The sequence below is a fragment of the Oenanthe melanoleuca genome, chromosome 5 (genome assembly GCF_029582105.1).
Source record: "Oenanthe melanoleuca isolate GR-GAL-2019-014 chromosome 5, OMel1.0, whole genome shotgun sequence".
NCBI classification, from domain to species: Eukaryota; Metazoa; Chordata; class Aves; order Passeriformes; family Muscicapidae; genus Oenanthe; species Oenanthe melanoleuca.
The window spans coordinates 30,810,853-31,023,888 of NC_079339.1; the positions used below are offsets into that span (position 1 = coordinate 30,810,853).

The 213,036-nt window shown below is 36.5% G+C and overlaps 3 protein-coding genes across 5 annotated transcripts in view; 1 reads left to right on the forward strand and 2 right to left on the reverse strand.

The window, feature by feature from the left end:
* The first annotated feature begins 1,104 nt into the window (after positions 1-1,104).
* Positions 1,105-170,087, forward strand: FMN1 (formin 1). 2 transcript variants are annotated; one of them, XM_056492805.1, is made up of 19 exons: positions 1,105-1,256; positions 12,315-14,319; positions 39,348-39,523; positions 51,129-51,246; positions 67,743-67,804; positions 84,466-85,235; positions 87,487-87,637; positions 97,523-97,610; positions 106,419-106,480; positions 108,620-108,708; positions 113,219-113,348; positions 114,693-114,839; positions 118,129-118,188; positions 120,097-120,217; positions 133,249-133,341; positions 154,224-154,275; positions 157,328-157,477; positions 165,346-165,430; positions 166,428-170,087. In XM_056492805.1, exons 2-19 carry the CDS (start codon positions 12,420-12,422, stop codon positions 166,470-166,472), a joined length of 4,299 nt encoding a protein of 1,432 aa, XP_056348780.1. In that variant the 5' UTR covers positions 1,105-1,256; positions 12,315-12,419; the 3' UTR covers positions 166,473-170,087. The 2 variants fall into 2 exon arrangements, with proteins under 2 accessions (XP_056348780.1, XP_056348781.1); XM_056492806.1 differs by lacking the exons at positions 1,105-1,256; positions 12,315-14,319; positions 39,348-39,523 and adding an exon at positions 47,394-49,067.
* Positions 170,088-186,271: 16,184 nt separating this feature from the next.
* GREM1 (gremlin 1, DAN family BMP antagonist) lies at positions 186,272-196,459 on the reverse strand. Its single transcript, XM_056492416.1, has 2 exons — positions 196,254-196,459; positions 186,272-189,695 (listed from the first exon to the last, which is right to left on the reverse strand). Exons 1-2 carry the CDS (start codon positions 196,451-196,453, stop codon positions 189,140-189,142), a joined length of 756 nt encoding a protein of 251 aa, XP_056348391.1. The 5' UTR covers positions 196,454-196,459; the 3' UTR covers positions 186,272-189,139.
* Positions 196,460-211,485: 15,026 nt separating this feature from the next.
* The window catches only part of LOC130253666 (neuroendocrine protein 7B2), a 40,560-nt gene continuing 39,009 nt past the window's right edge, over positions 211,486-213,036 (reverse strand). For both annotated transcript variants that reach the window (XM_056492419.1, XM_056492420.1), the window contains one exon: positions 211,486-213,036. This exon is cut by the window's right edge and continues 743 nt beyond it. The gene's annotated coding sequence lies outside the window, so the exon portion shown is untranslated.

The following is a 213,036-nucleotide window of genomic DNA, read 5'->3' on the forward strand; positions in this document are numbered from 1 at the left end:
GAAAGGAAGACGTGAGAGGTCTAAAGTGATAAGAATCTGATAATCTCTAGTATTTCAAATAGAGGTGGATATTTTCTGTTTAAGTTCAGAAAGATCATAATTATTTATGAAAGATCTGTACAATGAGATAAAAAATAATTTAATAAACTAATTCACGAAACAGTACGGAATATGACATTTCCAGGAGGTTGCAAGTACCAGTGAGAAAAGGTATTTTGTTGCAATATTTGACTACACAGAAGAGGGTTTTAAATGCCTATGGAAATTACAAGATAATTTCTTTGTCCTAGTCGTGTCTGTTATTAGAAATATTTTAATCCTAACTATGTTACTTCTGAATTGTTGCTATTATTTTTACCTAAATCAATTATTCCAAAAGCGTTTTATCTTCCTTTATGGTGCCTTTCAGAACGGAGAACTTTCAGAGAAGAGCAGCAGGAAGATTAGGATAGAAAAGTGAGGTTCAGACGGATGAACTAGGTCATGGCTCTACCTAAAATTCTGTCCCTGAAACAGCAAGGTATTTTTGTGGTGGTTTAGGGCTGCACTTGTATTCTGGTTTCCTTCTTCTAGAAGCGTTAGGAGCAAAGGAGAGGATTTCTTGTCCTCTAATGTTGCAGCTCAGAGTTATGTCTGGCTTGCTTGAGGGCTGTATTGCAATTACTCTGGTGAGCCGCAGCGACATGATAGGCAGCGATGCTCATCCAGGAGGAGAACAGATTTGACGGATTATGCAACGGCAGTTAACGACGAGAATAAGCAGGCTGCCGCCGCGATGCCTTAGCTCCCCTCAGCCCCAAGCTTTTCCGGAGAGCGTGTTCCTGGTTCCCCAAGGGGCAGGATCCTGGCTCGGGAGCGGCGGCCCCGCGGTCCCGCTGCGCTCCCGCTCGGGGCCGGCTCCGCGCGCGCGGGAGGGACCCGGGGCCGCCGCCGCACCGCGCGCGGAGCCGGCGCGCGCCAGCCGCGCAGCCCTCCCATTGGTCGGCGCCCAGCCGCGCAGCCCGCCCATTGGCCAGCGCCCAGCCGCGCAGCCCGCCCATTGGCCAGGCGGGCCGTCAGTCCCGCCCCGCGGCGGGAGCGGTGCGGCGCGCGCCCCGCAACGGGAGCGATCCGGGCGGCGGCGGCGGCCGCGGGAGGAGGCGGGGGCGGCCCGGAGCAGCGCGGGCACCGCCGTCCTGCAGCGCCCGGCATCCCGCTCCTCCCGGCGCCCGAAACAGCCGCGCAGCATCGCCGTCCGGCGCGCTGCTTCTCGCAAGGTAATGTTCTTTCGTTCGCTCGCCCGCCGCTCTGCCCATCTGCTCTGTTCCCCGCAGCGGCTCTGTCGCAATCGAGTGGATTACAAAATAAAACCACTAACTCAAGACTGCAGGGAAGGGATCGGTTTGGTCGTCATTAGCATCTCGTCTTCTCTCCGGCTGCTTATTTATAAATAGCTTCTGTAGGATCACGAGAGCTAGGATCTCTCAGTTTCTCTGGCGGTCCGAAGAAAGTCCGTAGATTTCCTCCCTCCCCCATTCTTGACAGCGCTATTAAAGTAAATTTAACTGGATTACTTCCCCCCGCTCCAAAACGACTCTTAAAACTATCCTCGTTTTCTTCTAGCCTGATGTGCGGGATAGGCGCAGTGAAGCGGGGAATGCAGATTGTTGTAATTCTGTAGCATTTGGTGTGTGCGAATGCCGTCGGGCTGTCAGGAGGGCAGATGAGTGGGAAACGTAAATAATATTTACAGCCTTCAATCTGTTACTCTGTGTTCTGAAGCTTGTAGGGGTCACCATTGCAGATGAGGCTGATGAACTGTTAGCCTGAGTTAGAATGCGTTTGTATGATGACATTTGCTAATGTCCTTTACACGCAGGAAAAAGACAGATACTGACACTCTGAAGAAACCCTTCTCTTGCTGCTTTGCACAGTCTCCTTTCTTCAGCTGCAATATTAAATCACATCATGGTACAAGAGACAGAGAGTTGGTCTGAGAACTGTATATATTTAGTCCTTCCGGCTGTCCCACAGTCTGGTCTTGTGATACTTGTTTTCTCGAGTGTGTAGCAAGAATCATAATGAGTTCTTTTCTTGTAGCTTCACAGAAAATCAACCAATTTTTTTAAATTGAAGAGAAATTACAGAGGAAGGAATTTTGAATATGTTCCTAATTTTAGTTATTTTTTTACACCCATCCTTTGAATCATTCATGATGGCTTAATGATCCTTTTACTTGTAGAAATATCTTGTGCGGATGTTACCATTAAACTATTACGTACACATTTAAAGATATTCTACAAGTGCATCAGTAGTATTCCTGTGAAGTTTAGGTAAATCACTTCCACATAATGTGAAACTTTCACCTTTCAGGTAGCTTGGACTGTGCTTGCTGCTAAATTGGCTTGTTTTGGTAAGTTTCAGCAGAAGCAGTTCAGCAACTTTGGGTTAAATGGAGAGTAAAAGAAGAACTGCTTTTTTGTGTTACTATAAAAAAAGAAACTGTCAACACATAACATCATTAACTTAATCTGAAGGACTGCAGACAGAAAGTTGCAGTTTGGTATTAAATCAAATGTGAGCAATGGAAGTAAGTTTTCTCTTGAGTTGAACCTACCTCACTAAAAGTCAAGTGGCATGGGCATGCATTTTCCTGCATGGCTGTTTAATGGATGTATGTGTAAGGGGTACAGCTACATGGGCGTAGGTGACTTAATCATATAGCAAGTGGTAAACAACAGGACAATATTTCTGTAATATTTTATATCCTGAGAAGATAAGATTGAACTAGATGCATGGGTAAAAGATTTATGATCTCTGCAGAGATTTTCTTACGTAGGTATTTCCAGGAAATTGGAACTTTTCCTTTCAATTTCTGTTTTCAGATTTTCACATCTGTAAAGTGAAAGCTATAGGTAAATACCAAGTAGAAAACTGGGAAACGGCTGGGTTTCACAATAAATGCCAAGGCAATGAATGTCAACTTTATACTGACATTTGTCGGGATATAAAAAGGCGGTGAAGAGACAGTTCAGCCTGGAACATGAAGAACTACTTGGCAGGGGGTGGTGATTGAGGGTTTTGTGTCTTTGGTGTTTCATTGGGGGCTTTGGGTTTGTTTGTTGTTTTTTGTTGTTGCTGTTGTTGTTGTATTTGTTTGTTTTGTTTTTTTATGTTTACCTAGGAAAAGACCTTGGGCCTTCCCATTATTATTTAACAGGGTCACCCTTTCTGAAGCTTTGATCCTTCTTTAACTTGCATACATAAAATGTTTGAAAATGGAGCCAAAAGTCAAAAGCAGTCTTTGCAATCAAATCCGAATAATACTTTCAGACAGTGGTCAAGGGTAGGAAAAAAAAAAGCAAGAACAATCACAGAGGTCTTCATTAAGGCTCGAGGGTTGGATGGTATTTTGCTCCCACAGTGTAGTATAGTATTTAAGAGCTGAATGAGTTCTAGTCTTAAAAAACCCCGACTTTTCTATGTGCCTTTGTGCTGCTGTTTCCAAAAATTATTTTGCATCCCTTTCTCCACCCACTCTTCCTAGAATTTAAGTCTGTCAGCTTTTAATTTTTCTTTAGCTATCCTGGCATGAAATAACTTCCTCTTTTAGCTTGGATCTCACAAGACTTTAAAAGATATATAATCTGAATGTATATTCCATTAGGTTTTAGGTATCAGGAAGAGTATCAAACAGCATGAAACTGGCCATCATAGGGTAATCAAATAGATATAACTCAATGGAATTTGAATCTTAACCAAGTGTAAATTGTTTCTACTGTTTCAGCATGTTTTATATATTTATACATAATTCCTTGATGACAGCCCCTCTTCTTTTTAGTTAATAATCACATCACTGCTATAGTTTCTATTTGTGATCATTAATGTTTATTTCCCCATACTTAGAGATAGTAGGGGACTGCAATATTTTAATGACAAAGCTCAAGTTGGTACTTGATTTTTTTTTTAATTCTGGTTTTATGTCTAATGACCAGAGTAGTTCAAACCTCCTTTGTGACAGTGGAGCCTATAGAGCTTAGATCTGCCTGTAACAAGAAACCCAAGGGAAGGACTCTTTTTGCCATGTTCATTTATTCTTACGCATTTCATTCCATCTTTCCAGATTAGTATTAGTGACTTTTCTTGCCTGTGAGTGTTGCCAGACTAGAGATACAGTATGTATAGCTATTTAGCTACAGGCAGTATGTATATCTCAGCACTTCTGGCTGAGAAGCTGGAAAGGAAGCACACAAAATGCTATGCATGAGTTCTTATCCAAGTCACTGTCTCCTAGTCAGGCAGGTACCACCGTTTCCTCTCTTTCCATGGAAGACTGAACCTCCAGTTGTTACTTTGGACATTCAGCTTGACTTTAAATCCAGTTCTATGAGCTGATAATGAAGGGCTGATTATCTCCACATTTTGTTGAGTTGGGCCATTAGAAAATTACAATAGACTTTAAAATTCTTAATATTGAATCACTTCTGTCCTCCATTTAAAGAGTCGGCAAGTCTTACAGATTAATTTAAATGGCACTACTGAAATCTTGAAGTAAAATGAGCATTTCTTAAGTCAAGATTTAAGTCAGCATTTTTCTCAGTCATTCTCTTGATCCTGTGGCATTTTAAGCTTATTATATTGAAATACTGTGTTCTTCATGTTTTAATCTTATTGTTTCTTTGCCTGATGAGGGTTGTATTGTTGCTTAAGTTAGAACTTCCATGGGGGATTTATGTAACCTGTTTAATCTTAAACTAATTTGAGTTTTATTATTATTTTTATTGGTAAAAATGCATTTTCTGTTGACAGACTTGCTGAATTTAATAAAAATTCTGTGTTCAATCTTCCATGATAGGGACCAGACCAAGAAAATGACAGCAACATATAAACAATTAAGCAAAACTTGAATTTTTGTTAGAATTTTTGAAACAACCAAACATTCCTTAAGGCTAAAGTAATTTCAAGACCACTAAAATTTTTGAAAGGAGAAAATTACTGAGTTTATTCTCAACCGTTGCATAATTTTTTAAAAAATATGCGTAATTAAAAATAGGTTTGTTAACTTGTCAAATGCATTATTTTAGAAAATTGTTCTTGATTCTTAAGAACTTCATGTGGGACAGAGTCTTTGACCTTTAATTACAGAAAGATATATTCAAAAACTGCTGTACTTTGTGAAGGAGTCATTCTATAGGTATAAAATGTTGTTATGGGAGGGATTTTAATTGCTGTTATTATTCTTTAAATTCAATTTCTATCTTGTTTTCACCATTGAAGCTTCCTTACCTGACTTGCAGCTCCTTTTGTGATAAGTCCATATTTTTGCAGCTTTATTTTCTTCCCTTGCTCATAAAGTAGCTCAAACATTGCTGCAATGTAGCCTTTTAGTTTTTTTCTTTGTTTCCCTAAATACCACATTGGGTTAAAAGTTCAGAATATATGGCCAGATACATCTCTGAAAGTGATCTCTGATCTGAAAGGCTACATACTAAATGCCTCATTTAAATATCATCATGACACTAACAACCAGGGGCATTCAATAATTAAATAAAAAAATATGCACTTTCTTGGTTTGGGGAAATTAAAGATGTTAATAATATAAAAAAGAGCAAATTGTAGCTCTTACTGAAGAGCTGGCTACTTGAACAAGAAAAATTAAAGCTTTTTGACAAAGATTATCAAGAAAATGATCCTTTTATTTAGAAAATACTTACTTAATTCATATTGTTTTCCTGTAGAAATATCCTATACTTGCTGCCAGAAGTAAAAACAAGTTACTGTGTATCCTGTAGAACTTACCTATTGATAAAGTATTGAGAAAAAAATGTTTTATTGTAAGGGATATTATCTATCTAGGTTAAAACTGGAAAAAAGTCATGTGTGCTGTTTATGACCCAAGTCTGACATGTACAAATATATTGTAAGTTTGCATCTTTTTGTTCACTGTAAATGCAAATTCTTTCATCCTACTTTTCCTGATAATACATTTTGAGCTGAAATATGTAAAGATTATATTTTAGATAATGTGAATAGTTTGTCTGTGGTTCTGGTCTAGTATGGCTTTTTGTTTGTTTGTTTCTTTGTTGCTTGACAATCAGCTGACTATTAATAAGTGCAGCTTTTCATTAAGACATCTATAACCTGAGGCAAGAGATCTTTTCCTCTTGCCTCTAATTACTTTTAACATCACTACATGAGTTCAGCTGAATACTAGCCACTATCCCCTGTACATATATCAAGGAGTAGTTTTCTATGTTAAGTTATAAGTTTTCATTGTGAAGGTTCATCTTAGGTACAAAGGACATAGGGGAGGTGTCAGGGGTGTAGGGATGTTGTTGAATGAGGTATATATATTATTAAATTGATGGAAAATTAGTAAAGCACAGTATACCATGTGATTGTTGCTGAGGAATGAACCCTGTCTTTATTTTAAAATAGATAAAATAATTATAACATTTATTTTAATCTACAAATTAGGCAAAATACTTTTCACAGACTTTTCTGAACTATAAGAGACCCACAATGATCATTAACTCCAACTCCTAAGTGGATGGCACATACAGGGATAGAACCCACAACTTTGTCATTATTAGCACCATGCTCTAACCAACTGAGCTAATTACAGTTTTCTAATCATCAAAGAGAGTTTGGGTTAATGTTTGTTTGCTTGTTTATAAGCATCTTTTGAATCCCTTTGAATCATAAGTTTGGGCTTCTACGTATGGTGAGAGTATGAGGAATGTTTTTAGTGGTACTTACCTTTCAGTTTGCCTCTTCAGCAGTCAGAAAACTCTGTTCTAGGAAAAAAAAACAACTGGAAGCAAGATGATTGACTCATCTGCTCTCTTGGTTCTTTCCATGCCAAATGCCTAAGAGCAAGGTGGAGAGTGTAAAAACCTGACTGAAGTGCAGAAGGAATTTTTTAAAATGCTGTACTTCTTGAAATAGTCAGTTTCAAACAGGCTGTTACTGTGTTATTTCTTTGGGATATGTGTACAGATTGCCTTTGCTCATTCTCTACTTTAATGTCTGCTGGTTTGCTACTTAATGTATTTCCTACATTAAAGACTTTTCATATTTGTAATATCCATTGCAGACTTTTTTATTAACAACCTCTTAAACAGTCAGATGGGTGAGTTTGTGATGGAAATCTCATTTGGTAACTAATTCTTGCAAATTAGCCACCTTTGACAAACAGATTTTGGACATTTTTGTGGTGTGATTGACTCTAACAACAGTTTCATGACAACATGTTGTGTGACCACTTTTTTTTTAACTTAATGACGCAGCTCTGCCAGAAAAAGATAGATATTGCTTTGTAGAACTGAAGTAGGCTACAGAGGGATGAGAACTTTCATGTCAGACTCCTTTCATGAACTTTTAGAGATCTGGTAGTGCAAATAATACATGTATTATTTTATATTTGACTAGTCAAACATAATAAACATTTTTTTTCTGTAAATGGTATTAGCTCTAAACCCCAAAGTATCATTGCTTCTTTTTTCCATCTTCTGTACACTTAGAAGATAAAAGGCATATTTGTAGCAATGTCAAATGAGGCAGTGATCTACAAAGGACCAGAAAAAGTGTGGGACACTTTGTCTACTGAGAATGTATTTGTTCTTAGAGAGGCATCATCCTATTATTCAGTACAGCCAGAAACTTTTAAATCCCATTTTAATTAACTTTGGTTTCAAGAAGTTTAGACCTCCTCATCTTTGGATCACATGGATGATGTATTCAGAGATCTGGGTTTCAGATTTTTGTTTCATGGACTCTGTCCTGGATTTCCTGGTTCTCGGTGTTGATTGGATTGAACAGAGCAACACAGCCAAAGGTTGCATTTATGGTTAAAAGTTGGTTTTGGTATACAAAGCTCTGCATTGTGGATTAATTTAATGAGTTTCCACACTATAATTTGGGTTATTTCTCTGTTTCATCTGAATTTATTGGCAAGACTCTTATATGCCTTAATACTTCCCTTGTGCTGTTGGATGAGACCTGAAATTTAATAAAGCAGCTTCCTGTGTGGCATAGACTCTGTTTTGTATTCCTTTCTGGTGTAAATCAGTACTTGTGAAGTTAAGAAGAGCAGTATTTTAAACCACTATTGTAAACAATATGCAGTATAGTTCAAACTATTATACAAATAATTAAATACTCTAAATTTGGTTGGTATGTTTTTGTGCGATGTTTGGTTTGGGGTTTTTTTGTTGGTTTTGCCACAATCCAATAAACACAATGTAGACTTAGAGTTGGAGAGTCCTTTATGGAATTCTTTTATTTATGTCAAAACTACTGGAAGGAGCTGTAATATTTTGTCTTCATGAAGATATTATAATCTTTATCTTTCTAATGACAATATTTGTAAGTCAAATGAAAATTTGAAAGAACCTCAGAGAAACTTGAGAGTTTAGGTAAGAGAAGAAAATGATATTTTTTGTCTCTATTTGTCTCTATCAAAGCAGCTGTGCTCAGTAAACAAATATTATGGTAATTTAATTTCATTGTCTTCGAGCTTGTGATATGAAACCTTGGTCTGTTCACATTTTTACTACTTTTCCTCTACCTTACTTTTTCTGTTGTGATGTGTTAATTAGCTACATAGCTCAGAAAGTGTCATAGTGTGCTCAGAAATAAGTTGTCACCTACTAACAATCAGATATTAGGGAGAGCTGGGACAGTAAGGAATGTCAATTCTGGCTTACTTATGCATCAGAGAAAGGAGGAAGACCATCTGTCAAGCTGAGAATTGTATGCTGTGTCCCACTAGAGAAATGGAACTGTAGGAATGGAGTCCTGGAGTCCCCATGGAGTTTTTAAGAGCACATTTTGAGCAGCATCATGAATGGATGTGTTGGCATTAGACTTTGAAGACTACTGTGACATTTTTTGTTGTTGTTAAACTGAAAGAAAATCCATTACTAGAGCAGGTTTGCTTCTCAGCTGCCTATTTAACAATTTCAGCTGTTCTTTCCAGTTATTAGCTTTCTCTAAGTAGATGTTTTCCTTGAAGCAGTATTAAGAAAATACCATTAAAAAAAAAAAGTTCAATAAATTCATTTATTTCTAAGTGGCAAATAGCTTTCATTTTAATCATTTTTGCAATGTGATTCAAGAAGAGCTGTAGGTCTCGTTTCAGTAATGTAATGATTCAGAACTCAGATTAGATTGGGGGAGCTGCTTGTTTTTTGGAAGGGGCATAGCTCAGCAGATCTATGCAGTGAAGACAAGGACTAGCTAGTTCTCTTATTTACATATATCATCTTTTGTTACAAAAGCCCCCCAAACCAAATCAATGCATGTTATCAAGTGTAATATGCTCTACAGAATAGGGCTGACTTGAACCAGGTTCAAGATGTCATTTGATGTCACAGATGTCATTTGAGAATACTAAATTTGATCATAATGTCTATGTCTATAGCTACTGGGTCTATAGTTTCCATGATACTGTTTCCTGAGGGGTGTTAACTACTGCTTGACTGAAGAATGAGCAGGCTTCAGAAAGCTCCTAATATTTCTGTATGAAGAGTCACTCTTGACTGCATCTGCTGGTGGCACACACACCCTGTGACTGCATGACCACTCCATGCTAGAGAGCAGCAGGCGTGCACAGCTGGAGACAAGGAAGATTGGTGAGACAAGAGGTGAGGTAGTCCTCAGCCTCACCTGTGTCTCAAACTCCAGACTCACACAAAGAGTTAAATAGGAAACAGAAGGCATACTTTTCTCAGAATCTCTCCCAGGTCTATGAAACAAACCAGCCTTCAACAAAAATAGTGACTAAAGGTTTTGCACCTTTCCTACCACTTCCTGTACTTGAAGATATTCTGAATCATGCCATTCAACTGCTAACTGCTGGTGAACAGAATTAAGAAGCTCATATGGCTCTAATGGAATATTGTTCTTACTCCTTAGGATATCTCCTCTGTCTTTAAAGATTATGCATACATTTTAAGAATTTTGCTGGCAAGAAGAATGCTAAATGGAAATGGTAAATGAAAAGTTTGAAACTGTTTAAAGAACATTATAAACAGATGCAATTAAATCACTGGAATAAATGACTGCTTGTTGATAAGATGCTTTGGGTAAATGCTGCTTGATTCTTACAGTTTGGCTTCACTAATTACTTATAATAAGTTATAAGCATCATTATAAAATGATATTGAACTCTGCATAATAAAAACTGATACAAAATTTGTATATTTTTGGATCTCAACAAAGTTTTCAATACTGTGTGCCACAATATCCTTCTGGACAAAATGTCCAGCACACAGCTGGATAAACACATCATGTAATGGGTGAACAACTGGCACACGGGCCAGCTGCAAAGGGTTATGGTGAAGGGGGTGACGTCAGACGGTGGCATGTCACTAGTGGGGTTTCACAGAGCTCCATTCTCAGCTCTGTGCTCTTAAATGTGTTCATAACAACTTGGATGCAGGGCTTGAAGGAATACTAAGTAAGTTTGCTGATGACACTAAATTGGGAGAAGAGGTTGATTCACTCAGAGGCAGAGGCCTGCAGGGAGACATCGACAAGTCAGAGGGCTGGGCTATCACCAACCACATGAAATTAAACAATGGGAAGGGCTGGATTCTGCACCTGGGATGGGACAGACTGGGGAATGAGAGGCTGGGAAGCAGTGCCACAGAAAGGGACCTGGGGCTCCTGGTCCATGGCAAGTTGAACGTGACTCAGCAGTGCCCTGGCAGCCAGGAGGGCCAAGTGTGTCCTGGGGTTCATCAGGCACAGCATCACAGCCAGGCAAGGGAGGGGATTGTCCTGCTCTGCTCTGAGCTGGGGCAGCCTCACCTCCAGTGCTGGGGGCAGTTCTGAGAGCCACAGTATGAAAAGATATCAAGTGCTTGAGAGCATCCACGGGAGGGCTACAAAGATGGGGAGGGGTCTAGAGAGGAAGCCTGAAGAGGAATGGCTGAGGTCACTCATTTGGTTCCACTTGGAGGAGACACCTCATTGCAGTCTTCAACATCCTCATGAGTGGTAGCAGAGGGGCAGGTACCAATCTTTTCACTCTCATGAACAGTGTCAGGACTTGAAGAAATGGCATGAATCTGAGTCAGGGGAGGTCTAGGTTGTATATCAGGAAGAGATTTTCCACCCAGAAGGTGGATGGACACTGGAACAGACTCCCCAGAGCAGTGGTCACAGCCCCAAGCCTGACAGAGTTCAAGAAGCATTTGGACAATGCTCTCAAGAACATGGTGTGACTCTTGGGGTGTCCTGTGCAGGGCCAGGAACTGAACTTTGATGATCTTGATGGGTCCTTTCCAAATCAGCTTATTCTATGATTCTATGAAATATGCTACATAGTAATATGACAGCTTCCTTTTAAATACTATTTCCTAAATTGTGACTCATCTGAAATTATGAAAAATTCTATTGTATTTATTTTTTTAAGTTGAAAACTGAAATTCCTGCATTTTTCAATGTAGGAGCAGGTGCTCTCCAGCTTTTTGTGCTTCTGGGCTTTAGGTCTTTCCCTGATGCTTATGCATTTCTTAATGACTTCAGACTTCTCCACTTTAATTATGGCAGCAGAGTTCCTTCTGGATAAAAAACAACTTAGTTCTCAAAAGGAGCAAACAAACTTCCATTATGTATCCTAAGAATGTAAATATATCCAACCTATGGGAAGAAAATATCTGATGAAAAGAAAAGGAAATAAAAAAGTTCAATAAATCTGCCTATAAAAGTACAATTATGCTATTGCATGTTGATTCAAAATGGATTTGTATAGTCCCTGTATGTTAGCCAAGTAAACAGAACCTATTTTTTTTTTTTTTTTGGTATTCCAAGTTTTCTTCATGTCTTGGCAGTTCCACAAAATAGTACAAGAAGAAAATATTCAGACTTTTTTGTTTTCTAAATGTTTTCTTGGTAAATAAAGCAGTGAGACCTAACTATATTATTATGTGTTATGCTGGTAGTGCTGAGTAAAAAGGCAACAGGCGTGCTTGAATGGCTCTTTTTACTAAATGTTCAACAGCAAATTAACTTTTAACAGAGAGAGGGCAAGAGATTCCACCATTCAAAGTGAAGTCTCTTTGAAATGGGTGTTTTAGTGACCATCTTGTGACCTGATGGAACAGCATGGACTGAGAACCCTGGAGTCAGAGGGATGATGTATGAGAGAGAAAGATTATGACTCCAACTATGAGTGCTAGCAGTGTCATTCTTTTTGTGTCAGATTTTCAAGGTAGAAGATTTGTATCAGACAATACTGAGAGAAGATTGTGCTTCTGCAGGCTTGTTATTTGTCATATTAAATTTGCCATAATCAAGTTTGACAGGCTTCTCTTTATTTTTTCCAGCAGACAATATTATTGTTGAAGATTAGTCAGATGCCTTCTGTCCATTCCCTGCCTCACATGCTATGTCATGCAAGCTTTGGAACACTTAGAACATAATTTAAATGAATGACTAATTTGGCAAGCATAATGGAAGGCACACATACCATCCTTCAATTGCACAAACCCATTATGGAGCTTTGTTACATCAGCTTCTATGATCCAGAGGGGAAAGTCACAGGATTTACTTACAAGAGCTCTGGAACTCTGGATGGAACCAGTAAGAGTTTCTGTGGCTGCTGTCAAGTAAGGGAGCGGTTGGACATGGATCTGAGAGAATGGCCATGTAAAGACTGTGGAGTTATTGTTTACAAGCAAACTACCACAAAATACCTTCTCAATGAAATGTACAAACTAGCTGCTGAAAAGGAAAAACTGTTATCCAGTGTTTTGAGATCTCATCCTATTTTGGACCATCAGGAGGAAAAGCAACAGGATGTTTCCGGAGTCCCGAAACCTAAAGGTGATAATTACTCCACTCTTACACATCAGCAGGAGTTATTGCTGGATTCTGCAAAGAGGGACAATTTGAATCACAAAAAAATGAGGAAATACAGAAGGAAAGAAAGCTTTGAGGAGATCAGACATCGGAAAGAGGGAAAAAAGATACAAGAACATCTCTGTTTACTGAGTACACAAGACACACAACAGAAAAGTAAGAAGATAGTCTCCACAAAACTTTCTGTCAGGAGTTATCCCAGCTCCTTTTCTCCCTCCAGCTGGCTAACAGTAAAAGGTAAGGATAATTTACCGGTAGACAATAGAATACAACCAGAAAGGTGGACAGAAGAGGGGTATTTTCTTAAGAGCAACAAAGCTGTGAAATTGGATGTTGACTTACCAAGTTCTAGCTCAAAAGACATCAATGATGTTGTGGCAGTTGAACCAGTGGATAATGGAGAATGCATTCCTGAAGTTAGCAAGGTGCAAGAGAGGACTACTTTGGTGAATTCATCTCAGTACAGCCTGTCTAACAAACTCGAGACATTAAGTAAATCTGCAGCTGCTAAAATCTTGAAAAGTAGCAAGTATGCTGAGCCAGTATGCAAGGAGAAACCAGGAATCACAGTTCTTGCTGAAGTCCAGGATTTAGATGCTTGCATTGAAAGAGTTACCAACCCCCCTGCAGAGTCTTTGCCTGATTCTCACAGAGATAATGAAGCCATTTCTCCTGTTCTCACAGCAGCACATAATGAGTTTATATCAAGAACTGATGTATACTCTGTAGATGAAGCTGCTGGAGACTCTAATAACAGTGTGCTGGAGGAGAAGGAGGAAGATGGCTCTGGTTTGCAGTACAAAGCAGAGAGAGTGCCCATTACTGATGAGTCATGCAACCTTGTGGGAGCTGTTAATAAAGCTCTTCTGAAAGTTATCCGGAGCGACAGTTTAGATGAAGCTGCAGAATGGAAGAGACTGCAACAAATTACGAGGGTAGACAGAAGCCTGCCAGGCTCACTATGTGAGAAAAGGACCACAGTATCCCAGGGAAACAGCAAGCATTTATTTTTGAACCTGCCTGTAAATGAAAGTCCTGATATTCCTCAGACAAGTAATAACCTTAAACTGGAAGAGAAAAGGCTGCATTCACCCCCATTAGCAGCAGTGAGTAATGTTTTTAGTAATTCATATCCGCTATCTAATACTCACAAACAAATGTCTCCCATTCCTTCTCCGTTATCTTCGAGACTGCCCAGCCCGCAGCTGCATCACCGGATCCTCCCGCTGCCAGCGCAGAGCGCCGAGGATGAATCCATCTTCAGCGACTATGGCCATGGAATACACGGCGCTCTGAACTTCTCTTTCAGTGATTTGGAGCCACAGTTTTATCGGAAGTTTTCTGATCCTGGAGAGTTGGGATTTGCCACCAGACAACGAGGCCTACATCAGAATGCAGCTGCAGGACATTTTGAAAAGTGTGCTGTGCAAGAGAAATTTACTACTCAGACACAGCAGAGTTTCTGTCCAGGTCAGTACTATTTCATACAATTTTAAACTAATGGAATCAACCAAGCATCAAAGTCTTGGAGTGTTTTCTGGGTTTGTTTGGTTTGGGTATTTTTACTAGCTATTAATAATAAATATTACATTAAATAAAAAATTATTTTTCACTACCTATGGATTGGGTGAGAAGTTGTTGAAGTTTTTAAACAAAAGTTACAGTTATAAAAGGTTTCAAGATACATTTTTATGTGTGCTTATTTTCAGTCCAATTGTTACTGAGTGACCTCTTAGCCAAAGTTAAGGAAAAACCTTTCTGCATAAAATTAAAAAAGCTCACATACTTATTTTCTTGCTTTTCCTGTGCTGTGTTCTAGTCTTTCAAAATGTCATGGTAACATTTATTCTCCAAAATGCTCTTTTTGCTTGTTTGGCTTAACTGATATAATCCAGACAAGCTAATTTACAGTGCCTTAAGTATAGGACCGGTGCTTTGACCATTTAGCTAGAGAGGTCGATGTAAATTCTGTAAGAAAAGGCTTATTTTAAAATGATTGTATGCATGAGTCACGTTACAATGTATTTGAGCACAGTGCAATGTTTATTTATAAAGATACACTGTGTAAAAATGCATAATTATATGACATCCTGAATAGCTATTTTTATTAGCTAGAACAACATCTATGCCCTTCATTTTTAACTTAAGAAGCAGGAAGGCTGGAGGATCACCTAGGCAGTGGTCTAGATATGGCTCAGACTGATCCCTCTGTCTCATGAGGGGGCTGCCAGTGCAAAGTGACATGAAAGGGAGAATCCAGAAGCAGAGGTGTCCAGGGATGTGAAACCATCACCTTAGGCAGAGGGTGTTGAACACTGCCTATGAGGTTTGCATTTATGCCTGCTACTTCTAGAAGTTGTGTTAATTCCACTCAAGACTAAATCAAGTTTCAGGTGTTTGGTGAGTTGACAAGGCTGAAAAGATGGATGCTATGCTCTTCTCTCATTCCTTTCTTGGTTCCTGTTGAGCTGTGCTGTCCTACCCCTCTCATTACATCTCGTACTCATCATACCTTTCAGTGAGCTGTTTAGCTGACAAACCAGCAATTTCACCTCTTTATAAGACTAGAGTAGCACAGAAATCTTTTTCTCTCTGTTTTACATTAGTATTTTTAAAATTAATGTGTCATTTAGAATTGTTGGATGTGGAACTGTACCTATTGTGCTGTACTCTTGTACTGTCTGCCTGGGATAGGGTTAATTTTCTCTAGAGTAGCTTGTATGGGGCAGTGTTTTGGGTTTGTGATGAAAACAGTCTCGATCACACAGGGATGTTCTAGCTTGTGCTGAGCAGTGTTTGCACAGCATCAATCCCTTCTCTGTTTCTCACTCTGCATCCCCCCAGTGAATAGGCCAGGGGCTGCACAATAGGCTGGGAGAGGACACAACCAGACAGATGACCCAGACTGACTAAAGAGAAATTCCCTGCCACATAACCTCATGCTGGGGAATAAAAGCCCAAAGAGGGGGCTTTAGAGGGGTTAGCCATCTTTTGCTTGGGACCTGGCAGGGCATCACTCTACCCATGGGAGGCGGTGAGTGATTGCTGTGGCATCACTTGTTTCATTTTTTTCTTCCGTCTTTTTCCACTTATCTTTCAGTTACTAAATAAAATTTTTGTTTGTTATCTTGACTCCCAGTTTTTGGGGTTTTTCCTTGCCTCTTCCCTCATACCACTTGGGAGGGGAAGGGAGGAGGGAGGGAATGAGTCTGTGTAGTGCTTATTTTCCCACTGGGCTTAACCCACAATGGTTTTATAACAGCACACATACATACTAATGGCATCTGTCAGCTGAAAATCATGGCTATTAAGCAGAAACTTCTTTGTGAAGAAAACCAGACAAGCCTAATTTTACTTCTTGCTTACAGTTACCTGGCAACATTAAGACAGACAGAAAATACCACAAGTTTTTTTTTTGTTTTCGTTTTCAACTATGGTTGCATGCCAGCATTATTACTGGTGTGTTAGAAAATCTGTGACTTTAAGGAGAAATTCCTTATTTTGCTGGAATATATAATACTGTACCTATGTCTCTGGGATCTGGGATAATATGACTTTCCACTTCCACCTGAACCAGGGTGGAATATTCATATTGACAGAGCGTTTGGAATACCACTCTTCTGTAAACATACCTGAATAATAACTAACTGACTATAGTTCAGTGAGACAAATGATGTATTTCCAATTTTAGTTAATGTCAATTATATTAAGATTTACAGTTATAAACTTGCACTCCTGCTTTGATCTTATCAGATTCCACTCATGTGTGAAGAGCAGAGTTTAAGAATATTTTTCAGATTTGCCTTCAATAAGGTGTTACTGTGAAATGTTTTCTTTCAATTCCAGTCTGTTATTAAATTGTGCAAGTATCTAGAGCAACTCTAAGAATTATTGAGAATTTTGGTCAACTTTTTATCAGTCAGGTTGATTGAAGGATTTGCTTCATGGCACAAATGATGGGCTTTTGAATATCTTTTCAAAGTTCTATTGCTGTCACAGTATGCACTACTTCTTCCTGAAAAACTTTTGGAGCCTTTTGTTACCCTTTTGTTTTTGGAAAATTTCATTAACTAGTTAAATACTCTAATACTAATAAACTAATTTATTAGTTTAAATTATAAATTGGACTCATCATACAGCTCTACACATAATTTTAATTCTCTTTTGTTATAGTTTGTAAACTTGATTCTTCACAGTCTTTCTCAATAATTGGAGACTATTCCTTTAGTCAAAAGGCAGACAACTAAGGCAGAGTGCCTAACTTCTGTATTTCCACTTTTCCTCAAATTCTTTATAGCTATATAAATGCATATATGGCATGTATATCATAGTTTCATGGCACAAGGTTCTATTAGTAGTTAATTGGAAAGTACAGTTTACTGGATCTTCTTGTTGAAGTGCAACTATTGGCCATGGGAATAGGTCACAGCTTTCTCTTAGTAAGTTAATAGTTAACTGGGAATAATTTATAGTTCAACAATAATAATTTGGCAATTTTCTCTGGGAATCAGAATTCCTGCATTAGCATGCAATAGGTCTATTTGAATTATGAAAGCTCTAAGAAAAAGCTTTAGAATAACTTAATGCTTTCAAATGATAAACTGCTCAGTTACAGGCAGCAAAAGCAGTAAAATTTCTCATAGAATGGCATTTATTAAACCCTCAGAAACATACTTCCTGCATTTCTGTATGAAATTCTTTCTACTGTAGTATGAAGTACATCATGCTTTTGTAGTCTTGGAGAAGCCTTTGAAAAGATATTCAATGTATCTGAATATCAGATATATTTTCTCAGGGAAAGATTTTATGAGGCCTTTTAATTCCTGTCACTGCTTCTTTATTGAAGTGAATTTGATTCAGAGCAGGAAACTTAAAAATAAAAATCACTGGTTATGACATTCCAGGACAGTGACTAGTGACTGTGCTTTGAGTCAGGATGAGACTGGCAAGGGTCATTCACCACACTTTCTGTTACATCTTTTTCTCCTAGTCTGGAAAAAAAGAATAAAAATCTGCCAAGGGGGAATGGTGAAAGCAATAAAGGGAGCAAATGAGAAAGATGATGTCACCCTATCCCCAGCCAATTAATAATGCTCCTTTCTTGGTATCTAGTAGTTGTGAAGGAAGAAGATACCCAGAAAACACAGAAATCCGAAGTTAGTAGGACTGTAGAGAAACTAAACCAAACTTGGAATAGAATTGAATGATTAAGGTTTGTGTCAGGTAAAAAGGCTGAGACTTATGGGACTGAAAAGGCAGGCCCATTCTCTACTTACTCTTTCTTCCTGTAAAAGCCTCCTCTCTTCACTTTTCCTCCCCTTCTCTGCAATAATTTTGGTGTTTTCTTTGCTTTTTGGTAATTTGAGTCAAATCACTTAGCAAGATGAAAACTGAGCCGGCAAGGAGAGAGGTGAGGGCTTTGACTGGTTTAGTGAGCTGAACAGACAAAAACCACAGCTAGGATGAGGGAGGACATGCAAGTGTGGCAGAAAGGACAAGTGAGCAAGACCACCCCTCTTGCAGGGAATTATTTGATCCCCAAAAATCTCAGTTGCATCAAAAACTGGAAGCCAGAAGGCTGGCTGGGACTGGCTAAAGCAGAAGTTGTTAGGAGTGGGAAGCTGGATGGAAATATGGAGAGACTGTGATATTTTGAGTGGGTGCTATTAATGCTGAAGCAGGAAGAACAAGAGATGGAGGACAAGTGAGAAAGGGGAACTCCAAGACCAAGTAGAGAGTGTTACCTTGGCTATGACAGAGAACATTTATGGAGTATCCCAAAACAACAAGAGTGTGGCTGACTGGAGGCAAGATAATTTTTATTTTTGTTTTGTTGGGAAAGTCTGCAAAAGGAACTGTAACCATTAGAATGTACATTTTGGGTATAAGTCTATCTGATGGTTCATGAAGTGAATGTGCAGTATCATGAAATTTTGGAGATGCAGGGAAGAGAAGGGAGGAAGAAAAAGATAAGTGAGGTAGAATTCTGTTTTTAAGGTCTTCAAAATTATAATGCTTATTGTGTTGTAGGGAAGGCATCTTATCTGCTTGGAAAGGTTGGTGAATTTAAGTGTTTAAGATTATTTCTCAAATAATTTCTTTAATTCATAATTAAAGATGTTTACCCAAGTGTTCTTTGCAATATATTCTGGATGTAATTGTGGGTGCATCTATCCCTGTCCCTGCTGATTATTAGATTGAGAATGTTGTGTTTGCTTGTTTCTGCCAAGGAGAATTTTATGGCAGCAGTTCACTTTCCATTAGAAAGAATTGAAAACAAACATTCTGGTAGTTTTGTATGGTTGTCAAAAATTACACACTGCCATTTGGAAACATGCCAATTGCTAATGGCTGTCTCTGGCAGATCAATTTTGCAGTCTTAAAAGATGAAAGTACTTTAACCTATAACTATTTGCTATATAGATAAATGCTTGAATAAATATTATTATTATTAAATTTGTGTAAGATTTTATTTTAATCCTCAAATATCTTGAAGGGAGTGAAAAGCACAAGATGATACTTTCAGTTAGATACTTCAGTCTTTGGTGGCAGGAGAAACTGTTCATATCTGTGCCCTAAGAGTCACCCTACTCCTTAGGTCTCTCAACTGCCTGTGAAAACTGGGTTATCCCAGTTTTCCTGCATTCATTTCTGTTTGCAGTGTAAACATAGCTTACTTCCATGTGAAGAAGAACACACTGATTCTACAAATACAGCAGTTATATAGTTATACACATCCATTTAAATTTCCAGCATTAAAGTAGCAGGATGTGAGAAGCTTTAGTTTTGGCTTTGGTTGGATGTATTATCATTAGCTACAAGATAATGAATCTATTGCAGTGCCAGTGTCAGACTTGTAATTGAAAAATGGCATACAGGCAACATTTCATCCCAGATATGTAATGAAGGCAGCAAAAAAAATTAATATCAAGGTACTATTTGAATATTATTCTGTCTTTTCCTAGCTTAACTCACTCTTTAAGCTGAAAAGGGACAAATAGAGTCAGGTAAGAGAAATTCAATAACAAGACCTTATGATGTGTTCCTGAGCCATAGTTTTGGAAAATGAAGTTTCATATAAACAAAACTCTGTTTGAAGGCTCTTATAACAGGAGACAGATTATATTATAGTGTTTTTGATGTTCTTTTTATAGGGAAGGGAAAGGTTTATAAATATCTTCTCTAATTGAAGTGGTTCAGAGAATTGCTAATTAGCATTTTAAAAGCACTATTGCATTGTCCACAGTAAGTATGCACCTCATGAAGTAAGTTTGCATATGGATCCCATGGAAAGATGATGCATAGTTTCTCACAGGTAATTCACATGAAAGTAATATATATGAGTGTGTTGCTTCAGAAAACCCATCTCATTCAGAATAAATGTTCTTTGAAGATGCTATAAAGGAGTTAAGAATTAAGACACTGGTGTAAGAAAAGAATTAAAATAAAAAAGAAGAGAGAATTAATCACAGAATCTCAGAATCATTTAGGCTGAAAGGACCACTTGAGATCATCTAGTCCAACCCTCTGCTCAGGCAGGGTCACCTAGAGCAAGTTGCCTGGGCCTGTGTGCAGGTTTTTTAATTTCTCCAAGAATGATGACTGAACAACCTGTCTATGCAACCTGTGTTAGTGCTTGGTCACTCTCACAGTAAATTAATGTTTTCTTTAGTTCAGGTGGAATTATGTACATTTTCAATTTACCATCTCAGTGTCACAAATTCCAGTAACTTCTACTCTAAACTTATTTCTTTTAGCCCAATGTGTCTCTAACATCCTATGGGAATTGTGTTACCTACAGACTCAGTGTGGCTAGAACAGAGTTAATTATTTCTGAAGATCTTTCCAGCTGTTGACTTTCTGAGTCATAGTGAGTAACACCACCGTCCTGACTGTCACTTAGGTCAGTAAGATAGATATCCTCTTTGATAAGGATTTCTCTTGCTCTCTCTGGATACAGTTGCAAGTTGTATCTAAAATTTTTCCTGTTAAATTTACTTGTTTCTAGATATGTAATCTTGCAAAGTTTGCTAACTGTATGTTCAGCTAAAATTACAGTCACTACATAGCAGTTTAATGGATCTTTGTTTTCCTGTTATATTCAGTGCAGTTACTCATTGTACACTATATTGTGATTGCCTTTGAGGACATAATCCTGTGTTCTCTATTGAGTCTTATTACACATGGTAATGATAAAAGATCCTTAATACTTCATCCCAGTGCAGCTAAAATCTTCTTGTACCAGTATAAAAAAATAAGGCCATGCTGCATTGAAAGGTAGACTTATGGAAGTTTGAAATGAATGTAGGCAGGACTGTAAGTTCAAGACAAGGTCTCTGAGTTAAAAAGACCCTCTGAAGACTGGCCCTGATAGATTCTGTGAACAAATAGCTCCTGTTTTAGTTGAATGACTTCTCAGCATGACACACTTAAGCAACAGTTATATTTTCTTCTCTCTTTGTAACATGTGACTCTTCAGTCAAAGGCAATCACTGAAGGGAAACCAAGTGAATTAAATTGGAATGGAAAACCAGAGACAGCTTAATGTTTTATGCAGGTCATAGATTAACAATTTTCTGTTTCATGGGGGGAGAAAAGGCCAAAACATTCCTTCTGGCATACAGTTTGTGCACTCAGTTTAAGAAACTTGCTGTAATGAAGTGGACTTCTTTTCTCATCAGTCTAAAAAGAATTTCTTGATGTAAAATACTGGGATAATGTGGTGGTTTTGCCGTTTCTTAAATCTGTATGTATTATGTTGGCCACTTAAAACAAGCTGGTAGAAATGGCTCAGCTGAAATTTTCTTGATGGATCAGGATGATTTATAAACTGAGATCAGATTCAGGTATTTATCTCTGTAAGTATGATTTAATAATTTAGGAATTTTTAAAATCCCTAGTAGTTACCTTTTGGTATTTTGTCTCTGAAAAAGTGACATAGCATCAAACCCAACTTGTAAAAAGTGGTGAAAAATTCTGCATACTCTGCATAAAAATATACTTTAAAATACTGAAAATTAATAAAGATGCTATTTATGTGTTTGTGGTGCCCCATACCAGTAAATAATTTTGAAAAGTATTTAATGATTTAGATATTACATAAATCTATAATAATATTTAAATAATACCTGTAAGTAGTGAATATTATTTATGAGTCATAGCATTAAAATAGTGCACCTATTTAATGATTTATTTAAATATGTCAGAGTAATTTTCTTTGGGCTTAGATTATGAGTACCCTTGCATTTAGATTATGTTGACTTCTCAATTGCACTAAGTGTTTATGATTTTCTAGACCATATTGAAAGATCTCTTCAGGCTTGTCTGTTTTGTTGCTGGGATCAGCGAGGTAAAAATAGGAGAGAAAAAATAGAGGTGAGATGCTGAGAGCTGTTGGATGTGTTTTACGTGAGAAATTTTAAAGGCTCTGGGAAATTAATCTTTTTACCAGAACAAAAGGTGAGGAAAGAAGAAAATATAAATAATTCAGGGTCCCCCTCCTGAGTGACAGTCTCTATATACTGCCACTTTTAATGTCCTGTGTGATAAAGATTTCAATGCTTTGTAATTTTCTAGATTGTTTTCACATTTACATTTTGGATGTGTTAAAATGGAAAGTGCTATGTTTTTTTCTTATAAGGTTTGCTTTTACAGTGAAGAGACATATGGGACGTTTTTGCATTCTGAATACAATGAGCCTCTCTGAAATTGTCCTAAGCAGTCAGTTAGCATTTCTTTGCTATCAATATACAATTTAATGATTTTTGAATTGGATAGTTCAAAACTACCAAGGGTAAGAGTAAAACTGATGAATGGTTTAGCTAACCTATATTACCATGTTTGCTCTTACTTTTCTTGACTATGTTGAAAGTTAAGAGGGAAAATGTGTTCTAGAAAAATCTGACTTTATGGGAAAAGGCATTCTGAGTTTCTACTCTGTAACATTTTCAGTCATTTCAGTATTTTTTTGCCTATCTCATGAGTAGAGCTGTTTATTGATTGTTAGCCCTGCAACTCTGAACCTGTTAAATCTCCAAAACCACCAAATATATATGAATAGAAAATAATTCTTATTATGTGTACAAAATGAAGTAAATTGATTGTTGTTCTCTAAGCTCCAGTGTTTCTATTACAGAAACATAAGTAAAACTAACAAAACTGTAGTACAGGAGAGTTTGGCAACCAAAAGTTATTACTTCATGAACTTATTTTTGAGTCATGAATTGTAGGAAATCTAAAACGGGTTGTTCCCATCCTTTTACCCCCTAACACTCCACATTTTTCAGCAGCTAGGCTAGTAGTCCTGCCAGCTGTAGGGCACACCCTCAGTTCCCAACCTGCTCCCAGCAGTTTTAATTGTTACTATTTGCAAAATACCAGGTGCCCTCTGTGACCTAAGATGTTAATCGTGCTTACCTCATACACATAATTTGTGTATGGGATCTGATTCACATTGTCAGTGTACTTAGAACAAATAGCTTGATTTCCATGCCCAGAAAAACTGAACACTACAGCTGCTAAGGCAGGCATATTTAAAAGCTGCAGAATTTTCTTAAGCACGTTGTAGTAAATTAGGAGCATTAGTCAGCAGCAGTCATTCCAAGATCTTTGGAGCAATTACTCAAAAAATTGTTTCTTTTATTTTACTCAGTACTGAAGTCGGTGGTTTTGTAGTAGTCCCTCAATCTAAATCTTTGTTAAGTTTGTTGGAGGAAGTAAACTTTTGGAGGTGTTTTTTTCTGTGTTAATTTTATTTAAAACATATATGTATATCACCTGTAAAGCAGATGGCATTGAGCCATTTCATCTCACAATAACTAAAATTTAGAGGTTATCTTCTCTAAGTTTCTTCTAGAGTATATATTTTTGTCAGTAATGTCATTATCAATATATGGTAAACTTGAGCATATGTTCACTAATTTCTGATTTTTCAAAGTGAAATTTGTTTTATCTTAAGAAATTAAAGTATTCAAGTATGAAAAATGTATTGAAAAAAGTTATTAAAATAAAAACGACTCAATTTTGGAAAGTATATATTTTAAAACAAATTTATATTAAAATGTAATTACAGTTACACATAATATTATGTAATATAATTTATATACAGTTACATGTTCCAATAGACATCACAGTTTAAACTTGAGCATGTATTTGATAGTTATATGAAGTCATGGCAGTCAGATCTTTTTCTTCTTTTTGAAAAATGTCAGCTTTCATAGAAATAAAATTTAAAACAAAGAAAACCCCAAACAAACAATTTTTTTTTCCAGGAGTGGCCACCTCTGAAAATTATTTTCCAGGTTAATAATAAACTTCAACTAATATACCAAGGACAGAAGAAGGCAATACATCTTTCTGCATAGCCAAAATATTGTACAAAATCTAAGTACTTACTTATCATGCTTTTGTACCTATATTTTCTTTCTTATGCTTCTTTCATGGGATGGACCTAATAATTTTTGTACTAGTTTGCTACAACAGATTATTCTTTAAATCTGACATACAGTGTACTTCTATTAAACAGACAAATAAGACAAATATCACTATATAAATTCCTAGGAATTGTTTACATGTTTGTTTTTTTCCTTGTGATTAATTTGTATTCCACTTTTATACTTATTTATGCAAGTTATACTTAGGCAAAGATATTTGCATGCAAAGATGGGAAACAAAATGTTAGGACATACTTTTTCAGGTTTTCACTTTCTTCAAAAATCTCTTACTTTTTAGCCTTCAGGTTTCTACCTTGTCATCTTGTGTTTAGTATGAATGGCAGTGTTGCATTTGGATGTTTTTCTTATATCATGGGGAAAAAAATCCTAATTTTGTTGCTTAGTTTTTCAGTCTTAATCCACGTTGAGAGTTCTCCTGCAATCTGTGGATTAGTGAAAGAGGCCATACCTAATTAGTCCAAAGAGCCTTATTTCTCATCTCATCAGGCATTGAATATTTGTCAAGTCCTTTTCATCAAAGTGATTGGATAACATTTAAACTATTTCACCTTGCAACCAAAACAAAAACTTTGTTTCCATTCTATTCAGAATCTGGTTTCTGGTAAGGACTTTGAATTTAAAGGCTTTATTTGAAGGCTAGCAGAAAATAAGGTGTAGTTAAAAACTATTTCAGATTTCAAGGGTGACACTTTGCAAGAGATCTCTCTTTTGTTATAGAGATACCTTTGAGATAGCTAAGTACAGTGAGAAGACTTTCTTTTGTAATCCCTCCAAAGTGAAATAATTTTTTTTCAAAAACAGGCAGAAGTCTGGGGTTTTTTAAAGTAAATTAAATAAGTGAGAATTTTTCTCCCCAATCCTCCATGGTATTTCTAACCATACAAGATTACTTTCTAGTCCTATTTTTTTCTCCTAGCACTAATTGTGTTTCATTTGCAGTAATGTAGATGCTTTGTATGAGAGGAGTCACACAGGGTGTGTTTGCATGGCGTGTCTGGTCCACACTAGCCACCCATTGCTTTTCCAGAGTGGTCTGTGAGACTCTGGATGGATACCCACACAGTTCAAAGAGAAGCCTGAGCAATCCTTGCAGAGCTGCAGTTGCTAAGATATGTCTGCACAGGCTTCATACATCTTCAGACATCCCTGTGGCATGGCTGCTGTCATTCCAGTCTTGTGGCACACAGCAAGGACCTGAAGCTTTCCTCATGTGGGTTAGGTGTGACTACAGGCTCAAAGGGGATTCCAGAATACAAGCAAGGCTGTGACATAGCCTGGGCTTGAGGCATTAATAATGTGGATGGCCAGTGACACAGGGCATAAAAGGAGGTTCAATTAACTTTGTAAAGTAAGTTGCAGCTCTGTCATCAGAGGGTTGAATTCTCTTATGTGTAATTCGTTGAAATTGATGTTAAATGTGCAAATGGAGATGACAGCTGGGTGTTCCAGCAGAACAAATGAAAGGTTTCTTGGAATTCAGGTCTGCTTTAGCAGCTTTGGCTGCTAAAAACAACATCTAATGACACTAACATTTAAATAGTCATGACTTTGAACAATCATGGAAATATTTCCACCCATCCTCCTGTATAGTAGCATGCTGCTTTGCTTTCTTACTCAGCAGTCATCCTAAAAACACTCCCACAACCCCTTCATCATGTCTCCTTCATTTCCATTACTTTTCTCCTTCATCTGACTTACACTCTCCTATCTGCACCTTTTGAAACAAGCTCATATTTGCTTGTTCACACGGAATGATCTCTGCCACCCTCTTCAATATGCTGGGCAATTACCTGTAAGACAATTTCACAAATGAAAGGAAGGAATGCTGAATGTTACTTCCTTATTGCACAAGATCTTCAGAATGGATGCAAAATTGTGCAGAATGGAAAAAGCAGAGTTTTAGGTGCCCTAGGGGTGCCTGAGGCACAGGCACAGAGCTGGCAAAAATGACCTGGAATGATCCATACCTGTGCGGACTGGGGTAAATTAATTTTGGCATCTAACATTCATTTAGGCAACTGAGTCCAAATAATTGTATTGTAAATGATGTTTCAGCTTTTTATTACAGCAATTTTTGTTGACTTAATCTAGCCAAGCTATTAAAAACTGGATATATTCCTTCAGAAAAACAAGAATTATTTTTTTAAAATGCATTGGATTTTGGGTCTAGACACTCATCGTACATTTTGGTGCTTTGTAGTCTTTGTTCATTGTTCTGAAAATTGAACTCTATTTAACTCTGTATTCTTTCTTCTGGGAGCTGCCTGTATTTCTGTATTGCATTTCTACTTAAGTATAATTCAGTCATTGTCTCTGCATCAGTGCAGTAAGGCACTTCATTTGACTTTTAACCATAAAACTTAACCAACCATATTGGGATTTTCTGGAAACTGATTTTCTGGTCCTCAGTCCACAGATACAGCATCTCTATTTTTTTTAATCCTAGCATGAAAATTAATGAAGTGAAACTAAATGTACTTCTTGGTGACACAAGTACAGGGTTCAGGAGGACAAACCTTAGAGTCTTTGGCCAGTATGCAGAATTTGCATAACAGGTTTACTGTTACAGCAGAACTATGAGCACAGAAATAAAAAGAAGTTATGCTTTTCATTTGGTTCCTTTGGCATCTAGATGTTGAAGATGAAAGAAGTTTAAAATAGGAAGTATATTTTTCACATGAATCAGAAATATGACCAGTAGCATTTTGCTGCCACATTCCCATCGTGGTGTGCTTCAGGACAGAGTGCCTTGAGAGAGAGAGCCACCCTTTTCAAGAACAGCACTGGATGCAGGCTTAACTCAAAGCAAGACAGGGAGCATATGCTTATGATGGATTTAAATAGGAATGCTTTTCCAAAACAAAATTATATGCTAGATGGCCAACACTTGCAAAGTTGTAATTTTATATTTAAAGTAAATGTAATAATACTGGCAGCCTTGAGGTTGCTGGATTGCAGTAGTGACTGGTATTTATAGCTGGTTCATTAGCAAACCAGTGGAAAATTTCATATGACAAAAATCCATTTGGCTAATGAGCCACCTTTTAATTAGGTTCTGAACTTGCAAAAGAATACAGCTTATTTTTTTCCTCAGTAGTGTAATATAACTGCATAAAGCATTTGCAAAAGTGAATTGAATGACAAAAATATGTTCTAGTGGATTAAGCAGACCACTTGTTAGGTACTTAGACATCTAAGGCTTTGTTTTGACAGACCAAACTGAGGCCAGTAAAAAGGGCTAAGTTACATAATGAAGAGTGTTGTCTTTTGTTTTGTAATAGAACACTTTGAGTTCAAGAAAGCCCTGATAAAGCTGATATGCTTGTGACTTCTTCTGGTTGTTTATACAGCTACTTTGACACACAAGTGTTATTGAACATGCATGTAGTATCTTGCAGGCATTATGCAAACAGCCATCTATACACCGAAAAAATGTCTTTCCCAAAAAAGTACTTTAAAGAAAATGAAAAGCTGTCTCCAAATTTGACTAGTTTTAACATGTAGATGTGTCAGAGTTGAGACTGTGAAACGTTGCTTGTCATTTTGGCAGATACTTGTTAAAATATGAATAAATACAGACTGGATTAAAAAGAAATGTAGGTGGTAACTAGTAAAATTCTGGCTCTTTTTTTTTTTTTTTCCATAATTTCTGCTCTGCAATTTTAAGATTGCTATAATTAGCCAGTCCTATACTGAATCACACTGTAAAATAAAGGAAATGAGGATGTTGAGAGGTAGCTGTTCTAAAGTAGCACATATCCTCATGACTTCTGAAACCTCCTCCTTGTGATGTTCATCTTTCATTCCCCTCTTTATCCCAACACTTAACCAAGTCCTAGTCAGTCTTCCTCCCTAGCTGTAAAGTCAATGTTTCTGTGCCTGGGGATGCATATCATAATATCCATCCTGACCTCTCTGAGGGTCAGGAATGCTGCTCTAGCCAATGAATATCACATCATGATATTTGGAGAGAAGTGCTATGAAGAACTGTAGAAAGCATTTCCTAAGTAAAAAAATGTGAACTTAAAGGAAATAAATAGGAAGCCATGCACAAAAACCCTCTACAATTTCACTTCATATATAAAATGCAGCTGGTCATTTCCTTCAACCAATGAGAGCTGTGAATCTTGACACAGTCCCATGTAAATAAAAACTAAACTTTCAAAGGGAGCAAATTGGGAATTTTTAGAGAAGAAGTAACCCCCAAAAACATTATTCCACTTTATGAGCTCTAGTGCTCTCACACTTCAATTATATTCCAGTCCTCATTCTCTGTCTTAAAAAGTGTATGATAAAACTGGGATATATTCAGGGAAGGACAACAGTTTTAAAGTACAAAGAATTGTCTTTAGCCTGGGAGAAAACCCCTAAAGATAACTGACAAGATGTATGATACAGATTGTAAAACTGAGTGGCTGAAGAGATTGGATAGGACTGTATTTTTCTCTCCCTCTTTCCTGTACTCCACCTGAAGTGCACTAAAATGTTGACGGTGGAATGAATATGATTAAAGTACACCATCTTCTTTGAATGCAGAATTTTCAGTTGGCAACAGTTTTCAACAGTTGAAGAGAAGTCATTAGTGGATGCCACTGTAATTCAGTCTTGAGCTCACATGCCATTCATGTAGATTACATCTCAATACATACAAAAAAAAATCAAAATGCTAGGAAAAGCATAAATGTAAAAGAGGAATAGTTTGAACCTTTAATTTATTCAAAGAAAGTTTAAAATACTTTAAGCAATCTATTGCCACTTCAACACCCCCATGTTTTCACAAGTAACAGTATCTATATAGGTGTCATAATTTATTTTCAGAAGTACTGTTCACCTCTCACTTCTTGTGAAATCTGTGAAAGTGGGGAATATTCAACAGCATTGAAAACTGGAAGAACTGTCCAGTGGTTGTGGACTAAATCTGACTTAAGATTTCCTAAGTACCAAGAAAAAGGATTAAAGGGTTTTTTTTCCATTTAATTGAGAAAAAAAGCTGATGGATTGTTTTTTGTTTTAACTGATTTCTTATCCAATGTCTAACAGTGTGAGTTTGTGATTAGCTGAGGCAAGTAAAGATTTGGAACACCATAAATAAAATAAAAGAGTGGATAATATATAAAAAAAAAAAAAAGATAAAGTAGGCCATTCAGTATTGCCATTTAAGTTTAGAGGTAAGAAGAATACAAGGCATTGTCAGTGACACTGCTCAAATTCTTATACAAGTGCTGACTGGAACTGTAAAAAACACATCTCCATGAATGTGGTTATACTGCTTTCTCGAGGTTTTGGAGGAATTGAAGCCCATTTGTGAGTCACAGTGTGCTGCACTGTAATAAAACCTTTTTAATTGAGAGTTCACTGTGAGCATATACAAAAATTGCGTCCTACAGGATCTTTTTCCTTGACAGTAGGATTGGACATTCATGAAAACTCAGAAAATTTGCCAGATGGGTAATCAATTCCCTTTGCTCAGTCACCCGATTTCCCTAAGACTGTAAAAGTCAGTGTATGTCTGTCTGTGCCTGTAGGATTGCTTGGTAGTGCACCAAACATCACAATGATAGTATCCCAGTAACAGAAGCATAGCAGGGCTTTGGAGTTTCTGCAAGCTCATGATGCACTAAATGCATTCAGAGATACTTGCATTAGAAAACAGTCAGCTGAATCTTTTGAAAATTTGTGTGATGCTGACTGATTTAGGTTCAGCATGACCCTGTCAATAGTGACATGGGGTATGCTGATGCCAGACTTAGCAAAGTGTGTTAATTAAGGTAATCTTTTTCTCTTTGCTACTGTCCTCATGCTGAGATATTGCCACTCAGAATCTGACCATGGCAGAAAGGTCTTCACTGCTTGTTTTCTGTTCCTGTCTTAGTAAAGCAGAAAAAGTAGGTATCGGTTGTCACAGCACATGTGAAATAACACAGCTGTAGATCTTTGGGACATGAATTATCAAATTATTTTAGGTGTCAGACAGACTTCTTTATTTCTTCTATGTAAATATTAATGTGGCTGCTTTTGCAGAAGATGGACATTCCTTAATGACTCAGAACTGTGTCATCCTACAGTTGCATTTTACTTGTCCTGGATGCAATTTTTCACTTACTAATTTAGAATCAAAGAATCGGTTAGGTTGAAAAAAACCACTAAGGTCATTGAGTCCAACCATTAACCCAGCACTGCCAGGTCTTCCACTAAACCATGTCTGTAAGTGCCACATCTACACATTTTTTAAACCCTCCAGGGATGATGACTCAACCACTTTCTTGGGCAGCCTGTTCCAATGCTTAACAACCTTTTCAGTGAAGAACCTTTCCCTAGTAACCAATGTAAATCTTCCCTGGTGTAGCTTGTAGTCATTTCCTCTTGTCCTATTGCTTGTTACTTGCAAGAAGAGAACAAGCCTCCTTTGTTTCCAGGCTAAACAATTATCTCAGACACTCCTGACAGGTCTTGTACTCCAGACCCTTCCCCAGCTCCATTGCACTTCTCTGGACATGCTCCAGCAGCTCAGTGTCTGTCTTGTCCCTGGGGGTCCCTATACTGAGCACAGAACTCGAGGTGCAGTGTCAGTATGTGGAGAAGAGAGGAGCAATCACTGCCCTGCTCCTGCTGGCCACACTATTGCTGAGACAGCCCAGGATGCCTTTGGCCTTCTTGGCCATCTGAGCACATGCTGGCTCATGTTCAGCTGCTGCCAAAATCCTTTTCTGCTGGGCAGCATTCCAGCCACTCTTCCTCTAGTCTACAGAGCTGTCTGGGGTTGTTGTGACCAAGTGCAGGACCTGGCACTTGGCCTTGTTAAACCTCACACCAGTGGTCTCAGCCCAATGATCCAGGCTGTCCAGATCCCTCTACAGAGCCCTGTTACCCTTCAGCTGATCAACATTCCTGCCCAACTTGATATTGCCTGTAATCTCTCTGAGAGTGCACTTGATACCCTCATCCAGGTTGTTGATAAATGTATTTAACAGGACTGGCCCCAATGCTGAGCCCTGGAGAACACCACTCATCACTGGCCACCAGCTGGATGTAACTTCCTTCATGACATCTCTGGGCACAGTCATACAGCCTGTTATTTGCCCAGTGATGAGTGCACCTGTCCAAGCCATGGCTGCCAGTTTTTCCAGGAGAATGCTGTGGGATACAGCACCAAAGGCTTGAGTATAGCCCAGGCTGATTCTGCACATTCACAGAATGTTACCATTCTCACTCAAGATAATGCATATGTTAAGGTAGTCTGGAATGAGGGAATGAGCATTGGGAATGAGGTTAGAAAAGGAGACACTAGCTGTAAAATCCTGACTACATCTCTTAGTAAAAAGTCAAGATGCTAGGAAAAGCATAAATGTAAATAAAAGCATAAATGTAAATAAAAGCATAAATGGTCATAAAACAGGTGATCATTTTGCTGCAAAGTCTCGAGTATTTTGTTTTTTATTAATCTTAAGCAACGTTGCTGCCCATTTTCCTGGTTTCCTGATTTTCAGTGTATTTTGGGCTGTTGTGTGTCTTCCTGTTGGATAAAAGGCAGAAGACTGTCAGATGCAATGCAATGTTATTCCAAGAGGAGGAGAAGGAAGAGCACAGGCTGTGCAGGCTGTGTTCATTCTCCTATTATCACAGTGCTGCCTTGCACTGATGAGTCATGGTCTAGTTATAAATAACATGCTCAGTGTTAATTAATTTTGCTGCTGTCGATAATGTCCCTGATTATCTATACAGACTGTTCTTAAATTGTTGCTTCTGGCACTTTTGTATATTTCTATCCATACTTCATTATATCAAATCTTAATATTTGCACTAAAATATTTATATGACATTTATGCAATGTAGAGGTGGCTGACCTAAGTGACTTCTACAAATAGATGCATTGATGTTAAAGCTTGTTTTAGGCAGCTTTCAAAATTTTGAAGTGTAGGGTAAAACATATAGATTGTGTAAAATCAATCCTACTGTCATTCATTTTCTAATGCCCAAACCAAATCTTTTCAGTGGTGACTTTGCCTTTCTCATGGTTAAGAAAGAGAACCAGTGTATAAGGAGAAATATTATAGAAAAAGCACATGAGAAAAGTAATGTTTTTCTATATAGTTCCTAATTTTTCTTATTGCACTAGCTACAGATTTATAATCTTCTCAAAACTGTTGCTTGCAAGGTCAAATCTTGCTAAACAAAATAAAGAATAAAAAATTGAAATATCAATCTCCACCTCCACATTCTTTTAGCTAACTGTCTAATACCACAGATGAGAGAGCTAGTTGTAAAAAGTCACAGTGAAACACTCCCCATAACAGCAATTACAGGATTAGGAATGCTTCCATTTTTGGTAGTTGCTTTGAGTGTAGTCTTATATGGTATGTGCTCTGGCTGTAGAAATTACTTCAGGTAATGAAGTTGTAAACAGTTGCAAACAGGTTTTGGAAAATTATCATTATCTATTTGATAGCCCCACAAGGCACTTAGCATATGCTTACTAAGAAAAACATATGAATTGTCAAGTATTTTAAATTTTTCTGTTGTATTTAATTTTTATATGTCCATAAAAGGCTCACTTGGGAAATGTTGTATAATTAATATGCTGATTGGATATTTAACTAGATTGCTTTGGATATTACCCCCATCTGGAAGTTACTGTGAGCACTGAAGTTCTTTGGCATTAAAAATGAGCCTTTCACTAAAAGCTCCTGGCATTGCAGCTCAGAACCTTGCCTGAACATTGATTGTGGCATTTGACTGTGGACTTGTGAAATTTCTTTGGGAATAGTAAAAGATTAAGAATTTGCGCTGAGGTGCCAATTGCTTCCTGTGTTATATCCTCTTGGGGTTTTTAGGATCTTTGGCTCTTTGTTTGTTGTGCCAGTTGTGAACACTTGAGAGCATCTTGCTTGCATCTAAAGCAAGAGTGGGCTGGGGAGTGACAGGGCAGGTCTTGCTCGTTATTTGCTCACTGAACTCATTCAATTTGAGTATGTGCTAAAGCAGTGGCTTGTATGGGGCCAGACTGGCTCAGCACCTTTCAGGGCTGTCTCCTAATTCAGAAAATGCATTCTGTACTTGTTACTAGAGTTCCTGTTCCTCAGGTTTCTCAAGCAATGTGGGATGATACAGCATTGAATCTTGAATGTGGTTCTCTCATCTTTCTGCTGATGATCTTGCCTTTTTCTTTGTTTCGTTTTGTGGTTTTTTGTTGGGTTTTTTCACCCCTAATCTAAATTGTACTAGCTCTTTTACATTACCTAATAAGTATTCTTATTTTTTCTGTTAGGGTTTGCTCTCTTATGAACTGGAGATTTTTGTCTAGAAGGAATAGACTGAGGGGAAGGAAAAAAAGCAGTATAAAGTTTAAAAATTGCTGTAAATTTAAACCCTTAATAAAAAAAATATATAAATCAGTGTCAACAGACTAAATGAAAGGTTGCTTTAATACAAACCATTTAAATTTATATAAGGAATTTACAGGACTTGATAGATGTTGCTAATTTTATTAGGTTTATAATGATTCTGAAGTATTTTTGAAAAGCATTGAGTTGTATCACATGCTTTGTGATATTTGAGAAGTTGCATAGGCTTTTTTTTTGCAAGAAAATAAATATTTTTGATTTCCTTCATATCACTAAATTTAGTGGTTTCTCAGTCAAACTTTCTAGGCCAGAGAGCTTTATTTCCATCAGTTTTTGCTGTTATTTTCTTTCAATGATAGATGTTCATGTCAAGCTATGTACAGGTTTTCACCTCCTGCAGGAAGATATCCTTCTTCAATTTCACACTTCAGAATAAAATACTGATTTTTATTTACTAGCAAGGGAGGGAAGTCTTAATTTTACTTGGAAATAGATTTTTCTGTTAGTAATTGTATGGATTTAAAGCCACTTACACACTTTTTCTCCATTATTAGTTGTACTAAGTTGTATTTATATTTGCAAGGAGAAAGAGGACACAGAAAAAGGTCAATAAATGGTTGATTGTTTTGGATATTGGCACTTTAGGAGCTCCTAGCTTTCTCAGCACTACCAGGACCTGAACTGGCACTGCAGGGTGTTGCTGCTCCAGGGCTTTGTTCCCAACTCACCACTTTGAGAGATCTGATTTGAGGACTGCTCCATTCAGGCTTCTTTGTTAAAGCAGTATAGCAAGTATCAGGCTTAACAATTGTTTTTTAACATCCACAATTTGTCATCATGCAAAAAGAGTTTCTAAATGTACTGTGGAAATAGGTAATCTTCAGCAAGGATTTTGCTAAACTGCTTACATTATGAAATGCCCATGCTACAATGCAGATTAAATAAAACTATATAAATTAGGGGAAAAGATGACATATGTCTTCATTCCCAAATACAGCATTTAGTATAATTTTTGAATTTCTCTAGCCTTGCATTATAAGGTTTTTTCATGTAAAAAGAATTTATTCATCTACCTAGTACTCTGTTCACTTTTCTGCACAGACAACTACATAGTTCTTACATTTTATTCAATAAACCAGAAAGAACTGTATTGATGATGAGATTTTAGTCTTCTCTTGGGTCTCTACCAGAGCAAACAGGTTTCTTCTATTTGCTTTTTTCCCGTTAAGGAAATCTGTAAAATTAAAAGGGAGAGAAGAGTGCTCCCTCTAGGTTTTAAAATCCCCTTTCTACTTCTCTTATCTTTCTCCCTACTTATTCATATTTCTTCAACTTCATAGCAGACTTCAACTCCAGCAAATCTAATCCTGTTGTCCTCTGAACCAGCTACATACACAGGAATACTGAGTGCAGAACTTATATGTTTATACAGAATTAATGTCTTCATATACTAACAGATATGAGATACCACAGATGGCATGTGGATGGAACTGTGCAATACCATCTAACCACAGAATCTGAAACTGCTGAGGCTACTTCCAGTGCTGTTTCAATTTGAGATTAAATACACTGGGGTCTGTAATAACAAAAATATGAGAGACATTTTAAAGAAGAAAAATCAGAAAGCTTTTACTGCTTAGAAGGGAAAAGGTCAGACCAGAGGGATGGATCATGAAATTTGAGGTTCTCACTGCAAAACAAAAAAAATCTGGTAGGATCTGCACATTTCAGATTTCCATAACTTAAAAAATACATTGACTCAGTTTATCTTCATGTTCCCCCAGTGCCTTCAATAACAATGGTCAAGCCTCATCTATTTGAACAAGGCAAAGACTCTGTAACATGCTGCGATTTACTGACTTAAGATCTTGCAAGAGCTAAATCCCTACAGTAATGACATTCTCTTAAGTCAGTAATACTGTAAATCCTCTAAATGTAGCTCTGATGTTTAGAGTGTTCATTTCTACTGTCAAAATGATGCCTTTAAATAGGCAACTTCTGAGTTAGACTTTTGTGGCTCATTTGCTGAAAAACCTACTTAGTTATTTATTTTGTTTGTTAGCATTTTTTCCCCTAAAATTTAAGACCTCCCAAAACTTTAAAAGTCTACAAAATCTGGCATTCTGAGACTCATTCCCAAATGGTGTTCAAAGATTTAAATTTTACTTGCCATCTTTGCACTTCTTCCAAGAGGCAAGCAGTGAACACAAGTATCTAATTACCACAAGGTGTTCTTTATTCATGCATATGAGTGCTTATAACATTCAATCAACTAGGCAACAGAATCACATTATGTAGGAATCATCACACAAAAAGAATAAGCATTATATTTTTATCCTATGTGGTATAGTAAAGCAATCTAGAAAGAATGGAGAGTGATGGAAATATTAGCATATACTGGTCAGGAAACATAGCTAAAAGCAATCAGTGTAAACATTGTCCTCAGAGTTAAATGAGTTGTGGTTAAGCAAACCATGTACTGAAGAAAATGGATATCATGACATCCTAATCTCTTGAACTAGCAAAAAAAAAAAAAAAAAAAAAAAAAAAAAATCAAAAAACCAAAACAATAAAACAACAACAACAAAACAAACACAGCTTTTCTATAGAGACAGACTGTCCATAGAAACTGTTCCATAGAATTGTGTATTCCACAATGGTGACTTAAAAGAAATGTATCACATGGTATCTAGCTTGTTTGCTAGTTTAAGAATTTGTGTTTAAAAGACTTTGTATGACAAGAATAGCAGTTTTGTGCAAAAAAAGTTAGATTCAATTACCATATAATTATGTACTTTCAGCATAGGACTAGAGGGTTTAGGAAATCCTGCATGTACTATTTATTGTCACAGTCTGATGATGTGACCCTGTCTGTACCCCTGAGGTTTGAGTGCTCATCTGTCTTACCTGTGACAACATAAAAAAGTTGTTTCCTTACACTCACAAAGTCTGCACGGCAAAAATTGCCAAATACACATTAAATATTCAGTCTTCCCTTATTTACATTGCTCTGTCTTCCATTCCCTTGGGACAGTAGACGTCAGCAGATCTGTATTTGGGCAGTCTCCTTTGTACATACAGTGCACACAGGAGGCACTCCTAAGTGGTATAAACTGTAAAACCTGGAACACAGTTTGAATAGCAATTGAACTTTCTTGAGAGCCTTTTTTTTTTTTTTTTCAGCAGGAAGAAAAAAAAAAGTAGATTCATTTAAGTTGGTTAAAGGATAAACATATGCATTTTAAACTATCTAAATTTAGCCTGTGATTCAATGATATATACATGTGTTTGCATATGCATGCATAAAATATATATGACCTTTTTTTAAAATGCACAATCAGATTAGGTTGCCAGTTTTTTTAAAAAAATGTTTCCTGGATAAGTGTAAGTAGTAGTAAAATCCATCTGTCAGAGCTGACAGACAGAATGGTGAACCTCAGGGAAAAATATGCCCAACATTTAAGAATTTGCATAAAATAGACTACTTGGAGAGATGGTTAAAGTTCTCCCTTCATATTGCACTATCTGCTGAGTTGGATGGGTCCCTGACCATAGAAGTGGTTGTATGCTAATGGTGAGTGCAGGTGAGAACTGGTTCAGGGAGGAATGCAATCATCAGCTACTGGGATAAATGCATAGATAACAGAACATTAACTAATAATTACACAGAGGTGGAGAATTGAGGCTTGGTAGCAGACTTGGGAGGAGTCTGCCAACAGCAAAAAATAACATAAATTAATATAATGGTGCATAAAATTAAATTTGGGCAAAAACTGAATCTCTGCAGATGAGGGAGGTATTCATTTTTCTAGAGGTCCAGAAAGCAGCATTTGGCAGGCTTACTGTTCTTAGCTGGGAAATTCCAGCTGCTGCAAGGAGTTCTGATTGTGGCCTCTTTCTACAGCTCTGTATCACTTAATGAATCAATGGAAATGATCAGAGTAAGCATATTATGGGTAAAAACCACTGCTGCAAAGGAATTTGCTCTTTAGCAGTAGCTGACATAGAACAGACACCTTGAACAACACAGCTAAAAATAATTAATCCAAAATTACTTCAAACTTTGAAGTATTAGAGGTAATGCTGAGCAGGGTGGGCAACCAGTGAATTGGTAATTACAAGGATAAAATTAATTGCCAAAGAGCAATGAATTAAAAATGGTAGTATTTCCTGGTTTCACTATGTATATTTGCATTTTAGTGTTGTTTTAATTTTTTAATGAAAACATATTTTTATAGGTTATATGACAGGATTTTCATGATGAAAAATCAGTAGATACCCACAAAAACTGTAGCACTGATCTGTGACAGAAATCAGAAGCACCAAAACCTGTCACAACAGGTTTGTTAACCTGATACAAATAATGTTCAATTACCTTAAAAATGGTGATTTTTACTTTTTCCTCTCTACTCACCTGAAATTTTCTTTGAATTTTCCACGTCATAATCATGTCAATTACAGATTCTGATGCTAGTGCCTCTTTTTAAAATGTCTTTTAAAGTTAGGGAAAAAGAAAAAAATACTTTAAAAAATTACAAAATTGTAAGTGCCATTATTAGAATCAGAGAAGGGCCTGGATTGAACAGGACCATAAACACCATCTAATTCCAACTCCCACATCATGGACAGGGATATCTTTCACCAAAACAGGTTCTCAGAACTCCATCAAATATGGCCTTAAACCCCTCCAAGGTTGCTTTTATAATGCTAAGCTATGATATGCAACAGCCAGGAATTGTGCTAATATCTGAAGTAATTCCAGTAAAATGTTCCAAGATGGATGTGTCTGTATATATGAAAGAGTATATATAAAAGAGGATATATGTATATATCATATAGAATATAAGAAGAGGTGCTATGTATCTTATGTCAGACATTACACTTCAGAGAACACACTAACTTCATGGAATTAACTGTTTTTTTCACTGCTAAAGTGGAGGCTATCATGCAGAAACAGACATTTTGGGGGATCTAATAAACCAGCAATGCTGTGAACAGGAGGGAGTGGTGAGTGGCTGCCATGCACGGCATACAGGAGTACCTGTTGCTGACAGATTTTGTTCTTATCTCTTCCATTAAATCCATGGCTGTTTGTACCTAAAGCATTCCAAAAGCAGGCTGATACTATGTTTTAAGATTACTGGAGAAAGGTAAAATCTTCAGTATCATTTCTGATTGAAACACTGCTTTTTATGCACTGGGTGTAAGGGACTAAGGTGGATTGGCACAGTCCACACTAAGGCTGTGTTTAGCCAATGTCAAAAAGTTCATAAAATTAGTTTAGGGAGCTTTGTTAGTGTAATTTTATATTTCACACCCACCTCTGAAATATGTGTGTGTAATGAGCACATTTAGAATGACCAGTAAGGGTGCCTTGGCAGAGGTGAAAACTCAAGCTTCTCACAGAGAGTCTGTGTCTGTATATGGGGGAAAAGACAAACAGCCCATTTTTTTTTTTTTTCAAAAGGTAGATCTGACCCACAAAATGTAAGGACAAAAAGATTTTTTCAGAGTGAAAGCAAACTTGGTACCCTCTTTATACCATTCTGTTATGCTTTAGACAAACAGGAGAACTGAAAGTGCACATGTTGGTAGTGTGTACCAGAGTTTCAAAAATATACAGAATTTTCTGTATGCAGGGATTATGTGCAGATGCACAGAATTGTTGAATTTCATTTAATTTCATTTCATTTGGAACTCCCAGCAGAGTCTGCTTTAAAGGATGATTTCACTGAACAGCTGACTAGTTTGGATGTGGCAAACAGAGATGAAGACACGTGGGTTCTGGATTGCAAACTGGGGCACTCAAACTCATTTCCTCATTCAAGTGAGAAAGAGAAGATCAACAGAAGTGTGTTGCATCTGAGCCTGGAACTGAATGTGAGTAGAACTTTATTCATGCTATATTGGATTTCAATAAGCATTTATTATATACTATTACATTTTTGGTATACATTTATTTCGGGTCAGTCTAAAAGCATGTTCCAAAATATCTGACAAACTGCAAAGTTTTGGATGGGATACAGTTTTCCAGATGGTCTCTGAGCCCATATGTCTTTGTGCAGCTGAGAGCAATACATATGGAAAATTTTTGAAATTATATAAATAGATTAAGATACATGATGTGCTATTTCTAAAATCTTGATGGGTGTTTTAGTTTGAGTTAATTCCTTCCTGGAAATGCATGTCAGGAGCAAGCTGTGTGTGTGCCTGTGCATGTGTGCACGTGTGTGTGACAGGAGCCTGTGTGCAGCCCAAGCACTGGGAGCCACGCTGCTGCTTCTCAGAGTTTTGGAGAAGCTGAACTGGCACTGGAGTCAGCCATGATTTTGACAGGAAAAATTTCTGAACTTCCTGGGGTATGAAACAATGAAGCTTCAGAGGGCAACCTGAGTTCATCATAATGTCAGGCCAGTTTAATGTAGCTGGAAATACTTACATGCTCCCAGGGTGAGCAGTAAGCAGCCTACAGAGACACGTTTTGGCAGTAGTTTTCAAATTGGAAGGAAAGGGAACAGAATGCAGAAGAAGAGGAAAGAAACATGGGAAGGGTTGAATGGCTGAAAGAAATTGCTTTGAAGACTAAATTGCATAATAGAGTTTGCAAAGAAACACAAGACAAATTTGTGTAAGAGTGACATCTACTGGTGGAAATAAAAGAATTTACTTAGAAGTAAATTTAAAATGCTTTTTAATGCTTACAACCAACGTTGATATTCTCTTGAGCTTGTTATAAAATTTCTTGTCCTAACTTTCTTTTCTTAAAATAATTCTTTAGAAAAATATTGTACCAGTGTGAAGGTACAGGTTTATCATTGTAATTGTTGAGATGAAAACAAAAAATTGAACTGAGAGGAAGTGTGACAAAGCTGTTATCACTGCTAGAAATATATGCTACAACAGGAAATATATCGTCCTTGAGGATTCTTTTTCTGCATTTAAAAGTCCTTGTATAGAGCAGAAGAAGTTACAAATGAAGGCCATTTAAGAGCAACATTTTGAGTTAAATAAGAGAAAATTATTTTTTTGAAGAAATATTTTATGTCTAAAAAATTCTGGAAACAGAACAACATTTTGAGTAAAGTAAGAGATGTCTGAGATTAGTAAACAGTTTGTTTCAACATGTTAAAATATTTTATGTCTAAAAATCTAATTAATTGCGTTAGGAAAAAAATGGAAAAATTTCAGTTTCTTGTAGTTAAAAAGGAAGAGTATTTATTATACTATTTTTAAATACTCAGAACAAAAGTCCTGCTTTGTATTAAATTAAAGGGTGCTGAACATGGGCTGATGGACTGCTAAGGACCCACCAAGACACTCTATCCTGCAGCTCACTCCCTGTGACTCTCTTTAGGACAGAATTCTGGTACATGAATTAGAATTTAGAAATTTTTAGAATTTAGAATTCTGGGTTGAATTACAGAGCCCTGGTATCTCCAAGATTATTTTTCTTCTTGAAGATGAGTCCGTGGGACTGAAGGAGGAGTTGCCAAAAGAACAGCAGTGAGAAGGCTGCTGCAGCAGTTGCTGCCATCAGAATCTGTTTGGACTGCAGCCCTGCTAGAAGTAGCCTATAAGAAAGATAGTGGCCAAAATCAGACTACATGAGTTGCTCTGTGACAACAACCCTTGGGTGTTCCCTTCCTCTTCAGGGTGGGATGTCACACCCAGATATTGTCTTCCCTATGCAACCATCAGACTGGACAGCAAGACAATTGTGGTAAAAAAGGAGCCAGTGTCTGGAGAGCAATTCTGAAGCTAAGGTCATGTTCCCAGGAAATAGCATCTAAAATGGACCAATTTATTTATTCACAGTTCCACTACACCCAGTCATGTTATCTATGGCCCTTTTCTGCTTTTAGAAGAAAACCTTTAGCCTGACTGATCAAAAGGTTGGCACTATTGTTTTAAAATGCTTATATTTATAATAACAATATGAAAAAGCTATTTACTGAAAACCTCTGCTTGCTCTGGATTAGGAGCACCCCACCATTAATGTATAGTGTAATTGTGTATGTGCATATAAAGATACACTAGTGTTTGCTTATGGAATTACAGAATCATAGAATTGTTTTGGTTGAATGGACATTATAAATCATATAATTACAACTCTCCTGCCATGGGCAGGGACACCTATCACCAGAGCAGGCTGCACAGGGCCCCATCCTGCTTGACCTTGAACACTTCCAGGGATGGGGCATCCAAATCTTCTCTGAGCAGCCTGTTCCAGTTCAGCCTGTTCACCACCATCACAAGCAAGGAATTTCTTCCTAATATCTAATGTAAGCCTACTCTCTTTCTCTTTTAAGCCATTATCCCTTGTCCTAGCAATACAGGCCCTTGTAAAAGTTTCTCTCCAGCTTTCTTGTAGCTCCCTTCAGATACTGATAGGTGCTGTAAGGTCTCCTCAGACCATTCTCTTCTCCAGGCTGAACAACCCCAGCTCTCTCAGCCTGTCTTCACAGGAGAGGTGCTCCAGCCCTTTGGTCATTTTCAAGGCCCTCCTCTGGAGTCCCTCCAGCAGGTCCCTGTCCTCCCTGTGCTGGCACCCAGAGCTGATCAGCCCTGCAGGTGGGGTCTCAGAGCAGAGCAGAGGGGCAGAATCCCCTCCCTGCCCTGCTGCCCACGCTGCTCTGGATGCAGCCCAGGACACACTTGGCTCTCTGGGCTGGCAGTGCCCATGGCTGGGTCATGTCCAGCCTCCCAGCCAGCAGCACCCCAGGTACTTCTCATCAGGGCTGCTCTCAATCCATTCATCCCCCAGCCTGTGCCCAACCCGGGCATCTTTAGCCACCTAATATCCCCATTGGCCCGCTGCTCCTGCTCATCCATTGTGTTATTGAACAGTTGTTTCTGTGTTTCTGTTAGCTGGAAGACAGTAGATAATGCAGATGAGAGAGAGAAACAGAAAGAATGAATTCTATGGTGACAGGACTTTTAAGTGAACAATCTACACCACAAGCATGAAAAAAAGATCCTGCATTAGATTTTAAACCTTAGGGAGGGAGAAGATACAGAAATATGGAACGTAATGAAACAAAATAGAAATGAAACTCCACCCTATTTTTTAGACAGCATTTAATCTCAGATAAAAAAAAAGCACATAAGTGAGATGTGAAAATGCAGCTAAAATTGCAATTAATAGCAATTACTTTAAAAATTATGGTAAATTAATGTCGATTTTATTTTACAAAGCTTTTTGTTTAAGCTTTAAACTACTGTATCATATTGTAGATGGGGAGCAAAAGACCTGTAGAAATGAAAAGAAGATGAAAAGAGAGTAACCTAGAAAAGGAAAAGGATTAAAAATTCATCTCTATTCTTTGTACCACTAAGTGCCAGCCTTTGTGCCTTAATGTACAAAGATCTTACTTAGCTTACTTACACAGTTTATAGTGATCTTCTGTTCCCTGTCTTTGTTACTTGTGTGTCTGCTCATATTAGCCAGATCAGTCTTTCATCTTTCTAGAATTTCAGTCTCAGATCTACCATTGCTTTTTTATATGGTAGGTTTTACAGGTTAATATTCCATACACTTATTTATACTGTATACAGTATGCAGTCCTGCAAAATAGTAAACTGAGTTTTTAATGTGCTTTCTGATTTTATTACAGTGCTTTTTCAAATCCTCTAAAGTAGTCCATTTCTCAATGTCAATCAGAATTTAGATGAAAATGTTAAAAAACATTTTGCATTTATACAGATGGATTTATATAGACCCCTACACCAATGTGTCTGGTGTCCACACATTCTGTTAGCATCATGTATTGCTGAATTCTGATAAGAATTATCAAGTCTATGTTTCTGTTGCAACATCAGAAATTAATTACTTAAATTTAAAGCGACTATGTTGGCGATATGCAATTCCTCAAAACTCACATAATAGTCTGAGTGAGGTAACAAGGCTGATAATAATGATGAAAATCAAGGCCTTAAAGATTTTCTTCTATCTTCCCTGCCTCTTCTATTTTAGAGCATTTAACAGGTTAAAATACTAAGTCTGAAATGAGGTAATCAGCAGGAGAGACCAACAGGAGAGCAGGGGCATGTTAAGACCATTATCAATCTGCACAGTAAAGGTTAGGCTGAGGATAGGGCAGAGGGCAGACTGTGTCAGCTGAACTTCAGATCAGTTCATGCCACCTCAGCAACAAAACAGATCCTGCTGCTTCTTATGGCTCTTCTGAAGCCTGACATAAGTGGTGCATATTTGATTCCATGGTTATTTTCTAGAAGTTATGCAAACTTTTCTACATTTGGGGTTCTTTATTTTGAAAAAAAAAACAAAACAGTAGAATATTTGTTTTCAGTTTAGCAACCTTGCTGTTTTGTAGAATGTCTTTCTGTCCTGTTCATGTTTATCTAATTTGTTATTACAATGATCTGAAAAGGCAATCTGAATAGATATGGGGTCAGGAAGTGTTGAGCCCTGCCATATGATAGTGCTAGAAACTAGACGACCTTATTCTGGCTTAATGTGTGTTGTCTTCAAAGCCAATTTTAAAACCTACTTCAGGTGAGTTTTTTAGACACCTCAAGAACAGGACTAGAGTGAGTTGTGGGTGTGACTTCTGTCTGTGATGAAATGTAGGTCAAAAAGGGTGTGGATTGTTAAATGTGCTTTAAACTGTAAGGAATGGTTATCCTTTTGTATAATTAGTGCATTGACTGCCTTGAAAGTTGCTATGACAGGTTTTAAGGGCTTTTCTGAGGCACCAGAGAGTTGTCAGTTTTATTAAGTAAAGAGGCTTGTAACATAATCATAACTGATTTTTTCTAAAGATTTTGAAGTTGTTCCTTTAGATGCAGTGTTACAGCCTGTTCAGGGAGACTTTCCTTATGAGAGAATCCACCCAGCATTAAAACACTTATGCCAACAAACTGTCTCCGTCTCATTTTATATCACAATGATGACCTCTTTTTTATATCAAAATATTAAGGGCACATACTGAAGTATGTATTTTACCCAGAAACACTCTATTGAGTAAGTAACCAATATGTATTTTATTATCAGCTATTCAACCCCTCAAAGGACTCTCCACTGGGCTGATCATCAGAATGCAGAAAGCAGATCTCTACAAAAGCCATATTTTAGGCTGGGAGTTTATGGACTGTGTAGTGAATTTCAGAGACTGACTGACTCATTCATGACAATGACTTTGAGTTTTTGATCATTTATCTGGATATATGCATAGAGATGAGTTTCCTTGCTCATCCTAGAGCTCAAAAAGCTTGAATGTTTCTCCACAATTCCTAGAGATTACTACAAAAAAAATTACTACATATAAAGCAGTGTTTTCTGCAGGCTTGTGACATTACCTCTGGTTTTATAGGTTAAACTTCTGCTTCTGGAGTTTTAATTATTCACTGTTCAACTCTGTGATTCCTAGCACCACAATATATTTTAAAACTTTAGCTTTACACTAAAAGCACCATCCTTTTCACTTCTTATTTGATCCTGGTCTTCTATATTTTGTTGGGATGTTGTTTAGACATACAGGATGAGATTCCTGTTTCAAGTCCACTTTTAAACTAAATTTTTCATAAGTCCCTTAAAACCTGTAAGGGACAGGGCTTTAATCACTAACCTTCAATTCATAGGATTGTTACAGCTTGGTGACCCTTTTTTATTACCAGGAAGTTTTATTCTAAGTGTGGGTTATTGTTAATATAAACAGATTAATGAATATTGTGGCATAATCTGAATCAGGATGTTCAGTTTAAAAGGTATCATGAAGTTGTTCATAGAGGTATATTTTTGTTAGTGACTAAAAAAACTATTCTTGAAAATGTGATTTAATGTTTATCCATCATAAGTTAATCAAACCCCAAATAAACATGCACATAAATAAATAAGCAAGACATAACCATACAATTTGTCAGAACAATGAGCAATTAATCATGTAATTGAACATAAAAACAGATGGACATTTAAATGTAGAAAACGTTGGTTCAGTATTGTTGCTTTGCCTCATTTATTTTGCCATAAAATGGAATTTAGAATTGCTTTAGATTTGCCTTCAAGAAATTTTGTCTTGGGGGAAGTGACCAGTGCTGAGGTAGATTCTTTCCACCTGCTTTGTAAATCCTGGTATTTTAAGAATAGGTTGGCATAGGGAACGATAAGGACTCTGTCTCTTTCTTTATGTAGAGCTTCATTTTGTGATATTAATCTACATTAAGCCTAGAAACCAGGGGAGCCATGACCTGTCAGTTGCTTCTGACCTTGGCACCTGATGATTAAGCATAGCGGAGAAGCAAGTCCAGAGCTTGCTAAGGAAAAGCCAGGCAGCAGGGCAGAAGACATTGCTCCATGTAAAATCACAGATAAAGATGGGAATTATTCCAATGCCCTTTGTCTATAGGTATGCATGCAACCCTGTAATTGAAAAGGTGTCTGTAAGCTTAATCTGAGCCCTTAGTATTACAATCTGATTTTCAGGAAATTTGTTCCTGCAGGAGATACCAATGGCTTTGCTTTTGCTGTTGACAAACAAATGGGTTTTGTACAGTCTACGTTTTTAAACATTAAACCAAAAGCTAAATATTTTGGGATATTTTGTTTTTGGTTGTTAGCTGTAATACTCAGCTTTTTAGTAAATGTTTTTTGGTAATCATATACAGCAGTGTGATCTGCAGTTGATTTCTCTGTGAAGGACAGCTTTCCCCATGTTGCTTTCTTAGGTTATTCGTCACAGTTAAATGGCTGACTGTAGAATGACCCTTTAACTTGGGTAAATTGAAAAAAAAAAAGTAGCAGAAGTGGAGAATTGTGATGGAAAGCTGCCCCAAACGTTACAGACTTTCTGAATGTCAATAGTGCTTAAGAGTATTTTGTACTTTCTCCATTTGTATTGATAAAAAAATACATAGTATCCCCGGCAGTTTCTGTTAACAGTTTTGTAGATTTCAGGTGTTCTTGTTCGTTTCAACTAAACAAATCCCACACATGAAGCAGTACAGTCTGTGAAAATCATCACAGAATATGTCAGCAGAGATTGTTCTGGTTCGGGACCGTCCCAGGTGGTGCCGGCAGCTGGGCAAGGCTGTCCGATTTCTCCACCGTGAACCTGGCGCTCCTGGGCGCGGCCGCGGTCTCCGATAAGTACCTGCGTGCACCTCTCGGCAGGAGCCGTGCAGGGCAAGGACACGGGTAATATGAAACCAGTCTCGTCGGTTTTTGTTCATGGCCCTGGAGGCTGAAATCTGCATTCCAGATGAAACCTCCAGCAAATCGGAAGGGAGTCTCTTTTTTTCCTACTTTCCTCGGCTTCAAGGGCGCTCACCCGAGTTGGCTCTGCCCGGCCGGGCACTGGGGGCTCGGCAAGGGCTCCAGGAGGGGGCACGGGAAGCTTCGGAGTCGTTAGCTCGGGTTTCCATTTGACGTTCTTTGGTGATTATGGATTTACAAAAGAAGTTCTTTATCCTGGTGGAAACACTATGCAAAGGAATCCGTCAGGAATTTTCTGCTGAAAACCACCCAGCGCTGGCGCACCGGGACAAGGAAGTAGGGAGCAGCGGCGGCGCGCTCGGCCCGGCGGGGCGGCTGCTGTAGCTGCTGGAGCTGCTGGAACTGCTGGAGTTGCTGTGGCTGCTGTGGCTGCTGGAGCTGCTGGAGCTGCTGGAGCTGCTGGAGCTGCTGTGGCTGCAGGGTGCTGCGGGCTCGGCGCGCCGGGAGCGGGGGGCGCGCAGCCCGTCGGGTCGCGGAGCCCCGGGGGGTTCATTGGCCGAGGCTTCAGCCGAGGTTAGTGCTGTGACAAACCCCTCCGAGCGGGGGAACAAGTTCCAGACGCTGCCGAGAACTGTTTTTTTTTTTCCGGCGGGTCGTTGTGCCGCTCCCTCGGCGGAGCGGGGCCCCCGACGGCCGGGGCGGAAGGAGCGGCGGGCGGCCCGGCCGGGAGCGCGGGAGGCGGCGGCCTGCGCGGGCCGGGTCGGGCCGGGCCGGGCCGGGCCGGGCCCCGCCGGCAGCCTGATGGCGCAGTGAGTGCGGGCTCCGCGGGGAGCGAGCCCACTCTCTACTGCGCCCAACATGGAAGAGCGTAATGGGATACCTGGCTGTAACGAGCTTGTAGACCTGAGGAACACAGCGGAAAGCGAACCTGACCCGCTCACTACATTTTCTGTGAAAACACTGTTTGGACTTACAACAAAGTTTGAATCTACAGCTCCCGAAGAAGAAACAGTGCTTAAAGCATTTCAACCTTTGCACAGCAATATAAGTACTCAGGCTCACAGCTGGCATGAGAGGAATGATAATGGATGTAATGAGGACTCAGAAAATCAGCACAGCATGGATGGTACCAGTGGCCAAGCTGACCCCATGTCTGGCAGGCAAGCAGGCCTGGAGCTGGACTTAGATGACCAAAAGGAATTACTTCTTCAGCATCTGAGGTTTGTTCAGACTTCTTTGTCTGACTCGGACAATGATGACAAGGATGCTATTCTTGTGCAAGGTACTTTGGTTCATACAACAAGTGACACAGAATCGGACACGGAGAATAAGGACCTAGACACCGATGAGAACAATGCAAGCAAATATGGGCTAAAGAATGCTGCTTTGTGTGCTGAGGCCTTGGACAATAGCAATCAAAATAAGGAAGAGTCAGAATCAGAAGGGCACAGCAACAGTGTTGACACTGTGGATACAGATGACATTGAGTTACACCCACCATTCTCTAGCCATCTCCCAAAAGAGCTGGATGGTATTCTTCTACAGTATGACTCCAATGGAAAAGACAAAATGTTAATGGATGAGCAATTCACTCATTTGCTTGCTACAGGGGAATGCCCTCAAGAACTTTCAGATGAAGAACAAAGACCTTCCGTTGATAATATATCACTCCAAAAAACAGCACTGGCTGAAAAGACTTTCCAGCTGCCTGCTTTCTTTAGTGGACTACGTGTGAGGAAAAAGGGACTAACCACAGAAGATGGGGAAACTGTTACAGAAATTAAACCAAGGGAGAATGATTTAGCTCTGCTTAAATTACGACAGCCTGTTAAGAAATCCAGTATTGCATCAGGTTTGACCATTAAAAAAAAATCATCTGAACCTAAAGCAAATCCTACTTTCCTAGAACAACTCTCACACTTGTTAAACATAGAGGTCTCCAAGAATGAAGATAGAACTGAGGACTCTGGTGAGGGATCTGGAGAGACCGAGGACAGTGATGAAGCTCAAGAGAACAAAGCCTCCAGCAAAAGAGAACCACGATTTCCCTCTGAGGAGATAAAATCAAGCCCTGCTGAATCTGCACTGGATGCCTTTAAAGCCTTATTCACACGACCTCCTAAGAAAGAAACAACTGCAGATCCTTCAGAGCTGGAAGCCCTAAAACGCAAAATGAGAAATGAAAAAGAGTCCTTGAAAGCTGTATTTGAAAGGTCAAAATCAAAACCTGGGGATGGACCATCAGACAAATCTGTAGGTTGAATTACTTTTTCTTCCTAAGATCTAGAAGTAGAAGGATTAAAAAAATAATTTCTTGCTTAAATATTGGTGGGGACTTAAGATCAAAATGTCAGAATTGCTCTTCTTTTGGCAATTTCAAATTTTGGATTCTCAGCGGAGGAGCTTTTGGGGCTAATTTGTCAGAATTTTTGATTGTCTGCAGTTGAAGCAGAATTTAGCCACAACTAATGGTGACAGTAAAAGCCTCTCAATTAGAAGTGAGAACTTAAAAATCAGTTTCTGACTTTAAAAGATCTCTACATAACAGTTCTCCGTATGTTAATTATGGCTTTACATTAGTTCCATGCTGCAGATATTTACTGTAATATTATTTAACAGTTTCTCAATCTCATTCTATTTTCTTTCATTGAGTATTTTATTTTTAAAAGTAATGTTTCATTTTACCTGTAGGAATAATTTTATCATAAGAGTTGATACAAGAAATTGTGGGTGATTTTCAGCTCAGTTTGTTCAAGACATAGAACAGGAAGATTTTTCTTACATGCATATATCTGGCTTTTCAAATATTGGTAAGCATTTATCTATATCCAGGTATAACTTAGTGATTTCAATTAGATAATTCGTTTTTGGTTAATATAAGTGTTTGCAAGGTTAATGCTCTTAGGCATATGGAGATGTAGTTAGTATATTAAAAAAATATCAGTGCAAAGTTTTCATACAATCATAAATGAGTTTTAATGTGATTTGAACTCTTTAATTAAATGAGTAACCTTTGGGTTGGCATTCCCCCAGCCCACAATTCTTACAGCCACATCTTTAGCAGACGTAATTAGCCCAGGAGACTGTTGTTGACTGAAGGGGGACTGAAGGATTCCATTTTCCATTTAAATCTGAAGCTACTTAAATTAATTTTCTGTGCTGGTTATACTTTCTCTAAAACTTCTATTCTTTCATAATATAAAAAAAAAAAAAAAACGTAAAAAAATCCTGGCCAACACTTGGGTAGACCGATAATACCAGTTTGTAGTAAATTACCTGTGGGGAGGAGAAAACAGGTATTCATTGGCTGTGGAATGTACAGCAAGTGCAGTCTGTGTGTGCCCTTCCCATTCCTGGCTTGCTCCTTCCTGCTTACACAGCGGCTGTGCTGGCGTCAGCCTTCGTGTGGCTCACAGCAAACCTATTTGGGAAGCTGTCATCACACACAGGGAGGGAGGAGGCACAGCAGTCAGCAGGAGTGGCTTTTATAAATGTCTGCTTAATGTCCGGTCTAGTGCAAATCTGTATTTTCTCAGGGCAAAGCTGGAATCCAGGGGTCTAGTCTTTCCTTTCCCTTGCTCTTGGGGTCATTTATGGGGCCATTTTCATATAGGGTTTCACTGTTGTTGCAGTTGTGTCTATGTGATTACTTGTGGTAACATGTTGTAAATCGGATTACAGAAATATTAGAGATACAAAAAACACCCAAAAAATCCCTGTAGAAGAATGCTTGTCTAGTGGGTCATTCCCCCTCCACCCCCTTCCCCATTTAAAGAGTTATTTTAGCGTTCCAGTTGACAATGCAGTCCCATTAACAGCTGCAGCATTACTTTGATGTGGCAGTATTACCTGGTATGTGGACTGAGCAATCTGCTGGGGGTGGGGCAGGAATTTCATAAACTAGCTTTGCTTCCAGAAAATTATATTGCCAAATGATGTCTTAGGTGAATTGCTCTAATGTTTACTTGTCAGAGGAGCATGCTCTGGGATATTTCTCTCTGGAAGATACAGGAAAAAGCCCCTAGCATTCGTGACCACCTCTGTGCTTCACCAAAGGATAGACAGCTCTCTACAGTGATGTGAACAGGTTCAACAAATCACTGCGTGTCACATGCATTATGCTACTTTTGTCCTCAAAAATATTTTTCTACATTGATTTATTTGTGTCCCTTCCAACCAACTGAGCAGTGTTTCAATCAGTAGAATGAGAAGATAATCTTTCTGGAGCACATGTGTAGAGCTGAGCATGGCAGTTGCTGTTTGGACTCAATTGATACTGCAGACTTTAATTTTTTCTTGCGTAATTTTTAACAGCCTGACCTGAGTCCCTCAGAGCAAGATGACAAGACTCCAGGGAGACTCCAGACTGTCTGGCCGCCACCAAAAGCAAATCATGAAGAAGTAAAAGTAGGATTAAAGTACACAGAAGCAGGTAAAACAAAGAGGTGAAACATTTGCAGAAATCAGTTTCTGACATTTTTAATCTTTTTTTAATACAGAGATGGTCATAAGTCACAGTATTTTCTTATCTGGAAAAACAGACCTTACATTTCATATGTGTGGTTCACTGCTACTTGTTAATTCTGCACCTGATTTTTAAATGTAAATGGCTAAATATGTGTTGAAATCTACTAACTTGTCTGTACAAATTCATGAGGAAAGAAGTGGGGTTTTTTTGATAAATTAGGTTATCCATTTCCAGTGGGATTTTGTTCAAATTAGTGAGTGACAGATAGGTGAATGCATAGCAACATGACTGCCTTTTCTGATGCCTTGGTTCAGGGGGCAGCTCCCTGCTGAGCTCTGGTCTGGCTGCAGATTTTCTTCTGGTATTGTGCAGAATGAAAACACCATTATTGCAGCATGTGTATCAACAGAGAAATGCTCATATCCTGTTGGGCCACTTCTATAGCCACGTATATTGTCCTATGCAAGTGCATGAGAGGTTATGTATGTCCAAAGTGCAGTGCTAATTATCAGATAAGCTTTCCAGGGAAAAGTATTCCTCAGGGTTTTTTTGATATTTAGATATTTACATAAGATACTTACAAGGGAGAAAGTGATTATTTTATCCACAACTCTGGTTCAAATTTATATTCTTGAATGTGAAACGGGAAGTCCATTCAGAAATTAACCATAAATGAGGAATAGTCTGAAATATTAAAGGGAAGGACAATAGGCCATCTCTTCTTCAAGGACCTTGAGATTGAGAACATACAACCTCAAAAGTGCTAAGTGGAACTAACAAAAAGCTTTTACTCTACTTTGCTGTGAGGAATTGTTCAGAGTAATGCTGTGTGGTTCCTTCTGATTCTAGTGGATATCCATCTGACCTTGAGAAACAGTACTCCTATTTGTTCAAATTGCTTTTTATTATTTAGTAATTCTTTCCTTTTTTTCAGTTTTCTCTGCTTTAATCTTTCTGTTTTTTGTAGAGTGGGAATAATATTGGAAGTGCAAAAGTTGTTGGAAGATTGAGAAAACTTGGTTTTGACAGAAACAGCATGGTTCTAATAAATAGAATTGAATTTAATATATAGAATTGAATTTATGGTGCATCTGGTTGATCTGAATTTGGGAGTCTATCATTTAGATGACCAGGACAGGTATTCAGGTGTTGGCAAGTTGATGTTACTCTTAGATTTTTATTACAGACTATATGCTTGCTGTATCTAATTTTACCCAAACAAATATTTTTCTTTCTAATGACTAATCATCTGTGCCAAAAACATTTGCTTAAATAAATAAAGAAAGAAAACTGAATTAACAAAAGTTCCAGATTCTACTATTTGAAGAGAAATTAGGTCATGCTTTCTTGAAATTTGAATGGGAAAGACAGACTGGCTTAGAGCCCATGTTAATTGTTACTCTTGTTACTGTGATATTTTGGGTGGCAGTGTCATCAACATGTTGATGGTTTGTGTGCTAAGTCAAATTTTTATAGACCAGATTCTGCAGTTCATTAGTTGCTCCAGTGTCTGGCAGAGGGATTTGAATGAAAACAAACCACTGGTGATTCAGCTGGGATGAGATGTAAGCAGCGCTTTTAAAGGAAATAGGCAAAGACTATGTTTGCATGTTGACTATGTTAAGACCTCAGTAAAGTTATAGGTGTGCCTCAGAGATTGGCAGGTTTGTTTCTTTCAGCTGCTCAGGGATGCCCAGAAAGCAGTTGTAAGTTGCACATGATGAATCACTTACATTGGCTGTTCTGAGGACTTGCACGACTGTTTTAAAGCATTATGCACAGGAATGAATTTATAGAGTCTCCAAGTGAAGCAAGGTACTGTTCATTAGCTGTGATGATACAGTTATGAGAATAGGACCAATGTTGGTTTTATTGCTGGGGTTTGTGGTGTTTTTAATGAATATGAATGTGGCAATACAGCAAAACTTCTAAATCTTCTCTCTGACAGTAGTAGGTACCTTCAAAGTGCATGTCTATACTGGCATTTTCCCTCATGCCTTTTTGCATCCAAAATTCCCTTCCAGCCACCAATACTTTAGAAGCTTCTTGATCCACTTTTAAGACGTGGGCTTCTTGAAAATAAGCTATAATGCAAGTTAATCATCTGTGTTATTTAAAGTCACTGGCTTAAACCAAAAACCCTATTTCCTACCTTAGTGTCTTGTCCTGACTACTGAGATCAAATGAAAAATTAATGATCTCAGAAAAGTGTTCAAAAACTGCGTGTGGCAGGATGTTTGTGATTCCAGTCTTTCTCCACTGATGTTCCTGAACAGATGAATATCTATATAATGAAAAATGCTGAAGTGGTTCGTTTTAGTAACTTTCAGTCAATAATTTATGTTAGTGTTTTAATTTGTGTGATTAAGGGTTTCCTCTATCAAAACAATAGGGATTTATATAAAAACAATAATAAGAGGATGAATTATTAGGTAAGTATTCATTTAGCACAGCTTTATTTTAGGTGTAGACAAAATATATGTTCACATCCAAGGATAAAGTTGTCAACATTCATCTTTGTATTTCTAACAGGGTACACAAATATGTACATATTTTATGAGGTAGCATGTTTGGTTTTTTCTCATTTGTCATGATAAACTAGGATTTAAGTAAGACTGAAAAATTGCAAGTTGGAATAGAGTAATCTTTTTTGCAATTCTACACTGTCTTTGATTTACTTTCTTCATCACTGTGCAACTATGACAACTATGGCAGGAAGGTAGGGATATTGAGGGAGCATATTCCTGTCTTTTTGATCTTTTCTCACCTCCTTGTCATGTTTTTCCTCATTGTTCTTGTTGCCTAGTGGAAGCAAGAAATTCAGGCTTAATTTGGCCTACGCAGCAGACATCACAATGACTCATAGCAGCTTGGAGGAGTAGCTAACTCCCTTCTGAGGCTGGTAGTCTGGCTTGATGTGTGGGAAACCAGCTGAAAAGCACATGGACATAACAAGGAACACGTGTGTGAGGCTGACTAGGCCTGTTAGGAATATTAGAAGTGAAAGAAGATAGGGATACTACTGAACACCAGATTTTTTTTTTTATGCATTTGATAACTGCTTGTGCAGTCATAATATTGTCTCCTGCAATATCCAAATCTTGAGTGGGTAATTTTGAATTGAATGAATGGTGTTGCAATATTTTAGTTTAACTTATGTTTTCTTAATTCTTTAATGCATGTGTTTCCATAGAGCAAGTGACTTTGTTGTCAACTGGCTCTCTGTAATTACCACAAGCTTCTTGCATGATTCTCTAGAGAAACTGGAACTTCTTTGAAGTGTGTCTGAAATAGCTGAAGTCCAGAAAGTCTGTGGTATGTTTATGTTCTGGAAGGCTAGAAAAAGAGTACTTTCTGTGCATATATTTTTGGTCCTAAATTTCTATTTCTCTCCTTTCATTTAAAGTTGTTTTTCGTTTTTCCTCATAATTCTTGGAGAGACTTCTCACATTTTTAAGCATGAACTCTGGCAGAAGTTTAGATATGTCAGCCATTATGTGTGTGGTGAAAATATCTAGCCAGATAGGTAATTCATGTCTCTACTGAAGAAATTAATCTGTGATACTACATCACACTGAATCCACATATAATGAATATCTCAACTACTGTGTATGACTAGGTCAGCACTTGCAGACACATGTCCAGGAAAAGGTGTTTAGGCATGGGTTCTGCAGCTCATAAAACTACTTATATTTGAAGAACAGTCTCCATATTAGGTGGTATAGTTATACATATTCTGTTATTTCTATTAACAATACCACTTTAGCCTTCAGGATCAAACTAGTCTTCTCATATACAACAGAGAGTTTAGTCTTTTGCTTAGCAAAGAGAAGTGTAAAAAGTAATGAGAGAGAGAAGTATTTGACATTCCTGCAGGAGAAAACGTTAAAAAAAGCCACTTGGAAAATTAATTAATTTAGTGAGGTTTTTTAATTTTTTCATTCAGTGTTTTCTTTTTAATTCAGATGTCTGTATTTAACATTCTTAAACCTCATTTTCTCACAGTCTGCCTGTTCATCAGCTTTAAATCTCCAGTGAGGTAATGCTGTCTCTGTGGTGCCACAATTGCTATAACAGTCTGTGATGATGTAAACACGATTTACAGAGTAAATCAGAAAAGAAAAAGAGGAGGTGTCTGATAAAGGACTTATTAGGCAAAAAATATCTGAATAAATGGTGAATGGAATACAAAATAATGGCAGAGGTTTATTGCTAGGTCTCAAATATATCAAATCCTTGATTCCCTATACTCTTAGTTTCCAGCAAGAAAATCACTTTATGGCCATGATGTAAATGCAGGGAATAAACATCTTATGTGAGAGAAAGAGGCATAATGGTTGGAACAAAAGGATGAGAGATAAGAGCATTATTTCTTATCTTTTTTTAACATAAGCTTCCTTTGTGGCCTTGAACAGTTTGTGTTTGTCTTTAAAAGAAAGACAGTGCTTGATGTTAAGTGTCCTGAAAAAAGTTGTTCTAACAGTGTCTACCAACAGTTGGTTTCATCCTAATTAAAAAAAAAAAAAATTAATTTAAGTTTCTTTCATTTCAGTTTGGTGTTTGGGGTTTACTTCCAGGATTTTATTACAAATTTTACTGTAGTGAACTAGATCATGCAGCAGTATAGCAAACAGGATATTTTACATTGCTTTGTAGGTAGTGCTTTTGTGATTGGATCAATTTGATGTGACCTCAGAGTGCATAAAGCTTTTGTAAATTATTTTACTGCAGTTTACTTCATTTATTGTAGCATGACAGGTCCATGTAATTCGGTGATTCATAATCAGACAGATACACTGGTGTATTTTTGGGAAGCTGAGGGTTTTATTACAAGCCTTATTTTGGTATCCATGCTATATTCTAGAGTACAATGATGTTTTTTCCCCTTACTTATGATAGCTAAAGCAAAGATTTCATGTATTTAGAAAGTATCGGGTATAGTGCTGCTCAGAAATCTCTACAGCCCCAGAGAGGTGGTACATGTACTGATCACTACAGCAGTCACTTTTCCAAATATCTTGCAGCACCATGTGCTAAGATTTACTTTGAAAATACTAACAGAAACCATGCTCAGAACCCATCAAACAACAAAAATACCCTTTGCTTTTCCCTTTCCATCTCAGCTGACACTGTCATTCATGTGGTGCCTTTGAGATATGAACAAAGAGATAGGCACCTGGGGATGATTAATATTTGTTGTTAAGATGTTTGTGTTCCATTTTCAGTCCTTTTGGCTGCTTTCTGGAATGGCTTCAGGAAAGTTTTGGGAACCTTTCCAAGTTTCAGTTTATCCATCCATAAAATTAGGATAAGAATTCTGACCTATTTTTCAAGTCAAATTAAATTCCCTTTCTGTTTATAAGCTCTTAGTGTTAGATAGAGATGCAGAATAGGAAGGAATAGTGACTTTTTAAACTCAAATCTTAAAAAACCCAGACCAACAGTTACAGAATGGTGGCTGTACCTAAGGCCATGGGATAAAATGTCCATGCTTTCCCATACAATGAGGATTATAGTTCTATGAGGTGAGAGGGAGGAAGAGTTATGCTCCAGTTTTTCAACAAAAATCATGGGTTTATTTTTGTTATGCATGCTGTCTGTAGAAACATAGTAATTTTAGGAGACCTATTGTTTTTGAGTCTGGGTGCATGTTTTGCAGCAGGTGCCTGACAAGGACAGGTTTTACAGTATCCAAGGCCATGTCTGGATACACACATATGTGTAGCCATGGGTACCAGCATGCTTAAGATTCACAGACACAGCAGTTTTGCTCCACTCGAAGTAGAAAGCTGATTTCTGAGTTTAATGTTTTCTTTCCTAGTGAGAAGAGTAATCTGTTGCCTGAATATAATGAAGACAAATTGTGTGAATTATTTCTTTTACTGTAGTTTTAATTTTGAAATGTAGATTGCACTACAGTATACTACTTTTGAAATGTAGACTGCACTGGACCTGAGCAATCCAATTTTGCAAAGACCCAAAACAGTCACAGGGTTTAACGAGATGATGCTTGTTATATAATTGAAACACAGTGAAAGAGCAATTGTGTACACAAGAAGAATGACTTTGTAGTTTATTTCCATGGTTCTGTTTCAAAATATATGAAGCCCTTTGTGTAATACAAATGCCTCTGACTTTTACTGAATTCCCCTTCCTGTTCTTCCGTCTCGCTGTTCACTTGTTATGATGCTTTCTGAAAATTTGCACCTGCATTTAGAACTGTTTTTTAGATTTCTTCTTTTCTTTAGATAAATTCAGTACCAGCCATGCCAAGTTTGCTCTGTCTGCTATGGCACAGACATGTACTCTGTAATAAATCTGTTCCTCATGTTTGCTGTTGGAGAGTTACTTGTTTACCATATTGCATTGGTGAACATGATCCTGTAATAGATTGGTTTTGTAAATACGAAGTAGGACATTTATTGAGGAAGAGTTAGTGTTGAATGTCCCCAGCAGCAGTACCTCTAGTGTTGCCTTTCTGCGAGGGTGAAATGACAAGACAAACTATTCATCTCTGCTATCAGGTAAATGAACTGTAACTGTAACCCCTCACAGCTGAGGAATGGTCAGGCAGATAAGTTGCTCAGGTGACTGCTTTTGAATAGTGCTTTATACTGCTTTGCAATCAGAAAGAGGAGTTACTGTTTTCCTCATCTCCATAACAGACCATCAAGGGGGTGCTGGTTTTTCCATAGGAAGCTGGTTCTCTATGGATACAGTTCTATTATTCTTGGGAAATTTGGTGGCTGTTGTGAAGATACTTCGTGTCCTGTAGTAGGTTTACTCTGGTGTCCTCTGTATTATTTAAGTACCTGGACAGTATTTGGATACTGGACTACTGCCTTGTTTTGTACTGCTTATTTTCCACAAGTCCCTCTTCATTTGTCTGCTTTTCTCATATCTGCCATATTTTCACCATATCAGAATCTTTAAGGTGTTGAGAATGTTTGAAATTTTAGGTTTGGAGAGTTCTTCCTTGTCTTAAAAAGGAAACAAACCAAAAAACCAAAACAAAACAAAAACAAAAATTAAGCTGAAGGATGTCTGCTCATTTTCCAGTCTGTGGATTTGGCATCCTTACATGTAATAATGTTATTGATCTGTAAACAGTTTAAGTTCAGTGGGAAGTAAAGAAAAGAGGATAGACAGGAGTGGATGGAATGGGGTTGAGGGAGGGGGGATTAGAATCATGTTTTAAAACAACACACAGTATTATTTTACCCAATCCCCTATCCCTAAAAAATAGGTGAAAAATTTTGTGAATTTATTGAAGCATAAATAAATTTTAATTTCCTAGTTATAAAAGTTATTAAATGCAGTTATGCTTTATAAAAAACAATCCAAGACTGAAAAAATTAGATTTTAAAAGATTTTTACTGACATAAAAGCCTAAAATCTTGCTGCTGTTTTGTGACTGTAGCCTGAGAAAGCCTGGAAGGTTGCATCAATACATCTGTACAAGTAAATAAAAAGTCATTTAAAAGGTGTAGCTGGGGTGAGTAGGTTCCCTTCTGACACCCAGTGGTTAACGATGAGAACTACAGGGGGAAATAGAGGAGGAAACAAATGCTGTAGCAAAGGGGAATATTGAATGTGGGACCAAGGGTTGCCATGCAGGGAGAAAACATTAAGAACCCCTCATTATTCTGAAATTTAATGAATCAGCACAATTATAAGTTAATGATTTTCTTTATACTACAGGGTGTGGTACATCTCAAGAAAGGTAGATTGCACTCAAGTTTTCCAGCTTTTGTTCTCTAATTACTTTTAAATTGTGTTAACAGTATTTTGCATGTTTCCACACACCGACTTTAATATGTATGGCTTTTTACAAAATTGAGTGTACTGACCAGAAGTGGCTATTTAGGTCATTTAACTTCAAAGCTTCTGCTTTCTACATGAGGTTTTGAGATTATGGCAGAGAAGTTTCCTAAATTGCTGTGTAAAGTTTGAGGAGTAACCCATCTACCTGAAATGTGAGTTATGGAGATTTCTGTGGGAAAGGTTTTCATGTAAGATTTTATTTAAAATTATTTAAGTAGGTAAGTTGTTTTATTATCAAAGAAGAAAAGGTAATTCTTGCATAGCAGAATTGTGAACACAATAGAGTAATACTGAATAATATTTAAATGTATATATTTGCTTTTTGCAAGTGTTTTGAAGAATGAAATTCTCCCTTCAAAACTTTGTAATCCACCCTAACTGGTATTTCTGGGGTTGTAGGTTGAATTTTCAGGTCACCAGATTGACCAGTGAATGTGAAGAGTGCAGCACACTCAGTATTTTAAGACTTTCATGAGCATGCATTGAGTATACTTGTAAACATTTTTGCTACTTTGTGTTCAGACTAGTTCTATGTGATGATAAAACTGAACATAAATTAGACATTTTGATTACAAAGGTTGTCCAAAACATCCACATTTTATTTCATGTTCAGTTTTCTATGTATTAGGCAAAGCATGCACGCATTAGTGTGTATTTTCTTTGCAAAACAGTGAAGTATGCCTCCTGTTTTACTAATCATCACAAATATTTTTTGTTTTTATGTTTTATTTCTGCCACCTGGTGGCATATTTTGTCTGTCACATAGGTCAGCAATATCAGTCGATGCTGTTGCACGTTCTAATAGTTTCTTTTTTAAATGCATGTTTTGGAAATGAAAAGCAAAATGAGGAATTTTTGAAAGTGCTCCCACCCCAAACTTCTGCCTTCTAATCAGATTGTATGGAATTAATCTCTCAGAAAAGTCTAAGCTTTCTGATCTGCTTTGGTCTCCTTCCCTTGCCACACAACATGAAAATTCATTAATGAGTGAGCATGGTTGTTATTTCCAATTGTAAGTCTTGAGGAATGAAGAAAATCAGCATGTGATATTCTGTGTATATATAAAGCTGAGAGCTTCATAGATACATTTCCAAGTGTATTCGGTTTGCATGGCCTGTTTTTGGTAGTGGGGGTGCTACAGGGGTGCCTTTGTTTTCATAGTGACGCTGCATGTGGCCCATGGTTAACCAAGGAACATCCATGGGGTATTTTTACACGGTAGAAATTAATTTAAGCACTTGCTATTAGATTGTGGTTTGATTTGATAGGCAGTGCTAGTGAAATTAGGCAGTTTAAAAGCAGTTGATAATTTTTGCAAGACAAAATAATATAAGGTAGAACTGAAAATACTGAGTTATATATTTTTGGTAATGAATAAAAATCAGGGGGTGTGCAAGACTCCCTGCCAGAATATTTGGCTAATGAGTGTCAAATACAAATTCCCTGAGTGAAGCTTAAATACAACCTTACTTATGCTTTTGTCTCTAGCTCACCTAAAGCTTTACAAGGAGGGACCACCAGGTGGGTAGAACAGTGTAATGTTGTCTGTCTCTGTCTAGTCTTTAGTCTCTTTTGTTGTCATAAAGGTAGTATTTATCTTTCCTTGATGGAATGGAAGTGGTAAAGGCTGAGTCTATTATATCTACCGCTGTATAGAACTAAAAATTTGGTTAGCCTACAGAAGTTCTATAATAGTTTAGGAGCTGTTTTCAGAATTCTAGCTTATGGTACTTCATTTTCAATGGATGCCATCCCACTAGAGTGGAATTTAGGTTAATTTCTTCTTAATCTCACATTAGACATGTTATAATCTGGCAGTGTTTTTTCTCTTAAAATCTTAGGAGCAAAGTGAAAATTAAAACCATGATAGATCTTATCATTAGTTATGGAAAACTATTTGGACATACACTGATTCTTATTCAAAACAAGACCATGTGTAAGGCTGACAGTAAGGCAGTAAAATCCCATTGACAACCATGTGTGGGTTAATTAAGTACTAACTGATAATGTCATTAGTAATCAAAGGCTCATAGAATATTCAGGAATTGGAATGGATTTTAAAGATCATCTAGTACAGACACCCCTGCAATGGGCAGGGACACCTCCCAGTAATGAATCAATAGGGATTCTTTTAAAGGAAAAGGAGGTTTAATTGTCCTTTTTGAACAAATGCTCATGACTCAGAAGCTCCTTTTAAGCAGCTCTTTTGAATTATCAAATTAAAGAATCATAGAATAGTTTGGGTTGGAAGGGTAGAAGACCAGGTAGCTAGATCAATGTCTTATTCAACCTGGCCTTGAACGCTGCCAGGGATGGGCATTTACTGTCAAAATGTGTAATAAGTAAATGAAGCTGAGTTGGAAGTCATTTTAAAAGAGGAGGTTCTGATAGTATTTCTCTTTTTTCTACAATAACTTTTCACTTCTGCAGTTGTTTGCTGAAGTAATGACAAAACTGAATAAGACATGTTTCAAAGCATTTATATTTTTCTGTGTATCTTTATTCATTAATTGTTGTCATGCTTTCATAGAATTACAGACTAGCAATCTACTGACTTAAAACTTCGTAAGGATTAAGATTTGGTTGTTTCTTTCTTGATCTTTTTTTTTGTAATTGAGTTAGGAATTCTAGATATTGGTGAGGATTCAGTGTGATTATCTTATAAGATTTTAAAACAAACCTTATGACCAGGATAAACTCTTCTTACATTGCGTCACTGAAGAACTACTCCTTGATTCTACCACAAAACACCATTTAGATGATGATGTGAGTAGACATCATATTAGAAGAAATAAATCCAAAGTACTTTGAAGCCCTACTGTTCCCTTTGAAGTTTCATAATGACAGTCCAATCATGTTTGTCACAGCTGCATGGATACTATTTAAGAAATAAGACAGTATTAAGACAATTTTGCATTAATTAAAGCAGCTTGCATTGGAACTTGTTAAAATTTCCCTGCATATGCCGTTAATGATCTTAGGTTAGAAAAGTTATATTGTCTTTATAGACTGCCATTAAGTGGGCTTCTGGGGAGTTTGGTCTGAGACACCTTTTTCCCTTAATTCAATTGCTAGCATTTCCTATTTCCCTGATGTCCCAGTTTCATCCAGGACCCATATGTTACTTGATACCACTGTACATCATTTTTAGGGGTGGAGAGAAAGGGACTCTGTCTTCCAGTCAAAGAAGCATGTCAGGAAAGGGGAGGCCATGCTCCATTTTTCATTGTCTCAGGATCCAGGGTGGTGAGCATTTTTGCCTGTGAATCACCAAACATGATAGTTAGTGAAAGAAAGTTACCTTTTTGCACTGGTTCTGTCTTTGCAATGTTCAATACTAAAATATTTTTTTAAAAATCAGATAAAATGCTAATTAGAATTACTTTCTCCCGCAGTTGCATGTAGACAGAACCAAATATAGCATGACTGGAAGTTTTGATACTTTCTAATGTTGCCTGTATCAGTGGGTGGCAGAACAGGATCATGAAAATTACGTTGAGCTTGTCACTTCAAAAATTGTGTTTTATTTTTTCCCAAGCACCATTTAAGAACATACAGTTGAACAAGAAAGTGTGAAATACAAATGTTACTATCAAAAACTGTTTAGCGAGCTATTTATTAGGGAAAAGGTAAGACAAAAAACTGTATTAAAATAAAAATCTATATTAATAACTAATGAGATAACAAGTTCATACCTAAAATAAGAAAATCGCCTTGAAATGGAAGAGCAAGACTTGAGAAGGTGCAGCTGATACAAAGTTAGTATAAGTAAGGAAGACCTGAACCCAAACTTAGCACTCTCATCCAAATGTTACCTGCTGGCTATAGAAAAAAATGAGAGTAATAGAAGTTCAAGTTTCACAGTAAGTAGATTTATTTTTCTAACAATGAATAATTGATTTATTTTCCCAACAACATGGAAAAAGGAGGTTTTACATTGTGATGTCACTGCATATCTTTAGTCTTCATTGGGGCCTCTATACAGCTCCCTGTGTACTTTGCCAGCTTTAAGATTATTTTTAAAAAATGTTTTAGTGAAATATTTTACAATGACATAGTATTATGTTGCTAACTATAAGCAAATGTAACAAATATTTGTTTAAGACTTCTTAATGTATTTCTGCTTTATCTCACTATCTTAGAAAAAACGTTCAGTTTTATGAAAGCTTGCTTAGCTTCAATAGGTTATAATTATTGATTGCAGGAAGCATCAGGTTGCAAAAGTAAAGAATATTCCCAAGTGGGCAACAGTTTACATGATCTATTAAATTTTTCTTGCGATGGCATACTCTTAAAACAAAGGAAAAAGTAGTAAATTAGAAAGAGTAAATGTAAACTGAGACTCCAAGTTGCTTGGAGTGGAATCTGTGCAATGTGATTGTTTCCTTTTTTGTTTGAATGCCCTTTGTAAAGGAGTGACATTTTAAATTATATTCTCAGTAGCAAAATCCTGATTTGAGTCTAGTCATTTTTCATGATAGAAGCACTTGGTACTTGCAATCTGATTTTTATCTAGCTTGTCTCAAAAGTCCTTAAGAGTAATATCTGCTTAAGGGGAAGCTAAAATTATGTCCTACAGCCACTGTCTTCTCACAGGCAGATTGGAGACCAGGCAAGTACAACAGGATATTTGTACAATCAGCCTTCTGTTATCCATCATAACAAAAGAATTTAAAGCTTCACAAAATTGAAATTGAGGTGTTTGAGCAACAAATTGAATTTGAGGTGTCCAGGGCAACAAAGCTGATGAAGAATCTGGAATGTAAGTCCTATGAAAAGCAGCCAATGGAGCAGGAGTGGTTTAGTGTGGGTAAAAGAAGGCTCGGGGAGACTTCATTGCTCATTACCTGAAAGAAGATAGTGGCCAGGGATTAGTTTCTTTTCCCAGTCAGCTAGTGATGGGATAAAGTAAAATAGCCTCAAGTTGCCCCAGGGGACGTTCAGTTTGGGTATTAAGAAAGAGTGGGTAACCATTGAAACAGGCTACCATCCCTGGAAGTATTAAAAAAATAAGTAGGTGTGGCATTCCTTGGTATGGTTTAATGGTTGTAGAGATGCTTGGTTGAAGACTGGACTTGATCTTGGAGGTCTATTCCAACCTTAATGATTCTTTGATTTTATGAAAATACAGACCCACTGACACTGCACAAACTCGGTAAAGTCACCTTGTGACACAAGGATTAGCTTGGCCCTATAATGTGGGGTGTGAAAATGTGGGAAACAGGTCGTGCATGGTTAAATATCAGAAAACAATTTCTCACTGTGAAGGTGACTGAGAAACAGTTGCCCAAAGAGGATGAGGAGGATGGAGATTCCTGGAAGAGTTGGAAAGCCATTTAGACATGGTCCAGGGCAATCAGCTCTTCGAGAGGTGAGGACCAGGGGGCCTCCAGGGGTCCCTTCCAGCCTCAGCCGTTCTGTGGTTTGAGATTGGAAGCTTTTCTCCCTGTCAGTCTGGAAGGTCCTCAAGGTAGGGCAGCCCCAGGAAGTGGGACGTCCTGTATTCAGCTACAGCCGTGTACCAGGGCTGGCTCTGGAGCTGCCCTCAGGTGCTCGTGTGTCCTGACTAACAAGGCTGAATGAGTTACAGTGATTATCAGAGAATCAGGCTGGCTACACAGAGCCATATCAGATTTCTTAAACTGGCATTGTTAGATTTTAACCTAGACAAATCACTCAGTGATACGTTGCTATTTCTGGATTTTATGTGTAGTCTACGTGAATTTTTTTTTGGTTAATGGCATTTAAGAATTCAATAGTTGATAAAGCCTCACTTGCATTTTGTTCCCAGTATAGTTCTTCCTGTCAAAATGTCATTGTTGTTTACTTTGCTGTTTTGATTTTTACCACTTTAAGCAGCATCCCAATAGCACTTCATAATTAAACTTTATTATTCTGTTACCAGTATGTTAAGGAACTGATTTTTGGAATTACATGAATGCAATTATTTTTTCTAGTCAAATTCTTCAATGTTTTAATGATTCTGACTGCCCTCTCTGTATGCATCTCTGTTTATTTTCTTAAAATGTTAACTATATGTGTACAATTATACTAAATTAAGCTGACCTCACAAAACATAGAAAAGGAATGGACACAAGTTACTTTATATTATGCAAGGCAATATAATTAGGATGCGATTTTCATTATAATATTTTGTACAGAAAAATAAACATTTGCTTGAGAATTAAAGTACCTTGCTGGGTGTCAGCTTCTATTCAATATATAGTTTCTTCTAGTTAAAAAGAATGTAATTAGAATCTTACAATGTTGTAGTCATTTCAATCATAGTAGACAATCTTTTAAATCTGTTAGAGTGTAGCAGTTTAGGATGCACTTGCTTTTATGCAGTAACAGTTTCAAGACGTTAATTAGGATTTCAATTTGTTTAACTTAGTACTTTCTAAGGCATAAGTAAACAGTTAAAGAATTGCTACTCTGTCTTACTTCTGCTGTACAACAAAACTTAAACAATCTCTAGAACTTGTTTTAGAGCTTTCAGCTAGAAGCAATGAAAAATATGTGCCAACAATGATATATACTTAATTGTTAAAAATTTTTTAAACTTCTTGTGCTGTGCTAGATTTCATTCATGAGGGTTCTTCCATCATTCTCTAATTGCACAATCATTAATGCCAAGATTAAAAAATAAGCAACAAAAGGTTGGGAATGGGTAGATACAGTGAAAAATCTGCTTCTGGTGCTAGTGCAGGTCTATGTCAGCGCAGGTGAATTATGACTCTTACCGAAATCCCAAAGAATTTTAAGCATTGGGCAATCCCACATAGAAAGTAGATCTTTTGTTAAGGTAGAGCTGTATCCTTCTATTAGCCAAACTAAGAACTGATTGTTAGGAGCATTTTCAAAGCCTGCTGTTTGCTTCAGTTCTCATGTGACCTTAAATAGCTAAGCTTCAAGTCAGGACGTCCGTAAGGTTCATGCCTTGCAAACTGAGTTCTTAAAGTGGCTGAGGTGCCAGAAGGGTCACAACTTTTTCTGGGGACCTGAGGCGACTGTTTTAAGTCCTATTTAGGCGACTGGATATGCAGAGCCTATATCCAGAGTGAATATCAACCAGTCAAAGGAATAAAAGGCAGAAAATCTAAAAGTTTGTAGACCTAACCGGTTGTGATTCCAGCAGAACAGTCAGGCAATTTTTCCATGCCAGAAAGCTCTACTAAGAGACTTGTTAGAGGGCAAGGAGAAGTTTAGATAAATGTTATAACTAGCTGGAATCACCAGGGTTTTTTATTTTATGCTTTGTGAAATATTGATCCCTTTTTATTTTATGTATCAATTCAGCTGCTTGCATATAACGTCACCTGTGTCTGGAAAAAATAGCTTTACATTAAAAGCTTCCATGTCATGCAGTTTTCAGGGTGATGATCAACTTATCTTTCCTCTTTCCTTCATGTACTTTCAAGAGAAAAAGAAAAAAAAAATAAAAAATTCAGCTAACCACTGGTATATTTTACTGATCTGGTACTTTGGTCCATACTTTGATACTTTAATGCTATTTTGTTAGTTCTTCTGTTGAATGGATCATACAAACTGCTTAATCTTAGAGATCATTGACAGTAAAATTTAAATTCTTTGGACTGTTTTCAATCCTTGTTTAAATTAGTGTTTAGTTGAGGAGACAGAAGCAAAGCCAGGAAACTGGAAACACACTTTTGGATGAAATTTGATTTGAAAGCAGATAGAAGTAGGACTTTGATCATCTAACAAAAAACTCCAGTCACTTGTTTAGGAGGGCTGTAGCTTCTGGGCCAGTGTCTTACAAAAGACTTTCTTAAGGTCCTTTAAAGCCTTACACCAGTGTTTTGAAGGGATTTTTCTTTGTTCATCTGGCCAAATGCAGTCAATAGTACAGATTGAGGGGAGCCATAGTATTAGCGGTCCTAGGGGTGTGTTTGGTAAATCTATGCCATCACTAAACCTGTGTGATCAATGCCTGGCTTCGTTTTTTCACTGCTGATTCTTCGTGCTTTCAGCCTTTGGATTTTGTTATATTCTCACTAAATGGCAGAGCTATCCTGTATCTCATTCACAGTATTCTGTACTTGAACTCTGTAATAATCTTTGTATGATAGAATTAAGAGTAAGAATTCTTTATATCTCGCTGTTTGGTATTTTCTGAGGTCTTAATTTGTATTTGTGATTGCTATTTTATCCAGTTTGACTGTGTATAGTGATTGTATGTTGTAGTTCCATTTAAATTACTATATTTGGTGCATGTTGTTTTAGAATTCGGGTGAGAGGGTGTGTGTGTGCATGACATAATAACCGATCAGTTCCACATTTATCTGCAAAATTAGGCAAAACTAAAGTAATTAAAGTTTCCTTTTATTATTTCAGTCTGTCAAATCTTTCCCCCATTTTTCCTTCTCAGCATGGAAGACAACCTCTGTTTTATCCTCTTCTCTCAGAAAGAACATGGAAAATCTGGTCATGTGGTCTTAGAAAAAAATGCTAATTGCTGTGTTCAGATTTTCTTTTCCATTTCCACTGTAAAAGATCATTTATTTGAGAGCCTACACCTGCATTCTGGACCCAGTGGTGTTGTATGAAATATTCTATGCTGAAGATGGCTTATTGTTTTCTGACTCTAAGGGAATGTACTTTTTTTATTTCTACAGAGTACCAAGCTGCCATTCTGCATTTAAAGAGGGAACACAAAGAAGAAATTGAAACATTAAAGGTATAATTTTGTAATTATTTACTTTATTTCCCTAACTAGTGCATTTTACAGATTTAAGTGCTGCAAACATACACATTCTATCAAATGTTAAGAATTTAATTCTTTCTTTCTAGAAGTTGTTTTCAATTGACTGTCAGCTCAGCTAAAATTAATTTGGTTAAAATCTATACCTGCACTCATAAATGCTTTCCAAAAGCAGTTTTATTTGTTTCCTCTTTGTAGTTCTCCTTATTGTTGTTCTATTAAATTCTTCCCACTTACAGAGCAGGGCAGTATTTTTGCATTGGGACTGCTGTTTAGCTACTTATTCCTTCTCAAATCCTTGCATTTCTCAGTGAAACATACTTCTGTAGAAGCAGTTTTCTGTAATTTTAACAGGGAAATAAGCACGTATCAGACTCTCTGAAGTTTAGTAGTGAGCACTCTGTATTGATGTCTCCTCTTTTAAAGAGTAAACTTGACCAACTAGTTATCAAAATCAGAAATAACAGAATTTAGTATTAGAGCTCACTTTCCTTTGGCTGTGGTAAATAAAGTGAAATATTATAAGAAGTTGTTTTTTATCATAAAAGCAGGAACCCAAACGCAGTATAACTGAATTTTGTGATCACCCCCAGTTAAAATTAACAGCATCTTCCTTTTCTCACCAGTTATCACATATTCTTAAGTATAGTTCCACTGTGTTCTACTATGGGTTCATATGCTAAGTCATTAGTATACAGGTCATCAGTTAAAAACATTCGGTATTTCCCTTATCATCACTAAGGCAAATAAAATGGAAAATAAACAGATTTACTAACAGTGAAATTCTGATAATCCAGTACACTGCTGCATTAACTGTCATTAGGCAGATCACATTGTATAATGCAAGTATTGAAATATGCATTATAAAATTTCAATGGGAACATGTAATGGAGGAGTAAAATTGTGTCATGGTTTAGTGTAATAATTCGTTGCATTTTATTATTTAAGGATATAACAGAAAAATTGATGGCATATATCCCAACTATTGAAAATTCTTGGGTTTAATCTGAATTTGTCCTATGCACTGAAAGAACCTACAGACAGGAATTTCTCTGAACCAGTTCTTTGGCAAAGTGATCCAAATCCCGTATCTGGTGTTTATGAAGAAGGTTTGATTATCATATTTTCTCTGAAAAAGGTTAGGAGTGAGATCCTTAGTCTTTGTTATTCCAAAAAGGGCTAGAAAAATGTTAAAAAGTTCTGGAAGTTATATGTATGGGAAAGTTCTCAAAATATTATTAAACCATCCTCTGAAGGTGAAACTAAGCAACATTATCTAGATTCTGTCCCTTGAAGCCTGTATATAGTGGCTTATAAGTGAGTGGTATGTTTATTCTTTAGCATTAGAAAGTACCCTATACTTTTGTACTGTTTCTTTTTGTAGGGTTTTTTTTTCCTTGAATATGTGACTAGCAATTCCAGATTGGTTTTAAGTCTTCAGTATTTGTTATCATTGTGTTAATTTCCTATAAACTTCATACAGAATACCCAGACTGCAGCCAGGGCTTTATCCATACATCTGGTTTGTAGGGGCTGGAGCTGAATCTGTGAGACTGAAGTTGCAGTGAATGTAGCAGTCTTGAAAGATGCACAACAATCACTGGGTAGGGAGGACGAATTACTGTACTGTATTTTATTTTGCCATCTTTATGTTATCACCAAAACTTGAAGCTTTGTTCCTTTTTTTTTTATGTCACTTGAAATCAGCTTTTGTCATGTAGTGTGCATACTTCTTAAGATTAAAACATGTGTTACACCAAGTCAATTACTGATGAATCTGTACCATGTCTCGTTGCATAACAATCTGCATAACACATAACTCTTGAAGGGTAATTAATGTATATAATTCAACTGAATCATCCACATGAAAGTAATGTCTAAAAAGGGTAATGCTTTTGCTGAATTCATAAGATTTCTTGAATCATTCACCTAATATTTACAAAATACTAAATAACATATTTTAAAGACATGAAAGGGTTTCCGTTCTGCGTTAAGTGTTTTGCTTTCCCTGCTCTTGCCACTAGATGTCATCTGAGTCTTTCCAAAAAAGTTCCCAAAACCGTGTGCAGGTTTCCTACTTCCTTCTAAACTGAGTGTGGTGTCATCCTGCCTGCTGTTTGTGTATCTGTTTTAGCTTTAGGTCAGAATTATCTTGCATGTTATGAAACTAGAAGTGAAGTTACTCAATTCATAAGTTGTAGCTGTCAACCCCGTCATAGTGTTTGTTCAGCAGAACCAAATCCTGTGTATGTAATAACCAACTAAATAGATGACAGCAATACAAATCAAAATAATGTAAATGGACTCCTGACCTCTGAAAGAAAGGAGTTTACTTCAAGGTGATATTCTGTCTGCAGTGTTTAATATTTAACCCAGCACATAGCTGCACAAGGGTGTGCCATACATCTTTTTCCTGTAAGTTAAATTGATAAAATAAGTAAAAAAGTTTTTTCCTAATGTCTCCTTGTTCCCTTTAGAACAAAGGTAACAAATATCCATTCATCTTTAGTTATGTGGGAGTTTAATACTGCTTTTTGAAGATGGAAGGAAAGTCTTCAGCTGTCCTCTCACCCTGTAATCTATGCATGGATGTTTTTCTCTGATACAGGTTATTAGGCTTCCACCAGCTCACTAGATCTGTTACATATTTCCAAACTGAGAATATGAGTATCTTCAGGTTTTATATTACATAATAGTATTGCATAATGCATTTCATATAATATAGTGTAAGAAATATTAATAGGTGTTTGATAAAAATTAACTATAGCTAGCTTATAAATAATTCAATTAATAATATATAATAAAATCCTGTTTTTACATCTCTTAAAATATCTCATGGCAAATTTTAGAAAGAAATACTTGTATAATTGCATCTATCACAGTTATAAACTTATTATTGAAACTTAAGAAATAGTGAATGGTAATGCAGTTGGTATAAAGCCGTGACATTACGAAAGAGCAAGCTGGCCTCATTTAGAGAAGAATGTATCATGAGGTGTTCATAGTGACCTTTGTGGCCTCCTTGGTAATGTTTGCATTTTTTCTTTTTTTGTGGAGGTTTCAAGAGCTGAAATGTAGAAGTTGGTAGAAAGTAATTTCCTTTTCACAGAAGAACTTCCTTAACTTTGAAAACTATTTCATATCATAAATTGAGATTAAAGACCAGTGTCTCAAAGTGCCCCAGAAAACACTGAAAAATGTGGGAGAAAAAGGAATGTGAAAGGAAAAGTCATAGCACCAGTCAAAATTATCTGATAATTTAAAGATCATTTATTTTTGTTTTGTACTGAGACCACAAAGGCATAAAAACATTTAAAGTTTTATTAAGTAATAAAGCTCTAGCTCTATGATGACCATTTCATTCTTTTACAAATCTGTTTTTTCATGTCTCATACTTCCTAAGTCCTTCCTTGTCTCTTTGTCATTTCACCTTCCCATTTGTTTTCCCTCATGGTCAATATGCTTCAATTTATGAATGTTTCCATTGCTCTTTAATTATAACATTAATATGACAAAAGGTGTTGCTTCTCTCTGCAACATTTTGTAATTTTTAATTCAGCTGTGGGAGCCAATGTTGAAAGATCTTGTATGCCAGAATGCTTTTCAAAATAGCTCTATATAGAGATGGGAGATTTCAGTTTTATTTTGGCAATTAAAAATGTCTTTTACTTAGATGTGAAAGTAAATTTAATTTCACCTTCAGAGGGTCCATCACAAATTGGATGTTTTAGCACTAAATCAAAACATTTTACAATATTTTAATTTGCCTAAATATATATATATATATTTTTAAATAGATAGACTATTACAAACTGTAATACTTTTGAGCAGATTAAATTGAAAAAAATCTGACCTGGATCCTCTTAGGGATTTTTGCTATTCTGTTCTGGAGAAGAAGAAATTTTTTCTCCCCCTCAGTTTTGTGTGTGCGTATGTGAATTCTTGCATGGGATAGAAATATCATGATTTGTGAGAAGTCACTATGTTTTGAAATCTACTATTAAAATATGGGGTCCAATGATGAATAATGTTGGAAGCTTTGATATGCCACGGTACTTATAAACCCAAAACTTTGAATATATATGGACTTTGGATATATGCTGACTTTTTGTAATAAGATTTTGCTTCAGGATGCTGAGATTGCTGGTTTTAACTTTTATAAGATTAAATGCATCCATAAGGTTGCTGGCTGTTTCGAGTGTACTCTGTTGTATTTTATATTCCAGCATGCACATATAGAAGAAAATCTCTATCATGTATGTTTCTCTCTCTGGTGGAGTTGCAGCTCAAAGGAGCAGCCAAGGTCAGCAAGGGTTTATTAGTCAGGCTTTCCTAATGAGCTGTTCAGGCTTTTCAGCATTTCCATGTGGTGAACTGATGAAGGTCTCCCAGCTTGTGGTTAATTATTTATACTAATCTTGCCTAACTTGAAATGTTTCAGTCTTTCAGCTGCTAAATGTGTGGTTACACCACTGTGTGTGTACTGTGTGCCTTTATGAACCTTCTTCTTGGTTACTTTGTCCTCTTGAGAGAATTCTCCCTATTCACTGCAGAGCCTCTCTGCGATGCAAGAGAGGAAAAAATGTAAAGACTGAAAAAAGAATAAAAGTTATGAGAAAAAAGACTTAACTTCTATTAAATTGTATTAAAATACCGATTTCAGAACTCCTAAGGCTCTCAGACAATGTCAGCAACAATATGTTTGAAGTTTGCATTTCCTAAAATAGTAAAATCCTAGCAGAAAAAAGAAAATTTCCTATACTGAAAAATTTGCATAGCCAGTGCTAGAGAAGGTAAAGTAGTAGACTAGGGAACAAAGGAGAGGAGCAATAAAACAGTAACTCTCTACAGCAAGCAGCACTTAATCTCACTGGAACCACTTGACAATTTCATCTTCGTTCAGAAAGGCAGTTTGGAATTATTCTTCATGTTGTGTGAAGATATTCCCCAGTTCAGTGCTTAGTGAATATTTTAAAAATTTGTACATTACAATTTCTATATCCAAATCATATTTTATAATCGCATTTTTGATGATCTTTTAAGCATCCCTGCTGTTCTCTGATACTTAAGCAAAATTTTCCCCCTTCTCCTCTAATGACTTCCTATGTGTCATATTTTTGATGCAATGTGTACTTTTCATCCTTATTTTCCTTTAAAAATATGTTTACATTGTTAATATTTTCTTATCAGATAGCTTGAATATCCCAGAAGATTATTTTTTCATTGTGTTGTGGGGTTTTTTTCCATATGGCCACTTGCCATATTGCCATTCTGTTATTTTCAATGCAATTTCACTGTGAGACTTGGATTGTTTAAACTTCTTGTCAGCTGCAGAATGGTGTTAATTCCGCATGTTGATCCAAGGATTCTCCTGTTTATTTAAGAAGTTACCACAGACCATATTCCCTATATTGAAAACAGTGAAAATCTCTTTAACACTATTTCAGCACATGGACATAGTAGTACAGTGTTAAAATGTGCATAGAGCAGGACAATTTATATCATTTAAACTTCAGCAAGACTGAGTTCCTGCTCAATTTTAGACACATTACAAAACATTCTGCTTAATTAGGGCTAAAACAAAACTCTTAAAATTCATTATAACCTGCATTTTTCATATATTATGAAAGTTAATTTATCCCATCACCTTGCCTTGAATAAATATGTTTATTCACTCAGAAGAGTAAAGTAGGGCACACACTTTGAACAAGAGGGCATTTTATTTTCATAGATCTTGGAGATCTGTGTAACATAGGAAACAATTGTATGCAAGAGAAATAAATTTAAGTGTCATCATGGAATTGTAAAAGCCATTAAAAATTAAGTAGTATCAAAGTTATCATTTTGCTTTTGACAACATGTACCCCATGCTTTCTTGCTAAAATTATCTGCACTTTGAAATTTACAACACCAGATATTTGTTTAAATCTAGTAGTTGTAAGGCATTGTTTTTAATTAAATACGTAATGTTGTGTTGTTGAAATATTCTGGCTCTAATATTCCTGGTTTTAACAGGAATAGGGACAAATTTGTCAAGGATGAATGTTTTGCTGATAAAGGGAAAATCTGCCTGAAATTGAAGGTTAAAATTTTTTAAATAAAACTATTTTTTTCTAATATTCAGTAAAGACCTGATTTTAGCAGTTTTTGACTTTGCAAATCTAGTGATCACTGATTACACATTCTGGTGTGGAACAAACTTTGACTTGCCATTTCCACAAAGCCACCAAAGTTGTTATAAAATTATAAATTGAGAGTTGGACATATGTATGAAGGTGTGAAAGGTACAATTTCAGGTTAAAAATAGTGAGCAGAGATACTAGGACCAGCAGAGCTTATAGCATGCAGTTTTGAGACACTACACTGGCAAGATGAAGGGCAAAAGAGGTAGCCTGGAAATTAGGGCAGAAAACAGTGGGAGATAGATTACAAAGACTTGGGTCTGGGCATCACAATACAAGTTTTACTTATATGTGGGCAATATATTCCAGAATATGTGTCCTGGAATGAATGCAGTCCATTCAGTATTTGGTTTTATTTATATTGGTCAGTGAGCAATGCCTACCCTTGCTTTATGAGTCGAGATTTGATCTTATCATATAAGTAGTTTCATTACAGTTTTTTCTACTGTCCTAAGTTTTAAGTTTAGGATGTTTAACTATAAACTGGACTTTACAGTATGTGTTAGGATAGGCAGGTAATCTTATTATTCATAGGCCTAAGGTTTAACAGATTTATTGGGATGCTTACATTTGCATAAATGTTCCATCGCAGTTCATTTTTAACTTACTTTGCAACTATACATTGAATCCCAGAATTTCAAGGTAGTTTTTTGTAAAAGAAGGTGTATCATGATGCCTACTTGAGGAAAACTGACTAAAATTACTTGTGACTCATTTTGCAGGAATTCTGCAGTTTGAGCAAGCGTAGAATCTGTTTTTCCAGGTCAGCATTATAATGCCTTTATTATACTGGTGTTGTGCCCCTTTCTGAGGGTCCACACTTTGTTCTTACATGCCTTTCAACTTCAGCACACACAGTGCAGAAGTCTTAAAAGCTTGCTTCTTATCATTATTCAATTTTTAACCTTTGTCTGGATCATGGTCCCTGAATGAGATACTAGTTCTGTCAAAGAGAAAGTTTCTGCATAGCAGTACTACATGGAAGCATTGATGGGAAGGGATAAAAATAAGATTGTTGCAATTGCTCCCTTTTGAGTAATTGATCAAGGCTGTTTTTTCTGAGACATTTTAATCTGCAGTATTTTCTTCAAATTCTATAGTGGGAATGTCTAGAGTAGTGTGGTGATCCATAATTAGCATGCAGTATATGTTAGTTTAAAGTAGGTGCGTCTTTTACACAGAGTAATTTCCATAATTAATGTTATACTTCTGCTTATCTGTGTAGAATCTCCTTTTGTTGTTTCAATTGCACATGAGAACACTATTTTGGTGGAGAGCCTAATCATCTCTAAAATTTCTCAGAACTTTTAGCAAAAGTTATGTTCATTATGAAGAGTGAAAATAGTTTCTAAAAGTGTAGTTACTTTCTTTTGTTCTTATGGCACTATTTGGCTGAATAATCCCTCTTGAGAAGTATTCATTGCTGCCTGTTGTGCTTCTATAGATATTTATCTTTGGTTGCTGTTTTCCATGTGCTTTACTAATAATGCTTTTTGTTTCAGCTTGTACTTAATCCAAATAATTGGTTGCAACTTAGCAACATATATCATTGCTTTCCTCTGTAGTTACAAAGCTTTGTTATAATGGCTGATCTTGTAGCCTGGTTGCCAAAGAAATTAGTTCTTTATATGGTGAAGCAATGTTGACAGTAAACTCTCCTTTCCATCCCCTTTCCAAAAGAAAAGGAAGAAAAGAGAAGAAAAATGAGGTTGCATTACAATTCTGGCAACATCAGCCACACTAATAAAATCAAATTCAATGTTGCTTTACGACTTTGAATTTATGTGACTGCACAGGATCAAAGGATTTGTATCCCACTGGACTGCAAGGTCTATAGTTCATGGCAAAAAGCCTCATCAAAAAGAACATTTTAGTAGTAGGGCTTTTCATTTTAATCAGCCACAGTAATAAAAAAGCTGTTAGGTGTCCAAAAACATTCTCCCAAGATCAGAGACAACTTGCTCTCTACTAAATTCAGTTTTCTTATTGGATCCATACTGCCTCTGTAGTTTTTGTCACCAAAACTTCATCTTCAGCTTGTTTTCAGCCATTTTTTGCATTGTTTTCACATTTTACATGCCAAATGTAAAATATGCCACATCATCATGTAATTTCCCTGGCAATTGAGAAATACTGTAGCTTATCTCAAGTAAATTACCATCAAAACAAATAATTAATGTGGAATTTTAATTATCAGTCTATATTTCTACATGTTGTATTTTAAAGTATTTTGTTAGCAATGTTCAGGATTTTTTCCCTCGTTGCATATAATCTTCTGAACACCACCATAGAGAATAGGTATTAGTATTTTTGCATCTATACACATACATAGTAACAGAGGCTCTCCTAAGACTATGATAGCAGCTGTAAGTGAGAAGCAGAGTAAGATGGTAACTACAGTCTGTGATAGGAATGGAATGTTTGCATAACTGTTCATGGACCTAGTTCAACAAAAGTTTGAAATTATTTTTTAGCTAATAGTGTTTCATGCTTTCATTAGCTTCGCCTCACAGAAATTGCACACAATATATCATTTACATTTATTGGTGTGTTGCATGCTGAGTCACCTCATTCCATTCTGCAGAATTGAAATGTTCAGCGGAATTTAACAATATTGAGAGATTTTACCAATCAAATTGTCCACAAAATTACATTTTCGTAGAAATTTATAGGTTGATCTCAATTTAGCTGGATACCCATTTTTTACGTATCATATAGGATTTATATTTCCTAGCATAAGCGACCTTACATTTAGGAAGAAACAACTCATAGTGACTTTCTACAAGTATTGTTCACTTTTGTATGGCTTGGCAGGTAGCTGCTACTTTTTTGGCAAATTCTATTGGGTGTGGTATTCCATTCTCTGGGAATTCACTGCTGCTGAGATACATGAAAGCTTAAAGTGGTTTTGTCGGTTGAATATTTTCAAGGGTTTATTATTTTTAAAAGCATTCATTCAAATGAGAAACTAGTATTATTGGGAATTTTGTAGTTTACCTACTGAACATTTAAAATCTACATAAAATGTTAAATTACCTATTGTTAATTATTTATTATTAACCTGAAATTTAGCCCTTTAAGCATACGTTTGTAACAGTTGGCTGTATTAAGTATTATTTAATCTAGTTTTTTAGAATTTTTTTATCATATCTCAAGGAATAACATTTTTTAGCAAACGTGCCTGTGGTAAGAAGTTAGTGAATCTGAGGCATTAACAATTTTCTGTTTGATATAAATCAGATACAAGAAGAATTTAGATTCTAGTAAGATTTCTCTGTAGGCACAGAGATTCCTACATGTACAGTAGAGTACATCACTGACTGGGTGGTGAAGTGGACATAATAGGATCCATGAATGTGGTTTGTGCTGTGGAATACAATGGACATGATTAAAGATATTTTTCCATATATTTGGATTCATAATGTTTGCAGGATCTTGAAAGATTGCCAAGAAATTTCAAAGGCACATTGAGAGTTCTCTCTGATTATTTCATTAGAAGTTATGGAAAAGTTATTTACCCCTTTTAAGTGGGTTGATCTGAGTAAAATGCCATGTAAGTAGGACAGCTCTAGAAAAAGAACTAGAGATGAGCTATTGTGAGCTATGCATTATATAGCAAAGTTCTCCAAGTGGTTTGGTTTGTTTAATATTAAATGGTTGGATGGTAGTTCTTAACCATGAAAGGACTGAAGGAAGGATGTGTATATGTGCAGGAAACAATACCTAGATTAATGCTACTTGACAGAAATATTTGTAGACCAGACACAGGGTAATAAGGAGGAGGAGCATAAACTTCAAGGCAACCTGGAGATCACTCAGTGAAGAGCATGGAAAAGAGATAATGGAAGTCCACAAAGAGCAGCAAGAGAAGATGCTGGAGCTTAAAAGAATGTTGGACTTCCTGCAGCCCATAATGCAAGGGGCAATTTGTATCTTGTACACAATAGCCTCTTAAAATACATGGTCCTGGTCAGAAAACATCTACAGTGTCCTTGTCTCATAGATATGCTTTGCATGGCTGTTCATGCTCTTCTGATAGTGATAAAAATGGAAGTGTGTTTGTTCCTTATACTTAGGAGGTCACTAGTGTGAAAGAATCAAAATCCCAGAGTCATAGATTATGCTGAGTTGTAGGGACCCATGGGGTCCAACTCCTGGCCCTGCCTAGGACACCCAAGGATCACTCCATGTGCCTGATTCAATTCCTGTTCCCACTGTATTCTACTGTCAGCCTTTGGACAGTTTATTTGTACATATTGAGTCTAGTGCATCTATAAGGACAATGAATAGGAAATAGCCGGAGGTTTTGTTTGTTTGTCTTTTGTCCCAACTACTTTTGCTACATTTCCTCTGTTAAGCTGTGTATTTATTATTTTGGATTCTGTATGCATTGGCTACAGGAATATTTAGAGATCTGGGATTGTTTGAGAATGTTCAGTCATTATTTTTTTATTGTGAGGTGTAGGAGCAGTTCTTACTGTGTGTCCTTGACAGTGATGATATACCATATGTAATTGTTATGTTTGGTGAGGTATTTGTTAGAGAGGAATTTTGATTTTTATGTAAACTGGCACGGGTTTAACTTTTTTTCCCCCTCTGGAGAAATCCTTTGCTAAATCTCTGATTGTTGTTAAAATTTAAAACAAATGTATGTTTTTTCAAGGACAGGGATTCAACAAAAAAGGGCTTCTTTTCTTTTGTCAACACAATAGAAGAATAAAAAAGTGTGAACTCTTCCAAAAACTGAAGAGTAAATTACTTAGAATGAACAAAACCAAGTTAGAGGCTCTCTCTGAAAAATTTGTTTTTCCTCTCTTTTCTGTGCACACTACTTTGATGGCCAAAATACTATTAAGAAAGAAAGCTGTAAAATATATTAAAAAAGCTTTTCATTAGCAACTCAGTAATTCTTATAATTTTTCCCTTTTTTTCTTCCTTTTTTTTTTCCCCTCTCTTTTTTTTTTTTTTTTTAATGTATCCTCCTTGCTGGAACATATCCACATCTACTAGCTATATCTCAGGATACTTAGTGTCTTCTGTGTTCCCACTTTTTTTTTATTTTCATGGCTTGGCATAAGTAACTAATTAGACATAACAATCACTGTATAAAAGTCAGAGAAGGAAATAAAATCGAGCTCACTTTCTCTCTAATATGTTATTTTTCCACTCTAATTAGAGTAAAAACTTGTAAAAGTGTGTGTTTCTCAGTTAAAGAAGAGGTCTGTCTCTGATATACCTAGAACAGCTTTGTTCATTAAATATGTGTCATTTTTACACAGTCACTTTTCAGAGTAGAATTACACTGTAAATGTTAGTGAAAAAGTATTACACATTGACAGTGGAGAATGAACTTGTTAGTTTCAAAGCAATTATATATTATATATTATATATATTGCTTGTTCTGAACAGTGTTTTACAGAACTTTTTTTTTTTATGTTTTACTGTTAAAATTCTCAGGATTTTTAAACATTTATGGGGCAAGTAAGTCCTGACTAATAAGTTAGCAACTGTTTTTTTAATGTAGAAATTTATACTTTCCTTGTCCTCATACATACAAATTGTTTTACAGCTTTTCATATCAGAGCAGTTCTGTGTCATGTTTAAAAAGGTTTTGTTCATGTAAAATCACATTATATAAAGCAGTGAAGCAACAACAAATATACTTCAGTTGATTGCATTTAATTGACTGTAATTGACTATATTGACAGTAGTTAAGGAGACTGTAATCTTTCTCTCAGATATCAGAGCACAGAGAAAAGCTGTCACATTGGTATGGAGATTTGTCCGTGTCAGTCCACATTACCATTTCAAAGACATTGAGACAGCTTGTTGGTTACATGAATGAGAGGATTTAGTGTTTTGCTTTTGTGATTAATTTATGATTTATCATCCGGTACTCTAATGATTAATGGCAGTTTTGTACATTGATTCAATATTTGAATTTTTTCTTCCATGATCATATGCTTCATCATTTCCTGGGTCCCGTGAGACCAAGGCTGAAGGTTCACATGGTCAGAGAATATAATTTGCCTTTTTTCTCTGTATTTTGTCAAGTCACTTAGCAGGTCCCAAAGGGAAGATGACCAGAGGGGTGGGTATAAAGGGATTAAAAAAGGAAGACACTGGAAAGCAAATCCAAATACTGCTGTTGTTTTTCAGGTTACAGTGTATTAGTGTTTTTGGATATTTGCATAATCCTCTTTTATCATTTATTTTAGTAAAGAAAGGTCTTTTTTTTTAGGGGTGGCTCTTATTTTACCCATTAACAGAAGTAATTCTTTAGGAACAGAGTAACACAGGCCTTCTAAGCTTAAATATAAAGGTCTGTGTTCAGGGGATCTGAGAGTCAGCTGGGATCACTTGCTTGGTGAATTGATTTTACCCAAGGGAAATGGATCATGCCCATTTCAATGGCAGTTACTAGACAAATCTCAACAAATTAAAGACACTGATTTGTAAATAAGTTTGCAATAACCTTCTTTAGTCAGAATCAGAGGTGCAAAAAAGCCTGCATTCCAAGCAAGGTCAGATTTGCAAGCAAAAGACATTTTATCAAGAAGGATAGGCAGAACTGCCTGTTTATTCAACCTCTTCAGAATGGATATTGGGTGGAAGCAGAGAGCTGTGGAAGAAAGGAAGAAGAGATATATTAACCAGAAAGGCCAATTTTAGAATTCAGAATAGAAAAGGGCATTTGACAACACTCAAGCTGAATCATGTCTTGCAAAGGAAATTCAAGGGTTCACTGAAAGTATTTTTCAGCAATGGAAACAGAAAGAAACTAAGGAAACAAGGGGAGCATTATCCAGTAAGGGTGAGAGGTGGAGACAAAAGGCATTGTTGATTGAACCTAGAAAATTAAGACCAAATGAGCTGCCCCAAATTTCAATAGCAGTGATCATGAACACAAGGACAGAATTTCTTGCAAACTGAAAAAAACCCACAGCTTTTAGTACTGAATAAAGGACAAAGATTACTTTTTTTGCATATGACTAATTTTTTTTCTCCTAATACAGGGTTGACTCAGTCAGTCTGTGATGAGCAGTCCTTTGCAGATCCTTTTCCCTTAGAATTGCCATACCACTGATCAATCCCTTCTGTAGCTATGAACACTGCAGCATTCTTTCTTGAGTTGTAGCATGTATTTTCAGACTGTTTCCTTGTCTGATAAAATTATTGTGAATTCTGAATTTTAACTGTGTGCTCCAGCTTAATAGCATAGCATTTTTTGCCTATTTAACATTGCAAGAAATAAATGAAATATTAATTTGCCTATTAATTAATGCAAAAAAGATTGTACCAAGGTAAGGCAACTTTTTCGGTAGCACACTGCTGTATGGATTAGGCTTAAGGTACTCAAGAGGTATGCTCAAATTGATGATTGAAATGTGATTTCAGCACAAAAGGGTATTTTCTTTTAAGTTAGCAGTATGAAGAGAAAATAATAATAAGGCTTTATTGAAACATTCATGCCTCAAATACTCTATTTGTAGCAGTAACCTGGAAAAAATGTATCTCTACTGTTATGGAAATTTAGGCAGCTGTATCAATTGTGTGTGTGTGTACAGGATGTCAATGTCTGACTGGCAAGAGTCACTAGCACAATGGCAAGACAACCTCGACAGACCAAGGCTTGAGGGCTTAATTCGATACTCTCTGAAGAAGCAGATTATTGCTGCAAGAAAATGGAATGGTCAAGGGAATAGAAATATGTTCCTTGTGATAGTTTATTTGGTATTGAATGTAGCTTTACAATCCAGATTTCTTAAATGAGTGCTGCTGGGAAGCAAGCAAACTTCTATACCAGTCAGCAAAGCTGCAAATGCAGTTTTCAAATGAAAAAAACCTGCTATCCTTTATATATAAAGCTTGCTGATGAACACCTCCCACATGGTTCTTTGTCGTGTCTTGCTTTTATACAGCAATTTTTACAGAAATTTTCTTTGATAGGTTTCAAAATCGTCTACCCTTCTTCAGGAATAAATCATGTTCATTCATGCATAGGGTGGCTTTCACAGCTTTAGTTTCAGCTGCATTCTAGTATCTTCTGCTCCTTCAGCCTTCTTCCATCAAATATCTTGTTTTCTGCTGAAATATTTTTCCATTTCATCTTGCCTAAAATAGTCATGACCAAACTATTACATTTTGATGATGTTTGCTCTCCATTTGATTCATCATATGACTTTAGAACAATTAATCTCATTTTAAGAAATATTTTCCAGGAAGCAGACCTTTATTAAGAATATATATATATTATTTATGCATCTATATAAAAAATAGTACATATTAATATTCATATTCTTGCCACTTCTGTTGAAAGTATTATCATAGCTATATAAGCTAATCTTATTTTGATGAATAAGACATACTTTGAGATGAAAAGTAATTAAAATAAAAAATTTGTTTTATTACTAAATAGAAGTATTACTTATTTTTTGTAATTGCCAATGCTTACTAATTTTAGCTTTAATTCTTTTTTATGGGGTTTTTTCAAGTTATGGAAAATGATCATTCTGAAAATGAGACAGTTCTATGCTTTTTCTTGGTTTTCATTCTTTCACCTCAAATATAATTTTGACTTTAAACTATCAATTTCATATTGTAAATTAAGACTAGAGATCTGTATTTGGAAAGGCTTGTAATACTAACACAGTTGCTTTTATGTCCATTTAGATGTAATAAATAGTTTTGTTAGATACTGTGCTTGTTTTACAGCGTGTTTTTAAGCTGGCTTCAGATTTACTGCTGGGAAAATCTTTAACGTTCAAAGTAAATTGTTCTGTGAGGGAGTTTTGATGTCCAATAGGAGCAAAGTACTACGATAAAAAAAAAAGTTAAATTCCTTAAGGCAAGCTGACTTCATTACCTCATTTATGGATCAGTATGCCAGGTTTAAAGAGAAAGGCAATTCTTTGGAGCAATTCAATTGGCAGAAAGTCTTGTGATAGTTGAATTGAATAATAAAGATGAGTGTCAATGGAGTAATAGTAGGAAAAAGGAAAAAAGCTAAATAAATGTTACACGTATTTGTTCTGAGTTGTCTATAAAACTAATAGAAATTGGGTTGTTTCCAATGCAAATCTGTTTGATTCTCTCTGTTAGACTTTAAACTTGATTTCCCACCTTTACGCTTGCCAGTGTAAGGGAGCATCTTGTGTTTTCAGATTGTTTTCTTCAGATTTTATCTTACTAAATTGATTAGAATTCGAGCTTATCATACTCCTGTAAGTGTATCTTCTTTGCATATTTAGCCATGCTTCATTTTACAATATAAAATCACAACTATTACATTATATTAGGCACACTGAGCTAAATGTTTATATCTTGGATGCATATTAATTAATGCTAGTGCTAGTAAACTAGTAGCTCTGACCTAATACTCAAGTTGGAATTGTAAATAGGGAGTGCCATGTGGCCACTTCTGACAAGCACTTCATGGGAATTTTAAGTGTAAATTCCTGTGCCTGTCGGAATTTTGAAAAATCACAGCTAATTAGCTGTTTCTCTTAAAAGGTTGGCTTCCCTTTTTTAGAGGGATCCTGAAAGAACCATGAAAAATTCTCTTTCAGGAGTCATTGCCTTGCAAAGAATCATGGTAATATCAGCCAGCTGCCTGATAGTATCATGGCATAACAGAAAATAAGTTGTAGGGACCTAATAACCTGGAATAGCAGCATTGGAATGTATTGGATTTTTTAAAGCAGATATTTCTGTGCCAAATGTTTTGTATTTTTCTGACATATGGTAAGAAAAGTGGGTTTTTTTCCATACTTACTTATCCAGTGAAATCCTCTTGATTGTTTTGGTTCTAATGTTTATTTTTCCTGAGTTGTAGATTAAAATATATTTGGAAGAAATGAAAATTTTAACTAATAGTAGAGATGAAGTTGAAGAGTACCTCTGTGAATTTTATTGATGATAACACATAACAGATTGAGATATTACTTTAATTAATGTTTTATCTTGAATTAATTTCAAGCTGTTGTGTTCAATCTATTTTTTACTTCCTAACATGTTATTTCTCTCTATATATGTACATATGACATACTTATGAAATGAAATGAAATAAATAATAAACTCATGTCATTAAATAGAATAACATTTGAAAAAGGTACCTTCTTTCCATAGTATACCATTAATTACTACATTCAATTAAAAACTGGTAAGTTTCCTTAAAGATAATGTACAACTTAGACTGCTCAAATTGATGTTCTGGGTTTTTACTTACAAAATATATTTTTTGAAACACACTCTGCTTACATTTCTTTAAAGATTAGTAATTGTCCAGTTATGTAATAGCTTGCAATAAAACCATTTAGAACTGGGAAAGAGAAGTGTCTCCCACTTTGCTTAACATAAGAACATAGTTTAAATGTGAAGATTTCTAATAGACTACGAAATAAACATTTCAGAAAAATATTTGCACTAAGGGTTTTTTTCCTTGTTGCTCTGCAGTCTCAGTTTGAACTCAGGGTATTCCATATTCGTGGAGAACATGCTGTCTCAACTGCTCAGCTTGAAGAAACCATTGCACATCTGAAGAATGAACTTGATAATAAATTAAACAGAAGAAATGAAAAAGCAAAGGATATTGGTGTTTCTACTGAAGATGATAACCCACCAAAGGCATACCGAAATGTATGTATACAGACTGACAGAGAAACTTTCATAAAGCCTAGTGAAGAGGAAAACAGAGCTGTGAAAAATAACCAAATAGTACCCAAAAAGCTTAATATTTCTTCTTTGACACATAGTATATCTGCCCAAAGTGAAAGTAAGGACAATTACAATGTACAGTCATCAGAAAGTGTCTTGTCTTGTCAACCAAAACAAATGCTGCCTCCACCACCACCACCACCACCTCCTCCCCTTCCTGATTCTTCACTGTCTGCTGTAGTTCCTCCACCACCACCTTTGCCAATGGGTCTGACTTCACTGGCATCCCAGTTTGGATCTGGTCCACCACTGCCACCTCCACTTTCTGAAGGCTGTAGGAATTTCCAGGCACCGCCACCACCGCCACCACCACCGCTTCCAGGGCAGGGACCTCCTGTTCCTCCTCCACTGCCTGGATCTGGGTTACCTCCACCCCCTCCACCTCCTGGGCCTGGGTTCTTTTTTAATAGCACTTTATCTTCAAACCAAGGTCCTCGAAAGCCTGCCATTGAACCTGGCCGTCCCATGAAGCCTTTGTACTGGACACGAATACAATTGCAAGATAACAGGTAAAATATATTTACTTGGACTTAGGGTTGCTACTTACAGGTCAGTGTAGAGACATGGAATTTACATAATTCTAGATCAAAAACGATTTTTTGGGAATGCTTAAGTGACACAGACTCTTTTATTTTAATGAAGAGTTGTCCATTAATTCAGGTGCTGCATTAATACAAGTAACAAAATTACATTATTATTTGGATCTTAAACTTCAAATCGTTATTATCTGTCTTGAAAGTCATGTTAGCCTAGCAGCAGTTACCAAGATGCTAAATTTGAACATTTTAGTAAGTTAAATTATATTCCTATATATGGCTTGCAGTTATAACACATCATAATATTATATGTACTATACAATATATACACACTATATTACATACAGTTTTATATAATATGATTATATTATACTGTGAATTTTAGAAATTATTTCGTATAGTTTATTTATACTGTAATAATGATTTTAATAAATTATATCTTTATTAAAATTACTTAATATTATAATAATATTTTATTTTAATATTGAAACACTTTTGAAGTAAATATCTGCAGTTAAGTGGATTTAAATATGAGTTTTATTTTATTTTGCAGCTCTGAATTTATTTTTATTAGAAAGTATTATTCTGGTGTAATGAAGCATTTTAAGGTGTTACTATTTTATATAAAATATTTAACAGGAACAAAGAAATTAGTGAAATGTCAGTTGTATATTCTTAGTTTTTCAGCATTAAAAAGAATTAAAATTTTCTGAAAATTAAAATTTTTCAAAATTAAAATATTTTGGAGTAGGAGGCTTGAACATTTTGGTTTTACTTTCCCAGTATTTCTTCAGCGTAATTGTTTCATAGTGAATAAATAGTTGGTCCATAAATAAACTTTATTGTAATTCTTCCCATTGAATCAATGAAATAGAAGTTTTCTTTCTGAAATAGTGCTGTTTCACCAAGCTTTTGTAAGGTAAGGAATAATTCATAGCATTCTGATTAACTACTGGTCACCAGATGTAATGGTCCAGCATTTTCAGGGTCTGTATTAGAACTGGAAATTTCTTCAAGTGTTTGCTGCTCAGATCAGAAGCTGTCCAGGACTTCTTGTTGCAGAGCCAGAAAGAGTCCTTCATTCTTCAGTATTGCTACCACAACAAGTAATGTCAGGAAGAGCGAAGCTGTGGAGCTCTAAGCATGTCCTGTGACATGGAATATGCTGCATCAGCAGGTGCTAATAGCAAAAAATGAAAAGTTTCTTAAACATTCATGATAATAGACAGTTGAGTATTAAGTAGAAAAAAATCCTAAATTTGAAAAAAAAAATTGGTTTCTTTTGAATTGATAGGAGTTCCATTTTGTTGCGTATTACATCTATGTTCAGTGACATCAGACATTTGTAGTTTGTAGGGGTTTTCATCAACTCTTTTAATTGCAAATAATTTCACTGCCTTTTAGTGACATCTGCTGGAAGAAGTGATCCCACCTTCTACTGATAAACAGACAAGAACACTCAGAGGTTTTGTCCCACAAATTTTCCTGGCACATTGAAATTTTGAACAAAGCCCTTTCAGAATTGTTGTACAATGTATAAAAACTACATGAAAGTAGATAAAAATAGAGGATTGTGTAAACAAGCTCCCAACTGATCCAAAAGTAAATCTGGTCTTGGAAGGCAAAAATAGAAGGGAAGATAATCCATATTTAAAATTTGCTGTTGGTTAAATGGAGAAGAATACTGGCTAGTCTCCCAAAATATAAGCCACATAATTACTTTAGTTTCTCAGAACTTCAACAAGGATAAATATGAGCATACAACATCTGTGGATAACATGAAGTAAATCAAGTCCTATACAAATTGCCCCAAATGCTCTAAAAATACGCTTGAATAAAGTTTGTTCACTATTTGTTGATATTGTGTATTTTTATAGGTCTAAGTAGATTACTGGGAATTTCTCAAAAAAGCTGACATTGGAGTACTTCTAATCCTAGTTGAAGTGGCAGAAATCTCTTGACATGTATTTGCACAAGCTGTCGTTGTTGCACAAAGAAGAGTACAATACGAATGGTGCATTTCAATAATCTAGCAGGCATGGACTAAATAGCTGAAATGAATAACTAATAGAAAAACTTTCTGACTCCTTACAAGAGCAGGGGATAGGAAGGGAATGCTCTTTGTGTTGCTTTAAATCTATCATGGATTTTCATCTATTATGGTTAGATCTATTATGGTTTCTCATAATGTTTAGAAACTTTATTATTATCTTTCCCTTTATAGGAAAACTGCTATGCCAACATTATGGGAATCACTGGAAGAGCCTGATATACTTGACACTACTGAGTTTGAATATTTATTCTCCAAAGACACCACTCAGGAAAAAAGAAAACCATTGTCAGAGACTTACGAAAAAAAAAACAAGGCCAAAAAGGTATTTATTGTTTCTTTGTCTGTTTTTTTGTGTGGTACTGTTTAGTGTTTATTTTGAGAAAACTCCGTTTGAATTTTTGGATTTTTTGTGAATCATCAAGAAAGAAAATTATGGATTGCTGATTTAATCTCAGTTTTCTTGCTTGATAATGCAGGGCTATTATTTAACTTGGAAGATCTTTTTGCCTTTGATAATGAAAGTTCCACATTCCAGTGAGGTAGAAAGAATACTGTGTAGGAGAATAGAATTAAAGTTCTAATTCATATCTGCAAGTGCCAGTATATCAGGCCATTATTTGCCCTTGAGCTGATTTGTAGTTAATGCCTATCATTTGTTACTCCAGCAAACCTCTCTTCCACTGAGATTAATTTTATTGGAAAAATAAAATTTAAAGCAACATTTTGAATAAGGAATGTCATTTTTTTCCTCCAGTATAGCTAAGGAGTTGTGTAAGGAAGGACAATCATTTCTTTAATGGCCAAAGCTACATGCAGTAGCTGTGTTATTGCTGTAGAGCAAATATTATCTGCTTCAGACATGAACCATAACAGACACAGCTGGCATTTGCCAGGTGGGATGTGCAGATAGGAAAAAGAAATGCCATTAGTAGTATTTGCTGCCAGAAAAATTCTAGAGTGGATAATAATCAATACTGTTTTCCTAACAGTATGATTACATATCTGAAACTATTGAAACATTTCTTGTGTTTTAAATCTCTTTGAGTTTACCTGCTTGGAACCACAAGAGGGCAGTTTGCATGTGAGCTGTGCTTGCTACCTTCAATTTCATAACACATGGAATATGAAACATGTATACATATTGGTGCTCTCCCATCTTTCAGAACATCTTTGGTCATAAATTCCCTGTATTGTCTTAAAGTCTTAATGTAACAGCTAGTGAGAAGTATCAATAGGGCTGTAGAATTTATAGAACTCAAATTCATGCGATGCAAAAAGTAAATAATTAAAAATGGGGCCTGGATGGGGACATGCTGGCATTTGTAAATGCACACCAAAGAAATAATTGTTACAGTCCTTCAAATACTAGACTTAAGTTGGGCATGAACATCTCTGTGAAAAATATTTTGAGATATTTTACATGAAAAATATTTGAAGTGAATGTGATATGTATCAGCAGCTGTATCCGTGAATTCCATTAGTTATATCTTATGCCTTCTTTCTAATACTTATTTTTCCATTTCATTAATGTACCTTTTTCAGAAATAATCATGTAATAGGAAATACAGGTTTCTAAAGAACTTTGAAGAATTTAATCGCTGTAACTTTAATGGGGAATTAATATGCACAAATAGTTGCATTTTTATTTCAAAATCTCAGTAATTAAGGGAATATATCTACTTCTCCAGGAGGTGACAGCAAACCAGGTACAGAATTAGGCCTGTTTACTGAAAGATAAAATTGTGTTTTTCATTTTCCTTGCTGCTTTGTAAACTAACTTGTTTGAGTAGCCTGATGTCTTAGTGATCTCTCTTGGCTTATCCAAAATTGAATTGGATAATACTTACAAAACATATTGGTATAATAATATTTTTTCTTCTGAGCAACCAGTGTATTTTCATAATATGAAAGACATATTTTTTATTTATATCAGTGTTTTAATTATTCTGCTTTGTTACTAAAGGTAAATTTAGTATTTTAGGACAATTATTTTAAGGGTGTTTTAATGAAATTAATGAAATTTAAAAGGTTCCTTTAAAGTACTGTGAAAAAATACAAAAATAAATTCCCTAAAAAATAAATTTAGAATTACATCTATTGTCACGTCTTCGCTTTGGAAAACTGATGGGGCTGTGATGATGGCGTTACAAACCATGGGAACTGTAGGGTTTTCTCTGAGAATTTACAAAACTCATCGGCAGTAGTGTGAAACATTCCATCACTTGGTCAATTTAAAAATTAAAAATAAATCCGCTTTTAGAATTCAAAGAGAATTTTGAGTACGGAAGCTTTTAGTATATCCTGTATTTTCACCTTTCTCAGTTAAATAACTCATGGGAGCAGCTGAATGTTTCTACAGACAGTTGGCCTTCTTAGACGGTCCTGTGTTTTAATTTGTCTCTCTGAAAGCCCAAATATCTGCAGGCTGGCTCCAGTGGATCAATCTTGGTGGGCTGCAAATAATACAGTAGTAGAGAGGGATTTTATTTACTTACAGGAGGGTTTATTCGTAGATAATAACAGAGAGCTCCTGTAGATCAATATAAAGCTGTCAGTTTGGCTGGTTTCATTTCTGGTTTCCTCATGGGTTTTTTGGCTCTCAAAGTTTCCTGTCTTTTTTCCAATAGTTATGTCTACTAGGGTTTTAGCAAGAAGCTTTTTCTTCACTTCAGTACATAAATTTCTGCTTGTCTGGTGTCTTAAAAATGGTACCAGTGTCACATTACAGGGGATTGTATAGTCTGATTGTATAGTTCTACAGACATAAAGAAACAAAAATTTTAAGAGGCTCATCATATATTGCAGATTTAGCTGCTGCCATGTTATTATGTACTTTTTTATAAATTCCTTTTTCCTGTTCTCTAGAAGAACCTTTCCCAGAGCAAGATACAGGTACAGTGATGAAGTTGTAGTTTGTGTTTGAAATAGCTAAGCTGTTTTATTTAATGATACCTGTTAAGACTGACCCACCCACTGCATTAAACCTCTCTCTTCTCTGCACAAACTATGCCCTTTTTAATGGCCTTTTATGCACACTAAATTCAGCCTCTTTGGTATTTAGGGAAATGACAGACCAATAGATGGTGCAGGTCTGCTTATTAAGACATGATTATTCAATCCTTTGCTCCTTGAATGAGAATTAGATTAGTGCCTCACAGTCGAATTCCTTTTTCAATTGGACGATTTTATCTTTTGAATTAGAGGATAATTGATTCTGATTTAATACTTTTGCTATTCCAAATAAAACAATATTGTTCAGTTTATTCTCAGAATTTTTAATTTTGTGAAACCAGTTGGAATAATCTGTATGCTTAGTCTGTGAAATGAATGCTTCTGTGGAAAGCCTGTAGAAATTCCAGTTTGTTCTGTTCTTACCCATTTTTCCAGGTAGTAGCCACTGTATGGCAACACAGGCTAGAAAAATTCACCATATGCTGTGGGCTTTTTTACTTACAGCTTATAGGCACCTGCCATTTTCAGCCATGAGTGTCTAATTGTACTATATAAGCTGCACCAGGAGAGGCTTAGGTTGGACATTAGGAAGAATTTCTTTCACAAGAAAGGGTGTAGAATGGTTTCTCCTGGAATGGATTCTCCTGGTCTATTTTCCAGTACCATTTGGCAAGTTATGCTCAGAAAGTAAGCTTCTGAGTACATATTACATATATTTGTACATATATATAATATAATTACAAAATAATATATATTTTATAAAATGGATATTTATAATATATCACTAATATTTCCATATATCATCAATAATATTTCTATTTATACATATATATACTCACTGTCAAAATAGGAGAATACATGGAGGACTCTCTGGGCTTCTCTGCTGGTTGTAGTTACCTTGGTATTTTCACTTATTTTTTGAACAGCAGAATAACTAACTCTGCAGCCACCGCCTACTTGCAAGAGGCTTCAAATAATCTGAAGTAGATCCTTCAGAAGGCTTTCATGAGATCTGGTCTGCCAGACAAAGATAAGCCCAAAGCTAATGCAATTAACCACAAGGTTAATATGATTAAGGATATTCAGCTACCTAAAAAATAAGATGGGACATAGCTGGCTAACTGACTGGTAATAGCTCAGCAGAGAGTCTTGGCATTATAGTGGTTCACAAGAGGAATATGAATTTTCAAATCATGGTACTACTAAAAATGAAAAGAACTCTGATAAATCAAGAAGTATTGCTTGCAAGGCAGACTACTCAGCCATGTCTCAGTTAAGAGTTGCACCTAGATTTAGGCACTACAACCCTTCATTAAAAATTTCCCAACTGTAAAGAGTCAAGGAGAGGGAGAATTAGGAGAAGTGAAGTAGTCTCTAAGGAAATAATCAAATTATTATGACTGTTTAGTCTAGAAAGGAGAAGGTTGATTGGGACAGTTATAAGTGTAATCAAGTGCGTGCAGCTGCTGCAAAGAAAAATTATGAAAAGCTTTCTAAGAGCAAGGATACCAAAGGAATGCAGAAAAATTTTGGCTAAGGAAATTGTGTTTCTGCATTTGGAGATTTTTACGAAAGTTTGTTTAGAATGGTACACACATAATTGATAACTGTCTTGAAGTGCAGAAAGGCTGTGAATGATATTTTGGGTGCCTTTTCAATGTCTTGACACTGTAAATCAATTAAAAGACATAAAGTCCACTTTCTGTCCATTGTCCTATGGGTCAAAACAGCTGGCTATACTTTTTTCAAGAATGGAAACACTGTCATGATTCCCAAATTTGTTACATTCATGCCAGGAGAAACGGCTTATTGGGTTTCTCTGATTTCTAGAGGCTTCGGCATGTATGTGGGGGTAGAAAGGAAGGGAAATTAAGAATCTAAGCAGCAATGGTGATACAACTTAAAAGACTGCATAAAAGGTGATTTTACTTATTTTTAGAAATTCAATAACTTTGGAAAAATATAGTACATTCACTTGATAGTGATACAAAGTTAAACAAAGTTAAACAAAGGTCAGATGTACCTTTCTAGTACACATATATATACTTGAAGACTTTAAGTTTGTTATGGTAATGCTTACCTGGGTTATGAAGCTCTGCAAACTGTGTGACTGCTCATGCTTCCTTGATCAGGCAGCTCTTTGGAAAATGTAGCACCTTTGGAAGAACTTAAAGTTTTTTTCCAACTGAACATCCTCTGAAATAATTCCTTCTGAGGAAACTCTTGTTCTCTTCTCTGCATGTATGCCATCTTTAATTTAATGCTGTACTGTATTATATAGATAATGATAAAAATTAGTATTCTGAGGTTTTGATATTGTGTTTTGAGAATAGAATTCATTTTTTCTGGTTGGGAGAATTTACTGGCTAGATGTATAGTATTGATTATGTCTCAATATTACAGCAAAGTACTACGCAATATATTTAAATATTAAAAATATAAATCTTCTCTCACAAAACTGTCTTTGAATTAAGGCTTAGATGCATTATAATCTTATATGAAGTAATGTAATGTTGTTAATGTTTGGAGTTAATGTCCATGAAATGGAGAAGAGATGATTGCTGATTTTCCCAGAGACTCTAGGTGGATAAATAGTATATGGAAGGAGTGGGATTTATTTCACAGTTATTTTATAGTTCTGAACTGGTTAAATCTGCAGCAGGAAAAGTTCAAATTACTGGAAGAAAACAAAAGTCCCTGAATATGAATCAAATAAATAAAAGACATTATTCGTTATGTATTATGCTATGATACTCTGTAATCTTGAAAAAGATATATTTTAAAAAGAAGATTTCTTTGCTGCAATTTTTTCCATGTGCATTTTGTAGCTCCATTGCTAGATTTAACACGTATTTTGAAGTTGTATTATTTATTCCAATATATTTGAGCACTTGTTAGTAATTTATCCTCAAAAACTCAAGAATTTTCTATACTTTTTCAAGAAACAGGATAGTTGGACATTTGTGATGCCACTCTGTCTTCATCTTACCAAAAAAAATGAGTAAATGTCAAGTAATTTGTGTCAGGTGTATGCTCCAAATGAAAGTCCATCAATCATTTTTGGCCCTTTAGTGCAATGATTATAATTTCAAAGACGCAGGAGGACATTAAAGATAATGGCTTTTCTGTTGTCTATTATCTCTAACAGACTTCACATAATTATTAACATGTGTTCTCATTTACGAAGAGTGTCAATATTTTGAGTGAATTGCATTTTTTTAACTGAAAGGGATATGCCTGTCAGCAAGTTTTTTGTCCATCTAACTAAATGAGGAATTACAATTAATAAATTTTGTGTTTCCGCAAGAAGGGCAGATATTGCAGAAAATGTTGGAAGCTTTGCAGGGTTGAAACACAATGACTGTCTTCAGCTGTCTGCATAAGATAATAAACAGTGTTCAAACTTAAGCAGAAGTAGTAAAATGCTAGTGCATGCTCTTCTGAGGCACTCTCACTTTCCTTTTATATTTTATGCTCCGCTGAGAAAAATAACTGGCATTCCTTGCTTATCATAAAGCCCTGAAGTCATGCAGAATATAGAAATTATCCACAGGGTGAATATGTATTTTTTGGTTTGTCTTATTTTGCAGTTCTGATAGAGTAAAGATACTGAAGTAAGTTTCTTAGTAGCTCATTTCATGCCTCCTATTTGAACCTGATAAATTGTCATTTGTATGTACTTTAGAAAAAGGCTAAAAGTAGTGATGTTTTCAAGCTAATAAAATTGTAAACAGACTTTTAAAAATATAAAGCTGTGTTTCATCCATGTTAAGAAAAACACAGTCAAATTTGGCCCTCCCTTGAGCAGGAATATGAGAGATTATGTCTGGTCTTAAGCTTCTGAAATTTCATTGGTAACTCTTATAGTGTTTATGCAGAATGGCTTGAGGGGCATATTTTGGCTTCTTGTGCAGGATACTCTTCCTGTGTTTGAACAGGGTTGCAGCAATCTGCTCATGGGTACAGGCTGTTGATTTGCTGTGAAAGTTGGTGAGTGGGAATGGAGGGAAATGCTGTAATATGCAGGACAGCTTTTTAGCTTATGGCTTTTCTCAGTAAATTTAAGTATTATAGAAGGAATCCATGCACCACCAGGAGGAAGGGTTTAGCTTTTAATCACTAAAGTAAACTGAATCTCTTCAGATTTCAGCACCAGTAAGTGTCCTGGACAGAATGCAGGCATTGCAGTTAGACAAACAGTAAAGTCTGTTGTATAGTATTTAATGAAATACATTTCTGGCTACATTAGAGAAACACCTTCTAATGGAAATGACGGATTAATTTATTAGCGTATTCAAGCTTTGGTATATCTTCACTTTTTAATTAGATTATAAAGATTTGAAAGATGTAGATGAGACACTTGTACATGCAGCAAATCAGGTAACTTAATAACATTAAAAAATAATCAGGGGAAAAAACCCACCAAAAAAAAATAATGCTTTGGATCAGTGAAGTAAATGAATTATCACCAGCAGTCACAATTTTGTCACTAAGCCAGAAGATGCTGCATCCATTAAAACAATGCATTCATAATCTGGAGAAGCAATAAGCAGCTGGCAAACCCCACCAGCTGGCACAGCAGCATCAGCTGGGTTGTAGCTGCTTACCTGTCACTGCCAGCTACAAGCAAGTCCCAATATGCTGAGAGGTGACCAGTGATTTGTCTTTTAAAAACATAGACTAAATAGTTCAACACAGTCTTTACAAACTTTCTTTTTATTTGCCTTGTGTTTTTACTGAACTGAAAAAGAGCTGATTTTTTTTGTGTCTTCTTTCTGTTTGGAACTCATGCACATGTATAATCCCCCTTAGTGACTTTGCCAGAATAACCATAATTTGGGACAAAATTAGTGTCTTTGAAAATTAATTCTCTGTTTTGCTACTGATCGTATATTTTAACTGCAAAATCTTTCAAGTTCCACGTTGATTCTAAAAATCTATAACAAAATTCCAGTGTAATACTTAGCATTGTAACTATGGGTTTGAAGTAGTTTTATGCTCAATTTAAGCTATTCTGTTGTCATGGTCCTCTATTTTTGCTGCCTAATGAATAAAGTATTAGCCTTCAGTTACTTGGTTGAAGCTATTTCAGGTAGTCTGTGTCTAGTTTGGTGCCTGGTAATTGTGACCACGTGTACATTTGTCTAAAATGCATGTGAACATACAGTCAGTTGCCGTTTTAAATCATTAATCTCTGGTTTAACTTTTAAAATTGTATAGGGCTGTCTTTTAGGGTTTTTTTCACAAATCATTTAAGGGAAAGGTCTTGCTTAGTGATGTGAGCTAGTTTGATCATATCTGGAGAAGGTATCAGCACTTACAAATACTTCAGTGGAATGATTTCCAGTGTCATGTTGTCAGCAACAGCTATAGTCTGGAAAGGTTTTGCCTCAAACTAGGCATGTCTAATGGGGTTTATGACAACCTATGAATTTGCCCTGAACAAGGTCACCTTGGAGGTCAGTGAATGCTATACAAATTGCATACTGCTCAAACCTGTAATTATCCCTGTAAGAAGTTAATGTGCTGCGGAGTTCAGCAAATTCATGTAAAGCTTCAGAAATGACCATGATAAACCGAGCAGTTACTTACATTTGGCCAGAAGAATCAGTCAACAGGATGTGATGCTTCCACAGCATTCATTTAAGGTAACTTGGAACAAAATCATCATGTCTGCTTGTGTACTCAGGATATAAAGAGCCTGAATTCTTTGTCATTTGAACAAACCACTTTCCATAGTATTAATTTCTTAATATTCATCATATGTCCTGTACATATAGGCAGAAAAAACTCTCAGGATAGATTTTTTTTCAAATTTTGGCAGAAAATATGCACTATCTACTTTAACATAAGTTTATTATTGAGGACCTACAAGAGGGACCTAAAATATCTATCATGTCTTTTTTGAAGTGTGTGTATTTTCCGATTTCAGAAGTCTAAATAAGAAATACGCATTTTCATGTGAAATGTCAGTATCATTTCTGTTTTTCTTCTATTTGTCAAAGTATTTAATTTTGCATAGATGAGTGACTAAGTATTTTCATAGTTAAATATATGTAAATCACATAAAGCACAGGTGGGAAACATTTTTATGAGTTAGTATAGATTTTGTCAGTTAACAGTCTCTAATGTGAGCATCAATAAAAGTATTCCAGGAATGAGGGATAGCAATTGCTTTAAGTTTTTGCTGTTATTAAATATCTAAATATGAGTGCCACCATTAATATTAAAATTTAATTTGGTGAAATATAGATCAAATATTGTTCAAGTAGTGTTCAAATACTAAGAATATAAATTTAGGGAAAACATAGCTATTAGTTTTAATTTTGCATAGGAGTTTGTATTTTTTATAGTTTTTGTACATCAACACTATGAAGTAAACCATCTGCTTGGATTTCAGCATTTTGTATTTTTTAAGAACTTGTGTCTGTATTGCATTTTGTGATGTGCTCTTGTCCTATCTTCCCTATGAAATAAATCAAAATCACAAATTCCGATAGCCTAGACATTGTGGGAAATTTTGTTTTTTACATTTCTGTCATCTGAACTAAACTGTTCCCCTTCTTTATAACCAATTTCAACCAGCCAAAATAACATTAAGGTTTCCCTTCCTCCTCTTTCTTCTTCTGCCCCTAAACTGACATCAGAAATTATTACAGTCTGAATGTCAGTATATTATACTATCAAATATGTGTACTCAAATGTGAAAAATATTCTGAAATCCCTGTGGAGTGTCAACAGTGTGGAATAAGCACATTCAGACATGACCAAAAGAAATACTTTGAGTAGTGCCCAGTGTTCCAGAAGTAGTGTTGAGAGCGCATAAAAAAACAATTCTTCAATTCTTCTTGGTCAGGAATTGATCCTCTGCTGAAAAATAGACGTAAGCCTGTTCAAACTGAAATGTAAACTACCAGACAAACTAAGGAACTTCTGATGTACTCAGTGTCTTTTATAGTTCTTAAATATCATCTAAAGAAAAGGGTGGGGGGGAATGACCATATTCCAGAAGAAATATTTAATGTGCCTTTTCCTTTTTCTGAGTAATAGCATTTCATAAGTAAGAGGTGATTTTCCATTTGTTAAGGTGCAGAGCACAAAGATAACCTGAAGGTCTTGCTACCACATTTAGTTTGGGTTTGATGTTTGGAGAAATATTGAAGTCAATTCACAAATTAGCTTCTGTTATAAGAGTGACTGAATCCTTTGTAGAGTGTTCCCACGAATCTCAGATCATTTTGCATCATCTTTCTAGATTATCAAATTACTGGATGGAAAACGGTCTCAAACTGTAGGAATTTTAATATCGAGTTTGCATTTGGAGATGAAGGATATTCAACAAGGTAAGTGTTTCTTACACTTAATGTATTGTATTGCATGGATAAATTATCATAGACCTCAGATAATTTCTGACAGTGCAGAATATGTTTTGAATATAGTCTCCTAAATTACCAGAATAATAATTCTTCCAATATATTCCAGTATATGTAAAAGTTTCACCTAAAAACTAGAACTGAATTTAGGTTCAACTCCTTCTGTACCTTTACAGTTAGCATTGCACTTCCAGTGCTGTATTTTTATATTCCTCCCCTGCAGTTCCCTGCTCTTTCTAAAGCAAGTCGTCCACCAACAGGAGTTAAATGGAGGGCTTACACATAAATCTTTTGGGCTTCAAATATGCAGTCAGTAGTTTTTAATATTTACATTTTACTTCATTAACAGTATAAGAAGTACATCCCAAACTGATGTTACCACGTAAGAATCAGAAAGAGAATTACTGGATGGCATTTTTCAAAGCGTGGGGCTAGTCAGTTGTAAATTCCATTACTGGTAGAAATTATTTGAGTTTGCCAGTACAACTGTAGAGAAATACAGATTTTTCAGAACACTGGGGTAATTGAGAGTCTGCTTATGTTCTGGATTTAAAAAGATATTGTTTAAGGATATTGTTTATTTCTTTTTCACATTAAGAAAAGGAAAATATTCACCATTTAAAACAACTGCTGGAACAACTCAAGTTGATGTCTCCTTTTTTGCTATTGTTTTCCCTCCATCACATGCAAATACTGGGTAGGGTGTTGAGATGCTGCTGGCATTGATTATTATTAATTTCAAAAGAGCCTTTGAGCATCTCGCACTTTAAAAGCACAAGGGCTTACAGATGTCTCTTGGGATGCAGAGGAATAAGGAAAAGAAGGAATAACTTTGTGCCTGCCAGTATTGTGTGAAAGGTATCAGAATGAGATGGAAAAAAACAGCTATTACTAAAGGTCTGAATAATTTGCTGGCAGAAGTGTCAGCTACATAGGGATAGGATAGAAGCTTTATTACAAAAACTGGGTAATATTCTTAAGGATATTCAGAGATGGGTTTTCTTTTTCTTTTCCATGCCATGATGTTCTACTAAAATAGAGCATCTCTATCTCTCTCAGTTGTTTGCTGTACTTGCGTGGCTTTTGAAATCTTCTGGCCAATTTATACCAAATCTAAGAGAGCATAATGACCCAAATACTTGGGTATGTATACAATAGCATTTTTAGCTTGAGTCAGCAGTGCACTTTTGAATCACATGTACCAGTTGTCCCCTTTGCTGTGTATGCATTGCAGAGCAATGCAGAGCAGTCTCAGAGTGCACAAACACCCTTCAGAATCAAATTAAATGAGGAGATTTGCTTTAGGAGCATGCCGTCAGTCTCCATGTATAGTAGTCTCTAAATTCCCCAAGATCAGATCAAAGATAGTTAAAACTCCCTGAAACATGTATAGTGTGAACTGTTGCTGTCTACAAATCCATTTCTAAAGACTCACAGTTGTAGACACAGCTAATGCAGTCCTACAAGTTTAATGAAAATTGGAGTGTTGGTAGAAGAAAGACGCCAAAACAAGTGCTGTCACTGAAGAAGAGTTTAGAACTCATCACCCTTTCTTGTCTGAGGTAGCAAATGACTGGCCTGTCACCACTTGTGTTGCTCAAGGCAGCAATAGGATATGCTGCCTCTTCCTTATGGAAACAGCTAGGAGCTACCATCAGGATTTGGGAATACCATTAGTGAAACTTTTAAAAAAACATACTAACAAAGCAGTCTGACTGATTTTAATCAAAGTGTGTGTTCAGAGACTATCTAGGGTGACAAACTAGTTCACAAAACTCAGGGAAAAGTTCTGTAGGGAAGACCTCTAGAAATGTATATTACTCTGAAAACAATAGTAGAATTATGCTTGTTTCTCTTTTAATGTCTGTTTATTCCATAGTATTTAGAGTAATTTAAATCTGTGGGCAGTCCTGCCTGTCAGCAGACAAATTATTTGAAGACTGCTGCAATCAATGCCCTGGACAAAAAAAAAAACCTTAATAGGCTAAATGGCACATGACAACACCTAACCAAAAAAATCACATAACCATTGGGTCATGAATGTCAACCTTTTTTTTTTTTTTTTTTTTTTTAAAGCGAAGTTGAAAGACCTATCTCGAAGAACATATGAATTAAGCACTCATCTCTTTTCATGACTATTTTCACAATGCATGAAAAACAGGGAAATATTAATAGCACTTACAACACCACTTACAACAGAGAATGTAGAAACCTGAAGCAAAAGTAAAAGAAAAATCTAGTTTTTATTTCAATCTTTTATGACCTTTTTTGTTGTAAAGTCATGTACAAATGAATGTACTGTCTATGTATGGTATACTGGCTAGTCTACCTTAGGTAGCAGTTATAGAATGCAGGTAGAGAAATTCTCAGATGAACTTCCCTGTACATACAGATGCATGCAGAATTGTAGAGAAGACAAAAGAGTAACCACAAGAAAAATTGCATCCTCCTCTAAAAGAGTGTGAGATTTCTGTATCCATAGGATTGCCCTCTCAAATCAAAGTACATAGCTTCACAGCATATTCTGTAGATAACGCAGCAGTGCAAAACAAGTGTCCATATCTGGCATCCAGATGTTTGAGTTTGCATTTGATAATGTGCCAGCCTCCACACTTCAGGAAGGGGATCTCCAACACATGCTCGTTTAAGAGAATGAAGTTTATCCTTTGCAAATAAGTTTATATCCATACTGCTTCTGAGTATAGTCTAGGAAGAAGACAACGTAAAACTAAATAATTATTTTGGGTGTTGTTGTTATATGTTATATGTTGTTATATGATGCACAGGGAAAGTTGACATTGTGATGCTGCACCTGTCCTAATACTCAGCTTTTTGTTCAGTGGGAGGGAACAAATCCTAGGTACTTCAGTATTCCTAGAACACTGGTGAATCTGGGACTGGTGAGGGCAATAAGGTTTTTGTTAGACCACTATTAAAATATTACTCATTTCCTGAGCAGAAGAAGCAGGCAAAAAATCTGTCTGACTCAGTGTGCTGTATGAGATCTGTATATTGAAAAGATAAATAGCAATGATGAAATTGTGCATAGGTTTGAGATTATTTTTAAGGCTTCTTCTCTGCATTTTAAAGAAATCTTTATAAAAAGGGAGGGGAAATAGCAGAGATCACTTATTATGTAAGCTTTAAGCGTCCATGCTTAGGGAAGTAATCTCCATTTCATACCAATCCATTTTTGTCTTTTCTTATCATTGTTCTGCTGAAATATTACAACTTGAGAAACAAACTTGTGCATCAACACTATTTGTGTGGCTTTGCTGTTGAAAATACTACAAGTCACTCCACAGTGAGGTGTTTTGGTTTTGTTTGTAATGGGAAATGCTGATCATAGCTGTATGTGAAAATACTCTGTGGGTCCTTGTCCCAGCTTTTTACAGGGCAACATTCCACGCACTGAGGCAGTTCCAAAATAGTAGCTGGCAATAGCAGTGCACTGGAAAACCCATAGTAATACTCCTTTCTGCAGTGTATGTCATCTGTGTTGGCTTTCCATGAGCTACTGAGATCCTTGTTCAAGGGTTAACTGGCCAAATTGTGGGGCAGCCCAGATAAAAAGCTTTTAGTTACAGAAAATGGGATGTAGATAAAATGTAGATGTCTATGTTCAAAAGAGTGATCTCCCCAGTTCCTCCTAACCTTCAGAGTACCTGCATTTTGCCACTAAAATTATAGGGCACCAAAAGTTCTGCTTCTGTACTTTGGGGAAATATTTCACTGTCAAATATTCCTGATGACTGTCAGAGCACATTAACTAGATGATCTGCTGGTATACGTGCTGATGTATTTTCCATGGGACTAAATCTCTGGGATATGGTAGATGACATCAGATGCACAGTTATAGCTTATTGTACTCTTTGTGGCAGTAAAGTTCAGTATGACTCCCTGCAGAACAGCTGCAGTTTTTGCTGCTACACTTACCAAAGCCACAGTAGTTGTGTTGTAGCACTACAACGCTGACAGAATATTTCCTGTATGAAAAAGGGGAGAACTTAATATTTATCCTTAGCATAGAGATTATTTCTAATGTTAAAAGTGAAGTATGTGACTGGTTTCCTTCAGCTTCATGATTTCCCCTTCATTGTCAGCACACGGGGAGTGAAAAAATGGAAGAATGTGAACTGTAGATTAACACAACCAGACTGATGATTAGTCTAATAACCATTCTGATTCAGTATTGTATTTCTAATCATCCTGGGATTGCTCTAATAAGAGTCCATGGAAGGTGTATAAATAGGTTTGCATTGTCTTAGTGCAAGTTATGCCTTATGGCACATATAAACTGTTGTTCCAAATTTGTATGACTTTCCCACCTACCCAAAATAGGGGTGCATGTATTCTATATATTCTGTATACTATGCATGAAGTATAAAGATAGGTGCATACTCATCTCAGAAGTTGGGAAACTATTTTATGTAAAATTAAATGTTTTTCTCTTTTTCTGGAAAATTCACAACATACATTTTTATTAATCTGTTTTGGACATCCATTGCGTGTTGGTAGGTTAACATTACTGCCAGAATCTTTTGTTCATGACTTCTTGCAGGATTCAAGCTGTCTTAGTCTTCTAAACCTCCATTGTGCCCATAGTGCTTCTATATTAGATACAACTTTTTGTGTTGCATAACCGTTAATACTGGAGAGAACCTTTAAATAAGTTGGTAACATATCAATTTGTCAGTAGTAAAGCAGAGAGATTTGGGTCTTACAGGCAGTTTTGCCAAGTATTTAACAGAGATTGTCTAATAGACTAGGTCGGTCACAATTCTATTTAAATTTCCCAATGATGGGCTGCATGTTCCCATGAAATCAAGCCTTACACAACAGAATGCAGTACATAAAACACCAAGCACTTCCAGGTCAAATAAATGTAGCTTTCACAATCTTCTTTTATTTAAATGATATACTTTTGTTTTATCATTTGGGAGCAGTTAAGGCGATTTCCTCATATTTCGAAGTCTAATTGTTACATTAAATGGTTTGATACTGGTGAGTATATGTAAGCTTAGCCAGCAGGACTTGAATCCTGATTTAACCAAAACGTGTTTAGTAGGAGTGAGGCTGTATATCAGATTCAGCCTTAAGACTGTTGGTATTTAAACTGATTTAGAGGAGGTAAGTATATTTTTTGTATTTAAGCCCTAAGTTCTAAAGTTGCATGTAGACTGCACACAGTATGCTCTAAATTCTCAGCTTTTTTTTAAATTTACATTTTTTAATTGATCAGAATATGTGAAAAATCTATGCAGCGGTGAATGTGTTACGTTCATTTTTTAGAAGTTAGTATGTTAAAAACCTTTGGTATAAGTTTATATTCGAAGCAATGCTCTTAGTATGTGAAATGTAGCTGGCAAGTATTTTTATGTGTGCCTGTTAGTTTGAATGCATGATGCTGATCTGTTTTTTGTCCTAGCTGACGGTTATTATATCCTAATGGGTGCAACCCTGCACTAATGATCCTTGTGTATATAAATTCTTCTTCTTGTGAGCAGACACCATAGGCAACATAAAAATGTTTGCCTCAATTTCCCTGCAAAAAAGGATCTCAGAAACCAGACTTGGCCAAGTAACAGATTTTTTAAAGGTAGAGGAACCCAATAAAATTACCAGCTTTTCACAGCATGAGTCTACTTCCTTTTGACATATTGTGAGGTGTAGGTGAAATATTCTAACTGAACTGACAGTGTAAGGAAGACAGCTAACTAGAAGGCAAGATGAAAGTAAAAACCACCGATGATGATTGATATTGTAATAGCTATTAATTGTTTTGGAGCCTCTTTTGTAGATTTATGATACTTCACCTATATTACTTACATAAGCCAGATATAGTGAGATTTAATGCAGTTAAGTGTCATAGTTAAACTCACTGTATCAGGAAAAGCATTTTGAAAAACATGCCAAGGTTTGTATTAATTTTGATAAAGTTAATATACATGTGATTAAAAGTGGGTTTTGTTTTTCATAGAAAATTTTAAAAGCATTTGTTACTTTAAGTGAAAATCAAAATAATTACTTTTTTGATCTAGTGCAATGGGTTTTTTAAGCTGCCCCAATTTAAGCTAATTTACACAAAATACTGTGAAGGTATTGCACATACCATATTACAAGAATAAGAGGAATATGAAGACACCTGTGAATGTGAGAATTTCTTCCAGCTTTTCAAAATTAATGGGATTTTTTGTTGTTGCTCTTTCCTAAAAAAAAAGGGCCAATCTTCATAAATTTACATGTTTTCATTTTTGACTTCTTCTCCAAATGTGCATGGTATTCAGTTCAATCAGTTTGAATGAAAAAAAAAAAAATGGCTAAGACATTAAAATGTATAAAGATGAAATAGAAGAGAGTATGTGGATTTTGGCAGTACTTCTTACTTACTGGGAATGTGTCTCTACATACATTGGCATTCTAAGTTGTCCCTCTGTATGGCTTGATTTTTTACTGCAATTGTCTGTCTGTGCATTGCCAATAAAAGCACTGCAGGTTGTATAGCAAGTAAATTAGAAAATAATTTCTGAGTGCTTTTATACAATCACACACTCTCTCCAAGAGAGAAAATAACTCATATCAATATCTCTTAAATTGATTATTATTGATTCTGTTAAAAATGTGGTTTAGCAGATTGTATTTCATTAGTTTTATCACAAACTTTTTGTTTTATCATGTCACTTCAAAACAATGCTGATTTGTTAGATCTTATGTTGAGTACAGAACAATGGATAACATAATAGAGCATTAAAAAACTTTGTTCTTATGGGGCCATTTTGGTGACAAATACCAGGCTAAAATATTCAGCTAGGTGTGTAACTCTCAATATTCTTATTAAAGTGGGTTTTTATCAAACTACTTCCTGTCATCATAATAGATTTATACATAAAAATTTGACTGTCATTTACATGCTTTGCATTTCTAGTACAAGTTTAAATTGCCTCCAATAATTTGCTCTTTCTAGATAGGTCAGGACAAGTAACTTTCTCCTTGTAAGCTGATTTCGGAATATTCTAAAATAGGATAAAAATTAAACCACAAGGGGAAGTTTCAGAGCTAAATATTCGTATTGTTAATCTTAACAATTAAATATATTGGACTGTGAAACCAATTTTCCAAGACATTTTCCATCTCTTAGGTTCTTCTGAAATTCTTTTGGATGACTACAGAAGGTAGTGCAACTCTTGGAACTGTCTTGCAGAAGATAAGAGATAATCTCATAAATTCAAACCCTAAGGATTTTTCTTCAAACAAAGATTTATGTCAATCTCAGTAGTTCAGGATTTACATCTGGTTGTAGTCCTTGAGGGTTTTGCATCTTTCCAGTAAGACAAAAATGGTTGGAAATACTGCTTTTTTCATTAATACTGTCTTCTGTGTAATTCTTTACTCCTAACCTAGGTGTGATGTCAACAGATGAAATCATAATTGACAGGCAGAATTTTAAAGCGTTCTAAATGTCACTGGACCTTTTAATAAAATTAATTAGCCTGCCACAGAGAAAATTTACTAGCCTGCTGGTTAATTTCACAATGTAAAATCGTGGGGTAGGTGGTAGAGCAGGCGAAAGCTTATTACTTTTAAATAATTATTTAAAGATGTGTGCCTTGCCCCTTTCAAACATGGATTGCAAATGCTGCAAGAGCTTTTAAAATCCTCTACATTCATAAGCAGTCAAGGATCACTTGAGGAAATACAATGCAGTTGAATTAGAAGTTATCAGATAGTAGCTAATGTCATCTCACTGGTTATGTGCTTGATTCTTCTGAGATTAGTGTTCATAGTAATATATAAGCATAAGTCATGAGTTCAAAAATTGTGCCTAGTCCCCTTATGAATCTTTAGGAAAAGCTGCTTTCAGAAAATTTAAACATCCAGAGTTACTTCTATTCCATTGTGCATCTCTCAGCTTACTGGAGTTTAACATTAGAGTGTGTTAGAAAGCACCATGAAGCAATCCCATTTAGTTTTCAGAAGAGTTACAATACATTGTTTAAATTGTACTGGGATTTGTGTATGTTGGGAGCACCTATGTCATGTATTCCAAACATAGTAATATTTGGAACTAAGATAGGAAACATTTTGAGATTTCTCATTTTTAGTAATGAAACATAATTAATCCCTGAAGAGTAGATTTCATGTGTGTCTGTGTGGTATTGAAAAGTATTTATCTGTAAATTGTAACGTGGATAGTTTTCTCTTGGATAAAGCTAACTTAAATGTGAACTTGTTGAAGATAACTTAAAAACTGTAGCACAATCTTTTGTGCTTGCAAATTTATAACTTGCAAACTTTGAAAGTTTGTCTACTTGTCTACTTACCAAGATTGCTAGCTTCTAGACAAGCATATCTTACTGATTTCCCATGCACACAAGGGGCTTAAATACCCTCACTCTCAATTCCATCCTATCCAGCCTTCTAAGCTAACATAAAATCTGTGCTGTTTGTTGTCTGGTATCAGTTGTTCTCATGTTCTCCTGCCTGGCCAGCTACACAATCAACTGGCTACTTTCCTGGTCACTTCTTTGACTGCTGATTATATTGGAGAGAAAAAGTAGAACTCTATTCTCCTGAGACAGAGTATATAGAACATTCTTGCAGGAGTGCTGTGATTTGACATCAGAGCAAAAATAAAATGCTGAAAATAAAATGAATATTAACTGGATACATATATGTCCTGCATATAGGTTAGAACCCTTTGGTACATTTCACAGGAAAAAGAATACAAATCTTAATTTATGTTTTCTAGTGTCTAATTTGTGTTTGTATTCTCTACAGCTATATTGTGTGTTGATGACTCCGTAGTAGATCTGGAGACGCTGGAAGCCCTATATGAAAATGTAAGTAAAGGTGGGGTAAAAATGTAGTTAATCACCAAAGTATTTCAGACACAAGACTTTAGGCTGCTCAAGGGAACTAGTGAGTAAGGTCCCCTGAGAAGATGCTTTTGAAGCTTCTCAGGTCCATCAGTGCAGGTTATTTTTCAAACACTACCTCATGAAGGGCACAGGAGCAGGCAATTCCTAAATGTAAGAATTCAAGCAGATGAAGCAGAAGGTTGGCTTGGCTGAGCTGGGATCTTCTTTTGGAGACAAGACTAAAAAAAGAAAGTATATAACCCGTGGAAGCAAGGTCAGCTGATGTGGGAGGAATACAGAGATGCTGCTTGCCACTCTAGGGAGAAAATTTGTGCAGCCAAAGCTCAGTTGGAGTTGAAGCTGAACAGAGCTGTGGGGACAATAAAAAGAGGTTTTTTAAATCTGTTAATGGCAAAAGGCAGTATAAAAATAATATCAGCTGGTTACAAGATGGGGATGACCATTTCACAAACAGGGGCATAGACAAAGAGATGTCTAATGCTTTCTTTACCTCTGTGTTCAACACTGATGATGGGCTGAAGGGCTCCCAGTACCCTGAGCTGGATGACCATGATCAACTCCCATGCAACTCTGACCTTGTGTGGGATGTGCTGCTCCAGCTGGATCCCTATGTGTCTATGGGGCCTGGTAGAACTCACCCAAGAATATTCGAAGAATATTATGATGTTCTTATGAGGCTTTTCTGATTGTTTTTGAATGCTCTTGGGAATCTAGAGAGGTTCCAGTCAGTTGGAAGTATTTGGACAATGCCTTCAGGCACATGATGTGATTCTTGGGGTGTCCTGTGCAAGGCCAGGAATTGTACTCAATGGTCCTGGCGGGTCCCTTTCAACTCAGCATATTTGGTGATTCTGTGACCAGAGGAAGTCAGTTGACATAATCTTTTTAATTGCAGTAAAGCTGTTGATGCTGTCTCTCACAGTATCCTGTTGGATAAAATGTCCAGCACACAGCTGGATAAACACATCATGTGAGGGGTGAACAACTGATTCATGGGTCAGGTGCAAAGGATTATAGTGAAGGTGATGGCATTAGACTGGTGGTCTGTCACTAGTGGGGTTCTGCAGGGCTCTGTCCTAAGCCCTGTGCTCTTCAACATCTTCATTAACAACTTGGACACAGGACTAGAATGTGTATTAGGTAAGTTTGATGATGATCCTAAATTGGGAGGAGCCATTGACTCCCTTGAAGGCAGAGAGGCTTTGACAAATCAGACGGTTGTGCAATCACTAACCACTAAACTTAATGAAGTTTAAGTAAGAAAAGTGACAGATTCTGCACCTGGGATGCTCTGGGGAATGAAACATGGGAGAGAAACTGTGCGGAGAGGGACCTGGGGCTCCTGGTCCATGGCAAGTTGAACGTGACTCAGCAGTGCCCTGGCAGCCAGCAGGGCCAAGTGTGTCCTGGGGTTCATCAGGCACAGCATCACAGCCAGGCAAGGGAGGGGATTGTCCTGCTCTGCTCTGAGCTGGGGCAGCCTCACCTCCAGTGCTGGGAACAGCTCTGAGAGCCACAGTATGAAAAAGGTATAAAGCATTGGAGAGCATCCAAAGGAGGGCCATGAAGATGGTGAAAGGTCTGGAGGAGAAGTCATGCAAGGAGAAGCTGAGGTCGCTTGGTCTGTCAGCCTGGAGGAGACTGAGGGAAGACCTCATAGCTGCCTGCAGCTTCTTCATGAGGGAAAGAGGGGAAGATCTCTTTTTGCTGACAGTGATAGGACCTGAGGGAATGGCCTGAAGCTGTGTCAGGGGACATTTAGGTTAGGTATGAGGGAAAGATATGTCACCCAGAGAGTGTTTGGGCACTGGAACAGGCTCCCCAGAGAAATGGTCACAGAATCAGCCTGACAGAATTCAAGAAGTATTTGGACAATACTCTTGGGCACATGGTATGACTCTTGGGGATGGTCCTGTGTAGTAAATGGCATATAAAGCACTGAAGGAATTTGTCATAGATCTTTAAGCATCTCACTTTTGCATAGTCTGAATGTTTCTCAGTGAAAAAAACATAATGGCTGCTTGCAGGCAAACAGGGAAAGTAGTAATTTATTAATTTATTATTAATTAGTAACTAATTTGTTTATATTAATTCACTCAGAGAGCACAAAAGGATGAACTGGAGAAAATCAAGCAATATTATCAGACTTCAAAAGAGGAGGAACTGAAGCTTCTGGATAAACCAGAACAGTAAGATTATTTTTTTTAATAGTTTTTCATTATATAATGTAGTTCTTTGATTATATGTTGAAAGCAGTTTTGATACATAATTCTTGGTCATGATGAGGTTTTCTAAAATTATGAACTTCGTGTATTTCAAGGCATGATGAAAAGTTTTATCACAAAACTTTCTGTCAGACATGACAGAGTTTACTACATCAGCTTTGTCCACCAGAATTGATGAATGCATGAATCAATAAGAATTTTTGTTCTCATTCTCACACTTGTAAAAGGTTTATCCTTCCCTTAGAGCATTTGTGGCTAATTAGCATTACATAAGGCAGAGCCAGATCGATTTTGGTTGTTAATTATTTGAAAGAGCTGCATAACAGAGGGTTTGGGTTGATCTTTTGCCCAAACACCTTGTACACTCTGGTCAAGTTCACTGAAGACCTATGATGCCACAGTTCCTCTTCTGCAACTGTTGTGGCCAGTGACAACTACTAGGATGAAAAACTTAAATGTTGCTCCTTCTGTTGTAATAACCTTAGACCAATGTGAAAAAATCCTCAAGAATTTATGAACAGAATGGTAATCCTGAATTTTATTTTTGTGTGTACATTTGATTTCAGATGTTGACCTAGGAGTGTTTTTTGTCTTCTGCTACTTCACTGCTTTTTTCTTTTGTAGTCTTTTCCTCTTTAATTCTTCCTTCCCAGAGGCCTCTCTGTCATCTTGTCTCCTTTACCATCTTGTCCGTTCTTGTCTTTTCTTCTGTCTCTGGTGTAAGAAAGGGTAGGGGGAGAAAGAACGGAAATAGAGAAATAGTATATGATTGGTTAATATCAGAATTATTGTATTTTCATACCTTTTTTTCCCATTAAAATGTTAGTGTTGAAGAACAGATTATTTTTTTCTTTCTCTCCTTACAAGAGGCAGCTAAGTACTGATTTGTGACTGCATGCTAAGGAATAGGCTAATATTAGGAGATAAGGTTATTATCTTACTCTCGATGAAGAGAGGCTGCTGTTTTTTAGTAAGTCTTAAGAAGACTGTAAAGTTTATATACTGTAAAGTTTATATACTAGCTTACTTTTGCATCCCATACCCATGGCTTTCATTGCCTTGGCTTGGGGCATAAGGATACATTGTGTGACTAGCTGATGTTTTCCAGAGCTTGAATCTTTGGCAGTCTGTTTGCTGTATGTCCAAGTTAAATAAATACGAATGCATTTTGTCTTCTGGAGAATACAGAGAGTAGAGCTCTAGGGTTATAGGAGGTTGTCTTTATTGTAACTTATGGTGGAGAGAGGTTAATCTTAATTAAATACAAAGTTGGATTTATACTATCATTGTTACCCTATGATTAAACTACATAGGTTAAGAAAACTAGCTTTTTTAAAGGTAGCTTAAAGGGAAAACGATTTGCTTTATGCACTTCTGTAAATTTTGTTAGACCTTCAAAATAATGTGCTTTCTGAAAACTCAGTAGTTCATGTGCTCCTGGTTTTTCTGTCTCAATCAGCCTCTAAGTCAACCTGACTACACAACTGGAGATTTGTTGGAGCTGTGCTTTACTTATTAGTTCCATAAAAGATTAAAGATGGAAAAGTGCTAAATTTGTATGTGTGATTAAAAATATTTGCTTCTGGGACATGAGCCTCCGATACTGTCTTTAATGAGGATCAGAACAGAAGTGCAAATGAAATAATTTATCAAATGGATGCACATACCATATGTTTCATTCATACAATGAAACCTTTTATTTGAGTTCACTGAAGTCTAAGGGCAACACTTATGTGCTTGGATTACCAGACAAATAAAAAGCTTTAGTGGTATCACTGATGTTCTGCACACGTGATTTTTATTTGTCTTGCTTGTATGTTAAATTTGGCACAAACTCTCAACTATGACAGCAACATAACAATAGCCCCCTAAATTATGCTTCATGATAATAGCTGTTAAAATGCTTATATGAATTGCCATGATAAAGATTTATATGCAAAATTGGTGACAGTTTGGGGCTTTGCTAGCAGGATACAGATGCTGTAGCTAGTTTCCAAGAGATCCCATTTAGTTCTAGTATATTGTCTGTGTAGGCCTCTCCAATATGAAATAAGTACTAATAAAGGAAATAGTAACAAAATATGGTACTGGTTTGAATGTAGTTTATTTCAGGAAGTAGGGACCGATTTATAATTGCTGGTAATGCCACCTGCTTCTCTTTGACAACAGCTCTGCTTGGACTTCAGTTTAAATCCTGCTGTTGTACTTAGAAGCTTGCAGGATTAGATACACCTTTTTCCAAAAAAATTGTTTCTAAATTTTATATTCTTCAAATGCAGCTAAATATGATCTGAAAATTAGTTTACCTCCTTAGAATCAGCCTTTCTTGTCCATCTTCTGCAAGAATGTTCTCTAAAACCATGACAATGTCCCTGGCTTTAAAGTTCTCTCAAGTCCTTAACTACCAGATTCTGGTAGGCTAAGGGAGTTTCCAAGTAAATGCATTTTTTATTTACAGTTTCTGAAGGAGAGGAGTATGATGTACCTCATGGAGATGAACAGCATAATTTCTATATTTATATTAGGCCATCAGAAGTGTAGTAATGAGAAACCCATCCAAAAGCTGTGTCACAGCCACATCATCATTAATTTAAGTCGAAATTATACTTTTCTCAGAGTAAATTTGAAATAAGAATGTTTCTTTCTCTTCTAAAGTTTTGTCCATCTGAATTGGTGGTTTATGGTGACAGCCATAGTTTCATGCTATAACTTTTTGTTTAGTAGTTACATTTGTAGACTCTAAGATTCCTTTTTGTGACAGATTTCAGTTATAAGGGTTCTATCTGGATATTTACTTGGACACTCTGAATTCCAGAATCTTTTTTTTTATGCTGATGCTCTTTTAACTCTCGGCACAATGACATTGTATTTGTTAGTCAGCTGTGTGGGAAATAGTTCTCTTTTCACAGGAAGGCAAGAATATGTGTCATTTGACTTTGTAAATTTAAACTTTTTAATTGTATGTATGTTAGAACTTTAATGAAGCCGTTTGGTTCTTCTTTCCTTTGTTTCTCTCACACAAAGTGCAAAATACCCTCTTTTTTTTCCTGGCAATACCATTCATTCCCAATAGGAAGCATTTTTATTAATACCAGCTTGGCATTTCTTTTTTCCCACTTCTTAAGTCTAAGAGCCAAGCTAGGCCTCCCTGATCCTTCTCTCACAATAGGTTTTTTCATCAGACGAGAAAGAAAAAGAATGAAAAAGAAAGAACAAAAAAAAAATGGTATTCCAATTAAAACATAACATTTCACACCAGCCACAGGTGAATTCTGCTGATTTTTTAAACTGTCGTTATGTACTCAGCAAAGCCTTAGCATGCATGAGAAATGTGTAAAACAGATTTAAACATACAGATATTATTTATTGTGAAAAAGAAATAATTTTGAAAAATTTGGTGTATTGGCTTAAATAGTTAAAATAAAGTTAAGAAGAATTCAAGCTGATAAATTGAATACTGAATTTCTCATAATTCAGTGAGGTAGAAAAAATCTTTATGGCATTGTGTTATGAATCCAAGAATATCTATAAACAGGAGATTAGAAGAATGATTACTAAAGTGATACTGGAGCAAAAGACAAACTTGCTTTTGGATTTCAAGAAAGCTTGTATATAACTCTGAAATCTTGAATTTAAAACCCAAGATCAAATTATTGTTATTATATATTATTATGAGAAATGCTAAAGCTTCTTGTATTTTTAGCCAAGCTCTTATATTTTTAATTGATGAAAAGGGAGGAATTGCTCATGTCTTGGGATGTTTTCATTTTGTGACATTTGTTGAGTATGCCTCTATTTATTTTTATTTACCAAAGTGTTAAAAGACTAAAAGCTACAACAAAGACATGAGGAATATGTACCTGTGAGGACAGATACAGGGCAGATGAAGACTTAGGAACTTTGCTGAATAGTGACTGGAGGCAGATACACTCTGCAAGTATTTTGGAGCTAAATACACAGCTAGGTGTATTCCTATGAAACCTGGTGCTATATGGTTGAAAGTGTGGTGCAAATAGAAAAAGAAAATTGATGCTGAGAATCAGGGGAAAGCTGTCAGCAGACATTCTATATTAAGAAATACATTTGTAGGAATATATTGAGTTTTGTATTTCTAAGCACATTTTTAAGGAGAACAAAACTGCGTAAGTTAATATGTAGGTAGCGCTATGTAGATTTTCCTCCTTTTTTTTTTGCAGTGAATTATTTAGGTTTGAGATTCTTCTGTTTGTTACTGTACAGCTATGTTAGTTAATACACTGATATGAAAATGATTAATGTCTTGCCTTTTTCTTGACATTAATAAGATTTTTAATGCATTCTTAGCATAAAGAATATAACAATTTTAAATTCTGTCAGATTTGATTCAAATAGGAAAGAGTGCATGTATATTTCATGATACTGCAGGCTTTGATCCATTATGTACCCCACTGAGAGGAATTATAAAGATTCATTAATAGTCCTTTTTTCCCCACAGATTTCTATATGAGTTGTCTCAAATCCCCAACTTCGCAGAACGAGCTCAGTGTATTATCTTCCAGTCAGTTTTCTCTGAGGGAATAACATCAGTGCACCGGAAAGTAGATATCGTCACTCGTGTTTCCAAGGTAAGTCCAAATGAAAGCTAAATTAAATATAATTTAGAGTATTTATGCTTCCTTTTTACCATAATTGAGGAATCTTAATCCTACTTACTGGTATTTTAGAAAAGAAACCTGTAGTAAATTTTAGCTGCTTAAAAGAACAAAAGGAGGAGGGAAGCAGGAAAGCGAATTGCATGTGATGCCCCATAGAGTATGTAGAAGTTTATTTGTAGTTAGATAGTAGATTTTTATTAATTTGCATATTAATTAATGTAACATATAATCTATAAACTAGGAATTAAATACAAGACAAGCTTAGTACCAGGCCTTGCAAACTGCTTTTTATTTACATACCACTGTTGGTGCCAATAGATGCTTGTTGTGTTCGTTAGCTTATTACTTTCCCTTGGCATCAATTAATTTCTTGTAACCCTGATACAGCAGAATTTTTAGTATGGGACAAAGCTCTACCTAATATTTATGTACTATGAAAGACTCAGGACAAGATTTTTGAATTTTAACAAATAAATTATGAAAAGTAGAACAAGGTGAAAATTAGGAGAGAAATTTAAATAGTGGCCCAAAGGTCTAACACCCTTACCAGAGAAGTAGTTAATTTTTATTTTTTTTCTAATTTGAAGATTAGTTTTTGATTAGCTTTTCTTTAACAGAGTACCCATGCATGACTCCTTTGGATTTCTTTACAATAGAAATAGTTACTTGCTTTTTCCTTTCCAAGAGAGCATAAATAAAGAATCAGTGTATAAGGCTACATAGTTAAGAATTATGCTTGTGGCCTCTGATTGTCAACTGACAGATGTCTTTATATGTAACTGAAAGTAATTTACTAGTTCTACACCGTTTTCTGTTCTGAGGCATGTAATTAGTTATTCCTTAGCCCTCCTGTATCTGGATTAAGTATGGATCCAGGAATGTGAATTTTCAGACCCATGAGCAGACTGAGTGACAGGGTGAGTCTAACCTGATGGCAGCAAAAATAGCACATCTCCATTTGACTGTGAATTGTGCAAACTCATGATAAACTACCTTCTTGTCTATAAGATTTTTGAAGTCTTCTGAGAATGTTTAGAAATCTCCCATTAATCTTTTAGTCATTGACATGGCATTTGATGCCAAATAATTTGCACTGTATGGATTACATTAAACTTATTATTTTAGGGAGATACAGTCTAAAAAAAGTTTCTCTTAAAGTTTTGATTATTGTACCAGCTTCAGCTTCCCTTACCTACCAAGGAAAAAACAGACAGGAAAAAAACCTTATCAAAAATAAAATGAAAAGAATATTTTTATATTAGCAGTTAGAATTTTTGTGCCAACTGAATTTAAAGACCAGTATCCATTTTCCAGGCTTTGCTGAGCATGAAAAGTGTAAAGGAAATTTTGGGTTTGATTCTGGCTTTTGGAAATTATATGAATGGAGGGAATAGGACCCGAGGTCAAGCTGATGGGTTTGGTTTGGAAATACTCCCCAAACTAAAGGATGTCAAAAGCAGAGTAAGTACTAATGTTTGGTTAAAGATAATTTTTATGAAGTATTTTTTTTAATTGTTCCTTCATGTGTCAGAAGTTAGTCTTTTATTTCTTACTATTCTTGCTTGAAAAGCAAGGTGCTTTTTACGGTTTTCATTCTTCTTTCTCCTAGCTTTTCACCTTCTTCTCCTGCACATGTGTATATTTCCTTAATAACTTATTTCTCCTGTTCAGTACTACTAGGATAATTACCTTATGTGAGAACTTCTGTGTGTCTCTTTTATTAGCAGGGACTTAGTACCCTACTTAGTAGGGTAGAAAGAAGTGAGGGAGCACAGACTGCTCAACTCTTTTCCAGTAAAACTCCCCATTCTTTTTTCATGCTCTTAAATGCAGATCTCTCTATTTGAATAAAACCTCTTTTAAAATCAGGTTTAGAAACAAAATATCAGTAATTGTTCATTGTAGTGTATACACTAACAAATTATGTATAAGGGATCAAAGAGTTGTCACACCCAACAAGATACTTTCAGTCTTTTTTTTAATTGTCAGTTAAATGGATGTAGGACATGAAGTTTGAATGGCATGCACGAGAAAATGCTCATAGCTGGCAGTAAATTATTTTGTCAAGAATTGAGAAGGACTAGCTGGTTTTTGATTAGTCATGCTAGGATCAAAGGCTCAAAGGCTAGACACCTTCTGAGATGAGATTACTTTGTTTCATATTTCAGTAGGGCAAAGGAGGAGGTGTTAGGTAATGTGCGCAGTAGAAACACTGCTCAAAGTCATTCTTTGCCAAAACATACCTAGACACCACATGGATATAGGAAGCAACAAAAAACAGCAGATAATTTTCTGCTGATGATGGTATAGACTTGGAGTGTGAGGAAAAATTATCTTTCATGCTCCCCTACTTTTTTTATGTGAAGTGCTTTCTTGACTACAAGAGATGTAGATTTTAAGCTTTCGTTCTCCATTATGCTTCATGTACACAGGAATGCATTTGTGAGAAAGGCAATGCCAGAAAACAGTATATCTATGGAGCATTTTATTTTACTTGTGTATACCATCATTGAGTGTAGAAACACATTTAACTAATTGCTCAGTGAGCAACTGTTTTAATGAAAGCTTTTTCCAAAGGATTTGAGTCCTTTGTCTCCTAAAGATATTGTGATGCTGGAGCGTGTCCAAAGATCAGCAAAACTGGTAAAGGGTCTGGAGCACAAGTCTTACAAGGAGCAGCTGAGGAAGCTGGGGTAGTTTAGCAGGGAGGAAAGGAGGCTCAGGTGAAACCTTGTCACTGCCTACAGCTACCTGAAAGGAGGCTGTAACCAGGTGGGGTTGGTGTCTTCTCCCAAGTAACAGACAATAGGATGAGAGGAAGCAGCCTCAAGTTCTTTCAAGGGAAGTTTAGCTTGGATATTAGGAAAAATAAATTCAGGGAAAGGGTTATAAGGCTTTGGAACAAGCTGCCCAGAGAGGTGGAGTCAGTGACCAGAGGTGTCACTTAGGAATACAGTTTAGTGGTGGACTTGGCAGTGCTGGATTTTCAGTTGGACTCAAGGATCTTAAAGGTCTTTTCTAACCAAAATGATTCTTTGATTCTAATTCTTACTTTTGTCTTTGCTGTGATGGTTCAGCTGTTCCATATAACCACTTTTTTCCCAGTCCTACTGCATGGACAAGACACAGTACAAACAGCAGCTTAACTAGAACCAGGCCAAGTTTCCCATTACTCAGGCGTTTGTTGGCTGGCTAGCCGCCTTGAAGAAAAATGTAAAACTCAGCTTTGCCTGACTTTTCTCAGTGAAGCTGCTAGGTTTAGTATCACTATTTATCTACCTATAAACTTCACAGAATTAATAATCTCTGGGACTTCCCAGTGTGGCTGAATTTAGCAAGCATGTTCCAAAATTATGCATTATGAAAATGAGTAACTGATACAAAATATAAATTGTGTAAGCCTTGTTTCTTAGCAAAACAAGTTAAAAAATTATATTATTTACCGTTTCCTGGTAGCCAGAATAAATATGTTATTAGTTCAGATTAGTCTTCAAAATGCATAAAAACTCAGAGGGTCCAGTTGCTACAGGCAGATATGAAACCTCAGAGATAATTGCATTTTGTATTTTCTCCTTTGTATTTGCAAAGGAGAAGAATGCAGGGTCTTGTACATTTGAACATAAAGGTATTCTTCCTTTGTCCTATAACTCCCTTCTCATGAATTGACAGCAAATACATCTTAACTGAGCTGCATTCCATGAGCTAAAGTAAAAAGCCAATGCTAAATACCTCTTATTTCACATAAAAGTCATTTATTGTGATATGAGCTTAGAAAGTTACTTTTTATAGAGATTTTTTGACCTGCAAGTAATGGCTTCTAAAATTTTTAACATGCAGGGTGGCGTTTTCTGCATGACAGCAGTGACTTACTTAGCTAAGAATTTTGCTGGTGTATGATACTAATAAAATATAATGTGCTGCAGACTCTCATATAGACAAGGCAGCTCTGTACAGGAAGTCAGACATTGTTCACATACAAATGTTTGTTCTGATACCTGTCAATATAAAATATGAAAACACATCAAAAAAACTTCAAAGGCATTCCAGATATAATTCCCTATATCATGGTTCTTTTATATTGCTGTATGTAATGTATAACTTTTCCTTAGTTCATCTGGCTCATGCTGACCCAATGACATGTAGCAAAATAAAATACTGTTTACAGTTGTGTGCAGGAACATGGAAATGGTGGTTCCATAAAATGAGAATTAAAATTCATATTTATATGTTAACAGGGCATGAAATATACTTCTTAGTTGAATGTTATCTCATTTCATATTTAGAATAAAATATGTAAAATATCTATGCCTTTTTTGGATCTTACTTATAGATGATTGAGACATAGGAATCAAGAAATTTTGTTCACATTAATATATCTGAGATAACTGTAATATTTAGTTGATATTATGTTCAAGAGTAATATTATTGAATAATATTATTTATTTGGGATAATATTGTTATTTTGTAATGCCTTCTATTATTACATAAAATGTGAGGACAGCTTCTCCCATGTATTCTTCTCTGCCTGTATTTTTGCCTGGTATTTTAAACCAAAATAAACTCTAGATCTAATAGTGCTACGATGAAGTCGATGTTGAAAAAGATCAATTTTTTTTTGGCCAGAAATGCTAAGGCCAAAAAAAAATTGTGAATTTCATGACAATATAATATAATAATTAATTTAATTTTAAATGGAGTACATTTTCACATATTGAATCAGTGTTAATAACACATCTTTAATTTTTCCTAGGATAATGGTATTAATCTTGTGGATTATGTCGTCATATATTACCTACGCCATTGTGATAAGGTAAAGGGTTTGCTCTATCAGCCTCTCCAAAACTGAGTTTTTTTAAGAGATGGTCAGAGGATTTGTAACAGCTTCATAGAAATCTAAACATAGTACCTCTGATGGGAAAAAAAAATCAATTTCTGTTGCTTTCTTATGATAGTTGTGTACCTCAATAGGCATGAAATTTGCTATGAGTTTCAAGATAAGACTCTGTAAAATTTTACATTGGCTTTTGAGAGAACCACTGCAAGCAATTAGCTGTGACTGCTGAGACTGGGCAGGTGGTCACTCCACTCCTGCTTTATTGCATCTGGGTGGCAGTAACATTGTAAAATTTCTTCTGATGTCATGATATTGGAAGGCAGAAATGTGATTTCTCTCTTAGGACAAAAACGTGCAAAAACAGGTTGATATTTTAAGACAGATGAGTCAGCTGATGGGGGTGAAGATAGGGGTTCAAATGCTGCTGTGAATTACATTTTATTGTGTGTGATATTCCTCTATATGCATTTATATATACTATATACATTAATATCTTAAATATATATATTTGTTATTGGCAATAGCCAAATTTATTGTGTGGAAAGTTTGAAGTATTGTATTTTAAAATAAAATGTTGCTATTAATTGATCTTAACAATGATTTTCAGCAATTTTAATTGACTTTCTTATTTTTTTGCTTCGTTTTTTTTTTTAATTCTTACATTCTTAAGGTTGTTGAATTGACAAGTTAGTAGTGCTGATATATGTAGATCTATATCAGTATTCTTTATTTAAGGTTTTTGGGTTTGTTTGTTTCTCTTTCTTTTTTCTTGTGTTTTCTGTTGCTGGTGGTTTTGCTGTTTTGGGTTTTTTTGGTGGATTGAGATTTTTATGCTTTCTAATTAATTTATTAAAATATTTACTTTATATAAATATTTCTGCAATCTTCCTACTTTACTGTAATTTTATTTCAGGTAATTTTGTGGGGAAAAAAACAGTATATTTTCCTTGGGAGGAAATAAACACAGTGTAATTATCATCCAGTGCTCTTTCACTACCAAAATGTTCATGTCATTATAATAAGAAAATTATTCTCTCTGCATTCCCAAAACACTTAGTTCTCCAACCTATGAGTTTTGCTTTATTACAGACTGAAATCCATGCAGATTTATGCATATTTCAAACTCAGTAATATTGCTTATACAAAGCAATGTCATATTAATACCATTTATACATACTATACTTCTTAAAATTCCATTGGAGATCTTGCTTTGAACCTTGTAAAAGTTTTTTGTTGGTTGGTTGTTGGGGTTTTTTTTTTGTTTTGTTTCACTTTGTGGGGGGTTTATGTTGGTTTTGTTTATTTGTTTTTCTTCTGTTTCTTTTTTCTTACTGTGCTAAGGTATGTACTTAGGAATTACATACAGACTTTAACCCCTGTTATTTATTTAGCCACATAAACGTTCAACTGTGTATTTTTATCTATGTAAACTACTTCAGGAAATATATGAACAGGGTTTCAATTTATGCTTATAATGTGTGTGCTTTTTTAATGAATTGTGAGAGAGTGAAACCACAAACTTTTGGCATAAGATCCCTTCTTGCATTAAAATAGGCATTCCTGTTATCTTTTTTTAAGAAACTTCTAATCCCATATCTAAACCTTTATTGACATAAAATTAACTGAAATGTTGTGCATTTAATGTTGCTTCAAAGTTTAAATTGAGCACAGTTTGCTTTGCAACATTTAAAAGGAAGTTTCAATAACTCAGAATGGTCAGTATTTAAACTTGAACGAGATGTTGTTTTAGCAAGAATGATTTAAAATATGTTAGTTATTTTATAACACTGTTGCATAGATGAGAATTTTTTTTAAAAAGCTATTTATTTCACTGGAAATGCATTCAATTTTCATAGTGGCCTATTTGTTTGTTTGTTTGTTTAGGAAGCAGGAACAGACAAGAGTATTTTTCCTTTACCAGAACCACAGGATTTTTTCCAGGCCTCCCAAGTTAAATTTGAAGACCTAATAAAAGACTTAAGGAAACTGAAGAGAGATCTAGAAGGTAACTGGGAACTTTCACATTTGTTCTGCTAACAACAAAGTGCCATTTAAAATGTGATCTTTATGAGGTTTTCTTATTGCTAATTAGGTTTATAGTGTTGATTCATTTAGAGTTTTTACACTGTTGCACAAATTACTCACATAAATTAGAAAGAAAAAAATTTAACTCATGACTTAATAAAAATGAAAGTAGAGATCCTGAAAAGTAATTTTCCCTTTTACAATCGGAAGGCCCCTGAAGAAATCTTTCTGAATATTTCTTTGGTTATGTGTGAATTTTTCTCTGGCTTCTCCAGAGCTATGTGTTTAACTGTAGATATCTGTTAGCTCCATAACATAAATACTTTCTTCAGTACTTGTATAACAACAATTTAAAAACTACAAGAAAGAGTTGAATGCTATTAATGTAGAAATAAAGCACAGCTTGCCAAGGCAGAGCAAAGGGAAATGAAAAGCTTCAGTTCAAAATATTTTCACCCTGGGACATAAAATAAACATTTAAAAATGTTTATTATAAAGAGGGGCTCAGAAACCCAACTCATCTATCAATCAATACTGAGTGGAAATAAAGTAGGAAGGGTTGTTCTCCTAAGTATTCCAAGCAGTTTCTTTTTTATTTTGTGCTGCATGCAATTTTCTAAAATAAAATCACTGAATGTTTTAAGCCTTTTTCTTGCTATAGAAAAGTTTGTATTTTACTAAGGGATTTCTGTGTAGAAGATGGAGTTTAGGAAGAGAATCTGCATAAAAACATTACAAGTAAAAACTTTGTATTTAGATTTACATGTTTGTACCAGAATGGAAGAGTCCTTTCATAATCAGAGTTGAACAAGATAATTGTTTTCAAAGTTTTTCAATGTAAGGCGCTGAAAACCGTTACAAAACAGTTTATCCTTACAGCTAGGAATTGCTGGATTAGGTCACTGCCATCCTTAGGATAATTTCAAAGGTTAATAGTGGTAGGAAAGTATCAGTTGTTGTTTGTTCGACCCGGGCATAAGTGAGTGCTCTATCTCCTCTCATCGCTTGGCCCTGTAAGCCCCTTGGCCTGCCCTCTTTTGAGCTAGTTTTTGCAGAAACATGATCTGTGTTTGATCTTGTACTTTTTCAGCATGTAGTCCTGCTGTCATACATCTTAGTCGTGCAGGATCTGCATTGAGGCTGGGACATTCACATCATATTTGTTCTACATTGCAAAGGCACAAACAGCGAGTAGGAAAAGCTAAATTCTTGTAAAATAAAAATTTCAGCTTTCTTGTAATCACTGATTTCTGTTTCCTAAACCAATTTTTTGTAGGTATTTATAGCAAATCTAGAAAAATTGTTATCTTGAGATCATTTCCATAATTCTTTGTAGAGGTGTAAGTTAAAGCCAGCCAAAGCAATTGAGATACAACGTTAATGACAGCAAAAATGTGAAACCAAAAAGATTATGGGAATGTTTTCAGATATTGGTATTTTATCACTTAAAAATATGCAACAGATTCTAACAAGCATTCCTTGGATTATTTCTCTTACATTTAAACAAAGAAACAATCACTTATATAAGAATTTATCTTTTTTCAAAGATTCTCTTTCAAATTTTTTTCTTCGGTTAGTGCTCTAGTTAATTTTTAAATCAAAATTTTAATTGAAGAGGTTATAATTTTAACACGTACAACAAAGATTTGATGAGTCTCTGTAGTTTATTGTAGCCATTAAAAAGTTGTGGCTTCTGGCAGAATACCAGTGAAAGTCTAAAGCTGAAACAGATGTGAGTAGCAGAAACCAAGTCCAGAGAAGCGTCGGGCCCAGCTATCCAGACAGGCACGGCCCTTCAGATGTAAATAATTTGAACAATATTAACTGGGGCTGCCTGTGTTATAGGGCGCATTGGATTTGTTTCACAGTTTGTTGGCTAAGGTAGTCTCGAGCAGATTACCTTGGAAGTGGGATGAGACAAAGGTAATAAATGGAAAAGAGGTTTTCATTGTGTCTTTAGGGAATGAGCTAATGTTTCTGTTAGGGATTTCCCTTTTTTCTGAGATTTGTGAGGAATGATTAAAACAAAAGCAACATATCACTTCTTGCAACTGAAATGGCAACTTTGGTAGTTACTTTTTGTATTAGTTGTCATTTATTATGTAAAAGATATATTTTATTAGTTTATCAAGGCATTCATTTATGTTTCTGACATGAATATTAACATGGGAAAGATGGAGTTATCATGAGTGTCGTATCTTATAAAGCTCATGCTATGAACCTCTGGTTTGAAATACCTAGACACTGTGGAACCAGAAGTTCAAATCTAGACGGAGTACAAACCCTTTCATCCTTTTCAGATAAACAGATTGAGTTCCATACAATTTTCTATTTTTAAATCTTTCAGAGTAGACTTTAAAGAATATGCTAACTTTACTCTGAAGGGATTAGACTGTAGGTAGACTCAAGAATTCAAAAAGGTTTTTGAAGAACCTTAATCCAACAGGTTTTCAAAACATATGCCAGAACAAGCTTTGTAATCATTAATGTTTTAGGTTAAAAAGAATGAGAAACAAAAATATGCATTTAATATGGGCTTTTAAGGGGAAGTGAATATGAGATGGTAAGATGAAAATTTTAGGGTGAAATCTGGTTCCACTCTAACATCCAACTAGAAAGAAATTGCTGTGAACTCAGGTTTTCACTCCAGGTCTGTTGTTGTATTTCCAAGGTTTTTAAATATTACACAGTATCATAGGCAGATACATTTATTCATTTAACATATGCTAGCTTTTCAGTTAATCTGTAGAGTTATGGAAAGAAAAGATTTTGATTGTAAGACATCTTATTCCTTGTCTAGGGCAATGAATGATTATCACATTTTTCTTTCCCTGTGACCAAACATGATTTGCCTTCTAATTTGGACAATGCCACTTGGTATTCTTGAAATTGATATTTTTCTGGAATAAGCACAGAGTGTTTTAAATGTGTAATTATAAGAAGATTTTCAGATACAAAGCCACTTTACTGAAGTTTGATAGAACAGCATAAGTTTTGCCATGAATTCTTTTATTAATCTATGTCCAAAGTTAAACAATTTTAATTAAATTAATTGCCCTATAGATTGTTTCCATCTGTCATACCCATTCCTCTTTGCAATACAGTACATAAAATTTTAAAATTTTGGGCTGCTCTGTTCCTCAAAAGTAAGCAAAGTTAGATGCCTCACGTTATATACTGTGGTGTTCATTATAACTTTTTTGAATTCTTGACCTTAACAAATGAAAGAGCAAAGATATTTGTTGAATTGTGAAAAATGGCAACCAAGGTATGTCCATTTTAAGTATTTTCAAGAGTCAGTTCTGTTTCCCATAATTAATTAAATTTACCAAAAGAGAGATTGTAACATTCTGATTCCATTGAAAATCCGCATACCATGTAATTTTCCCTCCTTTCATGGCCATTACTAGAAATATTGGTTACAATTTTCAATCTAATATTTTTTTCAGTGCTGTATATAAGTTTTAAATTTTTATGAACTTATCTCTGTATGTGTGAGTAGATATGTAGGTGTTTGCAAACACATGTGTGACAGAAAAAATAATCTAAAATAAAAAGAAGACTTTAGGGATCTGTTATACAATTGTTAGTTGGAGACAGAAGACATGGTTTAATATTGGACACCTCTTAACCTAGTTGTTGACAGATCTAATTTTCCCCATTAAAACTTAAGTTTATGACAACTCCATTTTGTAAAACTGCATAATCCTTATGAAAAGATTAAAAAGGAAGTAAGTGAATCTATTCACGAAAAGTTGAGAAATTACAATGTTGTGTTGGCCATTTTCACACTGATTTTTATACAGAAGCATTACAAATATCTTAAAACGATAGAGAAGTGCAGTGTGGTAGGTTGGAATGTACATCTGGAGGTCCTGTGGTCCAGAGCCTTTGAGCAAGAGTAACTTCATATTTAGATCAGGCTGTACAGGGCCATAGTCATAAGGATGGAAATCCCAGCACCTCACTGGGCACATGTTCCAGTGCTCAATTGCCATCTTGAATATTTTTCTTTATCCCATGTGAGAATTTCCTGTGCTGCAACTTGTGACTATTGCTCCATTTTCATTAGAGGTGCATTCCTGAAAAAGTCTGGCTCTGTCTTCTCTAGTTATTTGTTAGATAGTTGACATGAAAATCTAGATCCTCAGCCTGCTTTCTCTAAATGGGGCTGACCACACTTGGCTTCTCTTGCCTCTTCTTCAGGTGCTTCATTTTAATTTTGATTCCTAAATGTCATGACAATATAAATAGTTTTTTTCAGATATGAGTATAAATTTATATATAATAAAATACATTCCTGTTTGTAGAAATAGGTCCAGTGACTGGATGTGGCTAGCAAACACCATGCCAGTCATGTCACTCTCTGAACACTGTCTCTTGACATGGCTGATTATATCAGACTAAACTCTTGAATCCACACTGCTCTCATTCAGGTACCTATGTATCACATTCTATTGCAAAGCACGGAAGAGAATTTAGAAATAAGAAATAGATGGAAGTTGAAAAGTGTCATTCACTCTCAAGGCTTTAAGCAGCTGTTACTTTAAATAGAGTCAAGGAGGAAACTGCAAAAAGAAAAAAATGTTAGTTCACGCAGACTAAAACTCTGATTTTCCAAATTTAAAGTAATGAAAAAAATCTGGATTTATCAATAGGAAAACATACAAAGGCAGAGAAGTTTAATTGGTATTATTCCAAGAAGTTAATTTAAAATTCCTAAATATGTCTTTTCCCATCAGAGTCCTCAAACTGAGTGAAAGATTTTTGCAACAAAATATCCCCTAATTAACTATAGCCTAGTTTTGTTGAAGAGATTAATTAATTTGATGGGTTATCATTTATTCAGGTGGAATTATATATTTAGTTTTTAAATAATACAGCCTAATACTAAATTGTAAAGTTTATTCTGTGGATTAGAGTTTTAGTATAATCATGATACTGTAATAATCAATAGTGCAAGGACTACAAGATTGAGGGGGTTTTGTCTATTGTTTGATTTGCTTGATAGTCAGTTTACTGGACCACATCAATAAAATTCTAAGTATTATTTCAATTTTGAGTATTAAGTTTCTAAATAAATTGTAGGATAAATAGCTACATCTTGATAGAAGATGATTGCTTGTTCATTACAGGAGGATAATATTTCAAAAAGTGTCAAACACACTCTCCTAAAATATTTTCAACCAATTGAAGCCTTAGTCTAATTTAAATTAAATATTTTAAGTCCATTTCAAAAAGGAACTTAAATATCTGACTAACATACATGTCAAAAAATCTTCCCAGCAGAAGCAGAGAAGTTGTATGATAATTTACAGGACATGTTCTTTAAAATTTTGGAAGTACATGCAAGTAGAAATTTGAACTGGGTGATGGAACATGAGGAGCTGAATATGTGCATATGTTATTTCTCTAGGTAATAGCATAAAGTAAGCATGTTGTTTTGTATATGGTTTCACTGTTTTTGCACAGTCCAATATTTACATTATCTATTTTGAGGCAATGCAAAATGGTGTAAGGAAAAGAGTGAAGGATGGCTTTGTACAGAAAAGAGTTGTTTGGGGTTTTTTTTGCAAGAGTTGGTACTCTTTTCATTCTCAGAGTTTTCTGACCACTTTTTGAATAGTCTCTTGCCTCAGCCGGTTGAGATGTATTTCAGTTTGTTTAGATTTAGAAAGATGCAACACAGGCATTTAAAATGCATTTTCTATATGTGCATTGGATTTTATTTTACAGTAAAACTAACTGTTTGACAGTGTTCCAATGGTAGTGTTCATATGTGAATATCGTTTCTTAAAATTTCATTAGATTTTTTAGGTTTTGATAAAAAGGGATAATATGGTTTAAATGGTTTAAACACTCAGATATATAATAAAGGAGAAAAGCAATTCCATTTTTGAGGAGTTTATTCCCTGAAAGCAGATGTCTGCATGTGTGCACAAAGGCACAAGGAGAAAGCTTTCAGTTGGTTAAACAATGGCATGCTGTTAATTTTTTTTATGTATTTTTTATTCCTTTGGCTAAAGAATTCCCAGAAATTTCTTGTTAAAAATCATTCTGCAAATGTTAAGATTCTAAAATGGATCTGGGAAATACCACCCTTATGATTTTATGTGCACTTTTTTTGTGTGCCCTTTTAAATAAATAAATATGTGTATGTATGTTAAGCATTAGTTACATAACTATGAAGGATGCATCTAGGAGCAGGTAGTGTACATCTGGGAACTGGAGGAATACTGTTCCTGTCAATGTGCATAGTGAATAATGACTTATGTAGTTTGGAGAGTGTTAAATACTGGTGTTGGGAGGAACAGTGACTTTATGGACCACATCAGCTTTTTCTCTTTGCAGAAGTATGCAGTAAAAGACAGGACAGATTCCTGCTAGAATTGAGACAGTCACGTATCAAAGATTGAAAGCGCATTAGTTCAGACTGTGGGGGTTCAAATTAGTAATAGTGGGGCTAATTAGCTCTTTGAGAAGTGTTCCTGCTAGTATTTCAGGTAGTTTGTGAACTTACACGGTTCTAAATCTAAGCTGAGTGGTCCAGCTGAACCAAACTTGTACCAACTTGGTAGAAGAATTAATTAGTCCAACTTAGTGATCTGTCTTACACATAAAATCAGAGATCCAGCAATAGCAAAGAAAATAGGAGATCACTTATCCGGCTTCTACTGTTTCAGCTCATAAACTGTTTCAGCCATTGCCAAATTCTCTTATGTCTGATCCCTTATTCAGTACAATAAGTGATAAAATGTTTGAGTGTTTGAAAGGTCTTTTTTTTTCTTAGCACAGTAAAAATCTTAGCTTGTCTGATGAAAATATTATTCTTGCTTCTTAAAAATGTTGTCTCCCTTTCAATTACCCAGACAAGACTCTTCAGTTTCAAAATATTCTTTTTTTGTACTGTTCAGAGCAAAGGGAAATGTTCCAGTTTCTCAGCAGATTCTGCTAGCATACAGTTCTACACTCTTGACAGATCTTAATGATGTGTGGAGTTCTGTATGTTTGGATCTTGACACTTAACAAAAATTTTCTACTAATCATGTGTGCTGGAATCACTTAAAGGAATCTTTCAAAATTTGTCTGGAAAATTATGAGGCTTTAGTCGCTATAATCATTTATATGTATGTTCAGTCCCTTGCAGTGTGCTTCTCTGCCGAAGGGTGCCCTGAATGTAAACTACCATTTCACAAGAAGTACATTAAGCAGAGACTCAAATGTGTTGCTATGGTGTGAAAAATATTTAGTTTTACTAGCGGTCTTTGTTCATTTTGCTAAATGTATTCTTGGGAAACAATTTTAACAGAAGGGTTTTTAAATGATTTGTATAAAATGTTGGTGACCTTTCACCAAACAAGGAGCTAAAAAATTTTGTTTTAGGTTAGTTGCAACTAATATAGTCCTGAAAAGTCCTCTGTATGGCATCATTAACTCTAAAAGTTCAAAAATGTTGTTGAACTTAAAATAAAAAAACAAAGCCCCCTCAAAAGACAAAACTAGAATATCTGATCAGACTTGTGAGAATTGTCAAGGTGTCTGACTCCTTCAGAACAGGTGAACTTTACAGTGTTTTATATGCCACTAATTCAATCATTTCACTTCCCACATCTTAGGATATATCACTGAAATGTTTTTTCTGTCTCATTTATACATGACAGCTACAGCACCTAAACAGATACTTGTTTCTGTGTGTCATGGGGAAATGTGTTTAAGACAAAGACTGGACTTTTTACTTATTATTGTCTATCCTCTGAAATTATGTTTTTTAAGAAAAAGGAATTATAAATGTGTGAAGAAAATAACTGTATTTAGAAGCACATTTCTTCTTTTAAATTAGCTGAAAATATCTTCACAGAACAGTAGCTATACAAGCAATTAATAGGTTAGAACAGTGTATTTAGTTTTATGTGTGCTAACACTTTTTTACATTAAATTGTTGACCTTTATCTAAGTCAATGAAAATTTAAGAACAGAGTGCTACCACAGTCTGATGCCCTTTTATGTTTTTCTCAGATAATTTTGTCTCAGAAGACTTCCCACCCCACTTCATGGCATTTCCATATCTGCTTTATTCAAAGGCTTCTGTGTTAGTGAGCCCCACACTGGCTTTGGTGATAGTGCTTGAGCATTTGTGTGTTGCTATTATTGATGGGTACTGATTATCCATATGTGTCCAAAAGGGCAAATAAAATTCTCTCAAACTTTCCTGAGTCAGTAGCAGCATAGCCTCTTGCAGTTGGAAGTTTGTTAAAATTCTTATCATGTTCCCACAGAATCAAGATTAATCTCTTCCCTTCTGTACATTATTTAAAATTCTGTCTGAAAAGATATTTAAATTTATGTGCAAGTTTGTACATAAGTGCAAAAGCTCTAGATAGTGCAAAATGCATTCAATTAATACTGTGTGAACAGCTCCAATAAGTAGGTACCTAAGTACATGTAATAATAGGAGACTATAACCAGACCCTGCAGCAGTGTCCAATGGGTAAACATGAATCTTCACCAGTTGCTATTTGTTTAGCTTGCAAAGCTGTTTGCAAGAAAATTAATAAAGCAAAACCAAAGGAACTAAATAGTGAGAAAATTATATAACACTTGCTGAATAATATAAATTTATTAATTTTATCAGAGGTTTATTAGGTTTTTATTTGTGCATATAGATCCAAGTAGCCTAACAGGTTTAAAAGATCAGGGATTCTGTCATACAGAAATTTGGGGTTATTTAGCACTACACAGAATTCATTTGCAGTATGATTTCAAATGCTCTTTGAAACATAAGAGTTCTAAAAAAGAGTTATCAAATAGTAATCCTTCTGTCAAAGATATGTTTGCATTGTAACAAAATAAAAGAGCAAGCTTGGCAGTATAACCTGCCATCCTCTGAGCAGACAGGAGCGGGGGAGGTTTAGCAGCTTTCACAGAGGCATAACTCATAGGGGATAGTGTCAGTGACAGGTTTATAGGAATTCATGGTGTTGATACTTGGTTTTGCTGTCAGGCTGATTCCTGTAAATGCTACTGGTGGGTTCTGGTGAGTAAATAGTTAGTAATTTACTGTTATCAGCTTTAAACTATTTCTGGTTTTGCATTTACTTTAAAAACAGTGCTTAAAAAATTCCAAATCTTGTCTGATTGACACAGAAATGCTCTTTACATGAACGTTTGTTTATGGGCCATGATTCTTTTGACAGATTTACAAGTGTCTGTGGAGTTTTAAGACTATTGCCCAATAGGCATTAAGTGAGAGACATTCTATTTTGTAAATATTTTCACTTATATTGGGGATTTTTCAAGAACTTTTTGAGCCAAGTACTGCATTAAATCTGAAGACAGTGGCAAACTGATAATCAGCAGTTTCCAGCTTTGTTTTAATGTTTTGCTAATGCTTTCCATTTCTGTGGCCAAGATTTGTAGTGGGTGAAGCATGATGTACATCCAACAATTTGTAAGGGCTTTCAAATACTTTTGCACACTTGTATTTTCCTTTTTTCTTTTTCTTTCTTTTTTTTTGCAATAGCTCATTTAGAAATAAACAATTTTCAAAATAGCATATTACATTCAATTTCACTAACATACAGCTCATACCATGAAAAAGAACCAACAGTTTATTACATTAGTGGAGAATTTGTATCTGTTTGAACTCAGTAATGCTGAAACAAGTTTTTTATTTTCCCAAATGATTATTTTGGAATGGGATGGTGAGATGAGAACTGTATGTGTGGTGTGATAGCTGTCAGCTTCCTTAAAATTCTCTCAGATTCCTCAGAATTTCAGAAAGACAATTTTTCAGAAAGCAGGTATTCAGTATGTATTTAAAAGAAGTAATGCATAACACTATCCTTTACCTCCAAATTGTTCTAATAAAAACTTTGCTTAAGTAATTTTCTTTCAAAGAGGAAAAGTTTTGTACTGTTGTGAATATGTGAATGAAGTATAAAGAATGAGGTGTAAGATTCCCTCATGTAGTATTTTAGCAAAGAAAATCAAAGAAATTTATGGAACTAGACTTTGCAGTAGTTTTAGGAGTTTTTTAAATATAATGTTTAGCATGACATTTTTAACATTATGTTTCAAGTAAATAAAAAAACAACTCAACAAAAAACCTTATATAACAGAAAATTCAGTGGAATGCTAGTTACCAGAATTTTGTGTAGACCTGAGATAGGTCATACAGTCCTGTGGTGGACTTCCACCATTATTACAAAAGCAGCTTGACAAAGACCATCTGACTTTAATATGTATCATCACAACTGCCATTTTAATCAAAAATGTCACATTCATTGTGCCAATAAATGCTATTTCCTCTTCAAAATATGTTTTTATGTGTATCTGATTTATGATTTCTTTGAGCACGCTTCCATCATTCCTTGCCATGTCTATCCCCAAGCAAATTTGGCCATGTTCTAAGTTTCTTCAGCTTACAAGATCTCTTTTTCAGGCTTTACAATAGTGTAAGCTATTAGAATTTGCCAGTGTTTACTTGACTTCTTCTGTCTCTTTCAATTTCATTGTTTCAAGATCATTTTAAGCATTTGAAACTGGTATTTCAGCTCATTTCACTTCATCTCAAACTTTTAAGAGTTTTAATCAGCATCCTGATTCACTTATTCTATGTCATCTGTCCCATTTTTCTAGATTTCTGTGCCTTTCTTCTTACTGTTCCTCTCCCCTTATTCCAAATATTAATCTTCTTGTTAGGGGCATCAGGATTCTTTTTAAGAGTTCACTATCCAAATCAATATTTTTTCTATATGCTCTATGTGTTGGTACCTCTTATCCAGATTTTCCTGTAGGTTTTGTCATCTCATTAAGGTTAATAATTAGTTAGTAATCTCAATTTAAAAAAATAAAGGTGGTTTATATGTGCTTTCTTTTTACTTTAGGAGCAGTTCATCCTAGTTTTGGTCACTTAAATACATGGAACCCACCTGAGTAACCTTTCTAAATCTTGTGTTATTAAAGTTTGTAGGAAGCATCCAGGAAGCTTTCAGTTCTTCAGATGATGCATTAGCAACACCAAATGTTTAGGAAAATGCCTTTCTAGAGTATATTAGAGTGTGTTTAGATACTACTGTACCTACAAACTTATTAGTCTAATACATATTCATAAAAAATTAATTCTGTATAGATTTATATAAATTTATGTGTATTATAAAAGAAATACTGGTTTGCAATTGTGCAGTCTTAAATGACTGTAAGAATCATGGGTATTTCAGTTGTCTGAACATATTGTGTGTACTGTATTACTTCTATAGTTTTGTCATTTTATATTTATAAAAAAAAATTCTAAATATTGCCTCATGATTTTCTGTAGAGTTGTTTAAACAAAAAAAAAAGAACACAAACCTGTGTCTGAACTCTGTTCAAACTTACAGTCAGAAACTTACAATACTGTCTCAGTTATTTTGCTAGATTTTTTCCACTTACAAAATTCTAATGTCTGTTGTTTTCCAAACTAGTGTTACAATTCGCTTGATTGAAATCTCTTTTTAATTTTGCAAACATAAATATTAAGCATACACACATTTCAATCAATGTAATATCACAGAAAGTTCAAATTTTTAATGGTAAGCAGCATGTATCATAAGAAAATAATCTTAAGATGCCATACACATTTCCTGATTTTCGATTTTTTTTTTCTTCCTTTAAATTATTGAAGACACGTAACTGAACAGCTAATAAAAGACTTTCTTTCTCACTCTAGTATGTTTAAATCACCACTCCATTCTGCCTACTGTCAGGCATACAAACAAATATCCATTAGCTTCGCTCTGAATCTTTTGAAAGGTTTGTCATATGCTGCCAGTTACAAGACTATAGATTAAAGATGAGCTTAGACTGCAGCCCAGGCCATTTACACAATGTGCATGAGTCATGGAGGGTTGCTAATTTAAAATATACTCTTAGGTGCAAATGGATATTTTTCACTATTTTTCTGTAAGAATTGTCAAAATATGTTTGTGCTCTCAATTAATTGAAAAGCTGTAGTTTGTTTCAGTACATCCTGATGGTCCAATGGTATTATAAACACAATACTACTTGCACAGTAAAATATATGCATGCATTTTCAACCTTCCATTGATGTTTTATGCTACAGTGCAAATTTAAATAATGTGAGATTTTAATTACATAGGCTCAATTTCTGTTTCCACACTTTTACAATAATTTTTGTTTAATGGTGGTAGCGATATGGTGTGAATACAGTTCATGCAGCCAAGCTGTAAGTCTTAGGTTTAACTCCAAAATAAATTTCCATCTAAATTTAACTTGTTGGGGATGAAAAGCTGTGGAAGAAAAATCTTGTAGTGGTTCATAAATTCAACTGCTAAATGGAAAGTTACTTCATTTTGATTTCTGCCTCCCATTATCTTTAATGTGGAGCACTGGAATGCACTAAGTTTATTAGGAGTTCTAAGCCTGTTAAAATTCATTGGCAAAAAAATAAGTTTTTCAGCAATTGGCATGGCATCAGTTCTTAAAATAGCAGATAGATTAAATAGTAAACAAATTTCACTTAAATGTAAGTTAACTCCCTTACGTACTTCAACTGTTTCATATCATGGTCTGGGGATGGAATACTTAAATAATGCTGAATTTCTGCATCTGTTTCAGGAAACGTGGTTGAGTATGGGATGCCTGGCACTGATTGATTAAAATCAATCCAGACACAAGGCATCATCCTTTCACCACAGAAAGAGACTTTAAAGCTTTAAATATACCATCTAGAATTAGTGTTTGAGGCAGGCTGTGTTAGTAGCAAGCCCTAGCACAGTGCAGGAGGGTTAGAACAGATTCCTTACTAAAGGCAAATTCTACTGCTCAAACACATACAGAATTTTTTATTTGGTATGCTAGACTAGTATTTGTATTTTTTATTTTCGTGTGATTGCTGAATTCCTTAGTGCTTAATTATTACCTCTAAAGTAAGTTCAGGTGGCTAATTTACATGTAGGCTCTCATGGTGCTGAAATCTTCTTCTGGTCATAAATGTGTCTCATCTTTTTGTAGCCTCTGAAAAGCAGATGAAGTTAGTTTGCAGAGAGTCTTCTGAAGAACATCTCCAGCCCTTCAAGGAGAAATTAGAGGAATTCTTCCAGAAAGGTAACCACATCTGAAAAAAAAACTTATTGCCAGATAGTGTAGTGGTTTATAAATTATGCATAATGTAAGCTGCATTAAGTATCTGTTTCCTCTGAAAATTCCTGTGAATTATGCTCCTAATGGACCTAATATATGTTCATATATGTTGATCTATGTTATACAGATCTTAGACATCACTTGTCAAATATAATCACTTCCTTGATCTCACCCATTTCCCATTGGTTATTTCGTGCTTTGTTCTTTATTATTATTTGTAGGCAAAATGAAAAATATATTCATCACAGACCAAATTTATCAGAGGGAATATAAAGCTTCAAAGACTTAAAAAGACAAGAGTGAAAGACATTTTTTTAGAGAAAGTCCACATATATACATGTCATCTTTATTCCCCAGTGTGAGCTTTTGAACTGCCTTACTCATTTAAAGATTTTTGTCTTGTGTGAGACAGAAATGAGCATTAAAAACGTGACTTACCATGTTGGAGTCTGAAGAAAAACTAAGTGAAAGCTAATGGTGAAAACTAAGGTACAATTTGGTCATCAGCTGAAGACAATGTAAATGCAGGTTGCTCTTGAAACCAACAGTCCTGCTCCTTCCTGTTTCCCATACTGTGTTCCCCATCACCAGCACCATTCCAGCACCATTGCTTCTGGAGCTGTGGAAAATATATACAGTAAGAGACTTCTCCCCCCCTCCTTGTAGGAGTACAGTCTTTTTGAGAAAACAAAACAAATTTTGTTTTTGACAGAGATATTAGAATTGTTAAGAATTTAATTGCATTTCTCATAGAAATGGTGAACCTTTTAACAATTTACTATTTCAGAAGTCAGTTGAACTACCTGAATCTGCTCATCCAGACAGAATATTAGTGATCATTCAGATTATTGTAATAATTTATTTATTAGCTTAATCCTTTTTATAAAGATTGTTGTACTGTCTTTATAATAACTTTGTTTCATGTGGCTGTCTTGTATAAATACTCTGACAGATGAAAACAGGCTGTTTCAAAAGTATCAGTTAAATTGTACTGGTAAATAAGCTAATACTCTCCTTTACCCTTCCCCCAAGCCATGGAGTTCAATGTTTATACTTATTTGATACAATTTTTTTTAGGTGCAAGTGTATTTGGACAGTATTTAAGCAGCAAATTCCATGCCACTGAACTTTTAAAACAAAAAATGGACAGTTTAATTTTCTTTCTAATGTATTCAATTGGAAACTTTCACTTACAGTTTAACAATAACATCGACCAAATTAGTACTATAAATATATATATTTGTCTTTCCACAGAACCATTATGATCTTCAGCATGTTTCTTGATCTAGCTTGCCAAAGCATTGTAATAATTCAGTTTTTCCCTGGTCTTGCCAGGACCCTAACCAAATGGTGTCTTCCACAATGGTATCACAGCTTCTGTAATTCTTCCTACACCCTGGATCTCATGAGGACTGTTGTGGTTTGTGCAGTTGGCACCACACAGCTGCTTGCTTGCTGCCCCTCCGTGGGGGGACAAAGAGGGGTCAGAAGGGTGAATGGTAGAAAACTAATGAATTGAAATACAGACAATTTAATTGGGAAAGCAAAGGCCGTGTGAACAAGCAATGCAAAATATGGAATTCTATCAGCTCCTTCCCACCAGTGTGCAGGTGTTCAGCTATTTCTTAGAATCATTAAGGCTGAAAAGACTTCTAAAAATTTATCAAGTCCAGCCATTAACTTAACATTGCCAGTTCTACCACTAAAACAATGTCCCTATGCACAACATCTGCACTCTTTTTGAACTCTGCCAGGGATGGGAATTCCACTACTCTGCTGATAATATAATATTTGATATTGATAAAATAATACTTGATAACCCTTTCAGTGAAGAAATTTTTCCCAACACCCAAACTGAACTACAATGAACTACATTTGTAGGATCACTTGTTACCTGAGAGAAGAGACTGACCCTATGTCTCTCTGCTCTCTGGGGAGTTGTGGAGAGTGATGAGACCTCTCCTGAGCCTCCCCTTCCCCAGGCTAAACACCCTCAGCCACTCCTCATCACACTTGTGCTCCAGACCCTTTCCCAGCTCCATTGCCCTTCTCTGCACATGCTTCATGACCTCAACGTCTTTGTTATGTGAGGAGCCTAAAACTTGAACACAGGATTCAAGGTCAAGTACAGTGGGTTTTATCACTTCCCTAGTCCTGTTGGCCACAGTATTTCTGAGTTCCATTTAGAACTAAATTTCACATTGGGAGGAAAGCAGGATTTCATCATGCATAACCACTACATGGGAAGACTATCCAAAGTCCAAATTTCTCCCCTGCTTCCTCCTCCTTTTCCCAGATTTATTTCTGAGCATGATGTCATGTGGTATGAGTTATCCCTTTATTCGACTTGGCCCCTTCCAACTTCTTGTTCATCCCCAGCCTACTTTCTGAACATCAGCATTAGAAATAGAGAAGGCCTGAATGCTGTGCAGGAGACTGTTAAGCAATAGCTAAAACATGGATTTGTTATCAAAACTCCTTTGGTCACAAATCCAACCTACAGCACTGAAGGAGTTCCTGTGAAGAGAGTTAGCTCCACCCCAGCTAAAACCAGCAGAAAGAATAGCAAATCATATCAACACAGTCTTAAAAAATAGGGAACTCAGTACCTGGTTTCTCCTGCAATGCTGAGCTACTCTTTTGATTGTACTCCTCTTTCTTATGTGTGGAATATTATAAAAATACCCAGTTGATCTTGGAACAAGACTAGTTCTGCTTTAGATAAAATTGCAATTTAATTGTGCATTATCATTTCAAATAGAAAAACATATTTTTCTAAATATTTTTCCTGTTTCTGCCTATTGATGTGAAAATTGAGATATATTTATCTTTGTCAATGTGACAGAAAATTTTATCCTTATGTGTGTGAATAATGTATGTATTTTTGAAAAGAGAGAGAGAGGATACATTCCTGCATGCTGTCCTGGGACAGTAAGTTCTATGTATATTTATTGGGCACTTTTTAGTGAGGTCTTCTGTATACTAGAAAGAGCAAAACCACTTGGATTACTCTCGCGTCCACTTCTTTTTTATGTTCCCTTGTTCTTTTACTTTATAATGTTATGCTTTATGGTATCTAATCAGACACACTTAATTTTGTATAACTTAAGTTCTCATTTTTGACAGCTTATTCTACCTTGTTCTGAGTTTTCAGTAGGTTGTCAGATTCTATGACGATAAGCTCTATTTTTCTGTCAGTCACATGATTGATTTGAATCTTTATAACGGTGGATGGTACTTTCTGTGGCATTAGAATGGAAATCCTATAAAATTCCACAGTGAAGATAGGGAAAAATAACACAGAAACCCATCTTGACTTATTGTCCAATGCAGTAGAATAGGCGTTGGACAAATGTCAAGGTCAGACGTATCTGCAAACTCAGCTGCTTCTCTGAAATTAGGAATTAGTTGATAATACTGAGCATCCAATAAGCATCTGTTTTCAGTTTTGTTTGTTTAAAAAAGAGTTGTGGCTGGTTTTAGCAAATGTAAGAAAAAATTGCGTGTTATCTTTCTGCCAGCTCACAGCAAGTATCCAAAACTCAGATGCTTTTCTGAAACTTCTGGCTTGAAAATAGGGCTGGAACTCATAGATACTGAGGTTTTTCCCACACGTGCAATTCCCATCATTTCTAGTCTATGTGAAGTTGGAAATACTATAAGGAAAAAAAAAATCCTGATTTACTTATACTGAAGTGTTTACATTTCCTAATTATAATTAATACCAATTAAATCTAATACTTGCTATGTTGTAACAAAAAACACTGAGAGTGTTATGGAGACTGACATTCTAAAATGCTAGAGGGGATAAACTGTACTTCTGCTGATGTCAGTGCTGGTTTGTATAACTGGATGTAATGTAGCCCAGTGCCTTCAGCAGGGAATTAGGTGCCAGAAGCTTTGGGTTCTATTCCCAGTTTAGCTACTTTATATGTGATGCTAGCAGTTGGTTAATATCCTTTTCAGAAAGTGCCCCTCTTTTCTGGTACACAGAATGTTGAATAATGATTCTTGCTGCTTTTGGTGGTGAAAGATAATCTTTGTCAAGTACTTCATGAATCCCACATGAAAGACATTTTGTGTAAACTGTCACTAGTTGTATTTTATATGCTTTTGCTTTCTGGAAAAGGCTTCGATTATTCTCAAAGTTGAAATAATCTATTGTGTGCAACAAATAATATTAGTTTTTCTATAGTATGGAGACCTACTAATTATTATAAATTAGTATTCACTTACGATATTTCCATTGAAACTACTGCATGGGCGGTTAGGAATATGTTCATAATTATTTTCCATTTAAATTGCCATGATATGCAAGAAAGCCTTTGAAAGTATGAAATTATTGGTCTGGAATCCTCTTTAATTCATTAAATTATTGCTCAGAATTTCTTAGAAGAAAACTCTTCTTCTGATATGAAACTATCTCCCACAAAAAAAAATCAGAATACTTAGGTGACTATGAGAAAGATGCAAAATACTCTATTTTGAAAAGGAGAAAAAATATTTTGGCTACTGCAGCTGTGCAGCTCACTAGAAGGGCCATTGGTGTTTTCCACAGTGTTTCTTATTCTCCTTGTGCATTCCCTCAATAATAATACATACCAGAAAGTAAAAACCAGAAAGTAAATGACATACAGGAATAGGTGACTAATGTTAATTAAATTTATGTCTTATTTTGCCACCTATTTCATATTGTTTCTCCATTTTAGTAAATATAGAAATTAATAGCACAGATTCATGCAGGATCTTTCAAAATCTTTTTCCAAAATCTTGGTCATTGGATCCAGGTCAGAAAGCATTGTAAAAACTTTAATCTGAGTTTGAGTTCTTCTCTCATGAACTGGAATGTGAAAATGAAGAAGTCTTTATGCTTCAAAGCAGTTGGCATAGCAAAAGCATAGCTGTTTCTCTTCATTTCTCTATGAAAAAAGCATCTTGGTGATGAAGACTCTGGTGTTACAGGAATTCATTTAATTTAGAGCAGAGTCAGGGAAGCAATTAGTCTGATGTCAAGACAGAACAGTTTTTGAAATTCATTAGTGGTGGAAAGAAATCTGTTTGGGAAAGGTGCATGATACATTGTAGTGACCAAGGTAACAAGCAAGATAGAGAGGGAGGGATGTGTCAAATAGAGTAATCTATTGAGATTATTCCCAAAGAAAAATAAATTCTCCTATGTTTAGAAATTCTAGCCTAACATTTGGGAAACATTGGTTAGATTAATTACTTTGCTACAACTGCTGTGTGTTGTATACCACATAAAAGGTCAACACTGTGCTATCTATGGGGCTGTGCAATAGAAAAACAGTCATAGACCAAACTAGTCACTGCAGCATTCTGTCAGGAGCTAGTGAATTTTTCAGACAATCTTAGCAACCATATGGAAACAGTCCACAAATCCACTTTTAACTGCTGAGTGATTTTTTTCTTAATAATTTTAGCAAGGCTGCAGTAGCTACCTGGGCATGCATCCAGTCCAATGCACTGTAGAATGGATTTCTGGTATAGAACAGGAGTTTTGATCTGCATTTTCTCATCTACCGGTTGAAGTGCACCACAGAGGATTGTTGAGGTAGTCCATTGGGAAAGAAAATAAAATAAATAATAAATTCTATTAGAAAGGCCATGAGGGCTGGAGCTGAGAATTGGGGCTGTTCAGCCTGGAGAAGAGAAAGCTCTGGGAAGACCTTACAGCAGCCTTCCAGTATCTAAAGTGGGCTACTAGAGCTGGAGAGGGACTTCTCATGAGGATATGTAGTGATAGGACAAGGGGGAATGGCTTTAAACTGAGAAAGTGTAGGTTTAAATTAGATAGTAAGACATTCTTTACAGTAAGGTTGGTAAGGCACAGGGACAACTTGCCAGAGAAACTGTGGTTTGCCCCATCCCTGTAAGTGTTCAAGACCAGGTTGGATGGGGCTCCTAACCACTTGGTTTACCTGTTCCAACCATCCCATGGCAGCAGGGTTGGAACTAGATGATCTTTAGGGTCCCATCTGACCCAAAGCATTCCATGATTCTGTTATAAAAGCTAGCAGTTGGCCAGCTTTGAATTTCTTGTTCATAATTTTATACTTGTTCCTCAGTATGTAAATATTCTCTCCAAGATGTTGTTTTTGTGCTATAGGTACTCATACATGGTTATTTATGCTTCTCATCTAGTAGTGCCTATTGTATAAAAACTGGAAAAGCAATTTCTTATTAGTTTATAGCCCGTACATATTTTGAATGTAGGAGGATGATAGCATAATTTTTTCTATTACAGAAAAAAAAGTATTTCCACTCAAAATTGCTGCTTTTCTCTCAAAGGAGTCTATAAAGTATAAAGCAAGATGTTAATGTCGTTTAGTAGTAGTGAATCAGAAGTTAAGAACACTCCAAGGCACCATTTTTTCAAGGTACATTTTTCTCTCTTACTGTCAACAGGACATACTTTTATAAATCTTAATACAGTCAAAGATTAGAAAGAAAGTTACATTGGTACTTACTTCCTTTCATAGTGTGACACTATTTTGTTGCTTTTTAAGGCAGATACAGAGGTTATATTTTAAGTTGTTACTCAAAGCAGTTACCTAGTAGAGCTTTTCTGTAATGACATTCCAAAATCAGAAACCTCTGGGAACTATTTAAAATTTTTGCCTCTCTGCAATAAAATTACAGCTTCTGTCCCCATGAAGAACATTAACAGAAAGAGAGAGAAATATTCTAGACTTGTATGTGAAGTTAAGTCACGTACTTGTCTTCCCACTTGTGTTGTACTCCTCTGCTTTAACATACATATCAGATTTTAGTACTTGTGTTGCTTTTTATTTGTAAATCTCTAGAATGTTTTATTGCTGAAAGAGTGAAGTAAGAAAATCAAGAATAATTTCTAAGAACACTGTTAAATATCACTAACTGCTCTCTGTTAAAATACCGTATGTAAACAACAGCAGGAGAGCAATAGTACTTACAAGGATTTTACAATCTACCAGATTTTTCTTACCTGCAATTATGAAGCTGCTTCTGTCAACTAAAAAATATATCTCTGAACAGATAATCATTCCTGCAAAGCATGAGACTCTTCCATATTGTGTGACTATCCACTCTGCATATCAAATACTGGTTCTTCCTCTTGTGAATAAAATGTACAGATGTGAAGACTTTTAACTTCAAAGCTTTATTTCTATTCTACTTATCATAACTTCTTTTTCATTTCACTTGTTTTCACTGAGATGTTTTATTATCTCTGCCACACATATGCAGTTCTCACATTAAACAGTGTGGGAGGATATTTATGTCCAGTGTCAAACATGAAAAATATGTCATACTTCCTTGCAGTGATAATGTTTGCTTAAAACTTTTTGTGCTTCCCAGCAATGACATTACAGACCAGGCAAAGTTTGTGTTTAGATCTGGAACACTGTTTTATATGCCAGGAGCAGAATTACTTTAATCTTTCAAACTTTGTGACAGACATAACTGTTTTCATCACTCAAAAGATTGTCGTATTTAAACAGATGAAAGAGTGATTTACATAAATTGGCATGAGTCTGCAAAGCACAGAACCTTATTGCTGTGGTACTCTGAGATTGTGGAGTTAGACAATAGCCTCAGTCCATGAGACACCAAGTAAGTTGTCCTGGAATGTGATTGCATCCATATGCTTCCTAAGTAATGCAATATTGACAATGAACTGATTCAAAGAACAAGAATTTACTCTGAAATGAATATTGTCTCCCACACTACCAGAAGAATTATCAACATCAAAGTTCTGAAAATTGGTGTTAATTGCAGCTATGACTTTTCAGGAAACTTTGAATTTATTATTTTTTGAACATATATACATCAAATTACTATAACCAGTTTCACTATATCATGACTTAATACAGAATTTGGAAGGTTACACACTATTATAATATGTATTATGAATGTAATTTAGAAGAACTGGTAATTGAAAATGCAATGTCATCTCCTCTTAGAAAACAAGGAGAGAATCTCCTATGGAAAACAGTTCCTTGCAACTTCCTTTCTATTTGGTTGTGGTATGCTGAATTACCATGGCTGTTACAAAGTCACTGGCATGTCATGATAGAGAAGGATTTCCTATTAATAGCAGCTAAGTGACATAATGAATGTTAGTGTTAATACCTGTGATTTAATACAAAATTATGCATATGGTAGTTATAAAATCTATTCCTGGAGTTACTGATGCCTTTACTATAACCACTGTCAGCAATCTGGAATTCAACATCCTCTTTAAATTCTCATTGTAACCTGTATTTTCTGTTAAATTTCACTGGATTTCTTCCGTTTTGTTTATCATAGACTTACAGACAAACAGAATTTAGGTTATAAATGTTAGCTTTTCACAGGGTTCCTATTAGGCTTTTCTTGTTTTCAGTATACTCTTAGGAATTTCCTGCATGATATCCTATTTATCTTTTTTTCTTTTTGTGTCTTTATGTTCTGATATTCAGAGTCAGTGAACTAATAGAATTTAAGTCTCTGTCCAAGCTTCGTTGCAGGAAATAAAGATGCTCACTGATGTATCACTTTAGATTATATAATCCATGAGCAGTTATTTACATATATGGAAAATACTACTGCCAGGAAAGAGCAGTGTAGAATTGGAAAGGATTGGATAGTAGAGATTTCTGCAATTAAATGATGAAAGGCCCAAACACACTTGATCTCAAGACCCCAGTACCTAACCTCACACTGGTCACTCCCACCTTGTGTTTGCCCCTGTGCTCTGTAATTCCACACCACTAAGCCTGGAAATACCTATCAGTGCACCGTATAACACAAACTGATTATGACAGTAGCATGGTTAATCTGGTATGCAATTACATGGAATTTCTCTGTAGACTTCTGTAATTTTGGTATGTTAATACTTTTTCTCAATTATTTTTTGAACCTGTGCGAGCACGTGAATATCCTATTTTAATGTTTTTGAGTATGATAGATAAAAATACTGGATGCTGAAAATTTCTTCAAGAAATTGAAGCTCTCTGGATTAGATTCTTTTATGGTGTGAACTCTGATTTCCTTTTTAAGCAATAAGAACAGGTAAAAGCTGCAGTTTTGTTGAACAGGATGAACCATTGTTTTGAGAACAAATATAATAATCACAATGTTCATAGGGCAGTTATCAGAAATTTCAAGCTAGTTAAAGGGCAAAGCACCAGGTTGCTACTAAGCTCTCAAAATTGAGGAATGACAGAGTAAAACCATATGGATAATACAGTATTGTGAGATTACAGCTGTGATTAAAGACAGACTTCTTCAAAATGTAAAAAAAGAATCTGATTTCAGGTCATCATTCAACCTTTCCTGCAACTTCTCTGATATTTTTTGTGCCTAAATACTTCAGATGCCAGGGCAAGATATTTGAAAATTTACCTTTGTCCTGTGAAGAGCCTTTACTATGCTTTTGAACACCTTGAGTGAGGTGGAGAAATCAGAAGTTTTATTTCTCTTAAGAGATGAAATTTATTGGAACAATACTTCTTTCATGGCATGTAAATCAATTCTAACCCTTTTAGCATCAGAATTTTTCAGCTATCTAAACGTTGTCCCAAGTCAACCATTTTGAAAGTGTCAAAAAATATTTTTTAAGGACTTCAGCTTCTGAACTGACTTCAGGATATAACTCTTTGTACAGAGCATGTGTACAAAGTCTTTCATCTTTGGAATATCTTGCAGTCTGAAAGTTCCCTCCACAAAGTTTTGCCACCTCTGGAACAGAATGTGGTTTTACAGAGGTTCCTGATGCCCTAGACATGACAGTGTATCTTCTCTGGCCAAGCAGAAATCCTCAGACATCAAAGAATATAATGCTTAAAAGGAAATCTGCTTGGTTTTAATTATCTATGGAGTTATCAGTAAATGTTTAGAGTGTTTCCTTAACTTCAGTTTTACACAAGGGGCTTGACCCACCATTTACTTGAAGTAGAATTGGATAAGGTGTGTGTTAAAGATTATTAAGCTTTACACATCAGGAATTCTTTCCTTACATGTAATTGGGCAGTTCCTAGAACAGAGAGTCCCCAGGTTTAATTAGAAGAGCTAATTCTGTGATGTCTGTTTGAAATAATGGTAGGGGAACTTTGACAGTTCTTCCTTTTAAATTCCACTCATTTTTCATTGTAATGTAATTTGATACTGGTTTTGGTTTTGTTGCAAATTAAGTAAATTTTCTCAGGACTTAAAATTTCTTTAAATAATTTTAATTTAAATTTAAATTATTTTAAAATTTAAAATAATAAATTAGCAAAAAACAAAAAACCAATAAATTTATTTGCAATATATTTTTGAAAAATTTTTAAAGTAAGTTGCCCTTTAAGTATTTGATGTAAAGAATATTCTGTGTTTATAGATGTAGATTAACCAAATTCCAAAGCATGTTATTACTTTCACCTGCATATGATTTATTAACTTTTTTTAAAGTTTTTAAAGTTAAGATTCAAGACTTTCTTGTTCTAATAGAGAAAAAACTAAGAGGAATTAAGCTCATTATGACCTTTTCATTACAGCATAATGAATTTAGATGCAAATTATTTGTGTTAATTATCTTTCTCAGAAATAGTTTTTGTGTGGTTCAATACACAATATCAAATCAAAACGGTAGTCAAATAAAACTTTAACTATGGCTACAATTATATTTAACTCTTTTACTAATGGGAAGGTTGGGATTGTCTTTTGCACAGATCTACTGTTATTATTGAGTAGAAGCCATTTCCAAGAGATAGGCAGTATCTCATAAGCAAGAAGGTAATAATAAAGCCCTAGAGATACAGCAGGCAGAAAGTCTGCAGTGATGTGCTGAGCTGGTGCACTCACATTCCCTGGTCTTGTTATCTAATACTTATATCCCCTTCTTTCCTTTTATATGAGGATAAACAGAAACATTTAAAAATGTTTACATACACTGCAGCGAAAAAAATCCAGATGCTCCCAACATAGGGTTCAGCAGAAAATAAGCAAGCTGTGAAACACCAAAGTAGATCAGGTAGATGCAGTAATAATTATTGTTATTTTTCCAGTTTTAAATTAGGCTAACATGAGAATTTTTATTTTTGTATACACTCTCATTTTTTTCATCATGGTTGTTTTCAAGTACTTTCAAGGAATGAATTAAATAACCTGACTAAAGTGTCACACATGCTTTACTTTTCCCGAGATCTCCCCATGAGGAGAACAGTAGATTTGAAGGTTTTTATTTTGAAATTGAGATACAGTTTTCAAATATATTCTTCTGTGTGTTTATCACAAAGAAGCCAAGCTCAAAAAAATATCAGTGCCTTGAATTTGAGTGCAGTTTGGTGTTTCTTATAGAACCATCGTTAAAAAGAATCCTAACAAAATACTTTGTAATGTTAGTATCCTGTATTTTATTTGTGGTAAGAAGGAGAGATCCAGGTCCAAGTTTGCCTCTTTTTTACATTTTATTTCAAATTAAAGGCTTTTCAAACTTTTAGCTAAATAAATTTTCCTACATAAATTAAAGTTCTAGAAAATCTTTGAGTTAAAAACAAGAATTAATGCATTGACAAATATTTGTTATTTTGTAGAGGAAATTATTATTTTTTTTTTTTTTGAGAAAGTATTGAACCTTTAAGTATTTTTAACTGTTTTTCATAACTATTTGTTGAGAATTTATGTGGTTCAACAGAAGGGATTTTTCTATTGTTGTTTTCTTTAATTAGAAGTAAAAGGACACCCATGCCTTTTTATGAAAGCATATGTGATTTTTGAGATATATATTTTCTTTATTTTTATTCTTGTTTGATTCTACCTATTTAAACTTCATGTTTCTCAAGCTGAATCTTCTGGTTTTACATTAAATATGAATCTTTATAAACAGTACTGTTGTTGGTTAAAAAGTCAGAATTTTATTGAAAGATTTTTACTTTCTTGTTTAATGCTTACAATTTTTTTTCTTTCTCCTGCTAGGTGTTCTTCAAATTAAGTTTCAATTCAGGTGTTAAGAGGACTAAATTAAACTTCAGAGGCCAAACCATATCAGATTTAGTGATACTAATAGATAAATGTGGTGAACTTTGCTCTATATCTTCTTATAATTGATCTATAGTTTCATAAGACATTTTTAGAAAAAGGGGTGTTTATTTTGACACATTTCACATCATTAAAATGCAGTTACAGATGCTAAAAAAGTAGGCAAAATCTACCTTAGTATTTCACCTTGCTTTTAAATGTGACTATCTAATATCAATACTTAGATTTAATTTGATTTTCATTTTTATTTTATTTACCCTTAAATATGAGTAGCTTTGTAGTTGAAAATCTATACTGTCTATATGGCTGAACAAAAAGGGAAAGGTGATTGTCATACTTTAAAGCAACGTATTTTTAGAAGGTCAGAATGATTAAATTCATTCTCAATAATGTAGTTTTTCTGTTCATGCTTTTTATTGACAGCCTTTGTTTCTTAAAGAAACTTCATTGCTATTTTTCTGTTTAAAGAGAAACATAGCAAAGAAACAGATGTGTCCCATATAAAATATGCAATAAATCTTGTCTCACAAATTCTTTGCTCTGAACTTTCTGACAGAAACTGTCAAAAATCCACTTTAATTCTAGTATAAAATGTTCACTTTGTGTCATGGCGCCAACCACCATATGCTGGACTAAAGTCAGTAACCAGCAATAAAAAAAGGCAACATACGCACCTTTGAAACAGTACAAGCAATCAGCAGTGAGAAAGGTCTATATAAATCTATGGAGAATTAATCTCAGCTTTGCCACTATCCTGCTGTGCATTTACAATGAGACTTTGCTCCCGACCACCAGAAGTGGCTAACTTTGCAGCAGCAGTGGATCCTAATGAGGGGAAAATGTAAGGAAAACAAAGCAGCAGCCTTTAACCCCCCACCCCCAACGTTTGGATCACCTAGAAGAGCATGTCCTAGTGTGCTCAAACATGTGGGGCCACTACACATCACGGATTTCTGTACTTTAGCTGATCATGTGAAACCAATCTTGACTGAGCTCAATCAGCAGAAATAACTTGAGCTTCATAAATCATTGTTATCATTCCACAGGAGGAGGCATTGCTGTGGATTTTCTCTCCTCAAACTTTTCAGCCTGCAAATTTCACAAAGCTTTTCTGAAATTAGTTTAATTATATTTGTATAATTATTCATTCTTTTATTTCAATTAGTTTAATTCTGTTTGTATAATTATTCATTCTTTACCCAACAGATTAGCAGTTGGTTCACCATAAAATTAATCTTTTTCTTCAATAGTACTTTTTTTTTTTTTTTTTTTTTAAGATGACCTGCTTCTTACTGGCTTTCAATAATCATTCAACTATTTAAAAATACTGTCTTTGGTATAAGAATGGGTCAATCTTCAAAATTGACAGAAAGAGATTGTAGTTACAGATAATCTGGATAGTTAGTTTTCCCAGATGCAGAACAGATTTGATTTAACCTTGTTCTGTTTGAAAGGATTAAAACTAATTTTTCAATTCCGTAAACTGTTTAGATACGTTTAGTCAGAGATTAATCTTGGAATTAAAACACAATATTGTAGGAGTTTATTAAAAAGAAAGTAGAGTTATAATATGTATCTCTCTAGTGTTTAAGTACTAACATGCCTTAAAAAATAGTTATTATCTGGAACACCAAGTGTGGGAGAATGTAGCATTAATGTCTTGGTTGCATTTTAACAGAACAGAGTTTCAAAAGTTTAATTAAATGAATAAAATTGAAAAAATGTCGTGCTAACTCTTGTTTTGTAATTAATGCCTCCAGAATACAGGAAAATAAGACCAGTTTTATTTAATGAAAAAATTACTCTTTTGTATGGAAGTAATGGAAGCTAATTTTCTTTTAGTTTAAAAATCCTCTTTCACAAAATACAATAGAAGCATCACACTAAGAAACACACATTTATGAAAATAAATATAACTTCTTTTTTTTTCTGCTTAGTTGTAATGTTCTGGTAAAATGACCTTCAACACTTTGTTCTGGCACATTTATAGACAGCATTATCACTTTTAAAAGAAAACATAATTTCCTAGGTTTTTTATTACCTATGATAATAAACACTTTCTTGAATGTGTTGCTTGAGCATGTTCTGCTGGTGTTATGTGTCTCTGTGTGTGTGCGTCTGTAATTTGTTATGTTTTTGTAACGTTAAAAATACTGAATGTAATATTTAACAATTTCTGTATGGTAGACGTTATTTATTTCTTGACACATACCTAAGATACAGGTTGACAACTTGTATTCCTGATAATTTGTGGGATATTTGTTTGTTAAGAAACTTTCCAAGACTGCACAGACACTCTTTGGGCTGTAGTAACATTTATAAATCCACATCATTGGATGTGGGTTTCTTAGTTTAAAAAACCTTTTGTACCACTGCACAGGAAAATAAACTTGTGAGAACTGTTTCAGGGAAGGGTGATTAAGACCTCATGGCAGCAAGTGTTCTGAAGATTGTTTTGAAAGGATTTAAGATGTCTATACCAGCATTTAAACCGTCTAAAAAGAAATGGCATAGCCAAATTCCGTGTTAAAAATGTGACATATTTTAATTTAAAGAAGAGATAAAAGAAACAAGGCTCATGTGATCCCACTGCTTGTTGATTATTCCCCTGCCAATAATTTTTGATGCATTTTCCAATTTTGACCAAATGTGACAAGGTTAGAGATCCTGAGATATTAAGCTCTTAAAATCTCAATAAAAATAGGTGGCTAAATAGACAAGAGTGACCCTATTAGCCTTCCAGGGAGAGCAAGGCTGTATCATGAACTCACCCCATAATTAAACATTAATGAATCCATCTGGGAACTAACTAAAGTACAGACCCACAGTAGACCCAAGTTTCATTGATTCCATTCTCCCAGACCTTCTTGTTTAACTGACAGAATAGAAGAACAATCTCTTAATGGGCATGGGACTGTTTTATTTGGGGGTTTTTTGCATTGTAATGGAAAACCATATTAGCTGTACAATCAAATACTTATATAGAATTTCCAGGCTGTCTCTTGAATTCCTTGAGTTCATAAAGCCTGCCAAATTAGACGTTAGTAACTGGCTAAAGACAGTTTATCAGGTAATACATATTAGAAAATTATTTGCTAAGAATGTATAGAACATATAAGTTTTTTCACAATTTATGAAATTCCGCTTTTTTATAAGACAAAAGAGCTCCAGCATGAGAATGGTGGACTGTAGCCATGTGAAATAATTTGCACTCATATTCAAATTTGAAATGTTATACCATACAACAACAACAAAAAAAACCATAAAATGTTTTACCCAAGATGTATTCTCTCATGATGGCTATGTATGAAATCAACTAAGTAATACGAGTTCTTTTGTTTAGAACTAAATTAAAAGTAGTACTTTTTCTCTAAACACAGGGTTCTATTAGAAGTAACTCAATATAATAATATAGAAGTAGGAGAAAATCCACGTTTTATGTATAGCTCTAGAAAGATAGATGTTTATTCAGAATACCTCTTCCTGGATAAGGATACAACTCCTCTAGAATTTTTGAAGCATCATAATTTGTGAAAAATTTAGGATTATTGAGAAAAATTGCTCAATAATTAGAATGAAAAGTGTGAATATCTGAAATGGCAAAATTTATTTTTACTGTGAATACCTAATTTCTGAGGACTTTTATACACTGTGCTGCTAAATTCTTTATCATACAATATAATTTCAAAAAGTAAAACCTTTCTAAAATTATTCAGTCTGTATGAAATGAAAAACTTCATCCTAGCATCATAAGACAGTAACTTAGAAAGTCTTTTTCCATGTCTTTAACAATTCCAAGGCCCCAATATTCATACTGACACCAGACTCAGTCTTGTTCATCAAGCCACATTTTTAAAAGAGCAATATATTCCAGTGTGATAATGAAAAAAAACAAGACAATCATTTTCTGATTCTACATTTTTTTGCATTCATATATGGATTTTTACTAATACTTGTTTATTTTCACTTGACATTTTTAAATTTGTTTGAAATTTGTTTGCTATTAATTTTATTTCCATTCCTTTATAACTGACCTTTCAAGAAAGCAGATTCTGGCAGTGTTAGGTATTAAAATACAATTTCACATGTTATATAATAAAAGTTATTTTATAATTTTTTAATGTATTCTATTCATGGCCTTTTATGTAGAGCCCAGTCTTTTTCTAGACAGTGAGATTACACTAAGAATAAAAAGATTAAATGGGTGTTGATGATACTTATGAACACTTGTATGAATTTTTAGCTGAATGCTGTTGGCTTTGCTATCATCAGCAAAAACAATAAAGCTTCATACTGCATTGAAAACTGCAGATTGTTTAACATGTAGGATCAAGTTGTTGGATACCTTTACTACCAAAAAAAAATATCTATAGTCTTGATTATTATGTATTTAAACAGCCAAGTTATCCAATCTGTCTAAATCTTAGGATTCATCTCTGTGGCTATATGATTATTCTGTATGGCTGTGTGCTGTTGTACTGGGTCCAGCTGGGATGGAGTTAGTACTGCTCATATCAGCTGGTATGGGTTGTGGTTTGGATTTGTGCCTGAAACAGTGTTAACAGAGTGTTTTGGCTGTTGGTGAGCAGCACTTGTATGTTGTCTGGGCTTTCTCTTTGTCTCACTCTGTCCCCTCAGTGATAGGCCAGGGTGGGCAAGAATTGGAAGGGGTCACAACCTGCATAGCTGACTCAAATGCAGCATTCCATGCATGTAATGTCATGCTCAGCAATGAAAAAGGAGAGGAAAGGATTTTGGGAGAGGGAGTATTGCTCCAAGAATGGCTAGGCATGACTCTGCTTTTGTATCACTTTGGTTTTTTCTTCCCCTTCATGTATTGAGCTATGTTTGTCTTGACCTGTAAGTTTTTTTGATCTTTGCTCTTCCTATTCTCTCCTCTATCTGACTGAGGGGAAGGGGGAAAAGTGAGTGAGTTTTTGTGGGGTGCATAGCTACTGGCCACAGTTAACCCACAATGATTTAAAATAGCAACCCTTGGGAAGGGGTTTAGATTGCTAGACCCAAGGGTTTCAATTGCTTGTGGTAGTTCTTTGCAGCTCAAAGAAATGCCATGTGCCAGCAAGTGCATCCCTATGGAAATTTTGTTTCCCATGCTGCTACTTTTAGGCCAATATGACTTGAGTCAAGCCATAAAATTAAAAAAATTAAAATTAAAAATTAAATCTGTTCAAAAATTTTCAGACTAAATAGATATATTCAAGTCAAAACCAAAGAAGGCTTATTTCATCCTGCTTCAATCCTGCTGGTTGTTGTGCTACTATGGTGTAGTATGCTGGTAGTTTGAATGTGTCAAGAATTTTGTTCAGAAACAGAAGAACTGTATAACTGTAGAGTTTTGACAATCCTCTGTATTCATTTTGCCCACCTAGGACACCTTTGAGGCTTTTCTTCTACTCTCCAAAGTCCCTGATTGAACACGGTTATTAAACAATTTCTCTTCCATGGCAATTGTACTTGAAGGTGAAAATAGCCTGGGAGCCTTCTGGGTTCAATTTCAGATATCCAAGTATACCAGCAGTGATAATATCTAAGAGATTTGGATCTCTGTTTTCAAATGGTGATAATGCTTTCAAAGCATGGTCGTGCTTTACAAAGACCACGAAAATAAGGTCAATTGTTTCTTGTTCTCCTAACTTGATAATGTCATAGAATGTGACTTTTCTCAGTTTGGGAAAAGATAACCCAGCTGAACCTCTCTGAGGGTATACTTTTTTCCCTCAGCCATTAAATCATGGGTTAGTATGTTTCTAGGATGGGGTTCATGTTTTGGCTACACTTCAACAGGCCTACATAAGGGGTTTTAGTTTTGACTAAGGAGGAAGGTGGGTTCCTGTGAGACTAGAAATGTCATAACAACCTTTTGTCACTGTTTTAACAGTCTCTGTCCAGGCTTTATAAAGTTCCAAGAGGAATGTCGGTAGGGGTTTTGTTTTGGTTGGTTGGTTGGTTTTGTTGTTTGCTTTTAAGGTTGAGTTTTGGTCGGAGTTTTTTGGTTTTTTTTCATCTATGTCTGATCATAGATTCTGTGTTAATCTTACTGTGATTGATTGGAAGACATGAGTCAGAAAAGACATATCTCCGTCATCAAGGAAAAAAAAATCAAATACTTGTTTTAGGGGGAATTTTCCTATGCAGAAAACACTATAATTTACAAAGCAGTCTCTTAAAGTTCTTGAAGCATATATTTTTGAATCACAGGAACTTGGCCTTGGAATATAAAATTAGTAGTTCTGATATCTCCATCCCAACAGCTAGTTGCTGCAGTTTTCTTGTCATTTGGAAGATTATCACTGCTCCAAAATGCTTCAAAAATTTGTAAAAACTTTATGCATCTGATCTTCCAATCTAAAAGTAGTAAAATACTGAAAAATAAAAGAAAAGCTGTAATGTGTCCAACTAGATCAATACACTTCAGTGAATTATCCTTACATGCATTCATACATTTAAGATCAGAGAGAAACACCAGAAAGTTTATCCAGTCAGACTCAATGAGTGTTAAAATTTTCACTAGACGGGCAGAAGTAACTGAGAGATTTTTGTGTAGTTGTGGCTACCCATTTTTGTTTCTTTGTCTGTCTTTCTCTACACTTTTCTTAGTGCATTCTCTGCTTGCCTCTGTCATTTACTTACGTTCTCAATTTTCAGTCTTTGCTGGTATCCAGTATTTTCTTTCCTTTGTTCTTTAGAGATCTATTTCATAGTTGCCTGATGCATGAAGAGGTATTGGTTCTCTAGTAACTGGAAGCTGCTGTACATACATTACACCTGTTAAAAAAATAAATATTTTCTGGTAATTTTTCATTTTCAAAATAGTGTTTCGTGTTATCTTCCATCCTCAACAAGTAGAATATGTAGAAGGAATGAATTGGAGGATTTTTTACCATTTCACTCTAATACTACTTCACTTTTTAAACTGTTAAAGGATGGTGAATCTTCATAGTGACTTCTGCATTTCAGTAAAAGGAAGTCATCACAAATATCTGATTAATAAGGCAAATTCATAAGATTATCCACCTCATGTATTCAAAAATGTCTGAAGGCCCAAATTTTACTTTTGTCTCTATATATATAAATATTATATATATTATATATTTTTTATATATATAAATATTGGAGTGTGTTTGCTGTGGAGCTTCCTGTTTAGTTTCCTTCTAATGGGAATCAGTTTACAAGCACCAAAACCTACCTGCAAACCAAATCAAATGCTCATGCCAATAGACTCTGTATTTCAATGTTCACTGCAGTCAGGTTTTCTCTGATACAAGGGTGATACCAGGTGCCTATTTCAAAACAAGCAAAATGTGCTGCATATAGCTGGGCTGTAGAACATTTTCCATAGCAGGTTGTGGAAGACAGAAAGCTTATAAAAGCTTGAGCAAAGAATGAGCAAGTTCTTGAGGGAGAATCCATTGAGAATTAGATTACAGTGGCATTCAAAGCAGGAAGCACATGAGCTACAGAATCTGAGGCAGAGAGTGCACTCAGGGGAAATGTGTTAGTCCTGGTCCATAATTGTAACTGAGCACCTGTTTCAGGGGCAGGTATTAGGCTGGGTGAGCCCCTGTGCCAGTCTGATATGGCTGTTAATATATTCTTAAGCTGATGAAACTAAAATCAAACACATGGTCTAAGGGTGAAAGGATTACATCATTCCACTTCTGCAAAAAGCAAATCCTATGCAAGCAAACATGATGTTGCAAGAGAAATAAAAAGAAATAAGTTCATTCGTTTGTGTAATTCATTTGAATTGCCTTCAGTAACTCCACAAATTAAGACAAGGATAAATATCTCCACTATGGGGCTTTGAGGACTCTGCTGACAAAAACACATTATTTTGTGGAAACCTATACTGACAGTATTGATTGTGCTAGTCATTGCAGGTTGTGGAGGGGGAGAAAAAGAGCAGGATATTACAAATTTTGACTGGAAAATTAGTTCGAAATTTCTAAAGTTCTTTATCTTTGTGTAAAAAAGTGTCTGAATTCTGTTTATATTAACATTAGCACTTACAGGATTATTTTAATGTGGAGTAGGAATAACTTTTCCACAATAGTGTTATTTTACATGTGTGATATTCTGCTGGAACTGAAGTTGCTCCTCTGTATATGTAGTCTCTATGTAAGACTTGATCAACAAAATCTAGTGGTTTTGCTTTGAGTATCCAGGTCAAGGAACTTTTTCAATAGTAGAGAATGCCTATCTTCTGAAAATCAAATCCTTTTAAGTAGTTCATGTGAGCATTCTGTAATAGAGGGGCTCAGATTCACTGACCATATTTCAAATTCTTGGCTGATTTTTCAAAAAAATCATGTACATGCCATGCATTTAGAATCTACTACATATGTTTTCACTTTTGAGCTTCCAGAACAAAATGTGATAGCTCTATGGAGTAGTTGGTGTTAAATATGTTTGGTACCTGTTCAATTCCAATTGAACTTCCAGTCATTTATCCTGCAGAAACACATTTAAATTTGTGAGTTCTGGCCTGCAACAGTAAAGAAACAAACACAGCTTAAATTATTTTCTTTTTAAAAAATCTGAAAGTGAAGCTTAATTATTTACATTTTATTCAATTAATGGCTAACACTATATATTATAATATGGATTTTAAATGACTTTTCTAACTCAATACACTTTACTGCTCCAGTAGAAGCATTCATTGCATACAAGAAATAAATAAAAATAGAAAATTAGCAAGTGTTTACCACTTCTATCATAGTTAGTACACAAACTATGCAGTTTTGAAAATAAGAGATGTTAAATCTGTAGGATCTCTAAAACAGTAAGACAGTAATTTACACCTTTAAAATGTTTTTCATTGGCAGCTAAAGAAGAACGGAAAAAAGAAGAGAACACTTTGGAAAATGCTCAAAAATGGTAAGGTTTTTGCTAGTGCTTCTTAACAGTTTATTTTGATCAAAGATATTACTGCACTTATGAATTACATTAAATAGCAAAAAGGATCTGTATTTCAAAGAAGTAATATGTTTTCTGAAAAACTCTTATGCAGTCTTCCAGGAAAAACTTCATTTTTATCAGTGTACTGTGTTTGAGGTTTTAATTATTATCAGCATTGAACTGAATGGGGGTTTTACAGAATAGATAAATAACTGATTAACTTCTTCATGATGTAAAAATATATTTCCTCATCGCTGAACATTTTCAGCACTTATTATACAGCACTCAGTTGCCTAAGAAGCCGTTGAAATCCCAATGCTTTTATTGCCTGAATATTTGTGCCTCACTTAGGACAAAGGAGTATGGAAAAAGTGAGATTAATTGATTTATAGATGGATAGTAAAATATTCAATAAGTTAATACTGCTAATGCATTTTGTTTACCACATTATAGTTTTGTGAGAGTGAAGCATCAATCTTAACTATGGACCTGCTATAAATAGACTGGGGTAAATTGATCTTTAACTTCCTATCAATATTTTTTCTTCCTGACCACTGAAAGCAGATCTGTGGTATTTTGGATTTAAATTGTACTTTTCTCAGACCATACTCACTCCACCTGAGACACCTTGGTTAGTTTTCCTAGGCAGTCAGGAAGAGGGAGATAAGGGGCACTTCCCAAATGCAGTTCAAATCTTAGGTGAACTGTTCCCATCTGCTTGCAGAAGATGCCTAAATATTGGTGGAACAGCTGGCTGATGTCAACTGGGGTTTCACCTCCTCATTTCAAGGGTCTGACTGGCTCTCCTTAGCTGCAAACCTAACTTCCTTGGCACAAGGCTCCCTCATATTCTGCCTGTTTTGTAGCCTTCCTGGAGTAGAATAGACTCTCTGGCGTATGGAGCTGCACCCAGTTTGCAGTTGACTTAGGGTAGTTGTCCAACACAGAGTTTGGGCTTTTTAATTGCTAAATATTTAGTATTTTAAATTACTACTTTTGAAAGGCAGATAGTAGCCCAGGAAGCCAGATTAAGGTGGGTGAAAGCAAAGGAGGGCTGGTGAAGAAAGGAAGAGAGGATGAAAAGTGTCAGGATGAAGGCAGAGAGAGACTGTGCAGGGTTTAGGATCCTACCTCTATATGCTCCAGCTGGGATGGTGAAGGGTTCTGTTTGGTTAGAAGAGTGCACAATGTTTCTAGTGCTGTTTCATGAAGCAAACCTGGGAAGAGTCTGTGTTCTTGCTGCTCTTGGCTCAGCTATCCCAGTCAAAGCCATGAACAGCTGAGGAGTATTTGGCCCAAGTGAATGTAATGCAAATTACATTGCCCAGTAGACATAAATTATTTTAACCATGTGTTTATGACTAAGGTGTTTTAGTATTTTTAGAGATTGAAAACCAAAATGTTTTACACAGATATTTAAAGCTGTATTTGATTGATTGATTGATTGATTCTTTTCCTCATAATGTCTCGACAAGACCCATTAATTCAATGTTATGGCCTTACACACACGTAGTTCATTCTGATTCTTTAAATATGGATCACCATATAACTTGAAATATAGTTAAATGTTTCATGCAAAACCTAATAAGAAATGTAAAAGGTTAAGGTTATCACATATGAGGATTAAAAAAACCTATTATTTTAATAGCTTACCTTGAACAACATGGGATATTGTACAGCATGATTTCTATCTTTAAAGTATCAAAAAGAAAAACTCAGAGCTTATTGGCTCATGTGGCTAAAATCCAAGCTTCTTTGTCAAGCACCTGGAGTATATATTGTTTATTCAGGAGGGGTAACTTCAGTAGTTTTTGACGGGTACTTCTTCCAGCCTAGCTAAAGAGCTTTAATTTCAAGCTAAGTCAAAAAGCTTTGAGCCTAGCCTTGGTATTTCTGTATGAAAACATGCAATGTGAACTATGCAAATGCAAATATAAGTGAAAGGTGCTGAAGCTTCATCCATGGCTCATGTAACAAATGATGAATGGTTGGAGACTCCTTACAGGTCTTCAAAATTACTTATTTTATTTTCAAGATTTACACTTCCTGTGTTTAGATTTAGAACCTATTCGCAACTCTAAAGAAGAATATAGCTTTCTTCTGATTAAATAAAATGACTATTCCAAGAAATACTACTTATTTTTAAATATGTTGTTACCTTTGCTTTTAAATTATATTATTATTTTTAATAAATATCACCAAATGTTTCAGGATTGTTGCGTCTATTTTGAAGAGAAAAGTGATTCAACTTTAACAAAAGTGAACGTACTTTTATTTATATAAATACCTAGTCATGTGGATTGTTCCATTTTATCTATACAAAGTAATGTCATAAAGGCTAAAAATGCACAATCAGTTGAAATGCTCTCAGAAGAATTGTCTTGTAATAAAAATGAATGAATGAATGAATGATAATGAAAATATCCAGCTGTATAGTAACAGCCACATTATAAAATATTTTTAAAAGCATTAAAATGCTGGCAGTGTAATTTTGTAAAATTAATTGTTTATTGACACATGTGGAAGGAGATTTTTTTTCAATAAGGCTTCTGCAAAATTGCTGTTGGCACTGTCTGTGGCTTGGTTGTTGCTACTCCCAATTCTCCCTAAATACTAGATTGTTTTCAACCAAACCTAGAGATTTTTTCCTGACTTGGAGTGTGACTCTTCCATAGTCCTTCAGTATAAATAAATGGGAGAATAAGATCTTCATGGAGTGCAGCAGAATAAAATAAATAACTATATTACAGCATTTCCTGTAATGCAAGAAGTTAAGTTTTTCTCATTGTAATTGGATGCCCATGATTTGCCAGCGTGACAGATCTCTGTGGTGGCCCATGCATCTGTAAGTTATCCTCCTGGAGAAGAGGTGGGTGTTGGAAGGTTAGCACTTAGCATGAATTGCTGCTGTAATTCCCAAGGCTAAGGAGAAGCTGAGGTAATTACCAGCCTTGACTACTAAATCAGAGAAACTGTTTCCCCAGTGGGCTTACGTGTTGACTGGTTTTTTTTCTTTTCTCCTCCCTTGTAGCTTTGAAGAAACAGTGGGATACTTTGGGATAAAGCCAAAGCCTGGCGAGAAGGAGATCACACCAAACTACGTTTTCACGGTGTGGTACGAATTCTGCAGTGATTTCAAGACCATTTGGAAACGAGAGAGCAAAAGCATTTCCAAGGAACGGTAAGGTTCTAATAAAGTCATTAATACCATTTTAGATGTCTGGGAAACTGCTGCTTCTCAAACCCAACAAATTATACTCCTATATTTCACAGGCGTCATTGTTTTCTTTCAGATCTAATGGACATCAAGGAAAGATTATTCCCTCAGGGTGTGTAGGAAAATTCACCAAAGGCATGCTGTCCCCACAAAAAGATAAACACATATAATCTGATAAATTACACTTTTGTAACCCCTTCCAATTACTAGCTAGTAAAATGAAAGGAGAGCTGTGCTAATTTATAACAGATTGCTTCTCTGTGCATTTTCATGTTGAACTAGCCTAAATGAGGCGATATTGCTGTCGCAGACAGTACAGACAAATAAAAGTGAATGCTTTTCCAGTTAATATACTGCACTTGCATCAAAGGGAAGCCCCAGAGATTCAGGCCACACTTAGCATAGTGTTGAAGCCCCACACTGAATTTACAGCACTACTTCTGACTTCTGGTGTCCTGCTGAGGACATCAAACTACTTGCCGCTGGATCTCACAACAGTCTCCTGATTTTATTAGTTAGAGTAAAAGAACCCAAAAACCTAAAACCTTCAATTATTTTCTTGATTTTCTTAAAGAAACTTAAAATCTTTTTAGCAAAAAAAGCAGTTCTACTGCAAGCTCACCATGCTCAGCATATTACAGTTAATTTGAAAAGACCTAGAGTGGTAATGTAGTCATTCTTTGGAAAAGAATGGAGCAATTTCTTTCAGCATCAAATTTAAATCCAGGTGCTTATTCCAGATTGACAGAGAGTAAGGTTAAAATGGCTTTAAAAGAACAAGCAAAAGTAGTACAGTCATTTACACCTATGTTTTCCATTTTGCTGCAAATCGGTGGGGCTTTCAGGTTCATATAAAGTAGATTTTTTGAAGGACTATATGTAGAAGTTACGAATTCTTAGTTATCAACCTTATCAGCATTGTTTTATAGATCTTATAGTTTTAAAACTCTTGAAGGTCGTAGCTTTTTATATCATTTATTGATGAATTTTGGAAGCTGACAACTGCAAACATTTACAAAGAATCTTTTATTTCCTTGTTTCTAAATCAATAAACAAATTTGGTTTACATGTTAAAAACTATAAAATAAAAAGTCCCAAGCACATTGCTATGGTCATGATAAAGATCATCTCAGGGATATATTTTCTGCTCAATCATGACTTTATTCCTAAAGCAGTTAGGAGGAATAGAAGTTAACTATCCAAGAAAAAAAAAAATCCAGACCGTACATCTTTTCCTTTTTATGTAATTAGCACCTTATTAATGGTGCACCATGATCCCTTCAAGTAAATTGAAATGCCTTACAGTACATAGCTTCTTAACTATCTCAATACAATAATCAAGAAATCTTAGTAAGTCAACTGTTGTATTCTGTGCTTTCATACTCAGGTGAGGTGAGAATTTCTTGTGGTTTAATAGCTGTATCAATCAAATCTACAAATAAAAACACAGAACAAATATATCATCAGTTCCTCTGAACAAATATATCATCAGTTCCTCTGACAGATGCCATTATTCCTGTTCAATGTAAAGCAATACCAGTAGAATGCAGAGCAGCAGTTACTGTAATACTTCTAAGTGCTGACACTTTCAGGGTAATATAGACTGTTTTTCAGAACTCACTTCAAATTATTTTTGCAAAGTTTCCTTAGTCTCAAAAGGACAATTCATTGTCCTTTACATTCAAAGTGTGGGTGATTCATCAAGATGATGAGCTGTTAAAATGAGGAGCCTTGTGTAAATAGTAAATTTGAATGACAGAAGAGATGCTTTCATCATTCTAAATTGTTCTCTATTGTGCTACTGAAAAGAAGAACATAGTGAAATCAATAGATTAGAGTGGTGGAAAAGCTTTTTTCATCACCAGAAAATGTTTTGTAAAGTCTTAATTTAAGGGTCCTGTTTAACAAAGTATGAAACTAACTGTTGATGAACTGCTGTCCAAAAAAGTTTGAAAGCAAGTGCAGAATCATTGTGCACATTGGTAACTAAAAACCTTAGAATGACAGGAATGGGCAGCTGTCTTCCTTAACTGGCTAATTAATTGGATGCACTATTGGTCGTGCATTTTTAAAGACTGCTTAGTTTTTAAAAAACTAAAGAAAGCATTTTTATCATGTACCCTTTTTTTTTTTTTTTTTGAAGGAAGTTATAGAGGAAGAAACATCAATGTAAGTCAGTAAGTGCAATATTAGGTTCTGAAACTGAGGCATTGATATCATTATGTGAACATGTTTCCAATTGGATTACCTTTCAAATTTCAGGAGCTGAAGAAACCCAATGTAAAATGTGTAGGAATTAGCTAATTCTTTACATTCATATATGAATGTTAATAGTGTATTGTAATTTGTCTCTCAAGAAATATGACACATAAAATTAAAAATCTAATTATAATATGTAGAATTACCATTAATCAAAGGAATAATAAAAATGTATTAGGTTAAACTTAATAGTAGTAAAAATAGGTCAAAAGATATTAAATCTTTAGTAGTTTAGTAGTTAGTTTAGGATATAAAATTTAATATCCCAAATTAACATTGCGTTGTGTGGCAAGCAAATTTAAAATCTCTGAATTTCAGGAAAAAAGAGTGCTGTCTTTAGCTAAATGACAGCCTCAGCTGGAAAGAGCCTGTTTCATCTAAAGCTCCTTGGCTCTCAAGTGTAACATAACTGTAGAAATCTAATGAGATTTCAATGAGACTTTTTCTTAAAGTATAGGAAACACTTTAACTGAGCTGCCCTGTATTTAACCTAACCATGCAAATAAATTAGCTGCCTGCAAAATATAGTTGACAAAACCTGGACAAAATCTGCACATTGTTTAGGAATGCAAGACACAGTTACAGATATATAAGAAACTATTATATGGTATGATATATGATATGATATATGATATATGATATATGATATATGATATATGATATATGATATATGATATATGATATATGATATGATATGATATGATATGATATGATATGATATATGATACGATATTATATGATATGTAAATGACTATAGGGATAAAATGAAAACAATTTTCCAAACAATATGCCTGTTACAAATATGATCACACTTTACTTTCTCTTCAATACCAGAATTTAAATACAATGAAATAAAATTTGCTTTGGCAATCACATCATCTGTGACTAACAGCTTAATGTAAGTGCACCAAATGTTGGAAACTTTTTTTTTTGGTGCTGTTTTGAATCAAAATCGAGTTGTATTGTTGACAGCTTTGTAATTTACAATGTGTATGCATTCAGGTACATCAACTGTTTTTACACTTTTTTACACTGTTCATGAAATTTTGAGATGATAACTGAATTGAAGACTAAAAAGTTGGATTTTTTGGCAATTAAGCACTCACAGCAAGGTAGATTGCAGATATTTCTATTGTTATTTCATTTTCTTAAATTACTAATTTTATTTGCATTGGGCATATCTATGAATTTGGAGCAAAAATAAATATGTAAGAAGTTAAATCCATTATGTATATGAGTGCCCATCCATAAATCAATTAAAGCATTCAAGATGTGTTAAATTATATTTTAAGAGGATGTCCTAAACAAGTCTGAAATAAGGAAAAAGTATAAATACAGAAGAAATACTAGTAGTTTGAAGTGAGTTTCATGACAAACTGCGATTATGTTTGGCAAAAGGAATATGACAAAAGATTATAATAATGTGTTTATGCCTGTTGCCCTTTAAATACAAAATAATTAAAACAGGAAAGAAATTGTTGCTCTTAATTTAACTCCCTGTTGACTCCTGCAAAGATAAGATTGCTACAATGGTTACTGTACTGGATGAAGATAAACCACTGTCACTACATCCAGAAAAAAAGGAAGCATATCAAACATATAGGCAATTAGAGGTTTGATGATAGCATCCACTGACAACATACATTTTACTGTATTTTACTGATGTAGTTAGTGAACATTTATTCTAAATGCAATCTGAAGATTTGATCAGTAATGACCAGGGTCTTTCCAGAAGATTTAGGCCTGAAGGCTTGATAGGCAGTCATACTGTATAACTCAGTAATAGAAGTGGTAACATTCAAACTTCATTGTCTGGGATAAGGCTCCTAATTTTAAAGCTAGCTGAGTACTCTGTAAAATCATCTGCCAGGCCAGGTAATACACAAACATCTGCTTCTAAAATTTTGATACTAAAATCTAACCTGTTATATTTCATGGGCTAACAGGAGCTGTAACTTGAGATTTAGTTTATGAGTTGCATACAGAAACAAGACTGAGAGTAGAAAGGCATTTAACACATTAAAGGAATTTGAGCTCTGAGGGTTTTTCATAGTCCTAAGGGAAGTCACTGTTCAGCTGTATTAAGGGTCTGGGCTGAGTATGCAGCTTGGCTCTAGACTGAACAGTTGATGTTGACTTCAGCTACCTCCACTTGCTCATTTCCACCCATATCTGAAATTTTGTGTGCACAACATCTCCTTATGCCAAAACAGTTTTATGGGAGAAGTTTAAAGTTCTAGTCATGGGAAGCTCAGGTGGCACAGAACTGTCATTCCAAGCTATTTCCTAACCCACAGCTATCCACATAACCCACCAGCTGCATGAAAGGAGCTGTAGAAGTGAAAATAATGGATTTTCCAGATTATTGAGGAGCTGAGAGAAAAGTAGATAATTTGGTCTCTGTTGTTGCACAATAACAGAGTCAGAACATGAGTATATGAATTGGTTTGTTTACATGGGATTCTGGTTTTCCTAACTGAGGAACTTCCGAGGGTGGAGTGTGCCAGTTCACGCTGCCTTCTGTCTGACTTGAGTGGAAAGCAGTGATGAAAATGATAATCAGTTTATCTAGTTAGTCCCTGGCTTAATAATATCTTTTTCTGTAAGGGAAAAATGTATTTTCCTGAGCTTACAAAGGAATTTTTTTAATAATAAATACGGGCTTATGTTTAGATTAGATGTCTGCATCCCTAGGTACAAAATTAAAATAATTTTAAATAAAAATAATATCTTTATTTTTCGCTAATAGCTTCTAATTTGAGAGGCTTGGGTTTTGTGCAATTTGTAGGGAAAGACACTACCTTTCACACAGAGGTAGGAAAAAGCTGATTACATTCCCATTGATTATTGTAAGGGTGCATATGCATTATTGGAGTAGTGATTCTCATATTTAAAAATACATAGTTTTGTTAATTTCATTCAGTATTTTTCATGTTGTGCGATAATGTGCACTACTGCTCAGTTTGACACCACATCTTTATTCATTAAGGTGTTGGCTTCTTTTGGTCGCAGTTGAAGGAGAATAAAATTTATTTTGAGCACATCCATGTTGCAGCTCACCAGATTTGGAAGCTTAATTGACCAGCATTCCATAATGTTTTGGGCTCGTGATTGCTTGATAAGTCCATTGGTCAGGTTGGAAGGGACCACAGTGGCACTTGGTCCAACCTCCCTGGTCAGCAGGGCCATCCTGGAGCACGTTGCACAGGATTGCCTCCAGACAGTTCTTGAGTATTTCCAGCAAGGGAGACTCCCCATTCTCTCTGGACAGCCTATTCCAGCGTGCAGTCACCCTTATCTCTTGTGTTGTGGTTCAGCTACTCTATCATCCCTTCCAGCCTCTGTCCTCTGCAGTGCTCTCTCTCTCCAAAACTGCCCTTGTCACTGTGAGCTGTACATTGTGGCCCTCCATCTCAGGGCATGATTCTGTTTCAGCACCCTCACTGTAAAAACCTTCTTCCTTATACCTAATCTAAATTGGCCTTTTAATTTAAAACCATTACCCCTTCCTGCTTAAAGTTTGTCCCCATCTTTCATTCTATTTTAAAAATCCAGCAGTGAAAATAAGCCATAAAATACACAGAGCTAGGTCAGTGACAGGCATAATTTTCTTTTTAAGTCTAAAAGTTTGTAATCCCTGTAATTCTCCCTTTGGATGAAAGTGTGGAGTCCAGACATTTAAAAACTATTTGAAAACACTTCTAGGATCAAAGAGAAGGTGATAAAATATAAAATGTGCTCAAAATAGGGAAGAGTTTAGAAGCTGATCACTTGGTGTGATTCTGCTGAGCCTGAAAATTGTCTTGAAATCCATCATCATCTTTGCATAAACATTGTAGCTGTGAGGAATAGCATGCTGTCCAGTGAGTGCAGTCATCCAGCATTAAGAAGTAAACTGTGCAGATTAACAAAAATAAAAAGATGGAATGGTGTGTTGTCACGTAGTCGTTTACATGTACAAACAGGGGACACTAATTATGTTCTAAAAATGCACCAGCTGTATTTTTAAAATGTACAGAAAAATAATTTCATGTGTGTGTATTTGAGGGTGTAGTTACTTCTTTAATCAATGCTGTAGCTGAACACTGTTGAAAATAAGTTTAGTTGAAAGTAGTGTAACTGTTTCCTGTTATTCTTAAGTGCTGAAAAGTGAGACCAACAGCAACTATCCAGTAGATGCCTCAGAAATATGTAGAGAAGAAATTTTTTTGTTTCCCACATGGATAAAGACAATAATGAACTTATTAATGTATTCTGTATTTTATAAAGAATCCAGCTTGCTGCTAGCGTTACAGCAAGGAAGTGCACATCAGTAATTGCAGCTATAATCCACTTTCCTTTTTGCTTTTCTTCCAAAATTCCTCAAAAATTGAGTGTGTCAAAAGTGGTTTGAACTGGACATGGTATTTTAAATACTTTTGGACTGGCCATAGCAATTATTTCTGCCAGTGGAAAAAGTTAAATAGGAAAAGAAAGCAGAATTTTTCAGTTCAAGAGTGCCAAGAAATGTGTTGTGTCTAGTAAAAGACTGACTTTCAGTAAAATTACTGAAAATTGATTTGCTCAATTCTTCTTGCTTGTAAAAATTCACTCCCAACCTCCTTCCTTTTGCATTTTGCACATAGAATTATAAAGTATCTGTATGTACCATCAGTATTATAGAGGCACTTAGCACTGGGCAGGTCCTCTATTAGGAGGGCCTAGAATTTTCTTTTCTTTTTATCCCTGTTTAGCATAATTTCCTAAGCACTTTCCAGTCCGTACAAGGAGAGTCGAGTCCCTTTTTCTTTAATTCTTTAATTTCTTTAATTTCTTAATTTCTTTAATTTTCTTTAATTTTTCCTCCTGTTTAAACTTTTCATTGGGTTCTTCTTATTAAACCCTCAGAGAAAGAAGGGTTTTTATATGCAAGACCCTGAGAGCAAAAGGCAAGAAACAGAGGAATCATGTTCTTCTTTCCCCTTACCCCTACAGTCCTCTTGGCAGACTAGTCTGTGGCTGTACACAAGACAGCTTTAACTACTCTGAGACAAGAATCTCTTGTACCTCCTATTGCCACATCAGTGACGCTGGTCAGTCAACTCCATCTAAAGCAACACAGAAGACATTAACAAACAACTGGCACATGCTTTCATTGCAAGGTTTTCAGAGGAAGTATAATGTGTAGCCTGGCTAACAGCCTGATAAAATAGCATATATGTGTATAACAGATTAAGCCAGCTACCTCTTTTTTTTCTGAGGAGGATCTTTTTGCCTTGATAGGAGAGCTTCTTCGGTGGGAAAGATACTCCATGAAATCCAGATCCTGCAAGAACAGAGAAATTATTTTCCCAATGACATTTTCAGGGAGCAATACAGACAGGCTGTCATTTTTGGTTTTGATTTTCTTCATTTGAAAATGTACTTTGATATACTTTTCATAGTATTAAGTGCCTTTAAATAGAAATAACAATTTGTTGGGCTAATGTACCTTAAAAAATGTGACTGGTGAGGCTTCTTACAGAGTATATACCCAGCAGAGCCAGAACACCTTTCATTTCATCAAATCTAATGCTGCCTTTTCTGTGTTTCAGAATTAAAGTGGCTCAGCAATCAGTGAGCAAGTTAACTGCAGAGAAGAAAGTTGAAACGAAGAAAATCAACCCTACAGCTAGCCTGGTACGATCTGGTTTTCAGTATAACATTCCAAAGGGGTTTTGTGACACCATTCTTGTCATTCAGAATGATGACTGGTCTCTACTGCTGTTGGAGAGCATAGCATTTTTAGTTGCAGTAGAGTGATTTTCTTCCCAAAGAGAAATGTTAAAGCTGATGCCTTATGGTAGTCAACAGCTATGTTTAACATTTAGTTCAGTTGTGCCTAAGCATGGCTCTGCTGTTTTAGATAACAAAAAGAACTACGTTTGTGGTTTCTTCTTCCCTTCCACTGTAGTCTCTTTTTCCAATGGCTGGAGTGTCTGTTTTTTTCAAAACCTTAAAAATTTTGTTTTCTATCTGGAACAGTGGTAGAAGGGATTAAATCCCCATTTTATTCCTTGTTGTACACCAGTGTTTTCAATGCAACACAGCAAGGGGTCTAATTGCACTGTATATAAATCCTTTTTTTTGTCTGTGTGGAAGGCACATAGGTTAGACAAGCACTTCTCACACTCTAGAAGGCAAGAGACCAAGGGAATGAAATGTACATGAAGGAATCAGAGTATTATTTCCATTCCCAGCAGAGCATATCAGTTGCAGATCAGGCAGCAGAGACATGAATGACTACACTCGCCTGGGAAGAGGTCATCTAGCTAATGCTAAATTAGAGCCTTTATGTCAGCAGAAACCATTCCAGACATGAGAAGGTATTAGAGTCACATGAATTTTAAATGTATCTGTTTTTCTCTAGCTGCACTGGTCTTCACAGATGTGTATTTTTAAAGGTACACAGTATTTGACAAGTATGTAGCAAAAGCAAACTCAGCTTTTCCACTGTAAGTAATGTGTTTTAAAGTTTTAAACCTTTTCTGAGTGCTCCAAGCATTTTTTAATTAAAGAAAATTGGAACTGTGACTTATTTCTCCATCTTCTGGACCAAATGCTCATAGAAACTTGAGAGGAGATAGAAAATTATAGACAATAATTATAATAAAACTCTTTTTCTTTCCTTTAACAGAAAGAAAGACTACGTCAGAAAGAAGCCAGTGTGACTGCCAACTGAAAGATGTGTGAAAACTGGAGTGGTTTCATACCTTGCCTGATGCTTTACTACACCAGTGGCCCAGGAAGCACCTTATGTTAGATACCGAATTCTGCTTTGCTGATCTGTCCCAAGACAATCCATTAAAGACTTTTGAATTCAGAGGGTTTTGTATGTTCAGTGGAGGGAATTCTAAGAAGGGTTCTACATGAGAAGTCAATTTTTTTTTTTCTGTTACTCTTCCTTACATTGCTTAAAATGCATCTTGTTGTTAATGGTTAATTAAAATATTCTGTTCATAATCTATTAATATGGAAGAGCTAAAATGAGCATTTTGGATGGTGACTTAGGTTATGACTAACAACCTGTAGGTTATTTACAGGGCTTTATGTAGATGAGAGCAAATATGCCATTCAGTTCACAAAGGTCTATTGCATCATACTTTTTGTTACTTCAGCAGTAACTGAAGTAAAATTGACTGATTCTAAATAATTTTACAGTGTCTAAGTATTGGATGCATCTTTCTAAAACTGATTAAATGTAATTATAGATTCATGCTGTATTTTACTATATTTTTATAGAAGCTTCAGCTTATGCCATTCATTGAAATGGGAATAATATTTTGCACATAAAAAGGAATATTCAAATTCTTTAGTTTTATGATTGATGGCATAACTGATTTATTATTTTTATGGTTTTAATCTAACATTTCCTAAATTTTGAGCTTCAAAACAAAAAATTATAAAATGTATATTTTTATTTCAGTATATATTGCAAATACCAATTCCATAAAGTGATGAGTTTATAGGTCATTATTCATTAAGATACAATAATATCTCTCCATGAAGTTACACATTTGCCATTAAATATTTGACTTTTAATTCCACTGAAAGCTTTCTTTTTAACAGCAAATATCTCATTCTAAAATACATTATGCAGCCTGCTCCTGTCCCCCTATATTTGTATGAAGAATATGTCCAGTATACCTATGTATTTATATTTTTTTAATATATATATATATAGATACATAATGTAATAAGTAAAACTTCAGAAAGAAATAACAGGGTCCTGATGTCCTCCTGTAACATTATAACCATTACCATAAAGTGTCACAGCCTGAAAATAACCCTACTGAATATCCACCATTACTTGAAGATTTTTACTGCATTTTAAGGAATTGGATTCTTAGGAGGAGAAATCTTGAAGCAGAAGTCAATTTAAGGTAAAACAGAAAAGTGATTCTGCTTGCTGTCCACAAGAGAGAAACTGACTTTATGATAATGGTATATGAAGTTGGTTACAAATAGAGATTAGGTGAAGCTAAAAGGTGCAAAAAGCTAGTAGGGGAAAAGCATTAGTCCTTTGCTTTGAGACTGGAAAGAACATACATGAGACAGAATGATTATCATACAGCAAATTCAATAGAGAGACTGAGATGAAACCTAGCTGAAGTCATCCCTAGCAGTGTATATTTATATTAAGGAAAATAGCAGTTGTGGAGACCCATTCATAAATTAACTTAGGATTTCAGTGCAGGTTTCTTAAATTAGTATCTCTCTCATTCCTGCATAAATAAAAACAAAGGACTCAAGAGTCACTTGTATGTTTGGGAGCTTCTACCTGCTACAGATATACTCAAGAAGTGTAACTATAATTCTTACAATATGCCAGCAAAAATTATCTGATTTGTAGTTTGAGTAGTCCCATTGCAGAGAAGAAAAATATTCCAAAGATTTAAGTTTCCTGTCTTCCACTAGCTAGGTGAAGTATATTTCTTTCCAATACTATTAGTGATAAATAAAAGGAGCAATAATGCCTATAAAAGCCAAAGAACAATAGCAAACAAGGCAATTCTGATGAGTGTTTAAGCAAACAGTGTTTATTTTTTATATAGTTTTCTATCTATCATGAAGATAGTGTATATTGCCATTTGCCCTGATTGAGAGTTTTTCAGTGAAATGTATTACTTGAAGTATTATTCAACAAGAGCAGCACCGTTAGTGAAAATGGATAGTCTTGAAAATTCCCATTAGAAGTATATTGTGGAAAAAAGGTTTTAACTTATTGAAATATCCTGTTTCAAAATTTCTAAATGTGAATTTTCATTTTTCAGTTAAAATTGACTTCATTTTGAAATGTTGAAAAATGTATATAAAAAGGGATTAAAATTAAAATTATTAATTTAAAGCATTCCTTGAACAGATTTATAATTCTTTTATCAGATCAGCAATTTGCCAAGGCTTTGAGAATTAAGGCTGTTTTTTAGAAGATTCAAAAACTTATATAGCACAGACCTTGTTTCTTCTTAATTTTCAATTGTCTTGACTTTACTCTCAAGTCAGAGTTTCTGACTCCAGCTTCACATATAACTTGAACTGTTTTTAAGTGAAAAGAAGAATTCACCTTGATTATTTGATTCATTCTCTTAACCAAGATTTCAGGACTCCTGGATGGAATTCATCAGCTAAATATCACACTTTCCCCCCCTAGTGATACCTGCTTCAGACAGTGAATGAAGACACAGTGGTACACCTGCTGGCTTTAACTAAAATTGTGTATTGGAGAGGAAATATTTACAGAGATGTCTACATAAGCTCTTTACTTATGAAATATCTAGACACTTCAGGCATAACAAATATGCATCAACCAGCATTCATCTTTGGGGTCACCAAACATTATGTTTTAAGCTTTAAGCTTTAGTTTGATGCCTCACTTTACCTTGATCTTCCTAATTTGGGGAGAATAAAAGGACAGAAGGAGAAAAGAAAGAAACTACACAGATGGAATGGAACAGAAGTCTCCAGTACATGTCTACATTGCTGACAAGGAAGTAGAAGAGTGGACTCAACTAAGCCAAGCAGCAATAGCTAAATAGTTACAATTTTCTGGTCTATTAACTTAAAATACCTCAACACTCCACAGAAGTCACTTCTGTGGCTGTGATGTAGATGTGGCATAAGAGGGGGAATTTTCTGTTGTGTTTTATTTTCATTTCTTCTGTTACTGCCAAACTTCTCAAAGACTATAAAGCAAAGCACTATTAAAACCCATGTTATTCATTAGTGCTTATTACCCACAATAATAATATACAGTACTGATTTATAAATCAAATTATTAGAAATAATTCAGTGTAGATGAGTGTGAGATTGAGAAGTGCTCTTTACATTATTTACATTACAATTTTTGATTTTAAAATGGAAGACCTTTGAGATCTGACAATACAAATTATTTTTTCATTATGTTTTTATTAAACTATGAAAACAACCCACATTTTTTGCTATCCCTAACCCATGCAATTGTTTTGCCTTGTGTTTTATCATAGCCTTGTAAATGTATAGATTGAATATCAGATTTTTATATTTAATTTAGAATTTTTTTGCATCAATACAGAAACTATGATCTTCAGTTTCTGTATATTTAGAAAATTAAAGTACAAAGAGTGGAATATTCAGTAAGCAGAGAGAAAAAATAATTGAGCATCTTAAACTCTTATAGGAAGGATACATTTTTTTGTAAGATTTCAGTGTTTCTGAGTTGCTAAGAATATCTCCTCCAACCATATATAAACAGCCAGGGTATCTCTGACCAGTCTGTTTTTTCTCTGCATGAAACATGAATAAAATACCTTGTTTTCCATGTGGTGTAGAGGGTTCTTATTGCCCTTATTTTCCAGTAAATTGATAGCAATTCCTCTCTTCGATCTAAACATCTTTCCCAGCTGAACATGGGCCAGTGGAAGACTTTGTAGTACTTATTTGGCTTCATTGTTTCAAGTCAGTACCTTAAAAATGGAGGCCTTAATATGGATAGTGTGGATATGGAATTTCAGAAATATGATACAATTTAGAAATATTAACCTTAATCTGTGTTTAGGCACCCATCCGAATGTGCAATTTCAGAAAATCATGTTCATCTGGATTTTGCTCATTCTTGGCCTTGTCACGGTCTTGTTCAGTGTTGTTATGGATCTTGCTGGTTTTTTTCTTTCTTTCTTTCTTTTCTTTAACACTTTTGGAATTTATTAAAGCCAGTTAGAGAATTTCAGGATTTCCATTCTGGAGAGTTCTCCTTGGCATTCTTCATTTGAAGGTAAGCCTAGGTATTTGCACATAAATATAAAGAAAATTTAAAAATAAAGTTAACTTGATTGTAGTCAGTAAGTTGCTTCAAAGAGAGAAAAATACTAGGACGTACTATGTGTTTCCTTGCACCACCAAGGAAAAATATGACAAAACAGTATAGAAATCAGATAAAATTAGCAATGAACTATTAGTAATGAGGCTGATAACCACTGGAAGAATTTAGCAAAGACAGTTGTCATTTCTCCATTTTCTGATATTTCCAAATCAGGATGGAACATTTTTCTGAAAGGTCTGTGTATTCAAATACAGCTTACTGGGCTCAGTCCAAATGTAGCTAAGTGGCATCCCCTATCCATTAATTCAGCTGTTCCAATAGTTCCTCTAGACAGAAAAATATAATAATAAATATGCAAAAGACTTAATAAAATATTTTTCTTATCAGTAATGAAATATTCTTATCTAAGATGGAAGAGCTCTTTGTTGTGATTTTGAAATTAAAATACAGCAAACTGTGTGGTGTAGAACATCATCATGCAGGACACCACTGTCAAATTATAAATATTTACATTTGAAATTATTAATAATCAACATTAGTTGGGTATGTCTTACATTATTAAGGTAACAAATTTATATGCTCTGAAATTCAACACTATTTTGGAGATTCCCAAGCTAGGTCTGAGAAAACTGGCATTTTGGATTGCAGAGTGAGATGTCCCAGAATCATAGAAACATTGTTCCTTAGTAGTCAAAGGTTTGAGCATATGCAAGAGATTTTACCTTGGGTACAGCCTGGTGCCAAATTTAAATAACTGTCTCTCCTTTTAGGGAATTATTAGATATGACCCACTAATATTACATTGCAAACATTTCCACTGCTCAGCAGCATTTAAACCGTTAGAAAACCCATGAAATTATTTTAGAAAGCTAACGTTCAGAAGTTGTGCAAGCAAAATTGGTAGAGCTTTTCAAAAATACTTGGGTTTACAAATTTTTTTCAAAATACTTGTTTTTTAAAACAATTTTCTCAATTTAAATATATTCCTAACAACATTACTAAAATTGATTTTTTTTTTCCTAAAAATGTGGTACACCTAAACAGTACTATCTTAGCAAGCAAGCTGCAACTGGATTTAAATTTTGATTTGATACCTCTCAGAATTCAAGCCTTTAAATTAGGACTTGTTAGTAAAATTTAAGCACTGGATATAAGAGAATATATATTTTAAGAAGCAGTGAAGTAAACATGCTGAACTGATAAATAGCTTAGAGACAGGGTGCTCCACCTTCCTGGGAGGACATTATCAAGTGGCATAAGCTTTTCCCTAATGTGGAACAGCATTGCATTTCCTGTGTTTCCTTCTGCCAGGTGTCATCTCAGACAAAATTAAAGGTTGCACTTTTTTTTTCATTAGTTATTTCTGGTTAATTTCATTTAATACTTTTTCACCTCAATTTCACCTTCAATAAGTTAATGTTAAGAAGAAGCCTTTTTATTCAGACTGATAGTGCTTATATATGCATGCAGTTTTACTAGTGTATGAATTCCTCTGGCCCATACAGTAAAAAATACCCATAGAGAACACTGTGGGGTGATGGGAGTGGATAAAATATTTTGAATCCTGTTAGGAAAACTGTGCTGAACTGTTCCAGTGTGAAATATGATTTCTGTGGTATAGGATCTGCCTACAAAGGTTTTGGAGTCTTGGGAGGTTTTGGAGGATGGAGAAAGCTGTTGGCATTGTGTCTTTGCTTGAGCCATCAGTTTCTAACTGTAAACAGTTTCTCAGGAGTTGCACTGCAGAATTCCCTGAGCATAGATTGCCCCATGATCTCCTGGAAGGGAGACTGGAACATAATGTCAGTGGTTGATTTTCAAAAGGGAAAGAGATCATATCTATATTTCCAGATTAAGGTAAAAGCTAGAGGACTCTTCCAAAATAGCCAAGTTTTGTAGAGTTGTATGTATCCGCTCATTAGGTTCTACAGATTTCAGAAATGCTGCATTCATGTGTGTGAACATCATTCTGTGCCTATTGCTGATTATTTGATTTGAACAGAATCACTTATCTTAGTCTTTTATTGTGCTCTGACCAGTAGAATATTGACTACAAAAACTGTTGAAAGAGTGATCCATCATCAGAGTCCTGACAGACAGCTGTATTTCAAGTTTCCTAGTGTTGCCCTGGCAGGAACATTCATATTTTCCTAGAGGTAAGATGAGTTTAGCTGCCATGGCATCTGCCTTCTCAGCCTCTCTTAATCATGAAATACTACTTGTATCATAGGGCCAAATGCTGGGGCCAAATTCTGTCATCAGTGATAACTGTAGTCTTCACTGCAATTAGAAGCTAATTGTGGCACAAAATACTAAGAATGTTAGGATGTTTTTGTGATAGACACTGAACCATAATGTATTTGATAAGCTCAAAGACCTGAAGAGTATTGACAGGTTGAGATTTATGCGCTATATTAGTACTGACAAATGGCACCCTTATAGAAGTTCAAGTGACTGTAGAAAGGGGACCTGTTGCATCTTTTCACTGGTTAATAATGTTTCTTTCATTTTTTTTTAATCTTCCACAAGATGATTTTTCAATCTCTGAATTATGCATTTGAGTACTTTAAATAGTACACTTCCTCTCTGACTTCTCCCAGAGGGGCCAAGTTTGTAGTTCAGTACTTTTACTGTCTCATTTGGCACGCTGTAAATACATCCCCTTATCATTGAACAAATGCTCATCCTGAGCAGCTGTCTACAAACAGTATGTTATAGAAGCTGCAGAAACTGGGTAGCAATCTAAAATTATAGCACTATTTCCTACAGCTTGGAGCATCATTAGTCAGCATATTAACATAGATACTGTACAGCACCTGATATTTCTTAGTTGTAAAGTAGTTTTGGGCATGTATTGCCAATAGCAGCTAATCACTATAAACTGGATAAAAGCCATGTTCTTCTTCTTATAATTTGTTTTTTTAACTATTAAGATGGTTTTTTGTGATGTGGGTATCTTCTAGATTTTACTTGGGAGGATACCATTTTTTAACTAGTTAAATCAGAGCAAGCTCACAGTTCTATTCTAGACTTCTTTCATATTTGACAGGAAGATGAATAAATAAAACTTATTTCATTCCACAAAAAATTAATACTTTTTTCTCATTCTATTTTTTTTTTTATTTTTTGTTACAGTCCAGTGTATTTTAGAAGGGCTGTAGAGGCTGTAAAGAATGAAAATGTTGCAGTGCCATTGAAACAACAATATAAACCTCACTATATCTTTCTTGTGGATTTTCTTTTGAAGGAAAGTGTTTGGTTGGGTTTGTTTGGGCTTTGTTTAATTGAAAGATTATATTATATCAGACAACCAAACCAGCTTTTCTTGGACAAGTTTCTAAGGGGGCTTGAGTGCTACAGTAAAGTGAAATAATCTGTGTATGCTCATCAGGCATGTAGCCTGAACAACACACTTTCATCTCCATGTAACTCAGAAAAGGGAGAGACTTGAGAGGGAAATTTAACTGATTTTGAGGGGTCACGTTCAGAAAAGCTATGTCAAATTGAATGTGCTTGTCATAATGCATCAGTTTTGAAACCAGTGATACCTGTTCCAAAGGAAAACTCATGCTCCCTCTGGATAAGGACTTTGCACAGAGTTGATAAAAACACTGTTTCTGGTAGGTGCTTTCTGTGCAAAGCTGTGAATGCCCAGATGATGACTGACTGAATGTTCCCCAGGAATAACAGAACCATATATTTTAAGAAATATATATGTATAAAGACACTGGTTTTGGTGGGGAGTATATCAGCCTCAAGAACAAAAGCTGCCCCTGCCATTATACTTAACTATTGCTCTCAGTACTGAAAGCTTTGTCACATTTGGAAGTTACAGGAAGCAAAAATGGAAAAATAATATTATGTGAAAAGTCAAGACCTGACCACTGAAAAATGTTTTTAGTAGGATTATTGTATGATTTTCAACCTTCATTTAGCTATTTTGAGGTTTTTTTTTCTTTTCCAATCATTTTGAGTTAAATATTTGCACTGTTGAACATTATTGTTGTTAGTAGCCTTCCCTCTCTTCTCTTCATATGATGAAAAATCATCAAAAGAGAGGCCTCCTTGGCTGCTTAACTTCCCTTTGAAGATGTAGCAAAATGGTAAATTCTCTTGCAATGCTATTAATGTTCTATGTGTACCTAGCAAGTTTCACAGGCATAACAGCATTTAGGTCTCTGATGTCCATATGGGATTTGCTTCAATAAGATCATAGCTTTGCTTGAATATTTGCAAATAGACTCAGCAATTATATATTTGCTGTCCTTTGAACTGAAATCAACTTTGCATTTATCATCCTACAAATGTAAAGCAAAAATAATGGAATATTAATATGGTTTAGCTTCTTTTGGTTTTCAGAATTAAACTCCTTTGAATAGTTCTTGATTAAATATGTTATAAACGGCTTAAAACAATAAGTTAAATAGATTCAGGTGCTTCTTGCCCCTTCCACGATGTAATTGTGTGTGTGTGTGTGTGTGTGTGTGTGTGTGTGTGTGTTTCTACTGTGTATCTGAAAGTGTAATTTTCTCAAAAACCAAGATGTGCTATGATTGACTTTGTAAAAGTTACTGTAGTGGGATGGAGTATTTATTTTTAAACTAAATTCTTAAGGAGATATTGACTATAAATAAAATACTATATTTTCCTCCTCAGTATTTTTGATAATTTTTCAATTGTCTTCTTTTATATACAAAATGTATTATATTTTAGGCAGTTTAGAGTGGGATTTTAGCATCACATAAATTTAAAACCAGAAGACTGTGATTTGGTTTTAGATGTTTCTGGAAACATTATTAATGTATTTGATTGAAAACCCTTATCCTCAGCCAAGCAGAGGTTGGAGTGACCATGTTAAGAGAGATTAAGAGCAAATATATTCTATGAAGGACCTTGAAAATCACAACACGTTAAAAGAGGGAATGCAGAAACTCAGCAAATCTACAGCATCATGATCAATGGATTTGGGGTTGAAAAGCTCCATTTCTCATTACAGAAAAGACTGGAGAAGACAAGAATCTAAGCAGGTATTTCAGCTACATAGATGAATTGAAGATATGTTGCCCAAAAAAATTCACCAAGGTGCATATATTAACCAAATATGAAGAACTGTTTGCAATGAATTTTCTGTAGAAGGGGACACATAGGAATTGTGATCAACCTGGTCTAGTGCAAGGTGTCCCTGCCCAGGGCAGGGGTGCTGGAGTGAGATCATCTTTAAGGTCCCTTCCAAACCAAACCATTCTGTGAGTCTATAAAGACATACTAGATACCACAAGGATGAGCATGTTAGAAATATCAAGACAAGCACTGAACAGTTAAGCAAAAATATAATTAGTTACATCATCCTAATTAAAAGTAGCTGAGCAAAGCAATCCAGCTTATAAGACATTTTGTCTCTGTTCCTTCTCATATTATTTACTGTCTAGTTTCATGATCCTCTAAGACAAGAAAATGGTGTGCTGCTGAAAAGAGGGACTTCATAGGCATTTTTGCTTGGAATCCTAGTATGCCAGGATGCCAGATGATGATGGTTTCTTCACATTAACAACTAATTTAGTTCATTAACAAGCTGAATTTGGTCCCTGGGTCCAAAAGAAATGCTGGAGCCTGAAGTTCTTGAACTTTCTTTATGTTTCTTTGAATGCAGGTTGTTTTTAGCAACACACAACATCTAGCCAAAGAGCATTATTTGCCATAGACTTGTGCCTATGTTATTCTGAGAGAAAAATACCCCATGCAGGGAAGAAAATACATCAGATAAAGTGAATTTATTTCCAAGAGTAATAACATAGATGTTGAAGAGAAGTCCAGATTTGTAAGACCAATCCTGAAGGTCTAAAATAAATGCTACTCTTTTGAGCACAAAGCTCTCATCAGACATAAATCTTATTTTTTGTGATGCAGAACTATTTATTATTTATTACTGTATTTCAGCTCTGGGGCTATTGAAAATGTTGCTTCATAAACACAGAATTTGTGATACACTTATTTAAAATACTATAAAGCAAATTTCTGCTTCTAATTAAAAGGCAGATTAGACTTATACAATTAAATAATTTCCAAGATGCATTTTTTCATGTCTGTAAGTATCACAGCCGTATTAAGGGGTTAAATCTGAAATAAAAGCATGCAATTTTAAATTTAATTTATATAAATATGCAGATACATATATATGCATATGTATATTTTTAAAAAAAATTTATACATATATATCTCTAAGAAAAGATATGCTATTGATAGGGCAAAAGAAATTGATCCAATCATAGATCTAATATCTTCTTTCAGCAATCTGTAATAAATTTTCATACATGCATTGTTCAGGAAAGGACAGCTAGTGCAAAATCAACCATAAAAGCTGGATAACTATAGTTATTAAAATAATTTAAAAGCAAATGAGCATTTGAGACGTGTTGTTCAGAAAACTTTAATCAAAGCAGACTGGGGATTTCTATGTGTAGCCTCTTTCATGAGACAAATCCCAAGGTCCTTTACAAAATAATGAAATTAGCAATACAAATATTGATGAATACAGTAGGTCAAACAAAGCAGACCTTGCTCTTGAGAGTGCCACTACTGTAAGTCAACAAACCAAGGGATTCCAGATGCAAAAAAATGCAAGCCTCAAAGCCAGCCAAATGGGAGACCTGGCTTTAAAGGCAGGCTAGATTTTTGGTAAGGATCAAAAAAAGTGTTGAAAACAGTTTGCAAGTCTTGGTTTTGCTTGTATATAATTGTTGGATTTCATTGTGTCTGTTTGCTCTAGGGCTTTTTGCCTCCTCCAATCAGTCCTTGACACATCCATGAACATGCCAAATCTTTCCTGTAAGATGGTGGATGAACAGGTGTATGGGCTTCAGAAATTCCTGGGCTGCATATAGGTCATTTAATATACAGACTGGTGCTTGAAGAAATGCTGTTCTTTTATAGGCAATTCCCAGACACTTGGGAAATGTTAGGGTTTTTTAAGTTTGTTCTTACAGTACTGTTTTATCTACCCCTGAAAAGAGAAACTAAAGTTCCACAGATCACAGCTGAAGACAGGCTCAAAAGAAATGAGTGGTGATTTAACTTTTACAACTTATTCTTTCTGAGTGAAACTTGTTTAGGCATGCTGGGCCTTCATGAAAACCCTCTGCAGCTTCTTAAAAAGAATGTGAGGGGTGAGTGAGGAATAATATTTTCAGTCACAGTGTGTTATAAGACTTCTAAGCCTTCTTTCTTTTTTTCCCTTTTGCATTGTTTCCTCTTTGTGAATTTTTCTTCCTCTTTCTCCCTCCCTGTTTAAGAAACCATCGCTAGATTCATGTGCATTTATCCAGCTCCAATATTTGTTCATTACTAATAATAAGATTTATTCAAACTGCAAATTCCAAGACTGAAATGATTAAGTCATTTGAAATTACTCCAATAATTGATTTCTAAATTTCTCAGCCATATTTTTGGTCATACTTGTAAGTATTTATGTTAGTACTTGCAAGTTTTAATTTCAGATTCAATTAGTCACAGAGTCAGGCAGAAAACTCCACCATATGATTCAAAACTAATCAAGACAATGTAAATCAACCATGGAGAATTCTACGAATATATAAGTAGCTGAGTGGTAAAACTTGAAATCAACTTGTTACAAAAAGCTTAATCCACAAATGGCCTTACACAATTGAGCTCCAAAGGACCATGTGTGTGAGTCAAGGGAAACGTTTGTAAATTCTGAGGTTGATATTTTTTATCTTTTGCTTCTCTTATTAACCTCAAAAATGGAAACATTTCAATGTTTTAAAGTTTTCTTTGCCTTGCAGCATCTGTAGCAGCATTTTTGGCTGTTGATTGACTGAATCAAAGTGTGTTATGCCCCTTTGTTTTTTACTTTGAGAATCTTTGACTTCCATTGAAGTGTTTATGAAGGCTGACAGTGCTCATTTTATATGTGATTCATAGCAGCCATAGCAATCCTCTCTTTGAGAAGTGCAGTGGTGCATTGCAAATGTTCTGAAAAGGCTAAGCATTCATGATAGGGTTTTAATTACAGATCACATTGCTACCCTTAGGGTCTGAAGTTCAGTGATATTAAAGATTTGAAAGGTTTTTTAAATTGCTCAGAATTTTAAAGGAAAGCACAATGTGAGATGTATTCTCTAATTACAAAAATTGTTTCCTAAGAATAAGAGACAAGGCCAAGGCCAGAATTTTGTCCTTTCTTCTAGATTTTAAGTCATTATCAGAAACTCTCATATAGTGATGTTCCCCACCACACCCTCTACATTCCAGCACTCCAAAATGGTGATACAGATCCAAGATGGGTTTCTGAGACTGCTTCATGCACACACTTCTGAAGTTGTCTTTATTGCTTGCATACATTAGTATCTTTTTGGAGGTTTTTACAATATTACAAGAGTACTTCTTTCTCCTCATTGCTCTCTCTTTGGTGACACTGCCACAGAAAGCAAGCTATGAGACCATATGCTGTGTCTCTGCAACAAAAACACCTTGAGATTTTAAGAAAAATTTCCCATCTCTTCTGGTCTTAAGTGTCTTCCAAAATATCAAACCAAGTCAACTTGCAAGCCTATTGAGAAACTATTACATTAATAAAAAACATGAAGGGAAAACAGTTTCCAAGTTCACATACTTAAAAAGAGAACAAGTTCTATATGAATCTAAAGATCCTGTTCAAAGTTGGGAAGTTGATTGGGATATTTTCCAAAAGTAAGAATCGGCGTAAACTTGGATCACATTGAGATGCGTGTTCGTTCCTTGAAACATTAAACAGCTGAGAATCAGTCACCTTACTTCAGCATTTTGAGAGAATGGGGGTGAAGACAATATTAATTTTTAAGTAATGTGAGCAGAAGAAATCTGATACCAATCTACCCTTTTTGCTCCTGGGATTGTTTTGACCTAATTCCCAAGGCATCATTCTGAAAATGTATCCTTTGGACTAAAAAAACAAAAAGGCAAAACCCGCTCTCTTGGACCCTACTCTTTTAGTTCCCTGTATGAATCTTCTGGTTTGATTTAGGAATGTGCTTCTTGGTTCCCATGTGCATTGTTGTTGTAGTATTTACTTTGGAAGGAAAAGTGAGTATACGGTTCACGCCTTAACCTTGTCAAGCTTTCCCCTTACCAACCTGAGCTGACACCATACAAATTCCGAAAGGAAAGGCCACAGCCAAAATTAATCATAAACATTAACCATAAAATATTACTCTTGACCCTACCAAGGGGCAGACCTCTAGGAATAACATCCTGCTCCTTAAGCAAATAACATCCCTCTCCAACCGAGAGGTGCAGACGATCTCGTCTGTGCATGACGGACATGCTGACCTGTGCCTCGGGGTGCAACATCCGATCTCAGCTCACAGGGCAGGGAGCACTGCAGGCTGACTCCTGGAAGGCAAACACAGCCCTGCATACAGGCCTTGGCACTGGTGTCCCCTGCATGAAACCTGTCCTGAGGCTGTGCTGGAATGTTAGGGTTTTATGCGAGACAAACAGACTAAGGCTGAAGCTGGAAAATTTAAAGCTGCCACCCCAACTTCCAGACTGCTTTGACCTGAATGAATACTGTAGGTATACACTTCACACCAACAATGAGGGAAGGTTACAGTCTGTAGCTCCTTTATAGCATTTCACTTGAATAGACCCTTATGGTTAGTTTATTCCTAGAGGCACAATCCATAGGTTACTGGAGAACCTATTTCCTAGCTATCAGGCAGTATGCTGTTCATCAGCAAATTTAATTATTGAAGCCTCTGAAATCTGAAAACTCCAAAACTAATTAGTATTGCCAAATACTGATTTTATTTAGAAAAGAAATAATAAATCAAAGAAAAACTTAGTTATTGCAAGTCACTGGAGATGAAACATAGATGCCTAAATCAAACAAGACCTGCAACAATGAATGAAGCATTCCCTAAATATCATAAAAATATCTGGCATGTAATAATAAATCAGAATACTTCCCAGGAGATGCTGGTTGCACTGACATTTATAGGGAGAGATTTCAGCAGCAGGGTGTTGAACTTGTCATGGGTGCCCCACAGATGTATTCTTGTATTGCAGGCCTCCCTTAATTCAGTCCCTTGCCAGCAAGAATGAGATGTAAGTACCCCAGCTTCCAGGGGCTCCCCTTAGCATAAACTCTTCAGTGTCACCTCAACAACTGATGTTGGTCTTCCTTTTCCCAGCATGTCAGCCCCAGATGGAAATCGAGCTGCTGTTGGGATTGATAGGTTATATAGGAAGAGAACTGGTGAGACAAAATGACATCATCCTAAATTGGTGCACTTAGAATTGTTACAGAAGATTAAAAGAAGATTTCCCTGGTAACCCTCTTTTTTTCCTGTAAGAGAAAGTGGAGTTTGTGTCACCCATTGACTAAAGAATAAATTTCAAGTTTCTGAAATTAAACTATTACTTGTAACAAGTTCATGATGTTAAAACTTCTCTGGGATTTTTATGCCACACTGAGGTGCAGCTATGCCCTCTGTGAGTGAATTTGACCAATTTGATAGAGATGGTAGAGATTGTTGCTGTGTTATCTGCTGGATAAATGCCTTGAAGTAAGTGAATATTTCACAGGAGTTGATCTGTGCTTGATCTGTACTTGCATAGTCTATTTATAGCTAACAAATATAAACTGTACTCTATGCAGATGGCTCAGTTCTGACAATGCAGTACAAAATGAGTACACTCCTCCTTTCACACTAATGCCAATACATCTCTCCTGTTATTAATAAGCTATTTAGACACATTCTGACAGCAGACTAGACCTCATCTTTGAGATCAATACCTGACGCTCATATTTCTTCACTCTTGCCCTCTGTTTCTTTTCACCATCCATCACACTGACTCTTACTTCCTATCCTCTCCTGTGAAATAGACACTACCTTCGTTTTTCATCAACAGTAAAACAGATCAAGGTGGTTCCATGTGTTGGTAAAGATAAATGTCGAGGCTAAAATCTTTCCTTGTGTGTCTTCCATTAAATTTCACTGTGTAGCATTTGTGCACTGTTCAGCTATGATGCACAAAAGCCAGTGTTACAGAAGATTTTCAGTCTCATAACATCATGCCTTTATAGTAAACCAGTGTCCTTCCAGGAAATCAGTGCTTCTGGATTGAAATCAAATACCATTAAAACCTCCCTGTGCTTTGTGACTTACTTGCCCAGTCTTTTCAAATGGCCCCTTCTCAAATGGCACAGGTTGTGTATCACATCAAGAGGACTGGCAAAATGTGCCCTGGAATGATGCAAACAGTATTTCAATGTAACAGTGATAAATAAAGATGTTTTTTCCTCTGTAGTTGCAGTAATGGTAAGGAAGAAAAGATGTGAAGATGCATTTGAACAATTCTCATTGGATGAGTCTTTTGTTTTACCCAGCTTCTCTCTTGAGGTGAGTTAATTGCAAGTCTTCTCACTTATGTGGTAGAAAGAGATGAACTTTTTTTGTGCATCTGTGTTCTGTCCCTGGAAATGAACTAAAATATTTGGTTCTGAAGGAAGGAATTTTTCTTTTGGTTTACAAAGGACTTTGTTGCAAGAACTAAACTCAGTTGTACAGGAGTAGGGAGCCTGCTGACTTCTGATAGTCCATCAAGGCTGACAGCTTAAGAAAACCTGCCAGGGTAGCTGTTCTCTCAGTTGGCTGAGGGATGGCATTTTCATCACCAGACAAAGTTCAGAATTTCTTTCAGAGAATAACTGGCTCTGACTTTTTGAACTTTCAGACTACTGAGTTGAGCAGAGTGAAACCGATTGTTGAGACATCATGCATGGATCTAAGGGACAGATGGGTACGAAATATGCCAGAGAATCATGATAAGACATTGAGCCTGCTTATTTTTTCTATTTCCTTTTAATCACTGTTCTTGCTGTACTGTTGTTCTGAGTCTCACTTTTCACCATTTCTTAGTAGTAGTGAATATACAAGATACCCTGTGAGAAACCTGAGAGCACTTTAAAAGCAGCTCTAAGATGAGTTCACATTCACAGTGCAATGTTCTTGAACTTGAAGATCCAGACCAAGGGCGAGTTGGACACCTCTTGGATGTTATGGTTCCTCAGAAGATTTCACTGCTGTTCATTCAGCAGAAGTTCTCCTTTTAGAAAGCATATTCTGTATAAAAAGAACACTAAAAGCAACTCAATGGTAAAATTAGAGATCTACTTAATTTACACTCCAAATGCAAAGGAATGGATTAGCTTAACTTTCAACTCCTGCTGCTTAATGTTGATTTAATATATTGTCTTGACTTTTAATAAGGTTATTGAAAGATAAAAGCATATAAGGAGCTGTGCCACAGATGCGACAGTCAGAACTTCATACGCAAAATAAAAAGAGACATTATAATAAAATGAAAATTGAATGTTGCTTGTATAAAATCTGGCTTTGTTTTGATGCATGAAAAAGCAAACACTGTTCCATACTGAGGTTTTCAAGAATGTCTTAAGTACACAATGCTTCTGATGCCACCCCAGTTGCCTATATATAGATCTGTCTTGTGTAAAGAATTTAAAAAGCATTAGAATGGAGAAATCAAAGAGACAATAAATTTTAAACCAATCTTATTGTCTGCAGCCTAAAGTGTTATTAAGATCAAAGTGGAGCAAACATCTGGCATTTGCCTTTCTGCAAAAATTAGATCAAATTACCTACCATAGGATTTAGATCCATTCAATAAGTTCTTGCCATTGTACACATAGTTTTCTTTCTCCTTTTTATTTGCTAAATCTAACTTAACACCCAAATTCTAGCCTCTTCATTCATTTGAAGTTGAAACAAATTAACAACAAAAATGGAAATCATGTTCCTCGTGAACATCTGTTTTCAAAGGAACATTCAAGGTCCTTCAGATCCTAAAGAGAGAAGTTCAGAAAGACTTCATCCATTAAGTGTAATTGTCTAGAAATAAACTTTACTGAATGCACAAAACCTGTCCCCATCCTTAAAAAAGAAATTCTTTGTGATTACTCTTGTAACTAGTGTCATTGCTAACTTTATCCCATACTTATCACTCCTAAGCTGTGTCATTAAGAAGCTTGACACAGTGGCCAATAGTTTTATGTATAATCTTATCCAATATACATTTTTCAGACTTCTAAATATATCTAATCCACACTGAGGCTTTTACACCTTTCTTTAGATAGATAAATACATTAATGTTATATCTATATAGCATGATTTTTAATTCTCTTTATAGAAAAATGCACTAATACAAAGCTAAGATTGAGAGTGTCTCTTAAGTAAAGAATGTAATGTGTCCTTACACCTCAGAAGCTGAATTACAAAAGTTGAATTAAAAGAAAAACAATATTGTCTGCAAATTCATCATTATGAATCATAAATCTCAACAGTGCTCAGTAGCGATGCCACATGATAAAATTATCATTAATGAATTTAATTATTAATGAGTATTCTATCCCAAATGAGCTGTAAAAGACACATTAATGCTTTCCAATTGCTTTACTGTCAGAAACCTTTTTGATATTACTAGGCAGTAAGGTAAGATGTGGCTCTCAAATATTCTGGAGAAAGAAAGAGTTTTTTTTTAACCTTAGGGTTTTTTGCTTTTTTAATATGAACTGGAATATTACTTTTTTCTACAAGGCATAATGTAAAAAAGAAATGCAAATGTAGCTAGTTCAAATTTTCTTTGCAGAACTTTTATTTTGAGTCTGTGTAATTTTTCCATTTGATCCATCCCCAAACTATGTGATCTACATCTGTAGCACAGCAAGGAGGAGTTATTGCTTATCACAGCCTAGAAGTTTGGGGAGTTCTAATGCAATCCCAAATAATCTTTTTTTTACATGAGTATAGACTTTCTCATATCTTGCTCCTTGATTATTCAAAAAAAAAAGTACTCTGAATTTTATTTTCAAAACTTCCAGAAATAATAGGAAAGGGAGCAAGAGGCAGCTAAAATTTCTGTCCTCCTCCACCCAGACCCATGAAAACCAGAGGAAGAATTTGGGCAGCCAGAAGCCACACATTGAGAAAGGGCCTTAAAGTCATCAGCTACATTCACAGGCAGGCAGTGCAGATAAGCTTCAGATGTTTTTATGATGCATTACAAGGTAGCATCAAAAATCTGCACTGGGATTCTTTGTCATACTTGTGCATTGTTGGAAATTTGTGATTTCAGTCTCAGCTGATAAAAAAAACATAAATCTGATGGTTATTAAAAATATGAACCAGTGATAGCTCCATTGTTTTGGCTAAATACAAATAAACATTAAATTTTCACTCCCTTAAAATTTAAATGATGCAGCTCTCCCCTTTGGTTAGTGCATTGCAACCACCAGGTAAGCTGGACAACTCAGAAAAAATTCTGGATGTTCTGCTAAAATTGATTGTTTCAGTAACTAATGAAGGTAGGTCTCTAAGGCGGGTTTGAGTTATTTGAACTGAATAAGATCTAAGTTTTTTCACTTGGTTGTTCTCCATCAGGAAACCTATTGGAACTAAAACCTGTAGGTTTACATCTACAGTGGAAAAGGAACATCAGCCCCCAGGGTGCAGCTCTAATTCTCCTTTCTGTTTTTTTTTTTTATTTTGTTTTGTTTGGGTTGGGTTTTCTATTTTGTTTTGTTTTGGTGGTGATTTTTTTGTTTGGTTTGGGTTTGGGGTTTTTTTCCCACTCAGTAGAAGCTAAATTACAAGGTGAGGTTATCACCTTATTTTTGCAAAGGCCAGGTCCCTGTTCCCAGCCAGGCACCGCTGGTGACAGGCAGCTGGAGCAGAGCCACAGTGCTGTCTGTCCAGCTGACCCAAGTGTACCTACTGTGCACATCTGCTGCTCAGATGGGAGCACAGGCTCTGCAAATGCAGCGTTCTCCTGGTCTCAGTCTCACAGCGCGGGTGCGAATTAACAGCGCTGCACATGGATGACAGAGCACACGCAGAAACCCCAACAGAGATCCAGCCTGTCTCTGGGCACAGGGAAAAGCATGGTCTCATTTCTGCCTGCATCCCCAACAGCAGATTAAGGTGTGTGAATTTTCTCTCTCATGTTCTAGCACAACGAAGGTAGACATGAAGGGAGACTAAGCCAAAAGGGGTGGAAAGTTTGAAGAAATCTGTTCTTCCTCTCTGGTTGCAGCCCTTCCTCAACCCTGGCCTTGCACATGTGCTGCCAGCAGTGACAAATCTTCCTGTTCTTTTTTTATAATTGTTTTTCATCTCCTCTGTCCCTATTTGCAGCTTGTAATATGCTGTATTGCAAAGGTGTTCCTTACCCTATTTTCTGGAAGTAGGACTAAACCACTAGCTAGACATTAAACTGAGATAAGGCTTAAGGCAGGCAGGCCAACTCCAACTTTAACTCTACAACAATTCAAGGCTGATTTATATTTTGAACTGTCACTATATGGTTTACAAGGGGAAAAGTGTGAGCAAAGATTGAGATTTTCCTTCTATAAATTGTGGAAGGGTGAGGGAGAAGTGACAGATCTCATTTAAAAAGCTTATTGAAGTAGCCGTGTTGAATGATGGTGCCATTGCTTGTCTCTGTGTCTTATTGTCTTAATGTAAAGCCTTTTATAATTAGAAGAAACCACAGAAGTCAGGATAAAGTACAACAGATCCAGAAAGAGCTGGAAACTTAAGGAAGGGGGGAAAAAAACCAAACCAAAAAACCCACAAAAAACCAAAAAACAAACAACAATAGACACGGGCTGGAGAAGATATTTTATTAATTTGTTACTAGTAGTTAAAATGACGTACAAAATGCTGGGAAGAAAAAACTCCAATTCTATTCAGTTACAAAATAATTAAAACTTCATTTTAAACCAAGTTTTGCTTTGTGAGACCGAGCATGAAAATACTGCAGCCTTAGGTTATATAGTCCATTGTTTTAGAATAAAGCAGACATTTAAATACATATTGTGGTTGATATTAAATATCTCATATAATTGTAAGTTAGCAGAACTTTCTTACTCTCAGGCAATAACTAGCAATTCATAGAAGTTCTTTGTATAAAATTTACATGGGTGAAGGGGATCTGCCTCAAGGGGAGTTCCATCATGATCTATGCACAGGCAGTTTTAGAACATAAAGATTTGGAATACTTCTATTTTCTTGAGAATTCTAGACAAAACTTAAAGGAGTCACTAATGTTTGAAGCTTTGCTTAACAGCTAAAGGTTCAGGGACATATCAGTCTCTGTCAAAGAAAATGTGAATTTTGCTGTCAGCTTTACGTGAAGAAAAAATCATTCATAAGGTGTTCCCATTTCTTGAACAGAAACCCAAGCTAGTAAAAAATTTCCAGCAGTGGCTGAGGTTGGCCCTTTCCCCTGGGAAAAAAAATCAAAAAAAGTAATTTAAAGGAAAACATTCCCTGCCTATTATCAGTGAAAGAGAATTTGTATTAAAAATAACTTTAAATATCCATATCTTTCTGTTTTAATATTCACATTCCACACAGTGGAAACCTACCTCCTATAATTCCAGATTTTAAAACTGGATTTTAAAATCCATGAAGACGTGTCAAACTGCTGAGTGAGAGTACACCGAATGAAATGCATTTTAATAATACCAATAAACGAGTTGTAATCACTTAATTTTACAGACACAAACCTCACAGCAGTGGATTTTAGAGCAAAAATAGATGAATTGTAGAGATGCAGGATATCACCAATAAATGTGTGATGCACGATATAACAGGTGGGACAACTGATAAAATGTCACATCTGTGACATGCCACTCATCATATATCTTTCCCTTTGGGCATGTTACTAAGGGCAGAATTGTCCTGCTTAACATTCTATGGCAAGAAATGATGTCAAAATAATCACCTTGTGGCTGAGAGAGGCACCTTGTGTGAGAGAGAACAGTTATACTGAAAGTGATGCTGGAGGATATTGCTGCTGAGTGGGGAAACTGAGTCCTGGACTCTCAAAGACTCATCCTACAGTAAGTGTGTACCATCGAGGGCTCAGGAGAGCAAGGGCAACATGTATGGATGGGCTGCCTCTCTGTCCCAATCCCCAGGACACACCTCATTAAAGCAATGTTTTTGTAGGACCTTCTGTGCTCCTGCCAAACTTCACTGCCCTGATCAATTTTAAACTCCTAAGCCTGAAGGAAAGAAAAGATAACCTCACAGGTGAGAGTCATCAAGCTGTTGGAAGTAGTGTGTCCCCTTTTATGTTTTTTCTCCCCAAATGAGAAGGGCAGTCAGCCCTAAGTTTTCAGGAAATTCTCTTTACTTGCTCCAAATCCAGTTTAAATGCAAGTCTGTGGTAAAAGATATAAAAAGAGGATCATTGCTGGCAAAGTTCTGCATCTCTGTTTCAACAAACTGCATGCCTGTGGCAAAGCTAAAATAACAATAACAATGCAATGTTTACTAGTCATGAATGTCGTGTCTTTTGTCTCTTGTGTGGTTATTGCATTTGCAGTCACATGATGCTTGTTTTAATTCTTGCTCTGCTCTTTATGTACTAAATTACTGCCATTCTGTACTTGATCTTGGTTAGCAAGATTTTTGTGCTGTGGTTATGTATGTGTGTGAAAAAGAGGAGCTTGGATACACACAATGAAGTAGGCACACTCATTGCATGTATGTATAGATACCACTGCCTAAAAGATACTGCATATACATATATATGTAGATATGAAGAATAACTGATATCAGAAATACAAGACATCAAACGGATCTAGTGGCATAAGGATGGGCTTTTGTTTTGTTTAGAGAGCCATCAGAATTCAGAAGTATATTTATAGCCTGGTATATAGTTTCTTCTTAATTTATGTAATATATGACTAGGTATATAAATTAAAGCAAAACGTAAACAGAAGACAATATCTCTTCCTCTGTGTTTTCCTATTTATGTATCTTTCCTTTTTCTACTCCCTTTTGCACTCTCCCTGTCTACTTGCTTTGACCTTTTGCTTTCTAAGTTGCTGTAGATCTGTTTCCCATCCACCTATATTGACTTTTCAGCACTCCCATATCCCCCCATTGTTCTCCAGACATGGCTTTTGGATTACAGCTATTTTTTTGAAGAAGCGTGTTACAAACTCTCAACACAGCTTCTATTTTCAGTGATGGCTGTGCTACATTTTAAATTGCTCTTTGTCTATTTCTTATATAAGAATAGATTCGTGCTTTGAAATATATTGTCCTCTCACTTTGATGTTTCACTAATACAGTAAAAGCAAATAGCACAAAGGTGAACATTCGCAAAAGCCACAGCAAGCGGCAAAAATGTGAATATACACATGAATTAGAAAACCTAATTCATGACTGTGGGTAATTAGGGGTTTTAATGCCTCATACCCCGTTACTTTTTTTTTAAGTGAACATTCATGCGTTTGCTCATCCACATCAATTTTCTCCCCTATACACACTCACACACATGCATGCCCTTTCCTTACATGATTGTTTTCCTTCTTTTTGGGGGGTTTTGCTTGTTTTAGGTAATTCACTAGGTCCCTTTCAGTTTTGCCCAGCCTTGAAGGTAGGCTAGCTCGTGCCACTCACTCTCAGGCTGGCAGTGATTGCATACAGTCAAGAGTGCAATTGCTTCTTTTTCTCAGTTTAGTCCAAGTCAATAGATATACACCGGCACTCCTTAACTCGGGTGATTCTTTTCTTCTTTCTTGGGGGCTGAAGCTCGGGGCAATTGAGTGTTACAGTCATGGTGGTGAATTTCTTGGGCTTGCAGAAGGAACAGGACTGGAAGGAGCCTTCTTCTTTACGGACGTGCCTGGGGATATAGAAGGAATTGCACTGGCCATAGCAGAACCTGTTGATGATGGTGCGGCTGTTGCAGCCTTCTTCGTGGATAGTTTGTTTGAGGGGCTGGGTTTTGCACCAATCCCGCTTTAGGTACTTGCGCTCAGTGATGTGCAGTGCCTCCTGGCTGGACTCCAGCACCTCTTCAGCAGGCATGGAGGTGCCTTTTCCTCGCTCTCGGTGCCTGGAGCCTGGCTGCTGCGGCGTCTGCATCTGCTCCGAATCATTGGGCTGATCCTTGACAGGAGGAGGGATAGCACCTTGAGATCCACGGTTCCTCTTTCTCCCTTCGGCCGCTGGGAGCAGAAATCCCATCAGAAGAAACAAGGCGCCGATGGCATACAGTGTGCGGACCATCCTGTATGAAGGGAGTTGGGGAAATAAAGCACAGTTGTGGATTTCAGATATCAACAGAAGCCAGGTATGCAGTCAGCTTTCAGTTCCATAAAAGAAATATGCACACATACACGTACAAAAAATAAGCATTCAAGCTTGTACCAGCTGGAAAGCTGTTCCCAAATTACCAAGTGATAAGAGCTTTCAAATAGAGTGATTGAAAGTAAGCCCAGAATTTTGTGTGTCCTCCATCTTTTTCCAGCTTTTTTCCCCATGTGCATTACCCTAGTTCTCATTCCCTTCTTATAGCTCACTGACACATAGGAAGATTGCTCCTGACTTACAATGGTGGAAGACCAAATTTTATATTACACAAGGATTCATTTACATGACACAGCTATCTGCAATACTAGAGGGCCCAAGTCTTTGTCTCAGCAGATGTAGTCTAGATTTCTGTTCCTTAACCAGACTCAGAGACTTTATACAGCTCCTTGCATACTGTGCATCCAGTATATACTGTATATGCTGTGTACACCTGTTTTACAGCCTGTTTTACAGCTTACCTGTAGCCTGTCTTACAGCTTCCCAGCCTTTGTCATACTGCACCTCTAAAAGAGCCCAATGTATCTGAGTGTAATGATGCTAAAGCTGACAGATGTGCAACAAGTCAGGCAACTAACATAAAAAAATATTTCGGTACAGGTTAAAAGAGATGCATCTTATCATTTCAAACTACGTCTTCTCACACTTTACTTACTCCAAATCCTTGATAGAAGTAATACAGATGCAATCACAGTGCTAAGAATTTTTCAGATCCTTAAATTTTATTCATTTTACCCAGAACGATGTTGTCGAAGGACAGCAGAATTTTGTAAATCATATTAAATATCACAGAGTTTGTGCACACAAAAAAAAGACCATTTCAGGAAGTGCAGTTAAGAGGAGATGATCAGGTCCTTCAAAACTGTATGGCTGCTCTAAACCTAATTATTGTATAGGAACAGCCTTTCTTTCCTCCCTTATTCCACCATTTCTGCTGTTTCCCAAATCTCTGAGTTCTTGAGGCTGTTCAGTCAGCTTAAAGCATCAACCAGCACAGAAAAAACTCATCGGTGTCACACTTCCCCCGTCCAGAAGCACCACAGTCTCCAAGTTTTTCTGAAAGGAGCTTTGTGGTAGCAAAACACACAGATGAGGAAATAAGTCTCTGAGGAACCCTCCCCATGGGAGCATGGAAAAGGCATCAGAAATGAGCAACTAATTGCAAAAAATCACTGTAAAACTCTAAAATTGTGAAGAGGCACAGGCATTAAAAAGGGAAAGGACTGTGGGGGAAAAAATGCTGAAGAGGCCATTGTTTTCTACCTGCTTGGAGTGCTGCAGTTGTATCCTTTATTTGACTTGCTTTATCAGTATGGAAAAAAATAGTGTTTGAATTGAAGAGTGCTGCTTGTGTTGCTACCCGAGAAACATGTGAAACCATGGGCACTGTCCTGGACGGCTTCATCCGCTCTGCCTGAGACCACACAACTAGGCAGGAAAGCAGCCAAATGCCAATGCTGTGAGGGCCACCTAGAGACTCAGCAGAGGCTCAGGGTAAGCACTGTTTGCTATAAAAGATAACTGCTAATTTCTCAGTTATTAAGTCTTTCCAGTCACATGGAGAAAATAAACGTTACGCTGTTCAAAGAGCCTTTCTCATCAAATGCATTGGGAGAGGAATTCCTGAAGTAGGAAAGTGCCATAGGGGGTTCCACTGCGTTCAAGGAGTTGCTTATGGATCTAATAATTTTAGTGTTTGTTAGCAGATTGTTAGAGCACCTGATACATCATAGATGTATGCATTAATTTCAGTAATCTTTGTACCAGCATGTCCTATGTTTGGCAGAAGCTTCGTGCTTCAAGAAAGGGGTGTAAGAATGACACAATTGCTGACTGCAGCATACAATTTGGAAGGGCTGCTGTCAGTATCTAAATGAAATGTGTTATGGAACACGTAATTTTATAACCTTAAGGCTTTGACATAGACAAAAATAAGTTGGGAATTCCAATTAAGGAATAATGCAGCATAATTTCAAGTGTAAGCCTGGAGTTCACATTTGCTGCTCTTTCCTCATCTCTATTACAACCTGGATACTATTTAAACATGTTTTGTTTTATTTTAATTTTGTCTTAAAAATTAGTTTTCAAAGAATTATTAACTATTGCTTATTCCTTCAAGAAATAGGAATGATTTCTTCCAAAACTGTTATTTCTCTGGCGACTGTCACCAGTATTTTAATAAGCACTTTATTTACTCAACATATGCCAGAATTAAAAAAAAAAAAAAAAAAAAAAAAAAAAAAAAAAGAAAGAAAAGATTGCATGAAGTTGAAAATAAATTGCTAGGTTGTAAGCAGTGCCAGAAAAATTCAGGGGTTTTTATTTAGTGTTCCAAAACTTGAATGAGGTTCCACCAACATGCATATTCCTAGACTACTTTTATTTTTAAAACTAACTACCTCCACATTGTTTTCTTTCTTTTTTTCCCCCCATAGATGTGTAGTCAATGACACAGCAAGGTCTAGTCCTATGAAAATGAGGTGTACTGTAGGATGGGAATCTGGGGGAAATTTCATAGTAATACACACTATTGTAAGGTCTGTGTCCCAGATTCGTGAAACTTTATTAAGCATATGCTTATCCCTAAGGAAATGCAAGCATGTGTTTCAATGTAATCCTAAACTGGAAGGAAGGTAATTTTTCACTGGGTTGGTTTCCAGCCTTAAAGGTGGAAGCTGCATTACATGCTCATAAAAGAAATTGTAACTCAAATGAAAATTAGCCACTCAGCAGAAACATTTGTTATGGTCACTTCCAAAACACACATCTAGAAATACTCCAATAATTTAGGGATAAATACAGGTTAGATACAGAAGGGGCTGTGTGAACTTCAAGATCCCCACAGCAGCTAAGCAGCATCCTTTTTAATAACTGATTTAAAAAGTATTTTAAATTAAGATTTTAATTTTTAAAATACAAAATACAAAGGAAAATGAGGTGGTATGCCTTAGGAAGGAAAGCAGCCAAAACGCAGTATGGGCACTCTGCAGCACCAGGGCAATCAATGCTTTTGCTTGTGGGAGAAGATGGAAGGTGACATCTTTGATTACTTTAGAAAGTGAAGTGGTTCATCTATCTATGAGTTAGCAGTTGTGACTGTTTCCTTAACAGGGTTTTTTATTACTGAAAGAGGGAGAATGCAGAAGAGGACTGTAGAAGTAACTAAAATCAGTGTTACCATACCCAAAGTTTTACTGAAGAGAAACCTCTCCTGAAGTAAATGCTTTTTCTCCTCATTACAGTCATAATTCTGCAGAAGTAATAGCTCTGCAGCTATGAGAATCAGGCTGTGAAAGCTTATATTCCACGTTTCTGCAAAATTTTCATTACTTGATACTAACTGGCTATTACACTGGCATAACCAGAAATCCTTTTGAGAATTCATTTGAGAATCCTTTGAACAAACAGATGACCATAACCAAAATGATCAATTCCCTCATTTCATTCAGATCCAGAGAGATATGATAGAATTATTATTTGTTTTTCAAAGTAACACAATACTCCAAAACTCTATTCTTTCCATATTTCACTTCTGAGTTCCACTTTTCATCATCTGTAAGCTCTTAGTCCTAAAGCCAAAAGAAGTTTTATTGCTGACTTCAAACAGGAGCAGAATTGGGCCCTAACATTCATATCACTTCATATGTGGTTTATCTAGAGCCTGAAATCTCATCATCTAAAACAGATTAAGAAATGTGTGGATTAATGCTAGCAACTATTGAGAGAGAAATGTAAATGCTTTCAGGTTTACTACTTCATACAATTAAGTTGTAATTTTTTTCATTTGTACATTTTCTGCTATGAATTAAGGATCTCCACATGTCAGTTCACAGACAGAATTTCCCTAGGAGTTCATAGGCAGAGTCAGAAAGTTACTACTGACGTTTTTAGTGCAAGGCAAGTTGTTTAAAAGATCTGGATAGAAACCTGGTTGAAATATACAACAAAATTGTCACAGATCTTAACAGGCCTGTAACTTCATCTGTAAATCCCTTTTACTAGGAAAATATTATGATAAGCCATGGACTCCTGTGCTTCACAGAAAACATGAAAAATAACCTGATGAAGAACTAAAAAAACACAATTATTTGGTGGACATCAAATACAAGCCAAAGAAAGACACAAAACACAATTCCTTTGACTACTACAAAAATAGAAGTGGTTTATGTCCCGAAGGATCAGAATAATTTTATGCCTTGCATATTACATCTGAATTACAGAAACACTCTTATGTAATGTTTTCATAGTTCATAGATCTGTATTTTTAAATATTAAAAAAAAGCATGGTAATGGCAGTTCCCAGAAATCTGCATTTTGTTTCTGAAATCAAGACAGCAAAACTAACATCTGGGTTTCATAGAATTTGGACATATTTACATTTCAGAAAATGTCTTCTTGAGAGTCATAGAGATGGGGGGTTTTGAGACATATAAGGAGTGTAGGCAGCAATTTTAAAACAAACAAACAAACAAACAAACAAACCCCTGAAACCTTGAGAATTCCCCATTTAAGAAGCTGTTTTTCTGCAGGGCATCCTATGGGACTCCAGGGAAGCTGAACACCATGGTGGGCATGGCTGGTAGCAAACGCGAGTTTGCCTTGCTGAGGTCGCCCAGGCAGCCTGACAGCTCCCAGCTTCCTAGCGCCAAACTCTCTTCAGACACATTTCCTTATGGAGCCCTAAAACCCAAATAGCTTTTGCTCCTCTCTCTGCACTCCGTGCGTGCTGGAAAGGGGAGTCTCCAGCAGAGGCTACGCATTTCTGGGTAGCGAGAAAAAAAAAAAAAAAAAGCTTTAGCATCGCTTGGCACTGAACACTAAAGAGGAGCAGAGAGCCCCTCGGTGCCTTTTATCTCTTGCACACAGAGGCAGCGCACGCTGGTCGGCAATTCCCGGGCTGGCGGGGCTCCGACAGGAGCGGGGCAGGAGCAAAGCGCTGCTGCAGCTCAGGGGCTGGGCTCAGAGGGAGCTGAGCCTGGGGGCCATGGCACTGCACCCAAGTCATCGCTCACAAAACGCCTGACTAAACCTGGCACCATGTCAGCAGCAGGGAGAGCCAAACGCGCCCTGGTTCCTCAGGAGCCCCCATCTATGCAAAAGGAGGTTTCCCCAGCGCTGGGTCTCAGCCCTGCTGACCGAAAGCGGCTCCGCTCGCCACTCCTTCGCCGAGAGAGCCACGAGTGGGACAGCAGTGGGAGTGAGGCTACAGCTGGTGGCCAGGGAGGGACAGGGCTCAGCACAGCGGGCCGGGGCCGCGCACCTTCCCGGGCCCGCCCGAGCCAGGTAAGGCGGGACTGCCGCTGAGCCCAGCCCGGCTGCGCCGCGGGATCGCCGGCGGCCGGCAGCGCGGAGAGACCGCAGGCTTGGCTTGGCTTGGCTTGGCTTGGCTTGGCTTGGCACGGCAGGGAGAGACTCGGCCCGGCTCCCCGAGTGGGGGGATGCTCCTGGCGGCGGCCGGCGACACCGGCCGGCTCTTCCCACGGGGCACGGCCGCCGTCCAGGTTAACCCAAGGGAGGACGAGCTCGCTGAAGGGAATGCCAAGCCCCCGTATTGAAACGGACGGGGGCAAGCCAGCAGGCTTCTCCAGGAGGGAAAAGCCCTGCGCCAAGCAGCGCCGCTGGCGCCGGGCCGGCAGCCGCACGGCCGGAGCGCTCGGCGCGGTCCCGTCCCTGCGGCCGGGCCGGGGGCTGACAGCGCCGGAACGGGAGCGGCACGGAGCCGCCCTCGACAAAGCTCCCGCGGCCCCGAGTCAGGTGGGAGGGCCGGGCCGAGAGGCGGCGGGGGCGCCCCGAGCCAGCCCGACCCGGTGCCGCCCGAGGCTGCGCGGGAGGGACGTGCGGAGCCTCCGCGCCGCGACACCCTCCGCTGGCACACCCCCGGTGTCCCGGGAGCTCCTGAGGCACCGGGAGCACGCTCCCCCGAGGAGCTGAGCTTTGCAAAGGCGGGACGGGACACGGCCGGGGGCTGAGCGGCCTCGTAGAGGGCAGCTCGGCGGGACGGGGCGAGACGGGATGGGGCTGGCACCTGGGGATCTGCCCCCGCCCCGCTCCGTGCAGAGGCCGGGCCGGGATTTTTCCGTGTCTCGGGTGGGCGCCGAATCCAATTTGTCGGGAGTGATGCTGTAGGCGGAGATGAGAGGCAGAGCTAGCGGGGCTTTTGCAGTCCCCGTGCTTGTGAGGGGAAAGATGTACGGCGCCCTAATCCCCAGCGCTGCGGCGAAAAGGTGGGCGCGCCTCGCTCCCGCAGGCGGGAGGGACGGGCGTCACCCCCCTGCAAACCCGAGACGCCCTGGAGTTTTGCTAGACACCGGTGAGCGGCTCCTTCCCTTGTCCCTCTCGAAGGTAGGATAGAGAGCTTAAAATTTTGCCTCGCACAGATACTGGCCGCACTCCGCAGCTGCCGGACCCGTTTGCGCATCCCAGCGCATTCCCGCGCATCCCAGCGCATCCCAGCGCGTCCCAGCTCACCCCGGCTCACCTGCGCGGTGGCGGCTCCTCGGCGGGGCTCGGCTCGGTGGCGGTGGCTCCTCGGAGCGGCCTGGGGCTGTGCGGGGCTCTGCCCGGTGGGTCACTCGGTGGAGCGGGTGGCGTGGGAGCCCGAAGCTGCCCGGGAGGCCATAGAGAGAGAGAGTGTCTGATCCTGCCTACAAATTGCAGCAGCGCCGAGCTGTCTCCCATTTAAATGTCTGCCAGCTGAGATCTGCTCTCCAAGCCCCTCCAGATCATTGGACAAGCGCCTCCAAAGCCCGTGTTATCCGCCCCTTTTAACACTTCCATAAACTTCCACCAGGGAAAGCTTTCAGTCATCCAGATAAACACTCGACTACTTTCCTGTCTTCAGAGAATCGGTGCTAAAGGTCACCACCCCAAGGAATTGTTCCTGGAATGCACAGAAAATTCACATTTTCCATCCCCATTAAAGTATGACAGTTTAGAAGAATTTAATCCTACCCCCCTCCCACCGCCTCCGCCGCCCTTCCGAGCGCGCCGGGCGCTTCCCTGCCCGTGAGCCGGCCGGGCGAGCGGGCCCGCTGCGGGGAGCGCCTGGCCGGGCTGCCACGGCCGGGAGGGAGGCAGCCACCTCGGCCGCCCTCCTCCTTACAAAATTGGCTTTCTGAGGTTCGGCAGTATGCCGGGAATTTCGCGGCTTTGGGGGGGAGAAAAGGAAAAAAAAATAAAAGAACCCGTGTGGTAATGTCTGTGTGCAGAGGGTGCAGAGATCATGGCTCTCTACCATTAAGGGTTTGTTTTGGGGGTTGTGGGGTTTTTGTTTATTGGGGGTTTTTTTTGTTCCGCAAGAGGTGAGACCCCTCGGGTGTCCCGGCACTGTGTCGCAGGGTGCGGGTCTCCTCAAGCTTCCCTCGAGGTGTAGGGACGGCGAAGGAGCGGCGCGTCCCGCCGAGCTGAGCGCGGTGCCGGGGGCAGCGCAGCGGGCAGGACCCCATGGTGGTGCCGGGGGCTCGAGAGGAGGCAGGAACCGGCCGGGCTGAGCGCTCCGCGGGCCCGGCACTAGCCGGGAGCATCTCTGCGCTGCAGCTGCCCGACGGCAGACAGACCCCGAATCTGCAGACAGCGTGGGCTGGGGGCATGGAGGGCAGAGCGAACCCTGAGCTCCGCAGCGCAGCCCGCTCTTCCTCCGGTGCTCTCCGGCCACCCCATGCACCAAGCGCTCCTCTCTTGCGGACCCGGGGCAAGCGGGGCTACCCACAGTTGTGAGGGCAGGAGCACAGCTGAACTGGGGGCCGGCTGCTGGGCTTGCTGATTAAACGGAGGCGTGTGTCAGCTGCCGCTTCCAGCCGCGGGCATCACGCCGCAGAAAGCAAAGCTGAGCAGAGCTCTGCCGGGGACACGAGCGCTGCAGGTGGTGCCGCTGGGTCTGCGTTCCCCCTGCTCCTGGGCACAAGTTACTGCCCGTGAATCAAACCAGCCCTGCTCCTCGGTCACCAGCACTCGGCACCCACCTCGGACCGCAGACAGGCCCGGATCTCATCTAAGAGGCAGTTTTATTTGCAGATGGGGAAGATTAATTAAAATTAAAGGATTTGCTACATTAGGGATGCCAGAGTTAGGCAAAATGCCAAGTTTCTGACTTTCACAGTACCTCGTGGTAGCTTGCTCTTTGCTAAGACCGATGCTTGGCTTTCCTTAGTGCCTGAGTGCTTAGCAAGGTAGTGAATTGGGCCCATTACAATAGTTCGCACACGTTTAGCAGCAACTTGTTAAAAAAAACAATCATTTCAGTCACAGGGCAAGCGGCCGTAGCACAGTGAGAGAGAAAATTAGTTAATGTGCAGGAGCCACTGAAATTCAAAGACAGTTAATGGGGAAGGATTACTGGCGAAGAATTGCAGCAGCTTACATCTAGATGGGTAGAAGGAGAGGCCTAGGGATTTTGTGGATTTTTTTTCTTAATTCATAAAAGTGCAAGTATTTTAATTTTATTTGTCTTTAACTAATTTGTATCCTTCCTACGTGATTCCAAAGAAAAAGTCACGATTCCCACCTTCCAGAATGTTGACAGACAGTGCTCTTTTCCATTTTCTTGTCTGGAGCAGTTGCAACGAGTTGAAAGGGTCTATTCACGTCTATGATGACCAGAGAGGCTGGGGCGCTTCTGTGAGCTGCCTCCTCGCCAGAACCCCAGCCCTGAGCTCTGCTGGAAGAACAAGTGCTGTGTGCCCGATCCCAGCCCTGAGCTCTGCTGGAAGAAGGGCTGTGTGCCCGATCCCATCCCTGAGCGATGCTGGAGGAAGGGCTGTGTGCCCGTTCCATCCCTGAGCGATGCTGCAGGAAGGGCTGTGTGCCCGATCCCATCCCTGAGCGATGCTGGAGGAAGGGCTGTGTGCCCGTTCCATCCCTGAGGGATGCTGCAGGAAGGGCTGTGTGCCCGTTCCATCCCTGAGCGATGCTGCAGGAAGGGCTGTGTGCCCGATCCCATCCCTGAGCGATGCTGGAAGAAGGGCTGTGTGCCCGATCCCATCCCTGAGCGATGCTGCAGGAAGGGCCGTGTGCCCGATCCCATCTCTGAGCGATGCTGCAGGAAGGGCTGTGTGCCCGATCCCATCCCTGAGCGATGCTGGAAGAAGGGCTGTGTGCCCGATCCCAGCCCTGAGCGATGCTGCAGGAAGGGCCGTGTGCCCGATCCCATCTCTGAGCGATGCTGCAGGAAGGGCTGTGTGCCCGTTCCATCCCTGAGCGATGCTGCAGGAAGGGCTGTGTGCCCGTTCCATCCCTGAGCGATGCTGCAGGAAGAAGGGCTGTGTGCCCGATCCCAGCCCTGAGCGATGCTGGAGGAAGGGCTGTGTGCCCGATCCCATCCCTGAGCGATGCTGCAGGAAGGGCTGTGTGCCCGATCCCAGCCCTGAGCTCTGCAGGAAGAAGGGCTGTGTGCCCGATCCCATCCCTGAGCGATGCTGGAGGAAGAAGGGCTGTGTGCCCGATCCCAGCCCTGAGCTCTGGAGGAAGAAGGGCTGTGTGCCCGTTCCATCCCTGAGGGATGCTGCAGGAAGGGCCGTGTGCCCGATCCCAGCCCTGAGCGATGCTGGAGGAAGGGCTGTGTGCCCGATCCCATCCCTGAGCGATGCTGCAGGAAGGGCTGTGTGCCCGTTCCATCCCTGAGCGATGCTGCAGGAAGGGCTGTGTGCCCGATCCCATCCCTGAGCGATGCTGCAGGAAGGGCTGTGTGCCCGATCCCAGCCCTGAGCGATGCTGCAGGAAGAAGGGCCGTGTGCCCGATCCCATCCCTGAGCGATGCTGGAGGAGGAAGGGCTGTGTGCCCGATCCCAGCCCTGAGCGATGCTGGAGGAAGGGCTGTGTGCCCGATCCCAGCCCTGAGCTCTTCAGGAAGAAGGGCTGTGTGCCCGATCCCATCCCTGAGCGATGCTGCAGGAAGTGCTGTGTGCCCGATCCCATCCCTGAGCGATGCTGGAGGAAGGGCTGTGTGCCCGATCCCAGCCCTGAGCGATGCTGGAGGAAGAAGGGCTGTGTGCCCGATCCCGGCTCCTCTCGGTTCTCACCATGGCACCCACTGCAGGCGCTCCCAGGCTCTGCTGAAGCCAAGCTGCCTCTCCGCTGTGTTTTTCTGGGATGTCATTCCCATGCCACTCTGGCATTGCCTTTCCTAGATGATATTTCTGGGCGGCAATTGCAGAGCAGGTACACCCACTTACTGCATTCAGGCATCTCTCCAGAGCTGGAGGTCTGGAGTAGCTCTCTCTGACTTAAAGCACACTAGGAACCACTTTAGGATGCAGCTCCTTGTATAGAATTGTGCTCCTTTCTCAAGATCCATCTTCCTTTTCTTGCAGCTGAATATCATATTCCATATCTTCTCATCTGGTTCCTTTCTCTTAGCTTAATCTGCAGTGTTCCAAGTATGCACTGGCAGCTTGGGTCAAGCAAGGCAAGTGTTCAGATTTCTTTGACAGTTGGAAAGTAGAATTATTCCTGCAAGTATTTGCTTGCTCATTCATAAAAATACAAAAATAAATTTGGGTACCAACAAGATAAATAATTGCAGCTGCGTCTGGACTGAATGAATCTGAGTGAAGGTAGAAACTTTTTAAAAAATATTTTTTAAAGGATATGGAAAAAATGTTGTGTCTCTTTTTATTTGTTTGAGATTGAGGGAGGCAGGGGGAAAGATGGTTTTTTCCCTCATCATTCTTTCAGGTATCCGGAATAATTTCCAGCTTGGAAGATCTCTTTATTTCTGCTGGAATCTTTAACAAAACATTCCCTGGGTTTGCTCCAAAGCTTCAGTTGTGCTGGTTAGATCCCAACCAAAGACTGGTTAAAAAAGCACCCAATGCTGAAAGGGAAATACTTCTTCCTCCTACCATACTCAGACTTGAAATTCTATTGAGTCTCATCAGGGCTTCTAATTGGAGCTGTAATACTCATGGGGAAATGTTGTTTACTTAGTATTAGAGAGGCCTATGGAAATCTGCATGTTTTTGTTGTATAGATATAGGTTTGAGATGAAGAGCTTTAATGTCATTGGATGGTAGTGGTGTGTATTGTGAGCCTGACAGATTACAACTACCTGCCTGCTTGCTATTGTTTTGTTTGGCTTTTTTTTTTAATTTGCTCTTCTATTTCTTGCTGGTATCCATTGTGTGAGTTGTTCTTTGTTTTAATGGAACAGCAAGAATTGTGTAAGCTTAAAAGAAGTGCTGTATTTAATTCTCGCAGAGAAAAACGTTTTTGGGCTGAGCTCCTGTCTGCTACTGCTGACTTTGAGTGCTACTCAAAGTATCCTCACTGCCAGGACAGCTGGCACCTTATTAAAAGCCTTTGCAGAGAAGCCAAAACTCACAGGGGCCAGAGCCTCTTCTTGAGTAAATTGCAATAGTTTTTAATGACTCTGGGAGATGTAAGTGATCTATGAGAGCTGAGAACCTGGCCCTAGAACACCTAGAAAGCCACTCTCACTCTTAGACATGTTCCTCCAGGAAGCAAGGCAAGCTGTCCAGCAGAGACAGGGCACATCTGAGCTGCTCTGCTTGGTATTTTGACCTCTTCTGTTAGGGAGAGGAAGGAGCTTGGTTTGTCTCACCAACACAGCAGTGCTTTTCTAGCTGAGCTGTGACTAGTCTAGAACCAAGCCCTGAGTATTGCTGAGTTTCTGGGGGTGCACACTGTCTTCCTGACCTATGGATAAGATCAGCAGTGTCTCAGAAGTGATTCATGACTTGGGGCCAAAGCAAGCTGTTACATGGTGTGTGTTGTGTGGGCCATGCATGGAAGTGTCCATCATTGCATTCCTGCTGAGGTGTGTGAGCTTCTTTATACACAGGGGAAGAACACTCCTTGTTTTGTCATAGAAAAGAACTGTTACTCAAAGAATCCAGTTTCCTCTGGACTTTAGATATATCCAAAAGTAATGGATAAAAACCTTCACTGTAAGCTAGCAAGGAAAAGAGGGTTTTGCTTGTATTTCAAACCTAAATAGGCAAACAATAATAGCTGGCATTAGGTGAGGGGAAGGCATGTGCACGTTGTTTTCAAGGTAGTGTACTTATATACCAAGCCTGTTATTCTTGTGCAGGTACTCCACTGTTTATTCTGTTCCAGATGATGACATGAAAAACCCTTTAAGCACCATCGTGCTTCATATCAAGTCTTATGAAGTAACACCAGAAAAAGATGAGGTTATTCTGAATTGAATTAAATTTCTCATAAAATATACTAGAAAATCAAGTTTAAGACTGTGCTTCACATTGGCAAAATTCTGTTTAATTAAGGAATTTTAATCTTTCTCTGAGTTTTAGAATTAATATCTATATGATGGAGGTTGAAAAATATTGTACTTATTGGAAAAGCATTATTTTAGATTTATGTTGATAGAACATCAACTTTTTAACATATAGATTTCCATCAGCTGAATGAGAGAAAATTAATTAGGGAAAAGTGATTATTTTGAGACTGGGGTTTTTTGGAAAATGGAGTACTTCAGGTTTTTTACTTTCAAAATATTGCTTGATCTAGGAACAATTTGAAAATTCTCCAAAATCAGACATTAGAAATCAAAAGAATAAATTAGTTCAGAAGAAAAGCTTTAAGCATCTTAATAATTTAAGTCTTGGGTTCTGCTCTGAAAAGTATAGTATTCTGGTATGCTTGAAAAGCTTTCTTGTTCAGCATATACTGCATGTAGAGTCAGGTTGTGGGCTTGTAATGATGTCCACACCTAGGAGCCATGGTCACCCACCAGCATTCCACTCAGCTGTGTGCTGCAGACAGAGAACAAAAAATATGTTTTCTGGCCTCAAAACACCTACATACATAATCCAATCCATATGTGACTATTTCTCAAAAGCTATTTAGAAATGCTTATTTTATTAGGATGAAGTTTGATTGCTGAACAAATATAAACTTTCATGCCAAATGAAGAAATAACATTTGTCAAGCTAAACTTTTTAATCTCTCTTTCACAATTTTTTGATGCATCTTACGTATTTGATGACTATAAAAGAATTTGCCAAGAAAATGAAAGTCATAAAATTCCTCTGCCCTCGTGCATTTGCTTTTCTTTTTCTTTTGTCTCCTGAAGCTGTAGGAGGTGTTTGCTGACATGCTTTGCTTTCAGGGCACTTCTGGAGCAATGTGATCTGAGAAGTGACTGCTCAGCTAAGCAAACTGAGTCTGTATGAACATCAGAAGCCCTTAAAGTATGAAGGGAATTATGAAAAGAGGCATTTAAGGAGCTCAATGTGTTATATACATACGTATTTCACTGTATGCCAGCTATGAAGTATAATTTCCAGTTATGCAAAACTGAAAAACTCCCTTCCCAAACCTTACTGCATCCCAACATCTTAGATTTCATACACTTTTAAGACATGAACAGATATCTCATGCACAGGTCTGGCAAAATAGTCCCTTTTACTTTTTTCTTGCTGTGATGAAAGGCAGCTTGTTGTGTGACCACCTGTGTTTCAGGGTGTTCCCGTGGGGGATTCTGACAACACCCATGGAGCACACAGTGTCAGTCTGGCAGGTAAGGTAGGTAGTGGGAAGTCAGGAGATCTAGCTAGGCTTTTTCCTGACTCTGCCACTCATGTCTGTAGTGAAACAAACAAAAAAAAAAGAGTAAGAGAGGCAGGAAAGCTATTTTATTATGTAAGGAGATTTGCAAGGCATTCATTTTGGTTTTTTTATTCCATTGCTCTCCTGTCAAAATTGAAATCTTATCTGTTCTTTTTGCTTTTCCTGGCAATAGCCATATAAAAACAGAATAGCAGATTAAAAAATGTAGCTTTGCAGGAATGAAAAAGCTGCTTTTTTTTTTTTTTTTTTTTTTGTCTGAGAAAACAACTTAGAATTTCTGCATTTTATACTTGAAATCCAGTGTCACAAAAAATGGCTGCTGTATTACAGGAAGGAAAGAACTCTGTTAAATGGTTGTGCTGCTGCAGCATCACTTGTTCCACTTCTCAGAGAGAATACTAATAGAGGTGGGAAGAAACAAAACTCTACCTCACTGCCATTTTTATTTACATGGTCTCTCTGTCAAGAAGAAGAGGTATAAGAGGGACAAGCTCATCCCCCCTCACCTCCATCCTTATAGTTTCAATCACACCAATTTTCTCTTGACTCCATTTCCCCACCTATAAAACTGCAGTAGGGATCAGAGTTTTCAAAGGAATAATTTTGGCATAAATCCTTAAGGCTGATTTGGTACCAAACTTCTTGCAAAATAAGCAATTTATAAGAGGAGTTGCGAGTTCAACTTAATCTGGAAAGATACAACTGTCACATACTTTGTGTCCATGTGTTTGAATAAATCCATTTTGAAATTTCTAAATGCTTTTAATACGGAAGAAGGCCTTTTAACTTCTGTAATTTTCCCCAATTTTTTTTTAAAAAAGGATATTTCCAGTGAATAAGCCAAGTTTTCACTGTCGTGGACAAAACAAAAGTTTAAAGCCAGACAAAGAATTGTTTAACCAGTTGTCTTTTCCTGAAAGAACTGCTGGTTGACTTATAGAATATTTTACTATATAGATAAATGCAAGCTGATAGTTAAATGTTTTGGTAAGAAAGGTGGATTTGTGCACATACTTCATTTTTTTGCTGAACTTAGATTTGGACCTGAATCCTGCAGGGGCTTGCCAGACCCTTGACTTTGTTTTCAGTGGAACTATTCAGAATGTATTATGTGAAGCACACACAACAATCCAAGAGCCTTGAGTCAGGTGAGCCTTGCTAAAAGACCCAGAAATAATTTGTATATTCCTCTTTCCCCTGTTAAAGGACTTTCTCATTAAGCATATTAAAATGCTAAACTTTATGGACTTCAGGATTAGAAACACAATAATAATAAAATACAAAAATAGTCTATTTTTAAAATCTGTATGGTTACCAAAATTTTACTCTTTCAAAAATTGCCAAAAAAAATATAAAATTATTTCTGGGAAACTACACACATGAGCCTAGGGCCAAATTTTTTTTCTTGATATTTCCAACAACTGCTCTGTTTTGCTTCTTCTGTTTCCTTGTCAGAAGAATCCTGTTTAGCTTGTTTGGCTAAGGGCAGCTGGATATTTATTCATTGATCTCTCTGTTCTTGCATTATCTCGAATTCTAATTAGAGTTTTTCAAGTCCTGTTACTTTACTTTCCAAACATAGCTACAGCAGACATCACTCTTCCATTTCTGTAGGGCTGTTCAGAGCCATGAAAGAGCTGTCATCTTACATTCTGGGACTAACCACACTGCCCAGCAGCTCTCCTCTAGCTGCTTTCATTGGCAGCTTGATTGAATGATTTTTTCCCCCCTCACAAATAACATGTGATTCAAAGTGCCTGAAAAAGTGTTAAGTCACTTGATGTTAGGAGAGATTCTGTAAATAGGACTGGGATCAGTCCTCTAGGTGTTTGTAATTAATCAGGCTCCAAACACTTGGAGCTTTTGGATGCACTTGTAAAAAGTCTAAAAATGTAAACAGTTTTCTTTCCCCTCCCCAGGAAGTCTTAATGCACTAAAGACGTAAGAGAAGAAGTTAAATTGCCAGTGATCAAATCAATTACACTTCAGATCAGACTGTGGCAGGGCTTTTTGGTTCTCAACCAGATGGAACTAGACTTCTTGTGAAGGAGGTACTATTATTTCTTGTCAGGGTTTCAAAATGAACATAGAATTCATAGTAAAAAAATGACCTTTTTTAAAAAAATATGCTAGAACACTTAGAGGAAAGACTTCTTGGGAGCTGATGTCACTAAAATTATCAGACACACTAAAAAATAATCTTAGCCATTTCTTAGTCTTCTGATCTGACAAAAGAGAACAGTTCTTGTGCTGCAAGGCAAAGAAGAAATCCTCCTTTTTAATAGAGTAAACTCTTGGATTCAGAGTTTATGGGTTCTTTTGCCTTTCTTATAGGCTGAAGTTTTTACATTAAGAAAGCTATGATGTAAAAACATATAAGAGACAAAGTACAGTGGTTTTTATCTTGATGTCATTATTAACTGAGATAAATCCAGATAAGGGCACAGGCTATCTGGAGGCTGAAAGGATTTTTTTATCCTGTGCAGACAGGACAGCTTGTTTAGAAAGCCTCTGTGCATCAGGAGGGGAGTTCTGATTACCTGCTGTGATCAGGTGCAACACAACCAGGTGAATAAAACCCATCATAACCAAATGTGATTTGGGTGTTTCTAATTTAGGGAAGTACTGTGTAAAACCATGTATCTTTGTGGTTTAGTCTTTCCAATCAAATGATTTGTTTGATCTGCACTCCAGATCCCTCTTGCCACCAGCTTATGTAAAAGCTTTGAAAACCCCTTCAGTACTAGGATGTGTGTATTTTAATAGGGAAAATTCCACCTGAAACCACCTTGAAGAGAATTATACATGCTGGTGTGGATAAAAAGATTGTGTCTTAACTTCAGTGCTGAAAATGCTTGTGAGACGTATCTTGTTATAAGGACATGTCATGTTTGCAACAGTTACAGGGTCCCATCAGCTCTTTGGAGCTCTTGGTCACCAAATCCCACACATTACAATGATTACAAGTTTAAATGTGTCACTGGAGTGCTAGTAGTGAGTAAGGGAGTTTTTAAATGCTTCCTTTTCAACAGACGCCAAATGATCTAAAGATATTTTTAAAGTTACTAGAATAAAGAATGAACTCCAGCAAATGAACTCTTGATAGTTTCCAAGTCTTGCTTCAAAAATTTGGGTAGCAGCTAAACACATCTAATTTTCCTGGAAAAAAAAAACAAACAACCAATGCATTAAAAGTGAGTGAAAGGAGGCTGGTGGTGTTTCAGGAATCAGGAAAGAAAAGGTGATGGTGTCTGTCTGCTCACTGGAGGCATTCAAACCAGTCCCTCCAGAGGTGCAGCCACTTGGCCATTTGTGTGAGACCTGCACTGCCCTGCTGAAGCTGTTCAACAATTCAGAAAACAATTAAATTAAGACAGAGAGCCAAAATTTAGCCATCTGCTCAGGGGAATGGGGGTGGGTGGTTGGCTTGGTTTTGCCACCTCTCTGACCACTCTTCTATTTTTATCAGGTGTCTGCCTAGCTACCCAAAATCTCCTTGAGGACTAGCTAGAGCTCAGTTACCCTGTCCTTCCTTGTGTTCAGCCTGTTGCATGAACCACAAGGTGACAAATTTGTGTTCATGCTTGATTGCCCTCTCTGGTGTCATTAGAGCTTTGATTCTTTTGCCATAACTCTTACAGACACTTTTTGTTTCCTTAATTAAACTGTCTATGTCTGCTGTGGTATTTCGTGCAATGCCTGGTCCTGTAGACATGTGTGAGAGGAGCAGTTGCCAGGCTTGCTCCCTTAGGGAATTTAGGGGAAGAATTGCCAAGTTTGTGTATTCAGGCTGGTTTTAGGAGTGAGATAGATGTAGAGCTGTGCAGGTTCACAGAGTCTCCAACAGTCCAACAGCATGTATGCAGGAGTTCAGGCACCTGAGGTATATGATTGCAGGAAAGCATAGCTGTGTATAGCCTTTAGCTGCCTGGGGAGTCAGGAAAGAGAGGCAAGGTTTGAGGAGTGTGTGCTTGAGCTGTGGTATTTGCATTGGACACAAGTCCAGCTGTGGGTACTCAGGCCTTTACTAGAGCCAGCACTTAACTTCTTTGCAACTGTTCAGCATCTTTTAATTGGAAATTATTCCCAGTTTTGTAAACCTCCAGATGCACAACTAAATAGACACAAAGTGTTTTCCAGGATAGGTATGTGAAGGTCTTACCTTCAGCTTTATTGATAGCTGTGTTTCTTTTAAAGGCTTATAGGTTGCTGCTGAGGATGTAAAAACACAGCAGAAAATAGTCAATGTGGTTAGAAATTAGAAAATAGCCTCAGCTACTAATTGATGTATTTTTAACTGAAAGAAATGTATATCACTCAAGAGAATCCCTGAAAAGAAGTTTTCCAAGACACCGTACGTTCAGAGCAGGAACCACCAGAAAGGCTGCAGCAAAGCTGGAGACACTGTGGGATTGGCTGGATGAAGCTATAAAGAATCAGAAGCAGGACATAATTTTCTGCTTTTTTAACTGTGCACACATACATTACCCATGCATGCAGAGTCCTGTGTCAGCTCAGCCACAGGGTTTGGAAACTCAACAAACATCCAGGGTTGAATGAACTATGAATGCATGAACTATGACAGCCATGCTTTTCTGTAATAGCAATGCCTTTTAAAGAATTTGCTTAATTTTTTTTATTTGATCAACGGTGTATGCAGCATTAAAAATAGGTTTTTTCAATTGCTGTGGCACAGTTTTCAAGCCCATAAATCTTACAGCCATTGCACTACTCCTTGGAATCAAAGTTTTGCAATTCTCTTAGTCACTGTTTGCAGCGTTGTTTAAGAAAGGGAAAAAATAACCAATGGTGAATTATGAGTGCTTCTCTGGATGGCCTAACCTGCTCTTTCATGAGTCTGTTTTGTCCATTTAGAAATATAAAATGTCACAGTGTGGTATTTTATATTTCCAGTGTAGAAAGGTGTTTGCTATGGAGCTGAGGAACCAGAACTGCATTTCCCCCATACAGACTATCCCACTTGAATTTCAGCCACTTTTAGAGAACTTTGAGGCATTAGAATATAGATACTGCACTGAAAGAATTGCTAAAGTTTTGGGGTTTTTGTTTTGTTTCTCAGAATAAATTATTGGTTAAAAGATGTCTGAATTCAGCATCAAAGCCATATGCACCTTCTGTGATGTAGCAAATATACCCAGACCCAAAAATCCTTGTCATCTATAATGGAGATCTTTAGTGGTTCTCAGGAAAGTAACATTAAGTTCAGAATAAAGATGTGGAGCAAAAGGAGTCAGTGTTTATACATCTAATGGTCTCTAGCAGAATAATACTGGTTAGGGAAGGAGGGAAAGTTTGAGACTAGTAACAACTAGCATATTATTTTTGTTCTGTGCTTCTTCCTTTGCCTCACTCAGTTTACCATGAAATTCAGCCACTGACTCCCACCACTATTTTTCTTGGAGAGCAGGATGAAGAAATACAGTGATTAAATGTAAAGGACAACCATGTATTGCATTAGGAGCTGCATTCCATGTGTTTTGGTAACAGGAACTACAGAAGAAAATTTAAAAGACATGATTCAGGTTTACCTAATCTTTAAAGCCTGAAACTATTCTCAATTCCTACCACCTCTACCTCTGCCCCACATACAAATACAGAGCTCACTAATAAAATGGGATTTTTTAAAGGTCTTTCAGTTCCAATTGATAATGCCACTGCCATGACACTCATATTTAATGTTTGTTATGATCCCATGTGTTGAACACATGGTTAGCAGCTCTCCCAACCATCAGGACTCATGTAAGCACAGCAAAGCAGTCATCATCATAAATAAAGCTAACATGACAACTGAAAGTACGTATTTCCTTCTCATGGTAAGCTTGGATGATGAACTGGAGCTCAATGCCATTCTTCACCTCAAAGCAAAAGGCTTGAGCATGGTAGTTTTGTTTTTATTTAGTTTGCATGTAAGCAGGTCACTGACAGTGGCTGAGCCCTTCAAGGGAATTTGTTCTTTGTTCATGGTTGGAATCTGCTGTTGACCCTAGGCAGACCTTTTAAGGGACACAGTAATTCTTTATTTTAAAAGTACATTACTTCTTCGAGGTAATTCCTGAACATGATTCTTTTTAAAGAGTACTGAAGGTAATTGCATGCCTTCAAACAAAACTGAGTTTTTAAGTGTATGTATTTGTGTCCATATGGCAGTTGAGTCAACACTTTGTTGTTGCTGTCTTTTCTTTAGGGCAGAGCACACTGCCATCATATTTGTATCAAGCATGGCAGAAATATAATTCCATCTAATTGTCAGTTCCATTAGCCTGAAATGTTGGATTCAGGTGTCTCAAAATTGGAGACAACGTTCTCTCCCTGATAGCCTTGATAGCTGCTGGCTTGGATGGAGAAGTACCTTAAATCCCACAGACAGTGATACTTGGCTAATAAAATAGTGAACACACTCATCTGTTTTGTAGATCATGTGTAACTGTCCTCTCCATGGAAATCTTAATTTTTTTGGGATTGTGGAAGCATCCTCTGAATTTCCCTACCTTGCCCTTCTTCCATAAATCTGACTGCATGACTTCAAAACACTGAAAAGTTGTCTTTAAGGTCTTTGTCCTACAGATCCAAGCATTGTCTATTTGTGTCAAAAAAGAAGAAATTGCATGAAAATTTTATCACATTACAAGGGAAAGAGCATTACAGATGAGGTGAGAACTGGTTTAGTGAGCTTACCAGCAAACAGTCCAGAAGATTCCAAGTTTGTTTTGGGCTGATGTTGTTGTGGGCTTTTCCCAAAAGACTTAAATGTTCAAAAATTAGGTTTTTTGTACACCATGAAAATGAAAACAAAGCCTTTTCAACACTTCCATAAAGCTACTGTTTTAGAGGCCTATTTGAAGGCAAGTCTCTTCATCATGAAAAAGCTACTTGTCTTCTTCCCCAGCTACTGACAGAACAAAGGGGCTTGAGTGTTAACTCTACTTACAATAAAGCCAAAAACCTAATTGACTTGGTAGTCATCTTTTTGCCTGTGCCCTTCCTCAGCTTAACAGATAAGCTTCATCACATTTTGATAAAGTAAGCTTCAGGTTCAGCTTTACCTGTAATCCTGTAAGTGACTCTCAGACTCTGAGAAGAGACTAGAGAAGCAGTGCCCAGCTGCTTTGGATTGCTCCTGGGCTGCTGCAGAGGTGCCCGCATGGTTTTATTGCATTTGGTGAATGCAAATGTGCCAGTAAGTAGAAGCATATCACTATTTCCCCTCCTTAGCAATTCACTAGGCATTTTTATATCACTTTCTTCTGTGGGGTAACATCTTGATATCCTTTACTAATGAATTTATTATCAGACTTTATTATGTTTTTGAAAATGTATTAATATGTGTGTGTGTGCATGCACACGCACCCCCAGAGTAAGTTTTGTGCAACAAATCAAATACTTTCATCAGTTACACAGTGCTTTTTCAAAACTAGAGTCATAAATATTTCTTTACCAGACAAAACCAATGTTTCAGGGCAATACACTTTATTTTGCATAGCTTCCTTCAAGCACATTGTGTCTCTAATGCGTTAGCAGTAATTAACACACTTGCAAATTTTAAAATACTCTAAAAGGTTTTAATTTGATGAAAATCCTAAACAACAGTATCAATATACATGCTCTTTAATTCACATGCATCATAAAGGTAAAAGGGCAATTACACCTGTGCAGCTATTTGCATTCTTGTAAATGCTGGTTTGGTGAACTCTGGGTGAGGAGGGATAGTTGGTATCTTTGTTCATTGATTTTGAATTACAAGCACTGTTATTATTCTGTTTAAAAAAACTACATATGCATATTTGGACTGTTATTGGAACAGTAGAAGGGACAAGGAGTTTTGTATTTTTCTTTTTTTTTCTTTTTTTTTAAATTTTAAATCAACATGGAACTAGCCAATCCCAGTACCAAAAGATAGCTCTACCATGAAATTGAAATTAGAATAATGAATCTCATTATCCTGGTGCAATAGCTACATTTTATTAAAATTTCACAATAGTACTGCTGAATCTTCCTGGTGAAACACTCAAGCTGCCTGATGTACTCAGCAGACAGCTGCTCACCACCACACACTTGACTTGTTCCAGCAGACAGTTCCTGTAAGACACATCATTGTTTTGTGCAGTGTAAAGATTTTTAATTTTTTTTCTTTGCTTGCATTTAAGGACAAAGCCAGGTCTGAATTGTGGTATTTTTCCTGTGCAGATCTATCATTCACAGGAGGGCAGCTCCCCTGGCTGCATGCAGTCCTGCTGGGTGCCCCTGCTCTGGCCAGTTTGCAGTGCTGGATTTCACATCCCCAAACAGGGTTGGAGTGACCTGGAGTGCTTCACAAAACTACATGAAGGATTACTGATACTATTAAGCAAGCAATGCCTCTGCCCATCCCTTTTCAAGCTCCCCTATTTACTATACACAGCTCCTTTTATTATGCACTTGTCCTTAGTAAGAGCTTTAAACAATGAAAAAAATTGCCATCATGGTTGTTTCAGTTTTGTGATTCAAATTGATTTTCCTGAAGATTTAACTCAGATTACTTTAGAAGTACTGATGGAAGAGTAAAGGATTTGAAGAAACACCATATTCTTAGGAATGGCAGTCTAGCCTCCAACTTGGAAGCCTTGCAGCTACACCAGTGGCTGGCAGCAGGGTTAGGTGGAAGGAATGGCCACTCCAGGCACTCTGGGCATCACTAAGTTTTAATGCCTGATTTATGCCATGATATATATATAGACTCTTCACTGGCTTTGCAGATTTCAATACCTGTGTGAAGACTAATCAGGAGTGCAAATAAAAAGAGTAAGCTCAGGATGCAGACAGTATCTGTCAGATGAACAGCTAGATTGCTCCCACCCTGCTCCAGCCACTGGAAGCCAAGGGAGCTCTGTGATTCATAGAAATTCCTCATTTTTGTGTCATGTGTGAGTATAAACCCCACTTCATGACATACTATTCAGTTTTCTCTTCAAGATATTTTTTTAAAAAGAAATACGATGAAAGGCATGATAGCCTGTTCCAAAATGTCAGAATTTTGCAATCTACCCATAAATGGCATGAGAGGGCCAATTCTCTACATACATAACTTATTACAAATTACTGTGTGGTGGGACAAAAAACCAAATGCCATTAATAGTCATATTTGTGCCATCCTGTTAACTTTATGTTGCTAGAAACCTTAATTTCTTCTCTGTTTTTCTTTTTTCTAAGAAGTCATCCTTATTTTACTGTCTTTCTACAGAATGGAAAACTACCTTTTTCTCCCCACAGATTTGTAGTATTAGCTGTAAGCTAATGCTGTTTTCCATAATTCAAGTGCTCCATTCACATGGCTTGAAATATGCAGGTGTATTCTCATCTTTCAGAAAGGGAGAACCTTGGAATATAAAGTTTTTCAATCTCCTAGGGGCAAGAAGGCAATTTAAATTTAAGCTTCCCAGAACAACTTCAAGAGCAGTGATAGCTACCAGTGTTATTAGAGTAGCATATTTTTTTCAGAAGATCAACTATAATGACCTTCATATCCTGGATTTAGATTCAGAGGTTGTTGACACAACCTTATTAACACAGACAAATGTCTCCATCTTTACTTATAATTTAACAACACTATAATGCACAAATGCTGCAGTTAATAAGACAAAGAACAGCAGGGGAGATTAATTTTCACATAACAGTTCCATTGATAATGAAGGAAGATGTTTGAGTGTTCAGGA

Coding starts and splice junctions, on each gene's coding strand:
- FMN1 (XM_056492805.1), top strand. CDS start 12,420: ATGACTAATTTGGCAAGCATAATGGAAGGCACACATACCATCCTTCAA. Junction 51,247..67,742: donor ATTAAAGTACACAGAAGCAG/GTAAAACAAAGA, acceptor TTATTTCTACAG/AGTACCAAGCTGCCATTCTG. Junction 108,709..113,218: donor CTTCTGGATAAACCAGAACA/GTAAGATTATTT, acceptor TTTTCCCCACAG/ATTTCTATATGAGTTGTCTC.
- GREM1 (XM_056492416.1), bottom strand. CDS start 196,453: ATGGGAGACAGCTCGGCGCTGCTGCAATTTGTAGGCAGGATCAGACAC. Junction 189,696..196,253: donor GAGGAGCCGCCACCGCGCAG/GTGAGCCGGGGT, acceptor CCCTTCATACAG/GATGGTCCGCACACTGTATG.